The 252205-nt window shown below is 46.2% G+C and overlaps 2 protein-coding genes and 1 non-coding gene across 4 annotated transcripts; 2 read left to right on the top strand and 1 right to left on the bottom strand.

Annotated features, from left to right (window-relative positions):
• The first annotated feature begins 24560 nt into the window (after positions 1-24560).
• LOC121463517 (protein mono-ADP-ribosyltransferase PARP12) lies at positions 24561-63782 on the top strand. 2 transcript variants are annotated; one of them, XR_005976444.1, is made up of 13 exons: positions 24561-25015; positions 30651-30786; positions 33871-34171; positions 38973-39074; positions 42771-42894; positions 47435-47630; positions 50640-50781; positions 54669-54765; positions 59174-59249; positions 60198-60328; positions 61204-61355; positions 62516-63191; positions 63248-63782. XR_005976444.1 is itself a non-coding variant. In XM_041675776.1 (12 exons), the coding sequence occupies exons 1-12, from the start codon at positions 24690-24692 to the stop codon at positions 62839-62841; spliced, it is 2109 nt and encodes a 702-aa protein (XP_041531710.1). In that variant the 5' UTR covers positions 24561-24689; the 3' UTR covers positions 62842-63782. The 2 variants fall into 2 exon arrangements, 1 of the variants encoding a protein (XP_041531710.1); XM_041675776.1 differs by having other exon boundaries at positions 62516-63782.
• LOC121463545 lies at positions 30841-30946 on the top strand. The gene has a single exon (XR_005976454.1). It is a non-coding gene; the product is annotated as a U6 spliceosomal RNA (small nuclear RNA).
• A 781-nt stretch (positions 63783-64563) lies between the features above and the next one.
• On the bottom strand, positions 64564-229318 carry Tbxas1 (thromboxane A synthase 1). Its single transcript, XM_041675654.1, has 13 exons — positions 229105-229318; positions 199005-199098; positions 194958-195010; positions 161931-162027; positions 138349-138465; positions 124341-124429; positions 121126-121274; positions 119710-119840; positions 113712-114026; positions 72343-72434; positions 67007-67144; positions 65209-65371; positions 64564-64799 (listed from the first exon to the last, which is right to left on the bottom strand). Exons 1-13 carry the CDS (start codon positions 229191-229193, stop codon positions 64722-64724), a joined length of 1605 nt encoding a protein of 534 aa, XP_041531588.1. The 5' UTR covers positions 229194-229318; the 3' UTR covers positions 64564-64721.
• Between the last annotated feature and the right edge of the window lie 22887 nt (positions 229319-252205).

Genomic DNA, 252205 nt, shown 5'->3' with positions numbered 1-252205 from the left:
ACATGTAAAGAAACAGGCTTGTTTCCTTTTTCATTTCTCCTGATGATATCTGGGTCCCAAAGAGAACAGCTTTAATATCTTTTTCCTATGGGGAAAGTATAAGTTTGGTTAAAATGTCATGTTTGTAGTTTTTCCAAAAACCTTTATAATTACAGAGGGCCTTCTTCATACTGCTGGTTTTGGAAGAGCCAACATCTAACACAGGTTATATCTTCCCATGCTTTTATTAACTAGACATAATTTTTTAGAAATACAATTTGATTTAGGATGTTCAAATCTGCATAAAAGCCGTAATACAGTAAGATTATACTATATTAAGTTGTATAGAAGCAAGCATGTTGGAATGGGGTGTGTGTGTGTGTGTGTTTTACTTTTTAATTTTCTAAAGAATTATTTCAATACAAATTTGGAGTAAAATGGGTGCTTTTTGCAGTTTCTTCCATCTGTCTTGGCTAGTAGCATATGGAGGTTTAAGTGTCTGGTTGAATTTTAGTTAAAATAATCATTTATCTCTTTTATGTACAACTTTTACTAAGTGCAAGTTTTCAGTTGCTTGTAATAGTTTTTAGTCTCCCTATTTTCCCTCATGGTATAAAGATAAATTAATACTGGGGGTCTGATAGTATCATATTTTACAAATTCCTATAAAGACAATATAGGCAAATAATGTGAGATTTATTTTTATGGAGAAGTATGGCTGTATAATGGATTTGTCTTTTTCACTCAGCAAGGTAGCTAGACTTTTCCTTCTGCACTAAGCATTAAGTTGTAAGGAAAGAATTATCTACCATTATCTTTCATAGTTGCATTCAAAGCATATATTTCCAAAGAGAAATATTTCTTACTCTGTCTTTTACAATATTTCATGGGATAAAGAAGTTATGAGTTGATCTTTTTGTTCCAGATTGTCTGGACAAAAGTTTCGCTCTTATTTTGGGCGTCAGGAAGGATTTTTATGAAATTGTTAGTATCTGTAGGAGCCTCCCTAGCCCCTGCCTGCACTATGCCATAACTAGTAGAGAGGAGAATGCAGTCCAGGTGAAGTTGTTCTCAAGATATCAAACTCTGGATTGACTGGTCCCTCGCCTTCTCACAGTATATCACTGTAATGTCTTTGTTTTCTGTTTTATTGTTAGGGCACACATTTTTTATTTGGGGTAAGAAATAAAAAGGATGATTTCTTTTTCCAATTATAATGGGTTGGAATTTTTTTTACAACTCTTAAGTATTTTAACTATTTTTTGATCATAAAAATTAAAACTATTTTTATGAATTAAAATTGTGGCCAGTATCCACCCTGTGTCTTTAGGCTAATAAAACACTAATTTTGAGTTGCCACTATTTCAAATTTTTAAATAACAGTACTGTGAATTCATTTTTGATCATTTAAAACCCATAACTGGCTAAATTACAAAACTTTTAGCAAGTCTCTAATAAAGAATCCATATATCTTTTTCTGAGTTGAAAAATTTCAGCCACACAGCCAGTGACTTTTCTAGTGAAACCTCTTCTATAGTTCCCCAACTGTGATGTGTCCTTTTATCTCATAGAAATGGCAGGACTTTGAAGTGTGATTACTGCTGGGATCTGGGCTCTATAGTAATAGGTAGTCTCATCTATAAGCAGTATATCACAGCTTAAGTAAGAAGACAGCAGTGATAGCGTTTAGTTACTTATAAGCTAAGTGTGTAAAATTGAGAACTAATGATCTAACATGTGCAGCTTTAATAGCAGTAGTGATCCTGTTTTAATTCAACTAAGTGACCCTTAACCTGGAATCTACTGTACTGTAATTCACAATATTATATAATATTATGCTCTCCAATACTGGTAAATGATTAAGAATACAAAACTGGCAGCTTAGTAGTTTAGAATCTTTGGAATACATTGAAATTCATAAATACAGTTCATTTTTGAAGCACATAAAATTGAACCATCTACTGAAACCACAAACTCAGAGGAGATAAGTTCATCTATATGGCTGGTCAAATACTTAGCTTAATACTTAAATACTAGTTGAATACTATTCCCTGTGTTACTAATCCTAGTTAATTCCTTTTTAAATGTATTTTACTGTATTTATTCAAATGAGATCAGTAGGTATTTATGAGACATCTACTGTGTGCCCAGACCTAGTTAGCACTGTAGAGGAATCAGTTTCAGTTTTTGTCTGCCTGTAAAGGTGTGTCTTCTCCAGCATGTTAGCAGCAGTTTTCACTTCTAAGCAGACCTAAGCAGAAGATGACCCATTTGTAAGGAGAACAGAACAAAACAGTTTAACTTCATTAGTTTCAACTGAGATGTTCCACTGTAGAAGTGGAAGTGTTTTTAAAAAATGGTCTCTGTTCTTTAACATTTAAGAAAAATTCCACAAGTTAGTTATTTCTGTTGGTAATATAAGGGTATGGTATAGCTTGGAAGGAATCAAAAGACCTGCATTTCGGTCTGTATTCTGCCATTTATGTCAAATGAGCAACCCTGAATCTTATTTCTAAGTCCTAGTTTTCTTATTTGTAAGTTTGGATAAAAATGCTTAATGATACTCAGTGAAGACCAACATTCTTCAGCTATTACGTCAGTTAGTTAATGAGTTACAACTGCTGATGGGTGCATCTTTAGAGAAATCTGTAAATGAAAACTGCTTCTGTTCATTATATTTACTTGATATCTAATATATGCCCAGAGCATGCTACCTAAAAACCTGAAAAATTCCTAACAAGGTGCTGAATCAGAATCAGATTTTACGCTTGAAGTGAGCGCTTTCATCAAAGTCAGTGATGATTACCTAGCACAACAGAAAAGCTAGCTTTAGGGTTTTCTCAAAGAGGAATTAGTATGGTACTGTTCTCCAGATTTGGCAAACCCTTCAGATACAAACGATAAAAAAGGTGATGAATTTAAAATGAGTTAGCAGCTACCCATGGGACTAGGGAAAACATAAGGTGACTAGGAAAAAGAACTCTGCCAAGACAACTCTGGGTTAGGTACTAATAGCCTAGAGAGTAGTGTAGAAAGGTGGCTCAGCTGGATGTGTTCAACAACAATGAGTGTTGGCTTGCTTCAGAAGATGCTCTGCAATGGTGAGACACTTCCCGAGAGCTGGTAGGAATCATGGTATGGCCTAGTATACTGCTGTTAGAAAGAAGGATCATAGCAAGTGTGCATTTTCAGTTTTCACATGGAGAAATAAGAAATGCAAATCTGTCTCAAAAATTCTCGTTTCCGATTATGTATTAAACTAATTGCTTCCTATGTAAGAGAGAAGGTCTTGCCTTTCATATGTAAAAGGCCCTGGGTTTTATTTCTAGCACCACAAAGAGAACAAGAGGAGCTACAGCCTTCAGACTGTTACTGGTACCCTCGACTTTTATTTAATGCAATCTTAAAAAATTAAGCATCGTATCTTTTGTCTAGGGAAAGCTAGTCATTAATGGTGACCAATATAACTGAGATAGGACAGAGATTTGCCTACGGACACACAGTGGCTTTGGGATTTCTGATACTTTACACAGACCCTGGTTTTTTGGTTGTTTTGTAGCTGCTGTCCATATGTGTTCTTGGAGCTAGACAGAAACAATAATTAGTATGCTCCCTAAATTGCTGTTCAGCATAATTGACCTCATTCTGTAGCCTTACTGCTAACCCTTCCCTTATTTTGCTTTCATGCCATAAGTGAAACAAATATTTGATACCCTTTATATAAACATTTTTAAAAGATTTTTAAAAAGCAAATGTGTATTTCCAAAGCAGCTGGCATATCTTCACTACCACTTCTTTTATTCTTCTGTAGTAAGTCTCCCCTCTTTACTGGGGAGAAGCAAACAACACTCACTGGAGAAGGAAGCCCTTAGATTCCCCCGTCACCCTTGGTGCCCTTCTAGTTTCTTAAGGCTTTGTCTTAACTGTGACATTAGACTTTTTGTTTAAAGATTTATCCAATGATTCTTCCAACAACTTTACCTGCTCTGCACTATTCATTAACGAAACCCTGGCTACCACGTAGCCCTTGACCTCCAAGTAGTTTACCTATGCAAGATACTCTAGATTGACTTTTTTTTCATTACAGAAAGCAGTCATAAGTGTAACTTAATCAGAATAGGTTTGTCGTCAATAGTATTTTTTTGTTTCTATTCACAATAATCAGCTATTTTCCCTCCATATTTTTTACCAAAACAATTATCATAAGTGCTAGAAAATATACTATTTTGCAGGAATAAAATAACCAAGACATATGCTTATATTTCTTTGGTGGATTTTGTTTGATAAGAAATGCCAACATTAACTGTAGAGTTGATTCCTTGCCTATAATAATTTTTTTCCTCTTAAGATTCATAAGTAACATTTTCACAAAGCATGCATATACTTACACAATATAGTCAGGGACCTGAGGTGTAACTTGCTAAGTGAACCCCAAGGTTATTTTATCTTGCAAAAGAATCCTAAACCAAACTAAGGGCCTTACAGTTTATGGTTAGACTGAATCAAATGCTGTAACCTCAGTTTTTCCACAAACACCTCTTGACTACACAGGCAAGTCATGCAGTTGTTAAGTATGACATAGCACTGATAGGAAATGCATGTGCATCTTTGCAGACTGTATTTCCTCTGGGAAAGACTTTTCTACTTTTAATATAATTAAGCCATAACAGTTTCACGCTGTGGAAAGGATGAAAAGGTTCATTTTAAGAGATTATATAGTATGAACTTTCACATTTATTGTGAAACATCTAACTTTACCAGTGTTTCAGCAAGTTTTCTTTTAGGGTGTTGGAGGGTGGCAATGGGGAGGGGTAGTATTGGTTTTAGGGGTTTTAACTCTGTGAAATTTGAAAACAGGACAATTGTTGGCTATGGTACTTACTAGTTTTGTAGTAATGTTTTGCTAGCCTGACTTTCCTTACTGGTTTTACTGGTTTTTATGTTCGTGGTCCCTGGTGACTGTTAGTCTTCTTGTTTGGGCTGTGTGCAGAGTAGTGTCTCATTTGTGTGTAGGCAGTCAGTGTGTGCTCGTGTCCTTTGGCTACAGAAACACACTGTGTGGCAATGGAATGGGGTGTGGCTGGGAGTGGGATGCCGAAGCTTTAAGAGCATTTGTTTTTATTCAGAACAGTATTTCCCATCTTTTGCCTGCAGGCAGGGAAAGTGTACAGTATTTATTTTGTTTCTGTTTTACTCTGAATTTGTAAGTCTTTAAGTAGCTTATATTATTATTATTATAGGGGAAGACAAGTGACTTGCTTAAAGTTGTACTTAGAATTCTTACTTCCTAATTTGTGTATTTTTAAATATTGAAATTAAAATTGTATTACTTCTGTTTTGTTTTTTTAGCACTCAGTGTATTTTTTGCTCATTTTGTTTAAAAGTATAAATGTTGAAAGTTGTATAAAATGTGTCTCTGAAAGAAAAAATCTGAATTCTATATCCAATTCTGACTTTCTGTTCCTTTTTCTGAATCTCAAGTACTAGAATGTGGAAAACTGTTATGTTCTTACTATTTCTGAGGATCTAAATGTGGAAACTGATGTCTTAACAGAGGTATTGCTGGGGAAGGGTGAAGAAAGACTCGGGTGGTTGTTAAGATGAGACGGCAGAGTGGAGACAGATGTGCGTGGGAAGCACAGTCCATAAAAACTCAGACAGAAATTGGGGTTCAACCTGAAGGTCAGAAAAGCAGCAGCCAGACACTGGCTCTTACCCCTACCTCAGTCCAAAATGGCGATCCTGCCTCCAGGAATCTCAGAATGAGACTGTGTTGGGAGCTGTCTCGTCCCTCTTTTATAATTCTTTGTAGCTCTGGGATTAAGGGCGTGCACCACTACTGCCTGCTTTCTACGGCAAACTAGGATTAAAGGTGTGTGTCGTTGCAGCCTGGTCTGTAAGGCAGGCCAGTATGGCTGTTTTACTTCTCTGATCCTTGGGCAAGATTTATTTATTAAAATACAAATGAAATGCCACTACATGGGTGCTTCTCTAGTTTTTAAAAAATAGCTTAACTCTTTAATGGATAAATTCTTAAGAACACTGTTCCCATCTGGGCACATTACAAGTGTTCAATAGGCACCTACAGTGTGCCAGGCACTGTTGTAGCCGCAGTATTCCAACCGGGTTGGAAAACTAAGCCTAGGCCTCTGGGCTTCCGTAGACAAAAAAGGTAAGGGCAGCAAGGCTCAACTTCATAATAAGAAACACATCTAAGTGCAGATACTGGGAGGGAAGGTGGGTGTGGTTCCCAGAGAATTTAGACAACAGTGTGGACACTAAGACTTACACAGATATAATCTACATGGGAAGTAGAAAGTAGAAAAAGACAAGATCTCCTGAGTAAATTGGGAGCATGGGGACCTTGGGGGGAGGGCTGAAGAGGGGAGGGGAGCAGAGAAAAATGTAGAGCTCAATAAATACCAATAAATTAAAAAAGGGGAGGGTAAGTTCTTGCATTGGAGGGAGGGAGTGGGATCAAGAAGGAACACTGCAGACAGTGTTTTCATGGGCAGCAGGGAAGCCTCCCAAAGAAGCAAGATGAGTGCAGCTCATGGAAACCAAGGCAGCAGAAGACCTGGGATCCTTGGCACCTCCTCTCACCTCCAGAAGAGAAGGGGCAGGAGCACTGCAGCTTTGTTTACTGCGGTTCCCAGTGCTTTGGGCACTTCAGTGTGGTGACTAGTCTCTTTTCAGATGATGGAAACCTCAAGTACAGGAACTTGCTCTTTGGAAACTGTAGATCTAGAAGATGCTCTTTCTAATGGTCACATGCTACAATGAAATAATGAGCATATCTCATTTTCACAAACTCATCCTGATTTTGTGGGACTAGGAAATAAATCCCAGGGGCTATTGGTGTTTTGCACTCCTTTGGGTTAAGAGGGAAGAACTAGGTGCTTTGCTGCAGACAGGATTTGGATCACAAGTCTGCATTACTTCATCATGAATGCTCACTATGTACAGGGGATGTTGTTATTCTTTCTCATAGTATCCCAGTGAGATAGGAACCCTTATCCCCTGTACAGTGAAACTAGGAGATGGAGAAGGTAAGTATTGTGTTCAAGTCACCTACCCTTAAGAACTTGGAGCTGGGGAGATGGCTCAGTGGGAGGAACTGAGTTAGGATCCCTTGTATCCATATTAATACTAGGCAGATGGGGCAAACCATCTGTAATACCAAAACTTGGGGTGTAGAGACTGGATCCCTGGGGCAGGCTGGTGAAGTATACTAGCTGAATCAGTGAGTTCCAGTTTCAGCAAAAGACCTTGCTTTTTTTTTGAGAGGTGGAGAATGATCAAGGAATGTCCCCAGTGTTAATCCCTACACATGCGTTCATATGCACTTGTGTATTCACAGACACACACACCATACATGAGAGGTGGAGAATGATCAAGGAACGTCCCCAGAGTTAATCCCTACACGTGTATTCATATGCACTTGTGTATTCACAGACACACACACACCATCATAAAAACTTAGGATTTTAACTGAAGGTCTGTCCAACTAAGTCTTGCTTCTGAGTTGCTTTTATTCTGTATTTTGAATTATGAAGGAGGAATTACATGGTCTTTGATGTAGGAATGGTTTTATTCCAAACATTTTTGTGTAGAGTGAGTTTCTTGTAGATGTTTTATTTTTCACCTGATTTCATAGTGTCTTCTACACACTTGCAAGCACTGGTGCTCACGACTGATCTCACCTGATGCAGAAGGTGGGCTGAAAACAGGCACTGGACGAGTGGCATTGTTGTAAAACATGAGCCCAGTAAGTTGAAAACTAGAGGATGAACAGGATGCCTGCTGCATCTCTCCACCAGACAGCCCAGAGTGCTAATGGCTGGTTTGGCAGCTCCTTCTGCATGGACGTCTACTCCTCTATCACTTTCTGTTTCTCAGCTCCGGAAGTGGGTCAGCACACATCAGGAAGGAAACAGCAAAGACCTCTCTTAATGTCCAGGCTCCACCATCCAGAGCCTTGTCATCTCCTCTTCTGTAACCCCTGAGCTCCCCCTGTGCAGACTATTTCCAGTTTGTCTCCCCCAAATCTTATACAAATCTTGCACATGATTTTTTTTAAATGGTCTTTTTTTAAAAGATTTATTTATTTATTTATTTATTTATTTATTTATTATGTATACAACAGTCTGCCTCCATGTATGCCTGCAGGCCAGAGGGCACCAGATCTCATTACAGATGTTTGTGAGCCACCATGTGGTTCCTGGGAATTGAACTCAGCTCCTCTGGAAGAACAGCCAGTGCTCTTAACTGCTGAGCCATCTCTCCAGCCCTTGTACATGATTTTTAAAAAATATTTTAATTATGTGATAGTGTTGGGTGGGGGAACTTGTGCATGTGAGGGCAGTTGTAGTGCGTGGAGGCTAAAACAACATCAGATCCCATGTAAGCTGGCATTACAGTTGTGAAATGCCTGAACAGATGGATAAGAATCAAACTCCAGTCCCCTTCAAGAACAGCACACTTCACCATGGAGATATCTCTCCAGCTTCAGCTTTTAAAAAGTGCTAATTCTGTTATAACTTCAAGCTCATTTTATACTTTGGAAAAGTTTTTATTTTTTATTTTATTTCATTTTTGAGACAGGGTTTCCCTGTGTAGCCCTAGAATTTACCAGCTGGTCTCAAACTCAGATCTGTCTCTGTCTCCTGAGTGGTGGGATTAAAGAACTTTTTTCTATGAATAGTAATTAATATATATATTCCAAAAAGGGTTTTTGAGTGTGTTGGGGAGGGTAGTTTTGAAAGCAATTTTAACCTGGGAAAATGATTCTTAATAGTAAAAACCTAGTGTTAACTGTTTTACTCGAGTTGAGTAAGCTGTTCTTTGCACACTTTGTACTGTACCATCTGTCACACATGAAATCCCTTGGAATCCACTGGCCCAGACACTTAGACCTCCAGTTTGAGTTTTCCTAGCCAACTGCAAATATGCAAAATTTTACTGTTATCCCTTTTGCATCAGTCCAACCTTGGCCTTTGCTCTGCACAGCCCCTGAGACCAACTTCTACTAGGAAAAGGAGACTGCCTATGGCTGGCCCAGTCCCTTCACATCTGTGGAGGGTCGGAACAGAAAACCTGCTCTTACTTACTGGGCACTTTGAGTTATCCCAAACCTCCCGGGCCTTGCGCCTTTGCAGACTCTGAACACTGGGGGCAGGTGGAAAAAGAACAGGACCAGTATTGGAGACTATCCTTTGACCTTGTAAGACTTTATTCTAACTATAAGCTCCAGGGCTAAGAACACAGATTATTGCCAGAGTTAAACACTAGCTCTGTTACTTTCTAATTGGTCTTGGATAAGTTATATATTCTTGGGTCTCAGTTTCCTCTTTAATAACATACTCTCAATCTCACTTAGATTATAGAAGGTATTAAATAGAGCCGGGCGGTGGTGGCGCACGCACGCCTTTAATCCCAGCACTCGGGAGGCAGAGGCAGGCGAATCTCTGTGAGTTCAAGACCAGCCTGGTCTACAGAGCTAGTTCCAGGACAGGCTCCAAAGCCGCAGAGAAACCCTGTCTCGAAAAACCAAAAAAAAAAAAAAAAAGGTATTAAATAGACAAAAAAAACCCATATAGTGCAATTAGGACAGTGCTTGACACAAGACACTGGTTGTTAAACTATCAGAAGAGTCTCTGAGTTGGGAGTGTAACTCAGAGGTATGATACTTGCCTGGCATGTGTAAGGCCCAGGCTTCAGCACTGCCACTGTGTACATGCAACATAAGCATATATACACATGTATATTCATAATACACTTTAAAAAAAACTACTTCTCTTAGATTCAACCTAAGACTGACATGGTGCCATCTAATGCTTATCTGAGTAGCATGAGCAAAACTAGGCATACGAAGGACAAAGAAAAGCTAGCTGCTTAAGGAGTTCAAGGGTCTCATTGGGGCAGGCAGCCAAAGCTAAAACCGACCCTGGGAATATAGGAAGGCCCTGAGATCTGGACTGAATCCTGAGGTTTGTTTCAGCATTTGGAGCAGTGCACCCAAGACAGCATAGTGGCTAGTTAGCTGTGGGTAGTGAAAATAATGGTTGGTGGTCACCACAACATGAAGTACTGTATTAAAGAGAAGGTTGAGAACCACTGCTCTATGGAATAGTGGATTGGTTGCTTCAGCACATGCTGCTCATACCTATGCACAACTCATGAGAAGTCCCACTCTTGCTCCTCCGCAGGTCATCTGTGGAATGGGTGGGCAGAACATTCTAAGGCTTTACAGAGAAGTTCTCTCTCCTTGGTTTCCCCTGCTGCACTGCTCATTTGATTTTCTATTTTATCTGTGTCCATCCTGTTAGGCTAGTTTAGGACCAGCTCTTGTAGAACTTGTAGATACTAAGTCTTACTAAAGATACACTGAATAAACAGAAGAGCGAACATATTCCTTGTTAGTTAGACAAGCTTCCCTTTTTACCTACTGTTGCTACCACCAACCATTGACCAAAACCCTCACATTCAGCTACAGACAGAGAAAATCCAAAACAGGAGTGCCTTAGAACACTGGAAATAAGGCCCTGCAGGCCTGGAAGTCTGGCTACTTCATGTAGTAAAGGACCTACATCTGTCTGGCTGACCTATCAATATATGGTTCCCACCTTATGGCCCAAGATGGTGACTCATATCTTCACCCAGTAGGAGCAAGGATGAAGCTACAATTCTTCCCTCCTCCCCAATTCTGTCTGTCTTTCCTGAGGTAATCCATATAAAACATGTCCTGGCTGGCGCATATATATTCAATAAATGTAGAAATAATTCCCCTCCAAGTTTGTTACCTTCTTCTTAGTTACATGAGAGTAACCATGAGAACTGGGAACAAAATTGCCACTGCTATATTAGTTGTTACTACAGGGCTGGGGATGTAGTTTACTTGGTAGGGTACTTGCATGAAGCAGAAGGATCATCCTCAGCTACTTGAATTTAAAGATTATGACACGAGTCTTTGTCTCAAACATATGCAAATGTTTATATCACTACAGAGTCAACTTTCGCTAACACCTCATTGGGCTGTGTTTTATTTGGGGTACTGATGTCTGCCTTATATCTTCTCCTGAGTTGACCCAGCCTTTGGCAGTTGCTTCAATGCTTGAAATGAAGCATACCAGTTAACAGTGTCTAGTTATCTCTGAGTGGTACCCACTTAAACATACATCAGATCTTCATCTAGATCAGTATGAAGCCTCTGTGCCTTGCCCTGGAAATGGTTTTACCACAGCATAGTGATGAAGTAAGAAAGGCCACACTTTTTATGTCCTTTTATTTATCACTTAAGCTCCCCAGACACCACACAAAAAGCTAAGAATACCAGCAGGTATTAACCCAGTGTTTAGGCACTGAAAGTAGTGAGAGAAACTGTTTAATTTCTCTATCCAATATGATGACTCCTCATAGACCAAAGGAAAATAAACGATTTTCAGAAATTTTCCATTTCCTGTTCTTGCTTCTACTTTAGGACCCCTTTACTGATATTTTTCTCCAGCCTAGCATCTGTAGAGGTTCCTTGAAGATGCACTTGGCACTTTTCAAATCGAGTAGTTACCAAATTAATAAAGTAACTATTTACTCTATCAAAAAGGGGTGCTAAGGCATCCTGGGGTTAGTAGTAAAAGAAGAGGGGCCATTACTGCTAGAGAAGGAAGGAATTACCAGAGTGCATAGGACTTTAGCTTCAAGTATAGTGTAACCACACAGGGAATGCTACAGTAGCTTGCCCCTTCTGGCTCTCTGAACCTCTCCTAGTACTTTTCCAGGCATACTCTCTGGAAACTGGACATTTGGGAACCAGGTGCTGTGGGATAATGCTTTTGTACACTATAAAGATTTGTCACTCGTATTAGTTTTATAAAATTCTGACTGGCCAGTAGCCAGACAGGAAGTATAGGTAGGTGACTAGACTAAGAGCATTCTGGGAAGAGGAAAGGTAGAGAGAGAGTCAGTCATCATCCAGACACAGAGGAAGCAAGATGAGAATGCCTCACTGAGAAAAGGTACCAAGGCACATGGCTAAACATAGACAAGAATTATGGGTAAATTTAAGTTGTAAGAGCAAGTTAATAAGTTTGAGCTAATAGACCGAACAGTTTATAATTAATATAAGCCTCTCTGTGTGTTTCTTTGGGACTGAACAGTTGCAGGAACAGGCAGGACAGAAACGTCCATCTACAACCATGAATATCAGTCCTTAAAAGCACAGAACAGGCTTCAAGCCAAGAGAAAATGACCAATGGAGCCGAACAAACTATTCAGTACAAACTCCCTACTTTAAAAAAAAAATCCCCATGATGACCCCCTTTTGGAAAACCAGCTCTTGTACAGAGACAACTTCACCCCAATGTCCATTCTTCATTAGTTGCAGCAATTCCTAAATCTGAACCATTTAGTAAAGCACAGCAACACTGGGGGTGTGGGTTAAAGGGTACAGGTTTTTTTTTTTTTAACCTGTAAACAGGAGGGGTTGACACTCCAAAAACTGGCTTTTTCTCAGCTCTTGTCAATGTGAGGCCAACATGAGAATGTGACTATTCTGTTGGGGTTTTTTTTTGGGGGGGGGTGTACACTCATTAGAGATTCCCGAAGATAGCACTGCTTGGAGGAGTGCACTGGGATAAGGAGAAGAGGAAGGTCCCCTCAAAATGCTGGATAGACAGCATGAAGGAAGACTGTGGTTTGACAATAACACAAGCATCTAGGACTGTCCTGGATAGGAACCCTGGAGAACCGCCACAAACAGGCTGCCCATGCATGCTTAAGCATTGCTGGGGCATAAATGATGATATGAGATATTCACTGCTTGGATGAGTTTGTCTAGGCTGGGGATTGCAATGGTTTCCACAAAAGAAATTTATTTGCAACAGTTTTGAAGATCAAAAGTATAAGATCAAAGTATCTAAAGATCAATTAGTTATTTGTTGCTGCAACAAAATACCTGACAAACAACTTGAAGGGTTTCTCTTGGCTTACCATTTGAGGTTACAGTTAATCATAGTGGGGAAGTCATCAGGCAGAATCTTGATGCACTTGTTACACTGCACCTGCAGTGAGGAAACAAAGAGCTGCATAGCTTGCTTTCTTTTTATTCAGTCTAGGACCCCAACCCATAGGACAATACTGATCACATCTAGGGTGGGTCTTTATTTTTAGTTAACCTAATATAGAAAGTCTCTCACAGACATGCCTAGAGGTTTGTCTCCATGGTGATTCTAAATCCCATCAAGTTAACAAAAAAATTAGCCATCATAGCAAGACTGTTGGCTTGGATAACCTTAAGGTGAATATTTATTCCCAACCTCTCTTCTTTGTTTGTAGATGGCCATCTTCTGTGTGTATCTCCAAATCATCTTTCCTCTGTTCATGCCTGTGTCCAAAGTTCTCTTCTAAGGATACCTATACAATACACCCTTACACACATACCCCTCAGACAATTCTTAGTATAGTTTATAAATCCATATAAAAATGTTTTTCTTACCAGTTTCCTGCCAGTATTGATTCCACTGGCCACAGTAGTGGTGAATACTGAAGGAGGGAACAATGTACAGATTCACGGCCTGTCCATGGTTCTTAGGACGAACACTTTCCCTTAAACAAAGTGAAATTTGGATGAAGAGCTTCTAGTCCGCTCATTTCCAGAGAAAATATCCAGGGGTTAATACTCTGAGCTTTACCTGGGTGGTGATACTATGAATGACATGTTGCCTTTATTCTTTCCTCAAATATTTACTGAATATTGAGTACTGTGCTACGAAGGCTCTGGGTGGGGTAACAGGAAGGAACCAGGTAGGTTCTCTCCCGGAAGAGCTAAGGAAATACACAATGTATTTTGCAATAGTACCAAAGCTGGGTCAAGGGGATAATATGCTCTTCTGCCTGGTATGAAGCTCTGGTGAGAAGCTTCATCATGGGAACTGTCACTAATGTTCCCATGATGAAACACGGGGCACTAAGTAGATACTTCTTGTTCTACCTGACTGTCACTTGGGTCCTTTTAATCCTGTCTCTGTAACAGTCTGTGAGCCTTGCCTCAAAGGCCTGCATCAGAGCTCTTTAGAGGGCTGCCCTTATCCCTCTGCAGATACTTTACCCATTTGTTGGTAAAGCTAGCAAGAAGGGTTGGGGATACCCCTTCCCTCAGGCCTTAGCCAATACACAAGGCCTGTTGGTGAAATGTAGCCTCACGTTTGAAATCAGTAGCTAGTGGTGTAGAATCCGAAGGGTATTTTGACATAAAGGTCAAAGTAAAGAAAGACTTGTTTCAGAAAGTGCCATGGGTGTGGTTTTTGTCTAGTGGAGTAGGTTATGACTCAATACATAGAAAACCTAAAACTGTACCAGCTCAGAAAAAGATAAGAGTGCTAGAATTTAGTCTCCTCGGCTCTCAATGTCCTATGGAAAGTGGACTGAGAAACTTGCTCAGGTGCTAATATGAGCCATTATTTTAGATTTGTTGTTATTATGGCTATTTTTGAACACGCAGGCTAGCATGTTCATACCTGGAGTTACAGGTGGGAATGGAGCCTGAGTCATCTCTTTAGCCCAACCCTCGTGAGCCATTTCTGGTAAAGGATGGCTGAGAGCAGAGCCAAGAACTGCTATTAAAAAAAAACAAACCCAGAAACTTAACAAATACGTGCACATGAGGCTTCTTCTCTTGTTAGCCACCAGCAAACTCTAAAGAAGTTCAGGCTAGGCTTCTAAGTGGTAAGAGAGAAGAGGGGAGAGATTGATGCTGAAGGAAGAGGGGAAACCGTGGATCATCTAATCCTAGCTAAGGTTCCAGCTGAATGCAGTCAGTGTTCTAAATGTGTCAGGGAAGAACTACCCAAGAGAGTCCTGTCAACTCAGATCTCTGAAGAAAAAAAGAATCCTTGGTCTTAACTCCAAAGCTTATGGGTGACTGTTGTGCAGCAATATATATTTCTATCCTCTTTTAATCTCTTGATATTATTCAGTGTATCTGATTATCCTTTGTTAAAACGTTTAGACAGTTGGCTCTCATGACCCCATATTCTCCATTATTCTCTCATCCCATTGGCTTCTTCTAAACCTTCGTAGTCTGTCAGTCTCTTCTTTCTCCACTAAAGGGGCAGCTTCTTGTAATTCTTTTTTTCTTTTCTGGGATGACCTCATCCAGTCCCGAGGATTCGTATGTCATCTGTATTTTCAAAATTATAGTATTGACCTCTTCTCTAAATGCTAGACTCACAGATCCAAGTATCTATTGGACATTTCCACTTGGACTTTTTATGGTTTTCTTTTGTTCAATCTTAAAACTTTGCATAGTCACTATAGTCAACTAAGAAATTCTGTGAGCAGGAGAAATGGTCTTCCCCAGGGAAGAACACCCCCTACCATTAGTTATCCAATGCAAAGAGGTCAGCCCTAAAATTATAGACATCTAAGTAACACTATATAGACAGAGCAGGCTGTATTTATATATTTAGGAATATATGAATATATAAAAAACATTATACCCTTGACCCAGTTTTGGTGCTATTGCAATACACACATACACACACACACACTCACTCACTCACTCACACAAATAGAGGCCATGAATTTGAGAGAAAGTGGGAGAGGGGCAAGTGATATAATTTTAAAAATTATTTTAAAACAACCCAAAAGCTGGGTGGTGGTGGCGCACGCCTTTAATCCCAGCACTCGGGAGGCAGAGGCAGGTGGATCTCTGGGAGTTTGAGGCCAGCCTGGTCTACAAGAGCTAGTTCTGGGACAGGGTCCAAAGCTACAGGGAAACCCTGTCTCGAAAAACCAAAAAAATAAAAAAATAAAAGAACCCCAAAATAAGCTGTTAAATGACTACTCATGGGGTTGGAGAGATGGCTCAGAGGTTAAGAGCATTGCCTGCTCTACCAAAGGTCCTGAGTTCAATTCCCAGCAACCACATGGTGGCTTGCAACCATCTGTAATGAGATTTGGTGCCTTCTTCTGGCCTGCAGGCATAGACACAGACAGAATATTGTATACATAATAAATAAATAAATATTTTTAAAAAAAATAACTACTCATGGAGACAAAGACAGCTCACTTTGTAAGAGTGCTTGCTGCCAAGCCTCACAACTTGAGTTTAATCCACGGGACCTACATGGTGAAAGGAGTGAACTTACTCTCTTGTAAGTTGTCCTCTGACCTCCACATGTGCCATGACATGTGTGCGCCCTTATACATTCACACTAAATAAATGTAATTAAAATTTTGGAAAGACTACTCAGGACTCATTTTGTTTGGTGTGACAAAACAGGGCTGTCATGAATGACATTATTGAGAGAGCTCTATAAGAAGCACATTGTGCCATTCAGGAACACACAGGCAAATGCCAATGTAAGGCAGGAGGCAGAGAGCAGGGGAAGAGGAAGGGGAAGTTAGGATAGCTAATTTGAATAATTTCACCAGCCTGTGAGGAATACAAGAGCTAGCTCTCTCAATGTCTGAAACCTGGACCTGGGGCAATTAAGGAAGGGAAATAACTGCCCCGTAGTGAGAGAAAAGGGGTGGTTGCAGGAGTTAGCTCACATCAGTGCTTTGCGAGTGGAAGGCAGCCCACCGTGAGCTGTCTGTCCACAGTCAGTGGTCAAAGCAACAAATAAAAAAATACAACTACTATAAAACATAAGTTAGTATTTCTGTGAGTTCAGTAAAGTGACCTCTTTCATTCTTCGTTACTAATAATTTTGGTCTTTTTTGTCATTCTAGGTAAAGACAGTATTTTTTTTTAATTTCAAAGAACTAAGTTTTAATGATTCAGTATATTATTTTTCTAGTCTTTGTTGTATTTCTACTCTAATCTGTATTATTTCCTTTTTTGGCTATTAGTTTCTAGTTTCTAAGGTAGGATATTAGGCTATTGATTTGAGATCTTTTCAGTGTAGACATTGATAGCTATTCATTTCCCCTAAACATTGTTTTTGCTACACCTCACAAAGTTTTTTAATTATTTTCAAGTATTTATGTGATTTTGTATGTACGGGTGTTTTGCTTGCATGTACGTCTGTTCACCATGTGTCTTCAGTGTCTTCAGAGGCCAGAAGGCATTGGATCCCTTGAAACTGGAGTCATTGATAGCTGTGAGCCACCATGTGGATGCTAAAAAATTGAATTTTTTTTTTTTTTTTGGTTTTTTGAGACAGGGTTTCTCTGTAGCTTTGGAGCCTATCCTGGAGCTAGCTCTTGTAGACCAGGCTGGCCTTGAACTCACAGAGATCTGCCTGCTTCTGCCTCCTGAGTGCTGGGATTAAAGGCAAGCACTACCACTGCCCAGCTTTTTTTTTTAAAGATTTATATTTATTATGTATATAGTGTTCTGCCTGCATGTGTCCCTGCAGGCCAGAAGATGACACCGGACCTTATTACAGATGGTTGTGAGCCACCATGTGGTTGCTGGGAATTGAACTCAGGACCTCTGGAAGGGCTCTTAACCACTAAGCCATCTCTCCAGCCCCAGAGCAGTAATACTCTTAATGTCTGAGCTGTCTCTGCAACCCTTTTTGTATTTATCTTAATGTATTTTCTAACTTCCTTTTGTCGTGGTCACACATTGAGGTGACATTTGTCACGATCCAGCCTCGATGGGTTCATATGTTCCAGAGTAGGCATGTGTGGATTAGAAATGTTAGGCAGAATAAACAGATACAAAAGAAATACAGAGACATAGTACCAGGAAAGCAACTCAGTGAACACTGAATCGGCCTTGTTTATTTTCCATATGCTTATATACCCCAGTACAAAAAGCAGGGGGAGGGGAAGGGAGAAGGCAAAAAACTGATTTAATATGACACAAAGGACAACCAGAACAGTTACTTGCCTCAATACTTGAGACATCAAGCCACTATTTCCTGAGTTAAGGATCCTGATGTTTTGGGCAGGATGTGCAGCAAATATACCTTAGACAAAGTATCAAGTATCCTGTAGGCAGTCACTCCCTATGTCAAACTACCTGTTTTAAAACAAAGGAGCAGGAATGGGCTTGAATTCTCTGACCTTTGGTCAGGGTGGAAGGGATCCACCTCAATGGGCTACGTAAATGTCAAAACACCAAGTAACCACAACCTAGGTCAGGATATCTTATGTAGCCACACCTGTTGTCAATAACTTTGAAAGTAAAAGCAAGCTCAGACTCTCTGACCTTTAGTCAGGGTGGAACAGGCTCACAACTGTGGCCCCCATTCTTTGTTAGTTCTCCTTTAACTTATTAAGAGCATGCTGTATAAGTTCCACATTTGTATCTGATGCTCATTTCTAATTTCATTCCATTAAAGCTAGAGAACATTCTTTTCATCATATGTACATTGTTATATTTTTTTAAAATATTTATTTATTATGTATACAATATTCTTTCTGCGTGTATGTCTGCAGGCCAGAAGAGGGCACCAGACCTCATTACAGATGGTTGTGAGCCACCATGTGGTTGCTGGGAATTGAACTTAGGACCTTTGGAAGAGCAGGCAATGCTCTTAACCACTGAGCCATCTCTCCAGCCCCATAATTTGTAAACGCTTTAGCCTTTATTTTATGTATGAGTGAGGAGGCAGGAAGAGGGCATCAGAATGCTTGGGACTGAAGTTACAAATGATTGTGAGCCACCATGTAGGTGCTAGGAATTGAATCCCAGGTCACCTGGAAGACCAGCTTAATCCGTGAGCCATCTTTCCAGCCCTGCATTTATAATTTGCAATATTTGTGATTATTGTCTCTATAATTAGATGAAAGGAAGGGGGACAAACTTTTCATTTATCCATAACTACCTTTGCTGGTGCTTTTTATTTCTTCCTGAGAATCTAAGTTAATGCCCTTTCAGCTCAAAGACTCCCTTTAGTATAGGAAGAGTAGCAACTAAGTCAGCCTTTTAAAAAAAGATTTTTATGGGCTGGAGAGATGGCTCAGCGGTTAAGAGCATTGCCTGCTCTTCCAAAGGTCCTGAGTTCAATTCCCAGCAACCACATGGTGGCTCACAACCATCCGTAATGAGGCCTGCAGGAAGAATACTGTATACATAATAAACAAATAAATAAATATTAAAAAAGATTTTTATTTATTATTATTATTATTATTTTTGGTTTTTTGAGACAGGGTTTCTCTGTGGCTTTGGAGCCTGTCCTGGAACTAGCTCTGTAGACCAGGCTGGTCTCAAACTCACAGAGATCCGCCTGCCTCTGCCTCCCGAGTGCTGGGATTAAAGGCGCGCGCCACCATCGCCCGGCTCAAGATTTATTATTTTTAATGTGTGTGTGTGTATGGTTATCATTTCCCTTGAAGCTGCAGTTACAAGTGGCTGTGCCATGTGAGTGCTGGGAACCAAACCTAGGTCCTTGGCAACAGCAGTCAGTGCTCTTAACTGCTGAGCCATCTCCAGCCCACTCAGATTTTATCTGATAATGCCTTGATGTTTGACTCATGTTTGAAAGATAGTTTTACTGAATATAGAACTGTTTTCCCCTTCTCTTGGCACTCTGAACATGCCACCCCATTACCTGTGAATATGCATGGATCCTGATGAGAAATCAGCTGTTGGGCCTCCCTGCACACAGTGAATCAGTTGCCTCTCCTTTACTACTTTGAGGTTTTTCTTTCAACAGTCTGATTATCCTGAGCACATAGACTTTAGATATGTATTGACTTCTATCAAGTTTAAAGGGTTCTAGCCATTTCTTCAAATAGCCTTCTTCCCCCTTTCTTCTAGGGTGCCCATTATGCATATGTTCCTACAACTGGTGGTGTTTTTTTTTTCTCATTCTTTAAATATTTTTGTCCCTTTTAAATTAATTGACTTATCTTCAGATATTCTGATCCTTTCTTTGCTCTGTTCAGATTTACTGCTAAATACCAATGAGCTTCTCCATTCATTCAGTTATTGTACAAAATTGTTATTCAGTTTTTTAAAATTTTGTTTCTTCTTTTTTTTTTTCAATTCTGTGCTGAGCTTTTATTGGCAAAAGTTCCTTTACAGATGGAATCATCTTAGTGGTTCAAACATTTGTTCTTGAACAGTAATAGAGCTGGGATCAAGCAATACGTTATCAATACTTACATACTTCACATAACTTTTGCTAGAAGATCAACAGGAAAGATGCCCAATCTCTGGACACTGCAACATGCCTTATTCACCAAAGCACTGGGCTACATCCACAGCTCTCCTGGGACACAGGAAGGACTGTGGGCTGCAGGCTGGACCTGCCAGAAGTCTACTGCAGGCTATAATTTGTTTCTTGACTGATATTTTCTGTTTGATGAGACACTATTCTCATGCATTCATATTTTACAGAGTTTGAACTCTTTGAACATTTCTCTGAAAGCTTAAAGTCCAAATCTGGCTTTGTCAGAAGCTGTTTCTTTTATGTGTGTTTTGCCTGTATGTACATCTGTGTACTATGTGCAAGCCTGGTACCCAAGGAGGCTAGAAGAGGGCATTTGATTCCCTGGTACTAGAGTTATTAGATGCCATGTGGAGGAGTAGTCAGTGCTTTAACTGCTGAGTCATCTTTCTAGCACCTAAGAGCTGTTTGTATCACTAGCTTTTACTTCCTTTGTATGGGTCATACTTTGTTTCTTTACATTCTTCACAATTTACTTGCCAAAGTCCTATTTTCTTCTCTTCGTGGGGTTATTGTTGCTTGTTGAACTAGTTGCTGTGTTTGTCTAGTGACTTTTATGATTTAATTTTGTATAGTGTGCATCAGCATTGTGTGTGACTAAAGTCTCTCCTTGGTTACCTGACCTCTCAGCTAGTGACTCGATGGAGATTACCTTAAGCACCAGGAGCCAGTATGCACCTTAGCCTTTGTCAAGGAGCTCTATGACTATGTTGGTATATGCCTTCATCAGTCAGGCAGTTTCCAAGTATGTATCGCTTTTGCTTCCTGCTTGCACGGAGCCTGAGTGTCAGGCAGAACTTTCTGAGCATCTGTGTGGTCCTATGTGTGGGCCTGTGTGAGTTCCTACAGTATGCTGACACTTTTCAAAGCCCTTACTTGTTCATTTCTTTGGTTAGTCTGTCTATTGCTTTCCTCAACTGTTATCAGTAGGGAAAACTGCTACAGAGGCAGCTGGGGCCGGATGTGGGCACATGGGCACGCAGCCTTAATCTGCCCTTTGTCTTCAGCATCTTCTGTTTAACATAATGTGAATCCTGTCTAAGAGTTTCCCGGGGGTACAAAGTCTATGCAAAATTTGACTGGGAAAAATTCAGCACATTGGTATTTCTTTTTTTTTTTTTTTTGTTTTTTTTTTTTTTGTTTTTCGAGACAGGGTTTCTCTGTGGCTTTGGAGCCTGTCCTGGAATTAGCTCTGTAGACCAGGCTGGCCTCGAACTCACAGAGATCCGCCTACCTCTGCCTCCCGAGTGCTGGGATTAAAGGCGTGCGCCACCACCGCCCGGCTCACATTGGTATTTCTTAAACTGAGAATTTGCATTTGGCACTGTCCTTTTGGAAGCTTAGTTAGGATGTTTTGGGGATATGGAAATCAATTTGAAATGGTGTAAATTGGAGAACAATAAAAAAGGCCCTTGGCTAAGGGAAGGTGGCTCAATCCATTGGAGAGGCTGAGCCCCCCTGCAGCTGGAAAGGTTAAAATCATCCTTAAAGTGCCCCGGGTTGTCTTCCATGGACCCTTGTGAATCCACACCCATTCTACAACAGTTATCCATTGCTTCAGCCATGATATTAAAATATTTGATATTTGTATCCTCTTGGGAGGATGTGGGCATCCAATGAGATCACATAAAGACGTGCCTTTTAAGGAGATTCTCCAGTCATCCTTGGGATGAGCCATTGAAAGAGCTCCAGCCCTGCCTGCTCTCTTGGCACAGATACTAGGAATGTGGTTGCCATTTCTCAAAGGTATCAGGGAGCTTCAGGGGAAAATATAGGAGTCAGAGAAATGTACAAAGGTTGCTGGGATTTGGCTGCTTTTACTCTGGAGGAGTTGCTGCAAGCTTCTAGTTAATTTCCAGAGTTCTGAAAAACTAACAGCATTTCCCAGCTTCTTCACTGCTTCTATGGAAGGACTCACTGTTTATACCTTCACTGCATTTTCCCAGTCATGATATTAAAATGGGGAAACTTTTATGGAAGCGCACTTCCTTGACATGCAGATTGGAAATAATAAGACATGATTGCAAAGCAATGTCAAAAGTACAAGTAAACACTGGTGGTGGTGGCACACGTCTTTAATGCCAGCACTTGGGAAGCAGAGGCAGCCTGGTCTACAGGGCGAGTTCCAGGACAGCCAAGGCTGTTACACAGAGAAACTCTGTCTCGAGAAAAAAAAAGTTAAATGTTTAAACCAAATAAAAATATTTAACAATCGAGCTGAGTGGTGGCGGTATAGGCCTTTAATTCTAGAACTTGGGAGACAGATCTCTGAGTTTGAAGCCAGCCTGGTCTACAAGAGCTAGTTCCAGGACAGTCAGGGCTGTTACATACACACAAAAAAACCGTCTCGAAAAGCCAAAAAAATTTAACAATTGAAATATATCAAAAACTAGTCCAAGAAAAAAAACTGCCCTTCACCCTGGTCCCTAATCCATTTTCATTTGTTCTTGTTACTATCTAGTCTTCCTTATCCTTTTTACTTTTTTATTGGGGGCGGGGAGAAGCACTGAGCCTAATGTTGCAAGATTTATACAGCCTACCACTGAGTTACAGCCCCAGCATGCCCTTTTTATTAATTATGGTGTGTACATGTATGTTAGGGGTGGGATGCCAGAGGTCAAGTCTGGGTGTCATTCCTCAGGAGCTATCCGCCTTATTATTTTAGTTTACGGTGATGCATATGTTTTGTAGGTTTGTACAGCAAGTACCTTTCTCTGCTAAGCCATCTTTCCAGTTCCCATCTTATTTTGAGACAGGATCTCTGGAACCTGGGGCTTGCCAATTGGTCTAACCCCACTTCCTTTTATTCTTACATTTCTGTAGTAATATTCCCTGACCTTCCTGAAGATTCAACTCAGTTCACCATTTTCTGTAGTATTTTATACTTAGGGTTTTTTGTTTGTTGTTTTTTCAAGACAGGGTTTCTCTGTAGCTTTTAGAGCCTGTCCTGGAACTCACTCTGTGGACCAGGCTGGCCTCCAGAGGAGCTTAGATGAGCGTTAGTGCCTCAGGAGATAGCTAGCAGGGCGTTTCAGGTCTCGATGGTCTCTGTGAGGTTCTCAGGGCTGCGCTGGGTCTGTCTACAATACTTGAATTCCTGAGATGGTACTGTCCACTGAGTGCTGGGATTAAAGGTGTGCATCATTACTGCCTGGCATACTTAGAATTTTATATTCATTTTAAGTTAAGTTTATAAGTACTCACCTCCTTCAACTCTACTTTTCCCACTTTCCTCTTACACTCTGCTGTAGCCAAAGTGTTGAACCAAGTTCATTCAAAAACACCCTACTGGTACATTCTCAAACGTGGGCTGGCCTTGAACTTGAGTTCACCTGCCTCGGCCTCCCAAGTGCTGGGATTAAAGGTGCCGCTCTTCACACCTGGCTTAATTTTATTTTCAGGTGTATGTTTTGTCTTGTATGTATGTCATGTGTGCCTGGTGTCCGAAGAGTCCAGAAGAGGGTGTTGGATCCCCGCCAGAACTAGAGTTACAGGCAGTTGACAGTTGCGAGCTGCCGTGTGGGTGCTGGGATCCAGGCCCCTGGGATTTGGCGATCTTTTCTCACAATGACCTTCTAGGTCAAAGACAGAATTTAAAACATGCTTGTTAAAGCTGTATGGTCTGAAAACAGGTATATTGTCCTCAGTACTCTGCCCTATCTTGTGAACGCGATTTACTGATGCTTTTATTTCTGGGAAGATTCGTGGAGGAAGAAACGGGGGCTGCCAAAGGTCATCCTTATTTTAACAGGTATTTCCCATTTACTTACTCCAAGGACGTTTAACTGGCAGGGCCACATACAGGAAAGTCCTTTCCGGCGAAGAATCTTGAAATATCTGCACAATCTTTATTCAGAAGGGACGAGGGAAGCGGGACCTGCCCTTTTCACGGACATACCTACCCTTTCTTGAGGGAAATACGGGATCCGCCCCAAGGGCTGACGCCCCAGTAACATGCGGGCCGGTCTCTCAATTCCGAGCGACTGTTTCCATTTGTTCCGGGGTGAGGTGGGACCAGGTCCGTCGTCCCGGTTCCGTGGTCCGCCTGCGAAGCCCGCGTTTGCCTGGGTGACTTGTGAGCCCCGCGAACGCGCCTCCGCCAACGGGCCGCAACGGGCCGGAGTCGTCTGGAAACTTCTCTCAGCCGCTCGACCGAGACCGAGGTCGCTGACTGAAGCCCGGCCTAGCTGAGGGCGCGTCTCGCCCCGCAGAGCGCTGCCTCGAAGGAAGCCGCCCCTTCTCCCTCGGACGCAGCCCCGGCCCCGGCCCCGGCCCCGGCCCCGTGAGGACCCGCGGATCCGGCCCGCGCGACGCCTCGAAGGCGCGCCGGGTCGCTCAGTGCGCGCCCCCCCCACGGGGTGCGCGCAGGCGGCCGTCGAGCCGCGCGGTCCCCAGCTGCGGGCCCTCAGGCGAGGGCGCCGGCACCTCAGCTGCGGCCCGGGGGCGTGGCAAGGCCCCGCGACTCCTGTTTTCCCCGCCGCGGCCCGCTTTCGGTTTCGTTTCCTCTCGGCGTCTCCATCCCCCGCGGAGTCGTGGCTCGTGACGGCCGTCGCCGTCGTCCGTGCTAACCTCGGTCCGACGACCATGGCTCAGGCCGCGGTGGCGGTGGCAGAGGTGACCCAGGTGCTGTGCGCCGCCGGCGGTGCCTTGGAGTTAGGCGAGCTGCGGCGCCGCTTGCGAACGAGCCCGGGCGCCGACGCGCTGGAGCGGCTGCTGCGGGACCGCGGGCGCTTCGTGGTGGCCTCGCGAGCGGGCCGGGCGGCGGCCTCGGAGCGCGTGGTGCTGGCCGTGTCGTCGCTGCGTCTGTGCCGCGCGCACCAAGGCCCCAAGCCGAGTTGCACCGGGCTCTGCGCGCAACTGCACCTCTGCAAGTTCCTCATCTACGGCTCCTGCAAGTTCCCGAAGACCGGGTAAGGACGCCGGCGACGGGCGGAGGCCCCTGCCCCTCCGCTCCCGGGCCTCCACCCCCGTCCTGAGTTAGATAGCTAGGGGACTGCTCCACAGCCTCGCCTGTCCCTCACTCAGTGAGCGGTCACTGATCACCTGCTTAGTGGCTGGTCCTGTGATGGAGTGGCTTAGATAGGATGTGGACACCTGAGCTTGGCATTATGGCTCCCGGAGGGAAGTTGAGGGGCAGGCAGCAAGGCTCGCAAATGAGCTGTAAGGAAGCTGGGAAAGCTCCATTCAACTCCTGTTTGCCTGCTCTCTGAGAAGCCGAAACTCAAGATTTTCAAGGTCCTTAGTGAAAAGTTTCTGCACCCCGAGGAGCCTCTCCGCTGATGCAGCAATCCACATCAGACCTAATCAAACCGAATTAGAAAAGGCCCAGGTTTAATGGCTACAACGCTCCCAGATGATTTTCCAGCCCCGCCCAGCCCCCCATCCCCACCCCAGGAAAGACGGGAAAGAGAGACAGAAAAACCCCCATGTCTGTCTGTTAGGAATATTTCCTAAGCGAGCTCTCTGACGACGCAAAAATTCCCAATCAAGCCAAATTAAGATATATCCAGGTTTAATGGGAGATCTGCGCTCTCGGGTGGGCCCGAGGGGGAAACCGGGAACCGCAGAAGAAAGGGAGACCAAGTGTTTTTCTTTGGGGGGGGGGGAAGGGATCACTTAAGTACCCTGGGGAGGGGTCCTGACCCTACCCCCAGGGAGGGGTCAGGACCTGGCCTGCTGGGATTTGAAGTCCAGACCAGGCCTGGTGGCTGAAATAGATGCCAGGCTCCCAACCTAACACCGTCTGTCTGTCTGTTTCCTGGGGGACAGTTTAAGTACCCTATGAACATCTCTGGGGGAGGGTCATCATTTGCGAGCTTTCTGAGCTGTGGCAGGGTTTGGAGAGAGATGGGGGAGGGGTCCTGGGGCGGAACTTCCAATAGAACATTGCTGACTCTTTGGGTAAATGGATGCCCGGGGCTGGGGTAAAGCTTCTACCAGAACACTTGGGGAACTGATTCCTGCCATCTCCAAGTCCTCCTGGGTGCCCTTCGACACACCCCACCCCCAGCTGTGGTTCATTTGGTGGCGTTGCCCTTTCTGGAATGCCCTTCCTGATTTGCTCTGTAGTGTCGGTGGCAGCAACCGGAAGATTATGTTCTTTGTGAGCGCTTCCTCTTCACCCTTCACATCACACTGTTTACCGCCGCTGCCCTTGTTAGTCTTTGCTGGCTCTCCACTTGCATCTGCATATAGTTGATTAGTGAAATTCGTTTATACTGAAGGATTTGGGCCTCGCCTTGACCGTGATCAGGCCTGTTGGATGGCAGCTATCGGGTTTGCATTTTAAGATGATTGGGTAATGGTGTAGATGCTGAGTTAGCAGAGGATGCTGAGAATGCCTGCTTCGAAGAGAGCCCAGTTATCTAGAATTAGTGTCTTCAAACTCCTGCTTCCTTCTTCTGTAACACAGAAGACATTATAATTATGATGATGATGAGGTCAGGTTATTAGTCACCTTGGGTTAGTAGCCTTGCAGTCATTCAGGGATCCAGACTGACGAATACAGCTGTACCCTCAACACTTTTGAAGCAGTTTGAAGCATCAAGTTCTAGAAGTTGAAGGGAAATCTGGACAGTAGAGGTTTGTGTGAACCAGGTCTAGAAGGGGTAAATACCCCTACCAGAAGCTAAGCTGTCTCCTGACCCCAAGGGGTAAATACCCCCACCAGAAGCTAAGCTGTCTCCTGACCCCAAGGGGTAAATACCCCCACCAGAAGCTAAGCTGTCTCCTGACCCGGAGGGGTATGGCCTGGGTAGTCTAGAAGTGGTAAATATCCCCTACCAGAAGCTAAGCTGTCTCCTGACCCGGAGGGGTAAATATCCCCTACCAGAAGCTAAGCTGTCTCCTGACCCGGAGGGGTAAATATCCCCCCACCAGAAGCTAAGCTGTCTCCTGACCCGGAGGGGTAAATATCCCCCCACCAGAAGCTAAGCTGTCTCCTGACCCGAAGTGGTAAATATCCCCCCACCAGAAGCTAAGCTGTCTCCTGACCCGAAGGGGTATGGCCTGGGTAGTCTAGAAGTGGTAAATATCCCCCTACCAGAAGCTAAGCTGTCTCCTGACCCGAAGGGGTATGGCCTGGGTAACGTGGTCTCTAGGGCTCTAATCTTGGTTAGAACTTCACAAAGAATGTGTGTGAGAGAAATTTGGGGAAGTTGAAGGAGAGGGTGACAGTGTGGAGAGAGTCTGTGGAGAAATGATTACTGCTCCCGCTGGGGACTGAAGGCAGGAGAGGGCCTCTGTTCTATTATCTAAAAGGCAGACTGAACCCTTAGATGCTGATTTGGAAGCTGCTGGGTGGTAAATCCTGTGACCCCAGTCACAGGAGCAGACCAGATCTGAGAAGGTGAGCCTACAGAGATAGGGGAGTTTTAGGAATAATCTGCCAGGCAGGAATGAGATCTCTAGGGTGAAAGAGGAGCTGCAAGCCCAGAGAAAGAGGGTGTGTAACAAGCAGTGGCTGTGAGTGCATGAATTTGAGACGGCCTCGCTATGTTGGCCTGACTGGCATGAAGCTTACTATGTAGACCAAGCTGGCCTCCAGCTCACGAAGATCTTCCTGCTTCTGGGATGGAAGCCACGCACCACTGTACCAGCCTGGTGAACCTTTATAATGTGCTTAATTGGTAAGATAATCATGGAAGGAGGATCTCTTCTTACACAAATTCCCAAAATTTGGATTCAAATTTTGTACTAGAAATCTGGACATGTGATATTTACTGGCCTACATGACTGAGGTTCTTCCTCATTTTTCACCTTTGTCTACTCCCATGATTTTATACTAGGTAGTTTCCTAAACTACCCCAAACGTTTTTTTCCCATGGGAAATAGAAAGTGAGTGTGACTAACTGTACTTTTTTGTGACTTTTGACTTCCTGATGGCAGGGTTATCTCTGGGAGTTTCAGTGAGTTTCTGTCTCCTGCCTTACATTCCTCTCTCCACCGAGCCACAGCACTTTGTCTCCACCTCCCTAGTGCTGGGACCACCTTTGTCCGACCTTGTTTGGGTCAGGGTAGCCTTGAACTAACAGAGATTAAAGGGGGATTAAAGGTGTGTGCCACCACTCCCTGGCCTGCAGAGGCCGAGCTCTGCATTCTGACCTTCAGGCAAGCTTTATTTGTTGAAACAAACTAAAACGTCACCACACACAACTTCAGACCTGTGCCCAGGAGGGTATTCGAGAGCTAGTCACCTTGTTTGAACCCAGCTCTGCTCTTTGCTGGCCAGTATTTGGCAAGTGGCTTTATGGCTAAGTCTCAGTTTCCTCAACGATGCTGAGATTATTACCTCACAGGCTCATTGAGGACTGAATGAGTTAACTCATGAGACAGTTAGGCAGCCCCTGTTGCATAGAAAATGCTCAGCAAGCTTTAATTGTCATTATTGCAGTTATTTGGTATATTTGGCCTTGACATTACCAATTTATTTTCCCTTCTCTCCTCTTGTCAGTTTTTTCCTAACCCTCTGAATATTTGGCTTGTTTGTTTTGTACCTTTCAGGGGCCTCTCCTGGTTACTCCTCAGTTCTCTCCCCACTCCAGACTCTGCAGTGTCCTTTTCCTTTTGGGCCACTGTTTTCCTACTACAGCTGATCTTGGACTTCGCGCTCCATATTTGAGTTCTTTTTTATTGCATTCACTAGGTAGGGGATAGGAGTCAAGGATGACTTTGTGGTTTTTGATCTTCAGGGGAGCTTGTAGGAAAAAAAGGGTTTGGGAATGGATCAGCAGTTTGGCATTCTCTTAAGATGTTTATTACAGAGGTAAAATAAGGTATAGAAGATGCTGCTTTGCCTGGCTTTTCAGGTGACCCAGATAGTCATTTGGAGATTTGTCCCTGAGTTCTTAGGGTGGAGTACCAGTGCCTGATTGATCTGTATGGAGGAGGGGAGTTGCAAGAGGACTGGACCCAGGAGTGTGTGTCTACGTGTACACATACCTGAAAGCATGAGTCACTCTGCTTAGTGTTTAAAGAAAGATCTACTTTTAATTATTTTTATTTATGTGTCTGTGTGGGGGTAGAGTGGAGGGAGTTGTGTACATAAGTGCAGGTGCCTTCGAAGGCTAGAGGAGAGTGTCAGTGAGACACCAACCATGGGTGCTGGGAATTGACTGCAGGACCTCTGGGTGAGCAGTGTAGTGTTCTTAACTACTGAGCCATCACTCTACCCCCTGCTCAGTTTTTTCTTTTCTTTTGTTTGTTTTTTCTCGTGTGTGTGTGTGTGTGTGTGTGAGAGAGAGAGAGACAGAGAGAGAGACAGAGAGAGAGAGAGACAGAGAGACACAGAGAGAGACACACAGGGTCTCTCCCTGAGTATCCTGGGACTCACTGTGTAGCCTAGGCTGGCCTTGACTCACAGAAATCTGCCTGCCTCTGCCTCCTGAGTATTGGGATTAAAGGCCCTACCCTTTAATATCTATCATGCCCTACTCTTACTCAGGTTTTTTTTTTAATTGATTTTTATTGAACTCTACATTTTTCTCTGCTCCACTCTCATCCTCTCCCCTCCCCCAAAGTCCCCATGCTCCCAGTTTACTCAGGAGATCTTTTTATTCTTCTCATGTAGATTAGATCTACGTAAGTCTCTCTTAGTGTCCTCATTGTTGTCTAGGTTCTCTGGGCTTGTGGTTTGTAGGTTGGTTTTCTTTGCTTTATGTTTAAAAACCACCTATGAGTGAGTGCATGTGATAATTGTCTTTCTGCCTTACTCAGGTTTTTAATACAAGTGTAAGTGCTTACTGAGTGGCCAGTCTGCTATGAGACCTTTTGCATGATGGCCCTGATGTTCTCATTACCTGATGTTCTCATTACATACTTGCTGAGAAGGGTTGTCTGGGCCCTTTACATTGCCCAGTGCCATCTCTTCCCAGTCATGTTTTCATGCATAGCTATTTTTTTCTGCTGCTTATAAGTAGGGTCAGGAAGTATTTGTGAAAACTTGCCATGAGGAATGATTTTACCAGTCTGTAAGTCTGCCATAAGTATCATAGATTGAATGGCCTGACCTTTGTTCTGTCCTCCCACTCCTCCCTTCCTCTCTTACACTCCTTCCCTTTCCTGCCTCCCCCTCCTTCACAGGGGCTTGTGATATTGTCCAGCTAGTCTAGAACTTGTGATCCACTGCCTCAGCTTCTGAGTGTTGGGATTACAAATGTCTGTCGTAATACCTGACAGACCAGGAGGCTTGAACAGCAACAATTTATTTCTTACAGTTCTGGAGGATGGAATTTTGAGATGAGGTGTTTGACAGGTTGGTTTCTTCTGAGATTGCTTTTCTTGGCTTTCAGATGGCCACCTTCTTCCTGGGGTTCTCATAAGCCTTTCCTCTATGTGGATCTTTGCTCTAGCCTCCTTCTTATTAAAGGACATCAGTCATGTTGGATTGGAACCACTCTAATGACCTTACTTTAACTTAATTACTCCTCTGATGACCCTATCTCCAAAAGCAGTTTGACATCCTAAGGATCCAGAAGTTGGAGCTCTAATAGGGGAGTTTGGGGGAGATCAAATTTAGCCCATAACACCATCTCTGCTTCTTTGCAGGAAGAACTGTAGGAATGGTCACAACTTGAAGACTGATCACAACCTGAGTGTGCTGAGAACTCATGGTGTTGACCACCTCAACTATAATGAGCTTTGCCAACTCTTGGTTCAAAATGACCCCTGGCTTTTACCAGAAGTGAGTGCCAGAGGGATGGTGGGGTTGAGGTCTTCTTTGCAAATAACAGTGGATGTGCTCGCTTCGGCAGCACATATACTAAAATTGGAACGATACAGAGAAGATTAGCATGGCCCCTGCGCAAATAACAGTGGAGAAGCCAGATGGTTGAAAGATAGATAGCTCAGTGCAGGAGAGAGCTGAGGACACCATTTTTATCAAGAACCATTGCATGGAGGAGACTTAGATTTAATATCCAGCTCTGCTAATTAAATATGCTGGATTTAATATCTAGCTCTGCTGAGTTTGGACCAGCCTTGGCATCTCTTGAAACTTTTCCTTCCCTATCAGTTGACAGTGAGGTTGGCCAGTGCCTGAAGCACTGAGCAGAACGAATGGCCCCAGTTGGCTTGTCCCTGAATTGCAGGAATTGGAACTGTAAATTTGGGTATTGGTCTTCTTGACAGTCACTCAGTACTCTCTCTCTACTCACTCCTTTTACCCGGGAGAATTTGAACATTAGTTGACATGCATTCTCAGATGGTGTAAACTTATTGCATTATCTCTGTATCATTTGGTGGATGAGGACTAACAGCACAGATTTATTGGGTAAGACGCAGGGGAACATGTAGAGAACTTTTAGACTGTGGCAAGGTAGGAATGGCATTCATGGCAGGGAGGAAGGAAGGTGCTGAGTGGGAGACGGACTGACTGTAGCCTCCCAGAGGGTTGCTGTGACTCACCAGATGAGACCTGCCTTTGGATCTGCTGTGCTCCACTGTCCTGGGCAAGGCCTCAGTGTGAACAGGACACTGGCTTTAAAGAGCGCCTCTGGCCTCGAGTTCTCCAGCAGATCTGAGTAGGGTATTTTGCATGGATGGGGCAGGTTAGATGGGATGTTTGGACACTGTTACTGGTTTGATCTAACAAATTAGATTGGCATATTTTAATGCAGATATTTCCGTATTAGACAATGTCACCCATTTGAGAAATGGTAGCATATCATCGTGAGTGGCACATAATAAATGTTGACTTTTTATATTTGCCTTTTGAAAATTCATATTGATTTTATTCAGCTAAGCTTTTGGGAATATCCATTTTGGTTTGGCACTGTGATCAGGAGATAAAAGATCCTGCTTTGTCCTTAAAGGAAGCAAATCAAATTGTAAGATAAGAAGGTCACAGAATGATTTCAGGGTGATGTTTGTGATTGTGAGAGTTCACGTTCTGGGCAAAGGTGTTTTCAGGTTGATGAGTCCTGTCCTGAGTGTTGGAAGATAAATGAGCCAGGACGAGGGCAGTCTGGCACCCCTGATGTGCTGGCATTGCTGGACACTTCCTTGTTTTCCTGTCTAGTAATTACAACAACTCTGCCACATTGAAATCCTACCCGTTTTAGAGATTTAAACATCAGAGTCTCAAAGCTGATGAGTGGCTTGTGCACGGCAGCTGTCAGAATTGATGTCTAGCCTTTCCCGTGGGTGGAATCCTTGAAGGAAAACTGAGTCCTGCTTCTGAAGCCCTCAAGGGATTTTCTATAGCTTGTGAAACTTAGTGCCTAGGAGTCAAGTGGGGGCCAGTTTCCATGTTGAAGTACTTGAAATGTAGAAAAGGAGCAGCGGATTGGGGGCAAGCTGCAAGTCTGCAGTTATGCATTGTGGTGCATGTTTTGTGATCTTGGTTGGTGAAGGCGGAGGACTAGGACTCATGTAGGATGAGGCCAGTCTGGGTATGGGCGACCTTGTATCAGTAAACCAGAAAAAGGCTGAGGTTTGCCAGCAACCCAGCTGAACACACAACACATACAGGGACTAGCTGTGTGACTGGGGCCAGCTGATGAAATTTTAATAAAATTTATTAAATTTGTTAGGAGTGGGGCATAAACACACATGTGTACAAGGGTGCGTATGAGTGTGCCACAGTGCAAAGGTCAGAGGACAACTCTATGGAATTGTTCTTCCTTCTTACCTTAACGTTGACTCTGGTGTTTGAGTCAGGACCTCAGGCCTGAACAGCCGGTGCTTGTACCTGTTGGACCTGGCTGTTGAGCTTTGGAGTTTGCTAGTTCCATTGAAAAATGAAGTTTTTTTTTTTTTTTTAAACTCTTTTGCTTTTGGGGGGCCTGCCACTCAGCTCCCAAATAAATCACACCTGGAGGGTTAGTCTTAATTATGAATGCCTAACCTCAGCTTGGCTTGTTTTTTTTTGTTGTTGTTTTGTTTTTTGTTTTTCGAGACAGGGTTTCTCTATGGTTTTGGTTCCTGTCCTGGAACTAGCTCTTGTAGACCAGGCTGGTCTCGAACTCACAGAGTTCCGCCTGCCTCTGCCTCCTGAGTGCTGGGATTAAAGGCATGCGCCACCACCGCCCGGCAGCTTGGCTTGTTTTATCCAGCTTTCCTTAATTTTAATTATCCCGATTACCTTTTGCCTCTGGGATTTTTTTCTTTTCTTCTGTATATCTTATTCTGTGACTGGCTGGGTGGCTGGCCCCTAGAATCTTCCTTGTTCTCTCTTGCTCCTTCTTCCTCCGTTTCTCAGAGTTCTCCTGCTATTTATTCTTTCCTCCTGCCAGCCCTGCCTATCCTTTTCTCCTGCCTCGCTATTGGCTGTTCAGCTTTTTATTAGACTGTCAGCTGTTTTAGGCAGGCACAGCAACACAGCTTCACAGAGTTAAACAAATGCAACACACCTTAAAATAATTTTCCACAACAATGAGGCAGTGGTATTTGGCCTTTTCTGAGATACATTAGCCCTTATAACCTCTCTGACTTTGAACTTAGAAAGGAAAATTGGGAGAAATGAACTAGTAAGAGATACTTGGTGTGGTGAGGCTGTTGGGGGGTAAGGCTGCGTAGGAGACTGCCACTGCTCCTGTTCCTTTGAAGTTGCATGGGTCTTCCTAGGGGAGGGTTTTGTTCAGAGGGTATTTTATTTTAGGGAGCATTTTGGTATCCATGTCTTAAGTGAAAGATGACCTCTCTGGCCCATGTGAATGGTGAAATAGTACATTGACTCTGAGGCCCCTTCTCCCCGTGGCATGGCTATTGAGAAGATGTGCTGTGTAAAGTGTTCATGGGATGTGTCTTTTATGCTCTTTGTCAACAGATCTGCCTACATTACAACAAAGGTGATGGACCCTTCGGCTCTTGCTCCTTTCAAAAGCAATGCACTAAACTGCACATCTGCCAGTACTACTTACAGGGAGAGTGCAAGTTTGGCGCTGGCTGTAAGAGGTCCCACGAGATCACTAACTCTGAAAATCTGCAGAGATTGGAGAAGCTGGGTATAAGTTCTGACATGGTGAGCAGGCTGCTCTCTACTTACCGGAATGCATATGACATCAAGAATACGGGCTCCGTCCTCAGCAAAGTGCCCCCTTCTCCTGTAGGTTCACTGGGAACTTCTGGTAAGGCTGCTGGAAAGTGCTGTGGGCCCTGGGCTTGAGACCTGGGTTTTTGTTGGTTAGTATATACAATATGGCTTTGTGCAATTGTGAACTTTAGTAACAGTCATTCATCTTTCCTAGCTCAGGTTCCGAAGATGAGTTGAAGTCTAGGCTTAGTCAAACAAGGCATTTTAGGTGATGTGAACTGTGGTGGGTACCCTAGGGTCTGCACTGAAGTGAGGTCAGCTCCCCTCTGTGCAATTGCCTTCCCACTCTCTGGAGAATTTTTCCTTTTAGTGAAGGACCTAGAGTTGGGATGCTGATTATACAGCTCTAGGGCCAACCATTAGGGTGGTATTCTTTATATAGCAGAAGAATTCAAGAAGGCATTTGTAAAACTGGCCTTGACCATCTTCCTGCCATGAGTAAGCAGATGTTCCCTCCTTGTTAATTTTTATTTATTTATTTATTGGCCTTATTCCCTAACTTTTTTTTTGACATCTAGACAGTGCTTGGCCTGTCAACATGAGTGAGTAGGCAGGAGATCTTTTTTTTTTTTTTTTTTTTTTTTTTTTTTTTTTTTTAAGTGTCTGTCAGGCTTAGTGACAAGTAGATGACTTCTCAGTTGAGATTTTATAATATTTTGCATTCATAGGTGTTTTCTCCTATGTGTGTCTGTGCACCATGCGCTTCTGGTGCCTGCAGAGGTCACAGGTCAGGATAATGTATTAGAGTCCTTGGAGCTGAATTGGCAGATGGTTGTGAGCTGCTATGTAGATGCTGGGAATTGTACCCAGGTCCTCTGGAAGAGAAACCGATGCTCTCAACTGCTCAGCAATCTTTAGCCTCTAGTAGAATTTTTTTAAAAAATAATTTTTAGTTATTCTTTGCTAATTTTGTAAATATATATACGCTTTTCTTAATCATATCCAACCCAAATCCCCTTCCTACTCTTTCCAATACTTTCTCCAAATTTATGTGATTTTTATAAAGGATTTTATTTCACTTTTATTTATGTGGATGTGTAAGTGCCTGTAGGAGTCAGAAGAGGGCATCAGATCCTCTGAAACTGAATTTGTAGATGGTTTTGAGCCTCCATGTGGGTGCTCTGAACTGAATTCAGGTCCTCTGGAAGAGCAGCAAACATTCCTAACCACGGACCCATTTCTTTAGATCCCTCATGCTATTATCTTAAAAGTTACTTGTTAACATTTATTTGTGTGTGTGTGTACACACGCAAGTTTGTGCTGTAGCACACGTGTGTAGGTCAGAAGACAGTTTGTAGAAATCTTTCTCTCCTTGTGGGTCCCAGGGATCAAACTTGGCAGCAAGTTGTCTTACCACTGAATTTCATTAGTGCAACCTGCATGCTTGTTGACACGGGGTCATCCATCTGAATGAACAACCTACCACTGGCTGTACCACCAAAGAAAGACGACTTTCCCTTTCCAAAGCAGTAATTAGTTGCCAGTAGCTCATGACTAGGAGTGGAGCCTCATAAGCCCCTCTCACATTCATAATGGAATGTTGACTGGCTTAATCTTGTGCAGGTAAACCATAGCTGCTGTGAATGCCTGCGTGCAGTGGCCATCCTTTGTCTAGAAGACAGCGTTTTGTAGTACTTTCCCATCCTCCAGCTCTCTTCTTTCTGTCCCTCCTTTTGATATGTTCCCTTGTACTTGAGGGGCGTTGATACAAATGTTTTATATAAGGCTAAATAAACACTTAATAGTCACTTATTTTTGGCACTTTGACCAGTTATAATTCTATATTGGTTGCTGCTCACTGCAAAAAGAATCTTCTATAACCAAGGTTGAAAGCAGCACTAATATGGGTATAAAATAAATATTTAAAAGGTGGTTTGACAACATGTTCATTGACCAGAACAACAGTAGAAGGTTGTCTAATGCCTGTGACCTTTCCAGCCATGGACTTCTGGTTGGTTTATAGTACCAAGCATGAATTTCCTCCTATAGAGCAAGCCAAAATCCAACCAGAAGCAGTTGGTTGCCCCTGATATGTCTATACCAGTAGTTATATCTTGCCTGGCAGAATGTAGCCTGCAGAATCCACTCACTACTGAGTATTCTACTGATGACTTTTCTCCTTCAGCGGCCTGCCTTGTGCCTTCTACCACTGTGAAAGTTAGCCAGCAGGGAGGATGTTTTTGGGTTAGTTTCAGTTTGATTTCTGTTTTCCAAAGTATGTTGTGTCTTCACTGTCTACTTAATGCTGAGCAGCCAAGAACAATAGCCTGTGTTGTTAGGGGTTTCTCTGGGGCCTCCCTGACCAATGATGACTCTTAGACAGGTGTCCCATGCCTGGGACTAAGATTTTTATTTAGTAACTCAGATGTTCTGGGGGAAAAGACTTGTCCATCCATGCAGTGGACCTCTATTCAAATTCCTTTTTAAAAAATTACATATTTAATTAAAATTACTTTATAAAGCAGTATGTTTCTATAAGCCTTTTTCAGTAGAGCCTTAGTTTCAGTTCATGCACTCCACCCTGTGGGCGGTGGTGGCGCACGCCTTTAATCCCAGCACTCGGGAGGCAGAGGCAGGTGGATCTCTGTGAGTTCGAGACCAGCCTGGTCTACAGAGCTAGTTCCAGGACAGGCTCCAAAACCACAGAGAAACCCTGTCTTGAAAAACCAAAAAAAAAAAAAATGCACCTCACCTTTTACTTCCCACCATTCCTAGCCCCTTTCACCCCTAGTGTTTCCCTAATCTACTTGTGTTCCAACCCCTTGCTGCCTTATGTCCTTTTCTCTTATGTGTCCCTTCTAGTTTCCTGATCTCTATAGACACTCCAAATTAAATACACAATTCTAAAAATTTGAAGCTAAAATGCACTCAAGATTTTACTTTGTTTTTTCCCTTTGTGAGGTGACATCTTCCTCTTTTCTCCAAAATGGCCTCAAATTTGGCACAGTTGTCTTGCTCCAGTCTCCCTGGTAGCGGGGGCTTTAAGTATTTACCTTTGTTCCTGGCCAAAGGCTTTTACTTAATAAGCATTTCTTAACTACCTGCTGTATGTGGATGAATAATGTGGCCCTTGAGGGAGCTTATGAAAACTTGGTTCATTTGGATTTCATTATAGATGCTGTTGGCTGGCCACTCTGGTTCTCTGCTCTTTCGGTAACTTTGGGAATTTGCTATGTGCTGGTCTCTGTCCTGGGCCTGAGGTAGCCTTTTATAAACATGAGAATAGGCTTCCTCCACAGAGCACACCTTTTATCCACCCACTCATTTAGAGGTTGAGAGAGAAACCATGTTTTAATAGAACTTTTCCAAGAGTGCCAGCAAACATGCTGGCCACTGTAATCTTATCTGATTGTCATAGTTAAAAATTATTCTTGCTGCCTCTAGCTTTCCTTTGTATTTTCTTCTGTTTGTGAGCGTGCGCGTGCATGTGTGTGTGTGAACCTCAGGTGATACGCCTCAGGTGCTGCCCATCTTAGTTTGAGACAGAATCTCTCATTGTCCTAGCCCTCACTAGATAGGCTAGGCTGGCTGGCCATCTCTACCTCCCCTGGGACTGTAGGCACGCTCAACATGCCCAGCTTCAACGTGTGTGTGTGTGTGTGTGTGTGTGTGTTTTCTTGAGGCAAGTCTCTATGTAGATCAGGCTAGTCTTGAACTCAACAGAGATCCACCTGCCTTCCCCTCCCAAATGCTTTGACTAAAAGGATGTATCACCATATCTGTCCACCACTTGAGTACTTGGTTCCCACAGACCAAAAGATGATGTCAGATCTCTTGAACTGGAGTCACAGACAATTATGGAAGACCATGTGAATACTGGAAAGTGAATATGGGACATCTGGAAGAACAGCCAGTGCCCTTAACTGCTGAGCAATCTCTCCAGACCCACTCAGATTTTTAAAAATGTGGGTTTTGGGTGACAGAACTGTGGTCCTCAAGCCTGAAGGGCAAGCACTTACTGTCATACCAGTCTCTTCAGTTTGTTTGTTTGTTTTTTTTTTTTAATACTCGGATATACAGAGGTTTCACTGTAGCTAATGTTTAGAGCATCATCTGGATTATAACTATTAAAAATGAGGGAAGGACCCACTTCTCAGTGACCTAGGTCTTACAAACAGTTACTTCTTTGGAGAGAGAAGAGCTTCAGAGCCTCTCAGGTGTGGGTTTTGAGGCCCAGCCTGTGGAATATTTGGGAGTTTACAAAATGAAAAGGAAAGATGCCGATAACAGAGCGACAGGTGATAGGATAGTAAATGAGGAAAAGCTGTCAAGGAGTTTTCTATTCTTATTTGTGTTAAGTGGATGGGATAAATGTAATAGGTAAAGACCCTTTGGTGTGGTAATGAGAAATGTACACTTTGAAAGAACTTAGCATGCCTGTCTTAAAGAGCTTATAAGTAAACTAAAATTAAGAATATTGTATTTGAAGATGAAAACTTTCCATATATTACCTTTTTTATTGTTACTATCCAGTTCTAAAGACTTCATTGACAAGTATTTACTATAGAAACTAAATATAATTTTTAAAATGCCCTTCCATTTTTCCTTTCCTAGTGACTTGGATGGACAGTTGCAAAAAAATACCCCTCTGTGATGTTCTGGGTTTAGTAAAAAGCTGTATGACTGAGTGTTCTGGGATTCACCGTAAAAGTCAGGTGCCTACCTATGTGGTCAGGGTACTTTTATCCTTTAAGGGTAGGTTCTGTCAGTTTGCCTAGACCACTTCGGTAGTGTGTGGAGAGATGAACAGATTCTTTCTTTTTGCCATGCAGTACTGTAATCCTACATGAAAAGCATCAATGGACGTTGACCTATTTTGTATTTTTTCTTTGTAGAAAGAAAAGAAAGTTCAGGTTCTGTGTCACCAGGCACTCCTAGTCAGGAGGAGAGTGATCAGATTTGCTTGTACCACATTCGGAAGAGTTGTAGCTTTCAAGGTAAGTTAGAGGCTGTTCTCCCCTCACATGGGAGGGAGACTGCTTCTCATTCTGGAACTACTTTGAGGCACCCCTAAAGAGAGGAGGGGTCTTGCCAAACTAGTTCTGAATCTGTCCTATTGAGAATGGAAGGAATTATTTGAATTTTTGAAAATGAAGCTGTAGATAAGCTTTTGGAAATATAGAATCTGGGTCTGAACCAGGTGAGTGTCAAGTGACCATAGAACTTCCAGAAATAGGGCTACTAATCTAGTGGAAGCTAAAATAATTAGTACTTCTCAAGGGTGACAGTAGGCCTAGGGGAGTCTCAGAAACTTGGAAGACCGCAGTGAGGAGGAGGAAGTACTTGTGTTAGCACTTGGAGGATTGCTCAGGGCTTCATATCAGGCCAGTGGTCCCTGCTTGGGACCTTTGCCTACCCTTTAGCACAAACAGTAATTCTTTTTTTTTTTTTTAAATTTATTTATTATATTATGTGTATAGCATTCCTTCCACGTGTGCCTGCAAGCCATAAGGGGGCACCAGGTCTCATTATAGATGGTTGTAAGCCACCATGTGGTTGCTGGGAATTGAACTCAGGACCTCTGGAAGAGCAGTCAGTGCTCTTAACCTCTGAGCCATCTCTCCAGCCCCACAAACAGTAATTCTTATGTGGGTCAGTGTTTTCACAAAAGCTTTGTATTCACTGACAGCTTAGCCTTTGACTGAAGATTCTTTCTGAGCTTCTGTGACTGCAGCCACCAAAATGTTTTGTTCCATTTTTAGTCTTTAGATGTCACACAAGCAGTTCATGAATATTTTCACTTTGTGAAGGGGTTAGAGAATACAGGCAGAGCAGAAAGCCCTGCCATCCCTTCATCCTTTCCTCGTGGTCAACACTTGCTGGATGTTGTGCCACTTGTTTTACATACTTTATTTCAAATTGAATTTTATTTATTTATTTTATGTGGATGGGGTGGTTTGCTTGCATGTACGTCTTTGCACCTAGTTTTTGCCCAGTGCCCAAGGAGGCCAGAAGAGGATATCTGATCCCTTAGAACTGGAGTTACAGAAGGTTTTGAGCCACCATATCAGTGCTGGGATTTAAACCTGGGTCCTCTAGAAGAGCAACCACGGAACCATCTCTATAGCCCCTTCACTCCTGTTTTTAAAAGATTTATTTATTTTTAGCTTTCCTCTCTCTTTCTTTAGATTTTATTCTGCTTGCTTTGTACTTTAAGGGTTCTTAAATGATCCTGTTTTATTTGTACTTTTCATTGTGTCCAAGTACTTTTTACCTTTACCTTTCTCCTGTTGTACCAAGAGATATAGGGAGGGAGGGGAGGTGAATGTGGGTGCTTTGCTTTCCAAATTGATTCCATTTATGTAACTCACCTGGGAAGCCTAGAGCCTGGATTGCTGTGAGTTGGAGAACATTAGAAGAGAAACAAGAAAGCTGATAAATAGGGTGGAGGACTAGGGAAGATAGCCATGGAAGGGTTGCTTTCTGTTCCTACTGCTGTGACAAAATTCTCGCCAGCTGCTGTGGTCGAGGTGGCCTCTCCATCCACCTGTGAGAATCCTGGCCTGTCTATCTAGTTCCAAGCTTGCTGTTAGCCACAGCTCTGGGTTCCTGGATCCTTTCTGAGACCTCAGTTTAGTGGGCACAAGGGAGCTACTGTTCCCTAGGAAGTGTTTTCTTCAGGGAGTTTTTCTTTGGGCCACCCAAGATTTGCCTGTACTTGGAGCTTATCAACATAACATTTCAACACTTGGGTGCTTTCTGCTCACTTCTTATCATTTCCTTTAGTGCCTTCAAGGAAGGAATAGGAACTCTGATTTGGCCGCAACCTCTGTACCATAACTTCAGCCTGGCCCAGTGCTTCATTATAAGAATCCAGTAGATCTCTGAGCCTAGTATGAGTCATATAAGGCCAGACTCTGTACAAGTCAGGGAGCTGCAAGGCCCCAAGATGTCCATGCCCTGCCTTGTTGAATTTACGAGATTTCCTTGCCTGGACACCCCCAGCTTGTTTTCTGAGGCCTCTTGACCTAGTGCTCCTTTTTGCTGTGCAAAAACTACTGGCCCGCCGGGTGGTGGTGGCACACGCCTTTAATCCCAGCACATGGGAGGCAGAGGCAGGTGAATCTCTGTGAGTTCGAGACCAGCCTGGTCTACAAGAGCTAATTCCAGGACAGGCTCCAAAACCACAGAGAAATCCTGTCTTGAAAAACCAAAAAAAAAAAAAAAAAAAAAAAAACAAAAAACCTACTGGCCTGTTCTTTGACAAGCCCTAGCAATGTCAACATGTTCCTCTGTGGCACTCCCCCACTTTTTATAGAATCTTGGAAAGATCTGACATTGAGAAAGAATGTACAGATTTTAGGAAATTTTAATTTTTTAAGTGTTAAATTAGCTTAAATTCATTATTTTAAACTACAAATTAAAATGGATTAGCTGCAGTTAATAAGAAATGAATCTTAATCACCTTTTCCTTAGTAGCCAGGTAGGTCCTCTAAGAACAAATGATGGTTTCCTGGTGCTTGGGTGTCTGTCTAGAAAGATGTTACACAGGTACTGGTGTGCACGTCTCTATACTAAGTGCATATGTATATTTGGTTTGTTCTTACATAGCACCAGCACACTTGGACCTTCCTTGTTTCACTTACCCTGCTGCTTACTTTTGAAGACTATATAATAAATACATGCCTAATACTCAATTAGAAGCATGCAAAATGTTGGAAGTCTTTTCTCATTCCTCTACAAGAAATATTGCATATGTATAGTTAGAATACTACTAATCTCTCTGTCTCCTAATTTGTATATAGAAACATTCTGCACCTGGATGAGTATCTTTCTAATAGTTTACTTCTTGGCTATATCTCCATGTCAGAATGCAGTGAACTGCCTTAGGCCTTTTTTCCTTTCCAGTACCCCCCCCCCACACTATCTCTGTACAGATGTATCAGAAACTCACAGAGCTTTTGAAAGGAAGTGTCAGAGCCAGCCAGCATAAGCCAAGATGAAGCAGCATGCAAGGGCTTGAAATGGAGGGCAGTGAGCCCTGTGGCACTTAGAAGACAGGAAAATAGAGGGGAGGACATGGATACTGTTGGACAGAGTAATACATGTGAAGACATGGGTAGGGTATGTTGAAGATGAGGTGAGTCTCTTAGCAGATACCCAGAGGATATCTCAGCAGCCAAACCACCCTCATTGGGATGTGTGAGGTCGAATGGATTCATCTCTTTACCCTCCTTCCCTCCTTTCCTCCTTCTCTTCCTTCCTCTTAGGAATTGAACCTAAGGTTTTTGTCTAATACAGTTCTTTGTCACTGAACTGTATTTCCAACCCCATTTTTACTTTGAACTTGTGATCCTCCTGCCTCAGCCTCCCAAGTAGCTAAGATTATAGGCCTCAGCCATCAAGCTAGATTCTGGGATGGATTCCTGTTGGAGTAAAATCTGGAATCTGACATTCTAGACTAACACATTTTTTATTTAAAACATCATTGTAATGTTCCATTTAAAGGGAAGACACACTTAGTAAGAACCATAGTATGTAAATGTCCAGGTAGATCTGAACTAACAAAACCCAACTTCCTCATAACTTCCCAGAATGTTCTCAGGTCAGTGATCAGGACCACTCCCATTGACAATTGAAGGGTGGGGACACAGTGTTTATTAGGGTATCTTACTACTTTGTTTCTGTTTTAGATAAGTGCTATCGAGTTCATTTTCATTTGCCGTATCGGTGGCAGTTCTTGGATGGAGGCAAATGGAAGGATTTGGACAACATGGAGCTTATTGAAGAGGCCTATAGTAATCCCAGTAAAGAGAGGTAGGAAAATGAAAACGTTACCCTCATCCAGACTTTGTGCCCAGCCTGAGTTCGCAGCATAAGGGATTTAGTTTAAACAATAGTATGAACATGCATGCGTATGTGTGCACGCAGACACACACACACCATCATGTAAGTTTGATTTGGAGATGGAAGCCTGTGTTTATACTGGCTTGTCTGTTCTACTTTCCTCCAGGAAGGAGCCATGAGAAAAGAAGGTGGTACCAAGACCAAATAACTTCACTTACTTGCTGCTAGGATTGATCACAGAAACAGTTACTTATTATTGCAGATAATCCAGATGATAAAATCTTTTCTGGAAAGTCACAGCTAAACTGTTTAACCTGAATGCCTGAATGTTTTAAGTTTTTTTTTTTTTTTTTTTTTTTTTTTTTTTTTTTTTTTTTTTTAGCATTTCACTCAGCCAATCATAGTGAAAACAGAAGTCTCAGATAGCCTTCTTTTAAATATTTAACCTTAGCTTGTGTTAGAACGTGCTGCAATATGTTGCTAAAAAGATAATTTAAAAAATCTTATTTTGGGCGTGGGCTGGGGAGGTGGTCGAGTAGGTAAGCAAGCATATGTTGCTCTGGCAGAGCCCTGCCTTGGTTCCTGAACCCACTTGGTGACTAAGAACTGTCTTGCAGAGGGTCCGATGCCCTCTTCTGGTCTCCTCAGACACTGCACTATGTGGTGAATACGTGTAGACAACATACTGCACCCAAGAAATAAAAATAAATAAACCCTTATTAAAAGAAAAAAAAGGGTTTGGAATTTATTTCATTATTGTTTATATCTATGTGTGTATGTGTGTGCATGTGAGTGCCTGCAGACGTCACAAAAGAGTATTATTGACTCCCCTGGCACTACTAGAGTTACAGGCAGTTGTGAGCTACCCACTGTGGGTACTGGGAGCCAAACCCTCATCCTCTGTTAAAGCAGTAAGTGCTTTTAACTGCTGAGCCTCCTAAAAAGAGGATTTGAATGCCTAAAACGATTTTGAACTTAGAGTGCATATGTGCAAATTGATATTGACTAAAACTGTGAAGCAAATTATTCTCCTTAGGAAGATTAAATAGCTCACATACCACCCATAATCTTTCTACTTGAAGAAAATTTTAGACAATGTTGTGCATAAATATTTTAAGTATACATCTCAGTGACTTTTGACAAATATATTTGCTTTTGTAGCCAGTAGTCTGATTGAGATATAGTATCTCATCACTCTAGAAGGTTCTTCATTCAGCTCACTTTCCCAAGCTGTCTTCACTGATTTCTTTTACCGTAGATTAGTTTTGTTAGTTCTTGGACCTAAAAGTTGAACGGTTTGCTGTGTGCTGAAATGCCTAACATAATGTCTAACAGCATTGTGGTTTCTTTTCTTTTCCTTTTTGAGGCAGGGTCTCATTTTTCAGCACAGGCTGCCCATAAACTGTCAATCTGGCCAACACCTCCCAAGGGCTGGCATTACAGGGTTGTACTTCCATACCAATTCAGTACTTCTGTTATGGGCCAATCTTCTGTGCACCATATGTGTATTTCTATTGGGAGAATTTCCAAAGGGGTCTTCCGGGAGGTATGCTGTGTTTGTCCTTGGCTTTGTCAGATGATAACAGATTGTCTTCCAGGTGATCATAGTACTTCCCAGTCCCTTAGCAGTATTTAATGATGTGTCCCCCTGATACTGGTACTGTTGACCATTTACATACTAACCAGTCAAGAGTGTAAAATGTTTTCTCAGTTTGTATAGCCATGATTCCACGTGTCCATTGGCTGTTAGGGTTCATTTGCTGTGCAGTGTCCATCCTTAATTGCATTTGCGAATAAAGAGAGCCATGTTTTTACCTATCCATTTATTTTTGAAGCAGTCTTTACATTTCTGCATATTAAATGTGAGTTAAAAAAATTAGCTCTTTTACTCAGCTGATAGTGCCTTTAATGCGAGAAATATTTATCCACCTTTCCCTTTATGGTTTTGTACTTTATGTATCTTAAGAAATCCTTCATTCTAAAAACAAAAAGAAATTCTCCTGAGTTTTCTTCTAAAAGTGAACATTTTAAGTATAACGCTATATTTAAATTCTTTTTTATGTGATTAATTTTGAATTCAGTTTCATTCTTAGGTGAACTACCAGTTTCTTTAATACCTATTTTGAAAAGTTTTAATTAATTTGTTCGTGATTAAAATACTTGCCATAAAATTAAAACTACGGAATATGCTCATTATTACAAGCTCATGACTACTCATTTCTGGAAGTTCATTTTTGAAACCACCAGAAGAGAGCCAAATTTGGTAAAATGTTAACACACCTTAGCTCATTTCAGCTCATTTTGATATTTGTTGTCAAATATCATCTTTTCTACATTCGTCTTCAGTGCCTCCTGTGGTGGTCACTGTGTTCGTCTGTTTCCGGCCTCTGGTCAGTGCCTGTCTGAATCAGTCCCACACTATCTCTTTTACCTATTGGAGCGTAATACTAAGTTCTGGTATCTGGAAAGACAAAGGCTCCTCTTCCTCCTCCTCTTCCTTCCTCTTGCTGCTGCTGCTGCTTCTGGTTCTTGCTATTTTGGTCTTTAGGAATTTAAAATTTTCATCAGCTTACAGTTAATTCTGCTGTATTTTTAATTTGAAATTCCATGACTGTTGTGAGTTTGGGGAGAATTATGTCTTTATAATTTTTATGCAGACACATGCCCACTTTCTGAGCCTTGGTCTCCTCTAGAATTGCTGCTGGGACCCTGATGAAGTGGTAGACTGAGAGTTCTTTACTTTATTCTTTATTCTCCTACCTTCTCTGTCATTTACTTTTCATTTCTTTGCTGCATTTAGGGGAATTGTCAGAGTCCCAGGCTACTAGTTCAGCCTCATATGAGATCCAGTGAGTCCGTCTGTCCGACTTTAAAATCTATGATATTATATTACTTATTCAAATGTTTTTGTTTTTCATCAAGATTACCTGATCAATTTTTTTAGTCTTATAATCCTAACTTAGGCTTTTGATAACTAGCTAAAAAGAACCACTTTACACGTATTTGTATCTTAGAATGATAGTTGATGCCTCAGTAGTCTGATTCTATTTGTTGTCAGCTACATTTTCTCATGGAGTCTTTTCCCACATGTGCTGTTTGATTTGATTTTGAGATATGTTTGGTGAAACTTTATTTGTGGCAATTTTTGTGAGGTGAGTTCCTCCAAGAAATTGATGTTTGCTTTTCTGGAAACCAATATCTTTACAGCTAATTCGGACAAAGAAGTATGCAACAATCTAAAACTTGTGTGAGGCTTGACTGGTTGAGAGTCCTGAGGGAGTTTTCCTCTTCTCTCCACAGCCAGTGTGACTACCTTAGCATGGCATGTTCCTGGGACCTAGCTATACAGAAATCTGTCTATCTTCTCTCTTCTCTGTCCTTTCCTTCTAGCACACCCCATCTTTCTTTTGTCCAGATGGACTCTCAAGTAACCCAGGCTGACCTCAAACTCATTGTGTAGCTGAGAATGACCTTGAACCTCTGCTCCTGTCTAGACCTCCCAAGTACTGGGATTACAGGTGTGTGCTACCAGGTCTGGCTAGAAGTATCTCTTCTGAGTTGAGTCTGTGGTATAGATCTGTAATCCCATCTAGTTGGGAAGGTGAGGCAGGAGGATCACAAGTTCAGGACCTGCCTGGACAACTTAATGACTGCTTCAAAATGAAGAGAGACCTGGTATAGCTCAATTGAGGAATGCTGTGAAATTCCCAGTTCAGTATCTAAAGGGGGAAAAGAAATCTCTCCTTAGATGTGGCCTCCTTTCTTCCCCAGATTTTGCATTCGCATGTGTCCCCCACCTCCTTGCCTTAGCTGCTAAAAATATGTCATTAGTCATTGACCCTGTCCTCACTCCCCTTGGTCTTGGAGCAGTATCACGTTTAGAAAGGAGCCTGGACTGGTGGCTAGCCATGTAGGCTGTGCAGCCAGACTATCTCCTTTATCCCGTGTCTGCTGGCTGTTGTTGCTCAGATGTGTTTCTTAGTTCTCACGGGCTTTTGTTTTTCCATTTGTTGCATGGAGATACTAGCCTCATCCCATAGGGCTGCAAAGATTGACTATGCTGTACATAAATTATTTTATGCATGGGCTGGCAAATGCTCAGTATATGCTAACTATTGTTGCTTCTGTTTTCTAAGGATTTCTCTTCTTTTTTTTTTTAACAGCTTAGTAACACATTTTATTTTTGTAGTCTTGGAGATCAAACTGGTTCATGCCAGGCCAATGCTCTGCCCTAGCCACATTTCCAGTCTTAATTATTTTGAAGAAGAGTCAGCATTTTCTGAATTTTACAGTGAAAGGATTTTCATGATAACCCATCTTCTGTATCATCCTGATTTTCACAGAGCAGAGGTGACAATCTTGTAAAGCAGGTTTCCCTGCCGCTGGAAACATTTCTACAACTGTACGACATATTTACTATTCGCACATCTATATTCTCATAGGTGGAAGCAGAATCACCTGTGTTGTTTAATTGGTGAAATTTTAATCTGCTCTTCATTTTCTTTTCCAGGATAGTGTACACAGAGTCAGCTGCTGGCTTACGCTTGGTTAACTTAGACTTTGATTCCATGAAGTTTGGTAGTACTGTGGCTCGCAGGCTCTCCACCGCTTCTTCAGTCACCAAACCCCCGCATTTCATCCTCACTACTGACTGGGTTTGGTACTGGCTGGATGAGTTTGGTTCTTGGCAGGAATATGGAAGACAAGTAAGTGTGATAATAAAAAGGATGGCAATTTTGTATAAGATGAAACATCCATTCTAAACAGAAACACAAAGATGCCAGGGAGTGTACTTGGTAGACCTGGATGACAGTGCATCTTTACAGTCCTGTCTTGAATGATTAGATATCTTAGCTCATGAGAATTGAATGTTAAATAACTGTCATGATGTCAGCTTTCTTCATTGATTTTTGTTAGTTAACAGAAAACTCTGGAGCTAGTGCCTAAACTGTAGTATAAAGTTGAAAGCTTTCAAATTGCTTTTCTTGCCTGTTTCTGCAATTTCAGAAGATAGCAGTGTATGAGAATATGATTTATATCAGCAATTGATTTGGAACCCAAATCAGGTAACTCACTGTCAATTATATGAAGATGTCAACAAAGGCTGGGATCAAAAGATCTGGGGACTTTACAGAAATGAAGTTATGTGGAGAGAGTCATTTATGTAGAGATCCTTTTCCACAATGAAAATTATCTTGGGGACCTGATGGTACTTGCACTCCCTGACCTGTTGGAGGTTGTGTTGAGGCTTGGGTTTCTTGTTCTTAACTATATGTAGAATGCCCTTCTCTGATCCCATTTTTATGTAAGCTCCACAAGGACAGGACATTTCTCTTTTACCATGGGTGCATCTTCCATGCTTAGAATGATATATTGCAGCTTCTTCAGAAATAGATGGCTACCAAAGGCAACAGTCATTTTTTATTTGATGATCCCTCTGGCTCTGGGGGGGAGACAGAGGCAGCCCTGTTGATGTAACACAAAGAGCTCTGATAGCGCTCATGCAAAAGTAGTCTCTGAGCAGCTTCCCAGACTGCACCGTTAAGTTCAGGGGTGGAGACTTTTCTCCTCCAACCTCCAACACTTTGCTCGTGTGTGTTTTTGTTTACAGTCTGTAAACTTGTTTAGGACAGTTTGGGAATCTCTGGATGTGAACTTCATGTGGATGCCATTGGTGTGCCCACATGCTGCAAGAATATGGAGACATAGGTGGACTTGAGTTCCTGGGGTCTCCTTTTACAGTGTTAGCTGTATAGCCTTGGGGTCATTCTCCCTTCATATAATTGGTTTTTTTTTTCCTTTAGGTTTGTTTGGTTTTTTTGTTTTTCTAATTTCCAGTTTCAGACTAGTTTTCTCTTGATTTTCAGAAACGCTAAGTTTGTTTCTGAGTTTAGAATGTACCCCAAAATTTGATGTCAGAATCAACCAGACCTGCCTTAGAACACATGGGAATTTTTCATTCTTTCAAATCTTACTAGTCACTTTCCAAATGCTGCTAATCTTGGGCTTCCTCAGCTTAACCACTGGTTTCTCCAGATACAGCCAAAGTCCCTCGCTTTTGCTTTCTGTTTGGCTGCCTTCATTCTCTTCCCTGTGATAACCTGTGTTAAGGGGATTTTCACCTTAAGGTTTGGGGATGGGACTTGAGTTATATGTCTGACTCTGTTTCCTCTCTGCTGATTCTTTCCTTCATTTCCTGTTTTATCTTCTTTTCCCTTCACTGTCTGGAAGTGATTTTTATACCACCTCCTCATTCTTCCAAGTTTTAACCTAATAATTTAGTTTTGAAGGATGATAGATTTAAAAGGAGAAACTAAGCACTACTATAGGACCATAAAATACTTCTTTCCAAAACCATATGCCTACTACCCGTTCTCTGACCACCTTCATAGAGCCAAGCCATTCTTCGGGGTTAGGCCTTGACTCATGCTTGTTTTCCTTCAGGAAACTTTGCTGGATTGTGCCTCAGAAAAGGTCACTCCCAGCAAGTGCCTGTAGCTTCTGTGTCACCCACGTAGACCCGTGGGATATTTGAGCATGATGTATTGAGTTAACTACTTGCTTTTTATTTTCCCTCCTTTTTTGCTGTACTGTTTCTCAAAGGCAGGGACAGATTTTGTTTTATTTATGTTTTGTCCCTAAATTATAGAACTTGTGACTTAGTGAAGAGTACATTTATTTTTATCTTACATATGTGGATGTTTTGTCTGCATGTTTGCCTGTCCATCATATGCATATGGTGCTTGCAGAGGCCAGAAGAGGCCTCGGACACCATTGGAATTGAAGTTACAGACACGTTAGCTGCCGAGTGGGTACTGAGAATTAAACCTGGGTCCTCAGCAATAACAACAAGTTCTCTTAACCACTGAGCCATCCCTACAGAGCCTCAGGTCCTACTTCTTAAAGCTCTACCTCACATCGGAGACTATGCTTTCAGAGCATAAATCCTTGAGAGACAAACCACATCTAAACCATAGCAAAGCCGCAGAATTCAAATTTAGTCCATCCAGTCCCAAATATTATCTAGTAGGTAATTGCAGAGAAAATGAGAATTGAAATAAATAACTGGCAGAAAAAAGATCCTCCAAGAGACCAGAAAATCAGCACAGAAAGGGACTGAAGCCTGACTGGAGGACTAAGGGAATAAGAATAGCTGTAGAAGAGGTAGTGTTTCTCGAGCTCACCAGCTAAGTGGCCTAGGTGAATTAGCCGTTAATAGTTTGCCATCATTTGTATAGCTGTACCATCTAGTCTGAAGAATTTTAAAAATGGCTTGTTTGTTTATCTATGTATTTGTGTGTATGTATATATATATGGATGTGCTCATGCTGCTGCATGGATGTGGAGGTCAAAGGTCAAATTGTAGCAGTTTGTTTTCTCCTATTTACATGTTCTAAGGATTGAACTCAGATTATTTGCCTTAGTGGCAAGTACCTTTTCCTGCTAAGTCATCTTGCTGTTCTTTTGCTTTTTTATTGCTTGCATCCTGGTTACCCTACTTAGCAAGACCTATATGTACCATCATCTATTTACAGTAGCTTCAAGAGAGTCATATAACTTCCCTTCCATACCCCCATCCCGTCACCCCGCTCCCTGGCACCTCCTCTTTCCCTATAACAAGATCATCTGTCCAGAATGGGGGCTGGATTGACCAGCATTTTTGTTCATCACCACAACCTCTTGCCTCCCTGACCTCTTTGGATTTCCCCTTACAGGGCACAATGCACCCTGTGACCACCATCAGCAGCAGTGACGTGGAAAAGGCTTACCTGGCAGTCTGTGTCCCAGGGGCTGATTCCCAGGCAGCTACCTTGAAGTTCCAGGCTGGAAAGCACAACTACGAGTTAGACTTCAAAGGTACCCCTTTTCTTGTTGAGCGAGTCCTCCCATATTAACCTGGGGGCCTAGCTGGTATAAGCAAGGAAAGGAGGGTGTATCTATTCCAAAAGGCAGCCAGACCCATCAACAGATGATACTTACTGCCCTGCACTGTCAAGGAGATGTGCTTCAAGGGTTTCAGGAGAGGGAGCTTTTTGGATGTTGAGGGATTGGGCCCGTGAATACAGTGTGGCTGTTCTGTATCTGGAGGTTAACCTCTGGCTCTCCAAGGCCCACGTGACTCTACTAGGTAGTGTCATCTCTTTACTCCTGGCATAGCACCAAAGCTGCTGCATTTTCTGTAGGTACTTTCAGCCTTGATGCTCTAGGACACACTAATTAAAAGTTCTGTCCTTTTAGTTAGTGTCTAGAAGCTGGAGCTGAGGTGATTTTTTTCCCCCATGTATCTTAACAGACAAAAGCAGAGCAGTCACCATTGGCCAGTTCTTGAGCGGCTGATTTGTGGGAATGCTGCAGTTTTAGTTGTGCGGTCTCCTGCAGACATTCCATCCAGCTCTGCTCACAAGTCCAGCATGTTAAAGGGAATCAGAGGACCTGCCTTGGTGCAGTGTATCCTCTCTGTTCTCTATACTCTGTTCTGTGTGGAAAGCAGCAAGGTGCCATGGCAAATTTTCCGAAAACCACTTGGTTGTCTGTTTTCAGCAGTTACTTTTTTTTTTCCTGGAGGGAGTTCAGGCATCATTCATATCCTGAGATCATCTGCATTTATTTTCCAAAAATCTTTTATATCAAGGTAAACTGAGGGGGCAGGTAACACGAACTTCCTTAGCATTGTTTCCTAGGTAGCAGGGGAATGAGTAGGCCATGGCCTGTCCATGCCTATTTTGTCATGTAGACTGAGAACACCTCTTCCCCAGTTTACAGTAGAAGGAGCAGAACAACATTAGCACATCCTGACCACTTGTTAGGATGGCATCAGCTTGTTTTCCTATCTGAGAGCTAGACGACCACCTCTTGTGTGGAAGGCACCAATTGCGCCTTTAAGTTGTTCAGATTCTCTGACCACCAGAATGTGGACTTGCATAATTCAGCCCCCACACTTCCCCACTTTTTGTTAATTTTAATAAAGCCCGTGCTTCTGCAACAGGACAGATGATTGCGCCGGTCTTAGGCAGAGACTCCTTCATTTACCTAGACTTACCCGTCTTCAGAACTGGCATTCTAATTATGTGAGTTTCTGTCTTAGGTATCTGGGGAGAAGAAGCTTCAAACCTGTCTCTGACTGCTGACCTCTGTGAAACAAGATATTAAGGGAGAGAAATACCTTTGGGCTCTGTGTCTCAGAGCCATACTTCGTGTCAGGAGAGATCATAATGTTTTATGAATAATCATGCTCCTAAAGGCTATAGTCGCCTAGTTAAAGGGGAGGAGGATCACCTGAGTTGAAAATATTATCTTCAGCTGGTCTAGAGCACCTCTTAACAATTTTACACTGTATGAAAATCTAGAACTCTTAATATATGCATTAAATCCATTTACAGTGCATGTCAAACTTTTCTCAATGTCTTATAAGCAGTTACAAACATTACCAAGTCAATACTATAATTCTAGAATGGGAATTAACAAACATTCCACAATTTGACATACCACAATTTCCTTAAATCCATTCTAATCAAAAGACAAGAAAAGTTTTTTTGATGGATGAGAGTCCAATGACATTGTTGCTGTCAGTCAAGCTTAGGCTCTCCTTTTCGTCCGTGAAGAGGGCCTTCAGTCACTCCTTATTTTGAGTCTTTCTTCCCCTAAGGGGAAAGTTTAGATCTTAGTTCTCAGGGCCAATATTTTAATCAAAATGAGTTCTGTGTCCCAAAGTTTAAAACAGTCGAATGTTCGGTCTGCATTTCTAGTTTGACTCCAAAGTAAACAGGATTCAGACTGCAGAAAATTGTAGTCATTGCAGTGTGGCTGTGTGGGTCCCAAGCATCAGGAAGCAGCTCAGCGTCCTGCAGTGCAGAGCAGCTTCAGCAGGTCCCGCAGATCAGGCACCATGACCTCTCACTCTGACTCCTCGGTGGGGGCATTAGCAGCTACGAAGTCATTGGAACTGTTCAGTTATTTTTGACTTGTGGTTTTATGGCACTTACGGTTTTGTTTAAGGAAGACTCCCTGATGCTCTTGCCCCTCAGCGAAGTTTCTTCTGTTCTCCAGAGGAATGACTTTTACTGGAGGAAACCAGCCAAGAGTGTCCCAAGTGCCAGTCACTGTAATTGATGGCAGTATATAGAAGAATGCAGGGGGATAGAAAAGGCAGGACTGTCGTGAAGACCCAGTTTCTGCAGCGTTCACTCCTCTGACTGCTGCTAACCACAGTTTGAGTTCTTTTAAATATCTGGAAAATGTCAAACATACCTTTCTAGTTCTCAACTTGGACTTCAGTCCCTGGAGACAGAATAGACTTTCAGTACAAGGATGTAGCTAGAAAAAGCATGCTCACAGTGAACTGACTTAAGGTGATCACAGTTTACCTGTTGCTTGATTTTTTTTATTATTTGGTAGATAATAGTATCTATAAAGGAAAAGGATTGAAGTCATTGGCTTTACCTACCCAGTCTTTACTATGTATAATGAAATAGAGTCTCAAGCCAAACTCTGCCACTTATACACTTACTGATTATGAGGAAGCAAACACTTTCAAAATGTATATACACAGCAGCCCAAATGACCAGCTCTGGTAAGAATTCTTCTCATGAAAGAATAACTCAAAATGATAGCTAAGTTTCCAGAAGCAGAGTAATGACATCCTGTTCCCCGACTGTCAACAGCAGAATCCCCCACAGCAAGCTCATTTAGGAATGTGTCCAGTGTAAATTAAGGAAACAACAAAGTTATTAGGAAAAGGGGTTCTTTTTTTCCCAATGAAAGATTAGAGAAGCTGTCTAACATATGCTTAACCACTCCATATATGCCAAGTAGCCATTTTTACTGTTGAAAGGTCATTTAAGATTCATTATATATGGTTATTAAGCCAGTGTGTTCATGAGCAAAGCATCAGTGGACGGTTGAATGATGAGCAACAGGAAGGGTAAGGGAGCTAAGTGAATAGTGGACTCCAGAAGATAATGAGGATAGCTGCAGTGGAAGGGACACGTCCTCAAATTATTACATAGTTTATCTTCAAAAGCAGGTAAATTCAGATATCTATAAGCTTTAGTATTAAAATATTCCTAAAATTAAAATAAAAATTGGTTTATATATTTAGATATTAAAGTAGCACTTGATAGGGTTTCCTTAATAGGAAATATAGCTTCTAAATATTTGTCATTTTCAATGCAAATGTGGATGGATATCCACGCTCTATTCTTGGGATGACCCTGAGATTGAGATTGAGGGTGGGTCAAATGTTTCGTTTATTAAGGAGAACATGGATTTGAAAAGATTGATAAACACTGCTGTAGAGTCTGCTTACTCAAATTTAAGAAAAGTCATAAGGGCAAAATTATTACCTATAAATTGCATTAACTCAAGATGTGGTAATTTGGTCTCAGGCTTGGCTGGAACTTTACATCTAAGCTGGAAAAAATTGCTAAGCAAAATAATAATTTAAATATTATTGGAAGGAACAATTCAAAAGCATTCATGCATAATTGATATGCCAATTACTAATCATTTCTCTATTCATTAAACTCAGTCTCCTAAGGATACCCGTTTTCTTTATTTATGACTATTTGAAGTGTGTAAAATCACATTATTTTTAAAACTGATCTTGGGTTTTACATGTTGGATTATCTGTCCAACCCATTTAATTTATGTTTACAGAACATTACTGCTGTGCATACACGTACGAATGTACACACACACATACACGTGTGTTTTTTTCATTAGGTTGTTTTTTGTTTGTTTTCCAGCCTTTCTGCAGAAAAACCTTGTGTATGGCACTGTCAGAAAGGTTTGCCGCAGACCCAAGTATGTGTCCCCCCAGGATGTCCAAATGAAGCAGTCCTGGTAAGTAGCTTCTGTGAGCTTACTTGGTGTAGCTTTCAGTTGAGGAGTGCTTTGCTGCCAGAAACAAGAGCTTCTCAGATTACATGAAAGGGTACTGACTGGCATGCATGGCTAGCACCTTACTGTCATTAAACCTATGGGAGGGGGCTGGAGAGATGGCTCAGTGGTTAAGAGCATTGCCTGCTCTTCCAAAGGTCCTGAGTTCAATTCCTGGCAACCACATGGTGGCTCACAACCATCTATAATAAGGTCTGGTACCCTTTTCTGGCCTGCAGGCATACATGTAGACAGAATATTGTATACATAATAAGTAAATAAATAAATATTTAAAAAAAAAAAAACCTATGGGAAATCGGGCCGTGATGGCACACACCTTTAATCCCTGCACCAGGAAAGCAGAGGCAAGCGATCTCTGTGAGTTCGAGTCCAGTCTGGTCTACAGAGCTAGTTCCAGGACAACCACATCTATACAAAGAAACCCAGTCTCACAAAACAAAACAAAACCCAAACTAGTTGGGAAAGTCTGTGAGCCATAGTGAGATTAGCTTTGTGGGTTTCCTCAAAAAAATCACAAAACTGTCTGTTGGGATGTGCAAACCTGGCTAGATTTGAAGCCAGCCTATCGTTTGTCTTTAAATGTGATGACTGAGTTATGGACCTGAATCTTTAAAAAATGTTTAAGTTGTTGGGTATGTACCATCACACCTTTAATCCCAGCACTCAGGAGGCAAAGGCAGGCAGATCTCTGTGAGTTCAGAGCCAGCTTGGTCTACAAAAGTGAGTTCCAGGATATTCAGGGCTACACAGAGAAACTGTCTTGAAAAGAAAACCAAAACAAAGAAACTTCTGGTATAATAGCCATTAGCAAACCAGCTTCGCTTTCACAGTGGGTTTCTTTGTGTCACAGGATGGCTGCTAAGAGCATCTAATTGAACCCATAGGCAGCACACAATAGGGGAGAGAGACTTTCTGCAGCTAATGGGAAATTCTTGCTCTGCACTGATCAAATTTTCTTTAAAACAAAAGTAGTTTAGTCTTGGACAGTTGTGATGGGGTTGGAGCTAGCCAAGCCACATAGCTGTGTACTAGAAGATGGCCTAGATAGTGAAGATGTACCAAATTCCCCTTAGAGTCTGTTTGCCGTGGCCTTGCTGGGACTTTCAGACAACAATACTGTTAGCTGCCTAAGCTTTGGTTTTGTTGGTTCTCTGAAGACTTCAGAGGGAAAGTTTATTATGTTTGTAAAACAGAGAGGTCATTTAAAGATCTGGTGTAAGTGAGAGAGGAAATGTGCATTAGCAGTTCAAGAAGCAATGCCTTGGGAGTCAGATACAACGAGGTAAGTTCCTGAGAACATGCCCTTCTTTTTCTCTTATAATTAAAGTTTACTTTTGATGAAATGTAAAACATGTACGTGTTTAAAAGTCCAACTCTGTGACACAGTATACTCAGTAGTTTGTGTCTGGTTTTCACTACCCTGCTCCAATTGTGGTAACCATTTTTGTTTGCTTCTAATTGCCCTTTCTGTGTTTATCTTTGCAAAATAAAATAGTGTGTATATATACACAGGTGCCCATAAAGACATCTGCCTACTTCCTATGTAATTGTTCAAATCTGTTCAAATCACTGAAGACTTTTTTCTTTTTTTATTAAACTTGCCTAATTTTTTTTAAACATTTATTTTTAATTCATTTTACATTCCAAACAAGGTTCACCCTCCCATCCCTCCTCCCGCTGCCTCCCCCAGCCTACCCCCATCCACTACTCCCAACAGGTAAGGGGTGTTGACATAGTTCGGCACATTAATTTGGGGCAGGGTCAAGCCCCTCCCCTCTGCATTAAGTCTGAGTACGGCATCTCCTTATAGTCTCTAACAAGCCAGCCCTGGCTGCCCTGGAACTCGCTGTTTAATCAGGCTGGCCTCAAACTCACAAAGATCGACCTGCCTCTGCCTCCTGAGTGCTGGGATTAAAGGCGTGCGCCACCACTGCCCGGCTTTTCTGGATTTCTTGTATCATCATTCTAATTTAGTTTTTAGGGGACTATAAGCAGACTTATGCTTAGTATGTGCAATGCAAGGTGCTGGTTTTGATTCCTAACACCACAAAAAAGTAGTTATTTTGATCAAATACAAAATAAGGTACAAATGATTCAAGTCCTACTCTTCAGTGGGCTGTGAGCTGAGTGCTGTGTCCTGTATCCTGCCCAGACAGAAAAGGTGCCTAGTTCCTTCCTCAACTCTTATGACAGTAGCTGGTAACCTAGTAACTATAGGAACAGTGGCTGTTTGGGCACGAATGAGACATAGCTTAGTCTGTAGGAGCATCATTAATGTAAAATTTGAAACTGCATTTGCATACATTGAGTTTAGTTCCATTTTCAGTTAACATAATCCAGGGCTGGTAAAATGGCCCAGTGGGTAAAGGCATTTGCTGCCAAACTTGACACACACCCAAGTTCAACCCTTGGACCCATGGGTGGTAGGAGAGAAACAAATTTTCTTGTGTCTTCCACATGCATACTGTGGCACAAGTGCTTGTGCATGCACACATATGTGCACACATGCATACACACAAATTAAATGTAATAAAAAATGTTGACTTTTTAAAAAATCTATTTTATTTTCCTCTCTACTAGTTTGGAAGTTGTTCATTGTGTTAGAGACAATGTAAGAAACTCTGTGGGTTCTTCACTTAGGCACAAATGAATGGATGTCTTTGTTTTCCTACTGTAAGGACTTCATACTCTCCTCTTGATATTTGTTTTGTTTTAACTTTAAGAGACACTTGTTCTTTACTGTGAGGGCTTCATTAAATTACTCACATTTTAATCTTTTCTTCAAATTCCTTAGATAAGATTTCAAAGGGAAGAGAGGTGTGGTTGTTTGTAGTTAGTCTGAAAGATGCTTTCACTGGGTGTAGACTGCTAGGCTGTAGTTGCTTTACTGTCCCTTAGAGCACTGAAGCTACACTCCGCTGTCTTCTGCTTCCCCAGTAGCTTTTGAAGTAGCATTGTAGGTCAAAGTAGTACTTTTTGAAGCTATCACACTCCCTTCCCACCCCCTTTGGCTAATTTTAAAGGTCTTGGAGTCTGTACCTCATTCTGCTGTTTCTAGGCATGTATTTATATTTATTCTGCGGAGAGTCTGTGGGCTTCTTAAAGCTGTGGTTGGTATGTCTCATCAGTTCTGTTCTGTCTAGAGCTTCCTGAGGTTCTGATTGGATTCCCACATTTCCCACCACCTTGCTTTCTGGACCAGTTTCTGAATGCTTTAATTCCATGTGTCTTTCAGTGCACTTCACTCTTGAGGTGGGTGAAGCTGTGAGCTAACCATCGAGTTTTTATTGTCAGGGATTCACTTTTTCTTTCTAGCAGTTCTGTTTGGTTCTTGTTAGGTTCTTGAAGATCTTATTATGGTTTTCTTACATGTGTGTTCCAAGTGTTTTCTTTAATCATAAGAAGAATAAATGCTAAAAATAAATAAATAAATAAATAAATAAAAAGAAGAAATGCTGATTTCTAATCTGATAATTTTACCATCTTAATGGGTAAAATAGGTGAAACTAAGAATCTTGTGGCTGGTTCTCACCGATGGATCTTCCTTGGTTATTTTTAAACTGTGATATTTTCCCAGGAAAATTATTTGTGGGATTTTCTGGAGGCTTGGAATGAAGAGCTGTCCCTTGCCAGCAGAAATAGAAGGTAGATCTGCTGTAGGAAGGACAGTGGAGGTTTCGATTTATCTATAATCAATTGGATTGTAGTTTTCAGAGTGACGTTCCTAAGCTCTTTGAGTCATGGTTTTTACGACTGCTTTTATTTGTTTATATTTTTAGAACATAGTGTAATATGTCTGTTACATGATACCTTTTAATTTAACACTCTCTGTGTGTGTGTGTGTGTGTGTGTGTGTATTGTAAAAAAAAACAAAACGAATGCACATTTAAGAAGGACAAACAACAGACCACAAGTACCTTTTCATCAACTTAACTCAAATTTCTATTACCAAGTGCGTTTGGGGGCCAATTTTACAGTTTAAAAAATATTTTTTTTTCTATGTCAAGTGTATATCATTAAGGCTTCAAAAAAGTCTTTGGTGTTTTTGAATTTCAAGACTTGGGTAAAGGCTGGGGCCCATGTATACCGCTTTCCTGAGTGCTCTGTCCCTTCTGTGTGGTTGGCAGGATGCAAGTGAAAAGTGCATCTCTCAGGACTGATGGCTTTTTGGTTTGGCTGGCAGGCATGATGAATGTTCTTGTGTAGTAGATATTTTGCTATCTTTTAAAATATTTTATCTTTTAAAATAAATTACGCTAAGACTCAGGACTGGTGATGTTGGTAAGCAGAGATCACCCGTGAAGGATTTCCATATGTCTAAGGAGTAAATGGTTTTGTTTACCTTCTGTAGCAATACTAAGTTACAAGGCCCAAAGAACATCCCAGACTACTGGGACCCTGCAGCTCTGCCGGACCCAGGATTTAAGGTATGGGATTCACACATCCTGGAACTGGACAGAAGGGGTTCTATAAAGACAGATGAGTGTGAAATGACTACTTTATAAAACTATGGCTCATGGCACCAGAGGGTAGAGATGCATGTGGGCTTTCTGTTTTGTTTCTGTAGGTCTTGGGGATTTTAAGGCTGGGTGACTGTGGATTGACTGTAGCTCTCCGTGAAAGGAGGTGGTTAGTGTAAGGGGAAAAGATGAACTGTGACCTTTGCTATGGAGAGCTTCCAAGCAGGGCTGGGACAATTAATCTATTTCACTAAGTAATAAAAAGAAACAAGGGGGATATTTGAATGTGATGAGGGACATTTAGAGGGGAGGATACTAGACAGCAGTGGACAGGAGGACAATTCAGTAGCTCATTTGAGGCCTACTTTCTGGGAGTGGGGCTGAGCAGAACACTGTGTTAATGAATGTCCTTATTGCTCCATCAGTATGAGGCACTTTGGCTGATTCCCAGTGCTGGGAACATGCCAAACACTGAAGACAGACTTTTCCAATATGGAGCCTGTCCTGGGAGGATGTCTCGTACAGAGCACAAAGCACACAGAGTAGCAGGAGGCAGCATGTGAAGGGCCCGAGGAGCTCACACACCTTCGTAATTCTAATTCTCACAGGCCATGTGCTCTACTTTTTTGGTTTTGGCCTATGTAGGATATAAAAAAATGACATCCTGGAGACACTTAAGATGGGTGTATTAGGCACCACCTGCTGACCTATGAGCCATTTTCAAAGTGAACCAGAAGGAAATTACTATACTTTGAAAATATTCCTTCTCTGGAGAGACTGCATCTTAGGGAAGAGGGCCAAATCATCACTCTTTGGCTTTATCTTGAAGTTATAGAGGTTCCCAGGGGTCTCAGGAATTGTTCATGTATTTGCATCATATGACAATAATATATGGAAATTATTTTCCTTTTGTAGAAGATTATTCTCAGTTCTTCCTCAGAAGAGTACCAGAAGGTGTGGAACCTCTTCAACCGTACACTGCCTTATTACTCTGTTCAAAAGATCGAGCGGATCCAGAACCTGGGCCTGTGGGAAGTCTACCAGTGGTGTGTGCGACTGATAACTATCTTCCACATCCTGCTAGCTGCTTACCAACATCCCTGCCTCTCCAGGACAGTCCGAGGCAGCATGCTCGCCCAGGGCTGTTGTGTGCCATGAACTGTCTCTGCTCTCCTTTCTCACCCTAAGGCTGTGTGATGTAGCAGCCCTGTGTAAAGGTGCAGAGACTGCAGCTTCGCTAGCGCAGGTCCTGCTCTCACTGTGACTAGCGGAGCCAGACTCCACTCTTACTCTGACTTCCTGAAGATCAGTGGGACAGAGCGAATTTAAAGCTGAGCCAGAGAGTGGAGTGGCCGCATTTGTTTGTTTGTTTATTCTTCCTATGAGGACCAGCATGCTCATGGCCACCCAGCTTTTCTCCACACAGGGTAGAAATTCATCATGGCCCTCCATGGCGGTCTAGGGCTTACTGACTTGGCTTCCCATGGGTTTGGGACAACATCATAGCACTCTGCAGTGCTGGAATGAGTCCTATTAGAGAGGGGAGGATGGGCTGAGGGTGAATGCCTGTCACTCCCAGACCAGCAGCCTCACAACTTTTCTCTACTTTCCAGCTTCCCAGGTTCAGCTCCACTGAGGAGCTGGATGGAAGAAGGACCCATGCCTTCCTCTAAGCTGTTTAGCTCCTAGAACCTTTTGCTATGGAGGGGAAGCTTTCTTTTTGCTCTTTGACCAGACCCCAACCCATCTTCTGCTCATTCTGTGCTCTGTGGCTTAAGCCTCCAGGGATTGGCCAGGGAAGCCACAGCCACCTTCCGGTCACATGATTTTTATTTATTTATTTTTTTTAAGAAAATGGGTTCAGGAGGCTGTTCTTTGGTCAACACCCTCGTCCTCAACATGCGTGTTTCTACCATTCTAGGCAAAAAGGGCAGATGCAGAAGCAAAACGGGGGGAAGGAAGTAGATGAGAGGCAACTGTTCCACGGTACCAACACCAGCTTCGTGGATGCCATCTGCCAGCAAAACTTTGACTGGCGGGTCTGTGGTCTGCATGGCACATCCTATGGCAAAGGTAAGGCAGGGTGACCTCCACCAGGAGCTGGGAACTGCTTGAAGACAGCCTCAAGAGGCTGCAGGAGCTGCTGGCCAGTCCACGCTGCTAGTGACAAATGCATTGCCTTCTGGCCTCTGTGGGGACAGCTCAACCCTGAACTGCAGTACTCAGGCTATTAATAGCTCCATTATTATACGTGATTGAGAGCTCAGTCAGCTTACGGTGGGTGGTCCTGCTCACTGGGACTTGTTTCTGGTGGAATGGAGGCCCTAAGAGATGGTGAGAGTTGGGGGGGAGAGCAGCACCTTTCCCACCTGCTGAGCACCCTAGACTGGGCCTTGATGACACCCTTAGAATAGAAGCCAAAGAGCATGTCATCCCATCTCGCACAGAGGACTTCTCTAGGCATTTTTGTCTCAGTTATTTATTTATTTTTTTTTTTTTTGAGACAGGGTTTCTCTGTGGCTTTAGGGCCTGTTCTGGAACTAGCTCTTGTAGACCAGACAGACCTCAAACTCACAGAGATCCACCTGCCTCTGCCTCCCAAGTGCTAGGATTAAAGGTTTGCACGACCATGGCCCAGCTTCTCTTGGTTATTTTAAAATATTATTTGGTGGGCTGGAGAGATGGCTCAGAGGTTAAGAGCACTGACTGCTCTTCCAAAGGTCCTGAGTTCAATTCCCAGCAACCACATGGTGGCTCACAACCATCCGTAAGGAGATCTGGTGCCCTCTTCTGGCCTGCAGGCACACATGCAAACAGAATACTGACAATACTGTATACATAATAAATAAATAAATATTTTTAAAAAAATATATTATTTGGTAGTAATTTCAAACTCACAGTAAAGTTGCAAGCTGTGGCGTTACTCAGTGGGTAACATTTTCCATGTTACCCACTGAGGCTGAGTAGGACAGCCCTATTCTATAGATGAGAAACTGAAGTCTAGAACAAAGTATTCACAGACTCCAGGTTTTCGCTGGATTCAGAGCTGAGGATGGTTTGAGTTAGGTGACGTCCTCATGTGCCCTGCCACATCAAGAGGTGTCGATGGCCTCACGATTGATGAAGGTAGAGAACTGGAGTAGAAGAGGGGTGTGGTGTTGAAAAAAAAGAGGCTGCTGGCACCCCATTGCCAGGATGTGCTCTTCTAGTGCAGCCTGTGTGTGTCATTTCAGGGAGCTACTTCGCGAGAGATGCTGCCTATTCCCACCACTACAGCAAATCCGACTCAAGTTCCCACACCATGTTCCTGGCCCGGGTGCTGGTCGGAGACTTCATCAGGGGCAATGCTGCTTTCGTCCGCCCTCCCGCCAAGGAAGGCCAGAGCAATGCCTTCTATGACAGCTGTGTAAACAGCATGTCCGACCCAACCATCTTCGTAGTTTTTGAGAAGCATCAAGTCTACCCTGAGTACCTCATTCAATACTCCACTTCCTCCAAGCCCCTGGCTTCCCCCTCTATCTTTGTTACCCTGGGCTCCTTGTTCTCCAGCCGGCAATGAGTGTGGCCAGGATGCAATAGGTCTTTCTGGTGGAGCTGTTGGGAAAGTCTTTTATTAACAAAACTTTTAATGAACTCTCATTTAATGTGGCTTCTCAGTGAAGTTACATTCTTTTTTTTTCTCCCCTAGTGCTGGGGATGGACCTTGTGCTTGCTAGGCAAGCACTCTACCACTGAGCTATACCCCCAGCCTTTTTAAAATGTTTTTATTATGAGGCAGAGTTTTGTAGAATTACATTCTGCCTCAATCTCCTGAGCAGCTGGGATTACAGGCCTATGCTCTCAGGCCTGACTTGAAGCTACAGTCTTAATCCTTGGCTGATAACAGTTTTAGTTCTCAGGTCCTTTCAGGTTGGCTTATGATCTATCTCATCAATAGTGATCATGAGCCCACGTTTGTCTTTTAGGTTGGCTTATGATCTATCTCATCAATAGTGATCATGAGCCCACGTTTGTCTTTTAGGTTGGCTTATGATCTATCTCATCAATAGTGAACATGAGCCCATGTCTTTTTAGTAATGTTAGGCACTGTATTTTTAACTCTTTGCTGACTTTGATGTTTATTAACGCTAAGCACAGAATTTCTACATACTATTTTATGGATTTTAATTGTTAAGAATTTATGTCTGTATGAGAATTCTGTTTTTGAGGGTCTTTTTTGTCAGTCAGCCCTTGGGGAAGAAGACTTCAGGGAAGGCCTCAGGCATCACTGTCACTTCTGCCCTCTGGCACTAACCAGGCATTTTTGGTGTAAGTGAAGCACAGTTTCCCCTGACAGGAGACATAGATGAATGAGCCCCCCCCCCCATAAGTGCCTGTACCTGAATCCCATAAGTACCGGACACCTTCCAGGTGTGGGTTTTCTATCCCAATGAGATCGAATGACCTGTGCTGCAAATGTCACATAAGTAAGACTATGGAAATAAAAGACTATCTGAAGCAGATGAAGGCTGGCGTTCATTCTTCGGTGTCTGTTTAGAAAGAGAACTGGATAGGCAGCAGGCCCTTTCCTGGGTCCTGTGGGCTAATAAAGCATATTATATATATGCACAAAATCTCCAGTTATATCCCAACTAGGTCCCCAAAGACTCTTCTGATCAGTGGCATCTACATGTTTTTGCCCTGCATTCTGTACCCTTTTTGCACCAGGCATCATTCTAACACCTTTGATCAGATGCCCACCCTCCCATACCGGCTTTGGACTGTTCCTTCCGCGGGGTCTGTATGTTCAGTTGTGCCTCCTGCAGTGGCCGATGAGTGCTCAGAGACTGGGAGAGCTGTCAGGGAAGTAGCTCTGTAGGTCTGCAGGTCTCCAGGAATGTTTGGTTTTGTCTGAACCCCATGGCCAAGCATGAAGAGAGCCAACAGGATGCTCTTTAAAGAAAAAGATCCTTTAGCCTGGATTATTCCATCTGTGGACGCTTCCAGTTAATTTCTTCTGCCCTTGCTTAGTCCAAGCATGAGGTTGAGTGTCCACACACATTCTCTGAAACCTATTCATCACGAGAAGCTAAAAAAGCCCGTCCCAGTGTCATCAGGACCTGTTCACCCTCCACTGTCCTGAGGCCAGGACTTCCTTTGACACCATACTCAGTTTAACCAAAATGACCTTTCCCTTATTTAACCTCAGTCCCAAGAAAACCATGCTTGGAACCCCACTGTCAAAATGAAACATGACAGACATTAAACATCCAGGAACTATGACATAAATAACATGCTCACATACCATGTACCCTTTTAATCACCCTAAGATAAGATATCGTCTACATATATTAAACATTTCTGTCTCCACATGAGGCCTTTGTTTGAATCCCGGGTGCCCTTCAAACATGGTTCACAGATGTCATCACCAGGTGCTCTGTTTTCCAACTGCCTTTTGTCTCAGCAGCGTGACTCAAGCTTAATGTAGACTCCATTTTTGGGACTTAGGGCAGATTTGGATTCTAGCTGAAGTGGAACCTAAAATAGAGTAAATGAAAATATTTGTCAGAACCTAGCCCGAAGCATGGCTCATGAAAATTTTTCTGTGGGTTGAGAGACAAGACCTTAAGAGCCAAGCCAGAGGAAGGGTTCCTGGCTTCTGTAGGAAAAGCTGAGTACCCCAAACCCGTCAGGGGCAGTTATGACAGCTTTATGTGATGCTAATAAGAAAACATCACGGAGTTATGGGCAGATATCTAGCTGAGCACAAGCATTCAACTCCCCTCACGTGTGGGACGAGATGGAGCTGGAGTTTTTATCACACTCTTTGATCAAGAGATGGGGCATCCCTGGGAGGAGAGGGGTCAGCCTGGCTCACAGGCAGAGACTGGCCTACTCTGGGGCAGAGAAACAGGGTGGGCGCCACCCTGGAGTACCAGACCCTCACCTGAGTCTCAGAGCTGGCTTCAAAGCGGAACTTGCACAGGACCTGGAGTAGTGTCAGTTTGACCACCAGCAGCCCCAGCCGCACTCCGAGGCAACTCCTGGGGCCAGCTCCAAAGGGCAGGTATGTGAAGGGCCTCTGCTGAAGCCGGGCCTCTGCTGTGAACCTACAGGTCAGGGGAAGGTTACAGTTGTCCTGAAACACCTGTTCCATCTAAAGCAGTGGTTCTCAACCTTCCTCATACAGTTTCTCCCCAACCATAAAAATATTTTCATTACTACTCCATAACTAATTTTGCTACTGTTATAAATCATAATGTAAATGTGTGATATGTAGGTTGAGTCTCGTTTTTGGCTGAGTGACCCCCCTTCTTCCGGAGCCCCCTCCCTCCATCAGGGACAAGAAGCTCCTGTGTCCAGGGCTGTCCTCAAGGTTCTGGATAGCTGGTGGCCTCTGACTGCCATACTTCGGTCCCTCTGCTCAGCACCGTCCTGCCCCGTCCCAGAAACAGCTTCATTCAGTTAGCTGAGTGCACCCCACCTCGTCTAGGAAGTCATTATTACCCATGTATGTGTGAAGCCCAGAGATAATCCAAACTCCTAAGGCTTGACCCTGTCAGGCCTCCCCTCCCCTCACGTCGGACCACACAGCCTCAGCAAAGTTCCCATTCACTTTAGCAACATCCTTGAAGCCCTCCCAGGGGCCCAAACCTGCTATCTCATTGAAGACTGGCAGCTACCTCTCCATTGACCTAGCTTTGCTGGTCAAAATGTGGGAAGCTTAAGTCCTTGGGAGCTTCCAGATTTGGGCCGAAGGCAGAATGGCTGGACTTGTTACCAGATCTCATCCCTGGCTCTGTGGAGCTAGGTGACAGTCACCCATCTGTGATGGCCAGCTTGCTTCTTACCACTTCTGGGCTTTCTTGTCATGCTGTGAGCCCCCACGACTGCTGCTTCTGGTTATGAATCTATCATGTTCACAGGACTTGCTGAACTGTAGGGTGCCAGTTATCTGAGTCTCAAAACTCATGAGCAGGTTGTAGAGGTGGCCTGGGTTCAGATGGAGTCAGTAAATGGAGCGCAGAGGCTCCTTGCCAGCCTCCCCTGTTGAGCCACAGAAGGGAAGTGACTGCTTTTGTCAGGGTAGGGTGTGAGGGATGCCCAGGTGTCTTACACCACATAGCCTGGAAATGAAGTTGGCGGTAGACTAAATCAATGTCCACAGAAAGAAGCGGATCCAGGTGATTGGATCTCATGAATTTAGGCTTGAAGGGCAGTTATGGACTTTGTTGCTTTTTTGTGCACACACAACATGTAACCCCACAAGGTGGAGAGATGGTTCAGTGGTTAAGATCATGTTCCACTCTTGCAGAGGACCAAAGTTTGGTTCCCAGTATGTATGTTGGGCAGCTCGCTCTTGCCTAGAGCTTCCTCTGAGACCTCCATGGGTACCTACACTCACATGCACATCCTTGCATGCATGCCCACGTGCGCACACACAAACACACACTACACATAATTAGAAATGAAATCTAAAAAAATAGACAAAAACCAACCCTGCCTCCTGTGTCCTGGCTTGGACAAATAAAAGATACTGATTCTTGTGTGCATTACTGCTGTCATGCTAGATCTATGAATTCAGCTTTTCCTTTGGAAATGGTGCCTCCCAGTCTGTCTGAATGGCTGTGATCTTCATTTGGGGTCGACTTTGCCCATGACTCCCTAGCTGCTGTCTCTAAGGCAAATTCTATCCCATACACTCACATCCCTCAAGGACCCGTTTCTAGACAGAATTCACTTACCTTTCAGGGTCAAAGGTCTCAGGGTGTGGCCAGTGCTCTGGGTCACGGTGTAGGGCACCCACGGCTATCTCCAGCACGGCACCTGCGGGGATGTGCTGTCCCAGCACTTCACAGTCCTGTGCTGCCTCCCGTGTGAATCTGTGGGAGACAGAGGCAGGAAACGCTTGCCATTGTGCCAGGGGATAGGGCTATAGGTGTTAATGGGACCCAAGATGGAGCGTGGAGTGAGGCTAGAGACGGGGACTGAGCCCTCTTACCAGGGTGCGCCAGAGAGAAACCAAGGTTTTGTCCCATACACTCCTTCCGATTTCAAGGCCCTTGTGATGTTGTAGATAATACCTCATCCATGGGCTGAGCCCTGGGGAGCCGTCCACGTATGTGGGGATTGCAGAGGTGGCTTCCAGGGGCTACATTCTGGCTAAGCTAAGGGTTGTTCCTCAACTGTGGCCTCTCATGTCTTCTTGCTCTAATACCCCCACTTCCCCTTTCACTTCGTCTCCTCTCATTTGGTAGGATAGCCCTGTTGTCGGGCTTCTGCCCTCTGCTCCTCATTCTGTGGACTGTTCTCTTGTTAAGATCCTGAAAGCATTGGGCGGCCCATCCTGCGGACTGTGAACGTACACCTTAGCCTTTATAATGCCATTGACTAATTAATGGATAATATTGGTTGTTAACGACTACAACCAAATTAACTAAAACTCAAGCAACTGGGCACACTTGTGAGATTTTCCTTGGTTGGATTATTTGAGATGGAGACCCACCCTTGATGAGAGCCACAAGTATTATACAGTAAAAGTACAGCTGACAGATCCCTAGACAGACTCATGGGAATGTACTCCGATGAGGACGATTTGCAAAGCTTAGGGAACACTTGTCTTTTGGGTAGCCACTCTCAGTTCTGTAGAAGTCTTGTGAAATCATGACGTTTCTTCCTACCATAATGGGATTCATCCCAAAGTATCCCAGCAGTGTATAAACCTGACCTTTCCTGTACTGGCAACTGTATACCTTCTCCCACACGGTGAGGCCCTGGTGTGAAAGCATTCACTCAGCCAAACCTTTGCTCTCATAGTCAAATCTGCATAAAGCTAGTCCCCCACAGTTATCCTTATGGACTGGACGAGAAAGGAGCCCTAAACAGGAGGCACTGAGCAGGAGAGACAGCATGTCTGCCCTTACTGATAAACAGGTCTGGGTGGCCCTGAATTCTCCAACAACCAACCTAGGAGAAGATAACCTACTGGCCTTTGCTCTACCCTAACAAGCTCTTAATATTCTGTACTTGCCTTCACCTTTCACTTGACACAAGGTCTTAGTCTAGGAAATTAACTGTTTGTACCTTTACCCCTAAAATATACAGGAAAAAAGCTTGGGTCACTAAACCAGCCCCAGAGAAAGAAATCCCTTCTCACCTGGGTGGTAGTGAATACAGCGCCCTGATGCTTAGCCCAGGGGGCCGAGCTCCATCCTAACCCTCCCGGTATCTGCTGGGTAGCCTCACAGCCCCACCCCTTCTGAGACATACCTTGTCAGTCTTTTAGCCATCCTGTTAGCCCTAAGAAATGCATGCTTGGAATCATTGTTATTAACCAGGGAATTGTTAGGTATGTCTGTGGGGGTATATAAACTGGGAACCCTGGGGGATGAAAAGAATAGCAAGGAACATGGAGGAAGAACATCGAAAGGGAAACAAACATCAAGAGAGCAGGAGAGAGAGCATAGAAGGAATAAATGGGACATGATAAAAAGACCCATGGAGCTCATTTATTTTGTTTACCCTCAGGCCTTATTAGTCAGGTTTTCACCCACTATAGCGATCCTTCTGAACCCTGAGAGTTTTAAGGGGATTAATTCCCCAATATAAATCTTGATACCCCCTAAATATGAGCCATACCTCCTGGTGGCAGCCCACATAAAAGGACATGAAAGGGGGAAGCTTTTGCTTTTTGCCTGCTTGTGCTCATTCTCATTGGCAAGGTCATCATCTGTGCTCTTGATGAACCATTTCTTCACTGGTGTTAGAACCTGCTTCTTCAGGATTCCAGTGCAGATTGAAAACCTTAAGCTCCTTAGGACTTCCCTGGGACTCCAGCACCAGATTGAGACTGCTGAAATATCCAGTCTCATGGACTGCACAACCCCCAGATCCTCTCAGCCTTTCTGTCAGGAGACAGCCATTGCTGGACCACTCAGACCACAGCCGTAAGATAAGCTAATAAATTCCATATGTGTATATTTTCAATTCTGTTAGCTGTTCTGTTAGAGAACCTGACAAATGCAACTGTAGCTCGTGAAATAAAGCTGTGACAAGGAGGAGAGAGTGAATCAGAAACCAGGAAGCTGGGAGCAGGGGGCAGGCAGAGCTAGCTTGGGATGGGTACCTGGGACTAAGACCATGAGTAGGTGAGTGGAAGCCATTCCTACGGCGGGAGGTGTTTCCCTATTCTGGCTGCATGGTGTGTGGTGCTAGGACTGAGAGCAGAGCCCATTCTGAGTCACCTTTACTGGCCTTTCACAACGAGCCTGTCTATGATGATTGCCCTGGTTTCTGGAGTTCTGTGTCTTGTCTTACCCCAACTTCTCACAGCAACCATTACTTAATGAACTGTTTCTTACAACTTGTAAGACGGGGTGGCCAGGTTGCCCTGAGGCAAAAAATACCTAAAAGTTTTATAGTTAGCCTTTCTCCAGTTCTTCCCCAGAGGGACCTGAGGCCTTTTAAAGGTAGCTGTAGACTGGGGGAAAGGAACAATCAGACTTTGTGGAGTATGTTGGATTCCAGGAGATCCCAAGAAACAGTGTGGCCCTCCAGTTAAAGTAGAGGCTATGGAGGTCAGGTGACTAAGGAGTTTTAGCTGATATCTGACTCTCAGTAGGTCCAGTAGGTCCCCAAACTCATCCTGTAGTTATTTCCATATTTCCAGAATTCGTAACTGGGATAGATAGACTTAGAAGTTGACAGAATTCTCATATTGAACACAGGATTTAACTGTGCCCCTTTTCCAAATCTGTACGTGTTGTATTATTATCTGCACAGCTTGCTCCTTTTCATTATAAATCTTCATTAGAGTTTCCACTAATAACCACATGACAGAATCTATACCAGGCTGCTTTGAGATTTCCTCTGCCAACGGAATTAATCTAAAACTCTTCACTTTAGCCTTAGGCAGACTCTTTGGACAAGGGCAAAAAGCAGCCACACTCTTCACCAAAATATCACAAGAATGATCTCTAGGCAACATGCTAAAATTCTCCTCTGAAACCTCTTGAGGTAGCCTCCACAGTTCATCAAATCACACTCAGCTCCACCATCTTCCATGCTCCTACTAGTATGGCCCATTAAAGTGCTTAACCATTCCACTGCTTTCCTAACCTAAAGTACCTAACTAAGTCCAAATCCCACCAAACAAAGACATCGTCAGGACTATTACAGCAATACCCCAGTCCCTGGTACCAACTGCTGTCTTAGTTAGGGTCTCTGTTGCTGTGAAAAGACACTGTGACCACAGCAACTGTTAAAAATGAAAACATTTAAGTGGGGTGGCTTGCTTACAGTTTCAAAGGTTCCATCCATTATCATCATGGCAGGGAACATGGCAGCGTGCAGGCAGACATGGTGCTGGCTACATCTTGATTGGAAGGCAACAGGAAGTAAACTGTCACACTGAGCAAAGCTTGAGCAAAAGAGACCTCTAAGCCCACCCCCACAGTGACACACTTCCTTCAACAAGGGCACACCTACTTCAGCAAGGCCACACCTTCAAATAGTACCACTGCCTTTGGGATTATGGGGACCAATTACATTCACACTGCCACAGTGAGGTTGGGTTTGTTTGTTGTTTCGTTATGGAGGGACATGTAAACTACCATTGAACCATTTTCTGTGAATATCTGAGATAAGCTCTCACTATGCTGTTCTAGCTGTCCTGGAACTCACAGAGAACTGTCTTCTGAGAGCTGGGATTAAAGGTGTACACCACCATACCCAGCCTGACCAGTTTATCTAATTTCCTCCTGGACAGATACCATTGTTCAGCTCAGAAAGTTCCCTCTTTCCCAGGAATCTCAGCAACTACAGAAAGACCTGACCCCATTATCACTCACTGCTGGGACTTGGAGATGGTCCTTGAAGTCGCCTTGTTCTGTTTTACTACCAAGTGTTTAGTCTTGAGTTTCGTTTTGAATTTGCACTTTGCAGTGCATACCAGCTGCCTGCCAAGTCCCCTGGGAGGAAAGCTGGGTATAAATCACGAAGAAGGAAAAAGGATTGGACATCAGGTTACTTGTGGCTTCTAAGGATGCCACAGCAGGGCCATAGACTTGTGTCTTTTTTGCCAGCATCGAGAGCAGCAAGGAAGCTTTTGAGTTAATGAGCTGATCTCTACCAAGAGACCCTCAGCTCACACTACAGCAACTTTGAATATTCGCTTCTGGGCCAGCACATTTTAGATTGTAGCTATACACATACCCTGTCATGTTTGTGGTTTGGAATTCTCTTTGAGCTACCCTCAGATCACATTTTCTCTTGAAAATGACAAAATGTATCTCCATATGGTCTGTGTGGTACTGGAAGAAGTGCTGAGTGAAGTCATGATCAAATACTTCCTGCGACTTCCGAGAAGTCTGTTATTTCACTGCCCTCAAGGGACCCTGGTTAAGATGCCTTTCCCCAGGGGGCACTTGGTCTGGGGGAGTTTGAAAGAAGCAGACCTGAAGGTTGGTGTGATGTTTGTTGTGAGTACTGAGATGTGTCAAGAATGCAGTGTGAAGTGTAGTTACAGCCTGAAGTGCTGGGACGAGCAGCCCTTGCTGCTGGGGACACACACACACACACACACACACACACACACACACACACACGTATACACACACACGGCAAATCTTTGAAAAAAGAAATCCTTGCTATGAAGTCTAATGTGAGAGCTCCAGCAGGGCCTGTTGGACACTAACATTCCAGAACATTCTAGCCCTAGATGGTCATCCGCCGAATGTTGCCTCCCAGGGCAAGGACTTTAGCCTGCTTTGGGTATAGGCTAATTTTCTAGTGCTCAGCACTGACTATAGAGGTGGTGAATGAAGGATGGATGGATGGATGGATCAGTGGGCAGGGGTGATGAGATTCCATCGAAGGCCAAGAGGCCAAAGGGACAGGACTGAGGAGGAAGGCCATGGTAGGAAAGGCTAGTGAAGTTCGGTAAAGGTTAGCCTGCGGGAGAATGGGCCTGGTGCTCCAGGGGATACAAAGAAACCCAGGAATGTGTGCAATGAGAGGCGGCAACAGACAGAGGATCAGTGAAAAGGCCCCAAACAGTGATGTCAAGGTTCCGTGGACATACCTGAAAGCCGGTGGGTACATCCTCAGGGTCTCTGCAATCACCATGTCCAGATAGGGCAGGCCTTCCTGCAGGCTGCAGTACTCAGGGGCTGGCTGAGGCAGGGAGCAAACGGAGGTTGTGTTAGGATTCTCATGGGCTCTTGGTCGTTTTCATGAGCTCTTGCCCCAACTTCAGCAAACATTTCTGTGACACTCCTATCCAGATGGCCTCTCAGTGGCTGCTTCCCTTGCTCATCACCCCCTCCCCCGCCCCCAGCATATTCTGCTTGCTCTGTTTCATTGTCAAAGACAAGGAAGTGCAGCCCGGGACTTGGGGATCTCTGGGTGTAACATGGAGAGATCTGGTGTGATGGTTTATATTGTCTACTTGACAGAAGGGAGAGTCACCTGGGAGATGAGCTTGGAGTGTAGAATCCTGACAGGGTAAACTGAGAGGAGGAGACTCATCTACTGTGGGTGACGCCATTGCCTAGGCAGGAGATTCTGGGTTGCATAACTGGGAAACCGAGCTGAGCTCCGGCATGCGTGCATTCACTTCTCTCATAGGACTGTGACCTGGCGGCTTTAGGCTTGACTTCCACACCGTGGGGGCTGTAACCTGAATCTGTGAGCTTAAATGAACCCTTCCCCCTTAAGTCTTGTCAGTATTTTACCACAGCCACAGGAAAAGCAACAAAGGCCAACTCTTGAGACAACCGCGGCAATCACAGGGCCCGGAGCGCGTGGCATGGCTAAGTACCAAGCCCACGCACTTGTGAAGTGCCCTTGTTTAATCCTCCCAGCAAGCCTAGGTGGCAGGTATTTCCTAGTCTTTTAAATGAGGAAGCTGAGGCTCAGGCTGGCTGTCACCCGCATAGTAATTGGTATGGCAATAAAGCAAAAAGACAGAGAGAAGTCGCAAAGAATAAAAGCTTGCAACGGTTAGCAAGGATGAACAGTTAACAAAACCCCCCAAAGCTATTATACACCAACAAGGAGAGACAGCTCAGGCGAAAAGCTGTCAGAGGGTATGAAAAGGCAAAGCCCAAGAGGAGGAATAGAAGTCAGGATGAGAAAAAGCTGCGAAATAGTAATAGTCTCACACGTCAGACAAGAAGTTGGAAAAGACGGATTAAATTTTGGGAGTGCAGGTGTCAGGTTTCCTAACATCTCCTGGTTAGGAACAGGGACAGATCGGTGTGTGTGTCGTCAGCAGGTTGTGGGTACCCCATGGGTGGGGCAGGGTCTGATCCAGGCACTCCCAGCCTGCCACTGCGCTTCTTGTTGGGGTGGGGTGTGTTCTGTTTGGGTGGGCGTTGCTGTTTGTCTCTGAAATGCTCCCATAGACTCATGCTTTGAATGCGTGTTTCTCCAGGTGGTGATGTTATTTAGAGAGGTCAGGAGCCTTACAGAGGCGGGGAGCTAGAGGAGGACCTTGAAGGTCCTTACGGTGACAGACTGAACTCTCCGAAACAGTGAGTCAAAGCGACCCTTTCTTTGGCTAAGTGTGGTTTCTGTCAGGGACCTTGTCATAGTGACGGGAAAAGTAACCACAGCGGGTAACAGCCTCGTTGCCTTCAACAGCCATCCTAGCAGAATCCCTAATCTGGGGGAGGACTTTCTTCTGCCCCCCAACCCCCTGCAGAGCAGCCAGAGGCAGCCCCATGACCAAGCTCATCCTGCGGCTGTCACTCTCCACAGACCAGCTCCAGGTGACTTCATTGGCCATGCAGGAAAGAGGTTCACAACCAGGAGTGACCATCCGGCCACACCACTAGGTGGGGCACAACTGCCCCCTCCCCACCGTGAGCATCCTGGGGTCACAGCGGTGTTCCCTGGGAAATGGCTATAAATACAGAAAAGTCGGTGGTGGGAGAGGAGGCAGGGTCAGGGCACCTGGAGTCTTGAAGTCCATAATAAATTCTGTAGCCACTAGATTAAACACAGCCGCTAATGATGGCCCACCAAGAGTCAGGCTTCAGTATGGACATGGAGTCGAATCTGTCTGTGAGTGTGTTTAGAAGGCAAGGGAGATGTTTGCACTTTGTAATATAAAATGTCAACTGTTGCTTGGTTTTCCCAGCACTTACCCACCTCCGCTCGGGGAACTGTTCCTAGCTGAGGCTCTTACTTGGCTTCACACTTCCACCTCCATCCTAGGCCCTGTGTGTGTGACTGCGCCCTGTGATTATTGTCTTGAGACTGCTAACAGCTTCACTGCTCTATTTATGTTCTGGGGTTCTAATCCCTGCCCCTTGGGCTTCCTCCCATGGATGAGTTCTCAGTGGCTGTCTTGCCTCCAGGACACAGACACAGAGGGTGTGGATGAGGCTCATATATGTTACAGCATCTTGGGGTGACCATGGTGGCCGTCTTAGCTTCAAGCTGGAGGAGCATAGGGTATGTATGTGGAGAGCCTAGCCAAAGGCACAGCGACTCAAGACTCCTGGAAATAGCAGTCTGCCGTGGGGACTATGGGAAAGGGAGACACCTGGACCAACTTCCCCAGCTGTAGCACAAATAATAAAAACCCAGAGGCAGATGTTGGGGTTCAATCTGAAGGTCAGAAAAACAAAGCAGCCAGCCACTGGCTCTTACCTCTACCCCTGACCGAAAATGGGTGGTCCTGCCTCCAGGAATCCTCAGATTGAGACTGATATGAGACCTGTATTATCCCATTTTATAATCCTCTCTGGAGCTATATTAAAGGTGTGCACCATCACCGCCCAGCCTGTATGGCTGACTAGGGTGATTGCTTTGCACGGATCTCCAGGCAAGCTTTCTTTCCTAAAGCACAAATAACATGCCACTATACTTGGCTCTCATCCTTCCCCGCCTCTCATCCAGGATTAGGATTCAGGCTCAGGATACTGTGAAGATCTGACCTCCCTCAGCACAGCCTAGGTCTGGGGAGCGTGGGGGTTCTGGGAACAATTTCTCTTCTGCTTTCCATCTTTGGGGTTCACTTTCCTCTGGCCATTGAGCTCACAAGACATGAACTGTGCATTTCAGGGGCTCTGATGCGACTTCAGTAACTGATTTGCAGGATGTGAAGACGGGAAAAATCCAAGTAAATAATTAGAAGTTTAGATTTCTTTCTTTACTAAGGCTAACACTGAGTAGAAACGAAACAGCATCCTGACAAACCCACCAAGAGAATGTGGAGGAAAGGGAAAAGCATTACACCTGCCTGGTGGGCACTTCCTGCTGCCTTTTGAGTAGAGTCCAATGTTTGCATTTTGCTTTGGGACTCACTGATTGTATGGTCGGCTCTGCAGGATTTGGTTAGCTGGTTCAAGGGGACCAGTATAGAAATCTGGATTGGGGTAAAGGAAAAGAAGCCAGAGGTTGAGGGAGGGTAAGTCATGGGCTGTTGGTGGCCACCTTCCGCCTCAAGGAGTAGTGAGTACAAAGCACCAGCTGGTTTTTGTTTGTTTGTTTATTTGAGACAGGGTTTCTCCGTGTAGCTTTGGAGCCTGTCCTGTCCTGACACTTGCTCTGTAGATCAGGCTGGCCTGAAACTCACAGAGATCCACCTGCCTCTGCCTCCTGAGTGCTGGGATTTTAAAGGCGTACGTCACCACCACTGCCACCACCACCACCCGGCACCAGTCGGTTCTAAGAAAGAAACCAATTACACAAAAGAGAGAAGCAGGGGGCAAAGGACAGAGGTCACTTCCTAGTGCCTCATAGGATTCCAGTTCCCACTGCCATCTGCTCCAGACAAGTTCTCACTGCTGGACAAAGTCATTGGCGTGTTGAATCCTGCTATCTGCAACCACAGGTGTTCTAACAAATGTAAAGATGTGGAAGGAAAGAAGAAAGGAAGGGAGGGAGGGACCTGGTGACCACACCACAGTCTAGAACTGTGTGCACGTGCCTGTGTGTGTATGTGCGTGTGTGTGCGCGCATGTGAGCCTGTGTGTGTATGTGCGTGTGTGCGCATGTGTGTCCGTGTGTGCCCTGCGTGTGCATGTATGTGCGTGCGTGTGTGTGTGAGTGCGTGTGTGCCTGTGTGTGCGTGCGTGTGTGTGTGTGAATGTGTTATCTCGGAGCTGTGTCCCTGGTGGGTAAGTGGTGCTGGTAAGCTTGTGTGGATTATAAACTGTCAGGATCTGTCAAACAAGAAGATCACTAGGCAGGCTAAGTGGCGCCTTCATTCTAAAGCCAACCCCTTCATTTGTTCTTCTCTGCACGGGCTTTCCACTACCCCTAAACTTCGACGCAAGTGCACCTGTGACCATCACCTCAGTCCAATGTTCTCGGTCTATGTGGGCCCTTGGGCCCACTCTCTGGGACATGATGGCCTGTGGGGGTTTTCCAGAGCTTTCTTGGAACCTCAGGTGCCCATCACACAGGAAGAGTAGGCCACCAAGGTGAAGAGAAACACACCTTTCATCTAAATTAAATCCAGGCCAGGCAACAAAATTGCAAGCTGTGTCTCACAGAGCAGTGGACTCATCCCTATTTGTTCCCAGCATCTCAGGGACATAAAGGTCCTGAGCTGAGCCTACCAGCAGAGGGCAGCAAGCGTACGGTGAATGGGGGACTCCCTGGTTCCTGAAAGGGGCCTCAGAAATCATTGTGACTGGTTTCTTCATGATAGAGAGGAGAAAAAAAGCCGAGACCCAAAGAGGAAGCCTGTCACCGGACCGGGAGTCTTGCTGAGGGGTGTTCTGAGCACTCCTGCAGCCAACACTCTGACAGCGAACAAACACCTCAGATGCTGCTGGGCTTGATACCAGAGGCCCAGGAAGACAAGGGCTTGTGCTTTGGGGAACCACACATCTAACAAATCACAAAACTGAATGTCACTGATGTTGTAGAATAGGCTTGAGAGGGACAGAGAGCCCATTCGGCTTGGGAAACCGCCCATTTCTTCACCCAGGCTGTAAGCCCTGTGCCAGGCACAAGAGCTACATGGCCACCACCTTCCTCCAGCTCTCAGTCAGCTAGGGTCTAAGAGAGTGGGAGAGGGCGGAAGTCACCTGGGCTCTGCGACCTCCAGACTTAGAAGTGGAATTGTAAGGAACCCCAAACCCCCCTCTCTCCCTTAAAGTCGCCCCGTCTGTCCCGCTGTCCCTGCCATTCCTTGTGGAGCCACCGTATTCCACAAGCGTAGGGCACAGGTTTGAGGGGATCCCACAGTAGCTAGGGCTGCGGCCCAGTTGCCAGGGCACCATCAACAGGTCACCATGGATGTCCACCCCAACTCACAGGAAGGGCAAATGGAAGATGAAAATGGCAGTTTCTGGAAATAGCAACAAACTGTTGACACTTCTGTTGGGACATGCCCACTGGCAGGTCTCCCGAGGAGACATCTGTCCTCCGTAAAGAGTGCTAGGAAAAAAAGTGATTCCCAGGGCTGACCAAAGTCATTTCAGCTGAGATTTGCTTCATAAAATGAATTTCTGTGCTCTTAGAAAGGAGAAAATGAAATATCAGGAAAAATGGAAATGAAAAATGTGCGTGGGACCTGCCCTGTGCTTACATTCTCACGTCAGGCTCCCTTGACTTCCAGGGAGCTTCATTTACGTTTGATCTTTACGAGGCAGGAAATTCTACTTTTATTTCTTAGATTTTTGGCCTCTTAGCCTTTTTAAAACATTTATCTTATGCGTATGTTTTGCCTGCATGTATACATGTGCCTCGTGTGTCTGCCTGCTCCCCTCCCCTACAAGTTCAGAAAATGGTGTCCCTGGAACTGGAGTCACAGATGGTGTGTGCTGGGACTTGAACCCGGGTCCTCTACAAAAGGTTCTCTGCAAGCCCTGTTAACCGCTGAGCCATTTCGCTAGCTCCCTATATTAAACATTATTAAACACTGCTTTTGTTTTGATTTGTTTCCCTCCCTTTTTTTGAGATAGGGGCTCTTACTTTGGAGCCCTAGGTGGCCATGAATTTGGGATCCTCCTGCCTCAGTTTCCCAAGTGCTGGGTGTATAACATCACACCCAGGCTATCGATGCATCTTTTAAGTGGGAAATAGTGTTTCCCTTTCATAGTTGCCTTGTGTTTCTACATTTAGATTGTGTATGTGTATGTTTATCATGTTCTTGGAAAGCTAGACACATGCTTACAGACCTGCACAGATCCACACACTAGGTGTGTGCACAGATGTGACCTGGAGTGTAAATTAAAATAAAGACATAAAAGGGCATTGATTTGCAAAGATTTTTCTTCTGGAGATTCAGAGACCTAATAGAAAAATGAGTATTTTCTTGTTTTGAGTGGCCAGCTCCCTGCTGTCCCGCTGAAGCAGCAGCTTCGCATGGCATGGATAGGGGCTCCCTCACGCCCCCCTGTGCTGCTTCCTTGTTGTACAAACGTCGCCTTTCTCTCTAGATGCAAAAATTAGAAATCTTTGAAGGGAACAGTCGTGGGGACACACAGGCACAACAGAACAGGTGAAAAAAGGGCTCCATGCACCTGGCTTCTCCAGTGAGCGCAGACCATAGCATGGGACTGGTTTGTGGGGAATGTGGTGACCTTAGCGTTGCACTTTTGACTAAAAACTGGGGAGCAAAGCCTTCCTTGAGGTGTATAGCCCAGGGTCTCACTGCCTGTCCTGGGGTCTCACTACCTGTCCTGGGTCTCTCACTACCTGGCCTAGGATGTTACTGGCTTCCTCACAAGGTGGGTCTCTAACTTCTTCCAACACTGAGGGTTCTTTTCTGAGATTTCACAGGAGCTTAGTGGGTTTTGTGAGCTGTTTCAGATTTTGAATGAGAAGCCACAGGGTCTGAATGTGTGTGTGTGTATGTGTGTGGTGTGCCCACATGCTTGCATGCTTGGGGACACACACACACACACACACACACACACACACACACAGACAGACACACGAGCAATCTCTCAAGTTTCCTGGCTTATGCAGCAATGCTCCGAAAGTACTGCATGCTAGCTTTAGAGAATTTGGCAGCGTTAGAGGCAGAAATCCATTCATAGCTCAGAGGAAGCCACGAGGAGCGTGTACATGGCATCTATTTTTATCCACATTAAAAGAAAAAAAAGCCAGGATTCATCTCACACAAACAAAGGGATTATTTTTCAGGTGTGCCGGGCTCAGAGGCCCAGGCCATTAAGGGATTAGCTTAGGGAACAAATGAAAGAAGATAATACATACACACACACACACACACACACCCCTGTCCACCCCCACCACACACTTATGCATACACACATACCCGTCCACCCTCACCACACACTTATGTACACACACATTCGTCCACCCTCACCACACACTTATGCACACACACCCCATCCAGCCCCACCACACACTTATGCACACACACACACATACACACACATGCACGCGTGCACACACCCACGCACACCCTCCTCCTCAGTCCTCTCCACCTAAGGCCTATGGCGTCGTCTGTGCCACCCCTCTGCGGGCACATAGATCCTGCCCATAGAGAAGAAAACTTGCAGGCTTTCAACTTGTGCAGTTCCCATCTGCTCACCAGAGTCCACATCGTTATACCCTTCAGTCCCTACAACTTCAGTCCCCTGAGAGAGGCAGGGCAGCCTTTGTCTTGTGATGGATCGCCCCCTTCCCCCACAGAGTCCCAGAGGTTAAGGACCCAGGTCACACGTCTAGTAGAAGGTAGACGTGGAACCAAGCCCAGGTCTTCAGATGTCACACCTTTTCTATCTTCCCTACTTGCTACCCAGCCCTGCCTTCTTCCCCCCTTTCCTCCTCCTTCTCTTCGTTCCTTCCCTCTTGTACATTGTATGGAAAAATAGCATCCTGCAGAAAACAGCTCACACAGATGTGTAGAGCTCAGTGAACTTTTACTGGTGTAAGAGTTTCCAGACCAAGACAGAACGATCCAGAACTCTGTAGTGACTGCACCCATTGCTGTCACAGCTGCTTCAGAACCTGACGTGTGACACAGAGGTGGCTCTGCCCTTTCCCTTTGCGTGTTTGTCAATGTGCTAGCCCGTAAGCAGGCTCCACATCTGCCGTCCTTCGCTCGGTGTCATGTGAGGTCTGTCCCGAGTGCGCTGGAGCTCTGATGCTTCCTCTTCTTGCTGTTTCTCTTTCCTTTGTGCTCGGGATGGAACCCAGGGCACTGCTCATCCTGGTCTGAGATGCCACTATTAAGGGCACTCTCACGTGTGACGACTTTACCAAGGACATGTAACCATGTGTCCACCCTTTCCACTGTGGGAGGACGTTCGAGTTGTCCCCAGTTTGGGGGCCATCATGAACAAAGCTCCCGTGAACGTTCTTGCCAATGGTTTTGGGTGAGCTTGTACACAGGTTTCTGGGGAATGCGTCTAGGAATAGACTTGAAGGTCCGAAGGGATGGGTGGGCTCAGCTGTAGTAGATGTTTCAGACAGCTTTACAGATCGTTTGTGTTGCCTGAAATTTTGGGGATGAATCCATCAAAAAGCAGCAAGTTGACATCTTAGTTTTCTCTCTACTCCAATTGCAGATTTCCCCCATGTCTTTCCTTTATCTGTCTGATATTCTGAAGTCTAGCAATTTCAACTATCCCGGGAAAGGGTTGAGGGAACAAACTTGGGTACTATTTTGGGAGTTGGATTATTCAGATAGCATGAGGGGGGTGCGGGGGTAGGGATGGGAACAAATAAGACATGTCTAATTGCATAATTTAAAAAATCGTCCCAATTATCAGATGCAAGCACTCATGAGCAAAAATGTACTCTGGCATCAAGCAAATTTACGTTTTTGAATTAGCTGCTGTTTTTATAATATTTAGCATTCTGTTCTCTCCATTAGCATGAATCATTCACAGTTGATTGTATTTGATGCTTAGAGAAATAAGCCCTTTCGTAAACGCTAGTTAAATCACCCAGCCTGCTCTCGCTGTGTGGAGGAAGAGTGGACTGCATTTGATTTGCGGGGAAACGCATTTATTCACTCATTCCACAGACGGGCATTGCTTAGCAGCCTGTGGAAGGTGGGGAGGGTAGAAAAGGGGAGATAAGATGAGATCCCGGAGCATATGGAATTCATTGTGTATCGGGGAAGCCATTCATTTGTTCATTCGGAGATTTATTGTTATGGTGGGGCCGCTGAGGGCTTTTGAAGAGTGGAGGTAACACAGGGAAAATGGTATTTTTGTGATCTGACAATGACAGGAAGAATAGATGGAGCAGGAGGAACTGGGGAAGCAGGCGGGGAGGGGGGATTGCAGAAGCGATGAGCTCCCGGCACAGCCTGAGAATGTAAGCTCTGAGCCTCCATCTTGGTACTCCCTGCTGGTGCTAGGACGGGGTAGGGTCATCCCAAGACATTTAAATTCAATTGGCTTGGAATGGCTACAGGGATTGGTGTTGTCTCCCAAGCTCCCTGAGGGATTATCATGTGTAGCCTGGATATCACAATCACTGTTATAAAGGAAGATTAGAGGGGAGGGAAGGGGAGGCTTGGGATATAAGGGTCTAAGGCGAAGGGAGGTTAAAGTCAGTCCCCAGCTTTACTGCTAGTGACTGAGAAAAAGATGGAAACAGGATCCATCCACCGTGTCAGGTAAGAGCTCCGTGTCTGAAGATCTGTGTTGGAGCCCCCCACCCCCACCCCAACAGCAACTTGTGCCTAGAAATGGGCCAATGGAGCTCAGTCATACAGAAGTGACCGTGCCCTCAGGGATTAAGGGACTGAAACGTCACTTCTGCACAGGTGGGTGGGTCACAGCTCCCAGTGCTGTAATTTAGCTCTGAAGCGGCTCCCACCGTCCATGTGTTAAAGGCTCACGTGGGAAGCACCACCCTGTGCTTTTGGGAAGTGGGGGACATTTGAGAGTTAGGGCTTGGGGGAGGAGGTCATCTGGAGGGGTTGACCTTGAGTGGGACCCATAGCCCATTCCTCTTCTGTTACATTAGCATCTCAGTCATGAGGTGAAGGCTTCTCTCTACCAAAGAGCCCACGGCCCTCTTCTCTTTCTAGTTGATTGTCTCCAGTATTCGCTATAGTGACAGAAAGCTGACTGGTACTTGGGTCACCCCCGCCCCCATCAAGGGTCCAGGGGTTCAGGACTAGTGAAGACTAATGCACTGACAGCTTGGGGAGGGGAGGGGTCAGAACCGACACCCCTGGGACAAAGATAGAGAGGAGTGAGAGACAGGGGCAATGTGAAACCCACACAGCATGTGTCCTGTGTCCTGGAAGGACTAGGGGCAGGTCAAACACAGGGGACAAACACAAGTGTGTCATATGCCGTAGGAAACCTATGTGACAGAAAGACGCTGTGTGGCTCCCTGGGCATTGTAAAGGTCACTAGAGGATATTGTTAGATGTCCCCTCATCGATGGGTGGGTGACGTGGGTGACCTCGAGGTCTGACGTATGAGGGCCACACCTCATCTGCTCAAAGACAGCATTGGGGTCCCAGCACATTTTAGGACAAGTAAATGTCATGGGAAGGCAGAGTGGGCCGCGATCTACCCCCTGCCCACCCTACTTCCTGTTTTCCACCCTACTTCCTGTGTACTTTTGTTGATAGTCTACCCCGAGAGTCAGAGTTCAGGTCACCCCTTGCTTGGAGAAATGGTAAACAAAGATAAGAGCTCTAAGCACTGGAATTTATTTTTTTATCCACTTGGACTAAAAGCCACTGCCGGTTAAATTTAGACAGCCGGTTCCAGACCCCCTCCCGCCCTCTTGTTTCCTGCCCCCTCTCTGCCACCATGCCTACAGCATGGTCTCTGCTGGTTGTGGAATATGTAATGTATTCACAGGGCTTGGGCCAGAGTCAGCCTGTCTGGATGTTTATCAGAATGTATCACTGGAGGGCCTGGGAGACAAGAGCCACTTCCTCTGGTCTCCAGCTCAGTTCGTCAGTGCAGCAGCAGCAGCCAAAGGCTACCCAAATATTTACCCAAACATCCTCCAGGCAGAGCTCCCGGCTTCTGTCTCACACCGTCTAGGTGGGCTGTGCCCCAGGGGATGGGGAAGTCACAGCATTGCAGCAGACCATCTAGGTTTACAAGGTCACCTTCCACCTGCCTGGAATCTATCTTTGAAAGGCTCCTTTTTTTCCTTCTCCTTTTTTTCTTTCTATGTGGCATAAATCCCTTTGCAATCAACTCTAAGATCCAGAGAAATCCTTTTGTTGACCCGGAGTTCCGTTGTTTTGAATATTGCTTCAAATAAATGCACCATTGTCTGGGTTCCGAATTTTCTGGAAAAAGATCTCCACTGTGATGTGATTTATTGTAGCAGGATCCCGCCTCCACCCCCCAACAACACACACACTCATCTTCAAATCCCTATTGACTGCACAGGATATAAGTAGGGAGGGCCACGCCCAAGCTGGAAGAAAATCCCCCTCCCTCATCAAAAAAATTCTTCTTTGTCCAAGAATGTGTCTGGGACCACATTTTAAGGATTGTTGAAAATTTAGGAGTATTTTATTAATTTATTTTGATCTTATGTGTATGGGTGTTGGCCTGCCTGTGCACCGCTTGCATTCAGTGCCTGTGGAGGCCAGCAGAGGGCAGGAGAGCCCCTGGGGCTGGAGTTACATGCCACCCTGTGTGCTGAGAACTAAAACGTGGTCCTCTGCCAAAGCAGTCAGCGCTCTCAACTGTTGTACCATCTCTCCAGCCCCAAAGGTGTTTTTGTGCGCCAGCTTAGGAGAAAAGAGAATTAGATGTCAGTGTTTTTGCTGACACTGAATATCAGTCGTGGGACACTTCAAAGAAAAAAAAAAATGAAAGAGGAGATACCCAGGTTCCAGAAATGTAACCCTGTCACGAGGAACCATAGGTCAGAGAGGTGAAGCAGTTGGCTCAAAGTACTCAACAAGCGAGGGGCAGAGGCGGCGTCAGACTACAGGCCAGTAGGCCATGGCTCAACAGTATGCTTTCTGCCCATGGTGCTAGAGATGGATGCATTAAACAACAAAACCAGAGGAGAAAATCAGCCACACCACTATTGCACAATACTGGTTAAAGATGTGTTACATTTGTTTATGCTGTAGAACATTTGTTTGAACGATGCATAGATGTGCAGAATTCTTTTATGTTGCATTTGTTTAACTCTGTGAAGCTGTGTTACTGTGCCTGTCTAAAACACCTGATGGTCTAATAAAGAGCTGAACGGCCAATAGCGAGACAGAAGAATAGCTAGGCAGGGCTGACAGGCAAAGAGAACAAATAGGGGGAGAACTCTGGGAAGAGGGGATCAAGGAACAAGAAAAGAAGGGGCCAGCCACACAATCAGACATGGAATAAAAAGAAAAGAAAGGTATATAGAATAGAGAAAGATAAAAGCCCAGAGGCAAATGGAAGGCAGAATAACTTAAATTAAGAAAAGCTGGGTATAGCCAGGTGGTGGCAGCGCATGCCTTTAATCCCAGCACTCAGGAGGCAGAAGCAGTGAGTTCATGGCCAGCCTGATCTACAAGAGCTAGTTCCAGGACAGTCAGGGCTATTACACAGAGAAACCCTCTCTCAAAAAACCAAACCAAACCAAAGCAAACCAAAACAAAACAAAACAAAAACCCAAAAAACAAAACAGAGGGGGGGGGGGGGGCGGGGGGCTGGCTAGAAATGAATCAAGCCACAGCCAGGCATTCATAAGAAAGAAAAATAAGTCTCTGTGTGATTATTTGGGAACTGGGTGGTGGGCCCCTAGAGAGTAAAGAATAAAAGAGTAGGAAAAAACCCAAAAACAGCTACAAACATTTAATGTGCTTTCTCCCTTCTGCCTACTCCCCTTTTCTTCCTTTCTTGTTTGGCAGTGCTAGAGATTAAGATGCCCAGGACCTCACGCGTGCTGAACCAGTGCTCTGCCTCTGAGCCACACCTCCAGTTCTCAGTGCTCAAGTGTGAGCCAGTGCAGTGGCACCTCCTTCTGGAGTGGCCACGGAAAACCCCAGGGAGGGCAATCACTTGCGGAATGACGTGGAGCCTGTTCTAGATCAAATAGGAGGCGAGCTTGAGTAGTGCGACTTTGCATTTCTTAACACCTAGGCATGTAGAAAGAGAACAAAACCCAGGTGCTCCGGCCCTCCCTGTCTCTCTGATGGGCACTGAGGACAGCCACGTGAGTGGACAGGGAGAAGGTATCAGGTGCTTCCTAGAACTGCCCACCCAGAGCTGTGAGAAACTGCTGTCTGTAGTTCCCATCCCCAGTCTATGGTGACTTTGCTCCAGCAACCTGAGTCAGGACCAAAAATGCTTTTTGTTTAGACTGTGTGTATGCGTGGAGTATTGCACGGGACATTCTTGTGATATAAGAATATCATGTTCTCTTTGCTTATCTGAAATTCAGATTTAACAGGCTCTCTTTATTCTTGCTTGCCAGTCTGGCAGCTTGAGGGTTCTTACCATGCTAAGTTGAAAGCTATGTGGTTGGATCAATGCTCTCAGGTGCATGGAAAAACAGGAAGGAAACTCAGAGGTCCTCTAAGTTCAACACTCATTTTATGTACCTAGAACACCCCACTGCAGTCAGAGCGGCTGCTCACACAGAAGGTCTATTAACTGCTTTCTGGAAAAAATCACCATCAGATCAGCTACTCTTAAACATATACCCAGCCCCAGTTACGACAGTTACAAGTACTCTATTAAGATGCTTTTCTTGTTTGTTTTGTTTTGTTTTTGCCAAAGAAATGGAACATGATGGGGCAGGCTTGTAATCCTCGCCCTCAGGAGGTTGAGGCAGGGGAATCTCAAGTTCAAAGCCAACCTGAGATACATATAAAGACCGGTCTCTCTCTCTCTCTCTCTCTCTCTCTCTCTCTCTCTCTCTCTTCCTCTCCCTCCCCCCCCCCCACCTCTCTCTCTCTCTCACACACACACACACACACACAAACCAGAAGTTTAAAGAGTAGTTCTTTGTGTTTTCTTTTATAATGAATATTTAGAGGTTCTTTACTTTCATGACTGGCCGACAGAATCTCTGAGCCACTGTGAGTCTAGCAGATCCAGCTGGAAGATAGCAGGGAAGTTCCTGGCCTCACTGAGACTCCATTTGTAGGTGTAGAAAATGGGGCAACCTGAAAAGTCACTGCCAGGCTGCCCTCTTAAGTGCTGCTCTTAAGAGGCACTGTTGTGGTTGGTTCTTCTGCTTTGGACACAGGATGAGTACATGAATATCAAAGGCTGTTTCCCTGCCCTGTGACTCCACAGAAGCCAGTTCCATCCCTGCTCAGGTAGCAGACAGGTGTACCAAGGATGAACTCCCATGTCAGGTGGGGTGCCTGGGGGAGAGGCTATGAGGAGGTCCTCTCTGGTGGCAGGAGGATGGCGGGTGCTATTGGGTAAATCCTCCAAGATGAGGCAGGGTTGCAACTCAGTATGCCAGACGGACCTAGGTCCAATCATTTCCTGGCTCCAGGTCAGTTGGTTGTGGGAAGATCTTTCCAGTGTTACCCAGTTCATGATCCGTTCTGGTCCCGGGCTCCTTGCTGTCTGCAACCCTGTAAGCCTGAGGAGTACCATGGTGGTCTCACATCTTTCCATCCAGGGTACTTTATAACCCACAGGGCCTGTGTCAGGCTAGTGACTCCCCTGTCTCAAAGACAACTGAAGCCTCTGTTGGTTTGAACGAGTAATGTCCCCAGAGGCTCGTGGATTTTGAATACTTGGTTTCCTGTTAGTCATGTATTTGGGGATGACATAGAGCTTCAGGAGGTGCGGCCTTGCTGGGGGAAGTATGTCACTGGGGGTGGGCTTTGGGAGTCATAGCCTTGCTCCTCTTCTAGTTTGTTCTCTCCACTGCCTATACAACTGCCATTGCTTGGCTTCCTGCTGCTATTAAGGTCTCTCCTGCTGGAACTGTAAGCCAGAATAAACTCTAAGTCACAGCAACAGTGAGGTAACTGACACAGCCGCCCAGGCACTGCTCATGTCCCAGGGGAGGAAACAGAGGCTCCGGAACTTAGGTGGCACGGGAGAGCTAGGGCTGAACCTGTTTCCACAGTGCTTGGGTCGTCTGTCTACACTGCGGTCACCCCCCTTTCCACCTTGCGCTATTAGAGGTTTCTCTCTGTAGTTGGTGGCTCCCGTGAGAAGGACTTTTCTTTCAAGAGTAGCCTCTGCAATGGCAGAACTCAGTGCACAGGCGCCAGCTAGAAGGATGGCGTGCCCCTTCTCCAGCTGGAAGTAGACGCCTATGGTGAGGTTTTTAATTAAACTGGGGCGGCAAGCTTAATCAGGGACAGTCCCTGCCTTGGAGTTGTTGCCCATTGAGCAGAGTTTGGTGGCTGCCCAAAGTAGCCGCTCCGTGGACTCAGACTCCCCACTTTGGGCAGAGCCTCAGTGAATTGGGGGGGCTCCCAGCAGCTCTGCCCATAGACCCCCCCAGGCCTGTCCAGAGGGACTGTGGGTCCCCTCTACTCCCCATGACATGTTGCCAGAGATGTGGAGAATCACAGTGGGCTCTGGGGAGACACAGTCTCTTGGTACATCCTCTCGCTCCTCCTTCCCATGCGGCACCCGCATGGTACTGCAGGAGCAGCAGAGAAACTCTGCTCTCTCATCCTTCAAGGAATGGAAGGATTTCCCCTCTGTTTTCTCAGTGCCCCAGAAAAAGCCCCTCCTTGTTTTCTGGGTCAGCTGGGCCTGTGGCACCCAAGGCTTCCCACATAGGTCATCCCACCTGTTCTCTTTAGAGCTTCCTGACATAGGCCTCTACCAGTCCCAGCTCTGGCTCCTGCTCTGGGTCCCCTCTTTTGGTTTTCTTATCTCTATGATTGGGTTGTTATGATATTGGAAAAATCCTACGGGGGTGACTGTGACTCCATGAGAACAAGTCACCCCCACAGTCTCACATGACAAAAGATGCTTAGTCTTTTTATGTTTTTATTTCAGTGATGGATTCTTTTAGAAATACCCCCCGCCCTTTTCCCCTAACAATTTTATCTGCCTCACAAGGATGAGACCCCTTCAGGTCTGTGCCCCACCTTCTCTATGACAGAGTGCTGCCTGTACCTGCTCTGCACCCAGCAGAGATGACCAAGGCACAGTCCCTGGGGCCAAGGGCACAGGGCTATTCTAGTAACTGCTGGAAGTGAGGGCTGGTTTTCACGGGACACTGTGAAGGTCAGGATCTGCCTTGGATGGGGGTGGGGACACCAGGAAGCCTTCCCCAGAGAACAGGAGCCTGATGCTGAAGCAATTTTCCAAATGCATTTGTGTTCTTTCACACAGAAACAATAAAAGCCGTTAAACAAGGTTTTGGAACAACTCTGCAGCGTGTTCCGTCGCCGCTGCATGTTTATTGCCATTTTATTGGCACACACTCTTCTGTGGTTTCTGCCTCACTTCAGCCTGGTCCCAGCCCAGAGATGGTGGCGGAGGCCTGTGTTAATGAGGGCAATTTGTTTTGGCTGGGGATCTTAGACTCTTATGTTTCTTTTGTCTCTCTGCCTGCTGCCTGGGTTGTGGGTCTCGTGCACGCGTGGACGCCTGGCTCTGAGGCTGTCAGAGTATCCTACCGCACACAGGGGCAAGGCTTCTCGAAGGCTTAGCATGAAGGTCAGAGTGGCCGGGAAGATAAGTCCCTCTAGGTATTGGATGTGACACTCCAGATCACTCCAAGGAGGCCCTTAGGGGAGGGCCAGCTGGCTGCAGAATTTTCCCCCTCAGGATCAACGGTCCAGGCAGCCAAAAGCAGAGGTCAAGTCTATGAGCCACACACACAGAGACAGAAGAAGATGGCGTGGTAGAGAGGGCAGGAAAGGAAGCGCGGTGGGGACGGGTGGTCAGGGAAGCCAGGGCAGTGATCCTGAGGGGTGGGCACAGCTGAGCTAGATCCCTTCAGGGACCAAGACACAACAAGGTCCCAGGGGTCAGAACCAGGAAACACAGGAGTCACGTGTCAGTGACTGGACGCAGGTCTGCGGGGCTGCTGTTGCACGGGCAGGCTGAGATGCATACTTCTAAGTCTGAGCTGCTGCAGGGAGTGGATAAATGAGGAGGAGTCAGGGGGGACAAGCGCACCCCATACCCCACAAGCTGGGAAACCCTTACAGGCATTTGTAGGATCGCCCTTCAGAACCTTGATTCTGAGCGAGGGGCAGGGAGATGTGGCTGTAACAAGGGTGGGGTTGGGATGGAGAGACGCCTAGCCTGGGGGAGGCATGGGAGCAGAACCAATGACGTCATTTATGAGAAAGGAAAGTTCTAGGCTTGTCGAGAGGCTTCGCCGTGTTCTGTGGGTGACTTTTGCTTGTGCTGGGTATAAACTGAGGTGTAGATTGTAGACGAGGGAACCGAGGCTCGGGATTGGTGTGTAAGGTCAGTAGGCACAGATGGTGGCATCTGGCAAAATGAGGGATGTGGCGTTCTGGAGTGAATACAGACCAAATGTTGATTCCAAGGCCTGTGAGCGGGACAACAGAAGGACACAGGAGAGCAGTCTCTGGTGGATGTTTCGTAGGATGGAACATAAACCAGGTCAGCAGAGGAAAAGGCCCTCTTGGGACCAGGGTCTTCGGGTCAGGGAGATTAAAGGTGAGTAGGAGAGAGCAGGACTATGGTCAAGAGAAGGAAAGATGCTGTGGGTTTTCTGCTCTCTCCGCTGTAGAAGCCACTGCAAAGATAATCTAGGACCTCTCTCTTTGGGCCTGAATAAGGCATGGGACAGGCTGTTCTGGCTGGTCAGGGCTGGTCCCAGTAGCACAGGGCTGGCAGCTCGCTTGGAAGGGGCAGGAAGCCATTCGGGAATCCTGCAGCCCTTGCTTCTGTGGTTAGCTACATGTGCCGGCTTTCTTAGCCTTGAACTTCAGTCCCCCTGGGTGTCAGCAGATTCCTCTGGTGTGGCATTAACATGGGTGGTAATTACCTGCCCCATTGTCTTCATAGTCTAACTTGGGAGTGGGAACACCCCATCCCAATGTGTTCATCCTCTCTGTGACCTCAGCTAGCACAGCTGCTTCTCAAAGAACTGTCCCTGGACCAACAGGGTCACTTTTCAGAAGTTCGGCCAGACTTGGAAAGCAGTGAAAATAGCACACTACACACTGTCTTTATTTCTGCTCAGGGCCTGCAGGGCCACAGGAAATGGACGCAAATGAGAGCAGGAGAGGGACATCAGTGGCCTCTTCTAAAGGCTCCTCCTCCGTTCATCTGCGTACCCTCTCTTCTTATAGGTCACCAAGCATGACTAACTGGTCCAGTTTGGTGGGCACACTGCCCTGGAACAGATGGCTGAGCAAACTCAATTCTCCCTGCTAGCCAGACAAGCAGGGACAGCCACCACAGGCTGTCTTTGTATACCCCTGAGCAAAGACATCCCTGTTTCTGCCACACAGCCCGCTGCCCTCCGGCCTGCATCCTGGCTTTGCAAGCTTATGAGCTGGTGTCTAGAGTTCTCTAGAACTCCACGTCAGTCACGCCAGCACCATAAGTATTCTAGAGGTCAACATAGCCTGTGCTAAGGCCCGGAGGAAGCTTTGGAGGTTGTAGAGGGCAAAGGCAAGCAGAAGAGTTTTGTCTGGAGGAGGTTGGGTGCGGAGCAGAAAAGGAGACAAGCTATGTGACCTTGTATTTGCCTCTGGGAGTCTAAATGCGGAGCCAAGAGCAAGATCACATAGCCCAGAGGGTGATGAAAACCCAGATGCCCGTGGAGCCAGGAGGCCCCAGGACTCCGTAAGCTGGTGTCCAGAGGGCACGGGTGTGATACGGAAGGGCTGCAGCATCTGGCCTGGCTGTAGGTAGGAGCTACTCAAGGCACACTGAGGGCGCACCCTTGTCTGATGCTGCCAGAAGGGATGGGCTGAAGGTGGTCTAAGCTTCCGCTGCTTCAAGAAAAAGCAAGCATCTAGATTTTTATAGAATTCTGATTTCCTAAATTCAGCAATTAGTACATTTTAAAAAGCTAAACCAATACCTCTGTAGTTAGACTCAGTGTATAGGCCGCCCTGTCCTCCAGGGGTGACTGGATTCTGTGGGCTGGACAGTCCTTGCCATATCATTTGATGTCTGCTCGCTTTTGGCCCAGTCCCTAGGATGCTGTGGTATTTGTCTCCACACTTGGCTAAGAAAATAACATTCTTTTCCCAAACTTAGACTTGGCAAGTGGGTGGATTTCTGGTTTAGGTGTTGAATCTTAGAAAATGAAGAGGCACCTGATAGGAAGACACCAGTCCTTCTCACGCATATCGCCGCTCTGTGGAGTCTAGGAGGTTCTCGTGACCCTCAGAGACTTTTAGGTCAAGGCAAGGATGACCATGTCCACCTGCTCTCATTTTCAGGATCCACAGATGAGTGTGTCCAAAAGTAAAGTTTGTTGTTGTTGTTGTTTTGTTTTTTCAAAGTCACGCAGAGCAAAGACAAAACTGTCTGGAACTAATTTCACAGCGTTCTTTCCATCCCTGGAGCTGCCTTTCTTTCTGACGAGCTTTCTCCATAGAAATGATCCCACCATCATCAGACTTGTGTTTTATAATTGCGCTATGGCTCTAGGCTCAGGGGCCCCAAACATAGAATGAAACTGGGAGTGTGCCATGTGATTGCGTGACGAGTATCAGAGAGGGGTCGTGGTGGGGGTGTAGGAATGAGACCCCAGCTCAGGTGGACAGGAAGGAGGGACACTTCCCCTTGCGTTGGGATTCCCATCCTTAAGTGTTCCTGGGGAGACGAGGGAGTCAGTACACAGGCCAGTTTCTGCAGACACAGAAGCTGCAGGGAGCCATAGGCAACAGGCTTCCCAGGGTGAGTCCAAGCTGTCACCAAGGATGGGAAGCCTTCTGTGAGGTGTGTGAGTGACTGTTGGTCCATCACTGTCAATTTAAGCTCCCAAGCTGAAGATGGTGGCCTCTAGAACGTTAGACCAAGACTAGTTCTTACAGATTGCTAGGGAAATTCTTCCGGGGCTTCCTGCATTCGACTTCAAATTCCCCCTCAGGAGCCGGTACTGAATACTAGAAGCGCACAGCGAGTTTAAATTTGTTTCATGGCTTGCCAGCTGTGCGGCCTGAGCCGACTTTGGCAGCTGCAGTTTCTCACCCACCAGAAGAGAGACACGCCGGCCTCGCTGCTCGGAGCTGTGTCAGCACAAGTCTCCATTCAAGGATGGCTCAGAAAATAATGTCTGCATGAGAAAACGCAGTGGACACTCGCTTCTGGTCAGCTTCCCCGTATCCTACCAGGTTGCCTCCCCTCAGGCAGCCTTTGTAGATGGACCAAACCAAACCTTGAATTTGCTCTCTTTCTGAAGAGGCTCCTCAAATGCTCACTGCACACCCTCACTGCAAGTGGGGTCTGCTGCTTCTTCCAGAGGGACATAGGTAGTCACGGCAGACACAGATGGGCAGGAGACATGAGATCTTGCCACTCTGGGAGAGACTGCAATGCCAGAAGGTACAGCCTGTGCCTCTTTAGGGGAGCTCGATCCTCAGGTGGAAGGATGTTGGCTTGGTCCAGTCACAAGCTGTCCCTCCCCCCAGGTAGAGATGAGTTTCTTATTCCTGGTACAGTGAGTAGGAGTGGGCAAAATGATCTCTAGTACAGACCCAGGTTGGGTTCCACCTATGCTCTGATTTAAGCATTGTTCTGTTGGCCTCTTGAAGGAAACCACGTCCTGGGAAAATGGGATGTCAGAGGCAAATTTAGAGCAGAAGAGTAGAAAAAGTTCCCAGTATTAAGAAGGGCATGATATACAGTGTCAAGGGAAGGACTGGTTACTGTGTGTGTGTGTGTTGCAGTCCCCTTTAACAGATGGAGACATAGGCTCAGGAAGGATCTGTGCTGTCCCCAGAGTGGCTGGGTAAGGGACCATTTTGCAGGGAGCCCCAACTCTGAAGGTTTTAGCCCCTACTTTGTCACAAACGAACACAAATGGGAAAAGTCTTAACTGGTGTGATATATTTCCTCTTTTGTAAAGTGTATCCGTGTGCGTGAGTGCGTGCATGTGCATGTGTGTTCTGCCGAGAGCAGAGCAGACCTCTGTTGTCTTGCCTAATTCATTTGGGAAAGGGTCTCTCACTGGCAACAAGCCAGCCTCAGTGATTCTTGTCTCCGTCTCCCACAGAGCTGGGTTATAGGTGCACACGGCCATGCCCCACTTTGTAGGTGGGCTCTGGCACCCACCCCCAGGTCCCCATGATTGCACAGAAGCCCTCTCACTCCCCAAGCCATCTCTCCACCTCATGGATTCTGTCTTAATCTCCCCATTCACTTTCCTGGATGGTAACCCTGTAACTTGGTGATTTTCAGAACAGGAGCTGTGATCCTTTAGGGGGTCTACACATTCAATTTAAGGGGTGAAGGCCAAAATTTAGACTGATGTAGTAGCCAGGCATGATGGTACCCACTTGTAATGCTGTCACTAGGGGGTGAGGGTGGGACAGTCAGGAGAATCACTTAGCCTGATCTTACATAGCCAATTCTAGAACAGCCAGGGATATATATTCTGTCTGAAACAAAACAGAATAAAGCTGAAGCACAGCAAATATGAAACATAAATAAATGAATAAATAAGTGAATGCATGCAGGGCATAGCACACACACACACGCGCGCGCACGCACACAGGCACACACACGCACGCGTGCACGCACACACGCATGCACACACAGTAGACCAGTGCAGACCACATATAGACAGCTACACGTCCTTTTGTGAAACTTCTGTCCCTGTTATGTGGTGAGTGTGCTCTGGTAAATGAACACTAGACTGAATTATAAATTACATTTCTCATGATGGGAACCAAAGTCTGAAACCCGAAGCTGTAACACCCAGGTGCTGACAGGAATGCCCACAAATCTTCTTTGCCTCAGTTTCCCCACTTTCACTGACACCCCTGTATAGTTGGATTCGTTTAACTCTATTAATGCTCCTCAGAGGACCAGCCTCCCTCACAACATAAAGAAACAAGTCCCCCACAGTGGGCACTGTCCTTGGTTGCTGTTTCTTCTGCTCTAGCAGAGAATACCTGGGGGTTAAGTCATCCCTGATAAGTGCAGACACCCCCAATTTAGAATAGAAACAGAAGCACTCAGTTAACTAAGTATCAGAATACAACAACTACATTTTCAATATAAGTATATCCCAAATACCGAGTGAGATACAATTAAAAAAAAAGTCATTATTTATCTGGATTCAAATTTAACCAGATACCTGTATTTTTTTTTTCTGACAGCTTTAAGTAAGTAATAAGCAGAGAGCAAACAGGAGGGAAAGTTAGAAGATTAAGACTTTAAAATGCCTCCAACTAGAAAACTTTGTGCTTTAATATGATCATAAATTAACAGCTGTATGGCATTATGCAAATTTATGTTAAATTATTCACTCTGTCATCACGCCCCAGTAAAAATTATATATATGACATTTAGGGGAGAAATGACATCTTCTGATAAGAGTTTTGCTCTGCATTTTCGTGCAGCTGATTACCTGTGCCTGAGCGCTGTGGCCACCCCTCCCAAGAGGTCCTTGTGGAAGTGGCTCACGGGGTTCCTTCTGGTCTAAGTCCCTGGAGAACCGTCCCAGGAGTGGTGGTTTCTATTGTCCAGTGACGCACAGCCCTGCCCTTTGCCCAAGAGTGGCACCTTCTGGCAGTGAGTGCATGGGCTCCAGGGCATGCCAGAAGGAGGGATTTTATCCATAATCTCTGTCAGTCTGTCTTGGAGCAGTCACACCAAGGGAAAAGGACATCCCACCAGCTGGCTAATTTAATATTCAAGCAGACATACATGACATCATGCCTTTAGGCCTCCTCACACACATATTCTTGACTGTATCATTTAGAGCTCACACCTGAAGTTTCCCGGTATATCCCATCATTTTAAAAACTAATTTCTTTTCTTTTTCTTCCGTTCCTGCCCCACTCCTTGAGACAGGATGTCATATAGCCCAGGCTGGATTTGAATTAGCTGGAAATGACCTTGAACTTTTGATCCTCTTGCCTCTACTTCCTGGGTGCTTGGATTCAGGTGAACCTCTACACTTGGAGGACAGTTTCTTAAAGTCGAGGCACTGCTTGTGGAGGAGGTGCTCCTTTCTGCTCTGGAAGGGAGGGTCAAGCCTTGCAAAGGGAATGTGACCTCTATTAACCTGGTGCCAAGGAGAGCTTGGAGGACAGGAAGCCAGATGGCTTTCAGGAGATTGCAGAATGCCAGACCTGGCTTGAAAATGATTGTTGGCGGAAGTAAGCTACAGGGAGGAAGGCTGGTAAGAGGACCTGGAATGATCTGGAATGGAAAGCAGGGATGTTAGGAGCAGTCCTAGGGATTCCCAGGGGTGCTGATGCTTGCCATCCTACAGACGCAGGCCCTTGCTCTTCTGAAGGTGCATGAGCTCGCAAGTATCTGGCAGGCTCCACTGGCCTTCTTAGAGAGGATGCTGGTTTCTCAGCACACACAGACAAGTGTGCGTGGGTCTTGGCCAGGAAACTATAATACAGTGTGATTCTGGGCTGTATCCTAATGTCCTTTCCCCATTTGCTTACTCACAAAACAAAAGCATGTAGCTCAGTAGTAGAGTGTTTGCCTTACTTTGTGTGAAACCCTGAATTCAATTCCTAGTCTCTCTCTCTCTCTCTCTCTCTCTCTCTCTCTCTCTCTCTCTCTCGTGCAGGTTTAAAGGGGGATTTGAGTGAATGATCTCTGTTTTCCACCCTTCTACCCTTGATCATCACTTCCTCAACCACCACCACTGACTACTGCTGAGGACCCATGTCTGGCTGTGGTGAGGCGGACAAGCATAGGGCTTAGCTTAGCAACCCGGACTCTCCTTGGCTTGGGCTAAGCACACATATCCCTTTCCTAATAATTCACCTCATGACCTACCAGGCTGCATATCCGCCTCACTCCAAACAATGAAAAAAGGCTTCTCCTCCCCTGGACAAGGATCGAAACCTCCCCTCTCATGACCAATTTCTACTAAAACACATACCAGAATGTGTCTGGGTATGGAAGGCAGTGGCCTGGTGTGGTTTACATTGCTTTTGAGTGTATGCATTGTGAAGTAAATTGTATCCTCTGAGTAAACGTTTAGGGAGATCTCCCTGCTTACCATAGTTAGGCACACCTGTGATTCAAGCCAGATGCATCATGGGAAGGGACATACTCAAATGAGCAGAGATTTATTGAATTCTTCCTTAAACCCCATAAAGGGAGGTCTCAAACAGTAGCAGGGTCCTTAGAGTTCCCTCATTCATGTGGTCTGCTGTCACTCTTGAATGTACGTGATCTCTCTTCTCAGCTCTCTCTATTGCACTGCTTTGAATAAAGTTGCCTTGCTATTTTGCAATGTGTGTACATCTTATTTCAATTATTTGACTAAGATGCCAAGGGCCTGGCAACACCTGGCCCAGACCCTGACCACTGGTGACCATGACAGACCCTGCACTTGTGATGGGACAGTCAGGCTTGTCCAGGGGGCAAACAAGCAGAAGAGGCTCCTACCTGTGAGAAGGTGTGCAGAAGTGGAAGGGGAGGAGGGCTAGGGAACGAGGGGATGAGATATGAAACTTCTAAGGTTGGAGTTTCTTTCCTTTCTGAAATGATGAAGGCAGAAATGTTCCAGGTGTGTGTGTGTGTGTGTGTGTGTGTGTGTGTGTGTGTGTGTGGTGTGAAGTCTGTGGTTTGCTTGGTCATGGGCTATTCCAGTTAAAAGTAAGAGGGTCCAAGGCCTGAGCATGGACCAAGGGGAAGGTGCTGGTTTCTGTGGATCCCAGATGCCTCCCCAGCAAGGACAGGCTATATTCAGGGACCTCTTCTGGCTATGGCTGGTCCACGTACTAATGGAAGGTGGAATCTGGAGGAGACTTACATCAGCGGAACTTTGAGATTTGACTTAGGAGGCCAGAGGCGGGAGAGAGGGCAGGGCTGACATTCACATTTCCTCTTCTGAACTTTGGGGAAGATACAGAAGAATGGAAAGGTCACGGGCTACTGCGTAGATGCCAGACACAGCCTGAGTTTGTTTTGCTAAATTAGGGTCTGTGTCAGCTCAACACGTCACAGAATTCCAGACAGACACTACGGGCCCTATTAAGAAAGATTTAAGGAAAAATTTGAGGGGCAGGAGAAAAATACAACTAGATACAGTGACAACTGACAGGCTTAACACATAAATTATTCCCAAGGGGAAGAAACTGTCTGCCTGAAACCCAAGGGACAAAAAGAATAGAGGAATTCTTGATAGGGAAGATTTTACATAGGGATAAAAGCTAATAATACATGGAGATATCTATAGAGATTAATTTTAAGAGACCCAAGGGTAGACAAGGAGAATGTAAATTAAATGCTAAGCAAAGAGAATCCATTTCTAATCAACCTAGGTTTGCTTTTAAAAATCAGCTTTTTTATTTATGTGTGTATGTATGTGTGTGCATCGGTGTAGATGCACCAAGTGTGCGGGCGTCTTCGGAGGCCAGAGGACATTGGTTCCTCTGTGACAGACAGCTGTGAGCAACTTGACGTAGGTACTGGGAACAGAGCTCTTAACAATCGATCCATCTCTCCAGCCCTCCTTTTTCTTTCTTCTGCTGTGATTTTTTATCTCGTTTGATTAGTTTATTAATTATTGAAGTAAATTAATCTCTTACTGGTAAAGACAAATGCATCTTAACTTACTGGTAGTTCCTTGTTGCCAAGTAAAGAGTGATTTTTTTTTTTCTAGTACTGTCCTTTGAGGCTTGGTGGCAGCAGAAAGGGGACATCCAGGGCAGAGGAAGAAACAACTCTGGGAACTTCCAACATCCTGCCATGAACCTGGCTGCCACAATGGTAACAAAACAAAAGTCACATGTGCATCTGACTACAGGTCCCCCAGTTTGGGCATCTGCTCTTACGGGACAGTGTCTCCCAGACTTAGTGGCCGTTCCCAAGATGGCACCAGGGAATGGTTGTTCTGGGTTCAAATTAAGTCTCTGTTGCTAACTTAGTGTAGTTACTTTACCTCCAAGCTGCTGATTCATTTAGTCATTAAAATGAAGTCCAAACACAGAATTGGTTGTTAGGATTCCCTGGCTCTTGGATTATTGAATGAGAGTCTCTTGCATTAGGGGCTTCTAGGAGACTTCATTTTACCCAGGATTCTTGGCTAATAGGGCTGACTCTTTACAGCAAGGTCAGATTTATTTAGCACATAAGAGTGATTATGAATGATTATAATGCTTCATAAATGTTTACCGTTACTCAGGAGGTAAGAACCATCATTAGCATCTTCCAGGTCTACAAATCTCTCATTTGCAGCCAAGCTGGGGACTCATCAAATGAGATTTACAGCGCAAGGTGAAAAGACAGAGACGGGGGGAGAGAGACAAAGAGCTGGTTCACCCTTCCACACCACACAGGAACACTTAGCTACTCTTCTTTCTTAGCTGGGGTGGGGACCTGTGATGGGATACCCCTGAGCTCCAGCTGTCTTGAGGATAAGAGGGAGAAACGGGCCTCACAGTCCTTGAGTCCGTCACAGTCCAGGTGACCTCCCGGTCTTGGCTTTGATGTGATTTTTGTGAGACATTTTCAGATAGGTGCACCTGCTGGCCCTGCCAGAGCAACCAACCATCCCTAAGGCCTTTCTGGACCATAGCTAGTGAGAGGAACTGGGTGTGACCACCACACTGTCTCAGCAAGTTCGCTGCTTCCCAACAACTTGACTTGAGGCTTTTCTAAAATGTTATGAGCAGCTCCAGGCCCCATAGGGTGTTTATAAAACCATTCCTGGCTGGGCAGTGATAGCACACGCCTTTAGTCTCAGCATTTTAATCCCAACACTTTAATCCCGTTTTTAATCCCAGGCAGAGGCAGGTGGATCCCTGTGAGTTCAAGGCCAACCTGGTCTACAGAAGGAGTTCCAAGACAGCCAGAGCTATTACACAGAGAAATTTTGTCTTGAAAAAACACAAAACAAAACAAAAAACCACCACAACAATAAAAACCCAACCAACCAACCAAACAAACAAAAAAACATTCCTGAGGTTGACAGTGACTTTGGGTCACATAGATCGTTTGGTGCAGACCCCTCACAGCGCCCACGGTACTAAGCCGTTACCCGAGCTGCATCTTAGATCCCCAGGGTCTTTTCAGAAGCCCGGGACTCACTCTGGACCAACTAAGTCAGAAGTGGATCCCAATTGCTGCCATTTTTACAGCTCTTGAGGACGTGGAAGTTTCTGGCTATTCTGGGGTCTTGATTTGCATATGGGGCACAATGGCAGGAGTGGGGAGAGGCCTCCTGGGCTGCTAGTTGTCTCAAGTCAGACTGTACCGGGCCGAATGGCTGTGCAGAGCAGACATGGTAGTCTCCTGTCACTGTTATCTGTAAGAAGGGACTTCCAAGGAGGAAGGAGTCATTTTGGCTCACGGTTTTAGAGACGTTAGTCCCTGCTCATTGGGCTCTGTGGTTTCCCATATGGTAGGGCACAACATGGTGGCGGGGCATGGTGAGGCATAGCAGAGGAAAGCTGCGCACAAGGCAGCCAGAAAGTGGAGCAGGAGGGGGAGGCTGTCCAGACACCTGTTCTCAGTGACAAGCTTCCTTCAAATAGGCTTCACTTTTGGTTGCTACCATTGCCCAGCAAGCTCTCTGAATGATGGATCCATTAGAGGTCTCACGGTCCAGACACCTTCATAGGGCCCCATCAGGTAGACAGCTAACTTTCCACATGAGCCTTTTGGGGGCCACTTCGTTGCCAAAGCCATGACAAACACCAGGTCTTGGTCAGAGAATCTAGAGACTTGGTGAGGCCTGGAGGTCCTGTCTCCTTTTGGGTAGAAAGATGGGGAATACAGTCTCAGAGTTCTGGGCCATTCTTCCCTTTCCAACCATCTTCCAGGCCTTCTCTACACTGAGAGGAAACCGCATTGGGCAGCAGCCAAGGGCAGGGTGGATGGTGAGGTGGCCTCTGATTGGTACCCAGGAGGGAGGATGGGGAGGGCTCTGACAGAGCAGTGCAGTGCTGGGTAGAAGGTGGGTCCCGGGGGTGGGAGAGCCAATGTGGCTGCAAGCCAAGTGTCTCTTGTATATGCCTAATAGATTTAACTACACACCCAGTTTACAACCAGAGTGTAAACTTCTAGGGGGCAGACCCTGAAGAGAAGGTGGAGGAGAGCCAGAGAACTTTCTATAAAGAACGAGGTGATACCATCCCCAAATGAGAACGAGAAAGGGGACCCACAAAATGGCTCAACATGCAAAGGTGCGTGCCAAGCCTGGTGACACCCCACCCCTGAGCACAACCACATAAATGCAGAAGGAGAGACAGATACGACAAAGTTACACATACAATATGATGATGATGATGATGATGATGATGATGATGATGATGACCAAGAAAAGCTTCAGGCAGAGTGTCTGTTGAAGCAGAAAGCAGCCCCAGGACTGAGTTTTCAGGTTCCAGGATGTTTTTGTGGGTGTGAGTGAACTATCCAGGTACCTAGGGACAGGAGGGTGAAGTTGCCTAGGTGCCGTTCATCTCGTACCATTACAGGCCACTCAGAAAGAGAACCCAGAAACTCAGCGAGTAGACCATGATGACAGGAAAATCACAATAGACCTAAGACCTTCCATGGTCCTGAGAAGCAGGATGACAGGTCAGAGATGGTGCTGGTGGAGGGGCTGATGGAGGGTTGGGCTCCTTTGCCATAGATGAGCATGGGCAGGGCTGCCCTACCACCCGGACAACTGGCATTTCCGTGGTTCCATGAGACAGAAGTACATACAGCCCCAAGCTCCACCCCTGAAGGTAGTCTTGAAGCCCCCCTTTTCCAGTATGTTTAGAGCCACTACCACCTACCAAGTCAATAGAAACAGTAGAGCTTAGTGGACCAGCCATGGAACCCCTAACATTAGATACTGTATTGATAAGTGTCCTTGGTACAAGTCAGGAGATGGGAAAGCCAGAAGGATCCTGGGTGGGTCCTTCCCAATGAAACCCTTATCTTTGGATGCTGTCCTCTCTATCATGACAAGTCTTTTGAAAACTTGATTAGGCTGTAGCACCCTACTATGTATTCTGCCCCACAGTATTAGCATCTATCTTACATTAAATAAAGGCCATGACCTTGGGTTGGGGGGTTGACCCTCATCTATTCAGTCGAGGGCAGAAGAGTGAGCATTGCTGTTTCCTGGAGAAGCCACCCTGTCTCCAGACGGCGGCGTCAACTCCTGTGTGAGTTTCCAACTGCCAGCCTGCCCTACAGACTTCAGACTTGCCAGCCCCCACACGGCGTGAGCCAACTTCTTAAAATAAACCTCGCTCTGTCTTGGTTCTCTCGCTCTGGCTCTTCTTTCCCTGCCAATGCCACAGGCACCGTGATAGCTCTGACTCTGTGACGTTCTTGTGAGGACCAGGTTAGTGCTCTTTTGCAAAGTCAGGAGCTTGGGTCTTCCCTGAGAACACTCAATGCTGCTGCTATTGACAGCAGATTTGCTGTCTATATTCCAATCCCTCCCTTTTACAGATAAGGAAACTGAGGCACGGAACAGGTGATAACAGCTGATGCATGTATTGCTGATGCTGTCACAAATATCACACGTGTGTTAACTCAGCTCTGTGACAACCTATGAACTATAAAATGGACCTATCCCCATTTTACAGAGGGGAAAACCAAGCGACAAAAAGGTGCGTCCTGTCACAGATCCAGTGATGGTCACTCTGCCCTCCATGTTCTCCCTTCGGCTTGGAAGGCTCGCTCTTTGCTCTGGTCCAGTTTGGTGGAATGTGGTTGGGGGCCTGTGGTACAACTTACGCTTCTTCACCCTGTTGTCAGCTGAGAGTCCCAGTGAGAGGGCAATGCAGCTGCATCCCAGACCAGTGAGGGGTGGACTGCAAACCCAGTGACTGATGGGAGGGAGGGCCAGGACCCCAAACGATGCATTTGCAGGTAAAAGTTTTATGTTTCAAAGAACTGCAATCCTGGACCACCTCTTCTTGGTTGGTTGACTTTGGGGCATTTTTGAGACAAGTTCTCACTGCTTAACCCAGGCTGGCTTTAAATTCAAGATGCTCTTGCCTTCTACTCTGGAGTACTGGGGTTCCAAGTGCACACCGCCACTCCTGACCCAGCTCACCTCTTGCCAGCCACTAGCGTCACTTACTCAGGTAATTCAAATCCTTGCCTGCCACAGAGAAGACAGGAGTCGGTGCCACTCTCTTCCTCCTCACCGTCCTCACCTACTAACTACAGTGTCTAGGAGAGGGGGTCACAAGGTAACAGGAGTCTGGGTGGCTCTCCACCCCTTCTTGTTCGTAGCCAGGGGGAAACGTGTTCCCTTCTCATCTCCATAACAAGAAGCCTTGGCAGGGGGTTTGTGGTGGGCTCCCCACAGCTCCTGCCCCAGTTTGGTCCCAGCAGGAGGAGGCCAGCGGAGTTTAATTACATCCTTCCTATAGGGAACATTCAAGAAATGAGCCTTTGAAAAACAACTTGTGCTACCAAAAAAGGGGGGGGGGATCAAATTAAGCAAGTGAGGAACGGGGCCTTGCCTCCTGAGTCCTGGAGACCCAATCTAAATATTTAAACGTAAAAAACAGATTTCTAACCGCTCAACTTCATAAACCTTCTACCCTGCCACTCACTGGAGAGTCGAGCATCCCTCTGATCTGGAATATTCATAGGCCTGGACGGGCATGCTCATCTAGTTGGCGTTTTCACACATGCCATGTTCAGTTATGAAACATCTCAAGCAGACAACACCACAACACAAAACATAATGCTGCTCACAGCCCTGGGGAGGAGCAGACGACCAAAAAGTCTGTAACACAAACACCCTGGAAAGGCCCCCCATTCTGTGGCGCCTCCCTGACACCCCCCTCGGTTCTAAGGTATTGAAGGGCTGGACGGAGCCCCCGAGGAGCCACAGGCTTCTAGGGGGACACTCATGCCATAGGAGAAAGTCCCTTGTTCTGGAACCGTCAAGCCTGACGTAGGAGCTACTGTCATAGACCTGTCCTCCTGGGTGTGTGACGGCCACAGCCCAGGTTCCCCTTGTTTGGAAGGTTCTAGCCATCACCTGATAGGACTGTGTGAGGCTCCACAGGAGCCTGTGAGAGCATAGTTGTCTGACTGTGGGTACCACCCTGCGCACTCTTCAGCCTATAACCCCTCTCTCAGTTGTGGCCCTTGTCTCACCCCAGTAACTCTATCCTCCCAGGAGGCAGTAACCAACTGGTTTCTACCCAGTGTGCCTCCCTGCCAACCCCATCCTGGATCTTCACTCAGATCTGCCTCTAGCTGGAGGAGGAGGGCACTGCCTCCACGCATGGCTCCTCTGGGCACCAGCATCTCACAGGCCTGGTGTGTACCGGGCGCTGTTGTGTGATCTGGGCTGGACCAGTAGGCCTGGCAGATGTGATTTCCTATGCCCATAGGGCTGGCATCCTACTTGGGCTTGATTCTGGTGCCCCTGCCGGAGAAGTGCGGGTTCATGGTGGATAATATGTTGAGACAAAACGGTGGCGTTCTGAATCTGGCGGTGGGTTTACAAGAGGTTTTTTAAGAACCATGGGTTTTTAAATTCTCACCAGACTTAGCTATTTGGAAACTTCTGTGTAGAATGGCATTCGTCAAAGGTGTCCAGGGAAGTCAAAACACCAAGTTTCCGTTTGTTCTTTGACTTCCAAAGCTAACTGTAGGGAACAAAATCCATCCTTTTGATGCGCACAATAGTTAAGAACCACTTGGTTCAAGTGTAACTCAAGGCCAAGTGGACCACAGAACGCTGAGTTCCACCTGTAATTCCTGCTTTTCTGGGTTGCTGTGGACTGACCCGGCCATCTTACATTCTTAGCCTGAATCCTCTAGGGCCCCAGATCTCGAATATACAGCACTCTGAGCTGTCACGGGAAAGGCACATATCCAGGCTGACTGGTGTGGGGCAGTCCTGGGAGAGCTGTTTCATTACAGGTCACCTCTCCGTGTGTTCTGCAGGGACACAGCAGGGACGGGGTGGGGCTGGACTTGGAGCTTTCATTGCTAAACATCCAAAGAACAGAAGCCCTATACTTGCTGAGGTGGGGCAGCTCGGAAAAGCTGCTCCTAAATCCGTCCTGCCCTTCAATCTGCTCCCTGTCTTCCTTACCTCAGTGTCCAGTGACAGTGACAGCGTCTCTTGATGGTTGGGGCTGCTAGTAGGCAGTGAGCTAGGAAGTGAGGCGGGGAGGGGGGACGGGTGGATTCTGGATCTCTCTGTATCTGCGGAACAGAGGTAGGGCAAGAATATAGGGGGAACAAGAGGGAAGGAGAGAAGACAGTCCTGTGGGCATCAGAGGAGAAGGGAAAGGAGATGGTGGTTGGTGGGGAGGGGCTGGGAGTCAGGTCACAGTCAGGGTTGGTCAGATTTCCCAGGGGGCACTGTAAGGGTAGGCACTGGGTATCTGTATATTAAGGTTCAGGAGTACTGGATAATGATAGAGAGAAGCTATGACCTTTCACAGCCCAGACAGGCCCTGAGAGGTACCATCTGCCCTTCCCGCCTGTTTGTGTAAAAGCCATGGGGATGGTTTCTCTGGATCCTGGTCTACTGGCCACTCTGCTCCAGGGACTCATGAATTGCCCACACAGAAATGTCAGCTATTTGTCTTCTCTCTAGAAACTGTCATGTTGGTGGCAGGGACCACAGATCGTAATTTCTAAGCTAGAGCCCCAGGCACACTCTAGAGACACCCCTGTTCATACATATGAAGACGCCCCACCTAGCAGTCATTGTTGGGGTGCTATGTCTTAGGGTCCAAAGCTCCCAGAAAGGACAGGAAAGTAGGCAAGTGAGGTTCACTTCTAAGCAACCCCCTCACCAAGACTCCCTTTCTTCCCATGACAGCGAGAAATGGTATAGGGGAACTTCCCCTCGCCAACAACACTTTGGGCAGGGCCTTACCAGGTGACCAAGACTAGTGGGCACAATGATCAAATCCTGGGCAAGCTTCAGGACCAGATAGAGCACCGTGCTTGAGGGGGAAAACATGTATGTTGAATGTGAATATCTATGCAAGCACACTGCACCATGCTTACTTTGTCTGCTTTGAACATGGCTTTAAATCAACCAGAAGCTTGCCCTCCCTTTCCATCAGAGAACTACTTAAGGAGGCAAGAAGACTATAGGATACATTTAGGACTAACGGACTTCCAAGATGGATTAGAATGGAATGAATCCCTCCACACTTTATCTCCCATCCATAAAGTGACTGGCATCATCACTGGAATAATCTAGAAACCATTAAAATGTATTCACAAAAGGCGAGCCACTGTCGATCCTCGAGGCCTTCATTATCATTAGGAATAAACACACACTGGCTGCAGGCCATCATGATAGGAGCAGGATTTGCAGCTGAAGGGCCTGGCTCTTACCCTGCGAGCTGCCAACAGACCTCAGAATCCAGAGCGCTCCCCAGAAACTGTATGCAGATGCTCAAGCCCCGCCCGGGTTCAGTCCAACGGGAATCTGCAGTTTAGCCCCACGGTTCCTATGCATGTTAAATTTGTGTGCTTATTGGTGTGTGTGTGTGTTTAGAAGCCAGAGACTGACATTTGTGCCAGCCGGTTGCTTTCTATTTTATTTTCTTTCTTGACTGGTTTGGAACTCATCATGTAGACCAGGCTGGTCTCGAACTCACAGAGATCCGCCTGCCTCTGCCTCCTGAGTGCTGCATTCAAGGTGTGCGCCGCCACACCAGTTCTGTCTTGTTTTTTGAGACAGGGTCTCTAATAAACCTTGAGCTAACCAACTGGGCAAGACTTGCCAGACAACGGGTCCACAGAGTCTCTTGTCTTTGCCTCTCCAGTGCTAGGACTATAGACACACACTACCCTACCTACATTTTTGCATGGGTGCTGGGGTCCAAACTCAGGCCCTCATGCTGACTTGACAGGCATTTTCCTAACTGAGCCATCTCCCCAGAGACACGTTAGCCTCTGGCGAGTGCTATGGCCTGAGCCTGCTTCACACCACCCCCACCCCCACATTGGTTCTTGCTTTTATGCTAGGGTATTAAGGTGTTCTGATTTCTTCTCTTCTACATGGCTGCTTTATGTTCAGATGCACTGTTGAGAGATCCGAAGAGAAGCAGGGATTCTCAGGAGCTGTGGGGACTGCGTGGCTTGCTATGGAGTTGACAGTGAGCGCCCATGCTCTTTCAGCATTCCAGCAGACTTGGACAAGGGAGGAACCCCCGCTGACCGAGAGCCACATGCCCAGTTTCAGCTCTATCTTTCTTCCTGCATGACCCTGGATGCAATTCTAGCTGGGAGACCTTTTTTCCTCCAAAGTGAGGGCAAATTTATGTTAGTCCGTCTAAATAGTTTTCAACCTAGGGCTCCCCCCTGTGACAAAAGGACACGTGTATGTATGAAATAGCTGTTGGTGGCTAACAGATATTTTATTTTTGTAACCATGGGGGTATGTTTGGCTCTTTGAGATCCTCTGGCTGCTTCAAGGAGCAAACCCCCAACTTTGCTCACATTAAGCAGCGTGAGCTAATCAGCTGAAAAAACCAGCGTGGGATGTTCTTTGATCCTTAAGAGAAATAGGAAGAGGAAGATGTGTTTTAATTAGATCTTTATAATGTGACAAAGTAGCTGCTGGAGAGTTCCAGGGAGTTGATCGTCCTTCTAAGTCATGGCTGTGTTCAGACTACCCTGAACAGGGGCTGTATATCACTGTCATCCAGTTTGTGATAAATTTATAACTGGGTTCTGCAGAGCAGATTTATATCAACAATTAAGGAGAAGGAAAACGGCTCATAAATTTTGGCTGGCATCGTCCAGCACCGAAGAGGAGGAAGGAGAACGGTTTAGCCGGATCAAAAGTCAATAATCTCAACATGAAGTGCTAAAGCTATAGCAAAACAGTCGAAAAGGAACGAGTTGTATTTTCTCTCTTACCCTTTAAAAATTACACATTGGAGTGAACAATGGCACAGCCTCAAGGCGAAGGCCTGTTTAGAATCCTGAAGTGCTTTCTGCAGTCTCCTAAGCTGTGCAGATGGGGAAAGCCTCCCGCTGGTTCTCTGTTACTAGTGAATGAGTGTACCCCCTCTTCAGACTGACCAAGACAACGTGGGTGGGGGAAGACGAGTTCTCCACAAGGCCCAGTGATTCGAAAAGGGCACCGCGGTGGTTCAGCTCCCAGAATCCATGTCTTGGGATTTGGTCTCTCATCTTCTATGTCAATGGTATTGGAAGGTAGAGCCTTTGAGAAATTAGGATTAAATGAAGTCATGAGGGCAGCGAGCCTAAAATGGTACGGGTGGTTTTATGACGAAAGAAGCAGAGGAGCTCGGATGTGGTTCATTTGGTAAAGCACTTGTCATGCTGGTGTGGGGATCTGATGTGGATGCCTGGCACGCACGTAAAAAGCTGGGGTCAGTGGCACATACATATCATCCCGGAGTGGGAAAGCAGAGACAGGTGGGTCCCCAAGACTCGCTGCCCAATTTAGCTGCACTGACCTCTAAGTTCAATGAAAGACTCTGTGTCGAAAAAATAAAGCTGAGAGTGGAGCCGGGCGGTGGTGGCGCACGCCTTTAATCCCAGCACTCGGGAGGCAGAGGCAGGCGGATCTCTGGATCTCTGTGAGTTCGAGGCCAGCCTGGTCTACAAGAGCTAGTTCCAGGACAGGCTCCAAAGCCACAGAGAAACCCTGTCTCGAAAAACCAGAAAAAAAAAAAAAAGCTGAGAGTGGAGGAAGACACGGAACACAGACTTATGGCCTCCATAGGTGTGTGTGTACATGTGTGTACATGCATGTATGTGTGCATGTGTGTACATATGTGTGCACATGTGTGTATACATGTAGACAGACATACACAAAAACAAAAATAAAGAAGCAGAGACCAAGCTAGCATGCATGCTGTCTCAGCATGTAACACTCTCTGCTATATCACGAAGCAACAAGAAGGCCCTTGCCCCCCGCCAGCAGACTCTGGTACAATAACCTCCAGAGTGATAGTGAGATGTTCTGCTACTTGGTTTTTTAAAAAATCTTGTCTATTCTCAAGTCTTTTATTATAGCAACAGACTGAGAGAAGGGTCTAAGCAAAAGGAAGAGGGGCTGAGCAAAATTCTCAAGACAGATGAGTTGGAAGAAAATATGTGTGTCTAGAAAGAAGGCTGGAGACACGAGCTATTGGGCAGATTTACACTGGAACAGAAACCCGGTCCCTGTAAGGAGAGAGGCAGCTGAGGCCCAATGGGTCAGAGTCAGGAGCAAGGATCAGAGCATTGTTAGGCAGAAGCAGGGCTGATTCCCCAACAATGGGGGTGGGAGCTGAGGGCGGGAAGGGGGCAGCGCACGAGTTAAGTTGTTTTTGCTAACAGTGAAGCTTTGAACTCTCGACTTTCATGGCTGATAAGTCTCTTCTAGATTGGTAAAGTGTGCACATGGCAGCTGGCAGCCTGGGCTCCACTGTGAGCAGCTGGAAGCATCAGGTGCCCCCGAGGAAGACACATCATTCAAAAGAGATGCACGGAACTAGGTGGCCTGGGCACTGCTGGACCCACTGTCCTGGTTCCATGACTCTGCTCTGAGAAGTTCTGAGGGAAGGAGACTGAAAGAGGGAACTGCTTATTTGGGGGACCATGGATCCTTTTTTTAAAAAAAACAAAAGCAAAACTTTTTATTGATTTTTGTGGATTTCACATCATGTATCCTGATGTCACTCATCTCCTCATCCCCTTGCTTCCCCCCTCTGCCCTTGCAGCCTGCCCTCCTGCCCCCCCAACCAAAACCCCAAAATTTAAAGGTAAGACAAAACAAACAAAAAACCAAGTAAAGCAAATCTTGGCATGGAAGCTGTAGTGTGGCCTGGTGAGTCACACAGCGCACCCTTTAGTCAATACAGCTTTACTTCTAAGTGTTCATTGCAGTGAGTCATTGATCTGGTTCGAGGCCTCTGGCTTCTACTACACCCTTGATACTGGGCCCTCACTGAGACGCCTCTTGGGCATCCTATTGTTGATTTGTGTCGTGGAGATCCTGCAGCTTTGGATTTGTGGGTTTGGGGGACCATGGATTCTATGCCCAATGCTGAACAGGCTTTTTTTTTTTGGCTACCCAAAAGTCATTCACCCCACACCCAGGATCTACCCTTCCCCCACTGAAAGGTTAGAGGAAGGGGTGAGACCCACTTTCTTTAATTGCAGAGATGGACAGGTGATCCGGGCCTAAGACAAATCAGGTCCTCGTGTTCTCATTGCCAGTGGCTGCTTGAGGGACCTGTCCCTGAGAAGCAACGGGCTTCTGTGTGAGCGTTTCAGCAGGAGAGCTAAGCTTCTCCATGCTGGCCTTGTACCTGCTTTCCTCTGCCCCTGTCTTCCTAATATAGAGGTCAGAGCTGTGCAGATGCAGCTCAGTGCTAGAGGGATTTAGTGCTAGCTCACTGGATCAAGACTCAGCAGACTAGGGATGGGTACTTAACACCTCACAGTTCCAGGAATCCTCACACTTAAACTCTCAGCCAGGGGCTGGGGAGATGGCCCAGCCAGTAAAGTACCTACTGTACAAGCAAGGGACCCGTGTGCGGCTCCCTAACCTCTACACGCAAGCAAGGTGTGGCAGCTCATTGCAGAGGTGTGAAGAGCCAAGTCCAGATCCTAGATCCCATGGGAGGCTGCATGGGCGTAGCAGCTCACCCATGATTCCAGCACTCAGAAGGTGGAGATGGGGAATCCTCAAGAGCAAACTCGCTAGACAGTCTAGCCATACAGAAACTCTGGGTTCAACTGAGAGACACTGCCTCACTGAATAAGATGGAAAGCAATGGAGGCTCCCAGGGCCAATCTTGGGCCTTCATACGCGTGTGAACGCATACGTGCATGCACACACAACACACATGCGAGGAAAAACTGAAGAGTACATTTAAAGTAATAATGGGAGAAAGCACAAAACCTCCTCATGGACCTCATTTAATTCACTGTTCAAAATCCAGGTGACACGGCTATCCTGAAGCGAGGGGAGAGACCGAATGACGAGTGTGCCCAAAGGGACTGAAACCAAGAGACAGAGAGAGCAACTGGGCACAGGGTTGGAACACTTGCAGTCTCTGGAGATGCTGTGCCCTGGGGTCTACCTGCTTTAATTGTTGTTGTTTATATTTATTTATTGTGTGCGGCGGGGGAAGGGGGAGTAGAGGTGCCACCGCTAGAGTGTGGCTGTCCGGTGGTAGTGTGAGGTCTGTTTTTCTCATGCTATAGTATAGCTTGGTGGAGGAGGATTGAGCCGGTTCATCAAACTGGCAGGAGGTGGCTTTACCAGTTGAACCTTCTCGACTGCCCATTGGGTGACATTTTCTACCATTGCAAGAAGCAGTGTCCTAGACGACACAGGGTTTTCTTTTCAATCGTAGATGAGGGTAGTGGCTCTCACTACATCCCCAAAAGGCGTTACAGGAGGAGAGAAGGTGCTGGGGGAAGGGACAAGAGCCAGCATCTAGCCACTTGAATGACAGGTCACCCAAGGGGTTCTGCCCTCTAGAGCCCCCTGTGAACAGGAAAGGCCTGCAGCCACAGAAGTCGGCACTAACTGGCACTCAGGAGATATCAGTTGAGTGGAAACCAGCAGGAAAGTTATAACAAATCATACTTTACATGCAAATTTTCAGGAATATTTTCAGGAAAATACTTAATGTGTGAACAGCTAATCTGCATTTTCATGTCCTGACAGATGGCCTATATTAACAGAGTTCTGGGGATAGTAGAAAGAAAGAAGAAAGAAAAGAAAAGAAAAAAGAAAGGAAGAAAGAGGAAAAAAGAAAAAAAAACCTACAAGTATTCACCGAGTGGGTGCTGTGAGCGAGGCTGCACAGGGCAGTGTGTTCTCCAATTATCTCGCTTACTGTTTAAAAAAACCCAACTTGGTGGCATTAAAAATGACCCCAAATATTGTCCAGAGGAAGAAAATGACCCTCAGGACTTGCATAGGTAAATAGAGCATATTTTCTTGGAAGATGGTTCTAGGTGCCAATGTCTGATGCTGCAGTCTCAAAATGAACCAGACACCAAGCGCATTAGCACCTGTGGGACTGGTGGTCAATGATGCAGTCCCCTCCCAGCCTGTAGCAAAATCAGAACTTCTCTGCTCAGGGCCCCGGAGTCTGCAATTCACGTCATCTTCTCAGAGGATGGAAGACCTGTACCTGGTGCAATCAGTTTGTGTGCCCATGGGTCTCACACTGAGCACAGCCCCATGGGAGGTGTCCTTTTAGGCTCAGAGGTTGAAGGAGGCCAGGGTCTGGTGATTTGGCATCACCTTTCTTGAGGTCAGGGTAGAGGTGAGGGCAATGTCACTGGGTTTTGCGTGGGAGCCTGGCTATGTCCACAGCTCCCTACCCAGACCTAATGTAGGTTGTAGCTGATGAACCTGGCAGGCTCCCAGGGCCTTGCTACTGTCTATATCGCAACAGTAGTAGAATTATGCACAGCTTATGTGATCCTGGAAGGTGTCATTTGGAAGGGCTATTGCTTAGTAGACTCTTGGCTATTAATCCTCCCCAAGGTGAAGATAACCACCCTACCTCTTGGAGCATTTGCACCTTCCCCAGGCCTCTCTCATATGTATCCCATCACAGGGCACCCTTCAGATACTTCTATGTCCACTTCTTTTAATGTGCCTTTTGGCTTGAGACTACGGGCTGAACTTCCCTCTGCCACCTTCCTCAGGAAGGCATCTTCCCCAGTCCCCAGCCATGGGACTCCGCACACTTGATCTTGGGGCTAGAGTCAGTTTTCTCAGCATATTTGTGTCCCAATGCCCTGACTATAATAATTGGCCCATGGGTGGACAGTGACCTCAGCATTCTTGTTGAAGCGACCTTCACGACTTTCACTGGGAATCTGCAGTCACAGATTCCCTTTGGAGACAAGGATTAAGGAAACATGTGGTCCCAGGCACTCTGGGCAGGCTTCCTATGGCTTCCCAAGGACAGTGTGGTCAAACATGGGGCTAACAGGAAGAAACAGCCAAAACTGAGGTCAGAAAAACTAAGGCCTGAGGGTGTCTTTGAGGCTTTGCTAAATATTTTCCCAAAGTCTTATTCACTCCTGAACAGAGCAAAGTTACATACCCACAAATACAAATGTTTGTTTTGCTAGAAATCAGTTTGACTCAGAGTTTTGTTACCTGGTACTAAATATGTCATAAGACACACACACACTGTGATGTACCCCATCATCTCTGACCTCTCTTCTCCCCGCCACTCAACGGGAACCAAACACTCCATAACTCCCTATAAAGCAGACGGAGCCAGGTGGTAGGGTTATCTGGATTCATGGCTTGCTTAGACTCCATGCTTGAAGAATATTGATTAATGGATCAATGTCAGTCCGGAGGAAGCCCTGTCCTGTTCAACACTTTAATCAATGACTTGGATGACATGGGAGACACGGTTAGCAAGTCTCAGATGACAAGAATGGAGGAAACACTAATATGACAGACGGTGGAATCAGGATTTAAAATTATTTTGACTGAATGAAACAGTATTAAGGAGAAATACAAACTCATGCATTTAGGCTCCAAAGATCAATATGCATAAGCAGGGTGCTGGGGAGACCCGGCTCAGCAGGCTCAAAAGATCAATCTGTATAAGCAGGGTGCTGGGGAGACCCGGCTCGTCAGTTATCATAACATCAAAGAACTTGAAGTTGACCACACAGGCTCACATGGAGTTAAATCCTGGGGCAATTAGTAGCAGTTATTTAGGTTCCAAAGATTTATTAAGTGGCTTGGAAAAGAAAGACTAAGTTTGCCCCCACTTCCCTGGTAGGACAAAGAAGACTTGTCTAGGAAATAGTTTCTGGATCCTAACGCTTCCGATAGCAGAATAAGCTACACCCCAAACTTGTGAATGTTAACTAATGGCATCAGGGTGTAACAGACAAGACTCCATTGTGGGGATTTCCTTAGTTAAAGTTCAGACTTTTAAAGTGATTCAAGGCAATGCACACACACAGCAGCATCCCGAGAAAACCATGAGGGGAGGAAGCAGCCCAGCCCAACACCCAGGAAAGGTTGCTGCCATCTACTACAGAGGGGCCTCATCTCCAAGCACACCCCAGACTCCACCTGTGCTTGGGGCTCCCAGCCCCATCCTGTCTTCTTGTCTGTATTGTGCCTCCTCCTCTGCCCTCTTCTTCCCGCCTCATCTGGCATCCCATGCCTATGCCTGCCTCTGGATACAGCCCTCTCCAGATGTGGCTCCCTTTGCCGACTCCCCTCTCTTGTCTTCCTCAGGAAGCGGCTCACAGTCAAAACATGCCTTAACCAGACTCCTTCCCTATGGCTGCCCTTTGACCCCCCCCATTCCTTCCTGGGTCTCTGCAGGCCCCTGGAGCCAGTCTTACGGGCTCTTTACTTTCGTCTGAACACCCCATTTTACTTGCTAGCCCAGAGAGATGGCGAAGGTGCGTGTGACTTTATTTTATCTTACAAACTTAGAACATGATTTTAACAAGTCATTAAGGCGACATTTCACCGAATCCACAGTTGTGTGGATGTGCACGGACACCCGGACCCCGCCGTACTCACGTGCTTCTCCATGAAGAGGTCCACCTCTTTCAGAAGCCTCTCTTGGCAGTCAGGGTGGGTTGCCAGCAGGTAGGTGACGAAGGAAAGTGTGTTAGTGATGAACTCATGGCCAGCGATGAGGAAGAGGAAGGCCTGGCCCACAATTTCATCCGTGGTTAAAGGCTTAGACATGGATGTAGGGCAGCTTCTTTGGGGAGGGTCCACTGTGCACTTGGCAGAGGACAGGGCTTCTGTGACCATGTCAAAGTCTTCCACTCCCACAGAGTGTGTGGAGTGCCGGGCATCCAGCACCATCTGTAGGAAGTCTCTCCGCCTCTGAGGACAGGAGAGGAAAAGGCACATTAGAATCACGGAATGAGGCTGGAGGACCAGGGAGGAGACTCCTGGGTGGAGTTTCTGAACAGCTCGGGAGGAGCAGGTTCTTGTCACTGGGTTATCTGAGATGGTGAGAGCCTGGTGGTCACCAGACCGATTCTCCAGTGGAAGATGAGGCTATTGTCCTCTTTGTCATTGTATAGACTTACGGAGCTACTGTGGGACAATTTAACATACGCAGTGTGTGATGGCGAGAGCAGTCTTTCCATATCATGTATGTGCTGTGTAGGTCTGGAATCTTCAAACTCTCCTTTTGGAGTTGTTACAGAACAGCCACACCTAGCCATGAATGTAGTTTCCCCGCTGAGCTGGAGAACACCAGAACTTGGTCCTCTTACTCATCAGGGTTTGGGTACCCAACCATCTCATTTCCCTCCCTCCCCTCCCCAGCCTCCAGTGACAATCATTTTCTATTTCTGGGATCAGATTTTCAGATCCCACAGGCCCAACAAGCATTCTGTGTTTGTCTTTCTGTTCCTGGCTTCTTGCACTTAACATAACGTCCTCCCGTTTCTATCCATGTAGCTGAAAACCAATAGATCCCACGCTTTTATAAGGTCAAATAGTATTCTGTTGTGTTTATGTCTCAGGCTCCCTTCGCCTATTCGGGATGAGGCCATTTCAGCCAGGCTGATTCCTACCCCACCCCCAAGTGTGCTTAAAATAAAGCAAATTTTGGAGCAGCAGATACAGTGGGATCTCATTCCCTAAAAACAGTAAGTGTACAATCTAGAGAAGTATGTGCATCTTTCATGTGTAGTAACATCGGCCACGACTGATCCCTAGAGCAAAAGGAGGTGGGAAAGCCAAGGTCTTTTAGTTCTGATTAGCACATTCTACAGTTTGTACTACTGGCTGAATTTCCAGTGAGAAAACACCTGATAGATTTAAATCAGAGCACATGTCTACAGTTTACCATGCAAGGACATAGTGGACAGCTATAAGTTTTCTCCTACAGTAGACAGTCAACAGGACAAGATGGCGGCATGTAGCAGGGAGCCAGCTTGTCTTCAAAGTCCCCAGACTTGGTAGCCTGCTTCCTATGTTATCCTTTTTTTCTCTCCAGTAATCCTCAATCTCCTTTGAGTGGTAAAAGGCTCCTTATCATTTCCCCCACCTTCCTTATCAGTAATTTGCATATCCTTTACATTTTAACCACCACTAATTCTGACCACGGAGTGTTTGCCCACTGCTCTGGCATTCACGAAGGGTGTTCCCAGCAGTCCTTTCTTCAAAATGGCTTTTTTTTTTTTAAAAAAAAAAATAATGAATAACAACCAGGATGTTGCTCCTTTCTGGTTTATGGGATTAAAACAGCAAGAGGAGAGTATCAAAACTTCCAACAGGAAAATATTATAATTTCAAAGGACTTCCCTAGTTGTGTGGTGTTTTCTCAACTCGTTGGCTTCTGAACCCCTGTTGCATGAATAATCTATGCCCCACACCTCGGCATGTAATTCCACCTTTTAACTTTGTTGGCATTTCACGTGTGGCTACTTTTTCTGCTCCGTGAGATGCAAAGCAACCCCAGGGTGAGACCCTCCCCTTTCCCCCACCTGGGCCAAGTGTTATGCTGAGCACATATTAAACACACAATAGAACCTTCTTCAAAACAGAATGTAAGGCAACAGATGCCCTCAGGGATGGGAGCAGTGGGTTTGTTTTCAACTGTTCAGCTGCTGTTGGGGCAGAAAGCCTTTGCTGATGAACAGGTAGGGACCATCAAAGGTGTCTGCTGGGAGCCTGGCAGGGCTCACCACTAAAGGTGAACTAAAGGCCAAGGAGTCAAGGTCTCCACTTCTCACCAGGCTGTTCCCACTTTAATAGCAGAGGAAATGGCTAAGCCTGGGCTTCCTCACTGTTCCCTGACCCTGCTTATTTTGCTGTCCTGTTATTGGCCAACATCCGGGTGGCTGTTGTGGTCCCGCATGTCACAGGGGGCAGAATAAGATCGCACAGGGGAACATGACACCTGAGGCTCCCTGGGTGCCTGGATGCGACCAGAGAAACCAAGTGTGTTCCTAGTCCCTGCGGCTTGGCTGTCGCTTTTCTTGGGCGGAACCCGAGTGACGGCAGGGCAGCTCGCTGCAATAGCCACACCATGTCTTTCTCTAGAAGCAGCATGGTAGCTGGCATTTCCCCCTCTTATCCAAGCCCAGCCAGACTGCAAAAAGGGCTGGTGAAGTCTTGCAGAAATCTGTCTTAACTGCCAGCTGATGAGGCCAGGGGAAAGGGCCTCTCTCCAGGGCCCACGAGCTAGAGAGGAACATTAGTGCAGATGGGATTCTTCCACTCCCACGGCAGCACGGAGGCCATGTGAAAGCTGCCCATTTAGAATGGAAACAGGGCTGGTTTACGGTTATATCCAAGAAAAATACATGCCCTGATAGATGTAGGTGTCTAATCCGCCCATCGGCTAGAGCTTAGAAAAATATTTACCTTTTAACATCTGTGCAGCATTTTCGCTGTGCAAACACACATCTGTTTGATGGAATGTATACAGAGTTCAGATGGGTTCTAAGTGAGTTTTCTTAGTAACTGTATAGCTCTGTCTTGACACGGGCAGCCCTGGATTTGTGGTTGGGAGGTTTTTCTCAGATCAACTCATTGTTTGAAACAAATAGCTGTAAAGTTTATGGAAGGAAAAGCTTGAGGCAATCCCAGTAATTGGCTCTTTAATAACCTCTCACCTCTTAGTCACTCAGTGCAACGGTTTCTGAATTTTCAGCCTGGTTCTACAGCCAGTAGGTTTCAGGCTTGCGTGCAAGTGCATGTGTGTGGGTGCATGTAGCTATGTGTGACTGTGTGTGTGGGCTATGTGTGTCTGTGTGTGTGGTGTGTGTGTGTGCTGTGTGTGTCTTTGTGTGTCTGTGTGTGTGTCTTTGTGTGTCTGTGTGTGTATGACTCTGTGTGTGTGTATGTCTGTGTGTGTGCGTGTGGCAGTGTGTGTGTGACTATGTGTGTGGTGTGTGTGTGGCATGTGTGTGTCTGTGTGTGTGCTATGTGTGTATGTATGGCTGTGTGTGGCTGTGTGTCTTTGTGTGGTTGTGTGTGTGCTGTATGTGTGTGGCAGTGTGTGTGACTGTGTGTGTATGTGTCTGTGTGTATGTATGGCTATGTGTGTGCTGTGTGTGTGTGTCTGTGTGTATATGTGTGTCTATGTCTGTGTGTCTGTGGTTGTGTGTGTGTATGGCTGTGTGTGTGCCTGTGTGTGTATATGTGTGTGTTTATGTCTGTGTGTCTATGGTTGTGTGTGTGTCTCTGTGTGTCTGTGTGTATGGTTGTGTGTGTGTATCTCTCTGTGTGTGTATGTCTGTGTGTGTGTGTATGGCTGTGTGTGTGTATGTCTGTGTGTGTGTATGGCTGTGTGTGTGTATGTCTCTGTGTGTGTGTATGGCTGTGTGTGTGTATGGCTGTGTGTGTGTGTGTATGGTTGTGTGTGTGTATGTCTGTGTGTGTGTATGTCTGTGTGTGTGTATGGCTGTGTGTGTGTATGGCTGTGTGTGTGTATGGCTGTGTGTGTGTATGGCTGTGTGTGTGTATGGCTGTGTGTGTATGGCTGTGTGTGTATGGCTGTGTGTGTGTGTGTATGGCTGTGTGTGTGTATGGCTGTGTGTGTGTATGGCTGTGTGTGTATGGCTGTGTGTGTGTATGGCTGTGTGTGTATGGCTGTGTGTGTGTATGGCTGTGTGTGTATGGCTGTGTGTGTGTATGGCTGTGTGTGTGTGTGTGTATGGCTGTGTGTGTGTATGTCTGTGTATGTGTGTATGGCTGTGTGTGTGTGTGTGTATGGCTGTGTGTGTGTATGGCTGTGTGTGTGTATGTCTGTGTATGTGTGTATGGCTGTGTGTGTGTGTGTGTATGGCTGTGTGTGTGTGTATGGTTGTGTGTGTGTCTGTGTGTATGGTTGTGTGTGTGTATCTCTGTGTGTGTCTTTCTGTGTGTGTATGTCTGTGTGTGTGTATGGCTGTGTGTGTGTATGGCTGTGTGTGTGTGTGTGTATGGTTGTGTGTGTGTGTGTATGGTTGTGTGTGTGTATGGTTGTGTGTGTGTATGGTTGTGTGTGTGTGTATGGCTGTGTGTGTGTGTGTATGGCTGTGTGTGTGTGTATGTCTGTGTGTGTGTGTGTGTATGGTTGTGTGTGTGTGTGTGTATGGCTGTGTGTGTGTGTGTATGGTTGTGTGTGTGTGTGTGTATGGCTGTGTGTGTGTGTATGGTTGTGTGTGTGTATGGCTGTGTGTGTGTATGGCTGTGTGTGTGTATGGCTGTGTGTGTGTGTGTATGGCTGTGTGTGTGTGTGTATGGTTGTGTGTGTGTGTTTGTATGGTTGTGTGTATGGCTGTGTGTGTGTGTGTGTATGGCTGTGTGTGTGTATGGCTGTGTGTGTGTATGGCTGTGTGTGTGTGTGTGTGTGTGTATGGTTGTGTGTGTGTAAGCTCTCATAGCGCAGCCCTTTGCAGCAATCATGAAGTTTGAAAATGGTTCTTTATTTCTTGTCCTTTAGGCTTTTTCCTCACAGCCCAGAAACATACATTTGAATGAAGCTGTCCTGTCTTTTCTGTCTGCTTCCTAGTGGGGCCAGATAGACCAGCTGGCCCATTTTCCCCCACCTCTAAGGGCATTCAAGTGGAGCTGATGGTGGTGTGGGCCAAGAGGTTGAGAGCTTGTATATACGTCCCCACACCTTTCCGATGCAGAGAAAAGTTGCTACACCGTCCCCAGGGCATGTAGCTGAGTAGGACAGGCTGCTGCCCAAGGCTGCTAAGTGCATCAAACTACTAATTGACTTGGATTTTATTCTAGGCCAATGCCTTAACCATCAGGCCTCATGAATCCCTCTGAGCCACTGTCTTTGAGAAAACCCTTTTAAAGCTCCATCTTGCTCAAGGCAGCGAAGGAAAAGCCCTTTTAGCCCATTTTTTTCATTTTCGTAACTGTCTTTAATGCAATGAATCCCTTAATGGACATCTCTACCACGGGCAGGAGCATCTCCTGATGGTGAAAGATGCTCTCTCACACCAACAACGGCATTCCACTTAGAGTCAAGTCCGACCAACATTTACTTATCCTTGCTATGTGCCAAGCAGAGGGTAAGCCTGCAAGGGAAAGAGGAAACCCGGGAAACGTGCTAAACTGAGCAGGGGCGTCAACCACAAATTTTCTAGCAAGAATCTTCGTGTTGAAAGATTGATTGACAGTTGCCCAAACGTCTTGCTAATATTTATGCTATTCATGCTATGAATCCTCATCTTGCTATTTTTCAGCAGAAAGACTATGCTCATGAAAATTGCATGAGGCCCTTACTTACGAAATTTGGGAGTGGGTGGGGCTACTGCAACCTGTGCTTGGGGTAATGTCTAGATGGTGTGAGACAGTTCAGGGGCTGGCATTCATCCTACGGTTCAAACCAGGGATAGGCACATTGATAGGAACCTCTCCCTACTGTTCTTCCCTTCCCTGCTTCCTATCGCTTTCCACTGGCCCCGGAAAGCTCAGAACGGGAGACTCTTAAAGGACAGCCCCTTGTGATGTGAGGGGCTGGGAGGGTGGAGAAAGAAAAGAGAGAGCGATGCCAAATTAGGCTCCATTCTGTTTCCAGGCTGTGTCCTATTAAAATAGTTACCTCTTCTGATGCTTGCTGGTCCCGTAAGGCAATCACATTCCTAATGAGTTTGTTAAAGAAGCCATTCAGTTCATCTCGGTTCTTATTGGGCAGAATCCGGGCCAATGGGACCATTATGGATGGAAATGATACTTGAAAGAGAAAAACAAGAGTGGCGTTGACGGGGGAACAATAATGAGCCGGGGCTATTAGACTCCTGTTACTAAGAAGCAAGTGCCAGTCTTGAACTGGTGTCCTTGGGAGCCCGTCTTCCCAGCAGACTCAGCGTTGCTCATAGCAGGGCTCGAGCTGACTTGAGCTCTGCCCTGTGTCCCGTTCCCCACGCATGGTAAGCCCTCTCTGAATGCTTGTGCAATAAAGTCAGTCCTCCTGTGCGCCTGGCCTTGCAAACCCAATTTCACACTTAGCAATGGCTATCTCCAATCTCAGATGGGGTGGGGGACAGAATAGGGGACCGACAGTGTGTCAAGATTTAACAAGAAGGTAGAGTACATCAACTTTATTAACTTTCTGGCCATTCGTATTTGCCTTTCTCTGGAATCAGTGTCCCCGCAGCAGTTACTGGAATTGTCCTTGAGACATGCTGCTGCAGCTGTTGGCAGGGACATGGTTCCATCTGCTGTGGGCACTCCCTGTCTTGCAGCATTGCAGCCTGGGTACTGAGGGCAGGGTTCCCTGGATCAAGACGGGATTTCGAGTGAGGAGATAAGAAAACAAAACAGAAAGCCATAGGAAATGAGAGACTTGGGGTTCTAGTGTTGGCTGTAGTAAATAGGGGCGGCGGGGCTGCGTCCCCAGCACCCCGGCTGCCTGGCTAGCTTATGCCTGAAATAACAACACACAAACTGTATTCATTTAATCACTGCTTGGCCCATTTCTATCTAGCCTCTTCTAGGCTAATTCTCACATATTAATTTAGCCCATTTCTAATCATCTGTGTTGCGCCCCTAGGTGCGCTTACCGGGAAGATTCTAGCCTATGTCTGTCCTGGGTCGGAGCTTCATCGCATGCGTCTGCCTGGGAGCTGGGAGCATGGTGTCCCTCTGAGGCGTCTGCTCCGAGAGGAGAGCTGTGGAGTCTGAGCTCACTTCCTCTTCCGCCCAGCGTTCTGTTCTGTTTACTTCTCCCACCTATCTTCTAACCAATGAGGGCCAAGCAGTTTCTTTTCATTTAACCAATGACCTTCCTCCATCACTTGGCTTTGCCTTCCTATGCACCAGTTTTCTGGTCCTGGTGCTACAGAGCCAGGATTACCTGTGTTGGTGGCAAGTCACCAGGAAGACAGGGTCTTTGCAAGTCAACTCTCAGAGACTCCCAAGGAACCTTTCCTAGCGTGTGCCTGGGGGAACTTTACCCTGCAAGTTTTTCCATGAATTAGAGTCTGGTCTCACCACCCTGGGTAGGGGATGCACTCACAGATTAAAGCCAGGAGGGGCCTGGGGATACTGAAGGCAAAGAAACGCCGGCAGTGTTGTACGAACGGGTCTTCTGGAGCATTCTGGGAGTCCACCTGGGTGCCGAAAGCCACACTGGCCACCACGTTTGTGGTGTAACAGCAGTAACACCTGTGGGGAGAGAGAGAGAGAGAGAGAGAGAGAGAGAGAGAGAGAGAGAGAGGATGGCATTTGAAAGATACCGCATTGGCCTTCCCAGAGTGCACCCCTCATGGTCTGCATGGCTGGTCTAAGCACCACAGAGGGACTTCCAGCAGAGCTGAGCTGGGCAGTGGGAGGGAGGCTTCCTGCAGCAGCAGTGGACGAGGGGAAGCCTTACCAAGGAGCAACGGGAGAGAAGATGAGGGCATCACTGACTCAAGCCTTAGGCCTGAGTTGAAGACCAAGGTGCATACCTTCCAGGGGAGGGGGCCTTCCTGTGCGGAGGGAAATAGGAGCCCCTAAACCTAGGGGCTTTCACCCCATGCATGCAGAGCTCTTCTTAGAATTAATTGACACTTGTCAAACGGGCATTGATGAATGACTCCAATTAGCCCATTACTCCCTGCCCGTTCCCTTCTAATGATTTGGAAGACTTTTGTTTTGGTTTCTTTCCCTCCCTCCCCCTTCCCCTCCCTTGTTTAGACATCTGTAACCCTGGCTAGTCTTTGCCTTCTCTGCGCTGGGACTAAGGCGTATTCCACTATGCCTGGTGACTTTGCAGCTTTTGAAAGTGCGGGAAACAAAGCGAACAAAAACAAGGGTTCTTCTCACTAGAGTGGGGTAGCAGAAAACTCTGGGCAGGCTTTCAGGATCTACTTATATTATTACCGAAAACACACATTGCCTTTTCCAAACAAACAAAAGGAACTGTGTCTTCCAGTGGCCATAGAAAATTTAACCTCAGGATAGGAGGCCTTTCCCTCCCAAAGGCCGTTTTAGACTAGCATTATTCTTTCATAAAATGTTATGTATTTATTGTTATTGTGTACGTTTGTGCATGGTGTGTGTGTGTGTGTGTGTGTATGCGTGTGTGTGCATGGCGGGGCACGGTGCCACAGTGCACATCATATGTGAAGGCCAGAGGACAACTTTGTGGAGTCGGTTTTTCCCTTCCACCTCCCACCCTGTCATCTCTGTCATTGGCACATCGAAACTGCACGTATTTGTGTGGGGTCAGGTGGCCTCTTCCTCTGTGTGGTTTTTGAGGATCAAACTTGGATCACTAAGCTTTCCCAGCTTCCCTTGACCTCTGGGCCACCTCACCAGTCCTTAGAAGAGGGAAACAGATCCCATTATAAACGGTTGTGAGCCACCATGAGTTGCTGGGAACTGAACTCAGGACCTCTGGAACAGCTGCCAATGCTCTCAGTTGCTGAACCATCTCTCCAGCTCCCTTTCCCTTTTCTTTCAGGCATTGCCATCTTAAGGTCTTTTGAAGGAGGATAATAGCTGGGTTATTAATATTCCTCTATAATTATAACGTCTGTGTTTGTCATGGATACAGACACACTTAGATTCTCTTCTGCACGAGTTCGGCAGTCACCGGCGTGTCAGTGGAGAATGAATGTCGTGACTTGATGACTCTAAAATTTTGACTGCTCTTAATGAAAACATTCCTACGATCGATCACAGATTTCCCTACTGAGGCAATAACTACGCACGACTCCGGAAGGCATTTCCGCCAGCCCCTCATACTTAATGATCCCAGGATTGAACAGCGATTTGCTTTGCTAGCCGAGAAGGCCACCTTATCTTCCTCCACCTTCTGCGCAATCTGAGAGAGTATGGAGGAGAAGCTCCATCAACAGTTCGGCACCACGGAAATGCTGGCGTCAACTACATTGTGATTTTATTAGCGGTGATAATTCTGAGTCAGCTGGGGCTGATCTGCAGCCATCCTGGTCCCAGGCTGCTGCCAGCCATGGTTTAACATAAAGCATCTAAAGGCTGCTAGGAGAAAAGTCAGTCACTTGAATTGCCAGCTGTATATACTTAACACCGCCCTCCTGCCTGCCACAGAGCTGTGGCTGCCATGCATAAATGATCCACTACTTATTTATTTATTAATCCAGTTAGCTCAACTGAGAACTGAAACCAGGGCCTTGCACGTGCTAGGCGAACACTCTATTCTATTGAACTATACATTGAACCATCACCCACTTTTTTTATTTATTTATAATTTTTAGAGATTTAGTTATTTGTTTTATGTGCATATGTGTTTGCTTGAGTGTATGTATGTATACTATTGCATGCCTGCATTGTTCATGGAGGTCAGAAGGCATTGGATGCCCGGAACAGAAGTTACAGACAGATGTGAGCCACTTGACGTGAAAGAGAGGAATTGGACCCAGGTCTTCTGGAAGAGCAACAAGTGCTTTTAACTGCAGAGCCATCTCTCCATTTCCTTAGCTTTTTATTTTGAGATAGGGTTTCACTAAGTTGTCCAGGCAGGCCTTGAACTTGTGATCTTCCTGCCTTCGTTTCCTGAGCAGGGCAGATCATATGCCTTACTTACTTTATTATAATTTTAATTTTTTTTTGATGCAGGGTCGCAGGTATCCCAGGCGGGCCTTGAATTCCCCATGTAGCCAGTATCCAGAATATGCAGCTACAGGTGTGTAGTAACACGCCAGGTTTCTTGGGGTGTTGGGAGTTAATCCCAGGGCTTTGAACATCCCAAGCAAACATTCTACCAACTGAACTATAGCCTCAACCTCATGACTCACTTTTTTCAGTCCAGGTCTCACTGTGCAGCCATTGCCTGAAACTCACTATGTAGACCAGGCTACCTTCAAACTGACAGAGACCTACTTGTTCCTGACTCCCAAGTGCTGGGATGAAAATCGTGTGCCACCACAGCTGGCCTCACAATCTTTCTTGATGTGAGAGATCAGGAACTTTCCCCAAAGTCCCTGCCTTTTCTGCCCTGGCATGTCTCGCCCATCATGTCCACGGAGGCAGAGGATAGGTCTGTTCAGGGACTAAGCACTGCCTGTTTGGATTTTCCTCAGCAGGCGGCATCCCTGGCTCCAGTTGCTTCGTGCCATGGTTTAAGCAGGATTTTTCATTAACCAGCCCATCTGTGCCGTTGGGAATGCCTGGCAATTCCAGCTTCTTACTCCCAAGATAACTGTCCAGCAATTATGCACATCACAAGAGCCAGCTACTCAGGGCTATGACTCCTCGGGTCCTTACCTCTGGATGTTGAATGTGTCTCTGGATGCCGCATAGTGTTCTAGGTGAGTCAGGAGACGTTCACAGGCTTGGCTGACGAGAGGTGTCATCTGACGACAGATAGCAGAGGTGTAATTAGGGCATCATGCTTCAATCGGCTGCAGATGATGGACAAGGTTACACGCAGTACTTTCTAGAAAAACAGACTGTACTTCAAAGGTACTTTTCGTGAGGCTAGTACCCACAATATCTGTAAATACAGTGTCTATAAATACCTATTTAAAGCTTAAGCTAGCTTTCTGTGGCAGAAACACCAAAGAAGAAAGGCTCAAAAGTAAATCTCGTGAAATGATTATGAAAGTGATCACTAAGTGTTTAGACAAAACTTCAAATCAGCGCTCGGCTTACTGACATGTGGTTAGTATTAGCGAGCAAGCAGACCACACTCCGTACGTCCTGGCCCTGAACTGCCCCAACCCTGTGCATGCTTGCTCCAGTGAAGCTTTCAGATCTCCCACCAGAACACAGAACACTATCATCCAGAGGAGCTCAGGGTCAGCCGTTCCAACTTCTTAATTAACCCAGAAGTTATCTGGATGATATTTCTGAGAGATGGTTTCTCATTTGTGTTTCAGCTGCTTGAGCCTTTCTTCCAAGATAGGGTAACTCAACCTGCACAAAGCAATTGTTGGCTTCTTAATATTAAAATACTTGATTGGGGACAACTTCTATCACCAAGAGAAAGGTCTAGAGAGCTGCGCTGTGCACACCTATGCAGTGCCGGCTGTTAGATTGCAGGTTTGGCTGCCCATCACTTTGACTTCCAACAGATCAGATGGGTAGAATTCCTTATGGTCTTTTACCCTCTGCTGTATATTTGAGAGGCCACGCTTGAACTGTCAAGGGGGATCATTTGAACTGACGCACATTCTAGAATAGCATCATAGCTGAGGCAACATGCTATTGTAGGGTCTTCTGCACATTTATGGAAATCATACTTTGAAATTGTGCCTAACGTTTAGTTTTCATTATTATTCTTAAGAAACTTTAAAGCTGTGTTTCAATTTTAAAAAATTGGGGTTTATTTTATTTTATGTGCATGGGTGTTTTGCCTGTGTGTATGTGCACCACATGCCTGCCTGGTCCTGCAGAGGCCAGAAGAGGGCAGCAGATCCCCTGGAACTGGAGTACGGGAGGTTGTAAGCCACACAACATAGGCACAGGTAACTAAGGTTGGGCTCTCTATAAGAGCAATACACTCTCTTAACTCTAGGCCACCTCTCCAGCACCTGGCTGTCATTGTTTTGATGCTTGACTATGAAGTGCCTGAAGTCAGGGGAGGTTTCTGTCTGATTTATTTATTTATTTATTTATATTTCTAGAACCTACAACAGAACCTGGCAATGCAGTTCTGTGTTGGATGGATGGATGGGCAGATAGATGATTCCCAATGATTATGCAGTATCTGCTTTTTGCTCTTTAAATCTTAAGATATTGGGGAAAACTCACAAAATGTTAATCTACTTGTCAGATATGTTACTGAATAGAGGAAAAATTCATCTCACTCTACTGCAGTTTGGACGGTTAGCATCCACTTAGGACAGTATGACCAAGAGGTGGTGAGCCCTTAGCCAGCTGGGCCTAGCGGAAGCTCTCTAGGCTACTGGAATGTGCCCTTCAGTGGACGATGGGCCCCTGCCTTTTCCTCATTCTCTCTCTCACTTGAGGTGAGTGGTTTTGCTCTGCCATGGGCTGCTGTCATGGGCCACCACAGAGCCAATACAAGGGATCTGACTAGTCACGCACTGAAGCCTTAAAAACTGTGAGCCGTATTATAGTGACTTTTCTCTTGTGTTGATGGTTATGAGTGTTTGTTATAGTGATGGGACGCAGACTTGTGTGTGTTACAACTACCTCTCTGGTTTCGAAAGTTTACACACCTTTCTCTATTCTTACTGCTTCTCTTTAAAAACAAAAAAGTTATACTGGGCAGTGGTGGTGTACACCTTTAATCCCAGCCCTCAGGAGACAGAGGCAGGTGGATCTCTGTGAGTTTGAGGCCAACCTGGTCTACAGAGCTAGTTCTAGGACAGGCTCCAAAGCTACACAGAAAAACCCTGTCTTGAAAAACCAAAAAAAAAAAAAAAAAGGTTATTCTGCAATAGCAACCCATAGGTAGATCACGGTCCTATTTCAGACACTATCTAGTAAATAGTAAATTAATCACATTCTGTGATCTTCCCATTGCAAGCCAGTAGCAAGGTCAGGTTTACATTGACCATTGCAGAAGATACACACTACAAACAAATATCAAGGTTCAGGTCAATGAAAGTCACGAGGTCTTTTCCCTTGAATAATAACTGCATTAGCCCTTAGGGTCCGTTCATTAGAAAGGCTTTGTGTTTCTTTTTAATTTTTTGCCCCTGTATTTTAAAAAAGTTTTATCTGTTTGGGTGTTTTACCTGCATATATGTCTACCAAGCATGGGTGTGCACTGCCTGAGGAGGCCAGAAGAGGGCGTCAGATCCCTGGGACTAGAATTATAGACAGTTATGAGCTGCCATGTGGGTGCTGAGAACCAAACCCAGGTCCTCTGGAAGAGCAACTGCTCCATTGTTCCATCTTTCTAGCCCCAGGCTTTGCTTTTCTATTGCCTTTATTTCCATAAAAAGTTGTCTTCAGCAGTTCTGGGAAGAACAACTCCCTAAACTGCCCTAAAACCCTGGGCATGGTGGGACAGTCTGAGCAGATGTTGAGATGGTGGGGGACGGCGAGGCTGTGTTGGATTCCTCCTGTTGACATCACGGCTCCCTGCCAGCTGACCCCGTATGCTCTGTGGGGACAGACTTAGGATGTCAGGGCTTCCTTACCTGCACTGGGGTGGGAGCCCTGTAGTAGGGAGCTGGCCTGAGAAGCCCGAGGGTTCCCTGTAACTCAGAGTGGGACAATGGTCACTCCTTTGCTCCATCTAAACTTTGGCAATGGCCTTCCAACTTTTCTTTTACTTCATGGCTGTAACGGCTGACTCAAGCGCAGACCTGTGAGCCTTACCTGGATGGTTGCTTCAGGTATCTGCGCAAGTTTTCAAAATCTTTTGGCCAGGCTGGATAAACCCAAGTAAATACTCAGCCTGGTCCCACTTTCCCAATAATTGGCGGGAGGAGGCCTTGCCAGCGATTGGCTGAAGCGGGAGTGCCATTGACCCAGCTGTCTGTCCTTCCGTCCGTCCGTCCAGGAAAGAAATGCACAGAGTGAGTCTGACTTGGTTTTGGTGACTCTGTGTCAACTCTTCATGACTGAGGCATTCTTTTCTAAATTCTCACAAACCGTCCTCTGAACAATCCGCCGTACAGGAATGCGTGTAGATGGGTTCCTTAAAAATGTCTCCCAAGAAATCTGACTCTCTCTCTCTCTCTTTTGGTTTTTCAAGACAGGGTTTCTCTGTGAAGCTTTTTTTAAAATATTGATTTTATTGAGCTATACCTTTTCCTTTGCTCCCCTCCCTGTCTCTCCCCCTCTGTGTAGCTTTGGAGCCTGCCCTGGAACTTGTTCTGTAGACAAGGTTGGCCTCGAACTCACAGAGATCCGCCTGCCTCTGCCTCCTGAGTGCTGGGATGAAAGGCGTGCGCCACCACCACCCGGCGAAATCTGACTTTCTTAATATTTGGAGAACTCATTGCCACCTGAACTGCATCTCTCTTGCCAGCTTCTCTGGCTACCATTCCCAAGTTATCTTAAGACATTTGTTTATTTACTCAGTGCGCATGTGTGGGTGTGACCCGCCACAGTGACCTGTGGTGCTCAGAGGACAACTTGCAGGCTGGCTTTCTCCTTGTACCTTGTGGCTCCCAGAGAAGAAACCAGTCAGCTTGGCAACAAGCACCTTTACCTGCTAAGCCACTTGTAGCCCCTTCAATTATCCTAGTAAGCTTAGTTTTTCAAGCGAATCTTATTTTAACAAAATATTAAAAATAGAAGCCTTTTTTAAAAAAATGTATTCCAGAGGAGCATTAAAAAAAAAAATTCACCATCCACAAAAACCTGTCAGAATGAAAGTCTCCCTAGACATCAAGCTTAAATATCATTATGCTAGTAAGAGAGATACAGTATACAATTTGACTTATACAAATGACTCAGAGGCTAGATGCACGCCCTGTGTGTTAGGAGAGCTCTCTTTTTTTTTTTTTTTTTTTTTTTTTTTTTTGGTTTTTCGAGACAGGGTTTCTCTGTGGCTTTGGAGCCTGTCCTGGAACTAGCTCTTGTAGACCAGGCTGGTCTCGAACTCACAGAGATCTGCCTGCCTCTGCCTCCCGAGTGCTGGGATTAAAGGCGTGCGCCACCATCGCCCGGCTAGGAGAGCTCTCTTACATGGAATCCAGGTACAGACCTGGGTAATTCAGAGGAGCCACGACCATCACTTCTCTCAAGCAGCCACGGCTAGCCACCTACCACCGCTTCTCCCAAGGAGCCACGGCCAGCCGCCTACCACCACTTCTCCCAAGGAGCCACGGACAGCTGCCCACCATCGCTTCTCCCACATGCATTTAACTAAAATGCTTTGTTGCTGGCTGATGTGGTTGCAGTTTTCTACTCTACCATGCCTGCTATCAGTCACAACTGAATGGATAATGACGTTTTTATCTGGATTAATGTGGTATGAGATGGGGCATGCCATATGAAAGTGTTTTAAGAAATAACACAGAGAACATACGACAAGAGAGTGGAGCATGGGCTGTGTGTTGGCCGGCAGCCATCATTTCCGTTTCTCTTCTTGTGCTATGTACCGCTGCTATTGAATGCCTTCTCTCACATGGGCTGCATACAAGCCAAGGCCCGGTGGCTTGGGCTTGTGCAAAGAGCCCTGAGGCTCCTTCTCTGAGTTTCCAGACAAGCAGGTGAATGTCAGATGTATGGCCATGAGACCAGAAGGAACCCCATGATCTTCCACCCACATCTTAAAGCTTTGGCTTTGTTGTCTTTCATCTGTGTAGGACAATGAGTGATTTTTATTTTTGTTTTACCCAACATTTTCAAGATGCACATATGTTGTGCTTTTCATCGCATAAAATACTGATACCACTTGGTTTTTAAAAATGGATTTCTTCTGGGGGTTGCTGTGGACTGAGTGTTTGTGTCCTCCTGAAACCCATATGTTGTTGATCTAATTCCCAGTGTAGCTGGATTGGAGACACAGCCTCTCAGGAAAATATTAGCATTAAATGAAATGTTAAGGCCAGGGACCTTGATCCAGGGGTGATGGTGTGTGCCTGTAGTTACAGCATCCAGAAGGCTGAGGTAGAAGAATTAGGACATTAGGACATCTAGGCTAGCCTGCACCACAATAGTGAATTTGAGGCCAGCCTGAGCCACACAGTGAGACACTGTCTCCAAAAGGAGATCTTGTGAGCACATAGCAAGATGTGTGGCTCCCTGAAAACCACAAAAGAGAAGCCACCCAAAGTCACTACTGCCAGGACCCTGTTCTCCAGTTGCAGCCTGAGAGAAAACACTTATCTATTGTTTAAGCCATCCAGTCTATAGTACTTTGCTATTACAGTCTAAGTTGGCTAAGGCCAGGGTGACAGCCCAACAGTCAAGCCTGGGCTGTCCCTAGAGGACAGAGTCAGAATATGGGACTGAGTGGTTGTTTAGGGAAAAGGCACATTTGCTGAGAGTGAAGTGCCATCCTCAGTTTGGGAAGAAAATTCCCCAAAGAAGGAAGTTCTTGCTCAGCTTGGACTTTATTATATAAATTCAGCACCCAGTGTTTGTTAAAGGATTGGACCACCTGTCTCTGAAGAATAGTGTAGACATAAGGCAAGTGGTGAACTCTAATCTTTAGGAGCAGACAGAGAAGGCATTCTTTAGGGAGATAGCCAGGAAGGGGCAAGGCATCCCCTGCTCAGAGGAACATTCTCCAACATCTCTCCAAAATCCCACTCTTGGCATTCTTCTTGAGGGGGAAGAATTTGACTTGGGTAATTCACACTGGCTCCAAGCAGAGAAAACACTCAAAGTCATGGCCAATAACTGTGACTCCATTCCCTGGAACTTCGTAGTTTCTTGCCAAAGGCCTAAACTTGGTGAGTTTATGTCTTCACCTGAGGGATGGGGATAATGGTGCCTCCCTTGATGTGTTATAACTATGATTAGAAACAAAATATGTAAAGGACCTTGCACAGTCAAGAGCTCTAAACATGGCTGCTGTCCTATGGAGGATCTATCTCCAGGCTGGTTTGAACATTGGGAATACTTCCCTCTGAACCTCTGGGCAGCCCTTCCTCATGGACAGCTCCCCCCTGGGCCCACATGTTTGGTCTTATTATGTAAATGCTACTTCTGACCCTTGATCTTGCTTTGTTTTTTGGTTTTTTGAGACAGGGTTTTATTGTCTTGGAACTCACTCAGTAGATCAGGCTGGCCTTAAATTCACAGAGATCTGCCTGCCTCTGCCTCCCGAGTTGCTGGGATTAAAGATAGGTGTGTTATCACTGAAGCAGGCTTTCATGATTTAACACTTGGTCCCCAGATGGAGGTGCTGTTCTGGGAAGCTTTGGACCCTTTAGGAAGTAGGATCCTGATGGAGGAGGTAGGTCATTGGGGTGGGACTCTGATTACTAACTGCAGATGCAGTGTAACCAGCTGTCTCTTGCTTCTGCCTCTGTCTGTTCCATGCCATAATAGACTGTTTCCCTTAAACTGTGAGCCAGGATAAATCCTTCCTTTCTTAAGTTGCTGTTGTCTGATGTTTTGTTACAGTAATGCAAAACATAACTAATACACTATAAAATACAGGTTAAGAATTTGCTGGGGACCATGGGAAAAAAAGCAGCCATTTTCTAGATTTGGGTCTGTAGAAGGTCATATCATTAAGCCCATCTACTTGAAGTGACATATCCTATCTATAAAGAAATTTATTGACATCTCTTTGACACATTGACTTTAGAATTTCATATGATGGAACCTGGTTATTTTTGTATTCAAGAGTTTCATGAACATGGGAATAAGAATGTCAGAACATCTGATTCCCGTTACTTTTTCACCAGGTCCCATATTTCCTTTGCCCCTCAATATATCTACTCTTAGTTTACAATTTCACTGTCTACAGAGCTGATACTATGAACACAAGGATGAAAGAATGAAAGAAGAAAAGAAAGACCTCAGCACTTGAAAGCCTTTGGAATCTAGAAGTTTGGGGGATGGCATCTCACTGAGGGTTGGGGGAGGAAGTATTTCCTGTTCAAGGAGTAGTAAAGAAAGTGTCTCGAGTTATATGACATTGCTAAAGCTCCACATGTTGATGGTATATCGCTCGGTTAGTCATTTACCCAAGTGTGGAGAAAGACTAAGAAAGACAGAGTAGAGGCTTGTGCCTCTCACACCCAGACCCTGGGAACCTGTCCACACCTGAATGCTAGAAACCTGTCCACACCTGGACCCTGGGAACCTGTCTACACCCGGACCCTGGGAACAACATACCCACACCCGGACCCTGGGAACCTGTCCACATCTGGACCCTGGGAGCAACCTGCCCACACCTGGACCCTGGGAACCTGCCCACACCTGGACCCTGGGAACCTGCCCACACCCGGACCCTGGGAACCTGCCCATACCCGGACCCTGGGGACCTGCCCACACCCGGACCCTGGGAACCTGCCCATACCCGGACTCTCGGAATCTGCCCGCACCCCTTGGCTAGGTAGTATACAAAAGAGACCAGATGTATCATTTACAGTTCTCCTCATCTGCTCCAGAAAGATTGCCTCATATGTCTGGGGACATCTGGCATCTCGAAGGCGAAAAAGCAAAATGGAGTGCTTTCTCCCACCAGGGAGTTCTGACAAGCCATTCCTCCACTTCCAAATGTTTAACAGCTCTGACTCCCCTGGTACAGGGCCGTGGCCTCTGCATGCCTCAACCCACTTTTGCAATTCTTTTTTCTCCCCCTGGTGTCTTTCTTGCACACTGTGTCCCAGCCTGAGCGAATTCCCCTATTCTCTGAGCAAGCCCTGTACTGCTCTGTCCAGACGCCTGTGTGCCTGCCTCATAAACTTCTTCCTAACGTTGACTGCAGTGACCCCAGTAGCAAGACTATTCCTGGCACCCCTTCCCCAGAGTAGCTTGTGGTCCTCCAAACAAGACAAGGGTTCCATCACCACCCTCCACCACTTGGTTTATTATGCAGTAATTTACGTATCTTGCTGCCCTTCTACACTATGAATCTCTTAAAGATTGACATCAACGAATGCGAGAGGCTAACCTTTCTTCCTGTGTGGTGCCACGGTTTGGATCTGGAACAGTCCTCGAAGGTCTCTGTATTAATGGTTTTGTCCAGGGTGCTATTGGGAAGCGATGAGACTTGGAGAGGTGGGGCCTGATGGGAGCGCTGAGGATTGTTGGGAGTGTGGTTTTGAAGGGAATCTTGTGGCCTCTGCCTCTGGCCTCCAGTGGAAAGGCTGTGACCTGCCTGTGCTCTCCCCGTGATGCACCGCTGTCCCCTTTCCTGAGCCGAGGCTTCAAAACAGTATGTCCATCAGCTGAGGACTGGAATCCCCGGAACTCTGAGTTAAAGTATTTTTTTTCCTTTGGTACAGGGATCATCTCCGGTATCTGCTGTAGTAACATACCACTGACTAACCCAGCAGGCCTGAGGGCCTCTGTGTGGGAGACGTGCAGCTAGGGGGGGAACATCTGGATGCATCAGGGTGAGCTGCCCGAGACAGCTTTAAAAAGGAACACCTTGAAGCGTTCTAACTGTTGACTAACCAATGAAAACTGAATTCTAGCTAATGAAACTTATCACTTCCCTCATCCACGACCCCACCGCTAAAAGCCACCCAGATAGGAAAAGCATCCGCGACTCATTTTTATGCACCATGCCCTGCTGATATGCGCAGCTCGAGACACCTAGATGAATAGTCAAGTGTCGTCTCCAATAAGTCAGAGACTCCCGTCAAGGGTTGTGGCCAATTAGAACTTACTCCGGGGAGGAGGCGGCTGCTGATGTTGCCAAGCAACAGCCAAGCTGTAAAGCACATTCAGATGCTCCTTACCATTAAACCGGCAGCAAGTTGGGAGTGACATTATGATTCCAGCAAAGAAAGACAAATTATAACCCAGGATGGGGTATCGGTGATGAGGAGTGTGTTTGCTTTTAAATGCAAATGGAAAATGAACATTTTTTTTAAAAGTAGAATTTAAACAGTATATCATTATTCTGATTTTAATTAGAAGATTAGGTGTCAGCAGGATACAACTGAGTCTCAGGATAATGGTCTCACACTGCTAGATAAATACTCACCCTGGAACATGGACAACTGGTCAGACAGGGACAATGTATTTTGGACTCTGAAGTATTTATTACCACAGCTACTCTGGTTTATAATGACTTTTATTTTTATTCTTCGGAAGGATTAAGAAATAAAAGCAAATATTAAAAGTAAACCGCTGGTAGGGATGCTGCCAAGTAAAAGCTGGTTGCTCCAGCGTTACCGGAAAACTCTCTTCTGCCGTGGAAGCCCCGTGCCGACTGCCTGAAGTTTATGCGGGGAATTTAAGGCCAAGCAAAGCCCAAAGCCACGACGATGACCGTAATTGTGCAGAGACTTTCATGTTGAAATGGTCCCAGCCACGCGTTCACTCATAAGCTCACTGTATCATCGTGAATTTTTAAAAATTGTATCCACTCTTGGGCCATACGTCTTCTCCCAGGCAGGAAAGGCCGGTGGGGAGTAATGAGCACATATGCCCCTGTCTACAAGACCCATACATTATTTCCTGCCTTCCCAACAGGAAACATCTGGATGAAAGTGAAAAATTAGGCCGAGAGCTGCAGCCCTTGGTGCTGACGAGATGCCAGCCTTCCTTGTGTGGGCCACGTTGTCCGAACCGGCATCCGTGCACTGCTCTCTGAGTGGCTCGTTCACTCTTGGGTGACACCGATGTCCTTAGGGACTCACTTGTGAAGTTGCCCGGTCCCTGGTCGATCCTTGGTTATCTGGGCAAGGGAGCAAATGCCCACCACTGATAGTAGATTCTGAGGACAGAATGTATAAGCTGCCCGATAGGGACTGAACACCATTACTTAGAGATCATGTGCAGAGGTTTGGTCTTCAGGACGGAAGCACTAGGGGTGCTGTGGACTTTTAATAGGTAGGTTACAGGGAGCGTGCGTTTGAAGGGCATGGTGGGACCTCTGCTCTGAGTCTAGATGTGACCATTGGCTCTAGCAGGCGCTCGTCACAGCGTGAGGCCAAGCCAGGAGAAATCATTGATTTTGGACTTTGACTTTGCTAAAGATCGAGCTAGATATTTTACCGTGATAGACTGTCTGCTTGACTATCTCACTGTAGCAACGCAAAGTTGGCTAACGTGATGCCAGGCTGGGTTGGTGTCCTTGAAGCCCTGGAAAATGAGGCCCACTGTAGGAACTGTAAAGGCCTACTCTCCAACAGCACCGTTCTGCTCAACAATACACTATGGCATTAACTCCCCAGACTTTTACCTTTTAAAACCATGAGTCCAGAATAAACAAAGCTAAACAGATAACTAAACAACTTTTTTTTAAAAGATTTATTTATTTATTATGTATACAGCATTCTGTCTGCATGGATGTCTGCACACCAGAAGAGGGCACCAGATCTCATTACAGATGGTTGTGAGCCACCATATGGTTGCTGGGAATTGAACTCAGGACCTATTGGAAGAGCAGCCAGTGCTCTTAACCTCTGAGCCATCTCTCCAGCCCCAACTAAACAACTTTTTAACGTGTTAAAGCATGTGGTGAATCTATCAGTTGGTAGTATTTCATCAAGCTATTCAACCACCGAGGCCGTTTCATCCTCAGTGCTTTCAGATCTCTTTCCGTGGTAGAGGAATTGATCGGCTTCCACCACTGGGAAAGCACACCTGAGACAAGCAATTTATACAGAGACCCGGTTTCTCTCGGCTCACATTTCTGGAGGGTTCAGTCCATGACCAGCCAGGCCTAGGGTGTGACAGCAGATTGTGACCAGGGTTTGGGTCAGAGCAAAACCTCTGTTGGCACAGCCACAAAGCAAGAGAAGGGATCTGAGATGTTTGGGACGCCACAGTCCCCTTCCAGGGAGGCTCTGTCTGCCGGCTCCCAGTAGAGCCATGTTAGGGACAGGCCTTTGGACCCCAGCCATAGAAGGGAGCCCAACTCATCATCACATCAATGCAAGGACATTCACAGACTCCTGTAAGATTGCGTGAGTCAGCGGGAGAGTAGCAGGTGACCTTCGGGTACCCAACAGGAGAGAGGGCATTGAGGAGGAGGCTGTGAAAGTCCTCCAAGCTGGAAAAGTTTGGAGAGAAACACAGATGTGCAGGTTCCACTCTATCTTCGCTCTTTCTGAATAGTTATGACATTTAAGAATGAAAAAAAAAGCACTAACCTGCCCTGAGGGCATCCTGTTATTTATGTGTTTCCGTTGGAGAAGTATGGATTTGGTTTCAATTTTGTTTCCTGAAATTAAACCCGTTTACTTTCTGGTTCACAGTAAAATTGCACGCGACTCCAGGAGAACTCACAGCCGTTGGTAAGGAGTCTACTGAAAAGCTGTCAAGGCCTAAATGAATCTCCCAGCTGCCCTTTGAAAAGCGCAAACATTTTTGGAGGATGGGTGGGGAACCTGGCAAGTTAACCAGGCAAGATTTTCTCTCATGACAACAAAAATCAGTTATGTTCTAAGCAACACTTGGTAATCCGTCCTATAAATCCTAATCACTAGTCTGTCCCCGTGCTATGAGGCCGCTGGTCCCGTCTTCCTGAAGCGGGAGGCATCAATCATATTTGCTCTGGCTTTACCTCTCTGTATCATCCCCACTAAGACTAAAGCAAAAAGCAATTTATTTTGAAATGAAAATGTGACCTCACTTGACTCTCAGCTTTTCCAAACAAACAAAAGCCACACAAACACCCATGCGTGGGCACACACACACACACACACACACACACACACATGCGTGTGTGTCCAGTGATTCTGAGCACTATTGACTGAGGCAGCCTGACTGAAGAGGTGAAGCCGGTGGGCGGTTACCGTCTAAGAAGGCTTCCAGAAACCAGCAGGGAGCGAGGAAAGGAGGTGCGTGGCATGCCGGTGCAGGTGGGGAAGCACATAGCTGCCAAGGTGCCAAAGGAAAAGTCTCACACTTCCAAGGAAAAGCAGACTATTTATTTATTCATTTAGAATAAACCCTGGGAGTGGGATAATAAACCCTGGAGTTTGGTGACTAAAATCCCAAAGCTTTTCATTCAGGAAGGACGAGAAACACTGAGGTTTCGTCGCTCTCTCCAGGTATTCGTGTGCTTGGGCTCAGTATCCCGGCGCTGTCTTGTTTTCTGTGGTCTTTATGACTCCTTTTTCTACCTTCATGTGTACAGCTTGTGAGTTCGTGAGGAGAAAGCCAGCAATCTGCAACATCCTGTTGCTTAGCCTTTGCTTTTCCAATTCTGTGTATGTGTCTGTGTGTGGCTGCCCAAGGAGGCCAGCAGCATCAGATTCCTTGGAGCTGAAGTTTAGGGGGCTGTAAGCCACCTGATGCGGGTGCTGGAACCAAACGTGAGTCCTCCATGACAGCAATGTGGACTCTTAACCATGGAGCCGTCTCTCCAGTCCCTTAATTTTTTTCTTGATAAAGTGACTTCCCTTTGATTTTTTTCCTTGTCACACAGCATTCATTGAAGCAGACAGGAAGTTTCTTAGTTCTTTGGTTTCTCATTCATCCTCTGAGCTACTGTTACCGAGTACCTATTATACATACACCTTATGTGTGCAGTTCAAAGTTCAAAAGAAGTTGTACTGGGAAAAAGGAAAAGCTTTGTCCCCTGAAACATCCATGCAGCAGGATGAGACACACGGCAGATGCAGTAAACACATGAACGGAATGGATCCTTAGAGTCCCAGAGAGAAATGAGACAGAGAAGGCGGGGGGCCTGGGAAAGCAGTAGACAGGAGAGTGAAGTAGGGGGGCACCAAACAGAGCACTGGCACCCTGGGCTGCCCCATTCCGGCTATAGCAGAATCACAGAGGACCCACAGGTTCTCAGGCACCTTAGATACTTTAATTCCTCAGTAGCCAAGAAGAATTAGTTTTTGTTTGTTTTGTTTTTTTGAGACAAGGTCTCATTATGTAGCTTAGGCTGACTTCAACTTTGTAATCCTTCTGCCTCCACCACATGAATGCTGGGATTATAGGCAACAAATTGTAATCTGCCCTGAGTCCCATAGTGAGAACCAATGAACTAGAGGAGAAAGGCCAAGGAAGCATCTAGAAACCATCAGGGTCACATCTGCCGGGGAAGGAGGTAGTCAGGACACAGTTCTTGGGCAGCCTGTCCTGTCTGTTATCTCCCAGGCCCTCTTCCACAAGCAGTTGAGGATGGATGCTGGAGACTCTGGGAGGAAAAGCAAGCACCAGCTTTGATAGGGGAGGGAGGATCATTGGGTTGAGAAAGGGGACTGCCGAGACTTCAGATTTTGTGAATTTGTCTGAAAGATGACCTTGGCCTGGCTGTCCACCCAGAGCTCTCCCTGGCCACTCATGGCCAGCGCTTCCAACCCTCAGATGTGATTCAGCCCTGGGCAGTGCTTCACCGTTCAGAAAACAGCCTCTCCCAACAGGTAGTTTGAAGTTTACCATCTCAGACGTGGCCATATTATGGATGGGAATTTGCATTTTAACAGGCTCCCCAATCAATTATACAGGAAAGTATGAGAAACACTGTTCTACGTTTCTCCTGAGTGCCTCAAAGTGCCTCAAGCAGCGTCCCGGGACAGAGCCAGGCATGCAGTTTGAACCGTTGATTGATGGTACCTGAGCATGTGGGACAACAGGGAAGTGGAGGATGCTTTGCTTTCTGTATAATGGATAGACTGGGGGCCCTGGTGGGCGAGGCACTTTGATGTACCACCTGGGCAACGCTTGCACCTGGTCGGGCTCTTTGCTTCCCTTTGGAGAGAAGCCTGTTCCTTAAGAGAAAGAATGCGTACTTCCTGTCTCTTACCTCATTCAACTTTTCAGGACTGAACGCAGACATCAGGGCACCTCTGACTTCTTCCCATCTTTTGTCACGTAACATCAGGACGCTGTCTGCTACCGGCTTGGGTTCCAGACCCGAGGCCTGATAGAAAGTGACAAGCAGAGGGTTAGCACCCAGGAAGCCAAAGTCACCTTCGTGGCTATGCTAGTTAGCTTTAACTGTCAATCAAGTCATCTGAGAAGGGGAGCTCAACTGAAGAACTGGACAGATCTGATTGGCTTGTGAGCCTGTCTGTGGAGGTTACCTTGTTTGTTAATTGATGGAGGAGGGCCCAGCCCACTGTGGGCAGCACTACTCCCTAGGCAGCTGGTCCTGTGCTTTATAAAAAGCGCGAGCCAAGGAGTGAGCCAGCAACCAGCATTTGTCCATGGTTTCTGCTTCAAGACTATGAGTTCCTGCCCCGGCTGTGATCACAGATGGACTGCGATCTATCTGGAAATACAACCCAAACGGACCCTTTTGCCCCAAATCAGAGTTTTTCATCACAGAGACAGAAGGAAACCACGTTGGTGGCAATTGAAGGATGTGATAAACACCCTGTTAAACTCTGCCAATAATCCCGACCTCGATTTCACGTGCAAGGACACAGAAAAGCATTGCAGTATTCGTGGATGAGGATCTAAGACTCACAGCTGGGGCCAGCAGGCGACAGATGGACAGATCTGCTAGCCTTCTCACAGAGTAGACAGTATCAAAATAACACAGTGGCCTCTGTGTGCCCTGAGGGCCCTTGTGAGGCCCTCTGACGATGACCAAAGCGGGTTTTCTAGGGTTGAAGGTCACATCTGGTTTTTGTGGCACGAGATTTGGGTTGTTTGAATTGACTGAGTTTGGCTCAGAGATGACAGAATTATGTATCCATGTCCTTAGGATGCTGGGGGTGACAGAAAGGACTGCTGAACAAGTGTCCTTCAGAGGCACCCAGGAGAGAGGCTTCCAAGAGCTCATCTCCTGGGATGCTTCTATGCTCTGGCATTCATTGGGCTTTGCTTTTCTTTTTTTAACTTTAATTTGGAAAATTCCACCTATGAGTACTGTATTTACATCATCGCCCTCCTTCTCCTCCCATTCCCTCCCGGCTGACTCCTTCGCAAATATATAATCTCTTGCTTGTCAATTATAAATACACACATGTATAAGTTTATAAGAACAATCTGCTGAGTTCATTTAGTATTGCTCAGATGCGTTTAGAGCTGACCGTTTCGGATCGGATAACCTGCTGGGCATCTCGTCCTTGGAGAAGACTGCTTCTCCCTCTCTCTGCAACTATTGACTGCCTGCAGCTCTTCATATAGGATAGAATCTCGTGAGATCTCCCCGCATATGCTGGTGTGTCAACTGGTGTCATTGTTTAGCCTTTGTTATTTTTCTATTTTTCTTTTATTGGGAAAATATGTTCCTTGCATACAATGCCTTCTGATTATGGTTTCTGCTCCCATTACTCCTCCCAAGGTCTTGCCACTTTCAGAGCCTGTGCAGGTAACAACATTATTGAGAATTCCTGGACTCAGCTTCCCTGTCATGTGGAAGAGACTATCTCAAAGAGGGTCCCCTAGTTCTTATGGTCTTTCTATCCCAGCTTCTTTGATGTCTCCCAAGCCTTAGGTGCATAAATTTGTGTTATAGACGTGTCAACTGGGGCTGGTACCCCATGGTCAGTTGTTCTCTGGGTTTTGACCGTTTGTGGCTTTCTGCAGTGGTCTCTGTTGACTACAAAAGGAAACCTACTTGATGAAGGCTGAGGTATACATTTATCAAGCAAAGGACGAGATCTACATTTCTATGTATGTCAGCCGTGTCTTGGGAGGTAGGCCTGTGGGTGTCTTTGTTTTATTCTTTATCAGCATAGATTTGTTAAAAGTCTAATATAGGCATTAGAGCTTGAACTGTATCTCCAGAAATATATTAAAATCCTGATCCCTAGAACTCTGTATTTGTCTATAGGGATTTTAAAGGTCCTCTTATGGTGAGTGAGCCCTAGTCTAGTGGGCTCGGTATCTGTATATTCTTGTAGGATTAGGACACAGACCTGAGACAGAGGACCATGGGGATGCAGAAGACAGTCATTTAAGCCAAGGAGATAGGTCACAGAAGATGTCAACCCCGCACCCACTCAGACTTCCAGTCCATCCAGAACTGTGACAAAATGCATTTCTGTGTGAGTCCCTCAGTGTAAGATCCTCGGCTGTGGTCTTTCCAGAAAGCTCATGGAATATCCAGGTGCTGGAGTGAGAGAATATTGGGCAGGAAAGACTTGGCTTTAGCCCTTGTATTGGTTTGCTTTCTGTTGATATGACAAAGACCATGATCCAAAGCAGCTTGGGGAGGAAAGGGCAGGAAGTTGGAGGCAGGAACTGAAGCAGAGACCCTGGAGAAACATTACTTACTGACTTGCTCCTAATAGTTTCCTCACTTTGCTTTCTGATACAACCCAGGGCGACCCACCTAGGAATGGCTCTGCCCACAGTGGGCTGGGCACTGCCACGTCACTCATTCACCATAGCTTTTTAAAAAATGCCCCACAGTCTTATCTATAGGCAAATCTGATGGGGCATTTTCACAGTTGAGGTTCCCCCCTCCCTGGATGATTCTAGCTTGTGTAAAATTGACAAAGAACTAACTGGCACGGCCCTCATGAGGCTGATAGTCGAGTGGAGAAGCAGAGAGCAATGAATATCATCACAGTTTATGAGAAAATGAGTTTCTCAAGGGGAAGACTGGGTGTGGGGCATGTAATGGGTCTACTTGGTCAGGACGCCCGAGGATAAGCCGTTTAGAAACCGAGCCAGGAAACATACGAAAGCTTCCCTCCCTGGCCACCTTCTCCTTCCCCTCTTCCCTCAATCCATTCTCTTCCACACTATGGCAGTTGTGGTTACAAACGATGCCCTCACTCTTCGTCAGTGTGGCCCCCAGCTCTGAGGATGCAGGGGGATTCCAGGACCGAGGAGTCGGCAGGACCATGTGTGCCACGGGGCTCCGCTATTTCCTTTCACGGTTTTAATTATAGCTGAAGCCTGAAGCCAGCCGTCATAATTCAAACGCCTTGTAAAAACTCCTATTTAGAGGGAAATTATAATTTTCTGATAAAATATGAACACTCAAAATAAGCCGTAAAACATAACTGCAAAGTATCTAGAGGATTTAATTATATATTAGAACCAAGTTGCTGGGATATTTTTCTGCAGAGGAACACCTCTCTATATTTAGAATGAGATTCTTTAGGAGTGCTGTGGCCACTAAATTATGGTTTTATGGAATTTTTGGAACATAATCTGTTTATTTAGGTTCCAGAGTCAAAGGAGGAAATCATACATTATGGATATTTATAGAGTGGTAAAGCCCCAGCCTGTGCCACACTGCTAAGACTTTTTAACTTGGAAAAAAGCGAGACATAGGTTTATATGGTTCTGCTAAAACAAACTCAATTGTTGAGTCAGGGTCAAGACTGACTGGATTTGATCCATCCTTAAGACTTAAGAAACGGGAGGCTGGGGAGCTAGCAGAATGCTCGCTGGACATCGAGGCCCTGAGTTGAACCATCAGAACCCACATTTAAAAACTTGGATGTGGTCGTGCACAGGTAATCTTAGCACTGGGCATGTGGAAATGGGCGGATCGCTGAGGCTTGCTGGCCATCCAGCCCAGCCTACTCTGCAAGCAAGCTCTAGGACAATAAGAGATCCTGTCTCAAAACCAACAAAAGCCAAGGTGGATGGCACCTGAGAAATGACACCTGTGTTTGACCTCTGGCCTCCACACGCACACTCCTGTGCACCTGTATATAGACAACTAAGAATTGGGTTCCTGCTGTCCTTTTTCTTATATTTAAAGGAAAACTACCTCACTCTCCATGCAGTATGTCTTTAGACTCTCTGCTCACCCCCTTAGCCTCCTATAGCTTTAGACTAGAAAGATCTACTGGAGTCCTCCGTGGCTTTGTTTTTAGGGTTCTTTGTCAAAGTCAGGGATAACCCTTGCAGGGGCATTTCATGTGTAAACATGTATTAGAACAAAAAGAACAGCAAGGTGGTCGCTTCATATGATGGCAAGAAGGAATTAATGTCAAGTGTATTAGCTACTTTTCTCATGGCTCTGACCAAATACCTCACCAGAGGCAACTTGAGAGGAGGGGTTTGTTTGGGCTATGGTTCTTCATGGTGGAGGAGGCCTGCAGCAGGTGGCTCTGTGGTAGTGGGGGGAGTGTGTGGCAGCCCCTTGTCCACATCTTAGTAGATCAGGAAGCAGAGAGGGGATAGAAAGTAGGTCATGTCCCCCAGCAACCCACTTCTTCCAGTGAGGCCCTTTGTCCTGCAGCTTCCCCCACCTCTCACACTCACGCCGACTGAGGCTGGGTGTCCAGATGCATGGGTCCAAGGAAGAGGTTGCACAGCCAAGCCTTTAGCCTCTGGCCGCTGTAGGCTTGTGACCATCTAATGCAATATGTGCTCAGCCTAGCTTCCAAGGCTCCCCCATCCTCACTGTTCTAACTGTTCGAAAGTCCAAAGTTTCTTCTGAGACTCAAGTTTGTGAGACATTCAAACAACAATCTGCATGCTTCCGACACCCAGAGTAAACATTCCTGTCTGCAGAATGGAGGGATGGGAGCGCAACAACAAAAGATTGGTTCTAAGCAAAACGCAAACCTAGCAAGACAAACACTAAACACCACAGCTCTGTGTCTAAATCAGGGACTTTTGATGGCATCACCAGTGCTCCAAAGGACGCGAGAAGTCCTTCCTCTTGTTCTTTGTCTGTAATACACGTGGTCTCCTCCTAGGGCCAGTTCCTCCCAGTGCTTGACGTTTTCCTCAGTGAACATCCCAAATTTCTGTCATCTCCAACAAACATCCTGGGGTCTCCACTACAACTTAGGCTCCAACTTCGTAGCTTCATTCACCGTCTTCTCAAGAGCTTCTTGTGAGGAATCTAACTCTGCTACATGTTCTCTGGCTTTTGCTATTTTCTAGAACCTTGGTTCAAGCTTCTATGACCCTGTCACACTTGGCTTCCACATGCCTAAAAGACCAGTACAGTGTTGACAAGGCATCCAGTTCTTCTATTGGATGGAGATGTAGCCTAGCCCACTTGAGCGACAGGTGCACCAGGCTCTGTGTGCCTTCGTGACTAGACCTGGGAAAATCTTCCCTAGATGGCCGTGCCAAAACAGAATGCCCCAATAGGTTCTCTTGGCTCAAGCACTTTCTTTTCAAATGAAAGACTTTCAGATAAGTTTGCATTGCTACACTCTGAAGCAATCGGTAGATAGGATCTTACTTTCATGTCCCTTTCCTATTGTCCCAGTGAAAACCACGTGGTTTCTCCTCAATTCTGCTAATCTCTTTTATGCCATTTCATCCAAACCCTCTCTACCTACCCTGTCTACAACGTTGACTGAATTTGTGTTTCTATCCTTACCAAACTACACCTTTTCACAGCCATCTGCTTTCTCACACTATAAACTTGTCTATAAGTTGTGATCAATAACCATGCCACAGCCTGGATGCTATGCTTTTTTGAAAATTCCTCCACCAAACAGCTTACTGTATTACTTTTGAATTCTGCTTCACTTGTTTTCAGGACATAGACGTAATGTGGTCATAGTCTTTGCTAAAACACAACATCTTGTTCTCCCTAGAAACTCTGTAAACCTGACAGCACTGTCTCTGTTTCTGTTGGCATGCTGATCTTCCTAACTTTTAACAGAATGACCCATTATATTCTACTTACTATGTTCTAGGGCTTTCCTAGTCCATCACTCCAAACTCTTCCACATCCTTTCCACAGCCCTGTTCTAAAGGCCTATGAACCACATGCTCATGCAGTCATAACCACAGCTCACTTCTCAGAATTGTTAGCTTTTCACCTTGTGGTTGTGACCATATGCCCAACAGGAACCAACTGTGCCCATATGCCCAATAAGAAGTAACTGTGACCATATACCTGTCAAGAAGTGACTGTGCCCATATGCCCAACAAGAAGTGACTGTGCCCATATGCCCAACAGGAACCAACTGTGCCCATATGCCCAACAAGAAGTGACTGTGCCCATATACCCAACAGGAACCAACTGTGCCCATATGCCCAATAAGAAGCGACTGTGACCATATGCCCAATAAGAAGTGACTGTGCCCATATGCCCAACAAGAAGTAACTGTGCCCATATGCCCAACAAGAAGTGACTGTGCCCATATGCCCATCAAGAAGTGACTGTGTCCATATGCCTGTCAAGAAGTGACTGTGCCCATATGCCCAACAAGAAGTAACTGTGCCCATATGCCCAACAAGAAGTGACTGTGCCCATATGCCCAACAAGAAGTAACTGTGCCCATATGCCCAACAGGAACCAACTGTGTCCATATGCCCAACAAGAATCAACTGTGCCCTTATGCCCAGCAAGAAGCAACTGTGCTCATATGCCCAGCAAGAAGTAACTGTGCTCATATGCCCAACAAGAAGCGACTGTGCCCATATGCCCATCAAGAAGTGACTGTGCCCATATGCCCATCAAGAAGCGACTGTGCCCATATGCCCATCAAGAAGTGACTTATAGAAGGGAAAGTTTACTTATGTTGGCAGAATAAGGGTCAGCAAAGCAGAAGGTGGATTTGTGGCCCTGGGAGTGAGGCAGATGCTTGGCCACATTTTAGTGGTTCAGGAAGTAGAGAAGCAACAGGAAATGGACCTGGGATATAAATCCCAAGGCCTATACTTCAGGGAACCACTTTCTCCACACCTCCTAAAGGTCCTAGTATCTCCCAAAACAACACCAAATATCCGAAAATATGAGCTGCGTGTGGTGGGGCATTTTACATAAAACAAAACAAAATAAAACAAACAAAAACACAGGTGGGAACCAGTTGTCGTATTCTAGGATGTCTATCTGGAAAAGAAAAAAACTTGAAAATGCAGGCCGTGGGACTTGGCATGTGCCCAGTGATTATTCATGTTACACAAGAAAGGGAGTTTAGACTGTGTTTTGTGACCCTGAGGTGTGGAGTTGGAAGAAGCTCACAGGAAAATCACACTTGTCTCCAGGGGAACAAGCTCTCTAATCAAAATTCTGAATCAAAGGCAAGCCAACCTGCCTTCAGTAGTGAGCCCCCACTACCAGGGTGGACAACGTGCAGCTTTTTAGGAACACAGTTCTGGAAGTTTGATCCCTTAGTGGGGAGTGGGACCTAGATGGCCTTCTAGAACTCTCCCAACCTGAGGATTCATCTTCAGACCATCATGCCAGACAGTTGACATTTTGTTTTATTTTGTTTGGAGATTGGGTGTCGCTGTGTAGTCTGGGCTGGCCCCCAACTCTCCATCTTCTTGTTTTGGCCTGCTGAGCACTAGAATTACAAGCATGGGGTGCCATGATGTTTTTTAAAAATATTTTTTGAAAAATGAATATACATATGCAAAATTAACCCGTTTTTAAATGTTGAGTGCATTGCTAAGTGCTTTTACACCGTTAGGCAACCATACCCCACCATCACCCACACAGCTCTCTTTTATATTTAAATTTCTCATGTGTATCTATCTATTCATAGTACATGGATACATGGTACTGTGTTACATAGGGCATTTTTACATAAGTGTATATTGAATACAGAGCATCTTTACCTCCATACCCCGCTACCCACCCCACCCTGCCTGATCCTTTGTTCCCAGAGCAATTTTGCATCTGATCTCATGCTATGCACATGCGCATGGCTTTATGTATCTGTTTATAATCTAGGAACCACAAATGAGAGGAAAAAAAATCTGTCTTTTGAGACGGGCTTAATTTGCTTAGTGTGCTGAACTCTGATTGCATGCTGCAAATAATATAACCTTGTTCTTTTTTTATGACTGAAAAAAAATTCTGTTGTGGATAAATATCACCTTTTCTTTATTCTTCTTTCTGCTGTTGGCGACACAGGTCGGTTCTGTAATGCAGTCACTGTGACTCATGCATTGAGGATCACTGCGATGTGTTGACTTGGAACACAGAAGGATGTCCATCATGCAAACCTGAAGCCGCTGGACCTGCTGGACCGTGCCCTTGCTCCTCAGTCTGCCTATGCATTGCTCCCACTAGCTTCACTAAGGAAGGTCCTGGAAGGTCTTGAGGGCCCTTGAAGGAGTAAAGGGTAACTGGCTGGGCAGAGGGAGACTAGGTCTTCAGAAAGAAGCTCCAGAGACACAGGACATTCTAGACTCTTGTCTGTTGGTCTGACCATGTATGCTGAGTATCCGTGAAGGTGCTTCCAAGGTCTTTCAGGCCAGGTGTGCGTAGATTACAGGCCAGAACCCACTGAGTATCTGGGTAGTGAATTACAGCCAGCATATAGGAAAGAGTCAAATGTAGTGTCTCATACCTATAATCCCAGAAATTGAGAGACTGAAGCCAGGGGAGGTTTGTGAGAACGAGGCTAGGACAGTAACAAAAACCAGAACACACAAAAACAAAGAAAATACAGAAAATGAAGGAAAGGAAGAAAACAAAGGAAAGGGGATAAAGAGAAACAAGAAATAGAGTAGGAAGCCTTAAGGATTTCACAAACGGTTGGGATTTTGTTGTCCAGCTCATTTGTCGTAGGTGTGTGTGTGTTTGTGTGTCTATGTGTGTATGTATGTGCCAGCATCAAAAATGTATTTCTTACTGTCGGTTGTGACCAGTTTCTTACTATTAATCAAGAAAGCTTGAAAAGCCCGTTTTAATCCAAACCCCAAGCCTCTGGGTCATCTTCTCTTTCTACTAAAAGCCTATCAAGCATGACTCTGAAATCTCCTTGATCAGCCCAAGCCAGCTCCCTCCATCGCCATGGCCACCACCCTGGCTGCGGTCACCATTATGTCTGCCCCAGCTGACTGCCCCGCCTCCAGCCTTGCCATGCCTATCCATTCTGCACACTGCAGGCAGGAACTTCCCAACTGTGGAAGTTCGTCTCCTGTGACTGGAGAGTGAACTGAGGGTTACTGCAGGAGGGGCGAGGGAGCAGGAAGGCTGGTTGAGGGGTTCTGAGCTATGGCCAGGCAGGAGCAGGAGGCTCTGGTGGACTGCAGTATGCTAACCTTGGGTGACAACCATAGACTGTGTGTTTCAAAAGCTAAAAGAAAGGATATATTGTATTATTCTACCGTGAAGATGACAAATGAGAGAGAAGCAGATGTGATTAACCTGCCTTGAACATCACACAGCGTAAGGATGCCTCGTTACGATGCAGAATCATTACATTTTAAACTGTATTAATATTGTGTGAGCGTGCCACGTACGGGTGCACATGAAGTTAGGGACAGTTTTAGAGTTAGATCCCTTTCTACATTCCCGCGGGATCCAGGGATGGAACGGGCTCTCAGGCTTGCAGAGCGGGCCCTTTCAACCAACAAGCCATCCACCAGCCCTTATTATGCCCTTTAGCCTTAGTTAAAAGAAAAAGACAACAAAAGCAGACACTGAACAGCTGGGAGGATTGTAGTAATACAAGACATGTAGAACATCCCTGGCATGCAGTATCAGAGACCACTGTGCGACGTTAAGTTAGCACCATCGTCACCTTCTCCTATGGGTCTGAGCCTTCTCAGCAGCTCATCTCATTACCTGGAGCTCTTAGTCCCCCTCCAGCCTTTTGCTCGTCTGTCTACTCGCTTCTCTTTTCCACAGTGAACACAGCCGAGAAAACACCTCCCAAAGGAAGCTCATTGCCTAGACCTTGCTCCGATGCCCCTGTGTAGAGAATACATTTCATCCCCTCTTTTGGAAGGCTTTTATATATAATAGAAGCCAGAATTTTTTTTTGAAGGAATTTGTGAAGAAGGGCTTTTAAGAGTCAATTCAAGTTCACGGATAGCGAGTGGCACCAGAGTGACCTCACTGTTTCTTTTTTCCTGGAGAGACTGATTTGTAGACGAGGAAACAGAACATTTATGACTTCCTTCCAAGGACATTCTTACGGAGAAGGAAGAGAAATAATGTGTGGGTAAATAATTCTTTGGGGTGTTTTCATGGCTGGCAGAACAAAGACAGATAAACTCTACCAATCCGGAGTCAAGCGGAAAACCATAGGTTTCTACACTGAGCCTAATCCAATTGCATGTGTTATTTGTTATTGCCATAATAAACTACTGATTTGCAGTAATCAAAGCTGAGATTAATGCTCTGAGGAGCACAACTGAGCATTAAGCCAGACCATTGCCCAAGCCAACAAAAGCTGATTCCAAGTTCTGTCAGAAACTAAAAAGAAAGAAAAACTTTCTCATGAACACAGATCCAAAAGTCGTTTAAGCAAAACCCTAGCTAGTATGATCCAGTGATGTACTGAAGGGCAATTTATCAAGACCAAACGGGACTTACTCAAGGAGTGTGGGCCTTGAAAAGCAACCACCTAGAACTCGTTACATTAACACAGTAAAGGAAAAGAATGTATACAATCTCAACAAATGCCAGGAAATATTTAGTAGATTTTAATAGCCATTCATGATACCAAATCTAGTGGACTATGAATAAAATGACATGAAACAAGCTGGGCGTGGTGGCGCACACCCTTAATTCCAGCACTTGGGAGGAAGGCCCAGACAGACCTCTGTGAGTTTGAAGCTAGTCTGGGGTCTGCAGAGCAAGTTCCAGGACAGCCAGGGCTACACAGAGAAACCCTGTCTCAAAGACCACCACCACCACCAACAACAAAGAAAAACCACCAAGGCAAGACAAAAATACATAGAAATTTGCACAGAAGAAATAAAACTGTATTTAATATAGATGGCATGGAGGAGCAGCATAGAAAACTCCAGGAATGTCTTCCAACACACTCTTTGAGTTAAGACTGAGCGTGACTGTTGAGTGTAAGATAAAACTGTCCTTTTTGAAAATGCAACAGGCTGTCCTCAAACTCTTAGAAATCTGTCGGCCTCTGCCTCCCAAGGACCATGAAAGGCGTATGCCACCAAGGCCAGCCTTAAAATTATCTAATTGTTAAGAAGCAAATTTAACTAATGATGTGAAAAGCCTCTAAATTGAAAATACAAACCATTACTAAGACAAAGAGGACCTAAACAATAGAAAGAGGCCACATTCACAGATTTGGAAACTATATTGTTGTTATGTCAACTCTTCAAAAGTAGACAAGCTGATTCAAAACTGTATGCAAAGGATCAAAGAACCTGAAGGTCAGGAGAAATTATATTTTCATCTTTCAAATTTATTGTAATGATAGAATATTTAAGAGACTATGGTTTTAGGGTAAACAAATCAATCAATGGCACAAAACAGGACCCAGAAATAAACACACACACATGATGTCTTGACTCATGACAAAGATATTATTTAGTGGGGATTTAATGGTCTTCCTCACAAATGATACTGCAGCATTTAGATATTAAATGATCTATACCTTACTTCATAGCAGGAAATCATCTGGAGATGGCCATAACCCTATGATGAAAGACAAAGCAAGTGAAACTTATAGAATGCTTTCTGATGCTTGGTGGCAGTAAAGACTTCTTGACCAGAATGACAAAAGTGATATCGTTAAAGATTCTGATAATCTAAACTTTATTATCAAATGATGTCATTAAGAAAATGATCAAGGCCGGTTGTGGTGACGCATCCCAGCAGGATTTGCTGGATGAAGAGGAGGAGGCTGGAGGATCACGAGTTCAAGGCCAGCCTGGGCTGCCTATTTTTTAGCTGGGTGGAGGTAGCCCATGCCTTTAATTAATCCCAGCACTCAGGAGACAGAAGCAGGCAGATTTCTGTGAGTTTGAGGCCAGCCAGAGCAAGTTCCAGGACAGGCTCCAAACCTACACAGAGAAATCTTGTCTTAAAAAACCAAAAATAAATAAATATAATGAAGGAGCAGGGAAGACAGCTTAAGCACTTGCTGGACACCTGTGAGGCCTGGTGTGAGGATGTGGAGCATAGTAATGTGCACTTGCGATCTCAGCCATGGAGAGTGGAGACAGGACGTCACTGGAGCTTCCTGGCTAGGCAGCCTACCCTAACAGCTAGATAGAGACCCTGTCTCAAAAAACAAGGTGGTTCCTGAGGAACAACACTAAGGCTGCTCTCTGGCCTCCACACATACAGTGGGAACACACACACACACACACACACACCAAGAATGCTACAGACAACTGGGTGGTGGTGGCACACACCTTTAATCCCAGCATTCGGGAGGCAGAGGCAGGCGGATCTCTGTGAGTTCGAGGCCATCCTAATCTATAAGAGCTAGTTCCAGGACAGGCTCCAAGGCTACAAAGAAACCCTGTCTTGAAAAATCAGGAAAAAAAAATAGAATTCTACAGACAAGGGGAAGAAATCTCCAGTGTATATATCTGTATATATTAGATCATAGAAGGATAGCAATCAATTGATCAGAAAAAAAGACAAACACCTTTTTAAAAATGGGCAACGGCCTTACAAGCACAAGAGGGCATTCAAACGGCAGGTGAGCATATGAAACAGTGCTCACTGTCATTATTCATCTCATAAATGCAAATTAAAATGGCAATGACATATCACTACCCAGCCAGAAGACAACGGAAACAGTGGAGGGTGAAGGGCAGGGAAGATGGAGAGCGACGGAGAGCTCTATCTCAGGCTGCCCGGGATCAGCAGGCTCAGCCACCTTGAAAACTGATCCTTGGTAAACAGGAAGGCCAGGCACACACCTGCTCTTGTGTCTCAGCACTTACGATCCCAGGAATCTGTTCCCAAGTGCATTCCCTTCAGACACTCTTAACAATTTGCCCTGGAATAGTGAAAATCTAGCAACTACCTACGAGACTATCAACAGAGGAGCAAATGATCTTGTGTAAATAAGAGAACTGTACAGCAATAAACAAGACAGATTGCATGCATTTTAGGACCCGGTTATAGATACATCTTACAGACAAAATGACGCACTCTGTATAAGTTATCATTTACATAAGATTCAAGAGTGGGTAATACACGTCTGTGGGAGCAGACGCCAGAGGAGTGGTCACCCCTGGGTGGTAAGGATGAGAGCTCTGGAGAAAACAGAAGGAGACTCCACCAAGCATGGGCTCTGCTCTGCACTTGAGCTGGCTGTCAGTCATGTGAGCGCACACACACCCGAAAACACATTGGGTTTTATAAACAACATCCATAGCTGGGCGGTGGTGGCGCACGCCTTTAATCCCAGCAATCGGGAAACAGAGGCAGGCAGTCTCTGAGTTCGAAGCCAGCCTGGTCTACAGATGGAGTTCTAGGACAGCCAAGACTACACAAAAAAAACCCTGTCTAGAAAAACAAAAAAAAAAATCATACCAAATCAATCAAACAAACAAAAAACCCAAAACCAAAACAACAAAGGACAAACTGTGCCACATATCTTTAATTTGTGTAGACTTGAGTGATGGCAAATACCAAAATGAGAATCAAAATATGGAAGTGGAAGGCCTCAGGTTGGATTTAAACATAGCTATTCGGAGCTGGAATAACCTACAGCAATTCTCACTGAAAAGGCCTTAATCAAGAATAAACTTGTTGGGCTGGGCCATCCCTGCCAGGAGAGAGGAAGCCTGGCCCACTGATAAGGGCCCTGCTCAGTCTCAGGAAGTGTCCACTGTGACGTGTGATAGAATTAGACCTCGTCGTCTTGGTGATGGTTTTCAGACATGGACTACAATGGAAGAGCTAAGTTAAGAACATCCTTTCCTCCCAGAATTCCCTTGGCTAATTTAGTAGGTTTTGAAAATGTTTTCTTTATGACAATCACTCTCCCACTGTGTTACTGTGTTCTGACTCAGATTTTCCATCCTCTGCCTATGGCCGAGGTTGCCACCTTTCAGGGACCACGTTGTTGTCCCCTGGGTTGTAATAGTTCATCTCTCACTGGGCTTTGCTGGTCTCCTTGACCTTGGGTCACACTAGCTTCCTGCCTCTCGTCCAGGTAGCTGACTTATTAACATGGATTCCCAGCAGGCTCTCACAGTGGGCAGTGCTGGGACCATGTATCCTCATTCAAGGTGTGGACTCTATTTGGAGCATATAGGTCCTTGTGTCTTCTCAGCCTAGAAGAGGCAAAAGGGGCAGGAAGCAGAAGAGGGTTGCAGGGCAGCAGAGAGATGAAGGTTGAGGACTTCAAGGGATGCTGTGTCACTCAGGTGGTCACTGTTTGAGCATTGCCAGCTGGTTTAGGGTTAGGCATGTCAATCTGCTTACAGAATACCAACAATATGTAGTTTGCCATGACTACCACTGCCACCAACTTTTCTGAATCCCACACAACCTCACACACATGAAGAAACTTTCCATGGGTTTGTGTGTTCCTCTCCATCATCTGAAACCTCTGACGTGTTCACTTGTTAGAGTCCCATCAGTTAAGCTTGAGAATTCTGTTACTTTAATTATTCCAATTTCTCTGCTTGAGGTGGTTTTATAAAAGTACGATCACTGTGATCTGTGTAAAGATTTGAGCCAAGTAAGGCTTATATATTGGGGTAGAAAGAAATACACTTAGATCTTCCATTAGACCCACACCTGACAGCAAGGGCCCTTCCTGAGATGGGAAGGGAGCCTGGGACCTGTCAAATCCTACCTCCTATGGGAGGTTTTCTATAGTTCTCTACAGAGCCTTTCCGTAGAATAGCACCAGAGATGGATGTCCGGACACAGCACCTGTTATGCTCAGCTCGGACAACATTTTCTTAAGGGATCAGAGAGAGAGAGAGAGAGAGAGAGAGAGAGAGAGAGAGAGAGAGAGCGAGCTTGTCCCTGTATTTAGAGCTTAGAATGGCGGCTACATGGGGTGCAGGCAGGATTTCAGGGGACCTGTCTCTGTTGTAGACTTTACTAATCAATCAGCCTAATGCCATCCATATAGGAAAAATTTGAGGCTAACAGAGGTCAAAACACTGACAGGTCACACAGCTGAAAACCGGTAATAAATTTAAACCCAGGCTTTTAGCTCACTGGCAGATGACTAAGAAGAGGGGATGTGTGGAGAAAGAGGATGGTAAAGAAATGGAAATCACAGTGGGAAGGGATGGGGTCAGTCCTTGCCTGTACAATGACTTGCGGGACAGTTAACACTGGCAGTCAACTTGCCGGGGTCTAGAGTCACCTAGGAGGAAAACCTCTGAGCACGGCTGTGAGGGAGTTTCTAGACTGGGGTAACTCAAGCAGGAAGGCCCACCCTAAATACGGGAGGCACCCTCCTATGGACCGGGGTCTCAAACTGCATAAAAAGGAGAAAGTGAGCCGAGCACATCAGATACAAAGTAACTTGCTGCCTCAAGCTCTTGCTACCATGGCCCCCCTGCTACAGTGGGCCTCGCCCTGGAACTCTGAGCAGGAGCAAATCTCTGCTTGTTCAAGTTGCTTTTATGGGGCATTTGGTCCCAGGCATGAGGAAGGTAAGCAGTCCAAGCTGTCTGCATGGAATACTCAGGATCCAGCTACGGTGAGACTGCAATTGCTCCTGGGGCTCCTTTACAATTTGTCCCCCAAATTCTAAGCATTCATCTCCTGCCTGACACACTGATTTCTACTTCCATAGCCAAGAAGGTCAGTGGGGGAAAAGCATAATTGCACAGATGAGATTTTAATTATTTATTTTTTTAAAAGTTGATTCTCTGATGAGCCAAGAAGTAGCACCAAAAATGCAAGACTGGGGAGATGGTTTACCAGGGAAAGGCACCGCTGGCGAGCCTGGTGCTGAGCCAATCCCTGAAGCCCACAAAGGAAGGAAAGAACTAACTCCTGCAAGTTCTCTGACATGTGCACTATGGGAACCCCTCACCCCACCCCAGATGCACGCGCGCGCACACACACACACACACACAAATTCATGCAACAAGATAGAACTTGCTAAGACGGAAAATATAAAATCTCCTCCAACAACATTTTGAAATTCAGAAAGAAGTGTTATGAGATAGAGAAAAGCTCGAGCATCCAGATCAATACCACTTAGCCTGGTCCAGTCCTGCATCCCAAGGCCTCACCAGCACTCAGACCTTAGGAAGAAGATGTCAAAGTTCAAACCAACGCATCGTGTTGAAAACCTGCTTTGAGGTGTATTTTACAGATAACAGCAATCCCACATCACAGCTGTCTCCAGGACCAGCTGTGCTCCCGAGGAAAGCAAAGAGATGGGAAGTTCACAGGTAATAAGCAGGCCACTCGTTGGGCAGAACGTCCAGTGGATAGCCCAGTCTGCATGAGAAGCTTCCAGCTCAGGCTGCAAACTCCTCTGCACATTGCCAAGTGCTTACATAAATCAGAGGTCTGCCTCAAAAGAGAGGGAGACATGCAGACAAGGTTGTCCCTCCACATTTTGGGGTGTTCACTGGTCTTGCTGGAGGTTGGAGCTCTCAGGAGGAACAGCTCAAAGCTGTGGGCCTGTCATGTGGGTTGTCCTTCCTTCCTTCCTTCCTTCCTTCCTTCCTTCCTTCCTTCCTTTCTTCTCATCCTTATTTGCTCTGTAGATCAGGCTGGCCTCGAACTCAGAGATTCATTCACCTTGTCTCTGCCTCCCAAAGGCTGATATCAAAATGGTGATTCACTACCACCTCTGCCTAGGTTGACCTTTCTTAAGAAATATACAAGGAGAGGTGAGTGGCGGGAGGGAAAGGAAAGAAAGAAAGGGAAAAAATTGGCTCAATGGTTAAGAACACTTACTGCTCTTCCATAGGACCCGGGTTCGATTCCCAGTGCCCACATGGCTGCTAATGACTATCTGTAACTCCAAGATCTGACACCGTCACACAGACATGCATGCAGAAAAACACCAATGCACATAAAATAAAAACAAATAAATTATTTAAAACAAGCAGACAAACAAACCTTCCAGGCTTGGCCAAAGTGACAAGAGCTTCCATAGGGCACACGCAACAGCGGTTCTCACCACAGGAACCGAGAGCCTATTTCTTTTCTAGCTGCTTCCTTTAAGGGACAGACGGGGATCAGGAGCAGCTGGATGAATTTTCAAAGGCTGTGGGTAGAAAGGTGCCAGCTGTGGGGGTAGGGACAGGTTAAAAGAGGGCAATTTATGATCAGTCGAGACTGGACCGGGCATGGCCAAGGCCCCAGCACAGGCGGGTCTGACCTGCTGGGGGCTCTGATTGGTGCTCTTCTGGACTGTGTGTGTTTTAAGGGACCACTGCCCTCTGGGTTTCTCTGAGCAGTGCGCTCCTTTGATGTAGAAGTAGAACGCTTCCAAGGGACTAATTTGCCTCCTGACTTTAGTCATCTCTGTGGCCGAGTTGTGGTCTCACGGTGATTCATCCTTGGGATTCCAACAGCCACATGATGAGTGGATGAGGCGGTCCTTTGAGAGGCTAAATCTGGGGCAGCCAGAGCTCTCGGGGTTTATGGTTCAGGATAAAACCACTCACCGAATCAATCACATGGCTTTAGATGAGACTGTTGTGATTCAACCTGTCCCTGGAGAGGTGGTCTCTGAACTATTCATAAGGGCTGGTACTCACCCCTCCACACATATACTCAATGGCTTTAATTTCCTCCTCTACGCCATAACCAAGCAGCCAAGACAGGAACCAGCATGCCTACAGTCCTCGCCTCTCCGTGCTACCATTTTGGGAGAGAACTCAGTACCTAGGAAGCATGTTCCACGATCTGACACATCTCCTTCATCACTGCTTCTAACAGGACCAACCAAACATAGGCTACAGCCCAGCCAACCCGGCCTCACCCCTCCTCACCCCGCCTCACCCCTCCTCACCCCGCCTCACCCCTCCTCACCCCTCCTCACCCCTCCCAAGAGTAAATCATTCACTATTTGTGGACATTTCTGCCAACTCATGTAGACTCAGCTCCAGTTTCCAGAGATATTAAAATATCTCAAGTTTATTGTGTGCATGATAACCAAGAAGAAGGAATGAGAAATACGTGAGTAAAAATTCCTAAGTCCCAAACTACTGGAATGACGGAGTGTCGACAAACACTAAGATTGATTTGAGTTTCATGGTCATCTCCGGGTTCAAGGTTTAGTGAGTCATCTAGGGGAGTACCAGGAGTGTCACAGAGGTGGAAGGAGGGATAGGGACAAGATGGAGCCAAGACATTCCTCATAAAATCTGAGGGAAAATGTGGGGTGAGAGCTGAGTGTTGATGACCTATTCAGTCCAGCATTTTGGAGTTTGAAAACAATATTGTGTCCCCCACCCCTTTCTTTTGACATAGAGTCTCTTTGTATGGCTCAGGCTGGCCTCGAACTTGTGACTATCCCACTTAAGTCTCTTGGTACAGAGATTACAAGTGTGTGCCTCCAAACCCAGCTGCCAAAGAACACTTCTTTCAACGAGCTTTTGATTCAATATTTACTCAGAACCGATTTGTGTTAGAGAGTCCCCTGCTGTGTCACCTCCGCTCCATGGACGTTCACATGAGACGGTCACATCTCACATCAGATTCTAGACCTTCACACGGCCGTTCTCTACCAACTTGTCCTTGAGTCTGCACGACTCAAAATGGGATGCGCGAGCAGCGACGGGCTCTCAACGGTGGAAAATGAAGCTATGTGTTATTTAAGTTCCTTTTCATTTAATGCATCAAACTAATATGCCGAAGTGTTTCTGTATCACAGGGGACCTCTTGGTAGATGCTCACATGGAGTAAGCGTTTAATGTTTACCGAGTGAATGTATAATAAAGCTGAACACTTAAGTAAACATGGCTTATTAAAGGGAAGGCTGGCGTGGCATCGGTGAGGGGAAATCACGCCTCGCTAATCTCCTTTGAGCAGATAAATAAGCATATGGAAAGAGAGAGCCACTGAACCCGGTTTAATTTGACTTTCAAAAACCTGTGAGAAAATCCCACTCTAATGACTGTTTTTTGTTTAATGGAGTCACCAGGGTTGTTTTTTCATGAATATGGAATTGGTTTAAAGACCATAAACAAAGCCGAAGAGAAGCAGAGTCATTCTAGATGGAAAGTTATCTCCAGGGTTTCCTAGAGATCTAATTTATGATGGATCTCCTTATGTGTTTAAGAATGACCTTGCAGCCAGGCGATGGTGGTGCACGCCTTTAATCCCAGCACTCGGGAGGCAGAGGCAGGCGGATCTCTGTGAGTTCGAGACCAGCCTGGTCTACAGAGCTAGTTCCAGGACAGGCTCCAAAGCCACAGAGAAACCCTCTCTCGAAAAACCAAAAAAAAAAAAAAAAAAAAAAAAAAAAGAATGACCTTGCTGGGAAGTAGATATGGAATCTCCAAGTTCAGATGTACCCCATACTGTGGAGAAGGTCAAGCTTATGGCCATTGGACATTCCATTTGGATTCATGGGAGACATTGTACTCTTTACCTTTCTCATTATCATGGCCAAATACCTGACATGAGGTAACTGGGCTGGAGAGATGACTCAGAGGTTGAGAGCATTGCCTGCTCTTCCAAAGGTCCTGAGTTCAATTCCCAGCAACCACATAATGGCTCACAACCATCTATGTTGAGGTCTGGCGCCCTCTTCTGGCCTTCAGGCATGCATGTAGACAGAATGTTGTAAACATAATAAATAAATATCTAAAAAAAAACTAAAAAAAAAGAGGTAACTTACAGAGGATGGGTTTATTCTTCCTCATGGTGTAAGTGTACAGTAGTACATCATAGTGGGGAAATCACGGCAGTGACAGCTGCTCACTGGGGTTACCACCAGAGCATGGAGCTGCTTGTTAACATCTTGGTAGACCAGAAGCTGAGATAGATGGCTGAGAACAGACCTTAGAATTGCTAAGACCTACTCTGCAGGAGCCCACTTCCATCGTCCAAGCCCCATCCTTCTGAAAATTCTACAGCCTTCCAAAACAGGAGCACCAGCTGGGGAGCAAGTGTCCAAACACAAGAGCACACGTGGAGACATTTCACCTGACAGTCATTACGTGTTTGGGACATAAAACATAACGAGGATGTAGAAAATACGGTCCCCAGGCTTGAAAAACAGCACTAAGTTAGGACAAAAGCCAGAAGTCCCAGAGGGGACAGTGGCAAAGGCAAATGACGCACATAGGGGAAGCATAAGGGTGCAGAGAAGGGGAGATGTGGGTGGAGGCAGAAAGGCTTCCCGGAGGAGGCGAAACCCGACGAGAGCCTTGAAGGACAGCGAGGCTTTGCAAAGTGCAGAAGAGGTGAAAGGCTGGAAGCAGCCAATGGGTGTGGAGCAGGGGCCACGGCTCGCGTGAGCGACCCTGTCCAACTCAAACACAGCCTCGCCTAAGGTAGTTTATGTACGCTTAGTTTCCAAAAGAGGGACACAGGCTTTCAGAAGATAGATTTACTCGCGGTCACATTGCTAAAACAGCACAAGCCCTGTTGTTATAGTCTGCCTTGTTTTAGGAGTTGTTGGCATTTGCAAAGATCTGGTGGCAGGCTGGGAGAGTGACGATAGAGGCCAGGGTGATGGAGGGATGGACACCTTGTGCTAGAGACCAGTGAGAGGTCAGGTTGGAAGGTGGATTGTCTCTGAGTTATGGAGGCTCTTCCATCTTGTGGGAAGACCTCAAGAGCTGAATGCTTCATCCCTTGTTGAGTGGAAGAGGAAAGGAATTAAGAGCCAGAGCCTGCAATTAGGGCCAGGACCTAGTTTTGGAGGAAGAAATTAAAGATGGTGGGGGAGAAGCTGACAGAGGCCAAGGGCAACTTTATTCAGTGCTCTGTTAGAGCATGTGCACTGGGCCTGTCTGCACCGTGCAGATCCACCAGAGTGCAGCTTTCCTCGGGGCCAGCTCTCACGCTCTCCTGCCGCACAGCCGTCTTGGGTGTGGTGGGTGGGAAGTCAGAGATTCTGAACCGTGATGCCCATGTCACGGGGCTCTTGTGGGCTCAGGAAGCATGGCAGGAACCCAGGGCTCCCTCGCTGCCTGTTCGGATGTTACTTGGTAGTCTGTCCTCTTTGACACACATTCTTAGCTCACAAACCTGGTTGAACTGTCAGGTCCCCGCAGGGCACAGTCTGCCAGGGGTCTTAGGGTGAAAGAATGGTGACATTCAATGCAGCAGGAAGCAGCTAAGCTGCTGATTCCTTTGGCCACTCCATACGGAAACAGGGTGCCAGGTAGTCATCTCTTTCTAGTGGCATGTAGGATAAGGAACTGGGCACAGTGTTCTAGAACTAGAAGATGAGACATTTGGGATTTAGAGTGAATGGCCAATGACATCTAGATGTCCCTCCAAGACACCTGCTGTTGTGGCAAAGGAAAGAGAGTGCTGGGCTTGAAGTGGGAGGAGGACCTTGTACCTCTGTTCATCCCTGTTAGTCTGTGAGAGGGCAGACCATGTGACGTCTATGGGCCTCAGTTTCTTTGTCTGTGAAATGGGCAGGCTGTCTGCACCAATCTTGTGTGTGTGTGTGTGTGTGTGTGTGTGTGTGTGTGTGTAGAGTGTTTGCCTGAATGTACGTCTGTATACCACATGGGCACAGTCCCGACAGAGACCAGAAAGCAGCATTAGAGCCCCTCGAACTGGAATGACAGGAAATCGTGAACTGTCATATGGGTGCCGAAAATCAATTCCAGGTCCTCTGCGAGAGTAGCAAGTGCTTTTAACTGCTGAGCCATCTGTCCACCCCTCATGTTTTCCATAATGACCAAAAAACCCACTCTGTTGTTCAATAAGCACAGGATGCAGGAGGATGCCTATCATTTGATCGCTCTGTCGCAAGCGCCATGCAGTTAAGTATTGCTGCCTGACCCATGGATCACCCTGCTCTTCCCACAGTGGGGGCCTCCCCATGTGTGCTGCAGATGTTTCCACGGGACTGCTAGCTCCACAAGACCTGAGGACGTGGCGCTGCCTTCTCCCTCCTTACACCCAGTACCCTTGGGGTGTCTGGCCTATGGCAGGGCTGCACAGGGCTGCAAAATGGTCAACCAAAGAATGAAGGGTTACCTACCATCTCTGGAAGAATGGTAAGGGACGTTTGGGGTTGGAGAGATGGCTCAGCAGCTAAAATGCTTGCCACATGTGAGGACCCCTGTAAAGTCAGGTTCGGCAGCACGTGTCTCCAATCCCAGTGTTTCTCCAGCAGGATGGGAGGGGAAGGCAGGAGGAGTCCTAGTTTGGGATGCATAGCAGCCAATGACAGGAGACTCTCTAAAAGAAGGTGGAAGGCAGGAAGAGACAAACACCCGGGGTTGTCTCCTGACCTCTACACCGACACTGAAACTGCATGCTCTCACACATATGCACTTCAACATGTGCATGCAGACATGCTTACACAAGCCCACAAACACACACACACACACACACACACACACACACACACACACACTTCTTAATTTGATCCTGTAGAAAATGGTAGGTACCTTGGTTGTCCAAATTCTCCCAAGCATCTGCTTATTGATTCTCTTGACTCTTCCTAAGACTTAACATGAAGGCCACCACCCTTCTTCGTTATAATTTCTGTCTCCTCACCCTGGGAAGACATGGGCAGCACTGAACACTGGTATTCCTTCTATTTGGAATCTTTCTCACTAAAGGTAAAAATCTAGAAGTGGGCTGGGGGCTTGAGCAGGCTCTGGGTCCTCTGTGGGCCCCGGCTGTTAATACTTGGGGGCTAACGTCCCTACTGCTGGTGTTTCTCTGCTCTCTCTAGCTTTCCTAGTTCCGGAGGAAGATGTAAGCGCAGACCCTCAGAGTTCGCGCTCTGCTCGGTATTTCTCAGTCACGTGGCATGAGCCCTGTGGACCCTCTAGCTTTGAACACAGCTCTAGCCAACTCTCCTGGCTTTCGCATTTCTACGGGCTCCGCTGTCTCTTTTGCTCTGGCTTTCTTGGAGTGTTTCTTAGGTGTAAATGCCATCTTTGCAGCAGGTGTGGGTGTCTCTCAAAAGCCCCTGCTCACCGGGGAGCTGAGTTTGGAGGGGAGCAGACCTCAGCCCCGAGAAGCCTGTGTAATTTGCTTCTTGTTTGTGGCAGTTTGGATGAGAATGCCCCTCAGAGGTGCAGAGATTTGCACACTTGGTCCTTAGTCCCTGGTGCAGTGGGAAAGGCAAACCTTTGAGAGTTTATAGCCTCACTTCCTGCGTCCTTCCGCCTCACGTTTGCATCCTTCTCTGCTTCCTTCCGTGTTTGCATCCTTCTTCTCTGGCCCCCGCCTGCCACTTCTGCTGTGAGCTCCAATCCCTCTGGAGCGGTAAGCTCAAACACACTCTTTCTTCTAGAAGTCACTTTTGAACTTGACATTTTATCACAGCCCCAGAAGCAGCAGCAAAATGACGAACTCCCTGTTGCTGTGATAAACACCATGACCGAAAGCAATTTGGAGAGGAAAGGGTTTGTTTTCACTTCCAGCTTCCAGGGCAGAAACTGAAGCGGAGACCACAGATGAACATTTCTTACTGGCTTATGGTCAGCTACCCTTCTAGGGATGGTACCACCCACAGTAGGCTGGGGCATCCAGCATCAATTAGCCATCAAAAAAATATCCCACAGACCAATCTGATGGAGGTAGTTCCTCTGCTGAGTTCCCACTTCATAAGTGTGTCAAACTATCAACCAAAGTTAACTATGGCAAGCCACCACTCCACACCTGTAAGTTCTTACATTTTAGGATGACCCCACCCCCATTCATCCATACACCGAGAGGAAACTACGTACCATTCTGTTGGAAAAGTTGCTGAAGTTCTCAACCAACACCTGCTTGATCATGTCTGGTTCAGAAATGACAATATACATCCGACGACCAAGATAGTACCTAGGAAGGATCAAACAAATTGCTTTTAAAATACGCCACTTTTACCCATGTCTCCTCCCCCTCCCCGACAATGAAAGAACTCAGAGTGGTTTAGAATGAACGGTGAACAATTAGTGGGAAGTAAATGTATGGAAATGGGAGAGTACATGCTCCAATGGCGAGCAATAGTCGATTCGAGATAAAGTGTCGCCAAAGCACTTCCCATCAACACCTGCAAACTGCCACCTTGTCCCAGGACTGGAGATTTAGATAAGACACCGTCCCTGACTCAGGCAGCTTATGGGCTGAGAGAAAAGGCAGGTCGATAAATGTCAATGCACTAACAAGGGCTCCTGAGATCCAACAGTGAGATGGAGGGGAAATGGCAGAGTTTCCCAGACACGAGAGGTTGGCATTTTAGAATGAAAACATTTATACTAATTCCACGCTGAATGAATAGGCAGATGCCAGGGAGAACACAGGAATGATTAACCCTGCTTCTGAAGGGCTGAGCTCTGTCCAAGGGAGTTCAGCGGATACTGCCGGCATCCAAGAGGTGGAGGACAGCCTCAGCCAGCCACCTGCTGCTGGTGAACTCTGGCCAGAGAGAGTGCTTACATACGTGGTTTATCTTTACGAAGGTATCGAGGACCCAAACCACCCCCCTGCCCTCACCCTCTCGCCCCCCACCTTCCCCACCCTCATCCCCCCACCCCCCGCCCCACCCCCACCTGCTCGGGTAGCACTGTGACTATGGACTAACTGTGCACAGCAAAGCTAAATGATGATAGGGCCGCCGCCAGGCACGCTTCCAGATGAGCTGACGCATTCCTGGGTGTAACTGGCTGCCTGGTGCTGCCTATTCAGAGCATCGTGGGTCAGGTTTTAAAAGGGAAACCACGTTAACCGAAAAGGATTCTAACTCAGCTTTTTGTAAGCGAAAACAATGTTCATTTCAAAATTAGTTTTCCCTTCACCAAATATGCGAAAAAACAAGAAGAAAGGGGCTGTTGCGATGGCCCGGTTGGTAGAGCACCTGTCACCCGACCTTGAGGAGCTGAGCTCAGATCCCCAGCAGTCACGGAAACAGAGCTGGCTGTGGCCATGTGCTTCCCCAGGGCCCGGAGAGAGTCACAGAGATGGTTCCTGGAATCACTGGCCAGCCGGCCTGTGAGCCCCAGGTTCAGTAAAAGACCTTGTCTTCAAAGATGAAGTGGAGAGTGACTAAAGGTGCCCCCAACATTAGCCTCCACATCATGCACACACATGAGCACACACACACACACGTGCTCAATACTTGAGCGAGGTACACAACAGAACACATCCATACATACTTCCCTTTTATTTTTGTAAGAAAAAGGATTTATCTGGCATCTATTAGGCACTCATAAAATATTCATCCAACTGATCATATTTTCCAAAATTGTTAGGGAAGTCTTTGGACCACAGGACTTCAACAGATGTAGTACAAGGAAAGAAAGGCCACCAACTAGTTCCTTACTGTTTTTAACCAGGAACACCGAAAATAACCCAGCGCAGCCATTACCAACACTTTTATAAAGTCTGTGGCAGGTGTCACAGAGTCCTCTGAGGACCAGAGAGAGAACCAGGCTATAGATGCCCAACCCAGAAGAAAGAACACTTATAAGACTCTGTCCACATTGAAAAGGGTGCGGACCCCTTGCCTCCGCCCGGAACACGGCTCTCAGATTGGAAGTGTGCTGTAAGTCACCTTCATCTGAGGAAGCGCTAGCTGAAGAATCCCCCAGTCTGAAAAAAGACTAAGTTAAAAAAATTCAGGCAGCGAAATGAACCTCAAACACAAAGAAACACACAGCAGGATACGTCACAATGATGCCTCTGGAAGAAAAATGGAGAAAGAAAGAAGAAAAGTCTTAACATGGCCCTTGTCAGGAATTAGTTGAAAGGACTGAAGATTTCTCATCAGAAATCACGGGCCTGAGTCTGACGAGACTGCTCGGTAGGTGGGAGAAATTGCGCAAACAAGAGGAGCTGAGTTGAGGGTCCCAGAACCAGGTGTGGCAGAGGGTTTCTATAATCGCAGTGTGTGGAGGCAGGAAGGTGGCCGGGAGGGCCTAGCTCCGGGCTCTGCGAGAGACCTTGCCATATAGGAGCGAGATGGAGAGTGACAGAGAGGACATAGGAACAACACACAAACAGGAAGGGAAAGGTAGTTAGGGGGATAGAGAGACAATGGAAACCAGAGGACTGGAGAGATGACTCAGTTGACCTGCTTGCTGCTGAACTTGAGTTCAAATTCTAGCAGCCACGGGGGGAAAAAACTGGACATGGCAGCACACACCTCTAATCCTAACACTGGAGAGGGAGAGATGGGCGACCCCTTGGCCCTTGCTGGGCAGCCAATCCTGCCAAACAGCGAGCTCCAATTTCAGGGAAAGATCCTATCTCAAAATACAAAGTTAAGAGAGATAAACGAGACATCCAACATTGATCTCTGACTTCCATGAACATAAGTACACATGTGCGCATGTACAAACATGTACACATACATATGCACAAATGTTTACACACACAAGCCAAAATCCTGGAGGTATATATATATATATTAGCTGGTACAGGCAAAAACTTCCCAGTATCTCCCTGGTGAAGGTATCTTTCAGGAAACAGGTTAAACATTGCGCTTTAAGAAGAACAACTAAAAGAATTTATCACTAGTAGATCTACCCTAAAGGAAATTCTGCAGTGAGAAGCGGAATGATAACAGAATTCATAAAACAAAGACCACAGGTGAAACACAATTGGCTATCTATCCCTCTGCTCATAACTTCTTTAAGGATACTGGATGGCTGGAGCCGAGCTAAAATCTCACCAACTGTGATCAGCACACTTGGAGGAAAAGCTGGAGATGGTTACATTCTGAAGTAAGGAGGCAAAGCCGTGTGGAAGGCTTCTATATTCACTCAGAGTGTAAGGCAGCCACACTCAACCCATAGACCAAGTTATGTATGCATATTTTGAAACTACTAAGGACACGACACAAATGGCAGCAATATTTTAATAAATCAGAAACAGAGTGTGTGATGGCTCAACTCTTAGGTGCACTTGTTGCTCTTGCAGAGGACCTGGGTTTTGTTCCCAACATCCACATGGCAGCTCCCAACCACGTAAGTGCTCCAGGGAGTCTGAGGTCCTCCTATGGCTTGCACAGACTCCCACACATATGCACACACAATAGACAGAAAAAGAAGAGCAGCAAGAAGGGGACAGAGGACAGGAAAGGGAGTGGCAGAGGATAAAGGAAGTGTAAGTGAAATGCTGTCATAGAGCCCATTCCTTTTCATGCTGATAAGAATATTAGTAAAAGAAAAATATAGTACCAGTCTGAACCACAAAAATGACCACGAAAACCTATGACCACAAAATTGAAATTCATAATTTTAAATTCATTCTCACACAAACTACCACAGCAAGTAAAAATTTTAAAAGTTTAGGGAAAACCCACACAGAACCAACTAGGGATGGAGCCCAGTGATAGAACATTTGCCTGACTCATGGGGTCCTAGATTCATTTCCCGTCGTTGCAAAGCAAGACGGCAACACACAGAGACATCTCAGACACACACACACACAGACACACCCACACAAACACACACACACTGTTGAGGAAAGAAATCTAAGAACCCATAAGTAAATGTGGAGACAAACCATGTTCAGGGGTGAAAAACACTATAAGGATACAATCCTACTTAAACTCACCACAGACATGATGCATTCCCAATCAAAATCCTACCAAAAATTAACATAAGCATGGTCAAACTTACTCTAAAATTCATATGAGAAGACAAAAGATTTAAAAAACTAATTTTTTTCTTGAAGAACGAAGCAGGAGGAATGAGTATACTAGCAACTTGACTGTAGCAGTTGAAACCATGATATTGGTAGAGAGAGAGAGATACATACATATATACTCTACACATACACACTTGTAAGTGCATATACAGTTGGAGAAAATCTGAGTGATCTCTGTGCGTGAATCAGGTCCCGCCTGCTGGTTTTGATAACACGCTGCAATTTTACCTGCATGTGGTGTAGATCACCATAGGGTAAACTTAGAGATGAAGACGCTGAACCTCCCTGTGCGTTTTTTTTGTTTATTTGCTTGCAAATTTCTGTGCATCTATAATTATTTCAAACTAAGATAACGTTTCATGCAGGAAATTAATAAACTTTAAAGACACAGACCCGGGGAGGAGGTGAAAATTTGTAATAATAATAATAAAAATTAAAAAAAATAAAGACACAGACCCATTCCCAGCCAAGCCTGTCCTACCAGACTTGGGTGCCCCCCCAGAAACCTACATAGCAACTAGTTCTCGGGTTCAGATGCTAGAAGATGGGCCACCCTTTTAGGACAGTGGCTCAGAACCTCAGCAGCTGGCCAAAGCCAAAAATGAAGCGTTCAAGGAAGGATGGGCCCCACCCAGGCCTACCAAGCCTGGGTTTCAGACAGGGGTGGGACCAGTCACCCACTTATTTTGACAAGCTCCCAGGGATTCTGATGCCATTGACAGTGGACACATCGGGGCCCCACCTTAGAAACTTTGGTCTCTGTCTGAGCAGAGGGCACGCCCATTTTCATTTCCTCAAATCCTTAAACTATGGGAGGCACGTATATTTTGGCAAGATATTTGTATTGAGTTTCTTATGATCAAAATAATTTTGTACACCCTCTGGATTTTTGTAAAAAAGCAAAATAATACTTGTATATTCTGGTGGAAGGAGTCGCCACGGGAGTCTTTCTGTATTTTTCTAGTAATATTACTAATGCTAAAACCAATTTTGCAACAATTCCTTTAGAATTGCCTCAGAGCTGCTTTATGAACCTCATGAGAAAACTGGCCCCATTTTACATGTAAATTGTGTAATCTTGTGAATTTATGCTGATAAAAATGCTCATCTGTAGTTTGAGGAGCTCCTGGCAAGATCTTAAATAGGGAAAATGCATTTGACTTATGCAGGTGCGGCCTTCCTTCCCAGAGCCTGGGATGGCTCCACCATGTCAACCTTGGGAACCTCTTCTCCTTGGGAAGCTAACCTCCCAGCCCATGCAGCTCTGAAGGCAAGGTTACAGAGCCACACCCCTCAGCTCATGGGATGGATTTCATCATCCGGGCCTGGCTGAGCAGAGCATCCCATTCTTGGTAACTGGTCCAAGGCTTGCACACTCCATCCAGCATGCACTGGGATTTTTCCAGACATTGGGGCACAAAAGTGCCATCTTCCTCCTAAAGCGCCAAAACTCCAGCTCAATATATGAATCTGGGGATGTGGGGATCATTTTCCTTCTGCATGGAGGGAACCTATCTGCAGAAGGAACTGAGAGATGCCCGCAGAGATTTAAAACACAGACACGTGCGCGCGCACACCCACACACACTGAGAGAGGGGAGAGAGAGAGAGAGAGAGAGAGAGAGAGAGAGAGAGAGAGACTTTCTAGGAAGCACAATTTCAAATTTCAGCCTCTGGCCCTTGTATCCCTTCACTGGATCCCACAGGCTTACATTGTGTTAGTTTGACTTAGGTTTCTATCATATATAATCACAAAATCTGAACCAGTACAGTGTTGTTCTACCTCCAGGAAACTTCCTTTAAAAAAATATGATCTCTGTCTTGTTATTTTAGTATGTACTTTGGGTTTAAATGTTTCTACCGAAACCTTTGCTGTAATTTAATCTTCCCCGGGAGGAAGGTAGCCCTCGAAGGTGTCTTCAGGTGGTCCCTTCAGGGACTAATTAGGCCACAGAGGCTCGGCCTCAGAATGGATGAATTACTGGGTCACCCCCAGAGCAGATCTGTTGAAAGGCTACTTTGGTACCATTTCCAGGACGTACTCTTCTCGCTGTGTGATGCTCTGGACTCTGCACGGAATTCCCAAAATGAGGCTCCAGCCAAACGCAGCTCATCAACTTTGGACCTCCCAGCATCCAGAACTGTGAGTTGGAGAAACCTTTCTCCTTTGTAAGTCATTCAGTCTAAAGTGTTTTGGTATGTATTTTCCCGCTCCCTGTTTCCGGTTTCCTGAGATGGTATGGCACCGTATGCCTTGGAGCTCAGCAGGTGGGATCTGCACTCATCATCCCACCGTCCCGTTGCAGGGGATGGTTTAGACACAGACTCCTCAGACTCTCTATGCTGCAGCTGAAACATGGGGGTGAAATTAAGGTAACCATAATTCACTGCAGCTTTAATTCTATGAATTTAGAAGGAAATGAAATTCTGGTTCTTGAAAGTTAAGCTGATGGGGTGCAAAGAAAGAGCCCAAACTACGAAACTGCTCAGTGATGTGTGCCTAGGTCGCGGGTCCTTCTCAAAACCTTTGCCGTCACCATGGTTAGCACCAGTGTTTGCTCCCTGCCATGCTGAGCTTCCTACAGTACCTCACTCACTGCATGTATGTAAGAAGAAGCCATTCTACTCCCTTCCGGAACAGGAAATCAAGACTTGACCAAGGCAAGGACTTTCCGACCACTGCCTAGAGCTGTCCTTCTCCAAGGTGCCCAACCTTGCCTTTCCTCCCAGGCTGGCTGGCCTGGTCTGTAAAATCCAGGGCAAGCAGGTGTGCTAAGGGCCCAGGCAAGCTCCAGCCACACTGTCTGTATCTTTTCCCTCCTCAACGGAGTGAGAGCAGATTCTTTCTTTAATGGACCAGAAACCCCCTTCCAGCCCAATTAAGGAGGTGAGGTCTTGCTCCCTGCTAATCCGAGTTGCACGCTGACTACTATAGGGGCCAAAAAATTCATAAGCAATTATTCATTTATATTTATTTATGCACAGAATAATTTGCTTATTCAACCCCAGAGCACCTGGTCGAAGAGAAAATGTAGACGAATCAGTGAAGCACTGTGCAGTTAAAGATAACACTTGTTTGACTTGCTTAATTAGGGGTTTTCTTTAAAAAAAAAAAAACAACTGACCAGTCTAACTAAAATAGCACAGCTGCCTTCTTTCTGGGAACCATGACAGGCAAGACTGTTGGCATTAGCATGGGGGCCACCTGGCCCTGTGGGCCGACAAAACTATAGGACTGTTTGTTCATGGGTGGGAGTGGGGGGGGGGGTTGCCACTCACAATCACACAGAAAGATCCAGGCTCCACAGCTAGGTGTAGGTTCCCCTTGTAAAAACAGCAGCGTGGTTCTGTTACTGAATAATAGTCAAGCCCAGTATTAATTGGTGCATCGAAGAAGTATTTATCAAGCACATACTCTGCTGGGCATCCAGCTGACAAAGTCTTACAAGTCTGGAGGAAAGTGCACCGGGCGTGTATCTGAAGCAGGGAGCTGTGGGCACTTCTTGCCACTTTGTTCTGTAATGTGTCTGGATTTCGCAGTGAGTGCGTGACCTACAGAAGATGTAGAAGGGGTTGTCACTGTGTTGGCCTACCGAGGCTGTCAAGGGTCCAAGGTGAGGTTGACAGTGCTGTGTCTATGGGCAACTGGAATCTTGGGGACTCAGTTCCAGGCCTTGCTTGCAAGTAACAGCTGGGCCACCTTGGACAGATCGTGCCCATCGTGAGTCTGCTTCTTTGAGAAAAGAGGTCATGGTGAAGGTCAATGAGGAGTTTGTCAGTCCTGAACTGTGTGTCAGTGTGACTCATGGACAGTGATAGCCCCATCTATGAAAAATGAACTTAGAGGACAGTGATAGCCCCATCTATGAAAATGAACTTAGAGGTGCCTGTTGGGGGTATTAGGAGGTTCCCAGTGAAAGCCTGACACCCCCACACCAGCAGAAGGAATCTGAACACACGCATGGGAACACATGGGACCTGCTGGACACCACTGGACAGAGGGCTTCTGTGCCTCAGTGCCGGCCTCACCTCCCAGCAATAAAAGATGCCACAGGCAGCTGCTCTCCTGCCCTAACATCTCACCATTGGCTGCATGTGGAAGTGTCAGGAAGCGACACAGGAAAGGGGGCCGTGTGCTCTGGCAAGGACTACGACGAGTAGCCAGACTCACAAATTCCAAGAAGTTCAGAGAAAGTTAGCTTGATGATTTGCAGTTCCCAAACACTTAGCATAAGCAGCTCCTTGTGGACTAGTGGTTCCTGGGCTAGCGGCTCCTCCTTGGCAGTCAACTCCTGGGCTAATGGCCCCTGGTATGGAGGCCCCCACAATGCTATAGAGAAGCTGTGGTTTCCATATTGTGATGGGGGGGGGTGCTAGAATCCCATTTTAATCTCTCATGCCGACTGTGTTTGGGCCTTGCCACTTTTACTTAAACCATTGCAGAGGTTCTCAGTGGAGGTTTGTGCCTCCAAAGCTAAGCTCCATTAGGGCCAAACCTACCTTCTGGGGACAGAAGGTAACTATGTGACATCACTCACTGTAAGTTCTGATGGGTCTCTATTATTTGAAACAAGTCCCAATTTTTTAACCTTTAACTGCTGGCCCTTCTGTTTCCCTACCAAAGTTCTTGGATTCCTTATTTTATATTTTATAGCATCTCATAGGTCTAAAGAATTACTTAATACTCTTGTTCTTGATTAGCAAATAGGTACTCATGTACCCAATAAGTACTCATGTTCTAACAACTTAGTAGATATTTAAACACACACACATACACACACACACACACACACACAGAGGTACTCTTGCACTCAATGAACATAGAAGATTGAAAGCAATTCTTGTAACGACCAATAGATGTCGCTGTATTTTTCAATAAACATTTACAATATTTAAGGATGACCCTATGGATTAATTGTGGCATCCTGGGATGTCTCAGCATACAGTTTGAGAATTACACCCCCTCACTCTTCTTATGACAAAGTTATTTGTGGTTTCCTAGATTTTCAGTCTTTATATCCCTTTGCTTTGTGCAGATTTCCCCTCCAAAATGCTTATTAGCACGGGGATACCCTACAGGCATGCAGGCCACCCACCCTGTTCTTGGGGCCCTCACTCCTGCAACTGACTTTTAAAAAAATTAATTCTTTGAGAATTTCACATAATGTATTTTATCCCCACTCCCCAACTCCTCCTAGACCGTTTCCAACTCATCCACTTCTTTTTAAATGGTCCCTAAGTCTAATTTGTGCTACCCATCTACCCGTGGGGACCACGCACTAGAGTGTGGCCAACCTACAGGGGCCACAACCTCAAAGAACACTGACCCTTCCTCCTCCGGAAGTCATCAACTGCCAATAATTTGTTGGGAGGGGCTCATATGTCTCTTCCAACTCCACGATGGAATGTTGACTGGGTTGATCTTGTACATGAATTGTGCAGGCAATAGCTGCTGTGAGCTCATAGAGTCCTGTCACATTTGCAAGATGCTGTTCCTCTCTAGTCCTCCCTGACTTTGGCTCTTACGGTCTTTCTGCTACCTCTTCTTTGATATCCCTGAGCTTTGGGTGGGTAATCCCCATCTGTGGCTGAGTGCTCCACTGACATTCTCTACTCTTTGGCCATTTGTGAATTTGTGTGTTAGTCACTATCCACAGCATGAAATTTCTCTGATAAGGCTTAAAAGTCTCATGAGTCTATAGATGGAGAGATACAAGCTTAGAAGGAAATTTAAAACTTTGTCTGTTTAAGCAGAATGATAGTAGAAGGTTCATCCCCACCCCAGAGCCTGTGAACTCCCTAACCATGGGGTCTTGGCCAGAGTTACAGTACAAACATGAACTTCATCTGTGGAGTAGGCCTTTAATCTAATCAGAAATTTGTTGGTTATCTCCATAACATTTGAGCTACCATTGCACCGACAGGCATGTCTTGCCATGCTGGTCATTACTGAATTTCACAGGGTTCATGGTTGGAAGACTTTATAATCACCCCACCCTACTCAGCAACCTGCATAGCACCTTCCAGTACTGTGAGAGCTAACCAGCACGGAAGAGGCTTTGTACTTAGCCCTGATTTCATTCCTCCATGTCCCATGACCAAAGGACATAGTGTCTTCAGCTGTAACTCCCGAAGCTCTTAAGTGAGCAGGGAATTCCTCTATTGATCTCTCTTACACCACATCACACCAATGTCGTACCTCTTGGCTCCTCACTGCTCTGCGCATTCTTGGAGGACACAACCTTGCCTTATTTTTCTTCTGGAATCCCCAAGAAGGCAGCAGAGTTCAGGTCCATAGAGGAAGTATGAGGACGATTTGCAGAGACCTTTCAGGAAATCATGTGGTCTCTCTGATGCCCATATTCCTGCCTCTGGAGGACCTGAAGAAGACTCCATACTGCTGAGCTCGGTTCTCTTCACTAACCTCTGTCCTACTTTCCTGATGCCATGCAGCCCAGACCATTTCCTAATACTTGGGAACACCCTTTCGATGGACCCCTTGACTGCCTTTATAGCTTGTGTACCCCTCATCTTGGGGGCCAGCGTACAGAAAAAGCCCTAGACCTAGTTGGACAAAGTGTCATTGTGGGGAGTTGGATGTACAGAGCCCTCAAATCGCCTTTGACCTCAAACCAAGGCTTCTGCCAAAACACCATCTCCAGCAGTTTTCGTGTTGTGGTGATGCTGAGATGCGTCGCCCAGAGGTTTCCTCAAGGAACGGTTTGCCGTCCAGTGCAGAGATAGCTATTGACTCCCTGTGTGTTGGCTTCAGCTTCAGGAAGCTTTGTCACCTGAAAGCCAGGATCCAATGACAGAGCATGTGACTGACCTTGTTGGGAGATGACCCTGACAGCTCATCACAGACACGAGTTCCCAGCAAACATGCTGTTCCCAAGCCCATCTCATTGTCAGTCAGGAAACCAGCCTGCAAGACCTGCTTTAACCAGCCCCATAGCCACGAGCAAGGACAACCAGCAACATTCGGAGGCCGGGAGCCAAGCCAATTATGTGATGAGCCGTGAACCATCTTTGTCTTCTCCAGCTTCCCACTTCCTTCCCCACTGCCCCTGCCCCTGTGCTCAGTCCTTTCCCTAATGGTTCTTACCAGGTGGAGTGCGCCTTCTCCTTGTGCTCCCTTATGCTCCCCACGAGGCCATAGACAAGCACCACCTCCTCCAAGAAGCCTTCTCCACCTTCGCAGCGTGGCTCCCATGCTTCATTCCCGTTCTATGTTGGGAGTACTATCACTTCCTACCCGGCTTTCTCATGCTCCTTGGGCGGCATCTGTGTTTTCCTTCCAAATTAGATGTTAACTTGGAGAAGGGCGACAGGAATGAAACTCGATTGTGGGGATGGATGGTGGCCTCTGCCACCACTGTCCGCTTAGCGCTACACACCAACAGATATCACTGCCAAGGAGACCACACCTAAAGATGGGCCAATGCGGAGCACTTATGGAGGTGGGATAGCCATCCCCTCCCCCTCTGTCTTGTGCCATTGGGAGATCTGGGCAAAAATCTTGAAGAGTCAAGGAGAGGTCACAGAGTGGATGTCCTATCTCAGAATAATTAGCAGAGGATTCAGGGTAGAGACCATTGCAGTTGCATCTGTTGGAGACACGGGGCAAACCCTCAGAGTATCTAGGCCACTGTCTCTGTATCTGGTAGATGTCACAAGTCTTGGATTAAAGCAAGTTTTCAGCCCTCTTGAGAACATTCCCGCTGGTTGCTAGGAATATGCATGTGGTCTCTAGGTAGGTTTCTAAGCACTGGTGACAACAGGGGGTTCATGGTGTCTGTGGTCATAGGAAAGCACCCTTGAAATGGCCAGAGAGCTACGGATCCACCTGGGGAGGAAGCACCATTATGATTTGCTCTGTGCTGCCCAAGCCCACTCCACCTTCTGCATGCTCTCCTAACCACCCCACCCCATGGGCGCCCATGGAAACATGGATGAGGCTTGCTCTGGGAGACTGGGATTGCCACAATGGTATAGTGTGTGGATAGTGTGTAGGCTTCCTCACGGGGCTGCCTGCATTCCCAAAAAGGCCCTAAACTTGTCCGCTGGGAGTCACAGGTCCAGGCAATGATCTACTTCCAAGTCTGTGGCTGTTCTCCGTCGTTTCTGGTTGTAGGAAGGAAGAAGATAGCCTCGTTGGCTCCAGCCCTCAGAGTCTTCATCTAAAAGACGAAGCCCCCCCCCCCCGCATCCTGGTGAGTTATGACTACATTAAGATATAGTAAATCTTTCTCTAAAAGCAGAACTATGGATACAGGAGAGAATTGGGCAACAAAGGGGGAAAATATTTGAAACAAAACCTATAACAATAAACCTCCCTCCTCTATTGAGTATACCCGCCCATTTAATTTATTCAGTTAATAAAACGTATTCCCCAGAGGAGGACAGACAGAGGTAAGCTGCAAGCCAATCTGCCTGTGTGAGCGGGGTATGCATGTATATCTCATAACAATAAAAAAAAAGAGTAATTAAGAGATGTATTGAAGTGTGTAGAAATCCTGAAGGACACTGAAGATTCCAATCCAAGTTAGTGTCCTTGTGCAAATTTAATTCAATCGGGAATAGATAAATAAAAATAAAGAAAAAAAACAAAAACAAATTCAGAACAGATGTTAGGCAAGCGATTTTTTTCACAGTAAGAATCATAAACATGAAAAGCAGCCTATAAGGCAAAGTTGTTGATGCCAACAGCATCAAGCTACTAAATAAATAGTTGGATGGTACCGCAGGGACAAAGGAACATTAAAATAGTCATTTGGCTGTCCCTGAGAATTTTTGCCTATATGTTACACCCAGGCATAGTCTTGGGTACTGGAGGGAGTGTGTGTGTGTGTGTGTGTGTGTGTGTGTGCATTTGTGTATGTAGACACATAGAGAATATACTCTTACTTGAAAGTATATTACAAAATCACCCGCCACACAGGCTCAGAATATAAATAGGGAGTCTGGTAAGGGCATTGCCACTTCTGTGAAGACAATGAAGCCAGAAGAACCTAGTACCAGTGAGGGATGTGCTGTCCTGAGCTGGGTGTTAGAAAGCCCAGATGTGTGACAGCAAAGAAAGGGAAGTTTTAATAAAAGATCCAGACACAACCAGGGAGAAACAAGGGCAGGGAGAATTTTTAAGCACAAAAAAAATAGTTTTTAGAAATGGAAGTAAGCTTCAAGATGATCAAACACACGCACGCACACGTGCACACACATGCACACGCACACATGTACACACGTACGTACACACATGCACACACATGCATGCACGTGCACACACGTGTGTGCACGCACAATGCACACACATATGCTCACACATGCACACACACATGTACGTACACACATGCACACACACGTGCACAGGCACACATTTCATAGCTTAGAAAATAAATACATTTTCTCTGGAATCCCATCTAGAGACAACTGGATGGAGGCACCATCTCCCGAGAACACCCCTCACTCAGGAGGATGCACCAGGGCAGGGATTCTCTAGAGACACAAAAATGAGAGGACCCACATACCCGCATGCAGGGACTCGGGAACCTAGCCTTGAGCAGCTGAGCAGGGTTCCTGATGTGCATGCCCTCCCCCAAGATGCCAGCTGACTACAAGAAAGCCTTTGAAAGTCAGGCCAGAGGAGTAAAGACATTACAGCTGAACTCCTGGATCCTTTGGGGGCTCTGAGTGACCTCCGAGGTCCACACCACTGGACCTGTGATAGAGACAGGTACTCAGGTATGTTGTAAAGGTGACGAATGGCTGAAAGATTTGTGGGACCTCCTAAGAATAGCTAGGTTAAGACCAGATGATGGCTTCTAATCCCGTGTTCATTCTGCTGCCCTAAGGTGACCCCAGGGAGGTAGGGTACAGGCAATGGTAACCCTAGGAGCAGGAGTGAGGTGGCAGACCTGCAAGGACCCTACCAATGCCCTGTGTGAATGGGGCCCACTAGCCCCACAAATACACATTTTCTCTATTCATCCCCAGAGGGCCTTTACTCTATACAACAATTTTGTACTTTAATGGGCTAACTCCTGAATAGGACAATCATGATTCAGCTTCCTCGAAGCTTTGATTTTAAGGCTCCTTTTGTCTTCTAGAAGATACCAGTTACCCAAATGAACAAAATAAGATCTTCCTAACATTTGAGGTTTCCTCAGGGATAAGTTTATTGTGAAAAAATATGTACCAAGAGGCAATTCATTTAGTCAGTCAACAAATATTTATAAGCACCTGTTATGTGCCAGATAGTGTTCTAGGTGCGTGGAATAACAGGATGGGCAAGAGATAACTTCTTATTGTGGAATAAGAGAGCTTCAGATTAACAAATAGATTTATATATGGTGGCTGGTCTTTTAAAAAATGTGATGGCTTCATCCTGGCATCTTGTGTTTTTCTGCAAATATCATGGATAATTTTATAATGGTAGAGCCTGGATATCAACTTGATTGTGTTGAAAAATGCCTAGATTAATAAGGCACCTTGGGGTGTGTCTGGGAGTTACTATTGCACCATGAGGCTCTGTCTTCATAATGGCTTCATCTATTTATGGATTCAAAGTTTTAACAGGCTACTTAGAGGTAGTGGAAACTGCAGAAGGTGGGGCTTTGTTGAAGACAATGTCAAGATATGTCTTTGAAGCCATATACTTCCCTGAACCCTTTCTGTCTTCACTCTATTCCCTGACCACCATGAGGTAAACAGCCTCCTGCTACCACCTCGGTGTGCTGCCTCAGCACAGAAGTGGCCACTGTGGTATGCAACCTCTTATTATCAGTGACTTTCCTGTGGCTGTGATTAAAATACCAGGGCCAAAGCAACGTCTAGAAGAAAGAGTTTGTTTTGCTTTATGGCCCCAGAGGTAGAGTCCATAATGGTGTGGGAGGCATGGTAGCAGGGACAGGATGCTGAGAGATCCTATCTCATATCTCAGCTGCTAACAGGAAAAAGAGAGCGTGAACTGGAAGTGAATTGAGGCTACCAGTTCTCAAAGCCCATCCCCAGTGACGTACTTCCTCCAGCAAGGCGTTGTGTCCTAAAGGTTCCTTAACCTCCCCAAACAGAGCCACCAATCGAGTGTTTAAATCACGAGGCTATGGGCAACATTCCTCATTCAAACCACCACAGCTCTGAAGCCAGAAGCTCAGATGCTTCTCCTGTCATTATACCACTGCAGTGGACAGCAAACTAATACGCCATATAACCCGGTGCACACTGCTTTCCGCCTCATGCCCTTTTCATCTTAAAGACACTCGTGTGTTGTTGGGTGGTTACAGGAGAGACCATACTGGAAGGATGTATCCTACTCTTAAATTACAATGTTTGATATGTGGATGGACCCTGGGAACAACGAGAAGCATCTCTTACAGTCATAAGCAAAGAAGGTAGCCCACAGCTTTATCTTATAGGTTCTTAAAGAGTCTATAAACGGATGCCCAGAGGGCGATTTTCTGGAAGCCCTGGGACAGTGGGCAGGTAAAGACTCAGGTGTTAGGCAGCAGGGAAACGTAACAGGTTTGATAAGAACACAGCAACATGATGGAACTTAAAAACACAGACAAAGGCCTAAGGCCCAGCATGAGACCTATGATGTCACAGTGGCCACACATGCTATGCATGCAATGACAATAGGCTGTGGCCATGCAAGCATGCACACTAAATACTGGGATGACTGGCTCCTGGGGCTTGGGAAGGGAAGCAGAGAGGTTCAAAGGTTAAAGGGAGCGGCGCACAAGCAGAGCACACAGTAGCGTGGCCCCAGCCTCTCTACTGTAGACAGAACAGACCTGCTCCCTCCCACCCAGGGCACCCACTGGCTGTCCTGCTGATTGACAATGGCGAGGAAACGACTCTTGTCAATGTTTTTCTGTTGTTTGTTTGCTTGCTTAGTTTTTTTGTTTGTTTTTGAAACAGGGTCTCATGTAACCCAGGCTGGTCTCCAACTCTCTATGCAGCAGAAGATAGCCATGAACTCTTGGTCCATCTATACTTGCCTCAGATTACAGGAATGAGCCACCATGTCTGACTAGGGGTTGTTGTCTTACATGGAGTTTTACCATTTATTAGGTCTGTGTTTCCACTCAAAGCCTGTTTTCCATATTCTACTCCGAAAAGATATCATGGGACACAGAAGAGTCCTGTGGCCAAATAAGCAGCGAGCCTTGAGCTTCTCACTTGGAGACTTTCCGAGCATCTTATCCCACGGAGCTCACTGAGATATCGCAGTCACGAAGGCTGTGTTCCTTGGACTCTGCTCCCTTCCTTTTTATTTTCCATGCAGCGACCATTATTGTTGGTGGAAGTGGTCCAAAGGACATGCTTTGAGAAATGAGCCCATTAGACTATCCAGGGATAAGAGACAGAAGATTCCAGAGTCCAGACACACCCTGGAACTCCCATCATTTCCCCTCTTGTAGAATGTGGTCCTTAGAGGGGTTCATTCCTAAATCACATAGGATCTTCTGTCATCAAGAACTCTCCTACTGTCTCAGTGTTTGCACCCCCAAATCTATATGTTGGCATCCTAATCCCTTAGGTAATTATATTCGGGGTGGCCCTCTGGGGGTAATTATGTCATACAGGGCCCTTTTAAATGGATTAGTGCATTTAGAAAAGGATCCCAAAATTGCCTCTTTATGTCTTTCACCATGTGGGGCCACCCATGAACTAGAAAACTAACCCCCACCAAATACCCGACCTGCTGGTGCCCTGATATTTGAGCTTCCCACACCCCAGAACCATGAGAAGTAAATTTCTTTTATTTGTGCGTTATCCAGTGTCTGGTATTTTATAATGGCAACCTGGGTAGACTGTGACATAGTCAGTTCGGCTGACTATGGCCAGCATGAAATCCTTTTCCCTTTGCCATGTGCATGGCGTCCCTGTTTTAGCCTCAGGACAGGAATTAGTCACTTTCCTTGTGGCTGTGACAGAAGACGGCTTAAGGAAGCCAGGTTTGCTCTGGCTCACAGTCTGAGGCTACAGGCCACCTCAGCAGGAAGGAACGGAAGCAGAAGCTTGAGGACGCTCACGCTGCATCTGCCCGGCCGGCCGTCGGGAAGCAAAGACTGGAAGAGCCAGTGCTCAACCCCCTTTTTGTTTATGATTTATTCCAGGATCCCAAGCCAGGGGATGAAGTCACCTGCATCTAGGGTGTGTTAAATCTGCCCTCCTCAATTAACAAATTATAGATACCCTCCTCATTGTTATGCCCAGCGACAATCAGTGTTCACCACCACAGAACTCAAAACTGACATCAACGTCTCAAGTGGATTCACTTCATTCTTACAACTCAAGCCTTGTTCAATTCTGCTGTCTTTCCTACAGAACATTTCATATGTAAAATTTCCCATCTGTTTTCTTTCCCGTTTCTGATGATTCAAACCACTGTTTTCCCACCAAGGCTAATAGAATATTCTCTATGAATATCCAATATCGCATTTCCCCCAGCATACCCTATTGCCTGCTCTTCTCCATTCGATCCTAGCCCAGATCTCTGCACCTCTTCCAAAGCTTAGGTGCCTGGGTACATGCTTCTCTGTGGGCCTCACTGCATTTGGACACGTAGAATTAGCCAGTCTCACTCGGTGACTATGTTTGTGCAGGGTCTCTGGAGTACAAAGGGGCATCTCCCTCGCCTCCTCTAGCAAATGGTCTCAAAGCTGGAGTAGGTGTCTGTGGAACAGCTCAGAGGCTGCATTAGCAAGTTTCCAGACCTGCCCTTGACAGAGTGAGGCGACCCAAAGGCCACAGTGAGCTCCTGGGATAGAGGAAACTTCAAGAGGTGAAGGCAGAATGGAGGAGTAGATACATAAATCGTAAAGAGTTTGACAGAGAGGAGACAGGAGAAGGACTTGGAATGGAGATCGCTGGGAATTGATTAAATGAACTGAATAAATGGCAGCACACAGCGCTGGTTGACAATGGGGCTAGCTTCGTTTTGTTTTTTTCAAGTGCTAGCTAGTTCACAGTCTGTGGAAGTTTGGAGGGGAAGTCCCTGGGTCAAATGTTCTAACCAGAAATGCAGGGTTCATATTGGCCAGTTGGGTTCTTTGCAAAGAAGAGCATACATTTCTCCTGGAGTTCATCTTCAAGGTCTGACAACAATGATGATTACCACCTGATCTTGGCGGAAAGGGAAGTCTACGGCAAGGCTACAAAATATCCTCCAAACATAAAATGGTGGAGTTGCTATGGAAAACAGCACAGAAAGTGCCCCTCCCCATAAAAGCAGAATTTCTATCTGATATTGTAATTCTCCCTTTAGGATGTATACTACAAAAAAGAAAAACAGGAATTTTAAGAAATGTTTGCATGCCTGTGATCATGTTGCATTATTGAACTGAAAGAAGGGTCTTGGATATATCCATGTCCACCCATGAGCATGTCTTCATTATTGACCACAGTCAAATATTAGAAGCAAGCCAGTGTCCATCAACAGCTGGACAACAAAACATGGAGGATATATCCAGGGTACTATTACATTTTTATGGAAGAGGAAGGAAATTCTGACACATGGTACAAGACAGATGAACCCTGTGGACATCCTCCTGAGCAAACAACGACAGATAGCGTGTGATTCTGTCAAGGAGCTAGAACCTGCAGTGATGGTGCCAGGGGAGGAGGGGGAAGAGGAGGGCAGGGTTTGCTGGGGACAACAGTTCAGGGTGCGGGTGTAGTAATACGGGCGGCGGGGCTGCGTCCCCAGCACCCCGGCTGCCTGCTCGGCTAGCTTATGCCCCGAAATAACAACACACAAACTGTATTCATTTAAACACTGCTTGGCCCATTCTCTTCTAGGCTAATTCTCACATATTAATTTAGCCCATTTCTAATCATCTGTGTGTAGCACCCCAAGGTGCGCTTACCGGGGAGATTCTAGCCTATGTCTATCCTGGGTCGGAGCTTCATCCCGGGAGCAGGGCATGGCATCTCTCTCAGGCGTCTGCTCCCAAGATGAGAGCTGTCGAGACTGAGCTCACTTTCTCTTCCTCCCAGCGTTCTGTTCTGTTTACTCCTCCCACATATCCTCTAACCAATAAAATGGGCCAAGGCAGTTCCTTTATTAGCCAATGACCTTCCTCCATCATGCGGGATGGAAGCCCAGTGCCTATGAGCGGTGGTGACCACACAGCTCTGTGAACATGTTTAGCAGTGCTAGGGTGTACAATGAGAAATGGTCAAGATGGTAAATTTTGTCTTGTACACACTTTATCACAAAAAGAAATGTCCTTTAGTGAAATGGCCTTTGTGCCACTTTCAGTATCTGGCTTTGTCTGTGAAGCAGGGGCCATCAGTCCAACAGCCAACCTTCTGGATCAATTGTGGGTACGAATAAGTTCACCCTTCCCCAGCTCAGATGAAACCATTGTTCTGAGCTACTTATGGCACCTTGGGTCCCAAAGCCCTGGCAGCTATCAGCAGGTTCAGATGTGGAGAAGTGCGGGATTCAGGATGCTGAGGAGGAAGATGAAGTATCCTCTTAGGCTTCAGGCTGAGCGGGGACAAAGATGAGAGACTGTTTTCTCCATGGGCAATTTGAAGAACCTAACTCTAGCAGAGAATGCAAAGACTCAAGGGAAGCACCTGAGCATTTTTGGCTGATTGCAGGAGGAATCTGAAGGCTATGTTGGCATTGGACGCAAGCTGTGGACTAGCAGTGAGGAAGAGATGGGAACCTGAAGAGTCAGAGGCAACCTTTAAAGAAAAGTAGATTCACCGCCTCTTTGGTGGTTCCTATGCACCAGTCACTCCATTAACAATGTAAAATGTTGCATGGGGGGGGGGAGATCCTTCATGCCGTCAACTTGTTGGGAAGGGCAGTTTCCACCCAGTATCAGACTGCCCAGTCCCCTTGCAACTGAGTGGCACCTAGAGATGATGACAGATGTCGTAGCTCAAAAGACCTGCCCCACGATCCGCACATCCACCTCGCATGCAATGACAGGCTGTCCACCAGCCACTGATTTGGGGCAAACATTAGGTTCCTCCTTAGGAAAGGTAAGAAAAGGGCCACCAGCTAACAGTGCTTCCCCAGTGGTTAATATGGGGTCTGGAGAAGGTGTCAGAGAGCCAAACCTTTATAGGTAGACCCATCAACTGACAACTGAACCCGGGACAGAAAAGCCTCATATTGGGGCTTGCACAATTCTTGCAGTTGGAGGACAAGATGGAGGAGATGTTGTTAGGAGTGGGGTCTTGAGATGCAAAGAACAATCAAGGAAGTTATTTTAGTAGTTAAGCTTCTATTATCTGCCCTAGGCATGGAAGCGTCATAAAACTCGGTGGTGTCTTGCTTGGGAATTGCTTTGTGCACATAGCTGTGGAAATGTTACACATAAGACTGATCAGGAATAATTGGAGTGCGTGGCAAACGACTTAGACTCCCCAAGATTTAAGGGTCCTGAAGAAGAAAGTAGGACTCGGTCCATTTTAATGAAGAACTCTGATCGTTCAGAATTTAGAATTTCACATGCGTGTGAGGGAGGGCATGTGGTCTTGTGTTTAGGCCAATGCTCGGAGCTGATTTGGTTTTAGACATTGAGATTCCATAGTTCATTTTCTGCTGGTAAGGGACAAAGTTTCAAACTTTTTTTAAAATCATTTAAGAGTTCCCTCTCTCTTCCCTTTTTCTCTGCTCTTCCTCCTCCTCCCCCTCTTCCCTCCTCTTCCCCTCCTCCCCCTTCCTTTTCCTCTCTCCTCTTCCTCCCACCCACCCCCCCACTTCTGAAGGTTTTATTTTGTTTTGCTGTTTTGTGTTTTGAGGCATGGCTTGGTAGTAGCACAGGAAGTATTCCAGGGTCTGGGAAGGATTCAGATAACAGATTCGAAACCGAGTCTATACATCCACAGTTTGGGTTGGCCTTGAATTCATGATTTTCCTGCCTCTGCTTCTTGAGGGCTAGGATTACAAGTTCTGTGCTATCATGGCTAGATTATTCAAGAGTTTCAGAGAAGCAAAAAAAGATTCTCTGCTCACAAAATAGTGAACAGAGAGGAAATTCAGTTCGATGTGATCAGGTGTTTTCTGTTTCTTTTAATTTACAAATGCTTTTTTATTATGAAAGCAAAGATGATCTGTCCATCTTTTTGTATAGAATAGAAATGCTCTTTAATTTCTCAGCTAATTAGGTGAAGAGCTACCAGAATTGGGTAAATACGTGTGACACTTGAGGCTAGGCACAGGAGTTCTTGACAGGAGACATTTGCATAAAGCTCGGTAATATCAGGACTTACTTCCAGAAGAGAGATGCCTTGACAAATGTCACAGTGATTCATGACAGTGTTATGCAACTCTATTACGCATTTTGGGTTGAACAACTTGGATTTGTTGCAGGTACAATTCAATTAAATGGGGAATTTTTTTTTATTTGAACTGATTAGCTAGAGACGGAGCTTTTTTTACAAAACTCTAATGTGAGCCAGTCTATTGTTTGGGAACACATCTGTGCAGCTTGTCATGTGGGGATAAAGGAGTTATTGATGCTACCTCTGACTGTCACCGTTGGAGGAGCTCGCTCCCTCCCACCTTGAAACTAGTGCGTGCGGCTGTGCTGTAGATCTGGGTGCAGAGGCATCAAGGAGGACAAACGGGGAAACCTGTAACTGACATTCCCCCGCCCCTCATGGTGCTCCACTCATCCCTCCAGGCTGCTCCATCCCTACCTTCAGGCCCTACTGTGGGTCAGATCCCAGGAACTCAATAGCAGACCAGTTCCCTTGGTCTGGATGTGCCCTGAAAGGATGGGCATTTTCCTCACAGGTGGTACTAGGAACGAGAGCTGGATTTGGAGTTTGGGCCGATGCTGTGCTCTGAGTCTCAGAACTGAGTCTGGTACATGATTCATCCCTGGGCTCAGAGCCCAGCTTATGTTCCCGCCAGCAATCTTTCTAGGGCTCAGAGGCCTCTCAGTGGAGTCCTAATGGCCAAGACAGGCTTCCTTGGTGGCTGCGTGATTGGTCACCCGACTCCTGCCCAGTGACCTCCTTCTCTAGGTATGGCCTTCTCCTGCCCATTCCACTGTGGCCGGTGCTTGCTAGAACATGGAGCTTCTACTTCTTACCCTCCATGTGTGTCCAACCTATAGCCCGCAGGCTGCATGTGTCCTCAGGCATGTAGCCAGGCACATTTGTAAACCTTAGTGTCATACTGTAATGTCAAAAAGGTCGACCACCTGCGGAACACTGCACATTACCCATCTGACCAGAGCCACCAGAGCCTGTTTCCCATCACTAATCCACACCGCTGAAAGGGGTCGCTCTCTCTGCTGCCCCATTTCCTTGAGAGTATTTCAGTCATACTACAGCGGGCCAGGAAAGCCACCCAGATTCCTCAGATAACTTTACCTAGTGCAAAATAGCTTAAATGTCCTAAGTCGTCAATTGATACATTATTTCTGTGAACTTCTTAGCTTAAAAGATTCTGGGCTAAGACTGGAAGGCAGTTTCGATAATAGCTGAGTTGTGTAGTTTGGAAGACTAAGAAGAGAATGATGCTGTCGGGCAGGAGGCACTGGCCCTGGGCTTAGAGCCAGGTGTGTGAGCGCCACTTCCAGAGGGCCAATGCTGCCACTTGGATATGCTGCAGCTGTCCACAGTGGACTCTTGCTGACTTTGCCTGAGCTTTCTCAGAATCTTAAATCCCTAGGGGTAAGCACCACACACACACACACACACACACACACACATACACGCATGCACGCATGCACACACACACACACACACACACACACACACACATTTTTTTCTAACATAAACCGAAAAGAGTCATCAACTGGAGGTTGCCTAGTTACTACCTGGAAAGGACTTTCGGATATCACCTGGTCTTTTGCTTTTGAATTAATGGTCTTGACACACTAGTGGTTGTCCTGGTTGGACTTTGTCAACTTGATACAAGCTGGAGTCATCCGGGAAGAGGGAAACTTAATTGAGGATTGCCTCTATCATATTGATATCGTATCATACAGATTGCCTGTATGCATGGCTGGGGGAGGGAGAAGGGGAGGGGCAGAGTTATCACTAGGCAAGTGGTCCTGGTGGTATTACAAAGCAGGCTGAGCAAACCAGGAAGCAGCCTTCCTCTTTGGCCCACCTCCATGTTTCTGACTTGAGTTCCTGCTCTGACTTCCCTTTATGATGGACTGGAAACTGGGAACAGAAACAAACCCTTTGTTCCCCAAGTTGCTTTTGGTCATGGTGCTGATCACAGCAGTAGACGCCGGTTATAAAATCAGTTTAGAGAACTGTGAACAGTCCTCATTTGTCTTCTTTTTCATGAAGCATTCCCAGTGGTTCTTACAGAGTAAATAAGGCAGCGTTTCACAAAACCCCCATTTCCTCTGAGTGTCTCTCTGCGTGTGAGTGCTCACACGTGCCCATAGGCAGGCCTGAGTCCTGGATCACAGTGGTCAATCTCTGTTTACTGAGGTTCATGATAAACAGAGTGTCAAGGCCACTGATCCAGTTCAAGTCTCTCATTTACCTCTAAGCAAACAGATGGAAAGTGAATGATTGTCCTAAACCCATTAAGCTAATGAGCGGTGGCTAGGAAGAGTGGAAACTGAGATTTTTCACACCCCCACTACCATATTCTGTTGAGTACTTCTACTCCAAGAATGAATTAGTATACATTTGTTCCTTCTGAGAATCAGTCACAAAAGCCGGGACACAGTAGTCATCAAAATACAAAGCATGCTCCATGACTATTGCTGCGTGGAATCAACCTAGATGCCCAGCAAAAGCTGAATGAATAAATAAAATGTAATAATATTTTTCCCCTCTCTTTCTTTCTTGCACTCACACACGTTCGGGTTTGTTTAGTCATAGACAATGAAATTATAAAACTTGTTGAGTTGGAGATTGTGTGTCAAGCAAACTAAACCAGACTCAGAAAGAAAAACATACTCTCATTTATGGAATTTAGATTTAAATATAAATATTAGGAGGGCCATGATGAGAGGAGAGGTCAAAAAAGAGAGAAAGGGAACAACTCAGGGTGATTGATGGGGGGAGGGAGACAAAGGTAGCATATATCTGTAGCATCTAGGTATGTGCATGCGTGTGCGTGTGTGTGCATCTGTGTGTAAGAGAGAGGTGTGAAAGCAGAGAGGGAACTATGTGAAGGGAGGAAGGGAGATACTGAGAACAGGGAGAGGGGGAGGAGGATAGTTAGTCAAATATGTACAAGGTGTAACAATACACCTACATAAAAATGTCAGAATAAAATCCATTATTTAGTATGCTAACAAAATATTTATAATAAATATATAATTAATATTATAATGTATAATGCTATTAAAATATTATAAATATAATATATAATTAAATATTATAATAAAAATGTCTGCAGCACCCCTTTGTTACAGAGCAGGGATGGGAGGAGTAGTGAATGGCAGGAGATAAATGTGTTGAGAGAAAGGCCCCACCTGTGTGTGGAGACCAGGAGACAAGATGGTCCACCCCATAAAGAAGAACGGGAGTTTGGAGTGAGTCTACACCAGGGATAACAAGAAGCTATGGCCCTGGAGGGCAAGTGGAGAATCTGTTCAGATAAGTTCAAGGGAAGTGTGGTCTGAGGATAACTATCAACTTCCCAGGCCATGCCCTCAGCCTGGAGACAGTTAACTTGCTGGACACGTTCCTCCTATTCTCCAGGGTCTCCTACGTCGGCCTGTTCTGTCAGGGTGGGCACTTGATAAAATAATGGTCCCTAAAATCCTGTCTTGGGTAGCGTTTCTGTTGCTGTGGCAAAACACCAGGACCAAAGGCAGCCAGGGGAGGAAAAGGTTTATTTCAGCTCACACTTCCATATCTGAGTCTGGCACTGAGGGAGTCACTAAGGAGCTCAAACAGGGCAGGAAGCTGGAGACAGAAGCTGATGCAGAGGCCATGGAGGAGTGCTACTTCCTGGCTTGCTCTTCACGGCTGGTTATTCCTGTTATCATATACCCACCAGGACCACCGCCCTGTGGGGTGAATGGCTCCATCCTCACCATAATAATCAAGTCTGCTAGGGGACAATGGTTTTACCCTGTAAAGATTTGGTTTTGTACTTGTTTAATAAAATGCTGATTGGCCAGTAGCCAGGAAGGAAGTAGAGGCAGGGCAATGAGAACAGGAGAATTCTGGAAGGAGGAAAGATTCAGTCTTCGGTCGGCAGCTGTCACCCAGACACAGAGGAAGCAAGATGAGAATGCCTCGCTTGTGGCTAACACAAACAAGAATTATGGGCTAATAGAAGTTATAAGAGTTGATAAGAAGCCCAAGCTGATGGGACAAGTTTATGATTAATGTAGACCTCTGTATGTTTCTTTGGGACTGCATGGCTGCGGGACCGGATGGGACAGAAACCTCAGTCAACACAAGACAATACTCTACAGGCTTACCTACAGGCCAAAATGGAGGCATTTTCTCAGTTGCAGGTCTCTTTCCAGATAACTCTAATTGTGTCAAGTTGCCCTAAAACTAGCCAGTACATACACAATAACAGTTTAAAAATTCCAGGGACTTAAAACTTGTGAACTTATAGTCCTAGTGTTGTGACTAATCTATCTAGACCCATGAGAACTGAGATTTCATTTATGAGATGATGCCCAATGGCCATGGCCTCAAGGTCATTATGTCTCACACTCACTCTGGTTCCAAACCCACATGGCCCGCTTTCTACCACTATTTGGCAATCTTTGACAGAGCTCCGGCCAGCCTCATAGCAAGGACAGGCGCCAGGCCCCCAGGAGCTCAGCTGCTGTCTCAAGACTTACTTTTCTTTGCGTATACAGCCGTAGGTTCCCTTCACCTTTCTCCCTACACACTTGGTCACATTTTAAAACCCAGTGTATTCAGATGTCTCACGTATTTATGTATATTGTGTGTGTGTCTGTTTGTGTCTCTGTGTATTTTTGTCTCTGGGTGTGTATGTGAATATCTGTATGTCTGTCTATCTGTATGAAAACCACCATCCACCACAATGCCAGTCCAGCAGATCATATCCTTCCAATCCTTTCAAATTCCAGTGTTCTTGCTCCATGGCAGGCAGTCAGGGACCCTCCCCCAAGTTGGTGCTATTGCCCTTTGACTGCACAGAGCTGACTTCTCTCTGCCACTCCTGGCTCTCACCTTAGAGGATGGTCATAGTAGTTAAGGGCTCTTGTATCAGCTGACCACCCATCAGCCACTTTCAGAGCACAAATGCTCCTAATAAACACCAGGGAATCTGAGTTTCAGGCTTCTTCTAGAATGCCATACTCTGCCCAATGCATCCCCAAAGCTCTCCACTTTCTCCCTGCCTCCTGACAAGGTGGCATCAGATCCCCCATGCTAACTATTAAATCAGGGTCCTAACCCTCCATGTAGAAGCATAGGCGATACTTCCCCTTTCCGTGGCATGACCTTTGAGGTCACCTGCCAGTCCGTCCTTGTCAAAGCCGTATTTGCTTGCCATGTTGATATTTTTCCAGCGTGAGGACCCATAGATCCCTGGAGACTGATTGCTTCAGGTCCTCAGAATTGCACAAGTGCTCTTGGAACACCAGGTGCTGCTAGACACAAGGGGTCTCACATGTGGCATTCCAATCTGTGAGGCCAGTAAGGCAGGCATTGCAAAGGGACAGAGGTGTCAGACACACATACAGGCATCCCTAAGGTATGAGGCATGAAAACATGGCACCAAATCAAAAGGATGGATTTTCCAGGGGAACCCTCTGGAAAAAAACAAGGTGTATCTTATATGAGCCAACTTTCTGATGTGGTAACCAAATACCTAAGCTAATGGACTTATAAAGAGAAAAGGCTTCTTTTTCTCGCTGCTTTAGAGTCTCAGTCTGTGGTCAGATAACTCATGGCTTTCAAGTGTCCAGTGAGGGGCTGGATAGGAGTAAGAGAATGTCCACGGCAAAGAGAGCTGGTCACCTTGTGACCAGGAGGAAAGAGTAGAGGCAATGATTGGAGTCCCACAGTCCTCTGTGAGAGTGTGCATAGAGGAACATTAGGGGATCCCCAGCAGGTCATACTTCCTGGGGACTCCACAACCTCCCAATATCATCACTGTTGTAACGGGAGCAGCTGGCTACGTTCCTGGCACCCGGCCACCTGCACGACTAGCTTTACCCGAAATAATTACACGGAAACTGTATTCATTTAAACACTGCTTGGCCCATTAGTTCCAGCCTCTTATTGGCTAGGTCTTACATGTTGATCTAACCCATTTCTAATAATCTGTGTAGCCCACGAGGTGGCTTACCAGGGAAGATCTTAACCTGCATCTGTCTGGAGTGGGAGAATCATGGCGACTGTCCTGACTCAGCTTCTTTCTCCCAGCATTCTGTTCTGTTTACTCTGCCTACCTAATTTTCTGTCCTATCAGGCCAAGCAGTTTTCTTTATTAGTTAACCAATGAAAGCAACAGATAAGATACAAGACCCACCTCCATCACATCACCCTGAGGACAACACCTTGTACATATGTTAAATATGAAGGGCTACTTTCTTTAATATGTAAAGAGCTTTTACAAATAAATGAGGAAAATTCTACCTCAACACAAAGTGGCAAGAAGTAGCAAAACATGGTAAATTATAAATACATAAATAATGTTCAAAGTTGCTTATGATAAATAAGTACCAATTAAAGCAGAGGCACTATGCCATGAAATGCTAATAAGCTCTTGATCACTTATTTTAGTGGCAGGTATGTGAAGAATCCAATTTTTTCATGTTTTATTTGTTGGCGCAGAAGTTGATATAAGCCCTAGAGAGAGCAATTTAGTAATATCAAAATAAAAAATGTAGATAGTCTCTGATCTAAAAAATTCCATTCCCAGGGATCTATCCTCCAGACACACTCAGACAAGAGAGTAATGACGCGGATTTGAGAACTTCCACTGCAGTATTGCTTGTGAAAGCAGCAGGCATTGCTCAACTGAGAAATTATTTTTAGAGTTAGTATACTTCCATACAATTAAATCCTTTGAAAAATAACGCAACATTTAATAAGGAGTGTGTTGGAGGAGAAAGTCCTCCCAAAGACCGTTAATGAACACAGAAAACCGGAAGGGCAGTCCTTCCATGTCTTCCGCCATGCACACGGCAGAAGCTGGAGACCGAGGCTGCCTCTGTAGCTATGAGCACTACGTAGACCCAGGTCAGCGTGTCTCCATACGCTCCTTCGTGCTTTGTGGACAATACGCAGCAATCACATTGGCCTATTTACAACTTCATGTTTTTACGGGAATACAGGAGGTTAAGCAACAAAGCTGGCTTCATGGAGGGACACTGGTGCATCGGGGCCAGGCGGCAGGTGCCGGGAATAAGCAGCACGCTCCAACGAGGGGGAGCAATGTTTGCACTCAAGATCGAAATTAAAGTGATGTGGAGTCCAGAAGAAATGAGAGGGAGGTTCACTGAAAGCAGAGCTGCAGAGCGAGTGCTTGAAAGATGGATGAGGTCAGGGAAAGGGGGCTTCTGATGGAGGCTTTAGTCGTTACTAATGAGCGGAACTTAGGGCCCGTGTATTTATAAGGAAGAGTCACGGCATACTAAAGCACCCATCCTTCCTGCATTGCGTAGTCTGTCGCAAACTGGTGGGGCATGGTTTCTACCCTGTTTATATTTAATCACCAGTGATGATGTTGATATCATTTTTGAGGACATTGGGATGGAACATGATTTGGAGCAGATCCTCAGACCAAAAGAGAGTACGGGTAAACGTTAATTGCTTTTTACCAGTGATACTACAGGGCAAGTCAGAAGGGACCAGATACCAGAGCTAGAAGCCGGGAAGTGTGCAGAGCAGGCTACCTGGTTTATACTCAGGTTTGAAGGAGGATGCAGTTTACACAGACCCAGCAAAGCCACCAACATAATTAGATACGTGGAGAAAACACTTCTTGATGGCGGTGGTAGTAATAGCAATGGCAGCAATAACAAACACGGATGCTAACCATCCCTCTTGGCAGCATCCTTCAGCAGCAATGTCTTCCTCCTTATGCCCCCCGGCCCCACTTAAGGAGTCCCAGACTCTGACCAAGCTGCTATGACAGGTAAGTAAGGGTCCTAACCACCACCACGGGTGGCTTTATTAACTTTCAGTGCAGTTGGGCATTTTTGCTACACACATCGCCCTCCACAGACAGGCTGGGCTGTCATGGGAGGGCTCGGTGCTGCTCTGGCCAGCACTCATAGAGTGAGATTTCACTTGTTCAGTGAGGAATCAAACCTACTGGATTTTTCAAGATGTAAGAGGACCATGATAGGCCCCATTTCCTGTCATAAAAGTAGCCTGAAAATCAATGTCATTTTGTTCCCTGGAGAGAGAGAGAGAGAGAGAGAGAGAGAGAGAGAGACAGAGAGAGACAGAGAGAGAGACAGAGAGAGAGAAGGGTCTTTGTAGTTCATTGACCACCATCACAGCCCTCTGACGTCTGAATCAGGGAGCCCATTATACTACAGGTAAGGATCAAGAAGAGTCTTTCAGGTTTGATGATAGCTCAGACAGAGGCCGGTTCAACACCACCATTCCTACCCGACCGCACACTGGAGGGACCAGGAGAGGCCCCGCAGAGGTGGCAGACAGTGTCTTAGGGAGAGGACCCGCAGAGGCGGCAGGCAGTGTCTTAGGGAGAGGACCCGCAGAGGCGGCAGGCAGTGTCTTAGGGAGAGGACCCGCAGAGGCGGCAGGCCCATCATTTTTTTTTCTGCAGGAGAAAAGGTTGATGGCTTTGTGCGAAGAGATTATTCCATCATTCCCCTTTTTTCACCGGAGGTGGGAACAAAGAATAGAGATGATACTGCAATTTTGATCTTTACAACCTCATTTGAAATCATTCTCTGTGATTTAAGTTTTCTGGAAATGAAAAGGATAAATTGTGTGAACTTAGTTAAAGTTGGGAAGAAAAGTTGATTGGACAGCCTGTTGTCAAGGAAACCAATTCATTCATTCTCTCTCTCTCTCTCTCTCTCTCTCTCTCTCGTGTGTGTCCTTTATACTCTTCACCTGGCATTTAAAAATAATTCTTATGGGGCTGGAGAGATGGCTCAGAGGTTAAGAGCATTGCCTGCTCTTCCAAAGGTCCTGAGTTCAATTCCCAGCAACCACATGGTGGCTCACAACCATCTGTAATGAGGTCTGGTGCCCTCTTCTGGCCTGCAGGCATACACACAAACAGAGTATTGTATACATAATAAATAAATAAATAAATATTAAAAAAAATAATAATTCTTATGTACCCAAAGCTTCTACGCTAAAAATGTAAACAACAAAAAAAATTCTCCAAGAAAGTAGTTTCTAGAATTTAAAATCAGGGAGACCCTTCTCTAACTCTAGTGGAAACTGCATCCTTCTGGATCAGAAACAGGTGGTCACCAGGTCAGGGTCAAGGCCACTGCAGAACGATGTTAAAAAGGTAACAAGACAGCACTAGGGTAAGAAAAATGGCAAACAATTCAGCCCCTGGATACTTTATTGAGTAAGTATCCTGCTTAGAGTCAGAAGCTACACATGAAAAGTAACACTTTGAATGAAGTCCTACATTCAGAGACCAGAGAAGAAAGTGGGGGGGGGCTTATTATTTAAAGACAACTGTTGCCACCCCACCACCTCACGAGAGGAGCGTACCTCCCCGCTCCATCACCACCAAGCTTGGCCGGGGACTTTATTACCTTACAGTGGCCACAGCATGCTCCCTGATCCAGCTCTGAACTTGACGGGAAGGATACCAGCAAGTGTGCTCAGCAGCAAGCCTTTCTCTCAAACCCCTGCCTTCCCACAAGAGCACCCTGCCCTCTTTAGCCCGAGGGATGATGGGAAACATGAGAGGCGGAGCTGCAGAGATGAGCCCCCTCTCCAGCTGACACAGGAAGCCAAAAAATCCAGCCAGGTGGCTCAGGGCGGCCAGTCTCAGCCAACTCTCAGATGAACGTGAGACAGTGTGAAACAGTTGTTTATGTCCCCGAGTTTGGGGGGGTAGTGTATTACAGAGCAATAACAGACACGTACAGAGGCCATCTCCTACAACAGCTTCACTTTTTACTTTCTCAAGGCCATAGAAGAGGGTAGAAAGTCGGTAACCACTTGTTCTCTTGGGTAGAGCCATGTCCACAAAGATTTGAGGCCAATACCTTTCCAAAGCAGCGCTGAGAGAATGCAGGTCCAGAGCTTTGCGATAGAAAGGTTTACAAACAACCGAACTTGTCAAAACAGGCAAACTAATTCCACAAAATCTCTATGCACCTAGAGAAATGACTGCTAGCCTGAGGATCTAGGAAAAGCTGCTGAAAGTCACCGAGTGGCTAAGGAGGAGCCCTGTGAAAACAGACTGAAAGGAGGGGACCCCGGGGAGCACGCACCCATGCTGAAAAGGAGGGGACCCCGGGGAGCACGCACCCATGCTGAAAAGGGGAGGACCCTGGGGAGCACGGACCCATGCTGAAAAGGGGGGACCCTGGGGAGCACGGACTCATGCTGAAAAGGGGGGGGACCCTGGGAAGCACGGACTCATGCTGAAAAGGGAGGGGACCCTGGGGAGCACGGACTCATGCTGAAAAGGGGGGGGGACCCTGGGAAGCACGGACTCATGCTGAAAAGGGGGGGGGACCCTGGGAAGCACGGACTCATGCTGAAAAGGGAGGGGACCCTGGGGAGCACGGACTCATGCTGAAAAGGAGGGGACCCTGGGGAGCATGGACTCATGCTGAAAAGGAGGGGACCCTGGGGAGCACGCACCCATGCTGAAAAGGGGGGACCCTGGGGAGCACGCACCCATGCTGAAAAGGGGGGGGACCCTGGGGAGCACGGACCCATGCTGAAAAGGGAGGGGACCCTGGGGAGCACGGACTCATGCTGAAAAGGAGGGGACCCTGGGGAGCACGGACTCATGCTGAAAAGGGGGGGACCCTGGGGAGCACAGACCCATGCTGAAATGCAAAAAGATTCAAATCTTTCAGAACTTGAATCTAGAAAATGATGTAGGCAAAGATTCAGCACAAATATCCTGAGTCATAAAAAGCTTAAACAAGGGGCTGGAGAGATGTCTCTGCAGTTAAGAGCATTTGCTGCTCTTGCAGAGGACCTGGGTTCAGTTTCCGGCACCCACATTTGGCTCACAACCATCTGTAACTCCAGTTCCAGAGAATCTGATAACCTCTTCTGGCCTCAATAAGCTTCTGCGTGTACTTGGTACATATGCACATACATATAAATTAAAAACAAATATTTTTTAAGAGAAAGAAAAAAAAAGAAAGACAGCAAAGAGAAAAAACTCCATGAAAAGTAAAGGGAAGAACTATATTACTTTTTGTGGCTGTGAGCAAGGAGATCAGGTGTCCTAGTATATCCAGGACAGGCTTGGTAACACTGTTGTTATATGTCATTGTTCACAGAACTTGTTTCCAGTGCCGAGTGTGTGCCAGGTTAACTGACAATAGCATCACTGTTGGCGGCTTACCTCATCTGTGTGTGCACTGTAGTGTACTTGTCCTCCTTGGGCATCATCATCTGTGTGTGTGTGTGTGTGTGTGTGTGCACACTATTGTATACCTACACTCCTTGTGCTTCCTCATCTGTGTGTGTGCACTATATGTACTTATCCTCCTTGGGCATAGTCATCAGTGCGTGCACAATAATGTACTTATCCTTCTTTGGTATACTCATATGTGTGTGCACTATAGTGTACTTATCCTCCTTGGGCATCTTCATCTGTGTGTGTGTGTGTGTGTGTGCGCGCACGCACACTGTAGTGTACTTATTCTCCTTGGGCATCCTCATCTGTGTGTGTGTGTGTGTGTGTGCACTATAGTGTACTTATCCTCCTTGAGTATACTCATCTGTGTGTGTGTGCATTATATGTACTTATCCTCCTTGAGTATCCTCATCTGTGTGTGTGTGTGCACTATAGTGTACTTATCCTCCTTGAGTATCCTCATCTGTGTGTGTGTGTGCATTATATGTACTTATCCTCCTTGAGTATACTCATCTGTGTGTGTGTGCACTATATGTACTTATCCTCCTTGCGCATCTTCAAAAATACCATTCAAATGTGCACGACAGTCCTAGTATTGTCATGACTTCCACATTAGTTCAACACAAGAAATCAAAACATGTATAAGAGAATCTGAATTTTCCCCTTACCCACACAGAGGTCCGTATTTCTCCCTGAGTTCCAATTGGCTCTCCCAAAAACCCTGGAGAAAAATAAAACAAAAAACACAGCACCATGGTAAGAATAAGACTGAACAAAATTTCAATGGTTCTAACTTATTCAGAGAGGGGAAAAAAACAGAACAGCAAGAACACAATTACATAAACAATAAAAGAAGGATTACCATTATACTGCATTGAAACAATTACATAGACAGTAAAAGAAGGATCACCATTATACTGCATTGAATTACTACAGAATATTGCGTAAAGAAATGGCTTTTAAAAATATTGCTGAGTAAAGCCCTGAGCAGCTCTATTTATGGACAGAGGGGACCACAAGCACCTCAGCTATCTGCATATAATTGCTGCTCACACATCTGAAGACTACCTGTTTTCACATCTACAATGTTCCTCTCGGACGTGGCTCACGTGGGCCAAGTCCCCTTCCATGGCCCTCATGTGCGTAAACTTCTGAATCTACCCAAATGACCACAAATTCCAAATTCCCATGATCTGAGGTAAGTGTCAAACAATGGATTCCGAACCGAAGGCCCTCAGCATGGTTTTTCATAGGCTGAAACTTTAGGGTACCTGAAATTGGTGGAGGTCAGAACACGCTAAGCCCTTCTGCTATAGGGATGCAGCAGGAGTGAATGTGTGGAGCATGATTAATAAAAACCCAGAGACAGATGTTGGGGCTCAACCTGAAGGTCAGAAAAGCAAAACAGCCAGCCACGGGCTCTTACCTCTACCTCAGTTCCAAATGGCGATCCTGCCTCCTGAATCCTCAGAACGAGACTGTGTCTGAGCGCTGGCTCCTCCCATTTTATATCCCTCTCTGGAACTGGGATTAAAGGTGTGTACCACTACTACCCAGTTTCTATGGCAAACTAGTGTGACTACTGGGACTAAAGGTGTGTGCAACCACTGTCTGGTCTGTAAGGCTGACCAGTGGGGCTGTTTTACTCTCTGATCCTCAGGCAAGCTTTATTTATTTATTTATTTATTTATTTAAAATAAATGCTATTTTTTTTTAAGATTTTATTTATTTATTATGTATACAACAGTCTGCCTCCATGTATGCCTGCAGGCCAGACGAGGGTGCCAGATCTCATTACAGATGGTTGTGAGCCACCATGTGGTTGCTGGGAATTGAACTCAGGTCCTCTGGAAGAACAGTCAGTGCTCTTAACCGCTGAGCCATCTCTCCAGCCCCAAGCTTTATTTATTAAAACACAAATGAAATAGACAGGAAGCATAAGCAAGTGTGATAGGCTGTCACGGGGGCAGGCATTGTCCGTGAGATGTGGTGGGAAAGACATATATGTGAAAACGCCCGTGTGTTGGGAAGGAGACGGGTAGAAAATGCTAGATCTGAGTCATAGGCATGGAGAGTCAGAGAGCTGTGGGTTCGAGAAAACACATGGCCTGCCTGGAACTATGCCCTGTTCTCAGTAACTCTGCACAGTGAAAGCCTGGACAAACACAAGAATAGAGGGTAAATTCAGAGCCCCACCTACAGTCAGAGAACTACATTCCACAAAGGAATGCAGAGAAGGGAGAAATAGTCGTCATCCCCCCCTCCCCCAGGGATTAACCTCTACTTGGTTATCCAGTGCTGAAATCACAAACAAGTAGGTAGCACTAACTGGCCTGAGCAAGTGGTGTCTATACATTTTTATTTATAAACGAAAGAAGACGAGGTCATGATTTTGAAAGGGAACAACAGGGGCATATGGGAGATAATAGAGAGAGGAAAAGCAGACAATGATGTAATTATATTTTAGTTTAAAAAAATACAAGTACCTCAGGCGGGTGTGCAAGAGATTAGTACGTCTACGTTTTGATAAACCTCTCTAATGATCTGACTTCCCAGTTCAGGGAGTGAGGCACAGCGTGGTAACATTTCTGAAGTAAACTGGCAAAGCGTACGTCAAGGAGCGATTTGTGCCTTTTCTGTGCCCCAGAGAGAGCACGAGCGTTTATATTCACAGGGACGATGGGCTGAGAGGATCTGATGTAGACATTCTCCAGAGCCAGCCAGCCAGGGGTCTCCTTCCATGACGGCTATCCTGTCTGCTTCCAGATGTTAATAACAAATACATTTTACTCAACTGACTATATCTGGTCATTTCCCCCACCCTCCAACGTGTGGAATTTAGTTTCTTTCACTTTCCTCTACGGCTTGTTTATTCTATTTTGACACTTTTAGCTTCCTTCACACTTGCTTCAAGAGGGTGTAGGAGGCCTGTTGGGGTGATAGTTCATGGGCTTAAAAGTTGTGAACCGGGCACCCCAGAGGGAGGGATGAGAGAAGAGGGTGTTTGCCAAGCAGGGGAGATAGAAAAGCCAGCAACAAATGGTGCAGAAAGACAGAAAGAAAGAGAAAGGCAAAGGGCCAGATGTAGGTCATTCTCTGCCTAGGGGGTGGAGCAGTACCCTGCAGGGGGAGGGGTGGGGAAATCCCAGCATCCTCAGAGGCTTGCTATCAGGGTTGGCCCAAATTAGCCCTTCCTGTCCTTGTATGGCAATTCCCGTGCAGGATCTGGTGGCGCCTGCTGTGGGACTGGAGGCAGTGTCCCCACAAGCTAATCAGGCTTCTGAGAAAAACCAATGGCAGTAAAAAATAACCTTCAAAAATAGATACCAGGTCCCTATCTACAAATGCCTTGGTCATCTCCACTGCCATGTCACTCTGGTGAGCTGACGACCACACACTTAAAATATCTTCTCCCTGACTGAGCTTCCCCTCCCAACCTCTTCCTTCTGTCTCCCCGTGGCCATTGTCTTTGCTCTGCAGGTTCAACCCTTTGACTGCTGGTTCCCGCATTTCCCCTGAATCTTCTGAGTTTGGGAGTCACTGGGGTCCTTCCTTTGCTCCAACTGTTTTCTTCTCCGGACTGCTATCTCCTCCCACACACTAAGCTCTTGTCCCTTGAGCCCTGATGTTGGCCACAGCGTCGATTCTGCAGCCCTGATCTCAACTCTTGTCCCTTGTGAGATAGTCTTTTTCAGGGCCAATCCTCTACTCAACAACGGTGGCCTAGAAGGGTTCCTGACTTGACCTTCAAATCTTTAAGTGAATCTGTAGCCCGCTGTCACACACAGCTACATCCTACAAGGTCCCCTGTTAGTTTTGGTCCCTGCAGGCTGCTGACAGGGCTCTCTCCCTGTTGTGTGTGTCCTTGCCTGCAGCTCCTGCAGGAACCCCTTCTCTAGGAACTCCCCCCACAATGATCCCTCCTTGGTGGTTCTCCCTGGAGCAGGGCCACGGCTGCTAGCTGCACTTCCCAATCCAGTACATGGCACACACACCCCATCTGATGGTATACACCATTACTGGATGGTGTCCTTGAGAGTGTACCTCTACTTCTGCCTCCTAGAACCTGGTATATTTAAATACTCAACAAACTGGGTTCGGGGTGGGTGGGTGGATGAGCGAATGAATGAATGAATGCATACTGATGAATCATAAGAGATGAACATTGTTATAGCATAAGCTGGAGATGAAGGTTTATTGGGGGGGGGAACCCCATTCCAGTGGAGAAAGGTTCTTTCTTCTTCCTCCCTTCCTTTTTTGTTTTTCTTTTTTGAGACAGGGTCTCGTTATCTATCTATCTATCTATCTTGGAACTCACGCTGTAGAACAGGCTGGCCTTGAACTCACAGAGGTCTGCCTGCCTCTACCTTCCAAGTGCTGGGACTAAAGGCGTGTGCCACTACCAACCCACACATTTTGTGTCATTTTATTCCTAGTCCACTAAGATTTGATATCACGAATGGCTATTAAAATTTATTAAATATTTCTTGGCATCTGTTGAGGTGTACATACTCTTCTCCTTTACTGTGCTAATGTAGCAAGTTATATTTAATTGCTTTTCAAGGCCTACACTCCTTGAGTAAGCCCTGTTTGGTCTTGAGAAACTACTCTTTAACACGCCACACACATTCTTCAAGTGGAGATCATCCTGACTCCCAAAGTGTAAACAGAAGCAATTCCCCATGGGAAATCTTGTGCAAGACCCAGAGTCTCACCTGGCGGAAAAACATCAAGTTTCCAACAAAAGGAGAGGGCCTGGGGTGTCTGATGCCCAGCTTCTCCAGTCTTGAGAATGCTGATGTGGAATACCTGGGTGGACAGAGAAGAGAAATTTTAAAGCCAAGAAACCAGTGCTTATATTCATGTCATTGGCCCTGTTAGGATACAGAACTGTTGAGTTCTCTTAGCGAGGCTGAGAGAAGTTTCCAATGAACGTGTCTAAGAACATCCTCCAGATGGGGGAGGCACTTCGCAGTCTGGGTACCTCAGAGGAAGGCAGTCTGATACCATCCTCCACTAGAACGCCGACAGTCTTCTCCACACACGCACCTCAGTTCCTCACCTTCTAGATCCACCATGAACTACACTCCAGAAGGCAAAACAAAGCCTTCCAGTGGCAGAGCATAAGCTCCCTGTTATCACTTTTTGGGTCCAGGCCAACCCCCTATTCATATACAACTCGTTGTTCATCACATTCCATGGCCATGACCTCACTGAGAAAAAAAATAGAGGTGGAGGCCCCTCACGGCAAGGAGACTGCCCTACTTCCCTCTTACACCCTTTGTAAGACTTTATCTTCCTGCCTAAACACAGAGGGAGGCAGGTTCTCTCCATCCCAAACCAGAAAAAGTGGCCCAACAGAGGCTGCATTGATTTTGGTCTGGCTGTCCAAACGCTGGGATGAGGGGATAAGCCAGTTTATGGGAACAGAGAGGTGACACGGTTAGAGTCAGAGCTGGCCTGGGCAAACCAGCCATATGGCTCCAATCCCCACCCAGGCAGACAATTAGGTCAAAAGTTCAGTTGGTTCAGAAAAATTAATGAGTCAAACTGGGTGCTTAGCATCATGCCGAGATCAGCCAAATCCCAATTTAGGAACAAGGAAAAAAATAACAGAATAGCACTCCAGTCTGGCTTCTGATGAATACTAGAGCTCAAAACCCTCTGCAGTGAGAAGGATGCTTTTTTCTCCAACCTGAGAACAGTTCAGCCAAGCTTCCAATATCCAGGGAAAGGGAGCCGCCTCTTACGCATGGTTTACGTGACACAGCATTGTGCTTATAGCTAAAACAGTCATTGGGAAGCACCGAGCAGGTCGCAGCGGGAAGCAGGGTTTCTCCGAGCGTCTGAGAGGAGTGCTGACTTGAACGACTTCCCAGAACATCACACTTACATCCACAGTTGAGAAGAATCATGAAGCACATGCTAGAGCCATGTGTGAATTCCACGGATTAGCCACACCCACAGCCCTGTTCATTAGTATGTGTGCCAAAGGTCAGCAGCCCCATTTGGAAAAGGTAGCCTTTCAAGCAAGTGGTGGCATTCTAAATGCCTCCTTCTATCCCCAAATGGAAAGACTAGAGGAGAATCACAGCTATTGAACACTTCCTTGAACACTCTTAAATGGGAGATTTTCCATCAGTTTCTGCAAATTATTTTCTAAATATAATCTCTGATGGATAAAAAGAAATATGAAGATCTTGGGCCACGTAATTACATCTTAATTTAGTAATTAGATGTCTTGATTGTCTAATTAAAGGACAAGAAGTCTGTGCCTAATTACACATGCTAATTATTATGCAAGACCATGCCCTCATTATGTAACCGCACTTAGGAGAACACTGCCTGTGTGTCTCTGCACAAAATTCAGACATTTCCAAGCATATGGCCCCAGCAGAGAGTGTCCTGTGCATGATCACAAATTTCACTCCCAGCCTGGACTCGGGTGCAGAATGTGGGCATCGTCAGTCACCAGGTAGGGCTACCATCAGTCAGAGACCCTGAGTCCAGATCTGTAATGGGAGATTACCGCTACCAATGTAAGGGGCAGAGTTGCAACGCAGGCACGATTTGTGCTTGGCCTGTTTCCTTCTCTATAACCTGTTGTTCTCATGTGCTCTGGTCTCTGGGCCCTCAGGCGAATCTTCAAATGTCTCACCAGACACCCAAGTCCATGGACTCCTTCAGTCATAGGGTGTTAAGTTCCAAATGACAAGTTGGAGTCTTAGCCTCCAGGACCTCGGAACATGACTCTATTTGGAGATGGGTTAGGGTGAATGTCATTAGTTCAGATAAGATCATATTGAAGTCAATGGGCCTCTCATTCAAAAGTACTGGGGTCCTTGTCAGAAGACAGCCATATTGTTTACTTTCTCCACTGTTGTGACAAATCCTTGAGAAGAAGAAATTCAAGGAGGAAGGCTCACCTGGCCTCGATGTGGGTTGGCCTTCCGTACATGCGTTGCTTTTATTGGTTGATGAATAAAGCTTTTCAGCCAATGGCTTAGCAGAGTAAAGCCAGACAGGAAATCAGAACAGGGATATATAAAGAGAGTAGGTTGCATCAAGCAGATACTATGTAACTGCCAAAGGAGAAACATGCCAGAACCTTACCAGTAAGCCACAGCCTCATTGTGATACTCAGATGAATAGAAATGGGTTAAGATATAAGAGCTGGTGAAGAATATGCCTGAGCCAATGACCAAACAGTATTGTAGTTAATATATTTTCTGTGTGAATATTTGGGTCTGGGCAGCCAGGAAAGGCAAGCAAGTGCAGTCTCTGTTTACATGCCTCATAGTTCGAAAGGAAAGCAGGGAGGCAGAACAGTCAGGAAGCAGAATGTCAACAGGAAGTAGAAATCTCAAGGCCTACCCCAATGGCCCACTTCCTCTAGCAAGATTCTACCTCCTAAAGGCTCCACCTCCTAAAGGCTCTGCCTCCTAAAGTCCCACTACCGTCCAAAACAAACAGCAGCGCCAATGGGCAATGAAAGGCCAAGGGCATGAGCCTGTGAGGGACATTCACATTCAAACAATAACAAAATGGCTGTGTGAAGACAGACACACAGAGGGCAGAGACCAGAGTGATGCTGCTGCTAGTCAAGGGAGTCAAAGGTCATCAACAATCTTCTAACAGGAAGAGAGACAAGGAAGGGCTCATCCCACAGGGTTCCAAAGGAGCCTGGCCCCTCTGACAGCTTCACTTCAGACTTCCAGCTCCTAGACCTGGAAAACAACCAGTCCCCTAATAGAGCAGCCATGGAAGCTGAGAACAAGGGTGCTCCCCAAAAACTTTCCAGGCAGTCAACGAAAATATTTTAAATTTCTTTTTCTTCCTGTCACTTTCAACACTGTCATTGTAAAAGAAATCTGTCTTTCACGTTGGACTGTGTCATGACGTTCTGTGCTGACCAACAGGAGTACAGGTGGCCTAGCTGGGGCTGTGGAAAGCAGGTACCATGCAGCCTTCTGCCATCGTCATGTTGTGACATGTGGAACAGCTTTCCTCTGACAGGAATTAATGCAAATATGCGCACCACTACCACTCCGGACATCTGTCATTGTTTATGGTAAGGAGACGTAAGTCAGGAAATGACAGCAGACATACATATTGCCCCACATAAAATCCTGTGGTTTTATTTTCACATCTAAGGCAATCATTCCGTGCTACAGGATACAAACCTTGCAGTGCCACTGGTGACGCTTGTGGTGTCCCTTCTCAAAATAAACCAAACCACATACATTGTTTCCACAATAAGGCTAAATCTTAAAGGTGACAAGTTGCCAGTATCTCACTGTCCTCAAAGACAAGTCACTCTCTTAATGGAGCTTACACAGGATTTATGGCCCATTGTTTAGGCAAAGAAGTAACTTGAGGGACACCAAGGTGGGGTGGGGTTGTTGTCTGAGACACGATCTCGTATAGCCCAGGCTAGCCCCAAATATATGTATATTATATAGCTGAAGAAGGCTTAAAACTCCTCACCCTCGTCTCCACTCCATGACCGCTGCGATTACAGGTGTGTACCACCACACCTGATTACGCATGTCAGGGATGAAACCCAGGGTTTTGTGTGCACTGGGCAAGCACCCTATAAACTGAGCAACATTCCCAGGCCTGGGAGAAAGCTTGATGGGTTCAGGTTAAATGGACTGAGGTTGAGAACACCAGAAGCCAGTCAGAGTCCAGCCTGGTCTGCAGGCTTCTCTCACGGCGTGTCGTAAGCAGCCACGAGAACCGCCTTCTCTTTGATGCTGCGTCTGGGTTCTGCCAGCAATGTGGCTCACTCACTCCGTTCACTTGGAAAACAGCAACCCTGTAGCCTTGGCTGCATCTGCATCCTATTGTCTTCTCATTCTTTGCATGGCTCCTCTCTGCCCAGAGCAAGAGAGGCACAAGAGCAGAAAGAACTTAAATCTTGTTTTAACACAGATATTTCTGGTGTGAAAATTATAAAATCTTGAGTGTGTGCATGAGACCCTCTTATTGCTCCTTTCAGTACTTCGTATCCGGTTCCCTTCTTTTTTCCTTCTCTCCTTCCCTCTCTTTCTTCCTCCCCTCCTTCTTCCAGTGCTGAGACAGAATGCAGGAACGCATTCATACCATGCATGTTCTACCCCGGAACTACATCCCTGATCCTCAGGTGGAGATGGCATCTAATGGATGATCTGAGTTCTTCCTCCCAATCATGTAAAAGCACCACAAACACCTGTGGCCACTGCAGTCCTTAGCCTGAAAAGTTTTGTCGTAAGAAAACAATTTGAGTTGATCCACCCACTGAGACAGTGTGCCTGAACTAATGGGAGCTCACCAAATCCAGCTGATCTGGGACTGAATGAGCATGGGATCAAACTGGACCCTTTGAATGTGGCTGACCATTGGGGCAGACTGAGAAGCCAATGATAATGGCACTGGGATTTGTCTCTACTGCATGTACTGGCTTTTTGGGATCCTAGTCTATTTGGATGCATATCTTCCTAAGCCTGGATGGAGGGGGGAAGACCTTGGACTTCCCACAGTCCTCTCTTAGGACTGAAGGGGGAGGGGAAGTGAGGGAGCAGGAGGTAAGTGGGAGGAGGGGAGGAAGTGGAAATTTTGATACCTATTATTTATAAAGTAATAAAAATATCAGAGAAAAAAAGAAAACAATTTGACATTTACACTGACGTGGGCGAGCTATACGGTCATTACTGTCATCCTCTACTCTAGGTCACGTTGTTTCCTATGTCCCAGGCACTGTGGTTTACATGCCATTTCACATGCAACCTCCAACAACTGCTTGAAAGTAGAAGCTAGTGTTATTTCCCTTGCGCTAGTTAGGAGGGCTAAGTTTGGAGAGATTTAATGGTGTACCCAAGGTACCGGAGCTGCTCAGTTACTGAATCAGAGTTCAAACCAGGTCAGGCTCTCTTCAAGCAGGTGTTATCATCCACCCACTCTGCTCACCTGTTCAGTCCTGCAGGCTAAGGCTTTGTGGGCCAACCGCGACAGGAGATTGCACAGACAGTATGCCGAGAACAAAAACGGGATGCTCGGAACCTGCAAGCTTTATAAACAGAGACACCAACGACCTGACAGGTATCTGGGGGCTGCCTTTCAACTCTACTCACCTGTCTTGTGATTCCCTTGTTTAATATTTATTTTTACTCATCTGTCTAGTGTATGCACATGCTCATAGGTGCCGTGGTCCACAGCTGGAGGTCACAGCTTGCAGGATTTGATTTTCTACCGGGGGGGTCCTAGGGATTGAACTCAGTTCACCAGCAAGCTCCTTTACCCATTGCCTTGCCCTTAGCTTACTTTCCTCAGTCCTCTTTCTAACGCATTGATCTTTCCTTTCTGCTCGCCCATTCCCACCACAATGCAAATAGGTCCTGTGTTCTCCACTTTAAAGCATGGGAGCCAACGCCCCGGAGTCTACTCACAGCCTTGCCTTTCCTCCCGCCTTCCTGCAGAGTTTCTTGAAATGGAGAGGTGCTGTCCGCTTCTGTATCTTTAATCCTCTCTCTTGTCTGTCCCAGCTAAGCTGGACCGGGAAAGGACTGCTCTTGTCAAGGTCATTGATGAGTTTATCATTGTCAATCCCATGATCCCCCATCAGTCTCTTTGCTTGAATTCTCCATGGTACTTGCATGCAGCTGAAAACTTCTTTGGGAACACTGTTTCCTCCTTATTTCCAGGATGTCAGTCACCCCTCTAGGCTGTGGGCTGCTGGCCTCTTCCCTTCTGTTGGCCTGTCTCTGTCAATGCCACCAACAAGTCAACACTCCTACATTTCTGACTCCAGCTCCATTCTCTCCACTGAGCCCTGCCCCTCTTTATCCAGCTCCCAACACAACTGCACATTGTAAACGTCTGCTCAGCAACTAAAACACAGACCACTGTAGAGGTTGAATGGGAAATGTCCCCAGTTAGTGGTGCTGTGTAGGAGAGTTTGGGTGACTTGCTGGAGGAAGTATGTCCCTGGGAGCAGGATTTGAGATTAAAAGCCCCAGGCTCCTTCTAGTTCCCTCTCTCTGCTCTGTACTCGTGGTTGTGGGTGAGCTCTTGGCTTCCTGTTCCTGCGCCTTGCCTGCTACTTGTAGCCATGAGTCAGTGGCCTGATGGACTCCTATTCCCTCCGGAGTTATAAGCCCAAATAAGCCCTTCCTTCTATAAGTTGCTCTTGGTCATGATATTTTATCATAGCAACAGAACCATAAGTAACACCACTATCAAATTTACTGTTTCTATTGTCAACTTGATTAGACTGTGGAACACCCAAGCATCAGTGAGACCCAGCTGTGCTATGTTGGTGAGGGGTCCTAGAGAGATTAGCTGAGGCAGGAAGATTCTCCCTCCATCCCAGAACTGAATAGCGAGAGGGAAAACCTAGCCGGCTGAGTACACCCCACCCCTGCTTCCTTCCAGTATGTGAGCAAGCTTCCTCTCACAACCACGCCTTTCCCACCATGTCGGACTGTATCTCCTGAACCCCAAGTCAAATTAGACCCTTCCTCTGTTAAGTTGCCCTTTTTCAGGTATTTGACTACAGCAATAAGAAAAGCAGCTAAAGCAAATATCATTAAACATTAAATAAAATAGCTAAGCAATTTCCATTTCCTCTCTAAAGCAGTTGTTTCCCAGCCCTTGTGACCGCAGCTCACCAATGGTATAAGCTTCACATCTCAGAGACCCGGTACGCTGTATAGGTGTTATAACTGTGACTACCCCTCCTAATTGGATATTAGCCATCCCCATCCCATTGGCTTCAGGCAAAATGGTGATTGGCACCCGAGACTGGAGTATTGAGTCCCCATCCCAACCAGGCAAGAAGCAAGGCCTCCAGAAGCTGCCAGCTCAGCTGACGCCTAGACTTTAGACCAGCAAGGCACGGTTATGCCTCAGACAAACAATTTAGTCAAATCAGTAATAATTGCAGTGACCCAAAATATCAAACATGTTTAAATTCATGAGTTCGAAATGATCCAGGCATCTAGCATCACCTTCACAACATGTGAACCCACTGACCTCTGATACCATATTTGAAGCTTCCCCCACTGTTGAAAACTGCAGTAGACTTGGAGACTCATTAATTGAGCTCTCTATAATTAAAATTATTTTACATGCATGCGGTACCTTCTTTGAAAGGTAAACTTTATGATGAATCCTGTCAGAAATTAAAACCATTTTCAAGTCAGAAATTTAAGCTATTTTTAAAAATAAGCTGGTTTTTCCCAACTGTCCTTTCCCATCGCCGATATAACAAATAACCACGGACATAGTGGCTTAAACAATTCCAGTTTACCACCTTGGGGTTCTAGAGGCTGTAAATCCAAATTATTAAACACCTTTAAAGTCTTTAAGCCCAAGGCCAGCTCCTCCTGGAGCCTCCCAGACTGGTGACAACGACAGCCTATGCTTCCATTCCTTGCTTGTCTTTCTCTCTTAGAGCTCCTGCATCCCTGTGGTAAGTGGACAAGGAGTCAGAGACGAGTGGACCAGGCAGGACTACATCTCAGGAGCTGTATTTCTGGACGGTCAGCCTGCCCCTTGTGGTTAAGAATTCTTAAAGTTACAGTTAGATTCTCCCCCCTGTATCAGAAACTAGGGTGTCCCTAATGAAGGCTCTGCAGCCTCTGAAGATGGTGGTTTCTGTTTGTTTGTTTGTTTGTTTGTTTTCTTTGCTTTGGTGTCTGTCCTGGAACTAGCTCTTGTAGTCTAGGCTGGCCTCGAACTCACAGAGATCTGCCTGCCCCTGCCTTCCGAGTGCTGAGATTAAAGGCGTGCACCACCAGCGCCCGGTTTCTTTATAATTTTCTTGCACTGTGGTTTTCAACACACACACACACCTTGTGGGCTTTTCTAGAGGGTTATGGGGAAAATACTCTAAAAAAGAGGATTTGCCCTCTATGACTTGAGCGTGGGAAAGGGTCTCTTTGAGCCATGAATATCCACTTACCTCATAAATATTCATAAAACAGTCTTTAAAACCACAGCACAGAGGCTACTGAACTGCTTTTCCACCTCCACATCTCTCTGGAGTGCGGACTAAGTGACCTTCTGTGTCTCTCACTGAAATCTTTTCTTCTAGGACCAGAGCAGGGCTGGAGAGACGGCTCAGTAAAGAGCATTCGCTGCTCTTGCAGAGGACCCAGGTCTGGCTCGCAACCATTTATAAATCCTACTCCAGGGGATCCAATGTCTTCTTTTTATCTCTGTGGGCACCAAGCACACATTGGTCTGCATATATACATGCAGGCAAAACATTCATAAAATAAGTTTAAATAAATCTAAAAAAGGAGATCCCTCCCCTGTAATAAAAGAAGTCTTGTGATTATTTTAGATCCACCCCCATAATCCAGAATATTCTCTTTCTTAAGATTCTCAACTGAATTATAGTTCCAACCCCTAGTTGCCATGTATGGTGTGGCCTTCATGGGGTAAGACATGGACAACTTTGGTTGTGCCAACCCCTATTTAGATAGAGCCAGGCATTATCTGTGGATGCGCCGGTAAAGGAGAAGTGCCCGGGACGAGAATGGAACCGTGAACCATCATAGGTTCCTCCAGGCAGATGGACACTGTAGCTGCAGGGCAGTGGCAAGAGGCCAGCAGGCTGCTCCCTCCAGAGCTGGCCTCTGCCCTGGCAGCACAAACCGGCTTTGGCGCCCATGGCCTTCACAGCCAAGTAGGTAAGTGCTTTCCAGAAGCCATCCTGATTTTAAAAGATGTCCTCAACTAATGGTCATGAGAGTCCAGAGAGGTAACCTACTTTTCCATTTTAATACTAGCCTTCAGGCCGGGGAAACCAACGGAACCAATACGCCCCACAAGTTTGATGACCGCACTCTTCCAAAGCCAGTCGTGTGTGTGACACCTGAGAAAAATTTTCCGTGCCTGTGTCTGACCAGTATGGTCACCTCCCGGTTCCTTTTACATCTGTAAAAGCGCCTTTTTTCAAAGGAAGCTTTATGCAATGGCCTTAAGTGAAGACCAGGACCACTTTTGTAACCAAAACAAGTGGTGATAAGTTCTTCACGGTGACGGACCTAAGGCAGGCATCAGACCCTCACGTGCCAGCTATGGTCCACAGCCCCTGTTGGGAAGACAGGACTCTCAAAGTCGGTCCGAGCAAGGCACAGTGTGAAATGTGGCCTGGCTGATGGTTTGTCCCGATGGCACACAACTGGTCCTTTCTCATGTGGTAGCCTGGGCCGGATGAACCTCTGTGTGCCATCATAAATTCACTACCACAAAGTGCTGCTTGGTGCTTGACCTCGGGTTTAGTCCAAGCTATGGTTGTGGTTTGTCCTCAGGAAGTGTAAGAAGGCCCACGTGGCCCCTGGGGCTAGCGTACCCAGTATGTTAGGAATGGAGAGAGCTACCATGCTGGTAGCTGCTCCCTTCATGGCTCCCTGTGTGATCCCAGCACGGTGCCAGGGCCACCAGCACCACATCCTGAGCCCAGGCATTCACAGCCTAGACAAGTTCAACAACAGATAGAAAAAGTGAATTAAGCATTTGTGTTCCAAACCTTTCAGCAAAGAAGTGGTCCCAGTCAGAGGGTTCATTCTCAGCTGAAATCTGTTATTTCTTTTATAGTTATTTGACTCACTATTGAGCTGTAGTTATGAATCAAGAAATATGGTAAATGGTGCTAAGTTGTTTCTTATAAAAACTAGGTTGGAATGACAACTTATCCTGGAGAGGTTGTGGAGAAAAGGGAACACTTCTGGTGGGAATGCAAGCTGGTACAGCCCCTTTGGATATCAGTGTGGTGATTTCTCAGAAAATTAAGAAACAACCTTTCTCAAGACCCAGTATTACCACTTTTGGGTATATATCCAAAGGATGCTCAATCGTGCCACAAGGACATGTGCTCAACTATGTTCATAGCAGCTTTGTTTGTTATAGCCAGAACCTAGAAACAACCTAAATGCCCCTCGACTGAAGAATGGATAAGGAAAATGTGGTACATTTACACAATGGAGTACTACACAGCCAAGAACAATAACAACATCTTGAAATTTGCAGGCAAATGGATGGAGCTAGAAAATATCATATTGAGTGAGGTAATCCAGACCTAGAAAGAAAATTATCATATGTACTCACTCATAAGTGGTTTTTAAACATAAAGCAAAGAAAATCAGCCTACAAATCACAATCCCAGAAAACCTAGACAACAATGAGGACCCTAAGAGAGATCATGGATCTAATGGATCTAATCTACATAGGAAGTAGTAAAAGACAAGATCTCCTGAGTAAATTGGGAGCATGGGGACCTTGGGAGAGGGTTGAAGGGGAGGGGAGAGGCAGGGAGTGGAGTAGAGAAAAATGTAGAGCTCAAGAAAAATCAATTTAAAAAAGCTAAGTTGGAAAAAAATGAAACACAACAAAAATAAGTCAAATCCTATAAGGAGGCCCTCTCCCTATGATGTCATTAAACCAGGAGATGTGAGTTATTTTGTGATTTTTTTTTAAACTCAGTTGTGTGGTACTCAGGTGGGGACCTTGTAGATGACAACATTTTACAGTGTCAAAAGGTTAGCCATCACTTATGGAATGAGAAATGACACAGGTTGTCCTCTGGCCACCAGGTGCACATACATGTGTGCACATACCCTTGTGTGCCTACAAAAGCTCACCCTCATGTGTGCGTACACACACAGCCCAGAAAGGTGGTTCGTTATATGGATAAATTATAATTCTATTTGCATTTTTTATTTTTATGTATGTGTATGTTCTTTCGTGAGTCCATGTGCACCACATGCATGCGGAAATAGAAGACTGCATGGGATCCCCTGCAACAGGAATTACAGACAGCTGTGAGTCTCCACATGGGTGCTGGATACAGGTCCTCTGCAAGAGCAGTGTAACCTCTTAAACACTGAGCCACCTCTCCAGCCTCTATAATAGTATTTTAAAAACCAGGTCAGACATACCCAATAGATATAGAGATATGTAGGAAGCCTCTTCCCAACATCTCTCTTCTATGATTGAGAGGGTAAAAAAACAAAACAAAACAAAAAACCCAAAAAACCAAGAGGGAGGACTTACCTAAATGTATAAATACAAGCATCTTAAATATTTTTAAAATTAGAGTTTTTTTTTTAACTTTTTAGAAGTAGGAGGGGGGTGCTGTGGCGGTTGGGGTGTTGCCATGAGTGCTGGGAAATGAACTTGGGTTCTCTAGAAGTGTTCTACACATTCTTAACTGCTGAGCCATATCTCCAGTCCCTGCATTTAGCTTTTATTTTTTTAAAGAAAAAGATTTATTTTTTTTTTATGTGCATTGGTGTTTTGCCTGCATGTGTGTCTGTGTGAGGGTGTCAGAGCCCCTGGAACTGGAGTTACAAACAGTTGTGAGAATCGAACCCAGGTCCTCTGGAAGAGCAGCCAATGCTCTTAACCCCTGAGCCATCTCTCCAGCCCCTGCTTTTTAAAAGCTGCCTCTCGTACCGGTCAGCAGACAGGGGTCTAGACATCCCACAATGGCCCATGTGCAGTCCTGGCTGCATCTGGCTGATTCCAGGAGCTGAAGAGCTCTTGAGGAAGACTAATTTCCAAGAACTCAGACCTCCCTCGACCCCCCACCCCCACCCCCGGACCTGAGTTATGCAACCCCACATAGAAAATGCCAAGGGGACGGAGCCTTGGACAAACAAAGTGGGCTGGGGACAGAAGGCAGGAAGTGGAGGATGATACAGCCACCTCAGGTCAGAGGTGGCATCTCCACAGAGTCACTTAAAGGGCCTTGCTCCTCCAAGAAAGGTCACAGCTAAGGCCATGGCCTCGGAGGCCATTTCTTGCTTCTCGCTCAGTTTACCAATTAGCAGGCTAGTCCCACAGAACCGAGGCCTGGAGGTAGTGGCTTGTTTAGGTAATTGATGGTGTTGTTCTCACTGGGGAATCTTAGCACATCAAAAGCTGTTGAGAAGCCAAAATTCACCGAGAGTCTGTATTAATCACTTTGTCAAGCTCAACAAAGGCCCTCTGGCTTTGCTAACAACCCCAGGTGAGGTAGCAATCCTCAGTTAAACAATGAAGCTGTGGGGCTCTTATTAATGTATCAAAGGGCTGGGGCACACATTTTCACCTGTTTTCCTTTCATGAGCATAGCGGGAAGTTCAGGTAGAGCCGGTATTTTCCAAACTTCCCAAGTGCAAGGAAGACAAGTCCCCAGCTCCACTGACGCTCACAGAGAAGGCTCTAGAGACTTTAGTGGACCGTGAGGTCAGAGTCGCCTTGTCTGGGTTTGAAGAACTTAGTGACAGTGACTGGCTTCTACCCCTTAGCACTTCCTCCTGCCCTGAATTTGACTTCTGTAGTACCAGCAAAGTGAACTTCCTTCCCCAGGCTGCTGAGCCAGCCTTCCCAGACGGCACCCCAGAAACCAACCTCCTGATAGTGTTTCTAACTAATTATCCAATTCCAAGCCATCTCTCCCAAGGTCCTGTTCACATTCAGACAGACCCCCCCCTTGGTCTCCTGAAGGCCTTCAGGACATGTTACATTGTCCCTTCTTCCGCCGTCCAGGGCCATGGGCAGCTCAGGTATCCTTGGACTTCTGGTCACACTTCAGATGCCAACGCCAGTTCTTCGGGGCCAAGTCAGTACTGCAGAACACCAAGAAATGCCCGGGAAAGAGTGGATTTGCTGCAGTATTAGACCTCACAGCATAGCTGTCTTTAAAAGATCAGGGATACCTGAAGCCACGAGGAAGCCAATGCCTGGTTGGGGTGGGGTTCTGAAAGCCACAGAGTTCATGTCAACGGGTACTTAAAAGCATGTGTGCCACACCAGAGAGATAGGAAAGAGCTTCTCTGATGAATGGGGAAGTCAGGGGTCCCCTTGGTTTGGCAGGGCCATGAAAACCATCTTCCAGCCTCAAGCCTTTAGACTGGAGCAATCTTGTACATTTTTAGGATGACTGGTTTCCTGCTCTGGGCTTAGACTCAAAGTCTTCTCCAAGGCCAGGATTAAGGTGAATCACAAGAGAGACACCTAGAGCACATTTTACTAAGACCCTCCCCCTTGCGGATGTGACCATATCAGCCCTGCTCCTGTGGTTCACTGTGGTGCTAAGGAGCAAATTGTTGGCTCTCTCTGGCTCGTACCCGCGTCGCCCAAACTTCTCTTTGCCTCCACCCTGTCAGTGGCCTCTACTTTGTGACATGCCTCTCTGAATCTGTATCAAAAAAATCTGTTTTGTAAGGACAGTGGTCCTGGGTTGGGGTCTTAGGATTCCTATTATGGTGAAGAGACACCATGACCAAGGCAACTTTTATAAAGGAAAACATTTAATTGGGGCTGGCTTACAGTTCAGAGGTTCAGTCCCTTATCACCATGACTGGACATGGTAGCATGCAGGCAGACATGCTGCTGGAGGGGTAGTTGAGAGCGCTATGTTTGAACCTGCAGACAATGGGAAGAGTAGCTAGGTCTAGCTGGAGCTTCTAGACCTCAAAGCCTGCCCCTGGGGCCACACTTCCTCCAACAAGGCCACACTTCCTGGTAGTGCCACTCCCTGTGAGCCCATGGAGCCACTTTCTTCCGAACCACTACATTGTCCACACTGGGTTATATTTGCAGAGACCTATTTCCTCATATTGGAGGTTCCAGTGGATACTAATTATATGGGGACACCAGTCAGTCTACTCCAAGGACCATCAAAACTGGTCATTAATTCACTTGCATAGTAGTACATAGTGTATGTGGTGGGGGCATGTGATTTGTGTGGTATAAGTACAATATATGTGTTCATATGTGGTATGCATGGTGTGTGTGTATGTGCTGTATGGGTTATGTGGTATATATTTAATGTGTGTATCATTTGTATGTAGTATATATGTGTCATGTGAGTTTATTACATGAATAATGTATATGGTACTTATGTTATATACCTGTATGTGATATGTATGTTGTGTATATGTAGTATGTACTATGTGTGTATGATATGGGGGAGTGGTTAGTTGTGTATGTAATATCTACATGTGGGGCTGTGTTATGTGGCATGTGAGGTGTATATGTGCTGTATCCTTACTGCCCAAGGACAGAGCTGGTGAGGCAAGAAGCCCCACTCCAAAGCCTTCTTGCTGTGGGCTCACACTGAGTGTCCTGCTTTTCCTGTTTTCTTGTGTTCTTCCTGCACATTATGACAACACTAACCTATATTCCGGGGTTTAGTCAGAACCCCATTAGAGGTAAAAAAGACAATGGAGCCCTGTCTGATCCTGGATCACAAAGTCCCTGGTGTGCAGTCTCCCGTCAGGTCCCCAGGGAGAAGGGACAACACACATGGCAAAGAGGAGCATGCAGTGTGACAAGATCTATCTTTGAAACCCACGTAAAATTCAGTGTGCCACAAGCCCAGGACAAGAGGATGCCTCCTTTCTTCTAAAAGCCAGCAACTGACACCCAGAGGTCATTACAAGAAATAAACATTTTTCCCTTAGTAATCCAGGGTGCTCTAGCACCCACGAGATTATGGAAACATCTCTGGCACTTTGTATTTCAGCCAGTTCTGGCATCCAACATTTTTCTGCCTGACAGATAAAGGAACATGTCCTCTACCACAGCTCACAGTCTGCAAGGGTCTGCACCGGCTGCCATTTCAAAACACGGCTGCACCCAGGTCTCCTCAGGTGCTCTACCTTCAGACACCCTTTCCCTCACCCTGCTGTCCCAGACTGGAACTGAGAACTCAGCTTCCCTGAAAGTGTGCCCCCTCCACCATCAGCCAGGCCCTGTCCTCAGTCCTTTGTCTGGCTGGAAATTCCTAGGCCCAGGTCCAGTCTAAGTCCTACACTGAATTCTGGACTATGCTTCAGGAACTCTTGCTGCCAGCTCATCTCTTCACAGCAAGAACCTCCATGATCCCCTGTCACTGTCTCAGCTGGCAGAGTCCTCCTTGGTGTCTGGTTTACTTAGATTCACTGTTTTCACTTCTAATAAAAATCCAAAAGTGCCTTAGCCTTAAGTGGCCTTTGTTGTTTGTTTGCTTTATTTTGTTTTATTTTTTGGTTGTTGTTGTTTTGCCAGAAATAACACTCAAAACGTCTGCTCTTGGACTTGGAATGTGGGGCAATTGAAGTCTGTCAATTCTTCAAGAATTTTCTGTATCAAAATTACACAGCAACATTCTTGGCTCGGGCCAGATCAGTACCTTCCACTACAGGCCTGTGGTCTTCTTCCTCAATCCATTCAAATTAGAATTCAATTTGCAACTTGCTGAGTCAACCGGAGTGTTGCTATTTCCTCTTCTGTGTTCTGCGTTTTTATGATGATCCAGAACAGAGCTTCCTCAAGCCTCAGCTGTGACAACCACAAGGAGCAGACACAAACCCACTCTCAGCCACTTCAGCTGAGCCATAGACCACGGGAAAACTAAATGTAGAGCTGGAGAAATGGTTCAGAGGTTAAGAGCACTGGCTGCTCTTCCAATGGTCCTGAGTTCAATTCCCAACAACGATGTGGTGACTCACAACCATCTGTAATGAGATCTGATGCCTTCTTCTGGCCTGTGGGCAAACATGCAAACAAACACTGTGCACATAATAAATACATAAAATCTTTAAAAAATGAAGTGTAATTGTTAGTGACTGAGTTTGGGGTGGTTTGTTACACAGCAATAGCTGACTGATATAGCTACATTCACTTAATTTCCCTGAACCTTCATTTCTGCATCTATAAAATCAGACCACTGGATCAAAACTCAGTAAGCAGAGCCTTTTTACTCATGATGCACAAATAATGACCGTGATAAATAATGGCTATGACACATGTCCAGCAGTACCAGAGACTAAATGTGTCATGGATTAAGACTGCAGACGCTAGAGGTAGAGAAGGACTGGAATATTTTAATTGAGGTTAAGAACTTGGGACATGAGGGCTGGAGAGATGGCTCAATGGTTAAAAGCACTGGTTGTTCTTCCAGAGGACCTAGATTCAATTCCCAGCCCCCACATGGCGGCTCACAATTGTCTATAAATGCAGTTCTAGAGGATCTGACATTCTCACACCAATGCACATAAAAGAAACAAACAAAACCTTGAATATGTGGTGAGCTGTTATGGTGAGAAAGTCTCTGGAGCCCCTGCAGAGCTGGGCTGGTTTGAATGTCCCCCATAGGCTTGGGGATCTTGGCACTTGGTGGCTCTGCTTGGGGAGGCTGTGGAACCTGTAGAAGGTGGAGCCTTGCTAGAAGAAGCACAACACTGGGGTCTGGCTTCAAATGTTTATTATCTCTCACCACTTCCTGTTTGCTTTCACCATTTCCTGTTTATGGAAGATTTGAACTCTCAGCTTTCTGCTCCAGCTGCCAAGCCTGCTGTTCTCTCCCAACCATGACGGACTCTCATCCTTCGAGAACTATATACCAAAATGAACTTAGTTTTTGGTCATGATGTTTTACCGTAGCAACAGAAAGTAACTCACACAGAAGTCGGTACCAGGATCGTAAGGTATGACCACATTCTTTCGGGCAGGACTGTGGAAGGAGTCCAGAACTCTGGGCTGGGAAAGCTGTTCTGTGGGAGTTTGTAAACTCACGCTGGAAGTGGTACAGGCAATGCAGCCTGGTTTGTGAGGTTTCAGAGGGAAATTTGAGTCTTTAAAAGACTTGCAGGACCATTTGGTGGTATAGTCTGATTAATAATCAGCCACTTCTGGGCAGCTGGGGCAGAAGAGTCACCTGTTATTAACAAGAGGCCAGCACCACTGAAGCCTGTGGAGACTTCTTTGATTAGGATTGATGTAAGAGGGCCGAGCCTACTGTGGGTGATGCCAAGCCTGCTGGTGGTCACGAATAGTATGGGAAACCTGGCTGAGCAAGCCATGGAAAGCAAGCCAGTAAGCAACACTCTGATTCTGTTCCTGCCTCCATTCCTGCCCTGACTTCCTTTCATGATGGGCTGTAACCTATAAGTCAAACAAACCCCTTCCTTCCCCAGGTTGCTTTTGGTCAACGTTTTATCATAGCAAACAGAAACCAAACTACTCCAAGAGCTGGAAGGCAAGTTGGGAAGTGTGGGGTTCTCTCGAGCCCTCGCTGGCATAGGGAGAAAGAACAGAGTGGTGGCAGATAGACCTTATAGTCAAGGAAGAGAGGGGTAAGTGGTGGGTTGTGAGTTCTTTGGTTAGCTGGCTTATTATTTGGTTAGTTTACTGGTTGGTTGGTTAGTTTAGTGGCTAGCTAACTGCATTATTCACTTGGTAGCGCGGTAAAGGACCGAGAGAGTTAGGGCTGCAGTGGGGCTGCAGTGAGCAGGAAATGCAGTGCCTACAGTCAGGAGAGGAAGGAGGAAGGCTCCACAGGGTTTATGTGCCAATTTGCCACACGTCATTTACACTTCAAGTTCTCAAACCCAAAGGCAAGGAAACCAGCAACCACACGGAAAGAAATAGCGCTCTTCCCTTCAAGACAGATAAATGGCAGTGGTGGCATGGGAAAACGTGAACATTTTCTGGGAAGTGGACGGAGTTAGGGGTTGTTTTACAAAGCAGTTTTTCAAGAAAGAGATTCTGAAGTAAGAGCTGTTAGGGACGAAGCATCAACACCAATGGGTTAACAACAGTTTATGTTGCTGTAGTGAGAAAACTGTTCAAAACACCCCCACTTTCAAGGAAAGTATGGCCACCTCTGCTGCATCATATGGAAAATCATAGGTCTGAGGTCCGAAGCTGGCTGTGGCACTCTGGCGGTGATAAAATTACCCACGGCACCCCTATACTGCCTGCCTTCCCGTGCGCGTGTGTGTGTGTGTGTGTGTGTGTGTGCGCGCACACATTTTACACTTGGGTAAATTGAGGCACAGTATCTTACCTAGCTTGTTTAAGGTCTTAAGGTCAAGGTCAGTCAGAATTTGAACCCAGGTCATCACAAAGTCCAAGCTCTGAGCCAACATAGAAAGTGGGAGAGGCAGACACGAGTAAGGTGTCTGTGGACTGGCAAGCTACCAATGTCTTGAGAGTGTATTGTTTCCCTGAGTGGGCTCAACTGCCCACTTGGCGGTGCTTCACATCTTTGCTCTAGTCAACAGGACAGAGATGAACTTCAACCCACACTACAGTACAGCACGGCTTACAAAAAAAATTTTTTACGATTGTAACAGATGAGGGTGGTGGCTCCCTAAGGTGACAGTCACAGTGTCAAAGAACAGTGCACTGAGTGTTCTGGGTGTTCGTTTGTGCCCCACGAAGTCCTATAGGTTGTGTCTTTTTGTTCAGCGCAGTCGATCAGGTCACTGAGTGCCTAGTGCCCAATAGGAGGGTATTGAGTGCTTGGGCCGAATACTGAGAATTCCAGCTAAAGTGAGTTATACCTGCCCCTGCCCTTGGGGGACCCACCTTCAGGTGGGGAAGCTGCTGGGTGATCAGGAAGAGAGAAGGTAACAGGTGTGAGGAGAGCCTAGGGATGCAAAGGATGAAGCTGTCAGCTGAGAAAGGAAGCCAACTTCCCACAAACAAGGGGAACTAGGCAGTGAGCAGCCGCACACAGAGGAACTGGGGACAAAAGGGGGACAGCTGAGAGGTGACAGGAGAGGCACCGGCAAGGACAGGTCCCCAAGAGCCCTCGTGAGCTGAGCCAGGAGGAGCTGATTTGAGGGAAGGAGGCCCAAGGAAGGCTTATTTTTCACACTGGGGTGCAGTTAGCTACTTGTGGGGTCTCCTGACTATAGGTATAGAGTGAATTTGAGGAACTGGGGACAGGGCAAACAGGGAGGCTCCCAGCCTCAGATTCTCTAGGCGTCTTCAGCCTTAGGGGAGCAGATAGAAGAGGGACAGGGTCCAGGGCCACCTAGGAATGTAGACTGGCTGGGGGGATGTGAGACGCGGGGGGGGGGGGACACCAAGACGGAGTCCCAAAGAGCCATGCGCGGCAAGGTGGAAGTTTGTGTGTGTGCAGAGAAGTGGGGGGCTGTTGACCTTCCCTTACCCACAGGAAACGAGAAAGGAAATGTGACCTGCCCAACATCACTCTGCAGGAAATCGTTGGTCCCTAAATGAAAGGTCTGGCTGATTCCCAGCGCACGACGCTTTTCCTGAGAGCTTCTCACCCTTGACCTCCGCAGTCCCTCCTGCCAGGGGATGCAGTTGCTAAAGTGCCCCGTTGCCTGTGTGCTCAGAGAGGGGTGAGGTGTGTAACGGATTGTGGTCCCTCCTCGGCGCTCTGCAGCCCGTGGTCCACTGCCTATTGATTTGTGAAGGTGGGAGAGTGGTGTGTGCAGTATTTTCCCCGTCTCAGGGAGTCTAATGTAAATTGTGCATTTATTGACAATAAGAGGGTGCAGGGTACCTGAAATGTCAAGTCTTTTTGCTCTGGAGCAGAATGATAACTTGGGCCCACAGATGCTGACTATCTCATTGATCAGTTCTGCTCGTTGGCAGGGCTTCCATTTGGTTCGTGGCTAAATAATTACAATGGGCGAGATCAATCAATCCCTACATAAACACACATTGTGGTAGGGACAATGGAGCACTGGACCTATGGGGACAATCGTATCAACAGTGGATGCTGGGGAAGAGTCTAGATGCCGATGCTCTACACTACGGGGCTGGTGATCAATAGGACAAGGCAGAACAAGGCCTGCTCTTTGCTCCCACTCTACAAGTGGTCACGTGCCTCTTCTCCCCGCCCCAGGGGTTGGGATGCTCTACCACGCAACACCCCTACCACCACATATGCATCCCATCCCATCTTCCCTAGTCTTGTTCTCTCATTTCAAATGCTTTACCTCCCTGAGTTCATGGGACCCCTGCCCACAGCATAGCCACGAGGCAGACCAGGACATAGTCGAGAAAACCCTTCACTGCTTGAATGAACAGAGAACTTACTCTTTCGAATAGAAGTCACAAGCAAGGCCTTTTGCCAGGTGCTGGAGATGCAGTGGCGTCCGTGGGCCCACGGGAGGGAAACTCATCCCGCCCTCCCTTGCACACGCACGTGCACATTCGGCCATATCTGTAACAGTATCCCATGAAGCAATGGTGCTGTAATAGCTAGTTGGGCACCAGAATGGTGACTGCTGAGCAGCTACGGGACACTTGTGACTTTAACTCAGATGCTTCCATCAGGACATACGGTCAGGAAGACAGGATAGGTACTTGCAACACGATAATGTTGTAGCACTTAGAGGGAAGGGGCAGAAAGACAAGGCTCGTTGCACACTGGCCTGGTTGAAGGGTCCTCCATGGAAGAAGAACTCTAAGGCAGGCTTTTGAAGGGTAGACAGGATGTAATGTAACAGCCAGGGGAGACTTTCTGGCAAGAGGGCTTGTGAGAGAGGAAGGTGCTGTGTGCCAGGCGGAAGAGTAGGACAGAAAGAGTTTAAGGCACTCTCTGAGCAGAATGTGGAGTTGCTGGTGTGGTGTGTTGCAATGCTGGCCCTCTCTGGCTCTCTCCCCCAGGATGTCTGTGCCAGCCTCAGGAAGGAGGGTTTGGGTGGAGGAGAAGCCCCTGTTTCTAGGAGGCTGGCTTAGCTTTTTGGATCACCTCTGATACCATTTTCCCAAATCCTTTGAAAAATGGGGGATGGGACTTCATTCAGGAGCCGGCCGTCCCTGGAAATAAAGCTTCAGAAGCTTGTCTTGGTGTGAGGCTGTCTAAGAGGGGTAGGGTAGCTCATCAGTATGGCCTGGAGCTGGACTCTGCTTAAGTTGGTGACAAACCAAAAATGCCAGTTCTAGAGGAACCCTGAATCCATAGTCCTCCTCACCCCTTCTACCAGGAAGTTGTACAATATCACACATTTCTGATGAGCCAGGAGACATGAGGCCTCCAGTAACTGAGACGATGACCATGTGATCATCTGCCCTTTATCTCTTGGCTCCCCAAAGACACTTTTCCTTCAAGTTATCCCTGCCACAAGGAACAAGTCCCTGGAAGACTACAGGGATCCCCAAAGATGAGTACGTACTTTAAATAACTTAAATAGCAAAGGGTAGCCCATTTGTTTGCTCTTGGGGTATCTGGGGATGGGGGAAGGGAACACTCAGTAGCATTCTGGGAAAGCCACTCCCACTTCCTCCTCAGCAGAGTCAAGCGGGTACCTGAGTAGCTCAGGGAGGCACAGGCATAAAACTGACACTTGCTTCATTGCTGTAAGAAGTGAGATTCTTGTTTCATTTCTGCCTGATATGCTCTTAATGAGAAATGACTCCCACAGCTAGTGTGTTTGAATACCTGGTCTCCAGTGTGGGCACTATTCTGGATACTTGTAGACCCTATGGGACTGTGGCCTAGCTAACAGAAGTAGGTTGCTGGGGGTGAACATGGAAGGTAATAGCCCCTTCAGCTTCTGGCCTGGGTTTCAGCTTACTGATCCACAAAGATGGTAAGTGGCCATGTTGCAAGCTCCTATCACCATAGGGTGAGGTGTCCCAGGGCCACCCTGAACTGAAGTAAACCTCCCCACCCCTTAAGTGGGGTGGTCATACAACATAAAAGCAACTGACACCCCTGCTTCAAGGCTAGATGCCACCAGAAGCCCAAATCCCTTTCTAGATAAGGAAAGGAAGGATGGGACATTGTCAGGAAAGTGCATCCCACACAGCATGAAGACCTGAATCTAGATTCCCAGCACCTATGTAAAAGGCCAGACATGCCAGTGTACGCCTAGAACCCCAGCAAGGGGGGGAAGCAGGGACAGGGGATCCCTGGTATTTTCTGGCTACCCAACCATGAGCTCCAGGTTCTTTTTTTTTTTTTTTAGCAGCAGCCTGGACAAACTGCTTTTTTTTTTAAGTATTTATTTATTTATTATGTATGCAATATTCTGTCTGTGTGTATGCTTGTAGGCACCAGACCCCATTATAGATGGTTGTGAGCCACCATGTGGTTGCTGGGAATTGAACTCAGGACCTTTGAAAGAGCAGGCAATGCTCTTAACCTCTGAGCCATCTCTCCAGACCCCAAGCTCCAGGTTCTTGTCTCAAAAGAGAAAAAAAAGGTGGAAAGGCTGGAGAGATGACTCAGCAGTTCCCAGCATGTATTGCTCTTGCAGAGGACCCCAGTTTTATTCCTGTTACCCACATCTGAAACCTACTGCTGCCTGTAACTCCGGCTCCAGGGAATCCAATGTCCTCTTCTGGCCTCTAAGGGCATCTGCCACTCCCACCCAGACACTTGTTCATACACATAATTTTCTTTTTTTAATGAAGGCAGATTAACAATTGTAGAAAACACCTGATTTTGATCTTTGGCTTCTATGCCCACATGTGTGTGCACACACACGCTAATGTGCACATACAAGAACAATCAGACACACAGAGAGAAGGAATGACCATAAGGAACGAGAATATGGCCACAGTTTTCTTAAAAACTAAAACCACAAAAACCCACAACAACAATCATCTGCCCAATGAATTCAGCCTTCGGGCAGAATTCAAAGTCTTCCACAACTGGTTCATTTGCCTGGATGAACAAATAGTGCCCAGAAGCTTTATTGTTTATAATCACCTTTTATTCAGATAGCAAATACTATTAGCCAGCTTAATCACCTATTTGCCAAATTGGGAGCTATTTTTAAGGACCAATCCTCTCTCAACAAAGACACTGTGCCCAGGGGCTCCCCGAGCCCACATCTAGACACCCTGTGTCCTCAGGACACAGTTCCTGATGGGTTGGATCTGCCGCAAGGGCTCAGCCTATCAGAAAAATGCCTTTGAAGGTCATAAAATACATCTGGCTGCATAACTTCTGGTGCGCATGCTAAAATAATCAGTCACGTTGCTTTACAGTCACACCTCGCACTCTAGCTCTGGAAAATCAATAAAGTGAGAAGGACAGAGACACTGTGCATGACTATTGAAAAGAGAAAACAAAACAAACCCCCCCCCCAAAAAAAACCCGTAATATTCTGTGGAAATAGTCCTGGAGGAAGCGCAGACCTAGTTCTCGTGAGCAGGCGTGGTTTTTCTCTCCACACTCACCAGTGCCTTATTAAACTGAAGTACCCATTGTATTCCAAGCAAAAATGCAAAAAAAGCAAAAACAGGGAGCAGCGCGCATTCTTCTCTAGGGGCTCCGAGGCACTGGGAATTATCCACGGCCTTTGAAACGTATTTCTAAAGTGTCTATTATTCACACTCTTAATGTGCTGTTCTCCGGAAGTTACCACCTCTAATGGGCCTTTGCCTGGGATCCTTCCCCGCCTGAGATAGTCCCCCTCGCCTAAACTGCCCACTGTGTTCTTCCCTGAGCATCAAGCCCCAGCTAAAGGCCCATCTGCTGGCGAAGTCGAGTCTCAGAGAGGCTGACAGGGCTGGAGACGTAGCTTAGCTGAGAGAGTGCTTACTTAGCACGCACGAGGTCCTAGGTTTGATCCCCAAGACTGTTTAAAGCCAGGCATAGCGGTACACAGCTGTCATCCTCAAAAGACGGAGGTTGGAGGATCAGAAGTTTCAGGTCATCCTTGACGACGTAGTGAATTAGAGGCCAGCATGAGCTATATGAGACCCTGTCTCGAAAGAACAAAAACAGGTCACACGTGGAAGTGTGTGATGCTGGTAATCCCAGAACTCAGGAGGGAAAGGCAGAGGAATCTGTATGAGTCTGAGGTCAGCTTAATCTAATTGCCAGTTCCAGGCCAACCAGGGTTATGTAGTGAGAACCTGTCTCTGCAAATAAAAATTAAAAAAAAAATCAGCAATAAAAACAAAGGCTAAAGGTTAAGGGTTCATAGAGAGGCATCCGTTGTTAAGAGCACTGGCTGCTCTTCCAAAGGACTGTGGCTCAATTCCCAGCATCCACATGGTCACTCCCAACCTTCCATAACTCAAGTCCCAGGGTATCTGACTCCCTCTTCTGGCCTCCTCAGGTACTGCATGCAGGTAGTAGACATATATGCACAAAACATGCATAAACAGAAAGGAAAAATTAAAAACAAAAGCAAGGGCTGAAGGACTGAGACTGGGAGAGGAGAAACAAGAGTCATTCACAAGGCTCCAGTGAGGGCCCCCACACTGTTTCTGGGGTGTACTTCCAGGCTTCTGGGGCACTCTGTCAGGTCCTGGGGCTGCCACTTAGAATGAGTAGGATGTCCAGACAAAAGGAAAAATCACCATTTGTAGATAATTTGGGGTTTAGCCAACCTTTCAGTAGCAGAGTATCTAGGTCCACATAGCCCTACACTGAACAATGCCAAAGCCGTCCAGGTCCAGAAGGGTCTGCGGCCATCTTTGCTGATGCCTACACTGTGCCCAAGTGCCTGGGATGGCAAGGGCACTGACTCAAGCCCAGAGCAGCATTCCTGCCACCCGACCGAACCAATGTGCTGCTTGCCACTCCTCTGATGTTGAACTTTGAGCCAGAACTCATTGTGAGCCCTAATTTTGCCACTAGGCTCCCTAGCTTTCTTGTCCCATAGGGAACAACACATCCACCCTTGGAACCTGAGGGTCTCAAAAGGGTAGCTTGACTCTTTCAGCCCCTCGGTAGCAGTCTTTCCTTTTCACCAGCCCATAGATGCATCCAGCTGTCTTTCCCAGGGAAAGGGCTTGACTTCCCTCCCACCATGGCTGACACAGCATCACTCCGTCAAATAAAGGTGGGAATGCCAAAGCGAATGAAGTTGAATAGGCTTCTTTCCTGCGGCATTTTCCAAGGCCTTTGATCTTCTGTCAATCTCCCAGAAAGGCAGGCCTACCTCAGATCTAACATTCCAAATATTGTCAGAAACAAAAACCCAGGAATGGCAAACAAACTGCTCTTCAGCCCGTGAATACCGACTTTGTGATCCTGGGCACTTTTTCCTCTATCTTCGATTGTATCAGAAAACACAAGTGTCCCTTGGTGTCCACATGGCCTAATTTTCAAGACCCCCAACAGACATCAAAACACAAGATTCTTTGGTCCCTTACAGAAAATGATTCAGGCTTTGTATACACACATTCCCCTCTGTGCTTTCAATCACCTCTAGATGACTTAGAGTAGCCACGGCGACAAGTGGACGTGCTAAGTAAACACTATGCTGTATTGTTCCGGGAATGATGGCGAGGGAAAATCCACACATGTTCAGTAGAGGTGAAGCACCATAGGCTCAACCCCTGAGCCATCTCCCAGCACTTTTTTTGGGGGGGGGGACTTTCTACCACATTTGTTTTTGTATTTTAACCTGGGGTCGGTTGAATCCATGAATACAGGCCCATATAGAGGGCTGACTGAAATATTTTTCTTGTTCTGCCATGCTCTGGGCTTATCTGGCAGCCACATTCTACCCCAGTGGTTTATCTTAAATATGTCCTGGAAGTAGATAAGGCCCTAGAAATGGAACTCGGTCTCCCATACAGAAAGCAAGCTCTCTTCTGAGAAACTTCTGCGCACATGGGTGGTGTGTTCCACGATAATCTCAAATCCTAATAATCCTCAAACACATTTTAATTGAAACTAGACTTAGAAGCACTTATCAGCACACCACCTCACTCAGATTCCTATGTAAATGTTGAACCAACTCACACCTCTGGGCCTGAAACCAGAGTTTTAAACCTGGCATTAAAAGCCCTTCCACCTACCCAAGATAGACCCCTCCCCTTCGCCATGTTCATATTTGAGGGCTTGTGCTGCCTGCCATCTTCATACCGCCTTCCATGCTGATCACACCTGATCACACCTGATCACACCACCCTTCCAATCCCCCCACCAAACTGTGACACTTCAGGTTCCAAACTTCCGTACCCAAAGTACACAGTTTCTTTCTGTGTGCCCTGTACTTGTTGAAAGCAGAATTTTCCAATTCTACATTTTTTAAAGGCAAAATTACTCTTTCTTTTTTGCTAAGTATTCACACTCCTTAAAGAAATAGGAAAGCTATAGAAAGGCTAAAAGAAGAAAAAAAAATCTCCCCTAACCCCACCACTGAAAGAAACCTATTATTAATATTTCCTCACACTCTTTCTAACAGGATAAAGACATCTTTATCTACCCCAGGAATCCAGCTGCCAGACCTCAGGCATTGCTTGAAAGTTGAAACACACTAGTACTTAAGGGTGCAATATTCAACTCAGCTTACTTCTTGGAGTAAGAGTTTCAAACAATTCTATTCAGAAAAGTGATGTCTATCCCCCACCCCCGTCTCGGAGCTGGGTATGAAACCCAGGGTTTTATTTATGCCACGCAAGCGCTCTGCCACTCAGCTGTACTACCAGATGACAAGGGAGCTCTCATCTGATGCGGATAAGACAATGGCTCCGTGGGCAAAGCATGAAGGCCTGTGTTTGGATCCCTAGCATCGGATGTAAGAAAACAGGTATGGCAGAATCAGTGGGCTTCAGGCTCAGTAAGAGACCCTGTCTCAATAAATAAGGTAGGGAATAATATAAGAAGACAATGTACCCTCGTCTTGGCTATACAAGGTGAGCAGGGCAGTAGAAACAGTCGAGCTGCAATAATTATAAAGGCAGGCACCAAGCTGCCTCACACCACACACACGAGATCTTCAGGAAGCAAATGAGACTCGTGGCAGAAGGTTTGGATTTCTGTGCAACCATGAAGTCTAACAAAAGTCAAAAGTAGACTCGGGGCCTCCTGCCAGTGTTTATCAGACATCTATGTGCCACAGGCATTGGGAGTGAAAGAAGAAGCAGGCAGAGGTGGGCTTCTCAGTGACTTGGAGGGATGCTCCGCCAGGATCACACCCCTGAGCTGTGTTGAAGGAAAGAGCAGAGGAAAGGGTGCTGCCACTTGCAGCACTGCACAGTTGAGTGTGACCAGTGTGCAGACTGTCGGGAGAGACTGGAGAGGTGGAGTGGCTGAAGCGACAGAGGCCACTCCGGGAATCTGGAGCTGATGAATATAGACTTGTCAAGTTGACCTCATTCAGCCAGACATTAGCAGAGTCCTCTGCCACGAGCTCCATGCTTCCAGAATTGCAATGAGAACGGAGATCCTGCACAAGCCTTGAAGAATTCACAGACTGGAGGTGACATGATGCAACCTTGGGGTCCCTGGTGCCTCTATCTGCTCTGCACATAGGCTGCCCATTTCAGTGTCCCCTGGACTGGTCAGAGGGAACACCTAAAGGAGGTCAGGTCGGTGCCTCCAAACGACATTCCACAGGACACACTTAACCAAGGATATCCATGAATTCAGCCCAACACAAAATCTTAAACTTACTTAAATTATTTATTTATTTGTTGGTTTATTTCCAGCCAGGGTTTCACTGAGTTGTCCTGGAACTAGCTCTTATAGACCAGACTGACCTCGAACTCACAGAGCCCTGCCTGCCTCTACAACCCGAGTGTTGGGATTAAAGGCATGGGCCAGTACCACCTGACTTGAACTTACTTAAAACATGAGGTGTGTGTGCGTGCGTGCGTGTGTGTGTGTGTGTGTGTGGTTTTCTTTTGTAACTCGGTTGCATAGTTCTCAGCTGTGAACTTTACAGATGACGATGTTGGGTGCCAATATCAAAAGGTGGATACCCTTGGTAGATTCCCACTAGACCACAGCACTCTCTACAATTGCTCTTGGGTACCATGAGGGTCTCTCTGTACCTCAAATTCCTGACCTTTGATCCCCTCTCCTTGGGACACAACCCCCATATATACATAGATGCTCACAGGAGATGTAGCCAGAGGGTTGGAAGTCTCACCAAAATCAAACTGGGGGCTACCTTCCTCCCCAGCGACTTTCACCTTTGTAGACACTGAGCTCAACCCCCACCCCACCTCCACCACACCATGTTGCCCCCTCCCTGACTCGTTGGATCCAGATCTCCCATTCCCCTGACCTTCTGCTAGGGCCTCCCACCATGCTAGCACACATTAACAGGTCGATAAATATTTCTGTGATAACAAATGGAAGCTAAACTCTTACTTCCCATTCACCACCTGTGCTCTGCGCCTCTGTCTTCACCCCGCGTCTTTGAACCCAGCTATTAATAGGGCCTGGGAATAGATTACACACACAGCTGCCGTGCCGGATGGTGTGGCCATGAGTCTCTGCAGAAAGCTGATTGGGAACACCCAGCTATGCCGCTTATCAGGCAGGACACGGGCCCTCTCCACCATCAGAGCAATGGTAACATATGCGGCCCGCTCACTTCGCCCATCAAACATTTATTGAGGCCATGCTATATGTCAGACGCAGAGCTGAGAGTTCGGAATACAGAAATGAGAAAGGCACCGAGAGGGAATGCAGAAGTGTGTGCAGGGAGGCACTAATGCTGCAGGACCACCTGGACGACTCACGTGGGTCAGGATTTGAGTGCCACAGAACACAGCCAATGAAGAGAAAGTCGCATTAATAAACATTTCTTTTTTTTTTTTTTGAGACAAGATCTTAGGCGGTCTGGGTTGGTTAAGGATGACCTTGAACTTCTCATCCTCCTGCCTCGACCTCCCCAGATCGGGGGTTACAGATTTATGCCACCACACCCAGTATTTAGGTAGTGCCAGGGATTCTGCCGCCCCCTCCCCCAGCCCATAATCAGAACAATAGTAAGAAATGAGAGTATGCATAAAGCCATCCACTAAGGACTTTTCTTTTACAGTGTGGGGGTTCAAATCTAGGACACCCCACATGCTATCCATGTGCTCTGAGCTATCTCCCCCGGACCCAATCATGTTTTCTCTGCTTTTAGGTTACACAGGCAGGAGTCTATCACGGCGGCTGGCATCTAGTATGCTCCTACTGTATGTCATAAACTGTGGGTTTGATTCCACAGAGCAGAAGATCACACCGAAGAGGATGCTTAGGCTTGGGGGCGAGTGGCTACCATTTGCTCTTGTCTGTATGTGTGGCTGGTTTCCGCGCCAGATAAGCCATGCTGAGACAGAAAAGTTCAAAAAATAATTAAACCAGTTAAAAAGCAAAAGAGCACTGGGATTGAAGCCGGGTTTCAGAGCCAATTTCCAAGAAGTCATTTCATCATCAGAGAACATCAAACGCGCATTCCACTTTCGGCTATGCAAATTCCAGAAGAATAATACCTCACATTTGCATAATGCTTGATGTTTTTCAAAGTGCCTTCCCAGTTATTAATCTACAGGAGGCTTTATTACCCCTAGAAACATAAATTCAAACTCTCTTCCAGCTCTATTATTTTTTCCACTTTCCCCTTAAAACCCAGAGAGAGCAAAATCCAGGTGGTTGGGAATACAGAGGCAATGCTAAGGAGGGTAGCTGACAGGCCAGGCAGACACAAACACAGCTCTTTGTGAGGCCTTTCTTTTACAGACATCACTAGGGCCAGATTAAGAAATTGGCTGTTGAATTAACAGACCCGCAGGGGAGTGGCGGTGGAGCTCAAGTTTAAGATTCTTTCAGGACCTCCAGCTTCCTGGGCACTGTGCTGCGCACCTCGTTTGGAACGTATTCACTTCCGTAACATAGCAGAAAATTAGAAAATTCACTCTGTCACTTTGTCCCTAAACCTGCAGACATCCCTGTCACCAGCTTGCTGGAGAGTCTGTCGGCCAAAGAGCTTACATGTCTTTAATAAGCCATGAACCAGGGGGCTGAATCCGTTGTAAACTCAACATGAAGAAAGGGTTTCAGAAAGCAAGGCGAGACAATATGACAGGGTTTGAGGAAACACTTTCAGCCATGCCTAATGCCTTGGCAATTTTCTTCTCCTTCCCTCTTTCAGACTTAATTACGTGTGGCGTCTCAGTCGCTGAACCACTGGCGTTTCCTGACACTTGGCTCTCACGCGTTTTAGCAAAAGATTAACCTGGCTGTTTGCTTTTAATTCTGAAGCGGTGTTAATACTCAACTCCCTCTAGATTAGACAAGAAGAAGAAAAACAAATGCCCGCACACCCCACCTGGCAGCACAGGCTCCATGCTGACGTTTCTCGCCATGTCACGGTCCCTAGGGTGGGCTGCACTTACCATTTCAGGAGGGCCAAGAGAGCCACGGACAGGGTCAGAGTCACCACGGTGCCACTCGGTTCCCACTCGAGAAACCCCAAAACTTCCATTATTTCTCTGAGACCCCAGAGGGGTGGTCCTCTGGAGGAAAGATCGGGTTGATCTGCTACCCTTATGGGAGTCCTGATCTGTGTGTAGGTGGTAGAGAAAGAAATGGTAGCCAGCGACGCATCACACCCAGTGGGTCCCCCAAATGTGCTCTCCCTCAGAGTGTGTCTTTATAAAGAGGAAGGAAGCAGTGAGAGAAACAACGGGTTTCGGGGCAAGGCAATGAATCAGCGACTTTATTTTCTTGATGACTGCGTTGTCAATAAACATTTATGTTAGCTTCCCTGGAAACAGCAGCAGACAGACAGGGGCCCCATGTTCACTGAGAAGCAAAATGGTTGGAGCCATCGACTGCTGCTCTAATAAGCATTCCTCAGGGAGAGGACTCCTCTGTGAGTTCCCTCTGGACACTTTTGTCAAGCCAAGTCAGGGATGATACCGATCCGGGCACTCCGGATGTCCCACAGAACCTGGGGGCCAGACAGCAGCTGCACGGAAAACGCTGCTTTGCAGACAATTACCTCAAAGTTCATTGGGCATCAAGAGGAAGCCCCTGACTCAGAGGCATGCTCAGAGCGCAGGCACAGAGCACGGATCTTGCCTCGGGTGGGCACTGTCAGCATGAGTTGGCGGGCTTCTTGGTTGTCTAAAAGCTCGCATGGTCGGTCGTGCGTGGGTTGATTGTTCCAGCTCTGAGCTGATCTGATAAAAGCCATTGGGTGGTTTTATTTGCTCATGAGTCAGTGTGCTTCATCTTGAGACTAGATAGGAGGCAGGATGAGGAGGGGACCACTCACACAGCGTAGATGGGGCCAGTGTCTGCCTTACTCACAAATGGTGCTGGCACCCAGTCCTGGAGAATTTTCTTTGCAGATGGATGAAGAGTAAACATGCATACAATAAAGGAATAATTGCTAGTGGAGAACCATGCTGGGAAGGTCCTGAAAATGGAACTGCGAGGCAGCCCATGGGGTGACCCGCTAGGGGGTATAGTGTGGGGAACCTCAAGAGAAAGCTAAGGGCTGAGATTTGCCTGAGAAAGAGCACCAGCCGTGTATAAAGAGGACACGGATGGAGGCCTGACAGTGGGGAAGTCTTCCTACCGCTTAAGGGCTATGGGGTACATGAGCCTGGGGTACAGACCCACTGGGGAGGTAGTTGAGAAAAGGAGCCGGTGTCTGCAGAGGTCACACATTTGTGAATGTGCCACAGCCGGAAGCCTCACTTTATTCCCATACCTCATTCACCACAGGTCCTTCAAGCTACAGCTGAAAGAGTCCTAGAGAAAAGCAGAGAGGTCACTTCAGAGACTGCTCGCCGCCTTTGTCCAGAGACAAAGCTTGGTGCAGACTGCGTAGCTGGAACCGAGACTTGGGGTGAACACTGCAGAAAATCTGAATGGATAGATGTGAAAGGGGAGTGGGAGACACCACCTCTACCTTCCAGACTCCTAGTACAAGCTCCAGATGGGGGTGGTGACACAAGAGATGGACAAAGCCTAGGCATAAAGAAAAGTACTGGGGAAATCGAGCTTTATCTTGGTCTGGTACAGTGGAGGTGCTCAGGGCTGTGTGAGCGCTGTCTAGTCAGAACGGAACTTTGGTAAGAACATGAAGCACAATAGTCAACCCTTGCTATGCCAGCTGGGGAGAGCCTGCTGTATGCCAGGCGCCAGTCCACAAGCCTTCATGTGTTTCAGCTCCTCAATCCTCATGCTCAGGCTTAGTGGAGCGAGCCTGTGGATTAGTCCCATTTTACAGTAGAATAAACTGAGGCGTGTGTGGGACTTCAAAACCTCTTCAAGTGATGATATTCAAGAATGTGGAAGTCATCCATACAACCCTGGCTATGAATTACAGTCGGATCACTGGATTCCTACAGGAAATGGATGAGTACAGTTCACAAGTCCTTTCCCAGGTCTCAGAATGCTCTGCCTTCTCATTGTGAATGCCTGTTTTGTGGCCCCAGCCCAGCACCCGTGGCCTGTTTGGGTTCAGATGTCCCAACACTTCTAGACTCACTTCCTCGCTGTGTCCCATTCCATCAGTCTCTATACTGTGATACTGTGATGTCAACAGGCCTATGCACGCGCTCTCTCTCTCCCTCTTTCTCTGTCTCTCTGTCTCTGTCTTTCTCTGTCTCTGTCTCTCTCTGTCTCTGTCTCTCTCTCTGTCTGTCTCTGTCTCTCTCTCTCTCTCTCTCTCTCTCTCTCTCAGAGCAGGCTTCTCCTCCACAGGGCCAGATGGTCTGCTATCAACTTAAGAAGCTACCATGCAGAGCATCAGCAAGCGCTGTGGGAGCAGAAGCAAGTTCATGGCCATGGAGGAGAAGGAGGAGGAGGGATGACCCCAGATACAACTGAATTCAGTGCAGGTGTCAGACCAACACTCAGCGAAGAATGTGTGTGTGTGTGTGTGTGTGTGTGTGTGTGTTTCCCCCTAAGGAGTCCAAGGTGAAATAAGGCTGGTATAAATATCAATAAGTAAGTTTATTTACTATAGAACTGCTCAGAGCTGTGAGGCTGCTGGTGTTCCCTGGGAATGACGGGATGGAATGTGGCAAGCAAGCATCCTGGCCCAAGTGTATTTGACCACAAACTCCTCCGTCAGAGGTGTTTTTATTAACATACCCTGGGTGGAGTACACTAAAGAACTTGCTTTGAGAGATGTTGATTGCGGCAAAGTCTTACTTATAAAGGAGGAAACAGAAGCTCAGAAAGGAAGACTGTCTAGACTAAGGTCACATGGCTGTGAGGTCACCCTTCCCATCCTGAATGTGTCCCTCACGTCACCCTGTGGGGGTGGCACGCTCACACCTGGCATGCCCCTCTTCCCGCTGCTCATTGCCAAGTGGCCAGCCAGAGATGTTCCACTTTCTGAGGGGCTACCCACTCCCCTAGGGACACCGAGTTCATATGACCATCCTTGTACCAGTTCCGGTAGTCTCCCTAGGTGATTTGTGATCTGCAGAAACAGCACATGAGAGATGGCGTTCTGGTTAGTCTCTGTCAGAGTGACACAAACCTAAACATACCTGGGAAGAAGGAATCGTAATTTAAAAATTGCCCCCATAGGATTGGTCTATAGGCAAGTCTGTGGGGTACTATTGTCTTGCTTAGTGATTAACGTGGGAGGGCCCAGCTCGCTGTGGGTGGTGCTCCTGAGTTCTATAACAAAGGCTGGGCAAGCAACGGAGAACAAGTCAGTAAACTCCAGGGCCTCTGCCTCAGCTCCTCCCTCTAGTTTCTGGCCTGTCTTCCTTGGATGATGCACTACACACTGTAAGATGAAATAAACCCTTTCCTCCCCAGGTTGCTTTTGGTCATGGTGCTCAACACAGCAATAGAAAACTAAGACAGGTAGCCACGCCCTTTCTATGTCTGCTGCGGGGCAGAGATGATACTCCAAGGACCGAGGCAATACACTAACCAGGATGGAGTGGAAAGGTCAGAAGTAAGTGACCTAAAGGGTTTTCAGTGGGCAAGGAGCATAGTTAAGGATTTAGTACAGTTCTGAAATTCACGGAGCAATGCAGGGAAAGTACAGGTCCCCACATATCAATACATTTCCCCATGTGGGAAAAAGTTTCTACACCCGTATCATCTTACCTGCTGGGACGTGTTTGTCACTTCCACATCCAAAGAAGGACATCCATCAACGACGACTCATGGCTGTACCCCATGGATATGCTGGGAGTCAATTAGCCGATCCGCATTTATGTCGTTTCCCGTTTTCTGGACTGCAAATGTGCTCTTAGAAGTGAGATGGCTGGGTGCAAGAGCAAGCATTTCAGAAATGCTGGGAAGAGTTACCTATGACCAAGCAGTGTGGCTTCCTGTCCCCTCATCCCTAGAACTGTGTGTAAAGGGGTCCACTGAGACCGCATAGACTCTTGTCTCTACTCTCTGAGTCTGTGTTCTCTCCCTCCTGCCCCGGGGCAGACATTTCCGCAAAGTTGGGTCTACTGTTTTGACGTAAGCCTGTGTTTCTTTTTAAAGCTTCCCTCCGTATATCCTGTGATATTTCCTCCATATTCCCCGTGTTTAAAAACTGCATTTGTAGATGTCTAAGCCGTGCCTTCCTTCTCAGTGGAAGGTTCCCAGCTGCTCGGCTAAGCTTGATGTCTCTGACAGAAAAGCAAGAAAAAGCAAGGCAGAGGCGAAGAGAGACATCTTCAGGGAACACTCACTGCCAGGCAAACCCTGAGCAAAGGGGTATGGTACCCCTTTAGCACTGTGTAACCACCTCTACACATCACCTCAGAGCAACCCCCCAGGAGGAGGTGAGCAATGCTTTTCATTCCTGGGCTCCAAGCTGCAGAAACTGGGTGTTGGTGACTTCAGACTCCACCTAGTACTGTCTGAAAATGAGATTTTCAATACATTCGAGAAGCCAGGCTCAAGCCCTGGTCTCCTGACTCTATGTCCATCAGGGATTCTTTCTTTTTCCACTGAAACTAACGTCCAGTCTGGGTCTTAGAGCATTCACTGTGCATTCAGTAAGTCCATGGTCGGACATTTGGCTTTCTATGGTGCTGGTGTCTTTGAAATGCAAGGTTATGCAGTTACAGAAAGTAGCCTGCTCTTCCTCCTTGCGGAAGACAATGGGTCCCCTTGGGAAGATGCGAAACCTCAGCTGTCCCAGTTCAGTCCCATCTCCTCATTGTCCCCCAATATTTGAGATGCTCGGTCCAATTTTGGAGAACATATTGATAATCACTAGGCACCAGGATTAGAATCTCAACATACAAGAAGAGCCAGGTCTTACCAACAAGGGATTCATCTCTGTGGATGAGTAAGAAGACGCTAATGCCTAAGTTCCATCAGCAGCACAGTTTTGACGACATGAATACATACAGGGCACGGAGGGCTTAGACATCAGAGGGATGGAGACTGGGGTGAGCATCCAGAGCATTGTGGGTGTGCCCAGCAGAGGAGCAAGGCTGATACCAAGTCAAAGCCGTTGGAAGCTGAGGCTGAACAGGGAGGATGGCAAGATCCTCTCAGACCGGATCACACAAGCCCCTGTGAACCAACCAAGAAATTTACATTTCATTCTGGAGTCAGAGATAACCTGCAACAGGAGATACAAAGTTAGGTGGCAATGTGATCACATTTGCTTCTAGAAATATCCATCCGGAGGAAAGGGGAGTCCAGCCAGGGGTCATCAAGGTGAGAGCTGATGATGCTCTGAGCCAGGAGGCATGGAAACTTGTGGGGAGGCTTAGCTCTGAGGGCACTGGAGAGGAAGAATGAGTAGCGCTTTGTGTGTCAGATGGGGGATGAAGGATGTTGAGGGAAATCTCTGAGCCCTTGATGGTGTCATGCAGCACACTGAGGATGGGGGACACCTCAAGGGGGTCCAGGAAGGAGCCTGGGCAATGAATGGCAGTGGCACCAGTGTTTGCCCGCTAAGCACAAGACCCGGCGGGGGGGCGGGGCGGGGGGGGGGGGAGGCTCACCGGCAACAAGGCTGAGGCAGTAGCAGGGAGGAGAACCTGAGGTGGGAGAGTGGTGTCCATCTTGAGAGCCATTTGTATGTGATTTGTATGTGGATGGGATGGTGAGCTACTGAACAAAACTTGCCCCAGATCACACAGAACCCAGACAGTTTTATAAAGTGGACCAGAAAGAATACAAGTAAGACAAGAAAGGCCCGGAAGATGACTCAGTTGGCAACAGGCTTGCTGTGCAAACAAGGGGATCCGAGTTTAATACCCTGAACCCACACAAAAGAGACAGCTGTGGTGGCACAAGCTTAAATAAAATCCCAGGGCTGGGAAAGGATGGGCAGGTGAATCCCCCAGGCCTGCTGAGCAGTCAGCGCGTCCTACTGAGAAAGCGCCAGGCCACTGTCTCTGAGACCAGTGTAGGTCCCAAGATGGACCTCTGACACTCCCCCCCCCCACACACACACACTGGAGGCTGCAGGGGGGGCAGACCTGCAGGGAAGGGCAGAGAAAAGTCTGGGAAAGAAGAGAGGAGAGAGAACTCCCAAGAGCAAGAAAACCATGGAGCAGCCATGTTTGATGCTGAGGGACACAAACCTTTTTGTTCCTAAACGTTCCGAGTTCAAGTCTTTACAGCGCAGCCCTAACTCAGAAGGTCTCAGAAAGTTACATCACCCTCCCAATCCCAGTTTTCCCACTGCTCAGGGGTGTGGGGACAGTGCTGGGTGGCTGGCTTGGTGAAACTTTGACACAGCAAACGCTCGACGCAAGCAAATCTCTGCTTCTCTTTACCAAAGCCACAGAAACAGAACGGGCAAGGACACTGGCTGCCCCAGAAAGGCCAAATGTGGTGGCTCCCAAAGTGTCTTAGAATTTGGTATTTGGGTCACCCATTATGGCCACCCTCATGATGGCTCGGGGGTGGTGTGTGTGTGGAGAGTTAGGGGAAAGTGGGCGAGAAAGGGCTGGAGCAGGAGCCACTCCCTGTGGCTGGCACGGTGTGGGATGTAACCTCCACTTGTAGACTTATGAAAGACGGTAACCATCTGTGTGTGTTCCCTGCCTGTGATAAGGGCAGAGCTCTTTCTTTGCTTTGGGGTTGCTATGGAGACATGGACAGGTGCATAAACAGCTTTAAGGTCTATGTCAAATCTTGATTTTTGTATTGGTGGTGAGGGCAGGGACCATATTTCCTACCTCTTTGTGCAACCCTTCTGCCATTGCCTTCTCTACTTACTGACTCTCATTAGCATCTGCAGGCTGATCACTCCCCAGTCTATTCTCTCCAGCTCGATTCGCATTTCCAGCTGCCCACCGGGTCCCCTCTGACAGTTATCTCGCAGATGCTGCCGACTGGAAACACCTAAAACTAGATGCCTTGCTGCCATCTCCTCACCCACGTTCTGTCTCTGGAGCTCCGAGCAGAAACTTGGGCTTACCCTTGGCCTTTACCTCCTCCTGGACCCCCACCTCTCACCAACCCCTGTGACGTCTTCACAGCAAGCCTCTCTCATTACACCCACAGACACACACACACCCCATTTCATCCACTGCAGTTCGTGCCATTGGTTTCTTGGCAGCTGCTCATGTCAGACAGCAACCTAGGCTGTGAGAATCCTGATCTGACGGATGAACAAGATTTGTGTTCCCATTGTGCTTGTATTTCGAGAGCCGCCCCTTCCTCCTCCACCAACTCTCTCCTCCATGCCCTCTTACTAGTTTGCAAATCTCTAGGTGGCCTCCCGCTTCTCATTCATTCTCTCAACCGTGATATGTTGGATTTGTACAAGGTATTGACCGCATTGCTCTATGGGCCTGGAGAACGTAGAGAATGCTAGCGGTCCTGATACTGGACCGGATGGTGTAGAGAGATGTGAGATGGTAGCTAATTTTCTTCTAAGGATTGAGGAAACCATTAAAGAGCTTCAAGCAGGGCGGCGAGGAGGTGCTCGTTAGGCCAACTGTATCCCATCTGGTTTCATCGGATGATACTCCAACATCCATATGTCAACATCGCATAGGTCCTTCCATCACACAGTGAAGCTGAAGTGACATGATCGTTTAGATTGTGACTGTGTGTGTGTCATCAGAAGACAGTAGACAGTGTTCTCAATCACAGGCTGCTCTTGATGTTGCTCTCCAGGTACGGCTGAGCCCTCCTCCTTTTCAGTCCAGCCTCTCCGTCCGTTTATGTCACCAACGATCTCAGCCCGTGAACTGCTGACGCTTCCTCCTCACGGCTGAGGGTAGCCACGTGTTGACAATGAGACACGGCTTCACCTCCGAACGTGCAGAGTCAGCAGATGGCTCAACTGCCTTACGGCAAGTCGGGGAGCTTTCGGCAAGCTAGAGCCTGGGACAGTCATTTGTCACCTCCTAGTCACGGGGCAAGCCAGGCGCTGAGGAAACAGACTGCATGCCCAGAAAGCAGAATGCAGAATCTACAGAGGTTGACAGCAGGACCACAACTGGCCTTCCTGAAGTTCTCGGCACTGGGACAGCACACCGCGGGGTAGAGAGGGCACCATGGCATCTATTCGGGACCAATAAGGAGAACTCAGAGCAGAAGATGGGTTATTCGTTAGAAGTTCGGGCAGCCGCTGCTGCCAAGAAAATCTCAAAGCATGGCAGGGCCCTGATGTCCCCATCTGCCCCGAATGACATAGTAATTGGAACTGGGTTTAGGGAGAAGAGTAGACAGAATAATATAACAGCTGGGCGGTGGTGGCGCACGCCTTTAATCCCAGCACTCGGGAGGCAGAGGCAAAAGGATCTCTGTGAGTTCAAGGTCAACCTGGCCTACAAGAGCTAGTTCCAGGAAAGGAAACTCCAAAGCTACAGAGAAACCCTGTCTCAAAAAAAAATATATATATATATATAACAACAATCTGTTAACCCTTAGCAGCTTAAGGAAGCAGGTATGAAGCTATCACTCACATAATGGTCCAAACTAAGGTATCCTGTGAGGAAGCTGGGAGGTGGTGCTTGGCTAGTCAGGCCTGAAGGTAGCTTAAATGCTCTATTACTCTTTGCCTGGGTCTGGATTCAGACATGTGGCCACGCCTACCTGCAAAGGAGGCTGGGAAAGAAGTCAGGCCCAGGAGGAAAAGTCATTAGATATAGAGCATTCCTGCCACTGGAAGGGGGGCCACGAGCTATACATTCAGTTCCAGAGACTCTTGTCCCTCTAATGGGGACAATCCATTAGAACCGGCTAGCAACGAAAGCCTTCCCAAAGCTACCTCTGCATAGCCAGTTCAGGGGACAGGCATGGAAAGGGACTAGCTCCTAAGGTGGTGGCATGTCAACCTCTGGCCAGTCTGAGCAGTGCTTCTCAACCTTCCTAATGCTACAACCCTTTAATACAGTTCCTCGGGTTGCGGTGACCCCCAACCATAGAATGAATCCTGTTGCTATTCCATCGCTGTAATCTTGCTACTGTTATGAATTGTAATGTAAGCATCTAAAATGCAGGCTGTCTGATGTGTAACCCCTGTGAAAGGGTTAGTTGACCTTTCCAAAGGGGTCTCCACTCACAGGTTGAGAACCACTGACCTAGAAGCTGGGCTGATATCTAGGTTCCATTTTATCCCACTGGCTAGAACCTGCTCCCGGGCCCCATAGGGACTCTGGGGCTATCTGCAGGTGACATTCTCTTAGCCTACCTCCCTGATCATCAGGATGTGATACTGCCTGAATCAAGGCTCAGTTCCCCACCCCCTCAGAACTGTGAAGTCACCCTCATACAGAGACCTTGCCAGGCTCCTGTCTTTGGATAGATATCCCCACCCTGTCTATACTGGTAGATGTGCACAGGTCCTCCTAGTTCATGAATTTGTGGCAGGCTCTGGATCACCTTCACCTCACGCTTTCCTCATAGGCCTGGATCCTTCCTGTACAGCGTCACTTCTCAAGAGTAAATATCCCTCGCCAGGCAGTGGTGGTGACACACACCTTTAATACCAGCACTCGGGAGGCAGAGACAGGCAAATCTCTGTGAGTTCAAGGCCAGCCTGGTCTGCAAGAGCTAGTTCCAGGACAGGAACCAAAGCCACAGAGAAATCTTGTCTTGAAAAACCAAAAAAAAGAAAAGGGGAAAAAAAAGAGAATATGTCCTCATGAAAGGCCCCCAGGACATCCCAGAAACCAGGGTCTGATCATCTATTTCCTACCATGGCACCTCAAACTTGTACTACAGAAGTTACCTCTGTTTACTTACACTCCAGACATAAGTTAGCTTTCTAAAAGGACTACATCTGACCCGATGATGAACCCCTGGCGGCCAGGAGATGCCTGCTGGTCACTCAGTAAATAGTCACACAATGCTGAATGAGTGAAGGAGCCAATGAAACGAACGCTTGCCTGTGTTTAGGTAGCTGCCACCAGGTGGCAGCAGTGCTCTTTGAGGGTGGGGTTAGCCCTTAAGCACACCTGAACTAGTACTTGGAGGTGTGGAGGTGTGTCCCCGTAACCCAAACAGCCAGTCTGTTCCTGAGGCAAGAGCCATTGAGTGACTACTCAAACTAGATGTTCTAAGAAAGCTAGAACGGGTGAACCTTCTAGAAGGAAACAGAACCACTGAGTTCTTGAGCCTTTGAGATCTCTCGTCACAGAACATTCTCTAGGTTGTACTATTCAACTCAAAGACCCCAGTGAATCTGTTCTAAATGTCAGCCTTAGAAGCTGCCCGCAGATGGTCTGGGCTCACCGTCTAGTTTTCTTGCTTATCTTATCGAGGATTCCCAAGCAGACCCTTACAAGACAGGAGGCAGGGTTCACGAAGAGGGTTAGTGAGAGATAAGGCTAGACACTGGGAGGTGTCAGCAGACGGAGGCCTCTAGATACCAGGCTGAGGAGCACAGACTTTACCCTGAAGGTATCAGACTTCCTGGTTAAGATTCTTGGGAGCACACACGTGTTTGTGCATGTGTGGGTAGGCAGGTATGCGTGTGTTCAAGAAAACACGTGAAAGGGGATTAGATGGGGGCTGACTGATGTTGAGAAAGACACAGGCTGAGAAGTTAGGGGCTATAGGGAGAAATGTACAGCCAGGAGAGCCAGACAGCCAGAGTCTCATAAATAGAGCTGGGGCTGCTCAAGCGGGGCAATGTATGGCAGCCATCTCTGGCAGCTTCCGAGATGTTCCTTAGGTAGAACTGGAGAGGCTGAAAACCAATAGGGAAGGATGGGGAGGAAGGGCTGCCCAGCAAGAGGCCTGGCTTTTGGATAAAAGAGAACATTGTGTTAAATGATAAAAACGCAGGACTTCTTGGCACATTAGAAAGACAGGTCTTCCGGACTTCATGGAACTCAACTTTACACACTGAAAATCTGGGCTATCCTCTCCACTCCCTGGTGGAATGCTGTGGCATTGAATCACCCCCCCAACCCCCACCCCCCGTGAGAACACACCATCTTGAGAAGACCACAGAGTTCTAAAGCAGGATGCAGGAGCCAGAGATGGGACTTCTGAGGGTCATAGGAAAGATGGAGGCCGGGTACCCCTGATTTTGGTGGGCAGAGGGATCTGATGCGTGTGTGCCTGTATGCACGGTATGCATTCATGTATGTGAGTGTGCCCCGTGGCATGCATGTGGGGGTCCGAGGACAATCCTAGGTAGGCCCTTGATGGTTAAGACAGGGTTCGCTACTATTCATGCCAAGCCGGCTGCCTTTAAACTTCTAGGGTTCCCTGGCTCTGCCCTGGCTCCTCCCCTCATGAGGGTGTGGCACTACTAGGTCTAGCTTTACTTGACTACTGAGGATCTTTACTTGACTACTGAGGATCCCAACTCAAGTTGTTAGCGCTTGTTCCGCAAGGGCTTCACCCTATGAGCCATCCCCAGCCCTGGGGACATTTACTTTTAAGAGGAGTATCTGAAGTTCTCCAGCACGCTGACTCTCCAACTTCATCTCGTGGGACACCCCTGCAAAGCGGAACACGGATATCCAGGCTGTACGGGGCAGCTGCTGATGAACGGGGACCTCCTCCGAGGATGCGGTGTTTCTCAGCCCTTCCGGTCTCCCAGGAGTCATAGAAGGAGGTGCTTACAGCAACTGAATCAAAGTCCAGAAAACACCTGGCCTAAAGACTCTCTTCTCCCCGACAGATTCCAAGGGACACCTTCTCTTTCCCGAGTAGCCTCTCCCCAAGCCTGGGCTGTCCCAGGCTTTTTCTCCCCAGAACAAGTGTCTTCGCCATTTCCCCAATAGCATTCATATGAAGCTCTGCAGAAACCTAAGACTGTGTCCTTTCTCTCAACGTGGTAGTAGAAGATGAGGTAGCATAAGGTGTGTGTGGGATGGGTGTAAATATGAGCCTAAAATCCCACATAATTGCATGATGGAGAGGTGTTGCCAAGGTAAATTAATAAGAAAACAGTTGGGGGATGTTTGCCAACAGAATCAGTTTGGGGTGTGTTAACTCAACTGCACTTGCTGGTTGGAATAAGCCGTCGATTAGAATAATTCACGTTAGAAAACATGGCCTCCCCTGTGGAACTGACCACATTACTCTGTCTGCTTGGTCAGGCTACCTAGAAATAGGAGAACTGCCACGGCGAGGTCTCGGAGCCTCATAGGGCTGCTTTGCAAAATCAATCAAGTTCACTCTCCGCTCACGCACACCGCTCGGTCCCCATTACTCTGCCCCTGTGAGTCTCTCACAGCCTTAGATCAGGAGTGCAATGCGGATTCAAGGCAGGACTTGGACTTGTATCTGGGGTCGAAGGACCTGATGCCATCACCTAACTAGGTTGCCATGGGGTATCCACTGGGTGACAGGCTGAAGGACAGAGCTAGGAGAAGATCCAGTGATTGGGACATCAGACCCAAATGGAGATCCCAGGATAGAACAACCATGTGAGGACGTGGGGTAGGGGCAACAATGGCATTCTTGAGAGACATCTGGGTACCATGCAAATGCTCTGGGCACTAAGTCAGCATCCATTCTCAGACAGCATCCCTGACACCAGGTTGCCAACTCTCTGCTTGAATTCCTTCAACCCTGGGGCTGTCACTTCCTCGTAAAGCAGCCTTGACAACTGTGTCATGTTTCCCCAGGGCCTTAAGTCGGTGAGATCTTGGGACTCTCCTAGGACCTCTGCAAGCCCTTTGTGCCATCTTATACTAGAACTTCTACATTCGTCTTCTCATCCGATGGCATTGATCATCTCCTGAATCAGGCACAGCTGACTCGGCCAGGGTCTTAGCAGATCTGCTCAGTGACCTAGGAGAAGACAAGGCTAGAAAGTGCTGCTGCCTTCTGGCCTGACAGTCTCCATTATGACTGTCATGGTGGGAGCATAGTCAAAGCCCAAATATGTCAGTCACATTGGTGAGATCGCCCCAACACATGTGAGAGAGAAAGGAAGGAAGAGACAGAGAGACGGGGCCATGTGCTCCAAACTTAACCTTCGTGAAGAACAAACCAATATCCCAGGCTGTGGCTGAGTGAGCAAGACAAGAGCACTGGCCTGGAGACAGCTTCTCAACGTTCTGGACCAATGTGCCTGGTTTCCAGCAACAAGGGGCTGATATCTGAGCAGAGCTTCCTCTAGGTCAGACAGAAAACACAGGGATGCTGGGAAAGGCAGCAGTGAGTCCTGTGACCCACCCCAAAGAAACACTCATCCAAAAGGGAGTCAGACGGGGATGGAAGCAAGACCCAGACAACAGGAGGGAAGCACATACTTCTTCTTCGGTGAGAAGGGAGTAGGCAGAAACCAGGAGGTTCCACTAGGAGTAGATCCCAAATGGCACAGCTTTAGCCAAAAAAAAAAAAAAAAAGAAAGAAAGAAAGAAAAAGTATAGATTCTCTGTCTGTCATTGTAAAACCCATTATTTGTCAGAGTTTAATGTGAATAATGAGTGTCACAATGGGTAACTCTGAGCCCTTGAGTGATGGAGTTGTTGGAGTCCACAGGCACAGGGGAGGTGGCTTCAGGAGCATACTCACAGACAAACAGTAACAGGGACCCGGGTGTACGTAGGTCTTAAAACTTGCAGGGCAAACTTTTTACTGACCAAGCCATCTACCCTGCCTCTCACATGTATTACTGTTAGGATAGGAAAAGAATTCTGGAAAATCTTCTGATTTGGGTCAAAGTACCTGATTTGAAGACCAGTGTTCTGGGGCTGTACCTCCCCCATCGCTGACTGGAAAGGTCACCCTACAATGTGGGGCTGATATCGTGTCTCTGTGTCCACGCATGCTTGCTCGGCAGGAATTCAGCCTTGACCACGGGTTTCAGCCTGATTGCCTTTGCTTTGGAGAGACCGCCCATTCGCCTTTTATGGTCCAGAGAACGAGATCGGCTATTTTGGCATTCCCGTGTGTTGCTGCTTTCAAGGATGGCAATAAGGAACAAGTGTAACACACTGAATTGCCACCCATAGAAGACTGTTCTGTGACATGAATTCCAGTTATATCAAGGCCAGCATTTGAGAGCCTGGAATATAAGAGCTGGAAGCCACTGGACCTAGATTTATGACCATTCCTACATTTCAACCATCTGCTTCAGGCACACACCTGAAATTTATGAAAGGCAATTGCTCTGGAGGGTACAAGCCAGAAAGCACAAGGTTGAAAAAAAAATAAAACCCACCTAACTAGAGATGGAGTCATGTGGTCCAATTTCAGGCTTTACTTACTTTCAAGGAGGCCTTTCTCATCATAATAGAGCATATTCCAGGACACCATAAGATTACAGATCAGTCTACCTTGCTTCGTCTGTTCTGAAATATCCCTGCCAGAAGTTCTGGCAATTCCCACCCTTAGAGGGACTCCTTGTCAGAATGGGACAGTCCGTCCTTGTTATTTTATTTGTTCATTTTAATTCCTTGTCCTTCTTTTCCCCTCTGTTTGTTACACCATTTTTCTGGGTTTTTTTTTTTTGAAAGATTGAGTATTGCTTTTTACATTGTGTGTGTGTGTGTGTGTGTGTGTGTGTGTGTGTGTGTGTGTATACACCATGGGCATACAGGTACCAAGGAGGCCAAAAGGGTGCTAGATCCCTGGAGTCACCGGTGGTTATATAAGAACCATCTGAAGTGAGTTCTAGGAACCAAACCTGGGTTCTCTACAAGAGCCACATGCAAGCTGGGTGGTGGTGATGCACACTTTCAATCCCAGCACTCAGGAGGCAGAGACAGGGGCATCTCTGTGAGTTTGAGGCCAGTCTGATTTACAGAGTGAGCTCCAGGACAGCCAGGGCAACATAGAGAAACCCTATCTCGAAAAACCAAAAAAGCCACATGTGCTATTAATCACCAAGCCATCTCTCCCACCCAGTTCACTCTGTACACTGTGTCTAGACATTGATTCAGAAGTTAGTTCTACAATGTCTCTTTTCAAGAGATTCAGTCATGCTATGGACTCATTCCTAGCCTATAGTCATCAAGCTTAGACTCAGATAATCCTCCCAAGCAATAGCTCAAAGACAGGAGAACCTGCTCATTCTCTTTCGACTTCTCCAGTGAGGACAATTTGGGGGTGCATAGCTCTGCACAATCTCATTTAGCCAGCCGTGTACTTCTATAATTCCAGCACTGAGCAGGTGAAAGCAGGAGGATCAGGGGTTCCAAGTCATCCTCAGCTACATAGTGAGTTCAAGGCAGCCTGGGCTCAAACAGTAAACACTTAGAGGGGGGATGGCTCACTGGCTAAAGGGCTTGCTGCAACAATGTGAGGACCAGAGTTCAGATCCCCAGCACCCACATAAAAGCTGGGCTGGTGTGGTGGTCTGCCTGCAAGCCCAGCACTGGGGAGACATAGGCAGAAGAGCCCATGGGCAAGCTGGTTACATAGACCAGCCAAAATGGTGAGTTCCAGGCTTTTTCAGGAAGTGATCTGGTCTTAGAAAATAAAGTGAGGAGTGATGGAGACGAATATCATCCTCTGTCTCTACATACATGGACACACATATGCATGTCCACCCACATCTGTGTGGTGCATGTGCACATGTATGTATGCCATAACATACATATGCAAGCAAATATACAGTCTCATTGGGTAAGCTCTCCACTCTTCCATATATATCATCTCTGCATAAGAAGCTTGAATTCCTTTTTACATTTTTATATCACATTTAATGTGTGTGTGTATGCATATATCATGGTACACATATGGGAGTCAGAGAAAAATTTCCTTTTTAAAAATATTTATTTATGCATTATGTGGACAATATTCTGTCTGTGTGTGTGTCTGCAGGTCAGAAGAGGGCACCAGACCTCATTATAGATGGTTGTGAGCCACCATGGGGTTGCTGGGAATTGAACTCAGGACCTTTGGAAGAGCAGGCAATGCTCTTAACCACTGAGCCATCTCTCTAGCCCAAGAAAAACTTTCTTAAACCTGTTCTCTCCTGCCTTGTGGGCCCTGGAGATCAAACTTGGGTCATCAGACTTGGCAGCGATTGCCTTTTCTCACTAAGTCATCCCAGAAATCTAAAATTCTTGGAAAATGTCTGCTAACCACAAAAGTGATCCAGTGCTGAGCCTGCCACAGCATGGCTGAATGCAGAGAACAAGTAGATCTATACCTCTCATAAGCAAGAAATAATATTTATGCATAAATAGAGATTTTTAAGAAATCTAAATAAAAACTGGATAAGGTTGAATCCAACCCCCAAATAAGTTTTTTTTTTATTCTACCAACTGAAATTTGAATGAAATATTTTTTAAAAATCCATTTTTGGATTTTGCCTTTCAGACTGAAGCCATTTGTAGATAGGGTCTTAAAGACCCCAAATTTTTCTTTAAGGAAAACCTTCAATTTCTCTCAGGTTTCAGTAACGCACAATTTCTACAAGACCTGAGCCTAGACGAACTGGCATAGTTTGAGGATATGTGGTGTGGTTAGTTTTAGCTTTGTTATGGTTTGTTTTTAAATATTTATTTGTGAAATATAAATCTTGCTAAGATTGAAATCTGTTCTGGAGAAGCGATGGTGACTTTGGCTGTTGCTTAATGGAACTGCTGAATCTGCTCAGAAAACAAGAAGATTCTGTTTTGTAAACAAGTCATCCTTGTAAGAGATAAAACAATTCTAGGGGAAAAAATTTCTAACTGTACATTATGGCTAGTTCCTGGTAAGATCTGGGCTCAATTTCTGTAGATGTGTTACAACTTAGGAGCCAAAGACACCTTTCAATGCAGTTAATTGGCTGCAAAAATATGAATCTCTTGGAAAAGGCTCAGAAGTTAGAACCTATGTCATCATAAAAACAAGCACCCCGTTGATATCAATAAGACTGAGTTATTTCCCATTGCAGCAACTAACAGCACCTGCCACACCAAAGATGCTCAATCAAGGCTTTGTTCTGTCCATTAGCTAACTAACTCTTCCTGGTGGACTACCCTCATTTTCATCCAGTAAAAGAGACTAGGCCACTGCTTAGCTTACCATATAACATCAGATGTATAACCACCTTAACAGGTTCTTGTGTTGGATTCTTTTATTTTTTTTTTCTTTTTTTTTTTTTTTTTTTTGGTACAAGCTTGACTGGCTAAGAGATACCGGCCTAGCTACTGAAGCATCATCTATGGGTGTGTCCAGGAGACACCGGCACACGAGTGGATGAAATGAGCAGGAAAGATCTGCCTTGATGTGAGCAGGCCAACCAGTCTGCTCTGGTCTTCAGTCTGCCCTACAACATAAGAGAGGAAAAGCAAGGGTGCATGTCTAGCTCAGGGCTGGGACTCTTTCTTCCAGCCTTTGGGTTCAGAACCCCAAGCTCTTTTGACTTTAGACTCTGGACTCAATACCTGCCCCTACCTGACTCCAGTTCTTAGGCCTTTGGCCCTGCACTGAGATTTATATCACAAGGTCCCCTGCTTCTGAGATCTTCAGAGTTGGGCTGAGCAAACTACTGGCGTTGCTGGAACTCCAGGTTCCAGAGAACCTATCATGGGGCTTCTCTAGCTCCATGGCTGTGTGACCCAACCCTCATAGTAAAGCTCTCTTGCCCACCATTCATCCATCCCTCCAGCCTCCAAACACTTGACTCCATTTCCCTGGAGAGCCCTGTCGGATACAACCAGTTTCCCACTTGTAATGAGTTTGCATTCTGCAGCCTAAGTCAAGATCGGCATGAGCATGGGGACCTCATGTCTAGAAACGGACTTGAGAGAGCATACCCTACCCTGCTCCAAATCGATACGAGTAAACTGCCCCTCCCTACAAATGCTCTATTCACCTGGTCCCTTCATCCAATCCCCAAGCGTTTGGTTTTTCACTGGTGCCACGTGCATGTTCCATCGTGTATCAATTTTCCATAGGGATTAGAACTAGCCATAAGGAAGGAAAAATGTTGCCAACAGAAAACTCCTGCTCACTCTGTGTCTACTGTGTATGGGTCAAGAACTGAAATGGGCTGGCACAGAGGAGACAGAGCCTCTGACCTCAGGCCCTTGTCCCTACACTGCGGTGAGAGCTCTGTCGGAGCGAGAGAGGGCCACATTCCAGTGTGGGCAGAATGACCATCAGAGGCCAGGGATTTCTGGGTAAGAGGTGAGAAGCGCCATACCCATCACCATCTGGAACAGGCTGAGGAGAGACAATTGCTATATGTTTTGGAATCTTACCATCTGGTTGTTAAATGTAGCCATTTTTTAAAAATTAAGTTGTATAAATGCATAATTCAGTGCAGAAGTAAAGATAATAAATACTAGAACTCTTTTATTATTATTTTACTACATTTGTATGATCATCTCTGCTCTGGGGGGAATATTTTTAGGACTGTCAAACCTGGTAGACATATTAGATAATGGTGGCTACTGACCCTCTTTCTCAAGTTCGCAGACTGGTAAGTCATGCTTACACTGAAGACAAGACAGGTCACGATGGAGATTCTTCATCAGTGAAACCCGGAACTGCAAAGGATCAAGGATTTTCTCCTGCACAGAAGACCTCTGTTAGTCACCTCTCTTTGCTGCTATGATAGGATACTTAACCAAAGCAGCTGAAGGAAGGAACTGTTTGTTCAGGCTCATAGCTTGAGGTGATAAAATCCATTGCAGCTGGGAAGGCATGGTAGTGAAAACAGCTGTAAATGTGGTGGCCGAGGCATGAGGCAGCCGCCCATAGCGTCCGCAGTGAGGAGAGAGGTGAGCTCTGGTGCTCTTTGCCTTCTCCATTTGATTCATTCTGGACCCCAGCCCATAGAATACTGCTGCCTACCTTTGAGATGGGGCTTCCTGCTGCATTTTAACCCTGCTGGAAACCCTCACACACTCAATTGTGCTTCCTAGTCAGTCCTGAACCCAATCCAGGTGCCAGTGAAGATCAACTCTCACAACCCTTTACCAGCAGGCAGGGCCAGCTTGGACAGGGAACCCTAAACTGTGCAGGAAGCTGGGAACCTAAGGCAGCAGCCACAGGATGGCTGAGGTCAAGAGGGCCCTCTGAGAGCCTGTTGAGGAACTGGGAGCCTGTGGTTTTGAAGTACTTGAGGAGGGAAGAGACCATCTTTGCAGAAGTGCGGGAGGAACGTTGGGGCCAGGTTGTTTAGCTGGAGGGTAGCTGAGCTGGAGGCAGAAACCAAGGGTGATGCTGAGGTTAGAGGTCCCGTGAGGAAGGACGGCTTGGGTGGCTTTTGAGGCATGGAATTGCAGTGTCTGATCTGGGAGATCTTCGGCTGAGAATCTCTTCCAGCTAGCTACTTGAGGCAGCCTTGGGGAGGTCTAGGCTGCACCTCTGGACAGACACCATGTCTCAGATGGCAGTGAAATCCATAGAGGCCTAAGGTTCCTTAAGGTGGTGTGCAGAATGGAAAAGCGGAAAGGCAGAGCTAAGAGGAGCCAAGGTACAGGAACATGAAAAGGGGCTTGGGGAGAGGCAGAGAGAAAGGAGCTCCAGAAGCAGGAAAAGAGGAGAGAGATCCATTTTTTTTATTGTTATTTTTTTTTAAATTTTGGTTTTCTTTTCTCACTTTTTTGGGTGGGTTTGTGTGGTATGGTATATTGTGTATATGGTCTGATATGTGTGTGTGGTGTGATATATATATATATTATGGTGTATGCATGTTAGTGTGTGTGCACACATGTGCATGTGGGAGCACGTGCATGCATGGGCAAATGGAGGTCAGAAGGGTACTCCGGATGTCTTCCTTGATTGCTCTCCACCTATAGCTCCCTGACGTCCTATCTATCTCCCCACTGCACTCTCGACTTCAAGAGGGCCTGGATCGAGTATATCGCAGAAACCATTCTTTCCCTATCTGGTAGTGCAAGGCTCAAGGCTAGCCTCACAGAACCCAAAGCTCGTCAGTTCAGCTAGACTGGCTGACCAGCGTGATCTTCAAGGATCCACCTGACTCTGCCTTCTCCCCTCAATGCTAGTGTGATAGAGTTGGTTTTGAAGGCTGCTAAAAGTATTTCTGAAATTAATTTGGAATAATAAAGAAACAGGAAGAAGTTGAGTACAGGAAGAACTAAATGGAAGTGAGAAAGTACAACAAGCTGAAGACAATTCCCACAGCAGGTTTCTGTGAGAGGAGGAAGCAGGCTGCAGAGATGGCTTTACTGCTCTGGTAGGTAATTGGAGTTCAGTTCTTGGCACCCGTGTAGGGCAGCTTACAACTGCCTGTACTCCTGGGAGATATCATGTCCTCTTCTGGCCTCCAAGGATGCTCCCACACACATGTCACACACACACACACACACACACACACACACACACACACACACATACACACACACATTAAAATATATTTTCCCATATATACAAGAAGAAGCATGATTGAATTGAATTGATAGTTTGGTGTGGGGTTTTTGTTTGTTTGTTTTTGTTTGTAATGAAATGAAATGAATGAAAGAAGAAATTAATCAACCAATGGGAAAACACTGAAAATTTAGGACAGTCAGAATATCAACTATAGGGAGTGTTATGGCAAAAGTAAAATGCTGCAGGTCCCTGAGTGGCAGCAGCGGGCAGTGGGTCCTGAGAGCACGAAGGGCCACGAAGGCAGCAGGTCGCATGAGAAGGTAGGTGAGAGACAGACAGGCATGCCATGCAGAGTGAGGTTGGATATTTATTTAGTGGGTTATGGAAGGGAAGGAAAAAGAGGGAAGGGAAGAAGGGAGAAGAGCAGAGAAAGGTAGAGAGAAAGAGAGACAGAGAAACAGAGAGAGAGGAGGGGGAAGGGGAGAAGTGGGGAGAAGGAAGCCAGGCAGGAGCTGCCTCTTTGGGAGAGAGACTGAAAGGAAGGAACTCAGGCTGGAAGCAGAAGGAAGATCTGCTTGGTAGTGGGTAGAGGGGTTGAGGGGGGTGGAGGGGGAGCTTGTCTCTTAAAGAGACAGGATAGACCAACACAGAGAGGACTAGAGGACATAAGAAGGACACAGGCAACCAGAGGTAGAAGGGAGGGTGTGAGAATATTGGACTCAATGAAAAACAGTAAAGGTGAACTTCCTGCTAGGAGATAAAGGGGGGTTTCCAGGGGTTCAAGCCTCTTGACTTTGAAAAGACAGATAAAACACAAGGAAACTAACAAAACAATTGCAAATAGTGATTAAAACGCGCAAAGGAGCCAGGGTGGGGTGGTGGCAGCATACCTTTAATCCTATTTAATCCTAGCACTCTGGCAGGGCCAGCCGACCTCTGTGAATTCAAGGCCAGGTTTAAAAGGGAGTTTCAGGACTGCCAGGGCTACACAGAGAAACCTTGCCTCAAAAAAAAAAAAAAGAAAGAAATGTTTTTAAAGGACAAAGGAGTAAAATATAGTAATAAGGCCAGGTGATGGTAGCACATGCCTTTAATCCCAGCACTTGGGAAGCAGAGGCGGGCAGATCTCCATGAGTTCCAGGCCAGATTGATCTACAGAGCAAGTCCCAGGGCAACCAGAGCTGTTACACAGAGCAAACCTGTCTCGAAACAAACAGATAAATAATAGTAATAATGGTGGTGGAAAGTGGCTTTCCTGAAGATACTGACCCAAGACCAGAGAGGTGAGGGAGTTCTGCCAGCCAAGAAGCAGGAAAAAGGAAGACAATGCAACGGATGCTTCTCTTGCAAACTTGGCGGGAAGTCAGAACAGTGGTGGTGGGACCAGTGTAAGACCAATAGATGTCCAGGTAGAGGGAGGCAGGCAGTGAGCTGGGCAGGACCCTGGAGGTTTTGACAAAGATCTGGGAGAGGACATTGACAGGATGGTTCAACCTGACTTGTACCGGAAGATTACTTCTGACCTCTGTGTGGGGAATGAGTTGGAAGGAATGACGAAGAGCGGGGAGTAGGTTGTAGTTATTCTAAGGCGTGAGGTAAGCCCCAGTGAAGGTAGTAATCATGGAGATGATGGGATGGAGCAAGTTAATACTGTAGAGGTACAATCTGCAGAACTGGTTAAGGAAGACCAGGAAATACAGAATGATCCCAAGTCTCTGCAAACTCATGTCTGAGTTGTGTGAAGCAGGCTAGGCTTCCCGCCGCAGAGAGCAGGGGGACCTCAGGGACTTCAGGGCTCACAGCTGTGCTTAGAACATTTCTCTAAGTGATGTGCAGGGTGAACACGGTGAGGCTAATGAATGATGGCCTGACCTTAGTTGTGGGAACTGAGAAGGGCAAAGGAGAAACTGAGAGATAATCTGAAGAAAAGGTGGTGGGATATGGGGATCAAAAAGAGAGAATCAAAGTGAGGGTAGAAGATGATAATGCTGATGTCAGGCAGAGGGGTGGCAGCCAGTCCTGGTCACAGTTTCCAGTGGTAGCCAGGTTCCCAGGTACAAACACCCTGACTACAGTTATCCCTCTAGAGTCAGAACAAAAGTGTTAGCCTCAGCTTGGCTGGCAAATAGACCACATCCTAGGTCAGCAAGGATTAGTCTGACTCTCAAATAATTGACTCACTCTTCCTTGGCCTGTAGTTCTAGAGAGGCTGAGGCAGGAGGATCATCTGATGTGCACAGCGAGCTTAAGACCATCCTGGATAAATATAAGGCCCTGTCTTCAAAATGTAAATGTTTGGGGTTTTTTGTTTGTTTGTTTTTCTTTTTTTTTCCATGTTAAACTTGCTTTTATTTATTGTGTAGCATGTGCATTACAGGAAACAAAACACAAGAAGCCAAGAACAGTCACCCAGCCACATGCAGCTGCAAGTGTACACACATCAGGTAACTGAAGTTACACAGTATGAGCTTTGGAGCCTGTCCTGAAACTAGCTCTTGCAGACGAGGCTGGCCTCGAACTCACAGAGATCCGCCTGCCTCTGCCTTCCAAGTGCTGGGATTAAAGGCATGCACCACCACCACCCGGATGGTTTTGGGTTTTTTTAAGGGTATCCCAGAGGTAGAGCACTTGCCCAGCATATGCCCAGTCTTAGGTTTAATTCCCAGTACCAGAAAATGGTGATGAGGATGATGATAATGATGATGATTGGATCTAGCAACATTCACATGGCATCTACTCTGTTGTACTTAACACAATCAATCTTTCTTTGAAAATTAGTTTCCTTCAAGTTTTGGTTTGTTTTTTTTTTTTTTTTTTTTTTTTTTTTGGTCACATTTCAGTAAATTTTTGGAGGTGCATTAAAAACTCTGTCTAGGGTGGAACCATGAAGATTTGGTAGCC

Source organism: Microtus oregoni, unplaced genomic scaffold, assembly GCF_018167655.1.
Source record: "Microtus oregoni isolate MIOR12 unplaced genomic scaffold, Mior012 000026F_ref0000081, whole genome shotgun sequence".
Taxonomy (NCBI): Eukaryota; Metazoa; Chordata; class Mammalia; order Rodentia; family Cricetidae; genus Microtus; species Microtus oregoni.
Note: the sequence above shows the minus strand (reverse complement) of the source record. Positions and strands in the feature narration are given on the sequence as shown.

What these genes read in the sequence shown, in the direction of transcription:
- LOC121463517 (XM_041675776.1), top strand. Translation starts at nt 24,690, where the DNA reads ATGGCTCAGGCCGCGGTGGCGGTGGCAGAGGTGACCCAGGTGCTGTGC. An exon ending in TGCAAGTTCCCGAAGACCGG is followed by an intron (nt 25,016 to 30,650) that starts GTAAGGACGCCG and finishes GCTTCTTTGCAG; the next exon opens with GAAGAACTGTAGGAATGGTC. An exon ending in GTCCAAATGAAGCAGTCCTG is followed by an intron (nt 54,766 to 59,173) that starts GTAAGTAGCTTC and finishes TACCTTCTGTAG; the next exon opens with CAATACTAAGTTACAAGGCC.
- Tbxas1 (XM_041675654.1), bottom strand. Translation starts at nt 229,193, where the DNA reads ATGGAAGTTTTGGGGTTTCTCGAGTGGGAACCGAGTGGCACCGTGGTG. An exon ending in ACCAGCAAGCATCAGAAGAG is followed by an intron (nt 114,027 to 119,709) that starts GTAACTATTTTA and finishes TCCTGTCCTCAG; the next exon opens with AGGCGGAGAGACTTCCTACA. An exon ending in GAGACCTTTGACCCTGAAAG is followed by an intron (nt 65,372 to 67,006) that starts GTAAGTGAATTC and finishes CCTGACCTGTAG; the next exon opens with GTTCACAGCAGAGGCCCGGC.